This window comes from Phasianus colchicus, chromosome 5 (genome assembly GCF_987193195.1).
Source record: "Phasianus colchicus chromosome 5, bPhaCol1.hap1.1, whole genome shotgun sequence".
Classification (NCBI taxonomy): domain Eukaryota; kingdom Metazoa; phylum Chordata; class Aves; order Galliformes; family Phasianidae; genus Phasianus; species Phasianus colchicus.
Genome location: NC_143440.1, coordinates 45,746,685 through 46,032,334, shown reverse-complemented (window position 1 = coordinate 46,032,334; position 285,650 = coordinate 45,746,685). Strand labels below are relative to the sequence as shown.

The 285,650-nt window shown below is 39.2% G+C and overlaps 7 protein-coding genes across 23 annotated transcripts; 3 read left to right on the top strand and 4 right to left on the bottom strand.

Moving 5' to 3' along the window:
- Positions 1 to 451: 451 nt before the first annotated feature.
- On the bottom strand, positions 452 to 56,266 carry RIN3 (Ras and Rab interactor 3). Of its 3 annotated transcripts, none has more exons than XM_031593071.2 (10): positions 56,002 to 56,266; positions 40,753 to 40,939; positions 37,454 to 37,568; positions 22,870 to 22,942; positions 20,508 to 20,599; positions 15,519 to 16,982; positions 13,175 to 13,483; positions 5,186 to 5,317; positions 2,822 to 2,985; positions 452 to 1,634 (listed from the first exon to the last, which is right to left on the bottom strand). In XM_031593071.2, exons 1-10 carry the CDS (start codon positions 56,046 to 56,048, stop codon positions 1,326 to 1,328), a joined length of 2,892 nt encoding a protein of 963 aa, XP_031448931.1. In that variant the 5' UTR covers positions 56,049 to 56,266; the 3' UTR covers positions 452 to 1,325. The 3 variants fall into 3 exon arrangements, with proteins under 3 accessions (XP_031448931.1, XP_089997637.1, XP_089997638.1); XM_090141511.1 differs by lacking the exon at positions 56,002 to 56,266 and adding an exon at positions 45,798 to 47,325; XM_090141512.1 differs by lacking the exons at positions 20,508 to 20,599; positions 22,870 to 22,942; positions 37,454 to 37,568; positions 40,753 to 40,939; positions 56,002 to 56,266 and adding an exon at positions 18,696 to 19,739.
- Positions 56,267 to 59,991: 3,725 nt separating this feature from the next.
- On the bottom strand, positions 59,992 to 182,613 carry SLC24A4 (solute carrier family 24 member 4). 8 transcript variants are annotated; one of them, XM_090141517.1, is made up of 17 exons: positions 182,399 to 182,613; positions 142,817 to 142,927; positions 99,521 to 99,597; positions 98,363 to 98,437; positions 96,456 to 96,540; positions 94,324 to 94,427; positions 93,508 to 93,582; positions 91,528 to 91,553; positions 90,915 to 90,968; positions 90,266 to 90,408; positions 84,291 to 84,460; positions 82,497 to 82,641; positions 72,892 to 73,058; positions 70,592 to 70,706; positions 68,751 to 68,863; positions 68,014 to 68,079; positions 59,992 to 66,304 (listed from the first exon to the last, which is right to left on the bottom strand). In XM_090141517.1, exons 2-17 carry the CDS (start codon positions 142,863 to 142,865, stop codon positions 66,152 to 66,154), a joined length of 1,617 nt encoding a protein of 538 aa, XP_089997643.1. In that variant the 5' UTR covers positions 142,866 to 142,927; positions 182,399 to 182,613; the 3' UTR covers positions 59,992 to 66,151. The 8 variants fall into 8 exon arrangements, with proteins under 8 accessions (XP_089997643.1, XP_031448936.2, XP_031448937.2 ...); XM_031593076.2 differs by lacking the exon at positions 182,399 to 182,613 and adding an exon at positions 144,951 to 145,247; XM_031593077.2 differs by lacking the exon at positions 182,399 to 182,613 and adding an exon at positions 144,951 to 145,247 and having other exon boundaries at positions 90,323 to 90,408.
- A 1,352-nt stretch (positions 182,614 to 183,965) lies between these two features.
- Positions 183,966 to 204,197, bottom strand: LOC149917900 (uncharacterized). The gene is made up of 5 exons (XM_090141525.1): positions 200,086 to 204,197; positions 197,990 to 198,589; positions 189,387 to 189,546; positions 189,182 to 189,279; positions 183,966 to 186,904 (listed from the first exon to the last, which is right to left on the bottom strand). Exons 2-5 carry the CDS (start codon positions 198,041 to 198,043, stop codon positions 186,872 to 186,874), a joined length of 345 nt encoding a protein of 114 aa, XP_089997651.1. The 5' UTR covers positions 198,044 to 198,589; positions 200,086 to 204,197; the 3' UTR covers positions 183,966 to 186,871.
- A 1,889-nt stretch (positions 204,198 to 206,086) lies between these two features.
- On the bottom strand, positions 206,087 to 220,106 carry CPSF2 (cleavage and polyadenylation specific factor 2). Of its 3 annotated transcripts, none has more exons than XM_031593079.2 (15): positions 219,632 to 220,106; positions 219,284 to 219,469; positions 217,122 to 217,281; positions 216,924 to 217,029; positions 216,404 to 216,533; positions 214,989 to 215,104; positions 214,399 to 214,586; positions 213,687 to 213,977; positions 212,475 to 212,575; positions 211,943 to 212,143; positions 211,072 to 211,224; positions 210,289 to 210,514; positions 208,453 to 208,752; positions 207,509 to 207,643; positions 206,087 to 207,409 (listed from the first exon to the last, which is right to left on the bottom strand). In XM_031593079.2, exons 2-15 carry the CDS (start codon positions 219,430 to 219,432, stop codon positions 207,317 to 207,319), a joined length of 2,349 nt encoding a protein of 782 aa, XP_031448939.1. In that variant the 5' UTR covers positions 219,433 to 219,469; positions 219,632 to 220,106; the 3' UTR covers positions 206,087 to 207,316. The 3 variants fall into 3 exon arrangements, with proteins under 3 accessions (XP_031448939.1, XP_031448940.1, XP_031448938.1); XM_031593080.2 differs by having other exon boundaries at positions 219,967 to 220,106; XM_031593078.2 differs by having other exon boundaries at positions 219,971 to 220,106.
- Positions 220,102 to 222,743, top strand: NDUFB1 (NADH:ubiquinone oxidoreductase subunit B1). 4 transcript variants are annotated; one of them, XM_031593084.2, is made up of 3 exons: positions 220,102 to 220,229; positions 221,076 to 221,220; positions 222,412 to 222,743. In XM_031593084.2, the coding sequence occupies exons 2-3, from the start codon at positions 221,081 to 221,083 to the stop codon at positions 222,446 to 222,448; spliced, it is 177 nt and encodes a 58-aa protein (XP_031448944.1). In that variant the 5' UTR covers positions 220,102 to 220,229; positions 221,076 to 221,080; the 3' UTR covers positions 222,449 to 222,743. The 4 variants fall into 4 exon arrangements, with proteins under 4 accessions (XP_031448944.1, XP_031448945.1, XP_031448943.1 ...); XM_031593085.2 differs by having other exon boundaries at positions 220,108 to 220,229; positions 221,079 to 221,220; XM_031593083.2 differs by having other exon boundaries at positions 220,108 to 220,286.
- A 127-nt stretch (positions 222,744 to 222,870) lies between these two features.
- On the top strand, positions 222,871 to 238,567 carry ATXN3 (ataxin 3). 3 transcript variants are annotated; one of them, XM_031593081.2, is made up of 11 exons: positions 222,871 to 223,558; positions 225,465 to 225,629; positions 226,154 to 226,198; positions 227,724 to 227,809; positions 228,251 to 228,317; positions 230,539 to 230,626; positions 230,877 to 231,009; positions 231,965 to 232,140; positions 232,565 to 232,688; positions 233,436 to 233,521; positions 233,930 to 238,565. In XM_031593081.2, exons 1-11 carry the CDS (start codon positions 223,433 to 223,435, stop codon positions 234,022 to 234,024), a joined length of 1,191 nt encoding a protein of 396 aa, XP_031448941.1. In that variant the 5' UTR covers positions 222,871 to 223,432; the 3' UTR covers positions 234,025 to 238,565. The 3 variants fall into 3 exon arrangements, with proteins under 3 accessions (XP_031448941.1, XP_031448942.1, XP_089997650.1); XM_031593082.2 differs by having other exon boundaries at positions 222,871 to 223,053; positions 233,930 to 238,561; XM_090141524.1 differs by lacking the exons at positions 222,871 to 223,558; positions 225,465 to 225,629; positions 226,154 to 226,198; positions 228,251 to 228,317 and having other exon boundaries at positions 233,930 to 238,567.
- Positions 238,568 to 239,753: 1,186 nt separating this feature from the next.
- Positions 239,754 to 271,494, top strand: TRIP11 (thyroid hormone receptor interactor 11). Its single transcript, XM_031593087.2, has 21 exons — positions 239,754 to 240,192; positions 242,320 to 242,396; positions 243,637 to 243,747; positions 244,867 to 245,142; positions 245,805 to 245,873; positions 246,543 to 246,708; positions 248,269 to 248,628; positions 249,512 to 249,552; positions 249,855 to 249,950; positions 250,670 to 250,876; positions 251,835 to 254,864; positions 255,686 to 255,826; positions 256,032 to 256,225; positions 257,435 to 257,598; positions 257,902 to 258,005; positions 258,747 to 258,846; positions 263,277 to 263,358; positions 264,091 to 264,205; positions 264,749 to 264,871; positions 265,937 to 266,084; positions 266,774 to 271,494. Exons 1-21 carry the CDS (start codon positions 240,054 to 240,056, stop codon positions 266,980 to 266,982), a joined length of 5,952 nt encoding a protein of 1,983 aa, XP_031448947.1. The 5' UTR covers positions 239,754 to 240,053; the 3' UTR covers positions 266,983 to 271,494.
- Positions 271,495 to 285,650: the final 14,156 nt, after the last annotated feature.

Below are 285,650 nucleotides of genomic sequence, written 5' to 3'. Positions count from 1 at the left end.
CCAGTTCTGTTTCTGAATGTTAATGAGAGGAAACAACAGCAGCTTTGAGCAAAACCCACAGTAAAACATGACCACTTTTCTATTCTAGAGTCTAGTCTAGAGCTTTGCTAGGCCTGATCCCATGTTTGTGTCTGCAGTGGAGGCTACATTGGCAGTGGAATCTTGCCTGAAGGAAGGCACCCAGAAGACAAAGATCCATTTTGCAATTAAGGCTCTGCTGTCATTATCCAGTACTGAAAAGTTGCTTGCTAATTTCACAGAACGTGTTTTTTCCAATGTTTTAGTTTATTGTGTAGAAATTCAGGTTGCAGGGAAATTTAAATTTGCAGTGACTGAATGACTGAAAGTAGAGGTAGAGAGAGAGGAGAATTAGCAAATTCTGTCTCAAATGCCTGAACTGCTTGAAGTAACAATCTGGTGGGACATGCAGATATGAAAACACTAGAGAAAATCACAGCTCGGTATTTTATTCTTGCTCTTTGACTTCAAATTTTAATCTACTTTGCTACATTGGGAAAATTATTAAGTTCTTTACAAATTCTTATTTTAAAACAATTGCACCATATCACACATAGAAATAAATATACAATTAAACAGACACTATCATACAACTAATGTCATTTAAACAGCTGTACATTGATGGTGAACACTTCCAATCTTTAAGAAAAATACATTGATGAAAATGCCTATGTCACCTGACTTTAGTGACAAATAAATGGCAGAAAATATTTTCTTTGTCAATGTATGGAATCTTCTTGCATGGTTGGTGAATATTTGGATTTCAAAGGCAATTTTGTGTTGTAGACAGCAAGACAGAGATGGAGTTCTGCTATAGGTGGTAATCCTGTGCCACTGTATACATCAGCCAATACTCTTTTTAATCAAACGTTGACAGATGTTAGGTGGAAATGTAGTCTTACCTCCTAACAGCACTGAGGTGTGTGCAGACCCTTCAGAGGCCCTGTGCACTGAGGTGATCTGCACCGGCCATCATTTATGATGGAGTAAATGTCCGCTTTTCCACAAGATCTCTGAGATCATTCTCCTCTGTCCATTTACATTCTGCAATGTTGGCATTGCCAGCGGGAGGTTCTGTGGTTTGATACTTCAAGTTTTCCAAAGGATATTGTTCTCCTGAATGCTCATTTTTGAACTTCTCTGAGAAATGCCCTATATTCAGACAGCATCTACAATTAGCACACCTGCCCTGTGGTGAAGGCCAAGCTCCAGTGACCTAAGATCTGCAGCTGCCAGAGGATCTCACAAAATAAGCTATCCAGCCCTTTCAGGATGACAGCAAACTCAACAGAAGAGTAGCATGACCTTTAGGAAAAGTCAGTCTCTCTGACAATTGGAACTGGTGGATTTTCATACTCTATTGGTTTATAAATAAAATGGAAATCTTTTTTGTTTTCACTCTTCAGCAGTGAAGCTTTGATACGGTGAGGGAGGGCCTCTTTGTCCAGCTGCAGCCACTGGCCATCGACATAAACAAAGAGTCTATAGATCTTGGGATGGGAGACTTCAAACTTTTCGGCACACTGCTGGCACAGCTGCTCAGTCGTGGTATCATTTCGTGAGGCAAGTGTCCTTGACTGAGCACCAATCTCCAGGAAGGAAATGGAGATGAAGTCCTGAAGAGAAACATGAGGATAGATCTTGCAGCTAGCACAGTGACTTGAGGACCAAAAGAGGAAAAATCAAGCCCCAAATCTCAAGCTAAACACAACTCCTAAGCACTCCCAAATATCCAACCATTCTTCAATGCTCATATTTGAGAGTGTCCTCCAAACTTCCTTTCATCAGGAAGGAAACAGCAGATGTGCTGAGGAGGCTTATTTGCTTGTACGCTGTTTCAGGGATTGAGAACTATTGGGATGACTTTCCTCTTGCTGAACATTTGAGGAACAGAATCTAGAAAGCATTTAGCCAGGGAGGGCTGTATCTGTGAAGTTCAAAAAATTCCAAGCAATTTCTATCTGAATATACTCAGGTTTCCCGGAAAAAGTGAGAAAGCTGCAGACTGTTAGACTGTTTAAATCCTACATATTTGCCAAATATGTGGACTCCAGGCTGCTTTTAAAGAGTATATCTGCAGATCAGTGAGGCAGCCAGTAGGGGGTGCAGGGCACACGGCCAAGAAGTTAGTTACCTCCACCAGAATGAACTTGCATATTTTCCATCATTCAGAGGGATGGAAAGCAACACTTTTATTGCTGGAAGCTGTGGGAATCTAAATTTGCTTGCTGAGCTATTGTGCTAAGTAGTTGCTATGGCAGTCTACTGCTAGAGAAGCACTCAGAGATGGATGACTGATGGATGGGACACATCAAATATCCATGTAATTCTGAGAACATTAGGGACAGTTTTGACTGCAATATGTAAAGGTTAACAAACATCATGCTTCTATGTGGCTATTTGGACCATGTCTCCCACTCAGAAGTTTTTCCCCTGGTTTTCACCTCAGTGCTCACAATGTTGAGCTTTGCACTGTAAAGTCTCTGAGGTGGCCTTTGCTGCCTCTCTGTGGGTACAGATTTGATCGCAGGCCATGGGGCTGAGACGGCACTGTGGTCCTGTCTCCTGTCTCACCACTGTTGGAGGATCGTAGCACCCAACCACCAGTGCATGGGGATACCTTCACAGACCCACACACAGTGAGCACCTCACAGCTAACAAGCCTGCATATTATGCACTCTCTTTTTTAATAGTAATTTGAGTTGGTTTTGTCTTAAAATAATTATCATATTTAAAACAAGTAAGTATGGACAGAGCCCATCCATCTGCCAGCTGTTTCCCTCCCAGTAACACAAGGCGGTACCTGCACCGATGAGCGAGAAGCCCGGGCCTTGTTCAGCGTCCTCCGCCGCTCCCAGCGGTGAATGGAGTCCTGCACCTCCACGCTCAGCTGCCGTGTGACAGTGATTTTGTCGTAGTTCTTGATGTGCTCCAGGGCCCCGTAAGTGGTGGTTAAATAATAGGAGCCTGCAAAAAGAAAAGCTCTTGCATGAACATCACGCTGCAGGGCCGTTCAATTCCATTTCCATCCTACCTGTGCCTATGCAGAGGCAACTGTCCAACACTTGCACCGCCCATGCCTCACCTCATGGAGTGCAGGGCTTCTGGTGTTAGTGCAAGAGAAAGGAAACCTAATGACCACCATGTTTTCCACCCTGTTCTGCTTCACAGACATGTCAGCTGTCCAGGCTGATGAGGTGGTAGATGCGTTCTCCATAACACAAGGAAGTAGTGACAATCCCACTGTGTTCTGTAGAAAAAATACAAGCTTACATTTCCACCCTGACTTCAGCTACCCTGCAGAAATGTTTAAAGCCAGGTCCTCTGTGGGATCAGTGATGTTAAAAGAGGTCTTGGACCTACAAGGACAAGTCACCCTGTGCACAAATCCAGACGTCTGGATAAGACAAATGCCTGGATTCTTCAAAGTTAAGTGGGATAAATCTTAGTAAACCAAAGAGGGGATGAAGCAGTAAAAGCCTGAAGTCTGGCTCAAAAGGAAGAGGCCTCAGGGAGCCGCTGGTGCTCGTGTCACCTGTTGGCCCCATGTTGGACCAGGCCCACCACCTCTGCCTCTCTGCAGCCTCCTGCTGCTTCTCCCCTCACCCCAGCTGTAGGAGAGCTGAACAAAGTATTTAATAAGCTGGGTGGCAGTTATTAATGTTTTGTAATAATTGCAGCTGCCTCTGGATGGCGCCAGCACACCGCCCAAACAGTACTCACTGCTCTTAGTAAAATACATTCAAAAGTAATTTTTTAATGTGGAAGCCAGACTGAAGTGATTTTATATATTAGTCTGACAGTTTTCTGCCTTCTGCTTTTCTTTTATTTAGTTTCATTTCTGTGCCCAAATCACTTGTTATCATTTAACATTGAAAGGCACATACTGAATTCAAGCATTTTAGCACTGTGCTTCACGATCTCTGAACTTTCTTCACAGAGCTATTCTTTATTTTTCCATCTCTTGTATCTGCATTTACCCTCAGTCTCCTTTCTGAAGTGATTACTCAGCCAGTGTGATCTGAAACTTCCCTACCAATTTTTCCCTTCGACTGCAGTATACATTTCATATAGGCTTTGCATCTTTGACTTGAAAGAACTTCCAGCAAGCTCTGCCTTTGATTTCCTGAGCTCCTCAATCCTGCTGACTTCAGTAACCAGCTTGGTAGCATGCCCTTTGGAAATGAAGAACCTGTGGGCAGTGCAGTTACCAAAAACATCTCATTATGTCAGCTAAGTGCTATGCTTATGCCAACATTTTTTCTGCTAACAATTTTTTTTTTTTTTTCCAGCAGGAACATCAGTCTGTGCAGAAATCCTTCACTAATGCAATTGTATTGCTACTGCTCCTTCTCTTTGCTCCCCTCTGCACCATGCTGGGTACGTGTTCTTTAGCTACAGATTTAAGTTCCATTTAATATAAATCAAATTAGTCTGCCCTTGTTTGTCCAGGACTCCTTTCTACTATTCAGTACTTACCAAAACAAATTCTAAAACAAAACTCTTTTTATTGATTTAGTGACTACTTAGTGAAAAATTATCTCTAATTCTAATTAAGAGTGCATAATCCTGTCTGTAGTAACATTTGCTTCCCAGGCTGTACTTGAGAAGCAAAAGGCCCACAGATATTTACCCCTTTAATAACAGAGCTCTTTATCCACAACCAAAACTGATACTTCTCTCTGAACTTACTTTCCTTTCTCTGCCTCACTGTGGTACTCAGCCAGAGAACACAGTCAAACAAGCCACTCTACTCACATACAAGGTCTGAGAATCAAGTATAGCCCAAGGCATACAGCGCAGTGTAAGAACTATTCATTTTTCTCATTGGAATAAATAAAAGTAAAAGAATGCATTGCAGAAGTTTAGTTTTAGGCAAAGACCCTTTGACTTTCCAGCCTTACAGCCACAGAACACTAGATGTCCCTGTTTAGGTTACTAATCCATCAGAACTCATTTGTACTGGGCTCTTGCTTTTTTAGCTGCTGTCAAAGGTCACTGCACTGAAGTGTTTAACACTCATTTTAAAGCTTCAGATTTGGAAGGCTTGGCCAAAGCTCATCCACAAAATCTAGCCAGAGCCTTGCTGCCCTGTCTTCAAAACATTAAAGTGGGGTAAATAGTGATTTACAAAGAGAATATCCAAGGAGCAAATACGGTACTCTACCTTCACCTAGCTGCAGAGCAGGGTCCATGAGCTCCATCATATACTCTACATTCAGAAGGACTTCAGTCAGGTTGCTGCGGGCCAATACATACATGAGCACAGGGAGGAAGTCATCTGCACCATAAGGCTTACCTGAGCAAAGAGAAACACAGAACGGTCCCCATAAACTCACCAAAAAGGCACATCTCAACACAACAGCTTATCAGGCAGCATGTCTTTGACTTTCACTTAAGTTATCTCAAGAGTTAAAGTTCAAAAGCAGAAGCAAAGAAAAAATGATAAAAAAGTAAGTTATAAAAAACATTGAGTCAGATTCCCCCTTTTTTCTTTTTTTAACTCTTCAGTCCAACATGTAGAGCAAGCCTAAAAGAATATATACTCCTAACACACATATTCAAATTTTTCACAAGGCAAATCATTGCACTATGTGTTCTTAACTAAAAGTCTCCAAGTTAGAAACTAAAAGAAAGCTTCTTTCCAGCCACAGTGTCTAGCTGGGAAAAAAAAATCCCTTCCACAAAGACTAGAGTAGTCTTGGTGCTCAACAAGTGCTACAGAAACAGATCCTCATGGGCTCAAGATTCCCTGTGCTTGAAACAATAAAGTCAAGAAAGTGACCTTACAAGTAATCAGTAAAAGCTCTGAGGACAAAAAAGCACACATATTAATCATTATAATTATAAACATTTACTACTTAAATTAGAACCCAAACAGAAGATTTACTATATAAACTGCAAAGAGCACGATGACAAATTTCCTTATTTAAAAGATACTTTCATGCAAAGATGATGACGACGCTTTCATTTCCTACCAACATGTCACAAATTTATCATGGGCAACATGTAGTACCAAGTTTCTTAACAAGCCTGTCTTCCCAGCAGTCAGGGTTGATGATTCTTCTTAACCTTAACCATACTTTCATTCTGAATGTTTTCCCTCAGACTGTGGGCAGTTTTCCTCATCTGAAGTGCTGGTTTCATCAATTTGGAACTCACTAGGTGCGTCACATTTGAGAACTGCTTGCCTTATTTCAAAAAATAAGAACTGTCGTTGGTGTAGCTGCAGTGAAGTTATGCTCTGGCCATTTTTGGCCCCTAGTCCACATGCCCTTCCATGCTGGGGAATGAATTCCCGTTTCTCAAATGTTCCCACTGACTTATTTCAAATCTTTGCCATGAGTCAGCTTTCCTTTTTTGTCATTCATAGCTGATACAGATTCTCTATTGGCAAAGAAAGATATTCTTTTGAAGCCTCAAATAAACATGAGCTTAACCTCTGATTTAAAAAAAAAAAATAGCATGGCTTTGAAATAAACACAGTAATATATGTAGAGAACAGAAAGTTGATCCAGTTAAAAGAAAGTGTTAGGAGGATGAGAGATTCTCAGATCTGTCATTCAATCTGTATCTAACAGGGACTGCACACGCCACAGCACAATTTATTTAATGAAAGCTGGATTAACTCTTTCAGTTCTGTTTGTTCTATTATGGCTATCTTCAGTTAAACAACATGGCCCCAAGTCTTCATCTTAGCTATAAAAGATCCCTATTATTTCATTAACATCTAGAGGGACATTTTATTTCTCTGCTGTTGTTTCAGCTTGTATATCTGAAAGCCTCAGCTCTGTGAAGGCTCCAATTCGCTACTGACACATACTGACACAATAGAAGCAGCTTAGTATTACAGCTATTTAGTGTTGTGTAGCAAAACACTCAACTGGGACATGAAAGCATACTGCAAAACTGCACTGAGAAAAGCCCTATTTTCCTTTTGAGCTCAGTAAATCAAATGCCAACAGATAATTCTGTATAGACATAGTGTAAAGAAAGATGAAATACCACAGAACATGCATGGCTCTTTTTCTTTAAAGTTATTGATGAGTGGTGTGATCCTGTACTCCTGATTTCCTGAAAGCCAGGAGAGGATTTCAGTGCAGTTCCCACAGCAGAATTTTATCTTCCCTAGCATTTCATCTCCATGACCAACCCATGTTGTGCCTACTACATCCAAAGAAGTTGCCAGTTCACAACATGAACTCCTATCTATTAGGAAAAACAAACAAAAAAACTGCTACCTTGTTGTTTTTGTTAGTTTGATTGTTTTTAAAATCAGTGAAAGAGATCAACAAACATCCAACGGACTGCTTGTCCGTCGCTGAGCAGAAACAGCAATTTGGAATCTACCAACTTGGCATCCCCAACCAAGTTGGTTTTACTGTCAGCAGAAATGAAAGTTAGAGAACACTTTTCAAGAATGTCTGCAGAATCTCTCTATTTCTCTTTTGTTGGCTGAGAAAGGGTTTTATTTACAAGCAGGCACCAAGTCCATTATTTTCCACTGCCTTCTCACTTAAGGGTGTCTAATGCAGTAATAGAAAGAATACTGTTTCTTCGTATGTTGTCTGCTCATAAACTGCATAAAGACATTGTTTTAATCGACTTCTGTTTGTATGAAGCCTGATTCTTAAATATATTTGTCTGTAGCTAAAGTTAACATCAGCAGAAGCAAAGTAGCAGAGCTGCCATCCAGGATCTAATTCTGAATCCATGTGTTGCTACAAACTTCTGCTGTTTCCATGGGCACAGGCTGTAGCTTGAACATGCTCAGCAGGCAGACTCAGGACAGCCTGGAGATGCCCTGAATCTCAGCCCCTTCGTGGGGGTACAGGTTCTGTCAGCAGCTCAAATATAACCAAAAGCAGGAGGCACAAAGATACATGAAACAACCCTCATGAACCAAGACACCAAAGCAGTGGTTGCTGTTCAGCGTCCTGCAGCCCAACTGTCCCCAGCACCAGAACAGCACTGTGATGGCACTGCTGGCCCTAACCACTGCTCACCCTGCAGCTGCAGCAGGGCTGCTCTCTGCAGGCTCCACTTCCAGTCTGACTCAGAGTCAAGCCTGCAGTTTTGCATGCCCAGCTCAGTCTGTGGTCTCACAGAGCAGTAAGTTTGCAGGTGACAGAGTTAAAACTAGCTCTGACCCTGCCACTGGTCTCAGCAGCATTGGGACTGAGCTTGTTTGTTCAAGGTGGTGTTGTCCTACTCCAGATAGGACTTGCTTGGGTTTTTTTCCCATCTTTCCTGCAGGATCAGGGAACATTTATTTCATTAATATCTATAAGAAGCTTAAAATAAGCCTTCTCCTCTGCCACAAGCCCATCCTATTATGTTTATATCAAAGCAAATACCACTTCAGCTCCTGGCTGCGATGCAGTGTTTGAATGGAATGGATATTAATTAAATACTCAATTTAAAGCAACTGGAATTTTGCCCAAGCCTCCATAAAGAAATTGCAGCCTCTTCTAGCACATTCATGTATTTCTTCTCCCTCTGTGGTTATTCTGACAACCAGCACACAGCGATGATGCTCCTCATCTTGTTCTAGTAGTTTACAACCACTGGAATGATGTCTAGCAGCAGCTGTTCAAGAAATATGAATTTTAGTCTCCATTTATAGCTGAGAAACCTGAGGCACAGAAATGTCAACTGGGATTTCTTCAATATCATAAAAGAAAGTAACCATCCTTCTACTCACTAGCATTTTGATGTCTCTTATCCATCATATACTACTTCAGCAAGGTTTGATTTACAGTCCAGTTAATTAAGAGAGTTAATACATATGGACTGCATGAATCCATTTCAAAAACATGTTTTACAGATCAAATAAATTCATTTTCCTCAAAAAACTCGAATGTACTCTTTAATTCAAATGCAGGAATTGCACTAGCCAGAAGAAAGAAATAATCTTTAGTCTACTAGCCTTCATTAATAGTAAATTAAATAGAAGTATCCTCTTTCTAAAAATAACAAAGTGATACCTTTATGTATAACTTTATATTACTTTTGAGAAGTGAGATCTGATAACGAAGAGTGGGATTGCTCGGATGCAGTTTTAACAGCTTCTAGCATTGGTGCAACACTGACTGAGGCCAGTTTAGCTATCCTACTGAAGACACACTGCTGTCCATGCCTTTGTCAGCTTTGTCAACATATGGGAGCACATTGGGACAACCAATATCCAGCTGCTCAGTTCTGCAGAGGGTGGTAAATTTCATCCCAAAATCTAGGGAACAGCAAGATTTCAGTGGAATATATATTTATCCTATCTATTCTTCCAAAAGAAGCATATCTATTAACCATTCAAAACCATGCAAATAGAAATTACTAAATCAGATGTTTTGGGGCCAGTCACCTTGCCGACACCATTCATAGTATGGAACAGTTTTAGAACCATATAGGCCCACTCTGTGCAATTCAAAGATACTCTACCAATGAAACTTCATAATCTGAAGTAGTCCATATTTTTTTAAAATGCTGCAGAAAGAAAATTGTTCCTCTGCTCATTCTCCTTGAATCTCTTCATAAAGTAGCCTCCCCACTTTTCAAGCTTCCGACTCATGTTTAGAGCATTCCCGTGTTTGGTTTTCTCTGCTCACACACTGACCAAACTTGGATTGTTTCTCTCACCTAGTATTTCTTCATAAACTCATGCCTTGTCTGTTTTTGTTTTTCCATCAATTCTCTTCTGCAGAGCGGCAGCTCCCAGGTAGCACAGGGCGAGGAGCTCCAGTTACACTGCTGCCAGTACCCACTGCATATATTGCAAATTTGCATCTCGTTATGACTCCACAAGTGTCACTTGTGTGTTTGATACAGCAAAAAATAGAGATTTCTACCATACAAAACACCTTTGACATTTTGCCTGAGGAATGTTATTTCTGGAAGATAAACAAGAAGCAGCTCTTTCTGCAACTGATTATAGTATTTCTATATAAATGACATATGCACCCAGCTCTACCTGTGGTTACTAGACTATGCCTTTGAGATGTTGGAGCAGTCAGACTGTCGGAAGCTTACAGCACCCTCTGAGTCCCACCTCTTAATTCTTCTAGCAGCAAGAAATGCTAGTCAATCTGCAAAGGGATTCCAAACCCTCTTTCTGTTATTTTAAAGTATGTCATTCTACCTAATTACTTCTAGTAATTTTAGCAGGAAGGTTACATGTCTTTAAGTTGTAGGTTGCATTTTGAAAACATATGCTGCTATTATTTAAATTTTTCCAGAACTTGGAAGAGCTGTGTGAGACACTGCAGTACTATCATAATTGTCCCTTCTGGGAGGATTCATTAATAACACCACAGCCTACACTATACACATGAACACCTGAAAACTATCCCTAAACTCCTTTTATAGCCAGTGATAAACTAATCAATATCATCAGAGAAGCTGTGAATCATCTCACTCTAAAACAGACTCCTACCTCTCACCAGATGAATCAACTGAACTCCACCTCCTAAGTCTCTGTGGTTTATAACGAGAAGCTGTATGTGATACCCATCTGTGCCACCTACAGCTAGATATAACTGGAGATGAGTCCTGCTCCAACATACATCTAAATCTTGTGGTTGTACTCAGAGGTCTTAGAAGAGTCTTAGAAGAAAGGTGTACTGACAATAACCGTGAACCTGCCTTCTCGATTCCTGGTGATGAATCAGATCCACAAGTAGATTGCTTTCAACTTGAAGGAGAAATGCTGCATTGTGCCAGTTGAGAATTTGACCCATTCAGCTCATAGTCTATGTATCTAACATAAATGATCACAGCCACTTTATCAGACATATTTTGTCATATGATCTAAATTGCATTCTTCTATTATAATTCTGACAACCAAGCCAGCAAATTCCTCTTTTCTCAAAACAGTGGGATCACCATGGAGCCAATCAAGGCTGACTTCAAAGTTTCACAACTCTTGCAATAGTACAAAGGTGGGCACTGCCATAGGTACACATAGTTCTGACTATCCTCAGTTTTAAAGAAAACTTGGTACCAATTGAATACCCCTGAACCTCAACTAATGTACACGGATTCCAATATGTTAAAAATCTTGTGTCTGAAAAAAAAAAGTGTTTGATTAGATTGTATTTGTGCTTTTTTTTTTTGAGATATGAAGCCATATTTTCAGGTCAGCTTGTTCTGCAGTCAGCCTAAAGTGGACAAAGACCTGTCCTGAACTTTCCAGTTGCAAATTAAACAAGACAACATATGTACTTACAGTGTTATTGAACAGATAATTTTTCTGACAGAGATTCTGTAGCAGAGGGAAAGATTGGTTTTGTGTTCTGCATGCGCTGACCTTGGAAGAGGAGAGACTTCACCAATTCAGCAGTGAGTAAAAGGAGCTAAAAGAAGAACAGGCAATTGCACAGGAAACAGAGTGTGGCCTCTACTCTTCCGGTGCAAAGAGCAATACACTGTCCTGGGGCTGCTGAAAGCAAAAGGTGCCCTGTGTTGCTGCTTCTGAAGCAGTCAGAGGAAGGAACTACATGCTGAAATCTTGCCTGAGCAGCCCGCAGCACACTTCTGCACAGCAACGACTGGGAATCTTTCATCAGAAAAAATATTTCAGTTTACTAAGTATTTGTCTTTGCCAGGTGGAAAACTGAAGTAATGCGTGTGATCTAGGGTGTTTCATGCGTTTTACTTCTAACTGTGCCTACAGGATGTCTCACTGTATTTGTCTCTGAGTGTTGTGGCCGCTATGTCTTAGACCATAGCATTCCTCCTCTTCTGGATGCTAAATTCACAGGAGTACATATCCCCAGTGCTAGGCCAGTTTCCTTCTGACTGCATGCTGATGTGCAATAATGGTCATATATGCTGGGTAGGGAACTGGCTGCAAAGGGGAGAATTTGGCTTCTGAACTGCATCCTACTCACAGCAGTATTTGACATAAGAAAACAGCTGAGATGGCCAAAATGAAATGCTTTGGGGAAAACAGCAAATCACAATGAAATAACCTGATTTCTTGAATGCCAAACATTTTGAACTTTTAGGGTTTTTAATGAGTTCACTGGCCCATAATTTCTTCTGCATAAGGTGACACAATAGTATTTCCTGCAACAGGGAAATTTCAACTCTGAGCTAGCTGAGGTGTGACAAAATATACCACCAGCATCAGAAGGACGCCATTAACCCACTGGGTGGGTTTTAATGTGGTATTTGAACCTTAGAACTCCATCTGATATTCTTTCAAACTTAAAGTAACACAGCTGTTTTAATAGAGTTACTGCAAATTCCCCTATGGGTGTCCAAATCTTCTCATAGGATGGGAAGGCAGTCAGAGATCCTGTCCACTCTGCAGCATAGGCTCAGCCCTGCTGTGGCTTCCTGCTCTGCTGTTCACATGTCTAGATGGGTTGTTGAATTCTGCTGCATTCTGTCCAAGTGAGAACACCGAGATGAGGCTCAAAAGAGACACTGCTCCTGTGTGAATGCCTCATGGCTGTTGGCAGTGGGAAATAAAGCAGAGCAGCTACAAACATCTTTGGAGACTCTGAACTTCTTGAACAACTGCAGGTCATTGCAAATGAGCACAGGGCTAGTCTCCAAATGTGTGCACGGCTTGTAATCCACTCCCCAGTATATAAAGAAAGTTCCTAAATTGACAAGGCAAGCTCCTAGAGGATGGGGTTTACTGGTCTATCTGCAAAAATGCATCCTGTCTGCAGGATAAGGGCTTACCATGTGCATTTAGTGGTTGGCCTCAAGTCTAAGTACAGGCTTCCTCACACCAGAGAAACTTAGCAGTGGCTCTTGAAATTTACTGGAGCATCACGAATTCGTAACATACAGCACCACTATTCTGCTTCTCCTCCTCAATTTAGGCAAAACTTTGTCAGAGCCAAATCAAGAGACATTTCTCAAAGACCCATTCCTAGAGTTTGCCATTAAACTGCTACAAGCTGAGACTTTGGAGTTACGGAGCTTGAACTAGAAAACATATTGTACCTGTTATTAGTGCTGAAAATTTCACAGAACCTAGTCAATCCAATCTGAACACAGCCAATGGAGAGCTGTTAGCAAACACACTGACCATTACAGCTACCTCCACACTGGATATTACTGCACTAACTGTAACATAAACCCTGCTCCTGTGATACCTGGGGAAGGACCAGTGAGGAGTGTCATCATAGTAGGAGTGCTGTACCTGGGTTTCCCTGAGACATGGAGTCATAGATGAGTTTGCAGGACTTCAGCAAGATGCCAATCTTCTTTTCTGGGGAATAGGCCTTGTGCATAGTTGTGAACTTGTGAAGGATCTTGTCCAGCACAACAGTTTCAGGCACACTGGTCGTGACACCTAGGTCAGTGGTAGTTGTGTTTTGTATCACAAGCTGGTTCTCTTTTAGCTGCTGTAAAGATCCATCTTTGTTGTGGATTTCTTTTAAGTAAGAATTGATGGCTTCTTTTAAAGGCTTCAGGACACATTTGTACAACGCTGACTCAGCAATCATGTCTGCATGGAGAAGGGAGAATGCAAAAATCCATTGTAAATAATCAACACTGGAGTAGAGGTGCCAGTAAAATTCCTAAAAAAAATGTGGTTATTCATGCACTGTTGTATAGCTTTAAGCAGGAAACAGAACTTACATTTCAGAAAGTAAACATTTTGTTACTAATACTCACCAGAAGTCCTGGAAAGGCTCAAAGTGAAAGACAGCAACATTTGGTCAGAGGTCTCACCCTTCCTGCTCAAGTGACTCTAATTTACTGATATTTAAGTCAACTCTTATGCCACCTGTAGAAGAGGAAGTTGTGTGGGCTGAACCTTTGCTTAATATTCAGCAGGAGAGAAAAGGAAGCAGGAGAGACTGTGAGAAAGTGCCTTTCATCTGTTGTCCAGACCCTAGAAACCAGTGGTGGGGCCAGCAGGAGTGCAAGGATCATGTGTCACCCCTGCACTGTGGCAAACAGGTCACTGCCAAAAAAATCCATCTGCTCAGCCAGAGAGGAATGAAGCAAAAGGCATACAAAGAGTAACTATTTTAAGGATTTCAGTAAATCAGCTTGAGGCAGGAGGGATTTGAATGGTAAGTCTCGTGTGGTGGAGATCCCTGTCCTCTGCAGGAGCAGACAGACACTTCCTAGGCTGGCAGAGCTGCACTGTCCTGCTAAGGAACTGCAGATGAGCAGTGCAGGATCTAATGAAGCATGTCTGTGTGAAGGTGGGCTAATCCTTGCACTCACACAGCTCTGCCAAGCAGAAAAAGGACACTTGTTTCTGATTCCTTTCCACCTTCCCTAAACAAGGTTAATGACAGACTTCCCTGTGCTGAAAATCCCTCTGTTTCCAAGAAAGGGGTTACTAGGGTAAATATTGTAGGTCTTCCATGAGGTGCGTGAGAAGTGAAACAGTAGCTCCTCTCTCTGAGATATGTCAGAGGCTGGCACAGGTTCACTCTTCCAGGGAGGCTGCAGAGCCACCTGAAGCCTTTGCTGGGTGAGAAGGAAGCCAGCAGGGTTTGCTGAGACCAGGAGCTGATCACCTCTGGGTCCCAAAATGTAATGGAGCGACAGGTATCTTGGGCACCTTGGTCCACGAGACCAGGTGGTTGGCCATGTTCTGAGCTGGGGGCCTTCCAGCTCCCAGTTTGCTCTGGGCCAGCTTAGGAAGCTCTTAAGTAGCTCAGCATTGGTTCTCAGGTCCTCAGTAAACAGTTTTAAGTCAAAAGAGTGTGAGAGTACGTGCATGAATGCTTTTTCTGGCTGTACTGGAGGATCGAGATCCTGCAGCCCTTTGTATGTTCCCACATGGACGTATGTTAAAGTTAGGCCAGTCCATACTTTTAAGCAAGGAGGGAATTGGCATATTATTCCTCACAGCACATTGAAGAAACACCTTCAAATGGCTGAAAGGGTTATTTTTTCCTCCCCAAAGGCATTATTTAATGTATTTAGCATAGAGACATGAATGCTGCATTTTTGGGGCCAGCAGAGGTCTTGGAACAGGCAGCTCTTCCCTGCCTCGAGGCTGAGTAGTGCAGTCCTGGATCAAATGATTCCTCTAGTCTGCCACTCCAAATGGTTGCAGTCTGTCCCTCCTTGTGGGATAGCAACTGGTCCTCCGTACACCATGAGCAAGGAGCTCCCCATCCTCATCAGAGAGCCTGGGGAAGGGGGCCAGGGGAATGGGCCTGTGCAAGGGCTTGTCTTGCAGAGCACAGCTTTTGGTGCATGTGTCCATACCTATATATATGTATGCATATTTTTACGCATGTATATGCGTATCCACATACATATATATGTCTCACATACACAAACACACACCTCTTCTACTTAAACTCAATCTCTCAAAACATTCAGAATAGAATTTTCCCCCTCATTGGACTCCTGGTTTTTAGAGCTGCTTCTCCAAATGCTGGAACAGCAGAGCAGACTTCAATTCAACCCCCTCATAATTTCTGTAAAGCAGAACCTGTGTCCACATGATCTCATTTCCCTCCTTACCTTCCCAAATCCTGCCCAAGAACTAGTAAAGTACAAATGCATACCTAATTGCTCATCCGTGTAGGCAGCTGGATCTATCAGAGATTTCAGCTCGGTGCTCTGCACTAGGTAACTCTTCAGCTGTGTCATCATCATTCGGATTTCTTGTAACATCTCTGTGCTGGAGCTCTGCTTTGCCATCATCTCCAGACTATAGACTCTGTAGTCTTGCACCAGGTTGCCAAAGTATGAGTCCTTATCCTGTGCCAGCTCCACTATCTTTTTCTGCAGCTTTCTATCATTAGACAGAAAGACTGTGAAGACGTTGGACAGGCTGACAAAGGACAGCCTGTTCTTGGCCTTGCCCAAGATCATGGAGCGTGTCTTTTTAGTAGACGAAGTACCCAGCATCTCCAGGTCATCCTCGGTGCTGCTGGTGGAGTAGGAGTCTGGTTCGGATGCTGATGTCTGGGCTGCAGCACTGCCTCCCAGGCCTTCCAGGGACAAGTGCGAGCCCTTCAGTTCAGCTGAGTTCACAGACTTGCGGCCACATCCCTGTTCGGTCTCAGCGTTGGTGCCAGTGGCAGCGCCTGCTGCTGATGCTGAGCTGCCCGTGCCCTGAGCCTCAGCTGTGGCCGCAGGCTGCTGCACCGCTGTTCTGTGATTTGACTGGCAGGAGCTGGGGACCCGCGGTGCCTGGGAAAGCCTCTTCCTTCTGGGTGGTGGGATAGGAGGCAACTTTCCTTTCTCAGTGGCATCACTTTGTATCTCAGGCATGGACTCCTTCTCTGCAGGTTCGGGCTTTGCCTCTTGAAACTGCGACACAGCCTGCTCAGGAACCTCTCCAGGCATTTCTGCAGCCTTCCTGCACAACAGTCTTTTACCTTTGCTCTGTGTATCCAGCTCTTGTTTTTCTTCAGCCTGTTCCCCTTTTGGTGTTTCGCAACTTGCAGGCTTACCCGTGCAGCTCTCCTCTGCGGCCCTCTCAGATGGCCGCCTCCGCGGGGGCACAGCAGGCTGGGGGCCCTTCTTGAGGCTGCCAGCTGAAGGTTCCTTGTCAGAGCAGCTTTGCTTCCCTTCCTCACCGTCACCGCCCACGGTTTTCATTTCCTTGATGCTCTTGCCCAGTGGCTGAAGAAGCTGTGTTTCTTCACAGGCCGTCATGGGTTCCCGTGGGAGCTTCAGGGAAGACTTCTTCTGCCCGTGAGAGTGCGGAGGGGGTGGTGGGGGGCGGCGGGGTGATGTGGTGGTGGCAGGGGGCAGGCTGGAGCATACAGCATCGCCCTTGGGAGGAGGTGAGTCTGGAGGAAAAGGATTACTGCACTCTTCTATAAAAATAGGATTCACGAACCACAGCCTGTCATTTCCTATTGACAGCTCAATTTCACATGAGCAGTGGTTTGTGCTGCTTGCAACACACTGGGTAGATCTCAAACCGTCTGCCTGGGCTGTGCTGAGGACTGAGTCTGTTGCAGGGTGGGATAACGCCTCTGTGCTCATTCTGTGGTTTAAGGAGGAATCCCAAAAGTCTGCCAAAAATCAAAAAAAGAGAGAGAAGAAAAAGAAGAATGAAAAAAACTCCGGTAGAAAATTTTAACTGCTAAAACTGTAGGTGGAAGTCCTACATTTGTTAAAAGAAATAGTACACTTCTTTCACACCTCTGCACAAAACAGTGTGAAAAAAGGGTTGATGCTTTGTGCTTGTGAGATACATCAAACCAGGGGATGATATCAGAAGGGTCACTACAGGAATTATTCTTGGCAATTTTTGGACACTCTTCTAGTGAGAGCTATTCACGCTGAGGTGAGCAGAAAGGTACGGCAGTAAATATGCCTATTTGAGCAAAAGAGTCTATGGTTTGCTTAGTGATCACTGCCCAAATTGCAGAGACAGGTGGGTGGGTGAAGGCTGCAGGCAGGTGCAGTCTCCCTCTTGCAGGCTCAGGAAGCTGTGGGGCTGGGACCTGCAGCCTGAATCTAACATCTGCCGGAAGCACCAGGAGCATCAGGTGAAGTTCCACAGTACACTCATGTAGCAGATCCTGGTCTGCATAGAGCTCTGATCCCACTTTACACTACAGCTAGACCAGAAATATATGACTTTGCTATATCATTTAATATTACTTTGACTGATAACATTTATTTTGAACTTCTACAACTCAGATAATCATTGTCCACAGCCGTGCCCAGTCCGTGTTTTGCACCTTGCCTCAAGACTGCCCACCTGCATGTATAAGAGAGGAAAGATGGTGCAAAAGACTGCATATGCAAGAGGGCTTTATACTGAAGGACTACAGAATAGTATGTTGGTACCATCAGCTGTGACTGGAAAGGGAAGATGATTCAGAGGCCAGATGTCATTTCCATACATTACAAACCTCTTATTAGAATTTGTTTTTCAATAAATTGTTTTAAAACATTTTGAAGTGTTTTTATGTCTTCTGAACAGTTTCAGTACATATTTAAGCTTTTTCCCTTCCTCCAGAGGTGTGTTTTCAAGCCTTACTGGCCTGATTGCATTTAATCATTCCTTGAGCTGCTAATTCAGGATCTTTTCCTGGAAGCATCTGGAAACAGAGGATCCTGCAAACTGTGTTTTCTGACCAATTAAAAGGGTAAACTTCTAAGGGTATTCCCTGGATGAGAACATGGGGAAAATGTGAAATCCTGGAAACACAGAGACGCAGATAACTAAAGTACTCCGGCATGCCTGGTGTCAAGTCTGCGGCTTTGTAAAAGTTAGATACCAGCTCTTCCCTTCCATTTTTATCCAGCCGAGATTGTTGAGTTATCCCTTCTTAGCCTAGGCTGGTATCCATGGTTAATTCAAATTTAAGAACACTTCACCATTTTTTCTCTGGGAGGCTGAGCTTTTCATTTCCTACCATGAGAGGGAGGAGAAAAAAGAAACTTCAAATGAAATGTTACCAGGAACAGCAGCCCTTGGGAACAGACATACAGATGCAACACCAGCATGCTGCCAAGCCCCTCACATCTGAGACTGTCTGGATCACAATTTCCTTTAAATGCCCTAAATCCTCTATGTATCAGCAAATATCAGGCAGTGGAAGTCAGTATATAATGCTGCAGAATCTCCTGTGCTGAGGAAATGGTGAGTAAGCCAATCCACAAAAGGGAAGTTGGTTATTTTTCTCAGTAGAGGCCAAGGATAAAATGCTGTGAAGCAAATGTAATGCTCCACTCAGCCCGAGAAGGTCCAAATGAGGGTGTGGTGGTCTTACCAAGGACTATACAGCTGCTTCACAGAGGTGCTCCCTAGCCAGGCCACGCTGTGGGCAGTCTGATACTTCTGTTGCTGTCTTGGTTCTTCCCTTAGCTTACACTCAGGAGGGCCGATTAAGAAGTTATTTGAAGACTTTGAAGACTTTGGCACTTCTATGAAGATACATGTACTCTGTGCACTGCAATCATGCTAATTCTCCTGGTAAAACATTTTCTGTACCAGAGAAGTCAAGGCTGGAGGTCCTGCAATATATCCTCTTTGACAATAAATGTTGCAACCAGATCCTTTGAGGAACAATCCAGCTTGCAGGTAAACATCTTATTTTCACTTCTTAATCTCCCACTGTCCCCCCATCAATTTGAAATAAATAAAAATCACCATATTAGAATTTCAAGCAATGCTGAGTTCCCTTTGGAAGAGTCACACTGGGAAGCATGCACTGTTTCATTGTATGAAATTTTGTTCCTTTATTCCATCCTCTGGCCTCACTGAGGTAGCATGACATCCCAAAAAACTACCATCATTTCCTAGGAAATCTCTACATAACATTTTTTCTCACTTGTCAGAAACTTCTCTGGCATGCACTGCCCTATGGCCAACAAACCTGCAGCCATCGCCACTTTTATGACCACCAGTGTACAGGAGAGAAGAGGACTACAACCAACACTGCTTCAGTGCTTGTGCTTCAGTTAATCTTTCCTTTCAGAAGCTGCTGGAGATTGTTGCCAGAAACACGACCTTCTCTGTTGGCTCAGATTACAGAGAAGGTTGGAGAATCATGATGTGCTTTGTGTTTTAATCCAAAAGTTTACATTTGCTATAACCATAAAATCAGTAATAAGTTTGCAGCTTGTTATTTCAAATTGCTGGTTGAACACCCATATTTAAGAATTGGAACATACTCAAAATAGAGGATGCTGAGGGTGTTAGAGGCAAATCTGCTTGGCCAAATTCAACGAAGCTGGCTGAACTGAAACCAGAGGGATTTGCCCATCCATTCTGGGAGGTCTAATGCAGAAGATTCTAAAATAGATCCCGAAAGTCCCAAAGTGTTCTTTTGAGTATCTCTGAGTGAGCTAACTCTTCTGCTTCCAGCATTGCTTCATTGTTCTCAACAGCTGAGTGAAAACTGAAAAGCAAAGGAACATAAGAGACACCTTTTGACTGTAACAGCCATCTCAACTGGAGTGCAGTTAATGGGAAGAAATAGGAAGGAGAGCTTTTAGTTAACAGAACTGCATTTCCCAATTCCATTGCTGCACACTTCTGATTGAAAATTGGTTCATTTGGTGCTGTCTCTGAAAATAATATTCTATATCTTATTAACGTGAGGCAGGAGAACATGCTGGGATGCTACACACTTCTCTACCAGCTAGAAAATCAGTGATAGGAAGTAGAAATACCAAGATACAAAAATACTGCATTTCCATCAGCACTGTCTGCATGTATCCAAAGGGGAAATTGCAAAGGTGTTTTCCTCTTTGTGTATACCACTGATGTCAACTACTTCAAGTGTGTGTAAGCTAACCTAAGAGGCTGTGCCACCTGTTCCAGCTGCTGAAATTCATGCCCTAACTTATGCAATGGGAGTGTCAGTCTCACACCCTGCATAGAAGTCCAAGTGTGGTGATGTGGCCTTTTTTTCTCAGTGTGCTTCCATAAAGAAAACAAATATCTTGCCACTCATATTCAGGCTTCCTCATCTGTTCTGAAGACAACAGCTTATCTATTCACCTTTGCATTGTGTCTGTGGGAGGCATTGTAGTTGTCACGAGCCTCAGGGAAACCCAGGCAGCTTTGAGGGACTTACCTATCCCCAGACTAGAGATAATTTCAAGATCTTGAAAGCTACGGGCTTCTAATATTGCTTGTGGTAGCTTCAGGGTGAAGGGTAGCAAATCCCTGTAAAAAAAGAAACACAGCAAAAAACTAGTGGAAGAATAAATCCCTCAATTGCTAGAAACTCCGGGTTTCACCATTGCTTTAATGTTAGAATTGGCTCACGATTTCAGTCCCATTCTGAAAGGTACTGAATGTTGCCAGAGCCCAGCAAGGAATCGTGTGCACTGTGCCAACCCAGGCTGCTGTGAGTGCAGAAGCAATCACCAGCTCCTGCACTGATGCTATGTGCCCCACCATTGGGGCTTCCTCCTCTGAAAATAGCAGTAGTGTCATGTCAGGGGACACCACAGGGTTAATGATAACTTTCCATACAAATAGATGCAGTTTCTCAGAGGATGGTAACTGGCTTTCATTAAAACACACCTTGGGTCTGAGACAATTTAGTGGAGCTTTCAGGCTGGCAGCGAACTGCTTAGATTTGCCCCTTGCCCAGTGACAATTTGCTAAACCTCTTCCTACCTCAATTAAAAAAAAAAAAAAAAGATGGTAATAATAGTCCCCACAATGTATCAAAAGAACAGGGATATTTGACATAAACAGATTTTAACCCTTTTTTTTTTTTTTTTTATGACAAATATTGACAGATACCAACAGATATCAGGTTTAAAAGAGGAAGAGGATTCCCACAGACCTTCTCCTTTCTTTGTTATTGTTGTATGCTTGAGTCATTTGTGGGTGTTTTTTTTTGTTTTGTTTTGTTTTGTTTTGTTTTGTTTTTTGGAAAACCACATCTAAAATCAGGAAACATGAAGACATTAAGCTAATAGGAAAAAAAATGTGATTTTATATACAGGGCAGGCAGCTTCCAAACAAGCCTGTTGCCTACAGGTGTAATTTTTGTGATGTAAGGTAATTTAGTCATCACGGCAGAACAAGCCAAACATTCCTCTGGAAGGAGCCTGAGAAGCCTGATAATCTGTTTCCAGCTATTTGTAGCTGAGTGTTTACTACAGCCTTGAGAGCAGCCTCTCCACTCATTATTATGGAGAGCTTCTACAAGCTGCCAGGGAAGAGCAGGGCAGAGCCAAAGCAGTGTTTTTATTCCCTGTTTCTGTCAGGAAATGACTCCCCACTCGTCTTTCAAAAGCATGCTAAGAAATAACTTGAACTGTCAAAATACGTATTTGGCATTCAGAAGTGACAGGAACTGATATAAAAGCTTTTCTGGTTTTCTTGGATTCGTTCTCAATCCACGATCCTCTCTGCAGGAAAGCAGAGGTGAACAGATTCTTCCCTCCCACAAGCCCTTTGAATGGAAATGCTCCATTCCTGTATGCTCCTTTGCTAAGACAAAAATCATTTGTGTGGGGCTCAGAACACTTTCTGCCTATTCTGTAGGGTTTACATCGATCTAGATATCTAAATGACTTATCATTGACTAGGGTGATATGGAGCTCCATGGGTGCAGCAGGAGTGTTGCTCCAGCAGTAGAACACAGCTGGCTGCAGAGGCAGCCCCCAAAATAGTGCAAGTCTCTGGCTCAGCATGCTGCATCATCATAGATAGCTGCTATTGTGTAAGCTGAACAAGACTCTCACACAAATGCCCTGTAAGCATATCCTGAGTCTACTCTCCTCTCTTACACTGAAACAACTGTTTTAAAAATTATCTAAGTCTATTTAAGGAAGACCAAAGGATTATGTCCAGCTCAAAACCAGGCCTGCTAAAGCAGGGACAGACCACGCAGGGTGTGTAGGTACTGCTGTAATGTGCTTGGCACAGACACACAGATGAGATGAGACTGCAGATGCTCAGTTTTAATTACACAGAGGGACTCATCAGCTGGTGATCAAACCTTACTCTAATAAGGATGTCTGCAAAGGTCTTTCTCATCTCTGTACCCACTACACTTGGTATTGTTGCACTGAGTGAGCATGCAAGGTCTGCTCTATATCACTTTACATTTTTGGGTTAAAGAACTGGATTTTGTTTAAAAGAACTCTCCTTGGGAGTACCAGAAGAGGTGACTAAGTGCTTTGAGTCTCCTGTGGGCAACAATCCCAGGCAGTCTATTTAGCAGGTTGGAACTCCGTGATCTGTAGAGTCACTTCCAGCCTAAGTCACTGCCAGGTGTGTGTGGATGTTCCTGGCTTACCCAGGAACCTTCTGCCAGCCTGTTCTGTGCCCAGCTCCTTTATAGATGCAGCTCCATTGCCTTCCCTCAGACAAAGCTTCCAGTAAACTCATGGACAGAGGTGGTTGTGCTGTGGGAAACACATGTGGGCAAAGGCAGTCCAGAGGGGTGAATAGAAGCAGTGAATCCAACTCACCTACTGACACAGTAGAAGGCAACCAGCTTGAAGACATCCTCGAATACAAGGACAGATCCTTCCAGATACAGGACTGATGAAAAACAAAAAAGATAGTCAGCAACTGTATTCTTTAAGCTGAAGGGTAAAGAAAGTTGGGTGGGTTTAGTTCACACATCTTACACTCTGTGATTGCCCAGCCTTTGCATGGAATAATAAGAAGCATAAGGAACTGGCTTCAGACAGCCAAGCACAATGATGTTCTTCAGGGAAACACAGCCTGGTTCCCTGAATGGTTGCCTCAAGATGTCGGAACATTCTGACAGTAATAGGAACAGTGGGGAGAAACAACAGGTCACAGCCTAGTGGTTAATTACAAGTCCATTTATATCCAACGAACTGCAGATCTGCTATATATGTATATGCTTGCAGGTCTCTATGCTGCAATCTGTTTTGGTCTGAACAGACAAAAATGCGCTGAAGTTATCTCCCCTGTCTTCTCCCTCCTTTGTGTTACATAGCAACAGCACTTTCCTCCATGCGGCAAAACACAACCCACAGCATGCTGCAGAGCTCCCTGAGATGACCTTCCTTGTAAAAGCATGCTATGGACTTGTGCAGGCCAAACTTCACATTGTTACAGAGATTTGGGCTGCTAAACTAGAAAAAAAGTTCTCTGAACAGTGGAGAAAAGTTCACACTGACAGATAACCCAAGGCAGGGAGAAAATGATGGATCTGCAGGATCCATCTGCAGTGCCCATCTTTGTACCTGCATCCTGCACTGCAGCTGCCTTGCACTGCCCTTGGCTCTGCCTTCTGGGCTGCAGCTCAGCTGTGGGCACCACCTCAGCTGTGGTGAGTCAGCTTCTTCAGCGTCCATGAGTCACTGCCCTGGGAAGACTCTCCTGCTCGTTGCCCTGCATGGTTACCAGTTCCTCTACAAAGTGAGATGCCTTCAGCATCTGTGGAAGGGGAGGCATTCATCTGTCTCCACTCCACTTGTGGGTGGGCAGAGGGACACCGGCTCTACTTGTCTCATGAGCAGAGATTTCCATCGGGAGGAAATGCTCAAGCCTTGTCCCTTTTGTTCAGCCTCGCAGCTCATTCCCCAAACAAGGCATTTCCTTCTTTTACTTCTCCCTTTGTCCTAACCCGGGCCCTGTAGGTTCCCATTTTGTGCTGACTATAACAATACAGGCATTTTTTGTAAGGCACAGTTCTCAGAAGTTGTTCCTAACACCAGTGTGTACTGGATCAGCATGAAGGGATCAGCCTTGATGTGAGTGCTCAGACCATACAGCAGTGTGGGTTTTCAAACATACTTTGGGAAAAACAATCCCTTTCCCTTACATTTCTCTCACAACTGGGAAAAAAATGTCTGGCAAGTTTTTTTTTCTTTTTGGTTTGGGAAGAGACACGTTGCAGTCAGGGATTTTCATTAAACATCTACAAAGAACAATTTCAATCATTTGAAATACATCTGCTTTGCAGCTCTAACACAGGAAACTAAAATAAAGACAAAAAACTCAGTGCTGTTCCAGAGAATTAACCAAAACCCAAGAGTCTCCGAACTCACTCGAACTTCCAGCAATTAAAAGAAAGAACTTCCAGCAAATTAAAAAAAGCCCTTTGTGCAGACACTGGTTCTAAGGACTTTGTTCTGTGAAGAACCACATGTTCACTTTGGCATCCCAAGTTGCAGGTGGATGTAAGCTGCACCTGTTTGTGTTTACAAACATGAGCAGATTGTTCAGATTTGGACCAATGGTTGTTTCTGTGCCAGAAAACTGCCATTTAGGAGCCTGAATTTTAAACAAAGATTAGATCAAGCCCCTCATTGAGAGAGGAGCATCCAGATAAAAATGCCTTGTCACTGTACTGTTACAACTCCTCCCATATTTAGTTAAACAGCACTAAGCACCACAAATCACCAGGCACTATACAGCCAAAGCAGCCTAATGATAAAAGAATTCATGGTATAGAGACCCAAAGGGCTCTGCTGACTGCTGGGCACAGCCTCAGGGCTCCCTGTGGAGAAGACAGGCAGGGAGGTGTTGGTGCTTTTCACTGGCTGAGGACACACTGTGAGGAGCTGGGAATGCTCCTCTGACATGAGCACTGCTGCTCAGGGAGGAATCATGGCACTATCACGTAAAGGAACTTATGACTTCTGCCAAAGCTACAAGCAGGCACTTTTTTGCCAGCCTGGTGTAATCCTGCTGAAAGCTGCAGGCACAAAATTCATCCTTCTTGGGCTCACAAAATACACCCAGGGCACACAAAGAACAAAAAAAACCTCTACCACCTCACCAAAATAGTGGCAAGATGACAAGAACATGATGAAAGCAACAGCAAACATAGGGTTGGTTCAGTGAGCCAGATGTTCATAATCTTAGAATGGCTTAGGTTGGAAGGGATCTTAATAATAATTGAGTTCCCACTTCCTGCCGTGGGCTGGCTGTCCCCCCACCAGCTCAGGCTGCCCAGGGCCCCATCCAACCTGGCCTTGAACACCTTCACAGATTGGGCATCCACAGCTAACCTGGGCAGCCTGTGCAGCTGCCTCATCACTCTCTGAGTGAAGAGTTTCTTCCTAACATCTAACCCACATCTCCTCTCTTGTAGTTTCAAGTCATTCTCCCTTGTCTTGTCACTGTTTGATTATGTAAAGAATTGCTCACCTTTCTGCTTATAAGCTCTCATCAAGTACTGGAAGGTCTCAATGAGGTCTCCCCAAAGTCTTTTCTTTTTCAAGCGAAACAAGCTCAGCTCCCTTAATCTTTCTTCAGAGGAGAGATGCTCCAGCCCTTGTCAAGGGATTTTAAATTCTACCTACTTAGAAGCCCACTGAAAGAGGTCACCTCCAGGAAACCAAAGATGAAACATGGAGATCAGTGTTCAGTTTTGAGTAGCCCAAAACAAAGTTATGATAATGGTACATCTTGGGGGTGATAGAAGCATTAATAGCACACATTAATGGTTCTCTGTTGACTGTGCTCTGTTTTCTGCCCTTTGCTTACTCAGTAAGTAAGCAGGACAAGGCCAGGTTATGAACTGCTATGAATAGTTGTGACTGATTCATCTTTCCTTTCACTTCACCAGCGTACTCTTCAGAATATCACCTTTTGGCACTGGCTAGAATTTGTCCACAAGTTTCTTTTTCTTGTTAGCTCCCCATCATTTCTCTGTCGAGATGATGATGTTTTTGAGTCATACTGTCCCTGGGCATTCTGCCTTCCTCTTCCCTTTGATTTTTCCCAGCAGATCTGCATTTGCAAGTCCGTTGTTCTGGTCATATGGACAATTTCCTCTCTTCTTACTGCTTATGCAGGCTCATGGGACCCAATTACCTCAGCTTCTTCTCTAATGGAGCTCTTAGTCCCATTCACTGCTTTTGATTTCTGTGTAATCCTTCAGAGGCATCTGAATTCAAAGGTTTGAGTTCCATATTTAACAGCAGTTGTGTTGACATGTGCTGACATGGGACTGCTGAGAACACAACCATCTCTAAAGTCTTGCCTCTATGTGTTTGAGATCTATCTCTTATTTTTCCAGATTCTGGAAACTATGAGATTTGCTATCATGGGAGTGATTCCATTTTTTAATCACTCTTCTAAAATTTAAGAGGATAACTTCACAGTCTTTTAACCACACCTCTCACTGGTGTTCCCTTTGATGTCCCTTGCTTGATGCCCTTGTTGCCATGACATGCCTTGCACTGACTTGGCATGGCTTTTCTGGCTGGCTTTTCTGCTTGTCCTGCTGCCTTCAACCCTTCTCCTCTTACTGGGAACACAGGATCACTCCAAGGCAGAGGGTACCAACCATCTTTCCAAACTCTGATGTTCCTGTGCCTCCAGGGTAAGTCATAAACATGGCTGGTGGCAGGAGCAGATGCACAGGCCTTGCTTGCAGATCTGTTTTGCTTTACTGAAATAAAGCATGACATAACACCTTCACATAATTTCTCTGGCTCCCTGAGCCTTTCTGTCTCTTATTCATGCACTACGTGGTGGTGGTATTAAGCGAAAGAGTTTTAGCTAGAGGGAGGAACATTTAGATTACATTGGTAGAAGTTGTTACGGTGTTTATGATGTCTTTCTGCAACAGCTCTGTCTGCAAGTTCCTTTTTGTGTCCCTGACACTACTTCTTGTTCTACTTTTTGAAGACTTTCTCATAGGTACCATGTGATCTGTTTTCTTGAAGGCACAGTCAATATTTGTCTGTTTCAAGACCTTTTCATCTTCACTGCTTCTTCCATCTTTTCCATGTCTTAGATGCATTCTTTTCTCTGTTACACAGTTCTAGAGTGTCTTGTGCAACCCAGACCTATTTTGTCTTTCTTGTCTTTCCTAGTGACTCCTTCATGAAGCTGTTGGCTGTTTTTGCTGTCTTGCTGTGTTTTCTTTTCTTTTCTTTTTTTTTTTTTCCTCAACAGGAAAGAGCAGAAACTTCACTGTTTTGGACTTCTTCCAGAGTCTTCTGTTGTGCATCCAACTGATGCTTTCTCATAGGATTACAACTTTATGGTTTCCTACTATAGTTTAATCTATTTTGGCCATGATGAAAAAAATCACTGCTGGTGGCAGTTCCTGTGAAATTGAAACTAATGAATTATGAAAATGATAAAGTGTTAATGAGCTTGGGTCTAGAGTCTAAGAACAATCTGCCTTTCAACTTTGTTCTTCACAAGATATAACTATGAGGCAGAACGAAATTTTGAATATGCATTGCAAAAAAAGAAGGTGTGAAATGCAGGCCTCCACAGTTTTCTCACACCAAAGCTGAATGGAGTGAAGCTTTGCAAAGTGCACAGTTCCCCTGCATACCATGTGCTAAGAAAATGGACTGTCCTCACATTCACAGCCAGGGGGGTCTTGGCTGCATTGTGCTTTGGCTCATCCATATTCCCCCAAGCATAGGGGCAGTACCTCGGTGCACACCTGGATTTTATGCCTTCAGTTCAGCATAAACTGCTGCTGCTGTCTAGACTTATTGTCTCTGGTTGCAGGATCTTTGAGCAGAAATGTGCTATGACCATTTCGCTGTTTCCTCCTTATTGTGAAATGTATTTCAGCAGGAGCTGAGAGCATACTTCAGGCTCTCAAGGGCACTACAAGAATAGCTAGCTTTGCTAGAAGAATAGTGCCACAGCTCATCAGTTCTTTGCTTACAAGCACTCATGGTGAACAGGGCCAGAGCACTGCCCGTCCTGTCAGGAATTAAGAGCACAGTGCAATCTATCTGGTGAACAGCTATCAAGATTCAAAGCACTTGCCTTTCTTCTCACGTCTTCACTTCGTGTTTCTTTTGTAGTGCTCAAATCAGCTTCTTGAAGATGGTAGAAATCTCATTCCCGGTTTGCAGTGTTCCTTCAGCCAGAGACTGGGAAGATCCAGGACTGCTTTCCATGACTAGATGGCAGCATGAGGTTACCCAGAGTTGTAGATGTAGCCTTGCAGAGTCCTTGAAGGACACTATTGTCTGAAGTTCTGGGGCTTTTGTTCTCTGTAATAAGGCTGTGTAGATAATCTTGACAAAAGCACATGTTACGATATGTATGCATTTTATCGAGCACCATTTTTTTCCCACTTACCTTGATAAAAAGTTTATTTCTCTGGCTCTGAGATATGTCATGGTGAAGTACTTTAAAGCTGAGGTTAATCATATAGAAAAAGGAAGTTTTCTAAACATTTTAAAGGAAGTCATCTGAACCAGAACCACATTCTGCATGAGAGACTTCCAGGAAGAGGGGGTGAAAGACTGCACTTCCCAAGGGTTTGGAGTGAAGAAAGGGGCTGTGAAATGGACGACATCAGATGGACAGGCAATAGAAGGAAAGGTGATATCTCTGTTTCCAAGGGCAGCAATGCTGTCTAATTGCCAGTCTGGTTGAAGATGATCTTCAGATTAAAGTATTCAGTGAGGTAGACTGTATTCTTACTGACTCTGAGGGTCCTTGCTGCCCTCAAATTACTGTAAGCACCTCTTATTTACATCATTTGCAAGCCTAAATACTTGTTTATTAAGTTTTTTAACATCTTCATATGGCAGACCCTGTACACTAGTATTATGGGTACAGATTTAGAGCTGCTCTTTTAAAACAAGCAAGCTTTTTGAGCTATGTTGTAGGTACCAAGCAGAGGAGGGTAAGACCTTGTCTTAGAACAGCATGCATAATCTCTAGCTCTGATTACATGTACATTATTTATTCTTCATCTTAGGAGTGAAAAATAAGGAGAAAAAACCCAAAGTGAGGATTAACAAAGCTAACAAGATCCAGACAGATTATTTCCAACAGGGTTCCCCTGCAGTCCCGTTGTTTTAAAGGCTGAAAATGAAAACGTTTGCAAGGAGAACAGGAAGGTAACTCTTCAGGATGCTAAACAGAAAGCTTTTTTAAAAATAACCACTATAACCTAGCAGAATATTTCCAAAACAACTTATAAACCACACAGAAAGCTGCCAGTATAACATCTTGAAAAAAAAAAACAGCTGCACAAATCTTTTATGTTTAAAATAAGCAGTGTGTAAAAGAGACACAGAACTCATTTCAAACATCTGAGATTTGGTGAGACTTTCTGCTTTCCTTGTGCATGCTTGCTATTGGAAGAGAAATGATGAACTTGCACAACAGGTTATAAAATGTGTCCTCATACCATGTTTTACAATATCCCCTAAGCCTTTGGTCACTATTCTTGCCAAACTAAGGCTCTGGTCTCACACTTCAGAGTGGTCTCCGGAGTGGGAACTACTTGAAATCAAATCAATTTTCGGGGTTCATAATGACAGGATTAACAGTGACGGTCACGGACAGGCTGAATAACCTGAGGAAGATTTCCAGGTTAAATATACTTAGAGACTAGAAAATGTTCAGTTCCTCTTTGCAGTCAAATCATGGATGGTGGGCCTGAAAATGACAATGTCCCTGTGTCCTTGGAGGAGCCTGGGTAGAGGTGGCTTTGACCTCTGTGCCAGTGGAGATAGATGAGATCTGGCAGAAAGCAGCAGCAGAACCACACACCCCAAGCTGGAGGCAAGGACCAGGGCCAAGCTGCCCAGTTATGCTATGCCATGGGGCAGACTCGCTCCACATTTGGCTTTTCATCTGATGAAACTGTGTAGGTGATGGTAAGCTTTTCTTAAAACATGCAAAACAGGGGAAATTAGCTCATGCTGAACCCTGGGATTGTTATCTGTGTTTGGGCAATGCCAAACTAAAGATAGCTAGGGTAGCTCTAGCTCTTCAGAGCTGGAGTGCAGACAAACCATCAGCAGCAACAGGAACCACCTGAAAAGAAAATGCTCAACAGTCTGCCCTCCTTACTGGCAAGGTGCCCATCCCACTGAACAGCAAAAATTTACTACAGGGAACGTGGGATACCAGTCTGTATCCCGTAAGGTCTCCTTATATGCAATTAAACCGCTTAAAATCTGAAGCATAAGGTTAACTATGTCTTCAGCCTTTCCAGCTTCCACTACTAAAAATACACTTTTATTATTCATTGGATAGCTAATCCTGGGAAAAAAAATGTAGTCTTGGACAAGTTCTGCTGCTGAGATGTATGATTTGCTTAATTGAGATGGAATTAGGGAAATCAGCACATTTTGGTAAGAAAAGGGCTGAAGAAGCTTTTCTCCCAAGGGCTTTGATAAATCTATTATTAATTTTTTTCAGCACATTTCAGCTGTTTTTTCAGGTGAGTCAGATCCAGAGCTGACAATATTTTCACACTTTGCCTCAATCATACAATCCATCATACAATAATAAGAAGATACATCCCCCTGAAGTAAATAGCGAATACTGGCTGCCCTCACAGTACAGCAGCAGAGTTTCCTGTCAGGGTATAAAGAAAGCATAGAAAAAATTCTGAGCAACAGAGCAGGTAGTGCTGCTTAGTGCTGAACAAGGCAGGGTTACGAAGCTGCTTGGCTTGCAAAGACTCCTCTGCAGCTTTGTATGTATAGAAGTGAGAGCATTTCTTGTGACAGCAGAGCTGGCACAGTTACAGGTGAACTTACATGAACACCTGGCTCCTGCCTCCTTTAGATTCAGTGCCCCTACACTCTTCCCTCTGCTTGTGGCATGAGACTGCAGCACGCTAACTACAAGTTACTGGGACTACTGATATGTTTGTTAGCTTTCCCTTTATATATATGCACACATTAAAATCACATTCTATAGTTGAAGATGCATGATGACCTTTCTAGACAGGTTGGTTCATGAGGTGGTTGCCACAACAGTCTCTTCTTTGTATGCTGTATCACTGAATAGCACCATGGGGAAAAAATATAAATAACTTTATCTTTCCACTCCATAATGTCATGTTTAGCCTCTGATCTATTTAGAGGAAATCAGAGATATAAATAGAACAACCGTAGTTTTCATGCCTTAGTTTACAGTATTAAGAATTATTCTTTCTAGTGCTGAAAGCTGCAGGGTTTTCATTGAAGGAGGCCAACCATTTTGGTTAAAGTGACCATCTGAAGAAGAACTAGTGGGAACAGAAGTAATGGAATACATTTTCTAATGGACCTTTCTGCCTGCTTTGTGATAAGCCAGAGGCTGTCTCCAGAGGCTCAGCTTGCAAAGGGGATAGGATGCACATTTACATCTTAGATTTGCATGCTCCAGCTGAAAAGTCCCTTCAGCATTTGCTCAAAAACAACACAGAAGCATTTCATGCTATTAACTCCACATGATGGAGTCTACCTCAGCCTGCTGGAAGCTCAGCTCTGCAATATGCCACAGGGCAATAAACTGCATTACTGGGCATTTTCAAGGAAATATCTAATTATTTTTTTTTTACACCATCCCCCCATAAATCTCAGCAATATTTCTCCAAGAACATGGGTCTTAGAGAGTAGGAACTGCTCTTGGTGCTCATCTGAGACATCCCCATTGAGAAATGCTATCTGCCCTGAGCTGACCTGAGGACTGACTCAGCCTCACTGGGCAGTCAGTTCCCTCTCATGGGACCTTGGGAGGTCTCTAGCCCAAGACCCGGCTCAAAGCTGAGATCAGACCAAGTTGCTCAAGGCTTCATGCAGCCATGTCTTGAAAACATACAGCTCTGCTTTCAGGGAAAACTTGCAAATGCTAACTTAGGTAAATGGCTTCATCTTAGAAGTCTTAGGGATGTGAAGTTTTAGGGACATGATTAGTGGGCATGGTGGTGGCGGGTCAGTGGTTGGACTAGATGATCTTAGTGGTCTTTTCCAACTGTAAAGACCAAATTCAGTGTCAGGAATACGAGCACATACTTCAGTTCATTCACTTTCGCTAAAAAGAGAATGCGTCAGTGTTTCTGACCCCACTCTGTACCACAGATTTGTGTCTTTCTGTTTTCAATCCACATCAGAAAGGATCAAAATTAAAATGAATGAAATTAAAATGAATTAAAATGAATGAAATTAAAATGAATTAAAATGAATTTTTAAAATGAGAGAATGCTTTCTTATAGTTTATTTTTCAATATATTCTGAGTCTACACAGAAATTTGAGCTTGCATCTTTTAGTTCTTCTTTGCAGCTGTGAGAGTTATAAGCTTTTTTTGCTACCTGAATAATAATAATAAAAAATATTCTGTATATCTCTACTCCACTTCCTGATTCCAGCAGGCAGAGTGTTAACAAAAATCTTGCAAAACTGACAAGGCTATTGCAAAAGCTGCCAACACTTCTACAGATATATTCATATTACAAACATGACATGCACAACATTCCTCTCATTAAATAAGCTAAATTTTGAGTAGGCTGCAGTGGCTGAGCCACCTTCCCTTTTCTTCTCATGATCTCATCTGAGCAGTACCTTAAAGGAGATCACATGGGAATATACTGCTGACCATGCTGTGCTGTATTAGCAATGAGGGCTTTGCTCTTGGAAGTTGTTCATCCAGCCTCAGTAGCATATATTAAAAAGAAATTTTGACAAAATAGAATAGGGAAGTCTGACATAGTGGATAATGTCTAGCCTGACTTAGTTTCCATGCTCTGCTTGGTGCTGCTCAGTGGGTGTCCTCACACCACTTGTACCTGCCAGCATGCAGAGACACAAGGAGTAAACTGCCACCCTCATGTCTAAGCACTGCTGCTGTGTGCTAGGCGTGCTCACAGCCCTCCCCTCAGGCTGTGCCACAAGACTAGGGCTTTCAGAAGCTTTGCTTGGAGCTAAGCCTGCAGAGATGTGCAAAGGCTATCCCCACATTACTCTAATGTCCCTCTGTAAACACACTGCTGCCTTGCTATTGCTTAATTACCATCTGTTACCTCTACTGGCCAGTCAGAACAACTGCACATGCTCTTTTTATGCTTTGATCTAATGTAAATGGCTTTGATCTAATTATCAAAAAGTTTCCCATCTGTGCTTGGCAAGGAGGAATGAGAGCGTAGAGGTGGCTGAAGTAACTTGGCCAATGATGGACAAAGCTGGTTGCTGAGATTAGGCAGGATTTCATGGTGTTAGAGACTGCATCTAATTGGCTCCATTGAGACAAGAAAGTAGGTTGTGAAAACTTAACCCTAAATTATCTCTTCCTTTTTCTGATTGATTTCACCCTTCATAAAATTCTGTGCATAGAACACCTTTGCTTGCCTGCATGGCTACCTTGGCTCCCCGACATGTCCTGCCATCCTGCTGCCCCTAGGTCTTCTTTGCTTCTGGATGAATGAGGCTCAGGGGAGTGAATTACAAAGCAGTCAGGTTCTTGTGAACTTTCACAACCAACAGGCTTCAAGAATGAAGAGAGACAGCAATTCCACAACAATTCAAATATAACTCGCAAGATTTCTCAGAAAAAAAAAAAAAGAAGCATTACATCAGTATATGGCCTTAAAGCATACTTCTATTGAAGGGCCTCTTTGGCACACACATTCATGACTCTGTGTGAAAGCAACATTATGGTCACTATCTGCACCAAGTGGTCTATCATACAAAGATACTTTCTTCAAGCTCTCAGTATATGTTACTCCAACATGTCAACAGCACCACTCACAGTTCCTTTAAAAGTCCAGTTCTTTTCTTTTGAATAGTCGTGCAGTGTCACTGGTATGATGCCAGTGGCACGATTTCTGACTGTACACACATAAAGGGGAAAGAGAATCAGGACCTGAGGTTATGATCTGCTAACTGAGAATTCGAATAATGGAAATTACAGCTGAGGGTAAGAATCAGCTAAGGAAATGGTGCTCAGATCTTGAGTTACGTGAGGCTAAGGCTCTGTTTAGGTATGAAGCAGAAGTAAGGAATGACTCTCAGAACTGAAAGCATCCAAAGTGGTTGAGATTTTAGCATAGTTTGAGAGGTAACTTTCAGAGTTCATCTTTAAATGGAAGAAATCTTGTGGAAGCTTCTTTCTGAAAGATTTCTACTATGCTATAACGTATCTGAGCAAGAAGTAAGGGAACCCTCCAGTCAAGAAATAAAACCAGGCATCCAAGACTTAGAACACTGATGGGTTTCTCAGTCTTCTGATTAACCACATATCATCTGCTGTTGACTCACTACAAGAAAAAAAAATTAAAAATAAGAAAGAAAGAAAGAAAAAACAAGGAGAGAAAGAAGGAAAGAAGGAAAGAAAGGGGAAAAAAAAGCTGAGACAAGACCTTTGCCTTTCTGTCTCTGAAGGAAGAACAGCCAAAGACAAAGAACCAAGCAGAAATTTTTAAAATCCAGTCTATTTGTTCTCCTATTTTATGATTTTGAGAGCTACTTCATGAAACAGGTGAAAAATCCCTATGAAAAAAAATGGAAAGACATTTCATTTTTTTGATCCTCCTGCCTAGAGGGTTCTCTGGGGATTTCCATTAAAATAAAAATAAAAATCACAATTAAACCCGTGCTTCCCCTCAAAAAATGAAACTTCCCTAAATATTCATGAAAATGTCAACAAGGCACATCTGATAAAGGGAAAGGGAAGAGCTAAACAATGGTGCTAGGACACACCCCTTGCATCGTCATTACAACACTGGGGAAAACCTCTTTGGATACAACTTGGAAAGTAAAATGGAACGAGTGGCTTTTTACATAAAGTTGAGGAGAATAAAAATTGCTGTTTGAAGGTGCATGTAGTAAAAATAAGGCATGGACATCACTGTAGAGATGGCACAGATCCATCTTGTCACTGAGGCTGATTCCTCCTTTTAGGAAGAGTGGAAGAACTGAAGACCCTTTAACTTTCTGAAACTAAAGATGGGATGCCTGGAAAAACCCTGCCAGTATGCAGAGAACTTCATGTCATACACCTGGCATATTTTACACACTCTCAGGAAATGTAATGCTGTTTTTGCAATAAATATGCGTCACAGACCAAGATAACATCTTTGGTCTGCAGTTAATCTCCACGTACACACGGACATCTCCTACCCTCACATTTGCAGCATACTATAAAAGAGTGAAGTGCAATTTATTAAACTAAGGCAATTCAAATGCATCAGGGTATTAGCAGGGAAGCTCAGGTGCTACTTTATATTATTTTAAAGCATTCTGAAAACATATAATTTTATTTTTTCAGCAAGTTAAAAAAAACTTGGATTTATGCAGAAATAATACATCAAAGCTAATATATTAGGTTACCCCAAGACAATGAAGGTTTATTATCTCTCCTTGCACCAAATATAGCCCTTTGGCTATACAAACAGGAATCTGTTCTGTTTCCTCTAAGCTCAAAAGCCAGGCTACTTACCTGAAATGAGAAAGGAAGCAAAAGCATGATTATTTGCTTGCCCAAAGTGCTCTTGTCAAAGTGGTACAGTATGGAGAACTGTAGGCTTTCTAAAGCTTGACACTAACAGAATTCAAGATAAAAAGAACATGAATGCACCAGCCTCATGGCTGCAGTGATTACTGCACATGTGATAGCAGTTATCCTGCTCTTAGGAGAGCTAATTTTTAATTTCCTTATTCCACTTGCTTTGCAACTTATATGAAAGAGGTGGAAACTTATTTTCATATTGTTTCTATCAAAAAGCTGTGTCTTTGAACACATGCTTTGTGTTAAGCTAGTGATAAATTATAAATAGCAAGCAAGTAAGTTTGAAAAACAGCACAGAAGTCCTTCTAGCAAGGCTTGCTCACAGTGAAATCCTTAAGCTATACTTCACTCAAAGAAATCAGCTATTATGGCACAAAACATAAGTCAAGCAGGAACATTTCTATATATGACATTTTTAGGATGGCAGGATTCAATTTTTCAACTTTTATCCCCAAAGGAAAAGCAATTCTCCACCATAAAAAAACCTAAGCCCTAGCTTCACTTCAAAATAAGGAAATAAAATGAAGTTTTCACATCCTGCAGCTAACTCTTGTCCCTGCTGGGCGCTGAAGTTGTGGCAAAAGATCTGAGGCTTTCAACCTCATTCAGAAGCATTGGACACGTGTGGCACCTCTGCAAGGGCATGCTCCAAGGTGAACACACATGAGAGAGAAAGCTCAGTAGGCAGCTGTGCTCTGTGCAGGAGCAATGATGTGGCAATCTGTGGCCTATCACAGAATCATAGGGTCATTGAGTTTGGAAAAGGTCACTAAGATCATCTAGTCCTACTATCAACCCATCATCCAACTAAATGATGTCTCTCAGCAGTGCATCTACCCTTTCAGTGAACACCTTCAGGGGTAGCAACTCCAACTCCAACACCTCCCTGGGCAGCCTATGCCAATACTCCACCAAATCAGAGTGGTTCCAGAGATACAGTTGTCCCTCTGGCTTCATCATCTCTTTATCATGCAGAGGTACATATAGAGAAATGTATGAGAAAGAAAAAGGTCACTTGAGCAAGTGGGAATGGGGAAGAAATAACCCAAAGCATTGTAGAACACATACCCCAGGGTGCCAGCTATGAACCCAGAACTCAGTGGCAGAGTATTTGAATGTTTTCATACAAATTAACAATGTAAGCCATTGTGATGAACTCCTCCAAAATAAAATTCTTGTGTTTACAAATACTTCTTGGAAAGTGGAAAACACGTGTTTGCACAGCCACTTCCACCAAGGGCTGCATCAGCTGTGCCTGCCTGTGACCTGGATTCATCCTTGCTTGCTCATGGCAAACGTGGCTGTCCCATTGGGAACAGCACTGCTACTTCCAGGTCCAAGACCCAAGACACATCCCAGAAAGAGTGAGTCATTGAGAACTGTTCAAGAGAAACAGTTTAAGAGCGGCCTACTGTTACAGAGAACTGTATGAGGTGTGTGAAAAGCGAAAGTAGCAAATGTTGGACAGCTGGCAGTCAATAATCGGGTGGCAGAAATAGAGATAGTGGCTGAGTTCACAGGGCTCGGTCTGTCAGAGCCTTACACTGTGCTCAGGAATTCCATCTGGTGAAAGGCAGCTCCTTGTTGGATCAAAGCACTGGCCTGCTCACCTGGGAGTGCTTTACTTTCCTGTCACATATCTGTAAATGATAACACAAGGTGCAGAACTGCAGGGGAGCTGAGGCAAAGCGACTCCAGGAAATAGTAAGCAAACTACTCTGTGGAATCAAGATCTGCTGCCTGTCACAGCAACAAGCTGAGCACTGCAAGTGAGACTACATAAATGCTGGTGTTCACAAGAGGATACTGTGTAATAACCAGAGAGAGAGAAAAGGCTGCAAAGAACTTACTTGACTTTTCTTCTTTAATGTTGTACTCCAGCACACCAGGAGCATCACTTTGAACAGGCACGCGGACCGCAAGGACCATGTTGTTTGCGTTACTGTCTTTCCTAACCAAGAACATCTGAAAAGGGGGAAAAGAAATCAAGCTTAGCTATATTAAATGTGCTTCTGAACATTATTTAAGGTCATTGACAAAGAAATTCTTTATCAGTTCAATCTGTTTTTGAATGGTCTTAGTTTTGTTCTTCTTGGTCAAGCTTTACATTACAAAAAATAACATCTAAAGGGACATTTAGAAGAAATTCAGAGCTGCCAAGGAACCAGCAAAATTTCTATGCATCACCAATGCCCTACTTAAGCCCAAAGCAAACTCTTTCACCAATGGAACAATATAAAGCTGCACTCCCAATTTGTCAAGTGATGCTCCTCATGTAAGTGCCCTAAACCACAAAGAATTCCTAGAATGTCCCGATTGATGTCCAAGCAAGGAAGTCAATTGTACATTGAGAGGGAAAGGATTTAATTGTGGAACCCAAGGCCAAAGGTTCTGGTAAGAACAGTGTCCCATAGCAGAGTTTTAGCACAGGTACAGAAGATCATCCCAGCTGGCATGGGCCCCAGGGGGGTTCTTGTCCAGTCCTCTGGGTGAAGCTATGAGGCCAAACCAAGCTGCTTAAGTTTTCCCAGGGCAGAATTTTGCACACTTGTCTTTATTGTATTTTGTAAATTTCCTGCCAGCTCCAGCCTCGCAGTTTGCCTGTGTACCTCTGGATGGTAGCACCACTATGGGACCAGTGAGATAATGCCAAAAAAAGAAAAAAAGGAAAAAAAAAAAAAAGGAAGAAAGAGAAACAAAGAAGAAAATAAAAAGCAGAAGAGAAGAAAAGAGAAGAAAGGATAAAATAAGAGAAAGAGAAAAGAAAGGGAAAAAAAAAGTAAAGGAAAACAGACAGGAACAAAGAAAAAAGAAATAAGAAAAAAAGAGGAAAAGAGAAAAGGGCAAAGGGAAAAAAGAGGGAAAGGGAAGAAGGGGGAAGGAAGGGGGAAATAAACATATCTTGTTCTTTGCATTGCATGAACTCCCAAACTGTGTTTCTAATTAGAGCTCATTGTCAAGGATATATTTAGCTTGTACCTTGAAACTGCAGATACAAAGTAATCTGTATCCTTATCTGTCTTATGATAGTAGCTTGCAGCAGAAAAGAGTCAAAGCATTTTCATTAAAATGGAATTAAAAATTGGGCTAATTCTAAAGTCTGCATATTAATATTAGAAATGAGTTTGAGTTGATAAAATGATTAATCAATTATAATGCATGGGAAATCTGCCAAGAATACACTAATTTCTTGAAAGAGGAATAAAAAAAAAAACTTGTCTTGAAGCTGAGTCCTTTCTCTGCATGTCTTCCAGTCGTAAGAGCATCTCACGTGTCTTTGAAACAACCATGCCAAACACACGGACTTGATGCAGCTTTGCAACTTCATACAGTGCTGTGGTCTTGGCCTCTGATATTCCAAAGAGTTTGAGTCTCAGGCTCAGGTCCACTGACAGAGCAGAGAAAATCCAAATAAATGCACAACAAATAGGTGCGTGACTGAGGCACAGCTATTTCTAATGCTGGGCAGCTCCTATCTTCTAAACGACAGAATTTCTGCAGTTAGGAGCCATAGAGGCTCTCCTTTCCCTGAATCTTACCATCTGTGTGGTAGAAAAGCCCCTCTAGCACACATCAAGAGACTACCATAGCTTTGGGTCTTAGCACGATCTCATGTCACTTTGGTCAAGCGTTTCATTTGAAATTAAAGGAGAGAAGTGAAACTTGGAAATGAATCACTTCTGTTTTCTGATCATTGAGCCTGGTTGCCATGGCTCCAAAGGCTAAAATTGGACCATGGATGCTAAGATGAGAGGAAGGTGGGCTTTGCTGAGCTGTACCTTACCCTGCTGCCCAGGTCAGGACTGGAACACCAATGAGCCTCTTCCATTTTCACTGGGAGAGGTATGGAGCTGGTTCAGCTTCAGGTGTGCTGCGGGGAGCAGGCAGGAGAGCCAAGACAGCACCAGCACATGCTGTCCAGTGCAGGTGGCAGCCTACTGCTGCTGTGGGGTGCTCTGACATGCCAGCTTGTCATCTGCCTGTGCAGAGTCATGTCCTAAATCATGTTGGAGGAAGGTGTGAGGAAGTGCAGCCAACCATACGCAGGGGTGCATTGGGCCCAGCACTGCCACCTGGGCAAGGACAGGGATTGTCCTGCTCTGCTCTGCTGTGGTGCAGCCTCACTTTGAGCACTGTGTGCATGTCTGTGCTGCAGTATAAGGACATAGAAGAATTAGAGGGTGTCCAAAGGCAGGCTAAGAAAATGGTAAAAGGTATGGAGAGCAAGATGTACGTGAAGAACACCTGAGTTCCCTTGGTTTGTTCAACCCAGAGAAGAGGAGAATGGCGGGCAGCCTACTCCTTGCAGGGAGCAGACTATTAGAGTAGTTTGTACCAAACCTTCCAACATGATTCCTCAGCCTGGTCTAACTGCTCATTTGCTGATACTCTCATCCACTACACCCCTTAAAGACCTCCTGCATTCCTGATGGCTTCACACACAAGCAAAGGCAGCTCTTCCTGTTCCTTTTCTCTCCTTCTCTGAGCCTGAGCTACAACTGAGCAGTCCTCCTGTACTCCTTCCACAGTTAATTCTAGTGGGATTAATTCTGGGGACAGAGATTAGTGAAGAGTGCTTCTTTCTACCCACTCTGTGCCAGACCAACACCCACTCCAAAAATCTCAAGATCTTGGAGATCTTTATGGCTTTCCTCAATCCTCATTCAGTCTTGACTGGGAAGCTTTCCCTCTTGCAAAGTAAGGCTCTTCCTTTTCTTTCTTTCTTTCTCTCTTTCTCTCTTCCTTCCTTCCTTTCTTTCTTTCTTAATGTAAACCATTTATTCTTAAAATTTCTATCTAGAAATAAAATGTAAGCAGAGCTGTGCGTTAAGGCCAGAGGAGAGGATGTCTGCAGAGAAGTGAATCTAGAAAAGCCAGGCATGGGTACTTAGTTTTATGGTGAACAGGATAGCATGTTGTTTCATGGAGATGCCAAGTAAATAAAAACAGGCATAATTTCTTGCTCTCTAAAGCCACTAAGTTTGTCTTATGACACTGTGAGCGGTTAAAGCATCAAAAGGTAGTGGAAACAGAGAATGTAAATTGCTAAATATTTCTGCTTCCACATGAAAAGGAGCACTGCTCCCCTAACCAGCTCCTCCAGGGGCAGGAAATGTGGTCATCTGAAATGAAACCGCTTTGGACTTACCCCTGCTGCTTCGTTGCCAAGAATCGCCGCAGCTCTTTCCTGGTTCATGTTCAGCTGAAGCCAGACAGGGCAGGTCTTGATAAGTTTATCAAGGATGCTGACTCCTGACAGCGAGAGGCAGTTTCGTAGGGAAGTGGCCTGACAGAGATGTGTCTCTTTCCCCTCTTCGCTGGTATCACTGCTGGGGCTGGAACAGAGAAAGGGAGACCCTCGTAAAAGAAGAGCTGCAGATGGGAAACTCTGGGGGAGAAAGGACTACACACATAAACACACAGATACTACACACCACACAAATACACACACACACAGGGCACTTAACAACCAGAGAGCTCCTTGAGGGGCATCAGACAAAAGATGTCTCGTTTTGATAGAGGCAGACTGGGCACAGGGCAGACAGCCCTGACAGACAGATGAGCCCCGTCTGAATGAATACAGCTTCAAGCTAGTGATGCACGCTGCCTTTCAGACCACAGGTTTGCAGAGTGCTTTCTGCTTCCATCTGTGGGTTTCAGCTCATCTGCATGCCTCATCTGAGCAAGGTACCAGCAGCTCTCACTTTCTGGCAGCCCTGCTTTGCTCACAGCCAGGCTGCCTTCAGGTAATCTGCAAAAAGGCAGACCAAGACATCTATCTCACTGTTTAAATCAGCAGCGAGCGCTCCCTGCTCACATTGCTGAGGCTGTGCTGGTCAGAACGGCTGGTGGCCACAGAGATGTGTGTGTCCCTGCCACTTATTCTCAACTATGTGTGAGACATAAGAATACTGAAATTTCACTGTTGAGAATACTAAAGATGTGGGATGTGCTGTCCTTTAGATTTCTGTTCTGAACAGAAAGACAGGGAATTAATTCAGTTTTCAGTCCCTATGGTTTAATGGCAAAATGACATAAAATGCTGATTTCCAACACAAAGTTCCACAAAGTATTTATACATGTGCTTAACACTGCAGGCAGGTCTGAGATTTCTGCTGGATGAAGCTATAGATTCATGCATATGGCTCATCATTTATGTAAGTAATTGATTGTGAAAGTAAAGAAAATGGAGAGAACATACACATAGTACCATGTTTTCTGCACCAGTTTTGCTGCTTATATGCAAGAGCTAGAAAGAGCAGGACTCTCACTTTTGATTTGCTGTTATTTCAAGACTTATTCATGTTCCTTTTTTTTTTTTTTTTTTTTAAGATACAGATCTTAAAGTAGTACATTTAAAGTGAGGTCAGACTTGATCTACTGAAAGAGTTCCTTCAAAGGCTCAATGTACCACAGCATGCTTGTCCCAAATTTTACCTTTTATAAAAATAGCCTTTCAAATCCCAAATCTTATTTTTAGTAGTTTTTTTCTTAGAAAATGTATGCTTCTCTTGCAATCCCAATTGCTGATTCAGGATATTAGTCCACCCTCTTGACTTTAATCAGTTCATTTTCAATGTCAAGGCAAAGACAATAATACAAATGAGAGAACTATCTCCCATTCTTTAAACATCAAGCACTTAAAAAAACACAAATAGAAATAAGTCAAATGCTTTCTTTTTGCTTGTGATAAAAGTCAAGTAGGTGAGGAAATTTCCTTTATATATGATAGAACATGATTTTAAACAGTATAATCTGAGCAAGCAGTAAAACAGTGGAGGAGAGCTTTCAGAAGGAAAGTTTTGCCTCTTGCTTTTCTTTTCTTATAGCACAAACTAAAGGAAACATCTAGTAACCATACAAAAGAAATGTGCTAGATGGCAACATTCATACTTGGTAATGGGTAAGAAGTAACAAGCTGAAGGAAAACAAAGGTGAGATATAGAGAAATGTGCCATAAGGTTGTTATACAAAACTGCTCCCTGTATTAGTCACCCAGTTGTGAATCTGATCTTGCCAATGATGTGTGAAACACAAGGCAGAAGGAAGCTGGTGCTGGTAATGCCCTGCTATGTCAGCAGGAGGTGACATGCATTGCACCAGCTCCAGTGATGCTGAACTTCATTACCCTTTGACCATGTAATGGGAAGAGGACCAGCAAAGCACCAATACTCAGGAATACCATCATCTGGTGGGAATCGAGGGTATCAGCAAAGGCTGTGAAATAACCCAGAGCAGCTCAGACTTGGAGATGAGCTCATGGCCTTCCCCGTGGGAAAACCCAGCCTTGATGTGGGCAGAGGAACCCACACCCCTGCCAAGTGCATGGACTGGTTGGGGTCCTGCTCACAGCACCAACGTGGTCTTGGCAGCCAGAACAACAGACCTGGGAGGAAAAATAACAGAGCTGAACTCACAAAGCATGAGGTTGCACATAGGGCTCATCATCTAAGCGTTAGAGAACAGATGAGAAATAGAAAAGCATTCTAAACTTGACATCTAGAAAGTTGAATGGTCAGAAAATATTTGTGTTAATACATTGCATGGTTTGAGTGTTGGGATTTTCAGTGCAGATAATTAAAGGTGGTGGATGAGGCTTTTTGGCAGAACAGGAACTCAGCCTTTTGGGGGCCCTCAGGGAGGAGAATCCTTTTAGGGGGGAATCTGGCCCTCGGAATCCAGCCCAGCAAAGAAGGAAGGATGCAGGCTGTGATACCTATGCAGGAACATCCCACCAAAATGGAGGCTGTAACAAAGGGAAAGTAAAAAGAGTAATTAATGGAGTCATATTAAAACAGAGAAACGTCGGGCTAGATGCTTCCTGACAGTGAGTTAAAACAGATGATGGATAAGTTCCCAAGAGAAGGAGGAGAGAAATGCATTGCCCAGGTCTCTTAAAACACCATGCTTAGAGCACTAGCAAACACTCTATTGAGCCAAATCCTGTGCTGGTTAAGAAATGGGAATGAGTGACTGAACAGACCTTTTTCAGCTGTAATGCCGTGACCCCTGACACACCAGTTGATGCAGTTACAGCACCAGACTTCTTTCCTGGGTACAGCTGTCACAAAGATCCAGATGCCAGGCTGTGGGAGTGCTTAATCCACCAATTTAATCTGGCTCTGTGGTAGCTCTGGTAGCTGCAGAGAGAAGAGGGAACATGGGCAGCTCCCAGGTTCTTGCTGTGCTGCCAGTTGAAGGGATTTGTGGGGCTGTTGCAGTGAGCAGCCAGCTTTTGCTTATTTCTCTCAGATTTCACTCGTTGGATGATTTCTAGGCTCACAGTTTCAAGAAATAACACAGTGTGTGTTAACTCCCTCCTTCTTCTCCTACCTTCCCAGTAAACCCTTTAACTGATACAGGTGCTGGCTTCTGTTACACGATGTGAAGCTGACCCTAGAGCTGCTGGCTTTTCATTCCTTTTTTGAGTTCTTACTGCAAAGTACTTTGAAATCTTGTAGCCACTCTGCAAAATGAACTCAGCTGGGACACAGGAAACTGCGTGTTGCATACTGATTGGCAACACAGATTAATTAATTGCACAGTGATTATATTCACACACCTGCCCAAGTTTGGCAGAAGGAATCAGGTTGCTAGGTTCTAAGTAATCATAATGACAATGGTGATTTGAATTACTGCACAGTGACTGTGCACTGAAATGGCTATTGTTTTAGAAACGAAGAGCCACACTTGCCAGCTGAATAATCCTAGAAATCATTAGAATTGCAAGGGGATACATTTCACCAAATTTCATGCAGATCTGGGCATGCCTTTGCAAGGGACTTCAGAGAAAGCTGCTGATGCTTTTGGCACCATTGTCTTCCTGGCTGCACTGTGTAGGCCTGGTCACTCTGCACTGCCCAGGGGCAGCTGCAATGCACAGAAGCTGTGTGCAATAGCAGTGGGAGCTGTCAGATGAGCTAGATCACAGTTTCCATCCATGTGGATGTATGGAACACGTTCACTTTTGTGAAAACTGCAAGTGGAGCAACACTCTTTGCAAGGAACACAGGAGCTGAAGGAGGAAAAGCTAGAATTTCCTGAAGCAGACACACCAGGCATGGTGGAAGCAGACAGACAGCACTGGTAATTCCTTTGGCTGAAAGAGAGAGCTGGGAGCAAGAAGCTTCATGGAAAGTATCATGATGGTGCTGAGATTACACGACTAAAAATACTGAGAGAAAACTCACAGCTCCATTTTATGCCATGTTCATAGCCAACCCAGCTGGACTCAGTTACAGAGCTCTGCACCACTGGTGATAGAAACAGATTATTGTATTCCTTTATTTCATAGTCTCCTTCATGCTGAAAAGGGTATGAAGTTCTGAACCTAGCCCATCAGAGAAGGAATAGTCAGTTATAAGAGAAGCAGCAAGAAAGTGCACTAAGGTTTCCTCACCAGAGCCATGCTACATACGTAGCTACCCATTCTTGGCTTAATATTACTTCTGGTTAAATAGAATCATTAATATTCTTTATTCTGACAACTGTGAATTCATGTGCTGCTACTTTCAGTTTACTGAGGAGGGAGGAAAATTATGCAGTGCTCAAGCTAACAGACATAAATCTTTATTTTACTTCTATCTTAGATGTAGTCATTTATCAGTGCCTTCCCTTCATTCTCATAAGGCAGCCAATCTTTGCTTCTGTGATCAGTTTAGATCAAAGTAACCCAAAATGGAAGAGAGAGATTCATTTAATTTATTTAATTTATGGGCCTTGCTTAATGTTTTACCTACTTCCCAAAAGCTGATAGGATGGAGGTCAGGATCCAATGTAGAACTTCTTGAGATATTTTGTCACAAAACAGAGTACTAAGAAAATAAGCGGGCCAAAAAGTGATCCATGGAAAGTCCCACAGCACAATAACTAACCTTATCCACTAAATGCAGACATTCAGACTTCACTAACACTTCTTTCATAAAAGAACCAAAATACCAGACACGTATTAAAAAAAATCCACAACACAAATGAAACAGCCAAAAAGCAGTGAGAGAGGAAAGTTCCTGAGCTGACTGCCACTCTTCAGTTAAAAATAAAAAATCATTTCCTCTTAGGTTTGCAATAGATGAAGAAAAGATGTAGGCAGGTAAGCAAATTACAGGAGGTTCCTGCATTGCATAGTTCTAAGAATTGGATAATGGAAGTGACGAGATGCTCAGTGTGTCCTGTGAAGCAGGCTTTGCTCCATACCTTGCAGAGCACTGTGTTACCAGTCCACCTTGGTATTGCCTGCGTAGCTCAGGAAGCAGTGCTTCTCAAACTGTGGTCTGCGGACAGCCTGTGGTTGGCAGAGCACTTCCTCTTCTCACTGCTCTCCTTGTTTCCACTCCAGCTTTTATGTCCACTCTTCATTTGTCTCTGACCCAAAGTTGATGCCCCACATGTCCCAACCTCTCCACTCAGCCCACAAACCCCCTGCTCAATAGCCACAGCAGCAGCTATTCCGGCTGCCAAAAGGTGAAAGGTATGGTAAATCCCCTCATAGTTCAGCAATCATCTCTGTTCCCCACTTACTTCATTTTCTGACACTAACACCCTCAAGTTCAGCAGTGAAGGTTTGCACCTTGCAATTGAAGACTCACTTATATAAAGTCTTCATTACTCACCAGGGATTTCCCAGCTGCTCACCCCTGTGAACACCAGCACACACAGACTGCAGGCATCCCCCACCCTCCAGCTGGATCCCACCTGGACTCAAGTGGAGCAAGTCCTAGCCTGTCTGAGAGCTCTGCTGGTGGGCACAGAGGGATCAGGTGTGGAAGAGCTCACTTGATGCTAAGCCACTGGGCACAGAAATCAACAGAAGTGATCACAAAAACGAGGAAGTACTACTGCACATCATGGGTGAGCAGTGTAACCACTGATGTACAGGTGGAAGTAATGGATGTATCAAACTATCAGGTACATGCAGCCACAACAAAGCAGTGGCAATATCCCTGTCAGGGCCTCTGGTTTGGCCCTATCAACAGCCTTCCTTTGCTGGAGCCTTATAAGGAGGAGGGAGGTGTGTATATTAGAAGGAACTGCATGTTCACAAGAAAGCCAAACAAAAGGTGAATGAGCTCACATAACCACCAGTACCCAGCCTAGCTCTACTAGCAAACCAGCAGTCCCTCACTGACAGCCATGACGTGGGCAGGAACAAGATAAATACAAGCATAAAAATTCCCTAAAGGAAGAGGCCTTTCAAAACCCTTCTTTTCCGCAGCCCAGCTGTTTCCTGCATTCAAGAATGTAGAAATGAACACAGCTGGCATATGGTGCATGTGAGCATCACAGGGAGCTGGGGCAGACATATTCTACTGGTGTAACATGCCTTGTACTTCACTCGCTAATTTTACTGTTTTCTTTGTCTAACCTTGCACACACAAACTTCTGCATTCAACAATTTGTCTCAAAATATCTTATCAACTGTCTTTCTCTTCAGTAAAAACACATTCCAGTCTTAGCAAATTACCCCTGTACAAGGTTTTCTGTCCTTCTCCTTAATAACAGCAGACAGTGGCTGTCTTAAAGATAAATTCTTCTCCCCTGTATTTGTAATCAGAGCTCTTGGGCTATTTGTCTTTTGCCTGTTTCAAACCCAAATAATTCTCTTAGGAATTTCCTCATATCAGCAAACCTGAAGAATGAAGGATAATTTGTGGTTCTGCAAGGCACTTTTGCTGCAAAGAAGAGAACTTCTGAAATGCAAGCCTAGCCAGAAGACATTTCTGCCAAGGCCAAAGAAGCCAAAGAAAGCAAGTTTTCCTTAAGAAAAGTAGTTGCTTTAACTTCCCTGGAAAGATTTGAGAGGTGCAGGAACTAGAAATAAATGTTTGGAAGAAAAGAAATGATTCCCTGAGGTGTAAGAATAAAATAAAATCAGCAACCTTTTGGTGGTGTCAGAAGGGCCCAGCTAAGACACCACCTGGGCAGATTAATTTTTTCCATGCCTTTCAGATATAAGCAATGTGCTGGAAGCTCGAAGCACCCCCTCTTTGGCTGCAGGGCCTTGGCTATTGATGGAGGTTTCACCTTGCTCTTTTCCAGCTCATCAAGCATGAAAGGAAAAGGGGAACGAAAACCCTGGGAACGTTTTTTTCTGTATTGCATTCAAAGAGGGGAAAGGGAAATGGAAAACAAAGGAGACTTCATGAAGAATATACTGTAACATGGCTTACATAAAACCATTCTGTTTCAAACGCTACATATAAAAAAAGTTGCATGACTGGTCTGAGAGAAAATTAAAAATCTAGCCAAAATATTAAAAGTTACACAATATTATAAAAGTCGTAAGATAATTATAAAAGCAGTGGCTTTCCTCATCTTGTGAGTGGATTTAGTGTAGACATATGAGACACTTGAGCAGTTTTCCCCTCCTCCTAGGAAAGACCCACAAATGTTTATCTCAGTGATGATTTGCAACTAGAAATGGCCATTTCATTGAAGGAAATAAATCCACTGAACTTTCATCATGCAGCATTTCAAGGAGCAGAGCAAAGGCCTTCAGAGGTGTGAGGCTGGTGCTCTTCTTATTGAGTTAAAGGGCCTCAAACCAGTCAATCAGTCACTTAAACACAGATATTCATATTTTGGGTAAGATTTTCTTCCAGCATCAGTGTGAATGCATTTAAACACCTGGTGCTGTTTGTAAAACAAAAATCTAAATCTATGGACATACTCTTTATCATCGCTTATCCTTACTCCAGCACTTTCTTATTCCACATGTATAATTTTGATTAGGCACTGGAAAAAATGTTTATTTCTTGCTTTGTGATCTGACAGGATCTCTGCCTGCATTCACACTGAGGTGAAGTTAGAGATTGGTTTTCCTAAGGGAAGAAGACAAAGAAGAAAACAGCTTGTTGGGATATTTCAACAGTGTGGAAAGTTGGTGAGAGGTGCTGGTGTCCCTGTGCAAAGATGGGAGTTCTGGTTTGCTGGGCTAAGCTGAGTGATGTGCCTGCAGATGGGCATGGCCCTCATTATCATGTGCTGATGGGCAGCCTGGGACTATTAGGACTTGCTGGAGCAGGTGTCAGACACTGCCAGCTGTCTCTGAGGCAGCTTGGAGCTCAGCATGTGAGCACATGCTGTAAGGCAGTAAGGAAGTCTGTCAGCTCCCACAGCCCCAGCTAAGTCATTGACTGGACCTCAAACTTGTTTTAACAGCGTTTATAGTCACTTGACCATCAGGGCTGAGACATAAATAGACCATGACCCAAGACATGCCTTCACAGCAGTTAGACTGTTGCCATAATTATGTCCTCCTCAAAACATCCTGCTGTGGCTGCTCTCCCCTCCCAGCTGCCATTCGTGTCTGACATGGGGGGTGTGGGTCCTTGTGCCAGGCACAGCTCCCTGACCAGCTCCCTGCTTTTTGTCTGGAAAGGTTAGCAACAAGATCCGGTCAAAAAGTATCCTGTCAGAGGAAGTATTAGGATGGGAGTTCAGTACAGAATGCCCTATGTTATATGTTTGTCCTCTGGACAGGAAGGAAAGGAACCCAAAGCCAACCTCTTTCTTGTCTGCTGATTCAGCAGGAGAAGCTCTGAGCTTTGCAAGGTGTCTGTTATTTTGCGTGGAGCATTGTGAGTGACAGATTCCTTGGAGAGAACTCAAGGGAAAACAAAGGAAAGAGAGAAGAGAGAAAAGAATTCTTGGCAAGCAAGATGAAAGGTTGGGCCAAGTCCCAGGCTGTCATTTAGCCAAATATGTGGGACAACCTTCTTTTGCCTACAAGTCTGATAGCAATTTGCAGATCAGTGTTGCAGGTAGCCAGCAGAGCTGTCAGTCTCCAGACACTGCTATTTTTTGGTCTCCGTTTCCTTGGTGAAGTTTCCCAAGCAGCACTCAACTTAACCCAGCTCACAAGGGGCAGTGACTGCTTCTTGTTCTGCCAAAAGTTGCCTTGCAGATCCCCTACATTTGGCAAGGTTTCCCCAGCATCCAAAAAGCTGTATTTAGTTGTTTTTAACAAAACACTTGAAATTCCCCAGTAATTCCTTATTCTTGCAAAAGCAAGTAGAAAGTACCAATTAACGTGGTCAGGGGATTATTTCAAGTAGCAATACAGGTCTTTCAACCCCACCAGAAGTAACATTGCCCCACAGACCCTGAGGAATTAGAGAGCAAATACCAGCAGCCCGAACCCTTGCAGGACCAGATCTGAGCAGAATTGCAGTCCTGCCTCAGAGAACAACTCTCAGGGCATGGTTTCATGTTCCTGCAAATTCAGGGTAATGGCAGGACATTGCTGAAGGTGCAGTCCCCTGACCCCACTTGGACATATTCCCATCACTTCACTTTTGTTGCTCCACTTGCCTCAGATTGAGAGGCAAGGACATTGGTTCAGCATCCTAATCCAGCAGAAAACTCACCCACCAAAAAGAAAAGGCTTTCTGAGAATTGGATTCTGTTTCTGGCCTTACCCCAAAACTTAAAGGATGGTCTGGGGAAAGGCCAGGGGTTAAATGCTTAACAACAATCCAGGGAACTGGGCTACAGAGTGACTATAACCAAATCAGCTCATGCCTCAGTTTCCCTTCCTTCAGTAGCTGTAGTGAATATCTATCTTTGAATGGTTGCTCTGAGAGGATTAACATTTAGGAAACACCCAGTTTGTACAGCATAAACTCTCTTTGTACATACAAGTGCTTTATGTTAATCTTACAATGTTAGTGAAAACATCTTGCCCATTTTAAAGCTATCAGTAATGCAGAAAGCAGAAATCCTTTACTCAGACATAAATACACTCCCTGTTCAGCTGAACGGTGATGGAAAGTTTGGGAAAAGCACACTGCAGTGTGTATGCATACATTCATCTGTTTGAGAAGAGCTACATTCTTTAGCATTCCCTGGCTCGCGTACATCTAATAGAATATTTAGGAAAATGTGACTAACATAACCAGCTATGCAGTGTTCACATCTGCTAATCCTTTGCTGCTCAAGTAATCATCTTCCCTTGCAAAAAAGATTTATACTATTTTGGGTGCAGGCAAAGAGGAGCTAAGCACTCCAAACTTCTTGCAGCTGAAACCCCAAGGGAGGTATTACCTTAGCATCCCCACTCTGGCAAGATATTCTGACTGAGGGATCCCATTTGTGGAAGTGGGTAGAATTACCTTGGGTAGCTCAGAGAGATACAAACACAGAGGAAAGGCTTGTAGCTGCAGTATTTACCATATTGGGCGATGCCTGTTGCTCTATTATACTTGCACAGCTTAAATAACGCTGCTTACTTGACCACAGCTGCTTTGCAGTGTTATTTATCCTGAACTCATACACACATACGCGCACACAAACTTCACAGTCAAAAACACCAGCTGAAAGCTTGCTTTGTCCCTCTGAAAAGTAAGTACCCAGCAGCCTGAGATGGATTTCTGTCTCAGCTCCTCTCTGCTGGAGTTGCTCTGGACTGACACCAGCACACAGCTCAAATATAGCCACATGCATGCTTGTGCTGTATGGATTGCCAACAACAGGGAGAAGGTGATGGGACAACTGTGGTAAAGAGAGGTAAAATCAGGAAGTCTTGAATTGTTGGATGATTATTGAAAAATAAGCACCAAATGCTCAGCAGTCTACTTATCTGCACTGCAGTAGCATCCCTAACCCTCTGTAAGAATAAGGACATGCTCACTGCTGATTACAGCCCTTACCCCAAACTGTTTCAGTGCTGCAAAACACACTGTGGCAAACAGATGTGGCTGCATTGCCCTTGAGGAGAAATCCATCCATAATCCCACCTCCTCAGGGGTCAGCTCCAGTGTGAAGGCCCAGCCAGCTGGAATCCCATGGGTGGAGAAGCTGAAGGAGGAGGCAGGTGGATTTTGTGTTTGGTTACAGAAAAGTGACTCTGTAGGGACCACAGCCAGCTGTGAGAGGTCATGGGAGCTCCTTTGAACCCTACAAAGCATGTGTGTGTGCACTGGGTGGGGTGGACAGAAGTTGAACTAAAGACAAATGAGTGATCTAAAGCCCTGAGATGTCCCTCCAGAGATACAAGAATTGCCATTGAATTGCCTTTTAAGCATGACTTTGCATTAACTGCTTCCACTGGTTCTTGATAGTCTTCTTAAAGCTACTCTTCCACAGTAAAACAGTCTTCATCCGTTCTTCTCAGTTTTAATCTGTAGTTATTCTCTGAAGGTAAATCTAAAGTCTTTGCAGCATGAATGCTTCAAACATATAGTTAGGAAAGTCTGATGAGCCTTCAGGGACACTGCACAGCTTTTAGTCACCTTTGATGACAATACCTACCCTCTTCTCACCGATCCATCTGCAGATTCTGTCACAGTTCCTGTGGTCAGTTATTCTGAACAGCTGCTTTTTCTTTCTAGTTACCCCTCCAGAGAAACTTTTCTTTCTATTCCCAAATGAAAAAACCCTTCTCTCTTCCAAAATGGCTAAACCTTTGTGACGGGCAGTATGTTGGCCTAGTTTCACTAACTCACTTAAGTTTCTGTGCTCTGTAGCAGTCTAAGCAGGAAAGCACTTAAAGCTCTGGGAAGTGAATCTTGATGCAGCTTCTTTTTCTAATAGATTCATTTTAATTATTTGCTTTTCATGTCTTTTCTTTTAGTTCATGTTTAGTTCCTTCTGAGTCTCACAAGCCTATATTGTTGACCTCATAAGAGGCATCTATATTCATGGATGAATACACAGGCAAAATAAATCCTCTTTTAGATATGTGAGCTATATACATATGGTGTGGTAAAGGTTGAAGTGAACCCAAATTTGTGCCAAGCAGAAATTTGTGCCTCAGAGCTACTCTCTGGGACACACTGATCAAAGTGAATATCAGTACATACAGAGAGAGACAGGTGCATGCACTCATGTGCATTTTACAGTCCACACTGCCTCTAGGTTGGAAAGCCAGCAATACAAAACTGTGTGTACCCACTTGGGACAGGAAGTGAGAAACTATCTTTAGCTGAAATTGTAGTGGAAAGGAAGGCTGTTTATGTTCATGTCTGCATTTCTATGAACACTGATATGGGACTGTCTGCAGTGATGAGGAATTCCCCACGCAAGGTCAGTATTTCTAGCATGGTCTGTGTCCTAGAAAGAGAAAGGACAGTTGTTTTTTGCTCTAGCACACTGTTGCACAAAGTGCTCAAAGCAGTTGCTAAGGTTGGTGGTGATCACGAGACGAGTGAGCAAACATACTTTTCTGTTGAATAAATTCCAGGGGATTTCAAATCCATTCTCTGAAGGCATCAAACTCACGTGTCTTTACGGAGCACCTCTTTCTTTGTGTGTTTACAGTAATTTGCTGATCCTGGTGCAACACATAGCCATTTCCTTCCTGAGTAGCATCATCCTCTGGGAATGGAAAATTTCCTCCTTTATCAGAGCTTGACAGACAGCAGAGTGATTTGATAATACTGATTTGTTTCCAGCTGCCAACCCCATCTAAACACTGCATCTCACACATTCCAGGTTGATGTTTTCTTTGAGCAGCACTTTGCATTGTCCCCCAGACGTCCTAGGGCCAACAGAACTTGTCCACTAATTCAAATCAGGTTAGTTTATAGTTCTTCTCATAGGACAGTTCTAGAGAAAACTTAGGGGTTTTTTGTTTGTTTTTTAACTGTTTTATCTGTAAGTGTTGGCATTAGATTTATTTACATCACTACAGAGCGAGGTGCATGATCTTGCAGGAGAGATACTTGTTAGGCGACATTTTTTGGCTGGCAAGTTATCTACAAGATCCCATTCCAGCATAAATGATGAGTTTGACAGAGTGCTTACCAGAACTGTTCTCTGGTTTCCTCTGCACAGGAGATCAGATTAGATAATCAAAATAGTCCTCTTTGAAGCTAAAATCTGTGAACCAATATGAGAGGTTCAATTCTCAGACTCCTCCAGTTCTTCATTTCTTTGTTCTACATAAATTGCATGAAATCACTGTTAATTATGATGGTAGACATGTTGCAGAAGAGATGTACAATCATCGCTTCATTAGCTAGCCTGGTCACCCAGAAAGTGAGAACCACTGTAACTCATCCCAATAGCCTTAACCAGCCACTATCCTGAAAGACTATTTATATTTGCACACTGCAGGTGACATCTGCCTCAGCTCCTGTCTGCTCTTCTCATCATCTCCTCCATGCATTTACCAGATGTTGGAATGGAAGCATATACCTTTTCATGAAACCATAGTCACCAGGCTCAATCAGCTCACATTTCTCCAGATGTTTTGTGATCTCATCACTTATTAATGTTCCTAGCTAAGTTAGCTCGACTCTAGGTCAGGATCAGTGGTTATAACCTCACCAACCCGTTTTAGAAGAATTCACTAAGATTGATTTCTGTTAGTTACCCTTAGTTATCCTCCTCCCCACAGCCATCTCTGTGGAGCTTTTAGTTTTGGACATAGATTTCTCCCCAGTCTTACGGCCATTTCAGAGGTGTAAGTCAGCAAAACTTCCCTATTAATTTGCTACGAGCAACATAAACTCCTTCAATCATTACTAGGAATAGACACATGGATACCTTCCAAATTGCCAAGATACTTCTGTAACGATTTGCACTATCATAGTTCTGTGCACGTAAGAAAGCTTTCATGTTTAATTAATACCCTGAAGACCCGGGTGGATAAAAGCACAATCTCAGCAATTGCTCGTGCAGTTTTTCTGCTCAGAATTTTAAAATTGGGCCCAAACTCTCCATCAGCACCTTACCTCTACTACCATTTCTTTTCAAAGTTATCGGTTTTGTCTACAAATACTTCAAATTAACAGAAAATTAGTCAGGATTAATTCTGTAATGTGCTGGAGGCTACAAAGTATGCGAGCTGAAGTGTAATTTTGAGGATCGTCAGGAATATTGTGGCACGTAAATGGAGCTGAAACAGAATTTTTAAATACATAAATTCTTATTTAAGAGTGGGAGATAATATGGTGGATAAAAAAAGACAATCAGTTGCTGAAATAAGGGAATGTTGTTAAATTGTTCAAATTATCACTTATTTATGAACCACATGTGCCATGCCCATTCATACTTCAACATTCCTGGAATCACTTGTTTACTGCCCACGTCCAGGGCTTATGTCTTATTTGCTCCTGCAGCTCTAAACTGAAGGCAAATCTTTGCAAGCATGTGGCTCCAACCAAGCTGAGAAAGAGATAAACAGTATAAATCTTCCACTTTCTCAGTCTGTGGCATCTTAGCTATCACAAATGCAGGGAATATCTGCAAAGTGCAAATTCTTTGGATTATTGAATTCCTCCTGTCGCTCTACTGTGATTGGCTTCTTTTATTTTTCTCCTTAAGGCTGTGTGCGTGATCTTTATCCTTTAGTGTTTGACAATAACTCGAACTGAATAATTGTACCTTTGAACAGGAATGACATTGTTCCTGGCAACTTGGTAAAAAAAGTGAAGTCAAAAGTAATGAAAGCAGGGTTTTCCTCCTGTCCCCTTCACTCCACGTGCTGGAGAGCAGTGGGAACAGTGCTATGGTGGAGCTATAGCTGCCTGCCAGCACCATTTTTACCCCCTTTTTGAGTTTGACTTGCAGCATACTCAGTGACTGAAAATGCAAGCATAACACATCCCTCAACCTATACAGCTTCTTCTACTGCACCCATCATAGACACATCTGGGAGCTCTTACTCATGGGAAAGAGGCTAAGTGTATCAGACAGATAAAAACCACTCTTATTATCTGGTATTACATGTTTTTCCAAGGAAGGTGATGGAAGTTTTCAGCAGCTATGTCATTTTCCCCCGATTGTTTTCAACAGGAAACAGAAATGCTCAGCTTCAGGAATCAGCTTTAAGATATAACTGAGCCTTGGTCAGATTCCAGCCTGATCCTGGAGTCCCAGCAGCTGACTGTCCTCCAAATCAAAACCATTCTCTCCCCCAGTGTTTTCTCAGAGCGTGAACCTGCAAGGTGCAACGCCTGTCCACCAGGAGCAAGGAAAGCCTGGAATCTTTTCCTAACCAAAAGTACACCTGAAGTCTCCTGGGAGGCTGCGGACACGGTTTGTGCATACCTTCATTACGCAGAGCTGGAATGACTGCCAGCTCGCATGGATGCCCTTGCCCAATACTCAGCATTTCAGCAGAAATAAAGCAACCTCCCAGGAAAGATTCATAGCATTTCCAAAAGCACAGATCTCTCTTCTGTCCTTTGCCCTAAATTGCAGCTCAATTTGTGCTTATTCTCCCCTAAATAGCTGAGATTCAAGCTAAATAAAGGTAGCGCTGTTTGTTTTCAGCTTGAACACGTTAGCTAAAGGAAATACTGTAAATTACAGCATGAACATGCCACACCAGTGCGAATGTGCAGCTGAGAGCTCCCCAGCCAGCTTGCAAATGCAGCTGAGAGCTTTGTTAAGTGGGAAAAGCAAAGCAACGTAGTTATTAGACACAAACAGTCATGTAAGTTTCAGGACTTACCCTGAGTCATCCCTGGCTCCCTCGTCTCCGGCTGATGTTTTCATCATTACAGCAAACTTTAAGACACTCTGTTTCACAGTGGCTTCAGAGTTCCTTGGTAAAGAAAGCAATTCCTTTCCATCGCTGAGCAGAACATCCACATCCTTTGGTTTTATATTGAAGATGATATTTCAAGGGGCAGCAGGGGGAGGATGTTTAAAACCAACTTCAGGCTCAGTAATATCGGAGGGCAGACGACTAAACAGGGACTGAAATGAAAGCAAACTACCAAGAAGGTCTGATTTTAGCCTCTCTTCTTTCTACTTCCTGTATTTATACGAACGGGGGATTTCAGGAAGAGGCAGTCTTTGGTGGTCAAGGGTGTGTGTGTGTGTGTGTGTGTGTATTAGAAAGCCATATTTAGTAGTGAAGGCAGGTTAACCTTATTAGAAAGAAGGGCCTGAAACTGTCAGCTTCTACTTTGTTTCTCTAACTTAAGTAAATACAGGGGAGTTTGTTTTACAGACTACAGGTATATCAGTAGGCAACAGAGCATGGTGAACTTTGTAAAGGATTTTATAAGGCAGCAAAGCATTAAGTCTCCGTCTGCAAATTCCTGAAGCATGTGTATTTCTATTGCTTGAATAACTGGAACCAGATGGAGCTTGGAAACCTTTATATTTACACAGGACCTGGGAAAATGAAATGTCTAACACAGGCAGAGGACATTTATGCAGAGAAGTTAATGCAGAAGGTAATGATAAGGCTGTAAGACTGCTAGTAAATGAACAGCTGTCTGTTTGACCTGGAGTTACTTAAGTGGTTGAGTAGTTTGCTGTACTGAAAACCCAACTGAACGCAGACCAGCCGTGGAGGCTGGGAGCTGACAGATGTGCTGTCAGACAGGGCTAGTGGCACTCCTGCTTGGCAGCTCTATTATTCAGGAAATATTTGATGTTGGAAGAATGCATAATGGAAAAAAGCAAAGTAAAAATATGAAGCAGAGGCAAAGAAAAGCAATTGCTTGGAACAGAGGAGATGACAGTAACTTGTTTCTCCTTTTATTTTTAGAAGAAATTTCTCAGCTTTCTATTGTTCCAGTAAGTACTTCGCCATGCAGCCCACCTTAGAAATGGAAATGTCAGGCAGCTCCCAGTGTATCCGCATGAGAGAAACTAGACTTGTGTAGAACACAGAACTTGTTCTGCTAGCCTGAGCTCAGAGGAACCAGGGAACCTTACTCTAATCCAGACCCACTTGTGTAACTCAAGATAGACTTTTCTCAAGGGTTTTTCAGTTAAATCTTGAACTTCTGTTGGCATTAGAAGCCTGTCTTCTAGCTTCTAGAAAGATTTCTCTTAGAAAATCAAACAGCTGATGCAAAGGCTGCACGATGGAAAATTCACAACCCTGCTACAGGTGTCGTACTGTTTAATTATCAGTATCATCTAGATTTCAGACTACACTTTTTGCCTTAACTAGTCTTAAGATTTCTGTTATTGTATCTCATTATATTATCTTCTACTAAACTAAGGACCACTTTGCTCCAACTCATGTTGTCAGTTTTACACAATTACGGACTCATTCAATGTTGCATTTAACTCTTAAACTGGTTGGCTGAGATTCACTCATCCTTCTCTGCAGGCTTGTCGTATCTCATGGACCTTTCTGGTAGCTGGAGTACTGTTGGTTCTGGGCACAGAGGTCCAAGAAGTACGCTCCAAGTTTGTTCTCCAGCTTGGCACTTTTGAAATACACCTTGGGTATTAGCATAAGAACAAGTTTCTAGATACATTCCACAAATTCAGCCCCATGCCAGCGTTTCATTTCCCTACATTGCAGCCCAGCTAGGACCAGGACACTGAGTTTACCTTTGCTTATCTGGGAAACAAAGGCAGAAAGCTTTAAAGCTGAGCTGTTCTGCGTGAACCTACTCAGATGGAGAAATCTGTGCTTAGACAAAGATGCAGTCATCCTAGGCAAAGAAATAAGACTCTGCAGATGCATAAGATCAGTTTTCAGCAAGTGAGAAGCATTTCAAAAAATGCTGTTAGGCAAGAAGTACTATTAAAAACACACGGGAAAAAAAAATGCAAAAATACAGAATACAAAATACAGTATTGTGGTGGTTTTTCAGTTTGACATTATTTGAGAAAAGCTCTTTTTTGGTTTCTTGTGAAAACTTTCACACAATTCATAATGTACAGGTTCAGAAATTTAAAGTTTTGAAAGTATTTCTGTTAAAGATAATGGACAAAAATACTGGAAAAAGACTCATTTTTTTTCTCCAAGTATTTTAGCATCTCTGCAATATTGTATAAGTATTTCTGTAAAATGCGTAAAATATGGAAATTAGGACAAACTTTAATATAAAATATTTTTTCAGAGCTTTTCTACGTGCTTTTTCTTAAGCCAGAGATCCAACAGGCTTGGAGTGAGACGCTGTGCTGTAGGATGAGGCTGTGGTACACAATTACACAAAAGCTACACGACAAAGACAAACACTGCAAAACACTTCTCTGAGATACATCCAAGCCAAACAGGTTTTAGAGAAAGAACTGAATATTTCAGTACTTGGAGAATTATTTAGATGTGACATATTCATGAAACTAATTTTTAGCCTGTAGATTGCTGCAGTATCAGTGTGAGCTAGAAGCTGCTGGGGGAATTCTTGTCTTTTTTTAGGGCTGATTCACCCCTTCCATCTTCCACACCATTTGGCCTAGTTGAGAAGGTTTAACAATGAGAGAAGCCCTTAAGTGCAGTTTGGTTTCACTGAAGTGCTTTCAGCATATGCACAGATTATGTGCGTATGTGACAGTTCTGCTTTTCATGCAGTAGGATGCAGTTGCATCATGGTATATTCCTGCAGGAACTGCTGTGCCTATTGTGTCACTAATCCATAGATTATGCGCCTTTTATAAAGCCTATTACATAACAGGTCATGATGGGTCATGAGGTCAAATGTACAGGGGATTAAAAGAATGGGTACTTTCTACAGCCAGATTCTGATTCTTGGAAGTTAATTCTGTAGGGAAGAGGGAGTCATTTCCTTAGAAACACCTAGCCTAGAATACACCAAAGAATGAACCCTCATGCAAAAGTCAAAGAAAGCAGGATATTGCTTTTCTCTACTTCACAAGGACTCTTCTGTAGATACACAAAAACACAGTGGCTAATTACAGGTTTTATACAGTAACAGGGATTCAAAAGCATGCAGTGTGGCTATGGAAAATAAGGTCAAACTTTATCTCTATCACCTGGAGTAAACTGACAGAGTATTAATGGGAAGACTCTTGCCTAATGAATCGTTAAAAAATACAGTATATGAGAGTAAGGTTCCTTCTTCAAAGAACTGAATTTAGAAACTTTCCTTCAGCCCAGAAGATACAGCATCAGAGACTGTGCATCTACCCTAGAAGTCATATGAAACCCTGAGACAACTGTATGTCTGCCTTTTGGAACAGGCAATCAAGAGGAAGTGGGACTATTTTTTTTTCTCTGCTATCTCCAGAGCCTAAGTATCTGGGAAGGTGAAATAGCACGACGGGGCTTTTAGATCATGCTTCCATTCCTTTTTGTCAGCATTCAGTACCCAATGGGAACCTGATGGATTCCACTGTACCATGGGGCCAAAACACTGTGATAAGGATGATTCTGAGACTTCCACATTTTTCTGGATTGGTGCCTCAGTAGAGCAGACTATATTCTCAGCAGTTCAAACATTTCTAGTCCCAAAAGGGCAAATCTTGCATTTTGAAATTGCTGCAGGTCAAACTGATACACTTGACTCACCCCAAAATATTGGCTTGATCCAAGCGATACTCCCTTGAACAGACGAGAACGTGGACCTTCTGTCTTTCAGTTCAGCAGAGTCCAGGTTTCAGCAAGAAAGTGCAGGCATGTATCCTAGCTGGGTCCTGAAATTTTAGATTTTCAACAATAAATAAGAGAACGCTTCACACGTTCTCATCACCTGAGAAAAATACAGCAAACAATCCAGTAGTTCTTGTATAATTTATTGATAGTGTACATGTGTTAATAACATAGTGCATTACCATACTGACTGCTAGATTCTTTTATAAATGCCTATTTGACTATTTATTTTTAATTTTCCACAACAAAAATAATCAAATATCATGCCAACATTTTGTAACAAATTATCACATTAAATCCATATGGATTTCATGACATATTTATCTGTACAAAGGACCCCATATACACAGAGCATTCACAGTGCATAAGGTCACGGTCATTGAAAAAATAAATAACATGATAAATAGAATTTTGTTATTTACAGTTTACAAACTCATCCCTTTCAGTTTTCAAAGTAAGCAGTTCTAGAAAGTTTTAATAAAATTTAAAGAGGTACTGCACCACCTAAGGGTGCACTGCAAATGGCTGTAAGTACGAAGCACAGGGAATTTTAAAAGGTTCAGAATTTATTTTAGCAATCGTAAATGATTTCAAATACCTGCTTGCAATGGAGGAGATGGCAGGTGCCAAATTCTGCTCATAGTTCCACTGCTGAAAATTTGTGTCAACTACCAGGACTATAATGAGAGCTGGCATCACTCCCAAGAACGTGAAGGCAAGAATTTGGTCATTAACTTCACTGCAGAGTTTCAGCCATTTGGAACATTGATGCTGCTGGGGAAGCAGACTTGAGTGTTCTTTGTGTATCCAACCGGTATATATGAATGAAGGCAATCATCTTTTCTGCAAAATCCTCTGAAAAGAAGCATCACAATCTTTCCAGATACTTTATCTGTCTGGTTTTGATATATTCTGATGACCTTTAGATTTTGTCACAATTCCCTATTGCTATAAATCAACCTTTATATTTGTTTTTCAAGTTTACCAAGATCATCTCAATGATAAGACAGCAACAATCACATACATTCTTTGTGCAATTAAAAAAAAAAAGAAAAAAAGAATTAAATTCAAACTGGTAACTCTTTTAGGAAAATATCCAAGTGACCTTAATTTCCTATACTCTTTCATTTATTTCAGAGGTTTATTGTATGTCAGAAGTATGGTAGGAAGCAGAACATGTGATGTGATGTGATGTTCACAATCATTATACATCTCAGCCTGTGGAGAAGGAGCTACACGTATTTCAAATTTCAGGATAGGGATGAAGGATCTCACAGCTTTCTCTGGGGAGAAAACAGGAGGACGTCACACATGGGGAAAGAAAATGCATGCTCAATTTATTCACATTGAGATTTTTAAATCTGTGCATACTGGGTCAGGAATTGGAAAGCACTTATCAGTTGAACAACATTCTTCTCTTCGTTAGAACACTTGCATACAGAATTTTCAAAATAGTTTAAGGAAGTAATAAGAGGTAATGGGGGGCTTGGTACAGAATTGGTATAACTGAATGCTGTCATTTACCTGTGTAACCGTCATATAAATCTCATCACTCAACAGAATGGAAAATCTAGACTTCAAAGAAATATAAAGGAAAATACGTAGCAAATGTCTGAGCTGCAAAGCTTTTCTTATGAGTGCTTAAACACAAATAAGTGAAGGATCTGAGCCTTGCAGTGATAAATTATTATGTCCAAAGGTGATGCATTTCAATACTTGAAAAAAAGATTCTTTGGTTTCACCTGGCTATCAGTGTTACTTTAGTGTCTGCTTCATATTACATCAGGTCTGCTCTTTCCTTGGCATGGATAATCAGGCAGTATTTATACAACTTAAAGCACTCTACAAAAAGAAAAAAAAAAAATCTAACAGTGGTACACAAATAAATAACATTACGATTGCAAGAAACCCAAAAACGGAAGACACCCCGACATGTGGGATTTGTGCAACTAGAGCAAACACAGTAAAATCAAGTGTGTACAATTAAAGCACAGTCACAAAGGAAATCAAACAATAGTCTTCCCTGTAATTGCTGTATAAATATTAGACTTGGAAAGACGTTTTCCATTTGCTTACACATTAAAGGAATGTTTACTAATATAATCTAAAACCAGAAACTAATTATATGTTAGTCACAGCTGCAGCAAGCATACCATAAAACAGAATTGGCACGCCAATGACTGAGCCAGGAGAAAGATGGTTGACTGCCATACGTGTTGGGAAGACTTAAGGTATTCAGCTAGGCTGGACTTCAGCCTAGAGCAGATCAGCAAACAGTCATTTTAAGATAACCATAACTGTAGCTTTTTAGATTTAGACAAATAGATCCCTAGCCTGAAATATTTATTTGGGGAATATTTTCCATGAATCAGCGTGACTCAGAGTACCAAATCTGAACTTTTATGACATAACCTTATAATGCAGTACAAGACTTACAGTCTAAGGAATCAGACAATTCAATGGCAACACTCCCATGTAGTCACTATAGATAGGTCTGCACTCTGGAATCTATGTGGGGCTGTACTACTCCTGTGGAACTGTAGCACAGAAGAGCTGCTAGAAGCTCTGCTTGGCCAGCAGTAATTCCGCTTTGATGCTACTGTATACCAGGAAAGATACACTGTTTTGAAATCCATGGGACAGGGAACCAGTTCTCCTCTTATTCACAAGTGGAAATCCAAAGTGGTGTCAGCAGAGCGGAAGTCCATAGATTCGGTCCAAACCTTTCAACTTGAGTGAGAAATAAAAACTGTAGTCTACAAAACAAACATGAGTGTGACAGAAAGCCCAAAAGTCATGCTCAGCTGTCATCAATCCAGCAAGGCACTTAAATATATGTTTAGTTTTAAGCATGGAATCAATCCTAATGAAGTTAAGCTTTGCTGGATAAGAGCTGTTTCTTTCTGCATTGTATTACTCTTCAGTATTAGTAGGCTGGCAATTTTCAAATCACATCCACATGCTTTCTTTTCACTCTTGAACTGAATGTTAGCTTAGACAACATTGTGACATACATTCCAAACTCAGGCAGCTAACTGTTAGTATGGTTAGTAAAACAAAACGGCTACAAAATTTTCCAAACCCAATCTGAACAGATGCAATATAGAATTGTAGAAACTTCAGAGAGCCAAGTGCAAATTGTTCCTTTCCATCATTGGAAAATGGCAAAATTTGAAGTAGTTTCCTGACGCAAGCAAATTATTTTCTGCATACATGAAAGGCACTATTCCACTAGTATTCAGCAATATTCTCCTGAATTACTGACACATTCTTAAGTGGGTATCTGACAGACAGCAATTTGTCAGTTAGATCTTTCTCAGTCCATTCAATTTATCTGCATGGCTTGCCTATAATTATCATCTTCATTTATTTTAGCATATTAGTAATGACTATATGGGGACTCAAACTACTTCGTATGATCATGTGTCATCAAGGCCCTGATACAGCATCTAATAATTCTTTGGCAAACAATATATCCCTGGTCACATGGTTGTGTCAGAGGAGAATCCTACTAAAGTTATTTATAATGATAAGCATGGCACGATACCTGTCTTGTAAAAGAAGATGTATATGAGACTGCCTCGGAAAATGCAGCATCACAATTCAATATAAATCGTCCTGAAGTTGGTCTACATTTTAGGGAGGCCTATACAATGACAGGACCTGCTATGCAATTTAAGGTCAGCATTATTTTCCAAGACTGCCTCTTCCTACAGCAGAACACTGTTTTTTGGAGCAGATGATATTCAATTTAGGAAAAATAATTTTTAAAAATGTCTCAAGGAGTCATGGCATTAGCAAACACAATTTATGCATTTTTGAGCTGGGGATCAGCTGCAATGGAAGAAATTGGTGCCCCTAGTCTTTTAAAGCTACCTGGCTCAGAAATATGAAGATACAGTACAATCCGCTACGTCTGGCACTGTAAACATCGATGCCCTCATCAATGTCAACTCAGCTGATCACTAGGCAGGCATTCAAAACTAGATTTTGGAACTACTATTAAATAGTGTAAGTACATCCGAGTTGCCCAAACTGTGCACAGAAGAGCAAATGTTTGCTTGTAGGCAACTAGTTCTCTAAGTCCAGCCTCTATCTCTGCTCCTTTCAGGTTCAAATCTAAGCCATCATGAGACTATCAGCAGCATACTCTCATTCTGAAAAATAGCAGAGAAGACAGTAAGAATAGAGAAGGATGCTCCTACAGCAGTGCACTTTCACAACTTTTCTGCAATAGAAGACTCAAGGATGAAAATGAATCTCTTCAGCTTTGCTGCTACACTACAGCAGAATTGTCTTGAATGCCAGGAAATAAGGTCATCTACATACTTGAGGACAAATACGTTTACTGTCATGCTTGGCTATTCAATAAAGCATTTTAATAATGCTGTACTTATTTCCACCCTAAGATTTGTGTAGTTTAACTACACAACTACCTAATTAAGGTGAAAAACCCTAACTGGGTACTAATACTGACATTTATTACGAAGTGTAAAGCAAATAACAAATATATAGCTCCTTTTCCTGTAGGATTTCATTAGAAGGAACCAATTCCTAAAAAAGCTCAACAGCAGAATTCACTCTTTAATTTGCATCAAAATAAATCTTAAATAGCCTTAATTGTAAACACATTGCCTGGTGTAAACAGTGTCCTACATGTGAGCTGGTTGAACTCAATTATTCAATCAGGTACGCTGAGAGAAGGAATTTTTTAATTTAGTTCTTATTCACTAACGTTCTTTAGTATGTTCTCAGTGACACAGTAATGGGAAGTGTTATATATAGTCTTAAGTGCAAAATATTAATATATATTTAAAAATGTATCAACTTTTAGTTGATAGATTTGTTTTGGTTTATAAACATTAAAAAATTAAAAAAATCTATGTATAAAGTTAACTGTGCTTCTTTAGAAGATCTTTCACTCATATACAGCTTTAAAGTTTAGTAGCAATGCAAAATATGCACACTGTCTTGGTGATTTGCAGTCTTATGACTACTAAAACGTGGAATGTTACCCATTGTTTTTAATAGTCTGGGCCAGATCCCGCTGTCATTTACCTTAGTTATTCCTTATATCAGGTTTATGCTGGTGGACAGGATACCAAAATCTGGCTTCTACCGGGGCTTGAAAAGAAGTACACTGTATTTCAAATTTGTATACGATCAAATCAAGGACCATGGTCTCCTGATAGACTCTTTTATCTATCTATATCTTCTCTGCACTACTGAGTGTCAGACACCCATCTTTATTAAGCTTCTAGAAATATATAAAGAATGGAGAATATATCAGCTTCTTGACTGATGAAGTAAGCTTACTTCCCTCAATAATCAAATTAAATTAAATCACAGCCAAGGTGGGCTTTGTTGTCAGACAATCTGGGTTATGTCTGGATTCTATTCTCAACTGACAGCAATAATTGATAGTTACTCAGCACCCAGTTGATTTTATTTGCTTAGTTTCTTCTAAACTTACAAATGAGCTTACAAGGGCCAATGCAAAATATTTATCATGGTGTAATATTCCACCAATTTTTGTTTATATTTACACATACAGCATTACTCATTAATGATAAAACAGATTTTTCAAGTATGAAGTTCTGCATGTAATTCTCTTCTTCACTATGCAGATAGTCAAACTTATAGTGTGCATCATCAGAAGTGATACAACATACAACCATTTCCTCTTCTTTCTCTGCCACACTGTTCATCTTCTTTGAAAAGAATGATAAATATTCAACACTGCCATCAAAAACTGTCGTTGCAGTTTCTCTATAAGCAGAGCACTTGAAGGGGGAAATGATGTCCTCAACAGTGCATGCCTCATATGTACTTGGACTTTCTGGTCCCGTAGTTGAGATCATTTGACAAAGCCGAGAAAAGTTCTAAGCTCACCTCCTTTCCTTCCATGGAAAGTAAGTGTCAAAAGCAAAAGAACTATAAAGATTTTTCTCCAGTCTTCTTGTTAACCTTGTTGGTAGTGTTTGATTGTCTGCAAAAGGAGAATGAAAACAACAGAAAGTCCCATAAATGGGGACGTTTGAGAGTACTGCGTAAGGTCCACACAGCTTCATGACTGAGCAGCAAAATCCAAAGAGGAGTTAAATGCTTTGGTTGCCTTGAGCTAGCATGTCACAAGAAAGGTATGCTTTCCTTCCACACAGGTAAAAGTGCTTGGTAGCTCATGAAGTAGGAATGACACTCAAATTACTGATGGAAGGAAGGTAGAAATGTGAAATGTCTCCTGTCACTCATAGCACAGGTAATCAGAGGAAGCGCAGTCTCTCTCCTTAACAGTTTAAAGTCCTTCTCGGCACATAGGGAGGTTGACAAAGGTGAAGACATTAAACTCTATCAATATAGAGAAACACAGGAAAACAGCATAAAGAAACAACACGTAGATGCCTAATTTCTTGTCAAGTTTCCATTTATTTACATGGATCCCAAACACCTGCAAGCAAACAAAGAGTTAATTAAGCCTCAAAGGAGACTTCTGGAAACAACTGTAAGCTAAAAATGACAATGATCTCCTGAAGTAGAGATCCTGGACCAAGATAAAATTATACTCTTGGCATTTTACAGAAAATAAATCAAAATACTTCTTTTTTTAAATAAGTATGTAGGAACCCAATCCAATAACTCAAACTCTGGCCTTACTCTCACTTGTCGGAAGAACCCTTTACAGAACATTAAATGAACCCACTTTAAAGCCACTTGAGAAGTTCTTCATGTAGCAGAGAAGTTCTTCACGGGTGCTCTGTTTCAGAGTATAGTGCATTTTCAGTACATCAGGTATATTCTAGTCAGGCAGCATTCATTCTCTGCTTCATTATGAACTAAGGGAATACACTGAATATGCCTCTCCCTCCATCACTCCCTTATACACCCTTTACAGTTGAACACAAGCATCTAATGTTCATTCTTTCAACAGCTTTGGAAGTTTCTTTCTTTGACATTTTACTCAGCTCTCAAACTAGGGGGAATTACAAGCTACAAGCAGTAAAGCAATTAAATCCACATGAAGGCTCCCCTATTTTCAGTGGTGCTATGAGTCTCTGCACTGATTTTTGCTATGGGAAGATCTGGGGGAATTAGGGTATTCAATAGAACAAATCAGACAGTAGATGACTTGAACTCAAATGATATGGCTGCAAAGATTTTTTTCAGAAATCCCTGAGTTACTAGCATAGTAACATCTGCATAACCCTCCCATGTATTTGAAAGTGCTGGTTACCAATACACATGCAGCCATATCAGATACAAACGTCTAAAGAATGTTGTTGCTCCACAGGCACCGTGCAGTATGGCACAACTACAGATAGGAAAAGTAAAGAACAGGCTCCCACAGCTTGTATTAGCAGATGCACTAGGAAGTTAGTGGCAAAGTGAACAGACCCGGACATTCTATCATTTAAGACATGCACAGGTGATGTGAAGTTTGCTAAAACCTATCCATGCAACAGTGTAGCATCTCCAGTGATGATCCCCTCCTTTACAAGGGTCTCCACAGGCAGTGAAAGATATAAGTGGGTATTTTTATACCTTTGGGATTTGATTCTTTCCACAGATGGCTCTCTGGAAGTCAGCAAGATCACAGTACCCTAAGTACCAGCAAAACTGACTTTTGAAGCAGAACTACTGTTTCACCTTAACAAGTCAGTATTATAAGGGTGAGTGGTACTTAACATGCATATTCAACGTCCTGAGGTTCACAGCCCTCACAGACTAGTCTTCATTAAGGGTTCTGTCTACAGAGCATTGTTAGTCTAGGCTGGTTTAGAGATGGGAGGATGAAAAAAAGGGAGGAAGCATACCTGGGTCTTTCCCAGCACAGAGTACAGACAGACCTAGGGTATGCAGCTGGACACAGGACCAAAGGAACATTACTGGATCACATAATGTCAATACTGACATGAAATCAAAGGGATCTACACACTTCTAGCAACTCTTTTGCACCAAACATCAGATTTCAGTCCTGCCACTGGAAGACAATTCTACTCACGGCATTATTTTAAGAATAGTACTTTAAAAGAATCAATACTTTAGGGATGATGAGTACTTCCAGTTTTTCCTTGTAGAATACTGGAAGTAAATATCTGATAATTATTTTGCAATCAGAATAGTCTGAAGAGTCACATTCAGAAACACGCTAATACTTACAGTCAGTGCCACTGATCCTAGTAAAAGTGCAACTGAATAGACCAGTCCTTTACTGTTTATCTTAACCTGTGTGAATTAAACAGAGAAGAGACCTTTAAATTACCCAGAATAGGAAAACCTTTTTTTACAGATCAGAAATAAATGTACTGATTTATAGTAATCCACCTTCTGCCTTGAACTGTGACTGACTTAAACTATGGAAATCCACAACAGATTTATAATGGAGAATGGGAAGGTTAAGGATTTAAAGCAAATGTGTAAGGAATCCCAATTCTAAAAAGAAAGAAAATAGCATGTATAATGGATTTCAAGTTAAAAGATCCTCATGAGAGAAAGAGGTGTTATTTTCTAGTAGTTTCTAGATGTTGTTATTGTTATTTTATCTTACAAAAATACTAAAGTACAGGGAGACAGATATGCTTGAAGTTGTGCAGTGAGAAAATGACAGTGCCATGAAAGATATATATGGCCCTATTTTCTGGTACAGAATGCAATGTACTCCGTTTGACAAACTGGGAATTAATTGCAACTTGTGGAAGGATCATTGCTCGTGTAACTCCTGGCAAAAAAAACCCAACACAACACCTTATTTAGTAACCAATAAAATGCTAGCACTTGCTTTGTTAGATCAGCTTTTATTTGCATGCTTTCTTTTTAGGATATGATGGTGGTTTTTTTGTTTGTTTTGTTTTAAATAGAGAAAAGGAAAACACTAGAAATATGCTCAGTATACATACAGTTGATCCATAATCAATTGCCATGGTCTGCAAACCCCACGGAACACCAAGGCCCACCAGAATGTCAAACACATTACTTCCTATTGTGTTGGATACTGCCATGTCACCAAGGCCTGCAAAGGAAAAGCAAATTTCAGGTGAAAAAAGGAATAGAATCAATACTCTGTATCCAGAGGAAATTAAAGAGGACTGATTGGCACTGATCCAAGCCCTCTTGGACTGGCTAGAGTATCTGAGGTAAGGAGACAATTTTCGTAATTGGAAATTATATTTAACGTTGGCTGACATCCCTTTCTGCACCAGTAGTTCTACGGAAGGCAGAATCCTCTTCCTCTGCTACTTCTCCTTAAGGACCAGCCTTACTACTGAGTCACTTCTACAGAATGCATACCAAGAAGAAAGAGGAACTCTGATGTATGGGACAAATCCTGCAAATAGTCAGAGCACACAGAGTAGAGACAGACACTGCTGGATCACAAATACAGTCTCTATTTAAAGGAAGAAGGAAATATTATGCTTTCAATCTATTTTTTATGGCAGTACCCCTCTCTAGTCTTTAGATATTTGTCTGCAATCCGCCTTGTAACCATTTTTCTTGATTCCAAGTACTGCAAAAATGCTGTCCTTCAATGAGAAAGGATGCTTGTCCACAAGCTACCACTTAGCTTCACTTTCAGAGGAAACAATCCTTAGACTAGTTTTGCCTAATATTAAGGAAGAATTAATCTAAAGCAGTTCATTTAAAAACATGTTTTTCTTCTGTTCCTTCAACAATCTGTTTGCTTAGTACTACATACGGAAAGCTAATCTAGTCAGAAGGCAGTTCCATAAAAATCTTGAATACTTCTGTGAGACTCAATGCTTTTATGAGATTTTTCCTGCACACAAAAGATAATATAAGCTGCAGAATGAAGTATCTTAATTCTTAATTTTAGTAAAGCAACATTTAAGAGTACCACTTCTATCTCAAAGGTGGTACATTTGGGTGCTTAACTTATCACTTCAGAACCCTTGCTGTTTGCCCAATTATGTGTTCTGGAGATCTCATTATCTGGAGAAAAAAAAAGAAAACAACAAAACACTGCAGGGATCGGAGTAGTGAAAAAGAATAAAATCAGGACAGGTTCTTATTCCACTGCAGTAGAGGAGATCGTACTTTCAGGTTTAATGTTTTTCAACAACAGGAAGGCATGTGGCTACAGACATTTCTCAAAAAAGGAAATGTAAAAAAACCTTCACAGAATGTTAAAGATACATGAAAAAAGAATTTAAAATTTCAATTGAAAACTCGATGATGACATAACTAACGTTTATCTAAATCTCTTCCAGTGCTACTTTTCATACATTCCAAAGGGAAAGAGATTTGCCTTTTGATGAGAAGTATGCTTGGAGCAACACCGTTATACTAGATCATCTTAGACTACTTCACTTCCCTGGGTTCAATAAATCTTCTAGAAATCAATACAAGTTTTATATGGAACAGTGCTGATTAGCATAGATTTCTCAACACAATGTTTTAATAGCTGATATTTCAGTTTTGTCTACTACTTCTATCTTTTTATTCAGACTGACACATACCATGCATGAGATAGCTAACTGTCAAATGGCCATCTGGAATGCTAGGCTGTGCCCAGTTCCAGTGAGTAAAAGGTAACAGGATAGGGAAGATTTTTTGGCACACAGTACTTAGCAAAGTGTTCTGTTTTTCATCTAGGCTCTGAAACAGTACAAATAAAAATAATTAAAAATAATAAAATTGCACTGAAGGTTTGTGTGCACTGAAGAAGCAAATCATAGAGCATGTATGTAGGACTGCAGGTATCCTTCTGCAGATACAGTACCTTGTCTCGCAACTATTAAGCTGGCCATGCAGTCTGGGACGCTTGTTCCTGCAGCTAGGAAAGTAATGCCCATGATCACATCTGGTATCCCAAGGGTATATCCAATCACAGTCACCTGAATGGTAAGGAAAGGAGATAAACCTATCAGATTTCAAAAGTCTCCTCAATCCAATACTACTGTAGCATAATTTGATCTCTGGTGTAGATCCTCGAAGAATTAGACTCAAGATCCGTGTCTGCAAATGAAGTAAGTGTGGAATAACTAGCCTAAAATCAACCTTGTGAAAAAGAAAAGGACCTTGGATATAGTCTTCAACATTTTTGAGCAAACAGTAAGCTCCACTTTTTGTACTTCTAAGAGGATGTACTGATCTTTTAAAGAGGAGCACAGACATGGAGTCAATCTGTGGTTTTGCTTTTATTTTATACCCAATAATAGCAAGATTGTTATTGCTTCTTTTCGAAAAAGGATTGGAATCAGTTTATAATGCGATACAGTGTCAGAGACGTAAAGAAATTATTATATTCCAGCACGTGAAGAAAGAAACAGTTTTTCAAATAACTCCTGATATAATCCCAAAGTGAGCAGCTCTGGTAATATTTTCCCCTGAGAGTCCAGATGCAGCTTTTCAACTATTAAGGGAAGAGCGGAAGCTTGTCGCAGAACTCTTGGAAAGGACAGGGAACATTATTTAACTGGAACATCCAAGGAAGACTGAAAAAAAGTGAAGAGAAAAAAAAACACCAACAGTCAACTGAGCATGCAAAAGAAACAGCCCTCTCACAGTGAGAGTGAGAAGACCAAAGCAGGAAGAGACAGCTCCTTCCTTGCAGAGAATACCAAGGGTGAGAGTCTTCAAGTCTCTGTGTTGTTTTCTTGAAATAGCTTGTCAGCCTCATGCATGAGGAAGATTGGACCCTTTGCCAAGAAAAAGGTGTACTTTAGAAACCCACTCACAAACTTTTGTATTCTCGTAGCTCAGAAATAGAAGGAGGCATGATTCTCCTGTTGTAAATGGTAATATTATAAGGTCTGGCGGCATCTTGAAGTAAGACGTGTTGCAGCTTTGGCGAGCATGTCTTGTCTGTGAAGGGGACATCTACAAATGGAACCAAGGTGCAGAGCATGGTCTGACAAAGGACATATGGTATGAAATGAATGTGTGGTTTTGGCACTATTATACCAGCAGAATGAGTGGCTGGCATATGGATCTCTCAACCTTCAGAGAGAGGGGGATTACTTTATAGTGCAAAACATTATGTATCAAGTGTGTATTAAAAACAGAAGGAAGCATAAATATAAAGCAGTCTGCAAATGTCTGACACATTTGGAGAAGGTATGAATGTTTTCCACCCAAAAACTATTTTGCAAATAAGTTCAGTAACAAAAAGTCTTCCATATATACAACTATAAGAGTATACATGTGGCTATGAATGCATATGCTTATACAGTTGTATATTCTTCAGCACAAAACGTCTACTTCTTCACTTTATTTTCCTTTAAAAAGAAAAATGACCACAGAATTCTTCGGCAATACATCTACCTATCTCTAGCTACGGGAATATACAGCTGTGTGGGTTTGCATTTTTAGTGCAGAAAAAGGTAACTTTCTATATTTCAAAAATATAGTTCCCACCACAGAAACTAGATGAGGAGCTTTTCTATTCATTTAATTTCACTTCACTTTAAAGTCACTTAACTCTGACTGAAAATGTGAATTTGATAACCTGAAGGAGGGTAAAAAGAAAAAAACATAAACCTATTTAATACTTCCAGTAAATGATCACAATTCACAGATCTACACCTGATATACTGCTTCTCAAAAAAAGGGTAAATGGAAACATATAAGAAAGTATGATATGAAGTATGACAGTCTTTCTCAAAGAAAGACTTTCTTGAATTATTCCACTCTACTTGAGGAGGTTTATAGCACTTCAAATTTTGCCATCCATCTGCCTCTTATACATGTTTGTTTCAGTATCAGACCATACCACTCAATTTCTAAAGGTGTCTAAGAATAGCTGTCAAGAGCTGAATACTTTCATTTAAATTCCCTTTCTTCAGTAGCATGTGAAGGACAACATCATTTGAAAATCAAGTTGTATTGGGCACTATACAGTAAAGGACCAATAATTTGTGCAGAAAAGAGTAGTAGAAAGATATAATTTTAATAATTAAGAGTATAAACTGAAAAGACCACACTATGATTACATGTCTTTAACAAATACACAAAAGATCTACGATCTATTTTGAAATTCAAATTTTACTCTCTATGGCAGGTTTTGCTACATGGACTTACCATCCACACCATAAAGTAGGAGAACAAGGCAATCCAGAGAGTGGATAAGATGAATGTGAACATAAACCACCTCTCCCAGCGGGGTTTGCTGCAGTTTGGAATGGTGCAAAAGAGCACGAATATCAATGGCCATGTCAAGATCCATTTAATTTTATTCATTTTTCCTTCTGCAGGACAAAAACAAAGGAAAAAACTAGTTTAATTTTTTCATTAGTATCACAGGCCCAGACCCCTCTGAACACAGCAGATGACAAGATCTCAGAAGGCTGGCTACAACTGTGCATGTCAGCTCATTTTCCAGCATACCTTTTATCTACGCTTGCTCTCTGTTTGCACTCTCGAGCAAATTCTGCCCTTGCATGCACATCCAGAATCTTAATGCTAAGCCTGCCAAAGTGTACGTAAATCCAAGTAGGATTTACAAGGATTTAAAAGCATGGCTGCTTTTATAACCAAAATGAATGTTCTGATCTACTGCACTTTCAAATACCTGCATTACTATTAACCCAGAAGCAAAATTAAACAAACAAACAAACAAACAACAAAACAGTATTTTAAAAAGAAGATGAAAAACCTTATAATTCAAATAACCTGCGGCTTACGTGCAGCACCAGAAAATACGTGCAGACCCAACCTGTAAACATGAAAAACTGCTTTCACGTATCCAAATGTGGACACTTGGGCAGAACTTCAATCTAGGCCTTACGAGATGCAGATTTGTTAACTCTCCAGTTGCACACAGTTCCACCCTGGGTTAGTCTCCTTATCCTCTATAAAGCAATGACTTGTACAGCTCACTGAAATTAACAAGTGAGCAATACCAGACCACTGTCACTACTAATGAAGGCAAGAAGAGATTTTCCAATTTTTCAACAGAAGTGAAGTTGTTTAAGTAAAATCCTGAAGGGAAGGTAATAATCAGGGAAAATCCCCATCAGTTTTACCAGAAATTTTCTTTCTAAAACAACGCTGTAAGTTAGGACTTGTTCAGTGCAAGTTTTTTGTCAATGAATTCAACTGAATCATATCTGTCCTCTACCAACGTGTACCAGACACAAAGATATCAAACATTAAACCTTTGAAAATTAATAACACTTTTCCAATTTATGAGATTTCTTAATAGTTGTCCAAACGCAAGTCCTCATTCATTTACCAAGATGCATATCCTAGTGCTGAGTTAGAGATCAGCTCCTTAAGATTTCCTTGTGGATTCTAAGATGCCATTAACCACTGACTGTTTGGCTATTTATTCCCTTTTAGCCTGTGGCCATGGAACTTCTAATGCAAAAAAGGTACTAAAGTCTCTTCATCCAACCCTACTTCTACATTTTTACCATGACTCTGTGAATGTAACACAGATTTTACAGGTAAGACTTACACCCTAGTTACATGTACCTTTACACAAGTTTTAACAACACTAATTTTTCTGTTCTGTCCAGAAAAAGAAATGACACTTTTTAGATCATGACTCACTAACTTTATTAAAGAGGCTGTAAATATCCTATGGCATTTTATACCTCCTCCTGTTCAATTTGTTTTGGTTTGGATCATTAAAAGACTCCTGCTGGTTAATTTGTGCTCTGTGTACCCATGCTGCTAAGCCTGGGTCATAATCAAACAAGTCAGTATGGCCCATGCGGATAATTTCCTCAGTAATAAATTCCAAATGCAGGGTGAGTGGGCGACTGTTTGACAGCAAAAAATTACAGATCTGATTCTGATCTGATGTTGGCTAAATCTGAGCGACTTCACTGGTGCTACACGCAGGGGATTCAGGCTCATTTATCTTTCGGATAACATGAAAAAAGAAATAAAATTGCCTGTGGAACAAACAGGGAATAAAGAGATGCTCTCAGCCTCTGTTGGAGAATATGTATCTTGTCACAGATCCCACCTAGTGTACTGAATTACTTAAACAAACGCTTAACTGTGAGAACTGCAGGCCTTATTGCTGGCATTGCTGTGCTTGCTCAGGTCCAGGAAAACAGAAACGTTGGTGGAGAACTACATGCCTTCCTTGTATTTTACTAGCGATGCTCTATCCACAAAAAACCTGAGATAAAACTGCATTGTAGAGCCACACAGTTCATAGAGGTGATGTTTGTATTCATCACATATCAAGCAGGTTTGAGATTTTCGGGACCAGAAACAGCAATTTTGGGTTTTGCTGGGTTTTGTTGGCCATCTGCAGTTAGGAATAGTTCTGAGCTTTTATACTGGCTTTTATACTGGCTGTTCTTTTATAAACTTTTATATAAAGCCTTAAATGTATCTAGCCTTAGTTCTCCAGCTCTTACTACATTGGGACTAGTGTGGCACTCAGTGCTGAAGAAGTTGTATGCTCTTAAGCTATAACTTGATGGTTTAGTAAGAATGTAGTACATTTAGCTGCAATTTCAGTAAAGTGCAACCTCTTTTCCTTCGGATCCTGATGCTTTCATTCACATCACCTGGCTAAACTGAATACACAAACAACATCCAGGTTGAAAAGTTCTTTTAAAACTACTTATTGTGCTGCTCTGTCACTGTTTGCTTGGTTTTCTTTCTTTTTTTTTTTTTTTTTTGACTGCTCACTCTAGAATAGCTAAACATGTCAAATTGTTTAATGATTATTTAGCTTCCTAGTATATCTGCAAGGAAGAAAAATTTTCATCCTCATTAAGCCTATTATTTAATTCATAGCTGTTCTATAAAAGTACACCAACAACCCTATCACAGGATGTTAGCTCAGTTGTTTTACAAGCAGTACCAGCTACTCCTATGAGCCCACGGTCTGAAGGCTGCTGGAGTGACTCACAGCTGAGGAAAGGTGCATTTTGCTGCACTTTCTTATGAAAATAATGAGAGAATACTGCTTTATTATAGAAGACAACACCATTATAGAAGAGCCTATTTACAATGTTTCTAAAAATGCAAAGAGAGCCCTACAGCAAAGAGTCCTTCATTAAATCTCAGCACATTTCTGGGCTTGTCATCTTTCCAGATGTTCTCAGCATTGATCACAAGAACTATTTTCACATACATATAGGGTACTGTTAAAAGAAGTCAAAAACACACCTCGCAGCACTAATAAGAAAGGATTATTTTCCTTAAGGCACGATGGAAAGTGACTTTGTATAGGAAAAACACTATCCTATTTAGAACATTCACATAGAGTAGAGAAGCTTCCAATTTACTGCTTTTGGTTTGCAAGGCAGGGCAGCCCTGGATCACACCAATGAAATTCCACTGACATATAATTAGAGGCACACACCTAATGTGCTCTAAATAATAATGAGCAATTTAGTCCATGGGATCATGCTGGAGCTAGCCCCAAAGATAACTTCCAAATGCTTATAGTGTAGATAACCTCAGTCAATAAGCTGCATGGAAAACACTCTGAATTTAGACAGACTCCACTTGGTCTTCCCTTTAAAAGAACAGCAATCTAGCACAGACCACAGCTTCACACATTGACTACCTCAGAACACGTCTTTAGAACACTGGAATGTCTACAACTTTCAAAGGGAAAAAGGCATCTTCTAAGGCAATTTAGTAGTTGTATGATCTAAAGCAAAAGCTACTACATCCCTGAAAAACATCAATCTAATTGGCACACAGAAATTTCATAACTATAATGTTATGAATCCCTTCACATTTGTAACTTAAGGTAACTTGAAAGATAGGAAAGGTTTTCTCTAAGTTTGCCTGTAAAACAAGGAATGTTTTCTGAAGTTTACTTCTAATTTCTATTTTTCTGTTTTTTTGTTTTTTTGAATTATTTTGACACCAGTAAATTTACAATAAAAATTAAGGCATTTCATAGCCAGCCTAGGACATTCATGCTGTACTTTGTAATCTTTGTAATTTTTTAATTACTTTTTTTTTTTTTTTTAATCTTTGTACATCTCTCTACCATTTATCATTAGTAAAAAATGAACAAACATGTTTTTCCCCCGCTGAAAAGTGATTTTCAAATCACCTGTCTGCTGGGTCCTAATTAGGCTTTTTACTAGAGATTATATTTATACTCACATATCATTAGCAACATTAATTCAAATCTTGACCTGAAAATGTATTATGAGCAGCACACACACCTCCACATGGGAACTTCACAAAAATTCAGACAGTGAGTATATTACTGCTAGAAAGTTCTGCGATTTATTAGAGTTTAGAGTGACTGGAAAATTTTAATATATGTAAATTAGCCAATCTGAGAGCTTAATTAATTCCAGAGCATTTCCAAAACACATCAGAGGAACATCAATTTCTGTCCAAGTATGGAACTAGCACTGACGCAACGAGAAGAGATGCAACAAACATTGTGAATTTTCCATCAGAATTATTTTCCACTGAAAAATGCCTCTGCTGTGAAATTAAAAATCCTAAGTAAATCTAAGTAAATGCTTCTAAATTTGCTGTTAGGAAAATTAACACAGAAACCGCCCCTCAGGCCTCTTGGAAACTTGCAGCTGATTTCAATTCTCCACGTTTCTCTAGGAACTGTGGAATCAAGAGACTCTGCATTAATGCACTACTGCCAGCCTATGCAGCAGATAGAAAGGGATCCAAGAAGGCCTTGCCTTTGTCAGTCTTCCAACTGGGCAGCTGATATGTTAAAACACTGCTATTTCAATCCTTCTGCAACTTTGAGCTTTGGAAACAATTTTTTTTTCCTCTGAAAAATACTGAGGTTTTACTTCTCACCCTCATTCAAAACAGACTGTTTTCCAAAATATTAAGACTTCTCTCAGAAGTTTCATTTTCCAGAATGCAAGTTCCAAATTCCAGACAATGAGATCTGTCCCAAACAACCCATGCTTCTATTCTGAGTCTGTACCTTTGCCACTCCTTGCATGTTCAGATTTATACCAATAATTTTACACATCTTTGGTGTACTGGGAACTGGTACACCTGAAAAAAAGACTTTGCACCATTTGCAGAAACAAGCTTTACTCTCAGAGTTACCTTAGGTTTACACAGGACAATATTCAACAAAAATTAAAAGTAACTGAGCAGGGTGCTCACTATATCTTTTTGTCTTGGTTGGATTTTGGCATAATTTAGTTTTATGTTTTTACTGTGCCATCTACTTTATCAATTTTTTTAAAGCGAGAAGTGGGATTCATTGAATTTTTCAAGTTCTTCTTTTCCCTTTCAAAATGATGAGCAAACATAATAGAGTTACTAAATTAAACTTCACCTATTTTTCTGCTGATTTCTCCTGTATTTCTTCCTACATAGAACACATTAGCTGCTTTCCTGGAACACTTTTTCCAGTTTAGTTTTCTACAAAAGGAGTCTGCTTCATGAGATCCAAGAATACAGTTCAAATCAAAAGGCAGTATATATGAAAACCAGCAAGATCTGCCTCAAAAGAACTCGTGAAATAAAATTCTGTTGTAGATGTGCTATTACACAGGCATTAGGTAAGAGGAAGCTCTCCCAAAAATGCATTTTAGAATACAGCAGTTAAGTCCTGGTCTGAAATATCTTCTTGGAAGAACTTCTCTCATTCCTTAAGTTGAAAACAGCAAAAGACCATCAGGGTAGTAGGACCTGAATTTGTCTCATTCTTCTCCAGCTTTCTTCATACAGTCATGGTTGGATTTAGAATATTGGGCTAGGTGAAGATTTATTTTGACTCAGTACAAATACTTTCTACAATTTTAGTAGATACAGTTAATTCCTTTCTGATTTTGTTCTATATGTTGTCTTCATACTTTGGATCCATACAAAAATGAGCAGGATTGGTAATCTCCTTTATTGCTATCTTATTTTAGCTTCAGGAATTAATACTCCTGTTTTAGCTAACACCATAATGACTTATGTAAAGCATCATTGGTCCAATCCTATAAGAGATGGAATTCTTCATTTCTGTGAAACCAGTAAGAGCTGAGAACACTTTGTGTTTTAAAGGATCTTGAACATGTGACAATGAATGAGATTTAAGCATCCATTAAGTGCTGCACAGAAGTGCTTTTCTGAGTCTGGGCTCTAAAACATTACTGAGCTATTCACAGGCTTTTACACATCATTTTGTTGTTAACATATGCCTGCTCAATTTCATCCTGCTTTATTCTAATCCTTTTTTACCCCCCTAAAGTCTAAGACCTGTTTCCAAACAAATGTACAGTAACAGAACAGTAAAGCATCAAATCATCCTTTGTCTCAGAAGATAATTACTTATGCCTTACTGGTTAGGTCTATAAGTGAATTCCTCTTCCAAAGAGAACATTTCTACCCACAGAGAAACAAGAGAAAAAGGCTGTTTTGCATGATGACATGTACTTTCCATAAAAACTACATACTGTATCCTGTTCCTAAAAACTACATACTGTATCCTGTTCCAAGACAGGCCTGAACCACACCCTGAGGCTGAATATCTTGGAATGTCTGACATATGGAATCTAAGCTAGAGATGAGTTACAACTATTTTCATGTGAAAATGTTTTCCTCTATTTCTGTGTGCTAAAGTCCTCCTTTTATTACTAAGCATCACCATGTAAATCTTACAGATGGCAAATAATACCTGGGCATTAGTTAAAGATGATGCATTAAAAACCTTTATTTATTTATTTTTTTAACTTCAGAAAAAAATTGTTCTTGCAAAAGGATGTAGAACATACAATTTGAGGGAGGGAAGCCAAACTCCAAAATAGGCTAAAATAGATGACTAAAGAAAACAGAAGATAAAGGGTTGGGACACTTTATAGCCACTTTGCAGTTGCAATTCTTTAAAAAATTGGAGTGAATTTTCTACTTATTACAGTGCAAGCAGTTGACTTGGGAAGTCCATTCAGTGCTTATTCTTCATAGAGCTCTTTATGGTACTGAAAGAATAGCTTGAAAATACATCAAAAGAAAAATAGAGGGGATTTTGGGAAATTGTCTGCAAAACTACCTTTTCCCTAAAGCCAATTTCAAACGACAGGATTTTTTTTAGGCTACTGATTGTGTCACAGCACTTAAACAACGAAGAATGATACTGTTTATGTTTTCCCCAAAGTTATTTGAAATGTACTTCTGAAAGCAAAAATACAAGAATTTTCCCTCAGAATATAATCACAGAATCATAGAATATCCCTTGTGGGAAGTGAACCACGAGAATCACTGAGTCCAACCGCTGGCTCCACACACTATCACTCAAAACCCAAACAATATTTCTGAGACTGTTGTCCAAATACTTCTTGAACTCTGGCAGCTCGGGGCTGTGCCCACTGCCCTGAATAACCTGTTCCATGCCCACCACTCTGTGATGCAGGACCTTTTCCTATCACCCAACCTGGCCCTCCCCTGATACAGCTCCATGCCATTCCCCCAGGTCCTGTCACTGTCATCAGAGAGCAGAGCTCTCAATTGTTCCCCAGTAGGAGCACGGCACTGCTGCTAGCTTCAAACTAGCCCTAAAAAGAGCTTTTTGGCTTTCGTTAAACTTCAAGTGATTTGTGATTGCCCAGCCCTTTAATTAGACACTGTCTTTCAGCAAGGCCTCCCTACCTTCTAGAGAGTCAACAGCACCTCCTAATTCAGTATCATCTGCAAACATCCTGAATATGTCCTCATGACTATTGTGTTCCCTGAAGAGAGTGGGCACTAAAATGCAGTCCTGGAGATCCCCATTAGTGACTGGTCGCCAGTCTCACATAACCCTATTTTACTATAACCCTCTAGTCAATTGTTTCCATTAGTCAACTGTTCATCCATCATGCTATGAACTTGGTTGGCTATATGCTGAACATTTTGATAATGAGAGACAGTATCAAAGACTTCGCTAAAAAGATCACATTTACTAGTTTCCCTCAATCAACCAGAAAGATGACTTTGTCACTAAAGAAAGCAAGTTAGTTATGCAGGACTTTTCTGTCATAAACCCACGTGGGCCATGACCAATGACTGCACTGTCTTTCAAGTGTTTTCCAACAACTCCAAGAATGATCTTCTCCATAATTTTAACAGGCACTGAAGTGAACAGTTAAGTTGTGATGACTATAGGTTATCATCTTCAGACAGTAGAGGAATAACAATATCTGAAAACAATGATAAGGATTCAAGTGATGTTAATGCCATTAACATTTTTACGCAAACTCTGAATTCACAATGAACCTTTGCTCCATTCCAGTAAAACTGAATCATCATTGTTTCCACTGTGGCTTGTTACACTTAATTTTCTTGAGGACTTTCTCAAAAATGCAGAAAAACTGCATTAAGAGAAGATCAATGACATAAGTCTCAACACTCTTCTTGTTCCAAACATTTAGTCTATTGTGCATGTCACACACTTAGGAAACTCCATTCCGAAGTGTGTTTTTTATTCAAAGAGAAGTTGTCTGAATCTTGAATAAATCAAAACATGGCAATTTGATCCCCAGGTAATGTTTGCCAAATGTCAAGAATTCTGCATTGTCTTGAAATGTAAAAATAAATGCACAATTGTGCAGTCCAATTAAAACTTGATGAAAAACACCTCTGTTAAAAAATCTTCTTTGCCAACACGTGCATTCAAACCTGCATATTTAAAATGCTTTGGTTTTGTTTTTTTTTGCAAAAGTGTATTGCTAACTTGGATCCACTTATTTTACCATGCAATAAAAAGGTTTTTTTATGCTCTCATTCATTATCAGGAGCACAGCTAATGAGCCCATCAGTAGTGAATGAGTTTGATTCCTGCCCTTTAACCTCAATAAAAGCTTGTAACTGCTGAATGCAAGAAGATCCTCTAAGAGAACCCAGCACAGTAACACATCAAAACACAGTTTTATCCAGTCTTCACATAGCTTGCTTCACTATTTGCTCAGTCACAAATCTCTCTTTCAAACTGATGGCAAGTGAAGCAATGGAACCCTAAAGAAATCAGAACTGTCATAAATGGAAAATTCTTCCTTCTCTGTTTCTATGTGATATTCATCTATACTGCGAAATCTTGGGGTTAAACAGTAAGTGTGTGAGAGATTACCAGTGACTACATATTTGTGATAGCTGATCTAATCTCTGCTGTCTAATCTCCAAAACATATGAGGAGGACTCAACCTGTAATGCTATGCTATGGGCATCAGCATTGTGAGGTTGTTTATATATAGCCCTTCACACCAGTTTCTAAAAAATTTCAAAAGCTTTTTCAAAAGTTATTAGATACTGCCATTTTAAGAATTTTAAACATCTTCAAAAGCATTAAAGATTACTTATCCTTCTAAACCCTCCTTACTCTTTGTTTAAGACTCCCCTGTAGTCACTATATCAAGTTATAACACATTTATATACCTAGCTGCCTCTGTCCTTGTAATTTCCAGCAGAGCAGTATTAACAGTTCACTTCAGAATTGCAATGCAGTCTTTGCCAGCTTGTTGTGTCAAATTTTTGAACATAAACCTACCTTACTTGCTTTCTCTTCACTTCTGGCAAATCAGGATTTCAATGGTGCATGATGGTTGGAAAACACATCCCTAAGATCTGCTTTTGGTCATTTAGCCTCCATATTTTACTGTCATGAAATCCAACCTCTAGACAGTCAAATCTTATCCTTTCCTCCTCTTATTCCCACATATATTGTCTATTCCAACAACCCACTACTTGGCATTTTAATTCTCTTGTTTCCTTGCCGTAAGCGTCTGGAAAATAAAGTTTACCTGGCAATGAAAACGGAGACAGATTATCCTGTTCATTTTCCTCCTCTTGGTTCACCACAGGAATGTTCCCATTTTCAATATTCTGATGTCTCCCATTCTGAAGTGGTTTGCTTGAGCCATTTGCAGATTGGATTAATCGCTGGCGCTGCACAGTATTGAAGACAAAACTGCCGTAAGTTTCATTCTTGACTTTTTTACACCTTGGTTTTGCTACCTGTCCAGCTCAAGTCACATGAGCCGTGATGTTTCTCCACAAAGCCTTTCTTTGCCAGCAACAAGTAAATCTGTCTGAGGTCTACCTGTTTGCATGAGATCAGTGTTGACACACACCCCAAAATTAGTGCCATGTGTACTGCAAGCCACGATCGACAAAGTTGTATCTTTTCTTACACATCACATTTTAATTAGATTGGCTATTCTGAAGCACTTCTCACCCAGCAGTTCCCACTCAAACCAGAGACAGCATCATAACATAGTGGTAACAACCAAAATGTTTCTACCCTATTAAAGATGGCTTACTAATTGTCTGAGATCTCTCCTACAGAGGTCCAACTCTTCTGCCTCCTTCTTATCCCCATTCCTTCTGCTAAATGTAGGTACTACAGTACTATTTCAAAAGCAAGATTAACTTGCATTGTCCTTGTTCAAGCACATAAACTCACACAAAGCTCATATGTTGCCCCTCCAGACTGTTACATTCAAAATACATAGTACAATTACAGTGAGAGTATATATCAGTATATATACTACTTACTATGCTGGAGAATGTGAAATGTAACAATAATTTCCTACTCTGGTATTAAAAAAAAATAATTCACTTTGTTAGGTGAGATAACAGAGTTGATAAATGCCATCTTTTTAATGGCAAACTATCGCACCTTCATATAAACTTCTCTGATTTGTCTGGAAAAATAAAATAACTGAATGACATGCAAAAGAAATCTAGTATTAAAACACAGTAATTAAAATAGAGAAAACTCTGCAAAGCTTTGGCAGTGAGAATACATAACAATACAGATTCAAAATGCCCTGATGTAGAGAATGTTTTCTGCAGATATTGAGCAGTTAGCAAGCATCAGCTCCCTGGGCACATATACATTAAGAAATATTCATTTCTGATAAATGAATTGCTCTGAAGAAACACTTTTACAGAGACAGCTGCTATTTTGTGTCCTATCTGATCTTTCCCCTTTTAACTGTACATCATGCAAGGTCAGAACAGTGTCATTTGGCCAGTCCTGTCACTCCAGCTGCAGGGTATGAAACAAGCAATATACAGTGGTGACAAGGCTTTAATTAAGAGCTAACCAAAACTGTTCAGAGAAAATCCTCTCATGAAAGGATTTTAGTGCATTTTCATTTTGAGTCAATGACTACAGTGAAGATTACAAAGGCAAGCAAACATCTGTTGTGTTCCTGATGCACTGCTCATAAAAGAGAAGTTCTTACAGACTTCTGATTGGCCTGCCCGCTGTTCTTTCTTATCTTGATCACTTCTGTAATGGTCAAAAACAATTCTTCTGCAGATAAAATCCAAATGGTGCATACACACACACACACACTGAACAAACATCTGGCAGGAAGAGAAGGGAATCTCTCCCTGGTGACTGCCCTTCTACTAAGACAGACAGCATAACCAACTGGGAACTCACCTTCAGTTCTGCTGTGACATAGGTAATTGCAGAAAATTCTAGCCCATACCCAGAAATATGGTAGAAGCTCAATTCCACAATCACTATGACTCTTGGGCAACCACTCTGCATCAGATACTTATTGTTTTCGTAACAAACCTACCTCATTAATTATAATCCGGCTTGCCATCCGCATTCTGGTGCGTGGTCCAAACTTATTTGTGATCATAATCCGTAACCCAGCTTCAGGGAACCGGTATTTGGGGGGACTGGAGCAGATGATCTCATCCACCATCACAACACTGTTTTTGCCATACTGCTGCACACCCTTCACTAATGACCACAAATGGACAGAGTTAGTTGTCAGATCCACTCTTCCCATTCCCAAATTTGTTCTCTTTAGGCACAGATTAACACTAAAAGTGAATATGTGAATTTACCAGTGATTTTCCTGCAATATTTCTGCAGCCTGGTGAACTCGTTCATCACGAGTGGTGCATCTCATTTAGACCACATGTTGAAAAGTGATTTCACTCCAGTAAAGCAGCCACCAACATGCTCTTAGATGCCCACTTCTGATGTAGCACCATTTTATTTTAGTTTTCTATGGCTTTGTAAGCCTTCTCCAAAAGCACGTACGTTGTGAAAGCACAGATAGCACTCCCAAAACCTATAAAGCTATCCTACTTGAGTAGGGTGCTTAATAGATACTAATGCACAACCAGTAGTCCTCAATGTTTTGTTTGCTTATCTTGGAAAAGAATGCACAGAATATTATCATATGTTAAACATAAGATTTTAAATTATGAAAAACAGCAGTTGTCCAGAAAAAAAAAAGTATATTTTGAATAAGCCTTTGTTAATATAAAGGAACTTGTAACAAGGTGAAGAATTTTATTCTATGATGTGAAAACACAGAGAAACAAAATTATATCCAATCAACACAAGTAAAGGCAAGGACTTTTAAAGCTTAACAACAAATCAATATTCTCACAAATGCTACAGACTACATATAGCACATAAAGCAAGGCTCAGCAGACAGGAGACATACCCATATGGTGTTAGAAAGCAGGGCAGAAGATATGCATGACTGCAATAATTATTACACGTAATATTACATTAGGAAAAAAAACATTATTTGCTGCTTGTTTTACTGCTTTGCTTAGCTTAGCTTTGCCTTCCCACTCCCCTTTTACATTGTTACTTACATTAAGAAGAGGAAGAGAATGTAGGAGGTAGAAGTGAAAGATAAATATTAGTGCATGGTTCCAGCCAGGAAGCAAAGAAATCTAAGGAAACATTCAACTCAAGCAAAGGAATTATAATGGACCTGTTCTAAACACACAGAAATCTACATAGTTTTGGTTTCCATTGTTACAGTGATGAAATATTTTTGTTTTTCAGGAATAAGTTTTTCTGGATCCATACAGACAAAGAAAACACATCGTGCAATAAAGGTTGTACTGTCTCAAAGCACCTTCTAACAAATTTATAGAGTAACCTTCTATTTTGTTAAACACAAAAAACCAGCAAGCCTCTAAATCATCAGTAAATGGCTACATCTTTTAGCCTCCTGCATTTCAGTGTGTTGCTTTGTTTCACTACAAGGAGTTAAGGAGATAATGGACTACAAGGAATTATCTGTGAGTAGATTGGAGTGACCTGAGAAGTTAAACAGAGATCTTTGGTTTCACAAGGAAATATGTTCTTCCCCAAGAATACACTCTGTAGTCCTGCCTTGCAGTTAAATCTCTAAAGGTGAAGAGAACTAGAAGCGTGTTGCATTTGGCAAACATAAAGGAGCAATTAACTTTTCCCTTCTGACATTTAAAACAAATTCACTTTGCCGAGCATTTCAACTGATGATACAAACGAGGAGCCCAGCCATTCCTGACTCTTATAGTTAGTATGTAGTAGCTTTTCCTGTGAAAGAATATACAAACAAACTAGGAAGAAATCAGGCCTTGCAGAATACTGCCCAATCGCATTAGCTTAACATTTGCCATAGTTAGAAAATGAAAAAAAATCTTTTACATCAACCCTGGAAAAACGGCCAGATGTCTTTTTAAGTCTCATCAGATTAATTGCTCTCAAGTGAATTTTTGGTTAAGTTTCCACAGTGCTTCTTTATCTTAAAGTATCACGAAAATAACATGAAAGCATTGCAGTTGCTTTAGAACTGCCTCTTAAAACAATAAGGGAACAGTGACAAAATGTACTCATCCTTGATAAAAACTGAGTAAAGATGTAAAATAAATCTCTGTATGTATATGGATAACTGCAGCTGTTCTGACTTACTGCAGCAAATCATTCACGGGTTTTAATAACAGCTCTATAGTCTCACTCTATATGCCTATAAATATAGACATGTTGGCCCCATACAGAACAAATAAGCTCCATCTAAAAACTTCAAAAATCCCACATCTTCACAATCATGCAACAGTTAAATTTTTTTTTCAATTCTCCTTTGTGATATTCCTCAGACAAATATCCTCTGAGAAGAGCTTTTTCTTTTGACAAACTTCCCATACTTCCTGCTCACCATGAGGGACATCACCTACAGCCCTGCCAACAGAAAGCTTCTTGCTGACTTCAATTCACCTCTAATCAGGCTCTTAAGGTATCACTCCAAAAATCCCCACTTTTATCAAGAGCTTCTGTTTTTAGGCAGGCATCAAATCATGCCACCTGGTGGAAATTTAAAAGAAAAGTCATGTTTGTGCTTTAAAATAGGAGCATTATTTTAAAAGTACTAATACTTCACCTTCACCTGTATGTGTAGGATTTGCCCTCAAAAGTGACTTTATTTTAAAGTGAAAAGCTCTCCTTTTTCTCTGTGCAACTCCACTAATGGAAGCTTTTATACTGTAGCAGTGGAAGGTCTAAGAAAAAAATTTTTAAAAAGGAGCTGCATATTACATATATACTGTGAATTAGCAGTGCTGCTGTTTCAGAAAGCCACTAGTGAAGGAGGTGCAGCTCAGCTTAGGAAGCCAGTCAAGTGCCAACTAACAGCAGGCCACCGATATGGCACATGGCATGTGTCCTATTTCAATTTGAGAGAAACAGAACAGGGATCTATGTGATGGTTTTCCAGGACAGTCTCTTGGCACATAGGATATCCATCAATGGAGCAACTAGGCTGGCACCACCATCTTCCACTACCCAATCCAAACTCCATTATCTCCTTAACTTCTTCTTTATCTCCTCTGCCCTTTACCTGTGATAATGCCTACACTCTCACACTTTTCTCACAATGGTCCCCCTAATGTGGCATGTATTTTTTGCAATGAATGCTGGAGAAGGCAAAGGGAATCTCACTGAAATTGTAGACTCAGTGCTTTTTTTTTTTTAAGAAAATTAAAGAAGACATTTGCTGTGGACAACAGCTAGTGGAAAAACCATTCTTACATGTCTGAGTTTTCTACATGTTCTTTACAAGCATCATTAAATAATCTTCACATTTCCTGAAAAGAAAGTACGAGGACAGGCAAGCAATCTGTGTTCTATCCCTCTATTACAGAGTGGCCATAGAGATGAATCTTAGAAGTATATAAGAGAATCAGGGAATCCTAGGAATTGGAAGGGACATTTAAAGGTCATTTAGTCCAACTCTCCTGCAATGAACAGGAACGTCCACAGCTAGATCAGGTTGCTCAGAGCCTGATCCGACCTGGCCTTGAACATCTCCAGGGATGGGGCTTCCACCATCTCTCTGGTCAACTTGTTCCAGTGCCTCATCATCCTCACTGTAGAAGACTTTTTCCTTATATCCAACCTAAATCTACTCTTTTTAAGTTTGAAGCCATTTCCTCTTGTTGTATCACCACAGACCCCGCTAAAGAGTCTGTCCCCTTCTTTCTTGTAGCTCCCCTTCAGAAAGGCTGCTATCAGGTCACCTCACAGCCTTCTCTTTCCCAGGCTCAACAGCCTCAGCTCTTTCATCCTGTCCTCATAGGAGAGGTGTTCCATCCTTTGGATCATTTTGGTGGCCCTTCTCTGGATGCACTCCAGCAGGTCTATTTCTCTCCTCTGCTGAGGACACCACAGCTGGGTGTAGGACTCCAGGTGAGGCTTCACCAGCAGAGTAGAGGGGCAGGATCACCTCCCTCGACCTGCTGTCCATGCTTCTTTTGATGCAGCCCAGAATACGGTTGGTTTTCTGTTGGCCTTGAACCCTTCAGGGATGGGGCATTCAAACCTTCTCCAGGCAACATGTTTCAGTGCATCACCACTCTCAAAGTAAACAGTATTTTCCTAACAACTAACCTAAATTTCCCCTTTTAGTTTAAAGCCATTCCCCCTTGTCATAACAAGTCAGTCTCCCTCCAGCTTATAAGCTCACTTCAAGTACTATAAGGCCACAATGAGATCTCTCTGGAGCCTCCTCTTCTCCAAGCTAAACAAGCCATCTCTCTCAGCCTTTCTTCATAGGAGAGGTGTTCCAGCCTGCCAATCATCTTCATGGCCCTGTTCTGCATTTACCCCAACATGTCTGCATCATTTTTCTGTTAGGGGCCCTAGGCCTGGATGCAGTACTCCAGATGGTGTTTTACAAAGGCAGACTAGAGGAGGACAATCACCTCATTCATGCTACTGGCCATCCCTCTTTTGATGCAACCCAAGATATGGATGTCCTCTCAGACTGCAAGCATGTCAGCAGCTGCTGGCTCATGTCCCCAGGTCCTTCTCGGCAGGCCTGCTCTCAAGGAGTTCTCCCAGGCTGTACAAATATCTGGGATTGTTCCAGCCCAAATGCAACACCTTGCACTTGGCCTTGTTGGTTGGCCTCATTAGGTTCTTGTGAGCCCACTTTTCACGCCTATCCAGGTATCACTTCTTCCTATTTAACTGCACCCCTAAGTTTATTGTCATGCATGCAGATGACATCAGAAACCAAAAAACACCTCAAAAATAAAAACCTTTAACATTCTAATACTGAATCACCTTTTTCCTATGTCCCCACTGGAATACATCAATTCCCTAATAGGTATCATCTAAAACTTGATATGACTGTACCTCCATGTAAAAGTGATAGACTTCACTATATCATAGTCAACGTTCACAAAAAAAATCATTGCAAATGAGACCAAAATATTTCAAAGACATCTTCACTTAATTATGCTACCTTTAGGTTACTTTAAATTCAATATTAAATGGCTGTCTAAACAACATAAATGAGTATGTGTGCTATGATTGTATAAGTGCAAGTGATGCTACCTACTTTGAAGAGATCCTGATATAAGAGCAAAAGCAGAAAAGAGCAGGATTATCTGTATCTGCTGTAAGTTCCTGTTTGTCATTATTTTTTACTACATGGGGACCTTTCCAAATTTTTCTTCATTGTTGCTGAGCTCATCTTCTAGAATGTGAGATGTTTGCTAAGAACACAGCAAGGAGACCTCACTCATAAAGAGTTGCTCAAGCTCACTGAACTAAATAACTGGAGCTCTAACAGAACAATGATTTTTCTCTATAGAAAAAAAAAAAGGGAATAGTAGAAAGAAAGACAAACAAACTTAGAGGAAAAAAAAACCCAAAAAAAGCAAAAAAACAACAACCTGGGCATGTTTTTTTACCTCCTGTACCTGATGTTGAGTGTCATCTTCTTACCCTTAATGACAACGAAACAAACAGCAAAGAATCTGCATTTCTCACTTTTGCATATGTGCTTGGCAATGTATGCAGAGCTATATAGGCATGTGAAAATCAGTCTTCTGAAGATCTTCTGAACTCAACATGTAATCTCTTTTGCCCACTGATCTGTGCCTTTCTCTCCATCTACACTCAACCCTCAGCTTTTTGTTCGAAACTAGTCTTTTTTTTTTTTTTTTTAAGTGAAAACAACATTCTTCCTGGCAAAAAAAAATATATATTTCTTTGACAGCTCACCACTGAACAGAAGAGAAAAAGAAGCAAAACTGCCCATGTGCAAAGCAGCTTATTTTCAGAATCTCTACAAAATATAATTTTGATTTTTTTTCTCAACTGGTGGCCTGACTGCTGAATTTTCAAGTCAATCCAATAAAATATCCTACTTAAGACTGAATTATAACAGTGTTTTAATCATCATTAAAGAGAAAAAGGTATATCTCCTGTGAACTATTATTTTTCCAAGTCCTGTCTGCTCAGCCTTACCTTTCCACAGTAATGGAATGGATGGATCATCACAACTAGAGGCATAACATTTATTACCATCTTCCATCTCATTGTCGACTGTATCACCGTTTCCAACATTCTTGCTTTTGAGAGTGAAGAAATTTTGCATCCTCACATTGTACCTGAATGTGCAGAAAAGGTCTGTTACATTTCTTCACCAAACTTTTAAACATCTGAGAAAAATTTCTGCAAGCAAACAGTAAAGCATAGATGCACATCCTCTGACAACTAATAGGAAGTTAAGAGAAAGACTACTCAAGTCAGTGGCAGTGTAATAACATAGCAAGGGCTGTACTTCTCTCATAAGATATAGCAGAATGCAAAAAAAGACCAGATCAGATTTAGGGAAGACAGAACACTGGAGTTATACATTTTGGAATCAGGACATTCACTATGCTATGGCTTCTTTCCTTTTGCACCAGCTGTCAATTTATCTCACTGCTTCTCTGAACATGGTGTTCCACACTGCAGGCACATACTGGAACAAAAGTGATTAAGCACGAAAATGCAAGGGACCATACATAGAAAAATGGCTGGCTGCATTGTTCTCAGGAGGAGAGCCAAGGACAAAACCACACCAAATGGTCTATTAACATTTGAAGAGAAGAAATACAGAAGAAGCACTTACTTCATGATAAGTATGTAGAATGAATACATAATAATGAGTATAAGGCTTTCCCACCTCAGAGAGACAAAAAAAAAAAAGTTAAAAGACCACTCAAACAGCTGTATCCTTCACAAGTTTTATATAGGAATGTTCATTAAACATCTAGTGCAAGTCACATTTGCGCACACAGCATTCACGTCTTCTAGATTTGATGGTGTCTGAGGAGAATGGGGGAAGCAAAGCCTATCAAGTTCTGATAAACATGCAAATAAAATGTAATCCATGTATTCCAAAAACATATTACATAGACTGAAACCAGAGCTGCCCTCTGAGGATCACAATGCCAAGGCATTCTGTTGCATCTGTGCTGAAGCATAGGTAGGCACTTTTTAGAGGACTCTTTCAGAAGATGCCTATGATCTTCCACTGGAATCCCACCTTTTCCTATTCTCTGGGACACCTAGTACAATCGTAAATGTTAACAACTAGAATAAGAGCAAAAAAACTTTCTTAGGTGTCAAATCCAGCTCTTGCTTACAGGTTGCATGAATGAAATCTAGATATGATGCAACACCATTAACTGATCAGTCTCATGGCAAATACAGTATGTTAAGGAATAGTATAGGCAACTTACCATTCTATTTTCTCATCATATATGAACTAGAAAGAAAAATAAAAGGAAACATAAGTTTACATTTCTCTCATCTGTCTTGAAAACATTCAAATTTATTTAATAAGTATCAGTCATATCTAGCCAGAAGCTACTGGAGATTTCCCCTTTTGACCCTTTCTAACCAGAACTTTCACCATATGGATTATGCCCCTCATAGCTCTAAAGCACAAGATTTTTGCATAAGGCTTGGATCCCTGTTAATGGCTGTTATAAATATTTAGTAGAACAGTGCGAGCATGTGAGAGACATTTCACTTCTAGTCTTAGAAGTAAAAACACATTTTATTCTGCTCTGTATACTCTTTATGTCTAAACTGGAGAGAGATGGATTTGAAGGACGGACTATTTGACTGATGAGGAATTGTTTGGATAACCACATCCAGAGAGCTGCAGTCAATGGCTCTGTGTCCAGGTGGAAATCAGCGATAAGAGGAGTCCCTACAGGTTCCATACTGGATTCACTAGTATATATTATCTTTATTAATGATGTAGACAGTGGAAGACAGTAGAATCAAGTGCTCTCTCAGCAACTCTGCAGCTGACACCAAGCTGGGTGGTGCAGCTGACACAACAGAAGGAAGGGATGCCATCCAAAGGGACCCGGACAGGCTTGAGAAGTGGGCCCATAAGAACATCATGAAATTCAACAAGGTCAAGTGAAAGGTGCTGCACGTGAGTTAGGGGAATCCCAAACATCAGTACAGACTAGGAGATGAAAGGATTGAGAGCAGCCCGGCAGAAAAGGACTTGGGGGTACTGATGGATGAAAAACTGGGCATGAGCTGGTAGTGTGTTTGTAGCCCAAAAAGCCAATTGTATCCTGGGCTGCATAAAAAGAAGCATGGCCAGCAGAGCAAGGGAGGTGATTCTTCAACTCTACGTCATCCCTTTGAGACCCCAGCAGGACTACTGTGTTCAGTTCTGGAGCAACATAAAAGATTTGGAACTGCTAGTGTGGATACAAGTGAGGGACATAAAAATCACAGGGATACATCATCTCTCCTACAAAGAAAGATAGAGAGCTGGATTTGCTTAGTCTGGAGAAGGCTCTCAGAAGACCTAATTGGAACCTTTTAAGACTTAAAGGAAACTTGTAAGAAAGATGGAGAAAGTCTTTTTACAAAGGCATGCAGTAACTGGACAAACAGTAATGTTTTCAACTGAAAGAGTGTAGACATAGATTAGATATAAGAAATAAATTATTCACTATGAGTGTGGTTAGGAACAGAGAAGCTGTGCGTGCCCCCAGCCAGGAAGTGTTCAGTGGTGCGTTGGATTGGGCTTTGAGTTACCTGGTCTACTGAGATGTGCCTATCCATGGCAGGGTGGTTGGAACCAGGTGAGTTTTCATTCCCTACCAATCCAAGCCATCTTATGATTATACGATGCCTTTTAACTTCAGCATCTGATCAGGCAACTAGTGATCTGTACTTCTAGAAATTGAACTAAGTGGCTTCTTCCCTTCCCTGCCACTATAAAAGTGCATGTTCAGATCTACTTCACTGTTCTAAACAAAGTGGTATCTCACTGGTGCTCTATTTAGAAAAATTTACCCAGGATCTGTGAAATAAAATTACTGTGAAGAAGCAAGACACAGCCACTTTCTCTATTTAAAATAGAGGTGCAAGGTAGAGCTCAAAAATTCTCAGCAGTCCTCTGAGTCAGAAGAGAGTGCTAACTGCATCATGTACTGCTGGTCTCCAGAACTTTACATATCATAGGTATAAAATGAACGGATATGGATTGACATGATGGACACATATTCTGTGAGACTGTACAAAGTTTTTGTATTTGGCAGATATAGTGGTGCTGATTTTACACTTTGGGATGTCACCAGAACTAGTTAGGAAAATAATAGTTAATCAGCACATACCAATGCTTAGCAAATAGTTTCTCCAAAATCAAGCAATAAAACACTTTAATTGATAAGAGAGCTACTTACAACAATAAGTATGACAACAGATAAGGTGTAGTACACAGAGTCTCGGAACACAGCCCACTGGGTAAGACAAACCACCTGAAAAATATCACAGCTTTAGACAACAAAAGTAAGCAACTCTAAAGACAGAACAATGGCTTCCATCTTGCAGTCATTTGGTTACGTGAGCAGAATTATGCTTAATCATTCTGGAACAAATAGTTTTATGCTAACAGGATCTCAACAGCCTGTTAAACAATAACCAGTGTTGATAAAAATCATCTAGAAACTTCCATTTATGAAATAGATTTCTAACTAATAATATTTTAGTTTACCATAATTTCAACTGTAAAGTACAACTCATAGTGCAACAAAGCAATGGCTCCCATATCATTCTCATTGTGGATGACTAGCAGACTAAATACAGAAAACTATAAGATACACAGTCTAACCACTCACTGAATAGATACAAGAAATCTCATGACTTTGTCCTAATTTTTTTTTTTTTAATCAGAATCAGAACCAGGAAAGATTAACAGAGGCCACTGATCATCTGACTGTGGACACAGTATTGTATGAAGAGGAATGAGGTTCCTCTGTATGCTGCATGTTCAGAGTGCTGAAACTGCAGATGAACTTTTTGGAAACGTTTGCTATTTGCAAAGCATTCCATAATTTTTTTCCCAAACTGATAGTTCTTTAGCTGCCAGCTCATTTTTTGTTGGCTTTGTTGTGTTTTTATTAATGGTTCTTCCTTATTTTTTTTTCCTCAAATACCTATTCATGCAAACCAATCAAATATAAGCAATTGAACTCCACAAAGAGAAGCATCTTACTAACCTGTCCTGCAAATAATCCACATACACCGACAATGCAGAGGATGTTGAAAACTGCTGAACCGACAATGGTCCCTACTCCAACATCTCCATGAGTGATAAATACACCTGCAGAGGAAAACATGTTATTACCTCCACCATTTCATTTTAGGCCACAGATAGCTAATCAAAGCATGTACTACTCAAGAATAACAAATCATTTGAGAGTTTTACTGAAATATATTTCATAATAAATGCTCATTTCTCTGTGGAATATTTTGTGCTTTTTGTCTAGCTAGCAGCTTCACATTTTTGGATGAACACGTCTGTATATACATATTGTATATGTATATGTATTTTTATTAAAATTAAATAATTGTCTTACCTAGTTAGTTCTATGCTAAGTCCTGTATTTCACACTTCAGATGTTACTGCTGCAGTAATCCATTCAAATGAGTGAAAAATATCTCCACTCACATCAGAAGCATGAAATTCCTTTCACACAGTATAATAAAGCACAGAAACCTCTCTCTTGGGCATTCGATATTTAGCAGCTTTTTGGAATGTCTCATAGTAGTAAGAGATTCTTACCTCAAAAAACTGCGAGTGTTCTTGGGTGCAGTAATGTGTGTCTTCTAACTCCAACAGGCAAACAAGATTCAAACTTAACTTGTTCTAGTACCAAATTTCACATTTCCTTTAGTTCTAAACCCACATATGCCTCAAAAACCCATCTGTAACAAAGTTCTATCAGAACACCAAAAATTTAAGGGCTGGAAAAGATCTCTATGTATTATCCAGTGTAATCTTCAACACTGAGACAGGACCAAAGATAAATTCTTACTTCCTGAATGCACTACAGAGCTGTGGCTTGTACTTCAAATCTTTCCCTAAAGGGAGCCTTAAAGACTCACTTCTTTTTTTTTTTTTTGAGATTACCTTCAAGATAATAATTTCTGAACGTGTGTGTGTGTGTGTGTGTGTGTGTGTGTGTGTGTGTGTGTGAATGCATCTGTTCTATTTTGTCTGCTACTCCTTTGAAACTCAAAATCATTGGATATAATACTCCAAATGCTGTCTAGTGGAATTGAGCAACGCAGGATACTTTATAAAGCTGGTGCTTTATAAATGGGTCTAATATACAATCACCTGTTATTTGCAGTACCCTATCATCAACTATTATTTGACTCCTGCTGCTGTTGCAATACATCAATGCCCTTTCAGATCTACAGCCCTCCGAGCAGTTATTATACCCATTGGGTATATATTCACTTCATTATTTTTATGTTTCTCATTTCTGACATTAAATTTCATCCTGATGATTTCAAATTGGTTAAGATTCTTCTTTATCTTCAGCCTTCCATCTAGTGTCCATTTTTTCACTCAAGTTATATATAAAAATAAGACTGAAATTTGTAGGATGTCTTCAGGTGCATCTCCAGCTTTAAACCTAGCTTTTAGTTAATTCATATTTGAAATCTGCTTTCTAATAATTTGGGCATGGTTTTATAGTACATTCCTTTAGACTGCATTTCCCTAAAGTTTGTATGACTGTCAGTCATGATAGTAGTAGAAGGTATATTAAAGCTTTACTAAAAACACATGAATCACATTTGCTACATTCTCCCTTCCTACTAACATAATCCTGTCTTAAATGGTTCTACTTTTGCCGCTGAGACCTTCTTTCTAACAAATAATCCCTAATAGCATAGAGATTACTTGAAAAAATTCAGTAAGTAATGTACACAGAACATTATGTCTTTCTGACTTTAGCAGATCTATATTAATTAATTAATTGCTCTTCTTCCTTTTTTCTAGTTCTCCTACTTCCTTGCTAAAATTAATTTCCTTAATTTATGACAAAAGAAGCAAAAGACACATCAAATACCTCTAATTCTTTCTCAAGGGACAGCAACACAACTCTTCTTTTACTTTCAGTATTCAGAATCAGCCATTCCTCTCTGTGTTTTGAGAGGAGATTCACAGTTTCATGAGATATTTTGAGTAGTTAATTATACCATGAACCCCAGATTAGCTGACAGTTGCAATTGCTGACTGTAGTTTGACAGAAGAATAGTAGCATTTCTGGATGTCTCTGCTTGACCTGCTGCTGATTTTTTAAGAGCTCTCATGAAAGCCAGTGTGTGGGTTCCATACCTATAACAGATGCAAACAGCTCTGGCGTGGAGCTCCCTGCAGCCATGAATGTGGCTCCAGCAACATCTTCACTCAAATGTAGTCTCTGGAAGAAAAGTATTGGATATGTCAGCACTGCTCCTCAGTTCACACTGTGCAGTTATACAGCTGTAACAATAGAAGTCCTACATCTTTTGGCCACCAAGCTATTAAAGAATGAACAGCCTCTGTGATACAGAAACATACATTGCCTCTTGGCAAATATATTTTGGGCAAATAAAATGCTTTTAAATGCTAAGTCAGTGGTCACATAATACTACCTACTTCTAAATAACTGATCAGATAATTGTGGCTTTGATGTTAGAGAGAAGCATCTCTTGCATACTCAAAAAGGTTGTAATCTCCAGTGGCTTTCAAGTATTCACTTTTGGAATTCTAAATACAACCATGTAAGAATTAAGGCCAATTCTTGGAGTCTCTAAAATTTTAAAACTGGTAACTGAAAAATATAACCTCTGTGAATGAAACTTACTAACAACAGGCCTATTTCTATCTTCAATTACAATAAAGCTAGTCCAATTAGATGCAGACAGGCCTGTGCATGGCAGTTAGATCTATTTTTATGACAGTGTCTCTTAAGCTCTAATAGGATATAGGTGCCTTAGGTGCCTTAGACTTCTAAGACCAGTAGAGATGTTTAGCTTCAAAAGTGGGCTGGGTCAGTTTAATACTGTCTGAGGATGTTTTTCTTGAACTATAAAGACAGCTTTTTTGAGATCACCTAGACTAATTGTTAGCACCTCATTTCTCTTCAAAGGATAGAAAAGTGATTGACAAAAAGGACCAGTACAGAAATAATGTGTTTCTCAGGCAGCATGCAATATTTTAAGCTGATAAAAATGGCATGCTACAGAAACACATTTTCTTATTCTATCATGTGATCTATCACCAGTCATACTGCTGAAGGAGCTCAAATATAAGTGAGCTTTGAATTCTTCTTAGTTGTCTCAATATTCAGAAGAACATGAGACAAAAGACAAAGATTTTAAGAAAGAACAACGAATTAATTGGTACAACCCAACTGGTACAATTTAAAGAAGGTGTGTATGAAGCATGCTGAAGATAGAAGATCTGAAAAAGGAAAGAATAGATTCCTATTTAATACTTTGATCATCTTGGTTGCCTCCCTTATTCTTCCACTTGTCCCTCTACTGAGCTCTACATAACATTAATATGTAGATCTGTCTACATATCCATAGGAAAATTGACATGTTTTTATATTAATTACGTGCATTTTTCAGAAAATGGTCACTTCTGTTAAAAAACTGAATTCTAACCCCTCCTGATTATCACCCTTAATTAGAATTCTACATGTAATTTTTCAACATCTTCACAGCAATTATGTAAAGGAATTTGCTATTTTTAAAAAATATAAAATACATATTCTTATTCCACATCAAATCACAATAGTTACTTTTCATATACATTCTCCCCTTTCTCCACTTGATCCTACGCACCTGCTCCACGTTGATACAGTGGTGGATGCAGATTACAAAAATCATAAGCCAACACATTAATTTGTAAATGCATGATTTCTTTTTTTTTCACAAATGAATCTTAAAACTAGAGTACAGTAACAAACTCAAAGCATCCATATTTCACATCCATCCTACCTACATGCTTCACATACTCAAGAGTGCATTTTGCCAACTGACCTCCTGAAATTTTTCATTTTTGCTCCTTGAATGCGCCCATGGGGACCAATGGGCTAAGATTACAGCTCAGATTTTTCATGGAATGCCTTAATACTCTGAAAAGGACCGCAGCCAAAAAATTAACAGGAAGGAACTCCAAACAATGAGGGCACAAAATGTTCACTGCAGTGTGTAAATACATTTTCAAAAGGGGAATAAAGTTCTTTAACATACCTCACAAATTTTCTCTAAGGATGGAACAAAGAAGTCATCACATACTATAGCCAAAGCATAGAACATATACAGAGCCTGTAAGAAAGTAAATTCAAGAAATACTTCAGATGTTTCCTCTGTATAAAAAGAGGAAAAAGGCAATGCAACTAATTTAGACAGATAAGAATACATAGCTTCATTTTCTACCCCATTTTAAACAAAAACACCTCTGCTGATCAATGCATGGCATAAAAGTAGATTCTTATACCTAGGGTTAGGACAGTAATGGTTGTCAAACCCTAGAATATGAAAAGTATGACAGTCTGAATGCAAAGGGTGTAAAAAAAATTTCATAGACAGGAAAGTAACAGGCAGGACTTTACCAAGTTATATGGTCCTCATTTATTATTTTCAATTGATAACTGGATCAAGTAATTGAAAAGATAGCAACACCATGCAGATTAGCAACATAAAATAATCATACCTAGAAATAAGTGGACCCTGACCATGGCTCATTGCAACACACCTCTCAGTAATGATTCTGATTTCATGCACACTTACAATGCTCCCACTATATTATGTGACCTTATGTTTCCTGACAGTAAACCTAATCCTGCTGTTCTCCATCAAAAACGTCTCCTTTGTTACATTATTTTTCCTGAGCTGAGAATGGAAAACTGGAGCCTGTAGGTCTTATTTGTTTTGCTTTTTCTACAATAAAATATAAATCTTAATGTGTTTATATATATATATATATATATTTCATCAGGTTTTTTTTTTTTTTTTTTTTTTTTTAATTACTATTGCATCTTTTGTATAGAGGCACAATAGAAAAGAAAGAGATTCAAGAATGTTCTACATCACAGATTATGTCATCACCAAAGGAACCCCAAACCCTGTTTACAGTCCCTCTATGCTTCATGGAGTCAGGATTTTATCTGCAAGAGGATGAATATACAGGCACTGTAAATTCAGACCTGTATAATATTCTTAAATAAATACTACTTTTTGAGCATTTGTACCCACACAGGGATATCTAAAATACAAAATCAAAGTACTAGAAATATGTTGATAAATACAGAGACCTGTTTGTTAAGGGTTAATGATCAATAACTAACATGATCAATATCTTACAAAAGAAATAAAAGAAAAAATTAAGCACAGTAGAGGAAAACTCACAGCAATGATGTGAAGAAGAACCCCTCCTTGCTGCCGTTCTTTATTTGTGAATATATCCTCAGGAAATTCATGAATGGCTGAAACAGAAGTATACATGCTTTATGTATTTTACAAACATAATAGTGAAGAATAAGGATATACCTGTAGAAAAATATGACCAAACATGAATGTATCTTCCCACTTAGTACATTACAACCTGCCAAATCAGAATCTCTTTTCTGCTCTGTAGAAAAAACAGAGGACTGAAACTATTATAGGTGTCACTATTTACCATCATGCTAGTCACTTAAACCAACCTCCAGTGTACCAAACATGACATATTATTAATGCCTTATTTTCAGAATTAACTCTCCTGAATGCTAAGTGTACTTCCAAAGTGGTCAGCACAGGCACTAAAAACGCCATTCTGAAATAACAATCTTTAAGCGTGGCTTGCTCCGAAATATTATGCAATGACTGTAACAATCCATCAAGTTCTTAACTACAAATGTTTATACAACTCTGCAAATCAAACAAGTTGCTCACAAAGAATAAAGCAATTCCAAGAATTTTCCCATGAAGACTACTATCAATATCTAGCAAAGGAAGAGATGAAACAGAAACAATAGGTGGTCCATAGGAATGTTTGAGGTCATGAGTTTTGGGATTAATTCTGTGTGGCACTGAGGTTGTGTATAGTTCAACTGAAGAATTTAGGTTAAACAAAGAGGCAAGAGGGTGAAAAATGGACTGAGTTACCTGCAATCACCAAACACACTTGAAATTCTTAGCTGTAGTGAGAGGAAATTCTAGTTTCAGACTAGAATTACTTTTCAATTCTGAAGTGTTTGAGTTTTTTATAAATACAAAAACACCCCATTTGTAGTACATATATTCACATGCTTCATGTGTTTAGCTTCATAAAGACCGGAACCCTGTTTTTATGCAAAGGTTGAGATTTCACAGCTTGTTTTTTCACTTGGTGTCCACTACAACAAACACATTAACTTGGAATGAATATTTTGGCAATAGGTTGTTTTTAAAACCTTATATACATAAATCTTACCTTCCTTACAAAAGTCCAATTTACCATTTTGTGAAATCTCTCTAAATTCTTCAACCTTCTATTTGAAAATCACTACAGTTTGCTTAACAGTAACTAACAATCTGTAAAAGACTTAAAAGTTCAACAGCGATGACTTACTGCAATTCCTTTACTGATTTCAGTAGGCCTTTCATTTAGACCTGCTCTCACTAAGACCTGTTGTATTCCGACAGGAACCAGAATTAGCACTTCATATGTTGAACTGAGCTTTTCCAAGATAAAGATATTTCTTTTCTTTTAAGTCTTAGAAAACAAAAATCGTTAAAATTTATTGTAAATTTTCTTTAGATACTTTTGATACTCCTAATTGTAGGTAAATGTTATATTTCTGGTCCTCCTTCAGTAATCACAAGGAAAAATGAAAGTAACATGGATATAAAATAGTTCATCAGTACAATTGCACAATAATAATCAACCATTGAATAAGCAGAATGCCATTCAAGAATATGCAGAATACTTCTGCACTTAAAGATCATCAGCACACCAGCATTTTTCAGGATTTGTTTCAAGACAGTGGGCCCAGGTTGCTCCATAACTCCACATCACAGCCTGTGAGCTGCACCGCAAGGAGATCGGTGGCCTTAGAAAACAGAATTGCTGTATAAATGCAAGTCATACCACAAGTAAAAGATATTTGCTTATCAATCCAAACAAGCTCAAGTACTTGTAAAATAAAAAAAAGTGTCACTTTCCTTTCTATAATATATATATATTCTATATAATGAATATATATATATATATATATATTCTATATATATTCTATATAAGTTTTTCATTGCTTACCTGCAAACAAGGAAAATGACAGCAGAAATATAACATTAAGTGGGAGAAAACCGGTTGCATTGTAGTCTTGAGATATTGTATTTACAGTGAACATCAGAAAAACCCACAAGCTGCTGGTCAAGATGCAGCAATCTGCAGTGACTCTATCTACAGATGAGTATTTTAAGATATTGGAAGAACCTTATATAAATTTAACAGTCAAGCAGGCTTCCTGTAGTAATGTATTACTATTGTATATCATATACTACTATATATATATATGTATATGCTACTCTAAGTATATACTGTACTGTTATTAGTTTATATGCAATTTAGTAAAATTCAGTAATATCATTCCCTCCATATGGCAATTATGGAGGAATATCCTTTTGAAGCAATATTGGAAAGTCAAAAATATAAGAACTTGTCAGCCTCACTTGCTGCCAAAAGCAAAATTTCTCAGAGGAGTTATTTGCTACCATATGAAATACAGAATAGGAAAAATTAATCAGCACCCAAAGCATATGGTTTTAAATAAAACTCCAGCTATTAAAAATTAATTAAAATTATTAATAACTAAAAAAGCATTAAGGAGCCCTCTTCTCTAGGAGAAAAGAGTGCTACAGCTTCTGACATGCTCCTATACAATGTGGTCCTTTTACTACTTTTCTGAAAGAGTGGTGGGCTGCTCAGGGAGGTGGTGGAGTCACTGACCCTGGAGGTGTTCAAGGAACGTTTGGATTTTGTGTTGAGGGACATGATTTAGTTAGTACTATTGGTGATAGGTGGATGGTTGGACTGGATGATCTTGTAGGTCTTTTCCAACCTTGGTGATTCTGTATTTATGTCCTTCCTGCAATATTGGCTAAAATACCATGACCAACTTGGGAGCATACAAACCATGTATTTGAACAACTACATTCTTTATTACACTCTCCATTTGTTCTTCATCTCCTCCATTCAAAACAGGGCTGCAGGAGTACAAGTATTCCAGCAGTGGCCCAGAACTGCAAAGATAAGAGCCCTGGTCTGAGTCTCCAGGAATGCTGAAGTAGAACTATAGCAAGGGGTGCATCCTTCCATAAAATGGGAATGTTTGTAAAGGTTTGTACTCACCATGACAAGTAGCTGTGAAAGAAACACCATTTCCCCTACTGCCACGCAGATAGAATATTCCCTGTTGCATGACTTGGCAAAACTAGTGTGTCATCAGGGGAGCTATTACCCAGCCGGCAATTTCTTTCCCTTGGCTGTAGAATATTTCACAGTATAACACTAACAGTGGTTGAATGAATATAAACCAAAATCTCAAGAAACATTAATAAAAAACAGTAATAGTATCTTTCTAATGCAACTTCACTTATGCAAAGTTGATACTAAATAGGAAATCAGAAGACCAGAGGATGTCAAAGAAAAGAAGAGGGAAATGAGCCAAGGCTTCCAATGCCAAGGAAAAGCAAACCAGCTTCATTGCAAACCAACATGGTACATACGTACAGTAAGATGATGTTGTATCTCTAATAAATAACTACTTGAACTAAACACCTCCTCACGTCAGAGAAGTACTTTCATATGAATAAGCACAAAGGCAGCTTCTCTCTAATGTAATACTTCTCTCTAAACAAAACTCATATGATGAAATTCTTCTAATACATAGATACTACAAAATCTTTAGTAGACAAGGAAATTAAACACGTTTCTGAACTCTGCTAAATAAGATTTTGTCCTCAATGAAATGGCTATCTGCCAGTGATATCCAAGGTAAAGTCTGCAGCTTTTTAGTGTATTTGCTTTTTTCATGGTTTTACTATCCAGATAACCGTAAATTTTGAATAATCATCATCTATAAAGTCTGCATTTTTCCTTATTTACTCACTGTATTGTGTTTTCAAGATTTTAAACATAGATCTGTTTTTCTTATCCACTGTTCTGGTAAGCCGGTTGATCATGAAAAGACTGTCTGGACTCAGATTCCTCAGGCCTGGGAATCTTCATCACCTAAGCAAAGGGCAGTGGTATTCTCTCATTTGTACAAGCTAACAAAGGGGATATGTCATTACTGTGTTTCTGCTCTGCCCACACTCTACAGTATGGTGGGTACAGGCAGGAGAGCACCGCTCTACCTCAGCAGAGATGCTTTCTCATGTATGGGAGACGTGGTGATCTGGCAGCCTGAGTGGGAGCTACAGCTCCTCAGTTTTCACTGAAAAGAGACAGAACAGATGGGAAGAGGATCTGAAATGAAGAGCAGTACATCTAACAGGGCTAACCTTTGCCAAAAAAGGAGAAGAACACACACCAATCATCTTTAAATCAACTAGAAATACAGAAATATTTATCCTGCTGGTACTGTTGCAAACCCATGACTCCCGCAGCTCAACTTATCAAGCACAGGGGGAAGGGAGGGCACAAGAAGGTCAAGTCTATACTGAAATTGTGATAGTTCTGCAGCTTGCTCCCTCCCTCCATAAATGACATGAGCAGGGACACAAGGAAAGCTTCTCTAACCACAAATTTGAGGTGGTGACACTGCCACCTTTTACTCCAAATTTTGAAAATATTAAAAACATCTTGATTATGATATGGCAGGAAGGATGATTCACCTTTGATAGAAAGCTCTGGCTGAGCTGCCTGTGGCTAAGGAGCTAACACAAGTATGCAAATAGCATGCCCCTGAACAGCACATCACAGAAGCTGCAGAGCTTAACGTGTCTGCATGGCTCTGGAACGAAGATCTGATCTGCAGCAGACAGGGGTAACCCAGGCATGCCAGTGACATTGGCTCGTGCTTAGGCTGTTACCAGATTACTTCTGGGTTCCAACAGAGCATTGTTCCCAAATGCCCTGTCCATACCGTGTGAGGCAGCCTGCCAATGAAGTTAAATTTCAAAATCTCCTAAGCCTGACAGAACATCTCAACGACCACGTGGATTTGTGGTTTTATAACCTGCCTCAACACGTGATGTCTTCACCTTATCAGCTCTTGATTTACTCACACAGGCAACAAACATGCTGACTCTCTTAATACCTGCTAAACGTTCAAGCATGTTACACCTCTTTAACTTCTCCTCATAGGAAAAAAGGAGCTGTAGCTGTTTGAAAATACACTATCAGCTGGCTCCCCTCTGCCTCTGCAGTGAAGGTGATCAGGCAAATAACACACAAATCTTTTCTTTGTGAAAGTTCTTGGGGAATATTTTCTGCTAATCTACACCCGTTCACATTGAATGGAATTTTGTGCAATACTGAGTTCAATAAATGTTTGGACAATGCTCTTAGAAACGTAATTTGGTTTTGGGTGGTCCCATGTGGAGTAGCTCTCAGTGATCCTCGTGCAGTTCCTCCAACTTGGGATTTGATTGTAATTCTGAAATGCCTGCATACTGCTCCTCCTCTGCCCTGGGTGCACATGTCAGGATACATTCCATATACAAGCGGTGATATCTCCTGGCTTTCAGTGGGTGCCACCATTGGACTCACCCAGGGCACATGTATAAGGAGAGTAAGGACAGGCAAAAGGCAGAATTAAATACTTCCACGTTATCTCCCTCCATAAGCATACTCATAAGCCAGATCAAATATTTCAATTTAGTGCCATTTGTTTAAGCACTGCAAGCAGCTTTAGTCAACTCTGCACTTAGTGTGTTTATATTTATGTGCAATTTCCTTTTTACATTGCAGAGCCTCATCTTCCTCAGGCTTGGTGTTACATTCAACTATGTGTATTTGTGCCTCAGTTATGGAACACCAACTTTCACTGTGTGCAGAAATGAGCTTCTTTGGATGCCTCTCATGAAAATGCATGCATCGTTACTAGGCGTCAGCAGTAAAATGTCAACAGTCTGTGCACCAAAAATTGAAAATTGCAAGTCTCCTTGGTACTGTAACTTGCACTAATTCATAATTCTGCACCAACATAATCCATTTGAAGATTTGAGTGAAAGCCAGGAAATCACCACTCCTACTATCCCTGCACAATGCAGAGCCCCCATGTCAGCTGAGTTGCTCTGAATTGGGTAAGTATGCCTTAGAATCACCCTTGCTTTCAAAACATTTGTGGTTTTAGCCCACACTGTTCTTCAAAATCAACACACTGGGACAATTTTTACTGAAAGCAGGTCATCATCCTGAATCAATGGAGGAACTCTTCCCATATTCTCTTTTCCACTGTCAAGATGTCAAGAGAGTCATAGTCATCCCCTTGTTCCATTTCACATATTAGCTCAGATGATAGAGCAGTCACAATCTCAGAAATGACTGTGGTGAGCTCACAATAGCCCAATAAGAATGTCATAATCCACTCATCTTATCTTTTTTTTTGTAACAACATACTTTCAGTTTTCTGACAGCAACTGTGCAATTTAGAAAGGAGCAGGGTCACTTTTGTTCATAGAAATGTACTGGCTTCTTTTATTTAAGCATTTCGTTGTTAACAGTTGAAACATGAAGATCATAATATCATGCTGAAATTAGTGCATGTATGTATAAAATATTGTACAAAAGTCTTCCTTTTTAACAAGGCACTTCCTTTTCCCAAACAAGGCACAGTAAATTTTAACAGTTATCAGGAAATCATGTGTGCCACAGCACACTAAAACCACATTTTTACAGAACTGCAGACAGTCTAAATTCATTAAAAATATCACACACAAATCAAACTTAAAAATAACCTTTTCCAATTGCACATGCTAACATGCTGTAAGCTCTGAAGTGTCAGTGGAGAAAAACAGCGCACTCAGCAAGTCCTTTCATAATGAAAACTGTTAAATTTAAAATCTTACAATGCCAAAAAAAAAAAAAGCAAACACACACATACATACAAAAAAGCATAAAAAACCAACAAAAAAACAACCCGCCACCACAATTCAGTGATAATCCTGGGTGCCATCCGGAAAAAATAAGACTTACTAAGCTTTAAGCTCCCATTCCTATTAGACAGCTGTTTCTAGTTCTCTGTAGCAGGATGGCATGTGGATTTTCCCTCAAATACTCAGCTCAGATTCTGTAGGATAATAATCTAGGCACCAGTATCAAAGCAAACCCAGAATAGACAATTCAAAGAAATGCACTTATGTGCTTGAAAAGTTCTGCAGGAAATTCCTTTAAAGATAACTCTTTAGTAAACTGTTTTCACAGGTTGTACTACCGCTGAGCAAAGTACAACAAAAGTACATGAAATACCACCCAACTTTTTTGAGAGCCACTTGTGCATAATCACTGTAATGCCGTGTGAAGCCGAAGATCAAACTTTCTATTTCCAGGCAAAGTACCATATGGCAGGAGGCACAATAAGAATCCTCCTCCATAGTCCTCACCTTACAAGCAGTAGAAATTATGAGCAAATTTTATCTCTGTGGTATAGTAATTCAATTTGCATTGCTCAACTAAAAGAAGGCTGCCAAATGCGATTATCTGTGTGATGATAAGTAGCAGCTCATGGAGCAAATAACTGACTCAACTCTAAACTATTAAATCCATTTAATATATGTATTGTAAGAGGATGGTGCATTGATGAAATATCCTTCAAAGCTCTCCCTCCATCAGCATGAAAACTATGAAAAATTTCTACACAGGATTGGATTAGCTACAATCAAAAGTATCATTAATACTTTATTAAACCCTGGACTTGTATTTAATTTATTTTCTCTTTTACTAAAAAAGTGAATCATTTGCATTCATTAAGGCAATGTCAAAGGATCAAACCAAAATACATTAACAATAATCTGCCAACAAAAAGAAAATCACAGAGGAGTCAGCGATGACACATGGGAGCAGGGATGACATGTGGATGCACAAGTACAGTAACATGGTGATGCATCAGCACATCAGAGTACAATACATGCATATTGGGCTTTGTGTTAATGCTTTTAATGTCCCCAAGCTTTGGTATCGTCTTCTTTTTTTTTCTCCTAGCTTCCAGCAATATGCTCTTTAGAAGATACTTTTAAAGAGTTAGAGAACATTTGCCTCATAATTAGTTTTCATTTCTTTCTGGGAACAGCTAGTTATCTCACATTATTTTCTCTTATGGGTAGCACTACCCTGTTGCCTTCAAGTAGCTGTATCTCATCCCTATTCCTGCAAAGAAACAGGTCCACAGGAGACAGCCAGAACATTCCTGAACACATCTGCTATGACCCATGATTTCAGCGCAGCTATCAAATTGTGATGTCCACTCAAATTAATTAATAATGAGGACAAGAATTTTCAAATCAGTTCTGACAAGAGGTGAAATTGCCTATACCCAGTTTTGGTGTATTCTCAAAACACCTTAGAATTGAGTTCTGTGTAGCGTAATGCTTAAACGTGACTCAATTCTACAGCTTAGTTGTGCTTATGTGAAATAAGCAGGTGGTCTTAGGAGCCAATCATAGAATTTCTCAAGTCAGTGAACGTCAACTGTGATTACAGTATTGGTTTTACAAAGCACACAAGTAGTCTTCAAATCGTCTCCCAAGGACACCAAACAGTTACCATTCACCTCTTTCCCATCCCTTTTATTGTAAAAACCAGGATACTAATGCCAATTTCAGCTTTTTTTCTCTTTTTTACTTACTGTCTCATGCTGCCTCAGCTATGTCAGCAGTACACTGTTGAGTCAAAGATGCCAATGCAGTTCAAACAGTAGCAGGGTCCAGCACTGGTGCTGTTTCATTGGCCATGTCAGTTTTCAGCTTGGGGGGAATAATTTGGTTAATCCTCCATTCAGGACTGAATAACCACTGTGGTATAATGTAGAAAGGTTTAAATGGTACTAATTAGTGTTTGTTCTGTTAATCAACTACAGATTTCTGCCACTATTAAAAGCTAATGTTTTCTACTCAATATTTTCCTCTGTTTTTTTTTTCATTGTGAGCATCATACATTCTAGCTCCCCACTCCCATGTACCTTTCCGCTCATTTCTTAAAAGTTGATGGTTTCTACGGCCAACAGATTCTCAGATTCTTTCTTCATCTGAGGTGAAAGCCATCTGCCTATGGAGGGTTTTGGACTCCACTTCCCTGCATCCTTTTAAAATCCAGATAAAAAGTGACTTTCCTAGCAGGATCATTGTCTTATTTAGGGTGGGGGGAAAAAAAAAGTTTTTGGAAAAGAGATAATGATTAAATTAACTGTCTATACCATGATTCACATATGAAAGGGTAGCTACAAAAGGTGTGGCAATGTTTTTTACAGAAAAACTTGCAGCTGGAAACAAGCAGGAGAATCAAACATCACTTGTGTTCTAGTGAAACCTAGTCTGCTCACCTCTGTGCAGTAGTCAGAAGTCTGCTCTCAAGGAGAGCCTGTGATGTCTGCAGTGTCAATGACATCTACAAGGGGACCTCAATAAAAATCTATCAGTAAGTTGAATAACCAAAGAAAATGATAGTCTGGCTTCAATACCAAATGGCTCTGAAAGTCAACCAGGCAAGCTATGGCACTTACCAAAAACGTTATCAAACAATTTAAAGACATATCAGCAACCCCAGTTGAAATAAAGCTACATTTGGCACAAAAGAATGACGGTTTTACAAACTATGCTTTAATAAGAAGTTTGGCAGCCAGAACAGACCACCAACTTCTGCCCTGTTCCCAAAACAACTCTTTCAGCAGGCGTGCAAGGAACAAGCAACAAAGAAATAGTCCTTGACAGATTTTTCTACATAGCAGAATTTCATAGCTGGAAGAATCTCATTTTTGTGCTGCTTTAACGTGCAAGTAAGAAAATCAGTTAAATGGATATGGAACGAAGTCTCCTTTCTCTTTTAACATCTGATGAGCTCCATTTGGATGTCATCCATTTTAACCTTAAGATGTGTTATTATTACATTGATGCCACATAACAATGGGGTGAAAACTGCCCTTCAAAGTTAAAAAGAAAAGCTTGCTAACAGTGATAGATTTCATATGAAGACGACTATATTTATGAATGTATACAGATGGAATACAAGGAAATAAGTTTTCCTTAAAAAATACCACTGATTCTGAACATTTCTGCTTGCAAATTCATTATAAAAGCATTTCTCTATCCAATCAAGTTCTGCTTTCTTGTCTTCTTCAGTGAATGAAATAATGTGCTGCTAGCTTCTTATACTTGCTGAAGAGAGACCTCAAATAACACTATATATTATGTTATACATCTATAACATGAGGAGAGTTCCTGTCTGGTATGCCAACAGAAGTGACAACCACACTGAATCTGCAAAATGACAGGCAAAATTCATCTTGGTCAAGGTCAGATCACAAATAAAATTTGACCTGCTGATAGCTAAAAAAGTTACAGGTTACTTGACAAGTGAACAGATTACATATAAAGAACACTGAAAAGGAAGAAATTAGCATCCTCAAGAAGTCTTTTGCCAGAGCTTCCTTTCAAAACAGAAGTGCACTTTAAATGAAACGGCACTTTTGTGCCTTCAGCACAGTTAATGAACAATAACAGGTTTTTGAATCCCCCCCTACTTCAGCAAAAGCTGCAGTATGGCTTATTTAAAAGTAGCTGTATTGGCACACAACATTCTTTCTCCCTAAGTGCACGGAAAAGGAAATCAAATGCAATATTTAATATATGAATGTTTTTACTCTTCTTCTGATACCCAATCCAACTAGGAATTTTAACCATCTGGGAAAACTGTGCTGCTCTCCAAGCCAAAATGGCACAAAAGCTATAGATGATGTCCTCTATCAAATGAAGATTGAGTTCAGTAAAATGTTTTTTTTCTAGAAAATATATATTTTTTTATTGATATGGAAGGAAAATGATAGAAGGCAGTGGTAAAAAGTACTGCTCAGACATTTAGTTTACCTTCTTGCAAATTCAGAATTGCTTCCAACCATGCATTTACATGTGCTTTCTCTCAATTCAGAAGGTACAAGCAAAATAAAAATACACAGTACTAAGTCAGAGAAAATCCCTGTGAGCTGATCTCTCTTCAGCCAGAATTCTCAAAAATGCACAGCAGCAGCAAGCCAAGATTTTCAAGCAGCTGTTGATGCCCCAAGCTGAGATTAGCTAATTAATTCTTTGAGTTTTGCTAAATTGTTTTTTAAAAATCGAAAATAGCCACAGTGTTAGAAAACTCAGGATTTATTGAGAAGTCAGATTTTGAAGTCAAGCATTTAGTATTTTTTTTCCCATGTATCTTCAATGCTTTTAAAATCTCATTTTCATATGAACAAATGGAAGCACAACAGTTTTCCCCTGTGAGCCATGCTTATGTGGTGTAGCCAATTCTCATTATTTTGTTGTAAACCATATGATATTTGCTTTTTTTTTTTTTTTTTAATTTTACTTTTCCTGAAGCCAGGCCCTGGAATTAGGCAGTTATGTAAGAATCTCAGCTTTCATTTAAAGCAAAAAATGTGCTTCTAGTCTTTTTGTTTGTGGAAAAAGGTTCAAATCCAAAAATGTGGGGAAAAAAAATTAAAAAAAATGCCACAAAGTTTCACCTTTAAGCAAACATCACAAATTTGCAGAGTTTGCACATAAAATGTACCTGACTTGCAAAACATTAAGAACTGGTATAATTTTCTTGCTTAATGATGGATTATGCCTTTTACAGTCCTTAACTTGAGCATGGTAGTGCTTTAATTCAAGCTGGCAACCTGTCAGGAAGCACTAGTTACAGCATACATTAGCACATCTCCTCAGCCACTAACACAATCACTCCATAGGCGTTCAATCATTGTGTGAAGCCCTTGAGATGTTTTCCAGAGCAGTTGCTTGCATCTGTGTTAACCTAACCTGAGGCACATTGTTCAAGTTAACTCTGTAGTAAAGACACAAGCTGAATGACTTTCCCAACTGTGTGATTTAGTTAATACCAAAGTTGGGAATGATACACACAAGATTGATTTTCAGCAGTTGTTTTACCCACTAGACAAACCTCTTCCTGTTCTTACTGTGAAAGCATACATTTTGGTTTAATACAAGAGTGGCAGATGACCAAGTAATAACTTGATTCCTTCAGTTAATTTTTTTTCCCCTAAGTTTTAACAGTTGGGAGATTTAAAAAATGTGTCTGCAGAATCAACAGCTTCAATAGTTGAGTGAACAAAATGATCATATGGATTTTTTGTTCTGTTAACATAGGGATTTTAACATATCTGAACTTGGCAGACATAACAAATTCCATTTAAACTCATTTCAGTTCAAACTCTTCTCTTTTGAATTCTCATTTCTTAACCACATTTTTGCTGAGGGGCTAATACTGAAAACAAGAAGTATTCCCCACAGAACCTAATGGAGCTTTACTGATTTATATCAATTCAAGATTCCAGTCCACAATTTTTTCCTTAATTAGAAAGGTTCAAAGGCATAAACAGTGCAAACACTCAAAATGCATAATACATTCTTAACTATGAGTTTAGAACTAGATAAAATAATCCTGAATTTAGAAAAAACATGGGGAAAGTACACTTCAGCAAAGACAGAAACAATTTTTTTATTGGGGGGAGGCATTTCTTAATAACTACAAGGCATAAATCAGCAACATGGATTCCATACAGGCCAGGATTTCCGTGACTCCGCAAATTCATCAGCCCAAACCCATATCATCAGTTATAGAACTTAGTGTATAATACCAGGCCCACTTCAAAGAGACTCTTGTATGTGGAATCAGGCACTGATTCACACACTCAGATGAAGCACACGTGATGATCTTATCTTAAAAAGGACCAAAAAAAATATTTTTGAAGATTATTTAACTTGAAGACAACTCAAGCTGTTACTAAACAGCAAAAAACCACTCTAGTAGTAAACTACAGAACTATTTTCACTGAAGAATCACAAAGAACTATCAGTGGGAGCCAAAATAAAACCATCCATCTTGGGTAATGTATGTTAACAGCAGAGCCACTGTATATGATGGATGGCACTGGTGACCTTCTCTAGTGGATTGACACAAGTAAGGTTAACAGAAGTCCAGTTCATGTGGCTATTATGAAAACAGCACAGACAAAATAAAGCAGAGATAAGCACACAGGCTCAGCTTAGTGCAAGTGCTATTGAGACACCTATGTCAGACTAGGTTCTTTATTCTGGTTTGTAATCTTGGCATTGTGGTCACTATGCTCCACATAGCTGTATGGTGAACTAGAAATAATTCCCCAGTAGACATACTTTGAATTACTTAGGTAGTCTCTTAAAATTTTATGCCAAGAGCAGGCACACATAGAATTCCTGTAGAAAGCAATCTGAATATAAATTCTTAAGGAATCAATGATAAGGTCCAAGTGCTAGAGAATTGCAGTCATATAGGGTATCACACACTGACAATATCCCAAGCGAAACCCTAGCTTCAGAAGAGGCAAATCACATTTTAAAATAGAGCTTGGAATGGCAAGGATAGATTCTGACACATACAGTAATGACTGTAGATCCTGATGGCTATCAGCAACTCCTAGTAATGACAAAGAGGGCTGCAGCCAAAGAATGATGAGCCCATCCACAGGGCTTCTCTGTCACTACATGAAGTGGGAGGAAATTTGTTTGAAAACCAAAGGCTGGAGCTGCTTCTGATGAAAGGATGGCACTGCTGTGCCAGCAGGCTGAGGAGGTGGTGGTGGCAGCTGGAAGAAGCTGGGGAGGGGATGGTAATTATCTACAATTAACATTTAAGGAAGGAACAGCGTATTCACGAATAACTGACACAATCACAAGATAAGCTGAATATTTTTCTGCCAATAACTGCAGTCACATAAAACATCAGAACATTCACCTCTATGAAAAAGCAGTATTAAAAGTTATCTAGATATGGGACATCTGTGAAAAAATATACACACGCACACACTTTTCAAAGTCACGCTTCCCTCTAAACAACTTTCCCAACAAGATCTAGGCAAACAAAAACTTAACGTTCTTTTAAATAAAAAATTCCACCCATCTTCCCAATAAATCGAATGAAGAACTGGAAATAGAACCACCTGGGAATACCTTGGTCAAGGAACAGATTACTACAGGAAGGAACTGTTTGGAGAAAATTTGACAAAGCCATTTTTTATGCATTTGGTTTAAACAACAGTTGCTCTTCTAGGAAGCCTTTAAGTGCTACCATGCTGACATCTCAGAGACATTAGGGTGAGATCACAGGCCTGTGTGTGTTAAAACTAATAGCCTAAATTTGCAAGCACTTACTTATAATTCAAATCAAATTAGGTACAGCTGTGAATCAGTGTACACAAAAGTCATCCCATCATTATGATAGGCCCTGCCAGGAGAAGCTGAACTAGAATGAAGGTTACCCCCACAGCATTCTTAAAATTAATTACTACATATATAGTGTTTGTATGCATATAATAATACAACTAAATATAAGAGCTGATGTTATAAAACAAAAAATCATTAATAGCACTACGTAAGGAAGAAGAAGGACCTATGGGAGTAATCAGTTTCAATGAAAATAGCACATAACAGGGAAGAAATCAGATTTTTTATGAAGGCAAAAAAAGCTAATGGAGGACTGAAATGAGTACAGAACATACAGAAAGAAGTACAGAAAATAAGGAGTGTGAAATTACAGAAAACATTCACAGCAGGGAATAACTACTAAGAGGCAAAATGATGCACTATTTTGACTAAACGTACAAGGATGTGATAACTAGGCATGAGCACATCCAGGAAGAAATGTCTGAAAGTTTAAGATCTGAGAAGGGAAAAATGTGTCAATAGCAGGCATGGATTTGGAAATTACCATCAGACAAGTTATGATTGAACCTATCAGAGCAGAGCTGAAGATGTTATAAAGAAGAGAAGGCAAGAGAAGGAAGACACATACATTACGCCAAAAGAAAAATAAAAAGGCAGCCTTGGACACAATATGAGCAAAGTGAAGGAAATCCCAATGGAGCCTAACACCAAGGAAGATGAGACCAGGGAAAAAATAGAGGTAGAGACTCCAGTATGAGAGGAAGTGTACAAACAGATCACAGATGGTCCCAGTGACCTGTCTAAAGAGTTAGACACGTAAATAAATGGCAGTTGGCTCACATAATTCATTAGGTGTGAGCCACAGATGTTCAGAATGTTTTAACCAAGATGGTCCAAATATAATTTCCATCAAAGAATCCACAAATATAAGCATCACATAAAGCACTTTCAGTCAAGAATAACTTACAGTTAAGGTGTAGTGCAGGTGATCTGCAAGACTTCAATAATTTGCAACACAGACTTCTGAAGGTCAGTAAAATAAACCCAGAGATATTTACTTAATCCCAATAATTTTCACAGTAGCTTTCCCCTTAAAAAAAAATAAATAAATAAAAATCACTGCACATTTTAGCCCAATTCAACATATTTTTTCTTTAGATTTAAGAATCTTTTCTCTGCCAAAATCTATCTTACTTTTTGGCTGACATTTTAATAGCATTAATTAATAAACTATAACGGTTCGACTACTATTCTATTTTCAACTCTGGCAATACTCTGATATGTAACCTTGAATAAACCACTTCAGATCATCTGCTTCCCCCCTCACTATTCTGTCTCTTCTGATGATTGGCTGACTGAGATACAAAGAAATTTTACAACTAAAGATTCATTAAATAATAGTATCTACATAAAGCAGCAAGCTTAACTTTTTTATTTATTTATGATGATGTAGTCAGAAAGAAAAAAAAAAAAAACTACTTTCCTTGTTACCAGACAAACACACCAGTAAGAATAAAGAATATAATTTCAAGACATCTGAGATGTAGGAGGTCTGAATCATTCAGATATTTGTTAGTTGCACTTGATATTACTTCAATCTGTAAAAGCTAAGCTAACAATATCAAACAGACATGAGTTAGCTGTGTTTTTCTCCTTCTGATATATGTGTCTATATATACACTAATGTGAGCATATTATATTTGTAATTCTGCTGGAAATGTTTCAGACTTCAGTGATAATAAACAAAATGGTTTCCAAATCTTGCCCATTTCTTCAGCAGAAATTCAACAATGAAATTAAATACACCACAGTGTGAATACATGCAAAATAGCCATTGTGCCCTTGGAGAAAATACTGGACAAGGCTTCATTTCATATTTTGAAGTGCTGAACTCCATAAACTCTGACACTGTATTTCCAGTTAGCACCTGCCTTTCCACTAGTGAAAAGAATGACTGAACTGCTGCAGTAAAAACAATACTGCTTTTTATGCAGGTGGAGTTGAAGCAAGCTCTGACTACACTGAATAATGGAGCTGAATGACTGGAAGTGTCCTCTTCGACTTCCCTGAATTGCGTACTCACAGGTAAGATATGTCAGGTCAGGTTACCATATACAAGTAACCCATGTTACTATATACAAGTAAACCCCTACTCACTCAATCCACTAATACATTTTCCTCCACCACTCAACCATATAAACTGTGCTTCTCTCCTGAAAAGGGGAAAATAGAAAAAGAAGAATTTGATCAACTGCGATCACATTGAATTCAATGTAAAACTGCATGCCTGCGTTAGCTTTTACTGCAAGCAATACACTGAGTTACTAAGACATCAGAAGACAGTGCTGCACTAAACAGCTATAGTTAAGAATAACTGTATCAAAATAAGAAAGGAGGAACTTCAACTAGTAATGTTAAACTTCTAACTATTAGAAATCTCGCAATTATGCTTACAAAAAAGCCCACAATCCAGCTATAATACTGCTTCAAATAAATGTTCATTAGGAGTGTGTGGCGAGTATTTAGATAGGGAGTTCTGACACGTGGTTCTGCTATATAAGCGTTTGTTCCAGCTCAGTCCCAGCAGAATAAATCCAAATAACCCCCCAGAATTTCTTCCAGCCCTATATTTTTCTGTCTGGAGATGTGGAAGTTCCATCTGGCAATTTAATCAAGCGTAGGTCCCCCAAACCAAGCCTGAGCTTACTTTCGAGTAATTAACCAACCTGATCATTCCCTGCCCCTTCTGCATCTCTCAGCTTCACATTTCATTCCTGCTAACCATGCTTATATCAGCATTCCACTTCTTGCACCAAACGTGCTCTTTTAAGTTCCCCTTTTACTCCACAGCCTTCCTGTCTCAGGTCTTGCACTACCTGCAGGACCTTCCTGAGTCTCAGTCATGTTGTTACATTTTATTTCCAGCCCTAATCTAGGGATGTACCTTAAAGCATGATTAAACATGCTCTCTCTAACAGGGATTAACATAAACACATACGATACTAAGGCAAGGTCTTGGGCAGTACTTTCCACAATAAATAAGTTTCTGGGTATCCCTTTTGTAATCTTAGAAACTTACAGATCCTCAGAGATAAGGAAAATAGAAAAGTGAACAATGTTCCAGGTTCCTTTCAATTATTGAACTAGAACAAATTTTAAATTGGTTAAAAAGCATAACTGGAACAAAAAAATAAAGACTTTGCTGGGTTTTGATTTGAGGGTTTTTGTTTTTAGGGACTTTTGGCCACAGCAAAGCCAAATAACATTTTTCTACATATTCTTCCCAGCCTTTTCAATATACAGTTCACCCCTGTATTACAATATAGCTCTAAATAATAAGTAATTCCTCCTCCTCTTTCTATTCACATCTTTTAAAAGGTCACAAAACCAGTTATTTTAAGGCAACTCTGGTTACAACAGGAACTGAGATGAACAGCTTCTCTGTACAATACAAGCAATTTAAAAAGCAATTTAAAAAGAAGCTAGAAGTATCGGTCTTGCTCTAACAAAAGGGCAGCACAAAAGAGAATACTTAGTAGTAAAAGAATGAAAATCCATCAAGACTCTACTTTGAATGTTTTCAAGCAAAATACCCAACTTAAACATTTCCAACATGCCAATTACCTTAGATTCCAACTGCAAATGTTATATAAAACAGAAGAATTGTCTCTAGCTGAAGAGCAGCCATATTGACAGCCTAAGAGACCAGCTTTTATCTCTATGTAAAAAATCAGAGACTTCAAAAATTTGGTTTGATCCACTTCTTACACACACACAAAATTGGAGAAAGGAAAAATGAAGAATACAAATGAGTAGAAAGTGATAAAGAATAGAGAAAAGACATAAAAATGAAGTAAACAGAGTCTTGAAAAACTTTGCTAGTCACAAAGGACGTGATTAATATTACTAGGCTGTATCTGATGCACTCTTTTCTAATATCTGTGTTTTCTGATACAAAGCCAAAGGTAGATCTGCTGGTACATTCTCTAACATTATCTCTAGAAGATGAGAATAACAGTAATAGAAATAATATCTATTAATTGCTAATAAATGTCAAATTTAAAACATGTATTCAAACCAAATATATTGTATGAAAAATGAGGTAGCCAAACTTCATGTTAACAAAGCTATTCTTTTACAAATCTAAGCTTAACTGTGCTCCAAGAATCATTTCTAATATATGACCTAGGCTCCAGATGAGTCCATTAATGCTTCCGCTATTTCCTCTTGAGAGAATCCTGAATAAAAAATGAAGCACTAATATGCTGTTTATCCTCCCAGGAAAGCAATAGCTCGCTAGGAATAAGAATTGCTTATGCGTAACAGCACCACCTGGTGTGGCTTGCCATTGATATAAGTTATAAATGGACAAAACCTACTAGCTCACCTAATTTACCTGTCAACCAGTGCAGAATTCATCACTACAACATACCTCCGGTGCTTTTCATTTTATAGTTGATTTAAAATTGTTTGAAGGCATAATTCATACCAATCAGATTTCTGAACAAGATTTGATGCAGAAGTGGCACATAAAATTTGAGTTATGAGACGGATACCCATGACTTCCTAGGACATGGTGACTATCAAGCAAATAAACACGCCGCTATCTTCCCAGACATTTAACTTTATTATATGAAGCAGAAAACTTGAAAATCTCCATGTGAAAACATAACGTGGACTAGCAAAGATCAAGATACAACACAGCATAACTCCTAAAATCCCATGCGAAGCCCTTATCAGTAGATGAAACAGATTCAGCTTAAATTATAGAGACCACACAACACATTTATTTTTTTTTTCCCCACCTAGCTGCTCCATGCTTAGCTGGTTGACAAAGTAGAAAAGAGAAATCAATTCATTTCATGATCTGTCAATCTATTCAGCCCCAGCAAAGTATGTCTGAAACACTGTAAAATGTCCATGTACCTGGTTCACAGGCATCCTACATATTGCTTTATTAAGTATTATATTTCCCTTTCACTTCCTTTCCTAAAGGAGAAAAGTTATCGTATGGCACATATAATCCAAGAAGCAGAAGGACATATTTACCTCTTGCCTTGTTATGAATGAAGAAGAGAATCATAGAGTCATATCCTGAGTTATAAGGGAACCACAAGGATCATTGCATCCAAGTCCTGACTCCCCGTAGGACTTTCCAAAAATCAAACTGCATTTCTGAGAACCCTGTCCAAACATTTCCCAAACTCAACAACTGCACAAAATCCAACAGAATGTGAAACTGCTGTAGATGAGCAGAAAATCTGCCCCAGAAGTTTTCACTCCATCAGGCTAGACCCTTGTCCTGACAGACAAACACAAAAAAACATTTCTTTTTAACACTGCTCAAGCTTATTTTTTGTCCCATGCTATTGGAAGGGAGTTTCATCTCTGGCTAGGTAAAGAACAAACTAGCATCTGTCTAGTCATAGAAAACTGCTGAAATTTAGAACACAGAATTTTTATTTAATCCTGCCAGATCCTGGCATCTATACATTCATTAAGACCATATCCATGGTAATCCTCTGTCCTCCATTCTACAAACAGAAGATCATTCTTGAAAACCAATCAAAGGACAACTTTCACGAAAAAGCTGGCACACCTCACCATACACTGATTTATTTCTACATGTGTGCAAAAAAAAAAAGGTGAAACCAATACTGAAGGATGGATGCAGTTCCTTTCCAAAACACTCAATAGTAATATTATTTGCATTCTTGCTAAGTCATTGTCACAAGCTCGGATAAAGGCCAAGCAACTTGCAGGTGGGCTTTTATTTACAATCACATCTTGCTAAGTTTCTAATTGCCACTAAAATTCTGCCAGACACTTTTGGCAATTTTAAATAAGCGTTGTGGGTTTTTTTTTGTTTTTTTTTGTTTTTAATTGCAATGCCATTACAAAAATAATCTATAAAGCCACATCATCTTCATAAGTCAGCATGCAAAATGCCTGCGCACACAAACCACCCCTTGTCCAGTAAGATAACTCCCTCAAAACAGACTATTAATGTTGTCATTCATGCTGAAACAGCCTAAAGGAAGCAGTAAATTTCCTTTCTTCTGAGTTTAATTTTGAAGAGCTATTAGCCAAAAGGCACCACCTGCCAGGTTCTTCTGAAATACAGAGAAGTATGTTTCAATGGAAAAAAAAGCATGACCATTAGTCACAAACATACACAATGCTCAACTAGTGACTGAAAATTCATTTTGCTGTTTCATTATCCCCTTCATTTTTCATTTTATGCATAGATACATTATTAGAGTTTCCCTTAGGACCAGTCTGTGCCTTTTTTTTTTTTTCTTCAAGGTTGAAAGTATGCACTACAAGAACATCATCAGCTACCTGCAATTAAGTTAAGTAAAAGAACATCAGACCATTTTGAAATGCTTTTCAAAGAAACAACTCTACCTGCAAAAAAATTAAGTGAGCAAAATGCCTGTAACCTCTTGTCAGTATCCCAAGAAACTAATTCGGTCTAAGCTTTTGATTAAGTAAGCTGACAAGCACCTTTCGCCTCTTCTGTAAGATACAATTTGCCTTGGAAATTTCTAATTTCTCTTTTGGTGTGTCACATGTGATTCATCCAAATACAAAGCAAAAAATAGAGAAAAAAATATCAGGTACTAATGAATAATGTATATTATTATTCCAGTCATATTATAAACTATCTAAATACCAGTTTATCAAACATACCTTCCAAGTTACCACAAAATAAAATCAAGGATGATGTCGTATAAAAAGCAGTACAAACTGACAGAGAAGTGGTCTAAATGATGATTCCCATTCTATTTAGTTATCATCTGAATCTAAATACATGCAAAAATGGATTTTGAAAACTGACTTTCCTTGGAAATGCTAAACATAAGAGTCTAGCTAGCTGCAGTGGAATGGTTTTCATGTAAGCCGGCCCATATGAAATACCCTGGTGACTCTTAGCATAAAAAGATCTTGGAAAAAATGCCTTGCACTTTATCCACTACTATTTTTGATGTTAGGAGAAAACTTAACTCATTATTAGAACCCCATTCTTCATTTGTGGGCAGATATTTTAGCTGCACTAGTTAGGTATCAGGAATGTAAAACAGTTTATACTGCTGTGAATCCATACTGTGAACAATAAAGAAAACAGCTGAACTGAAAGAGCTCCAATGTATACGCAGGTGCGTATCTCTGGCTGGTGCAATAACAGTACATACTAAAAGATCTTATTTTTAATAAAAGGTCAAATTTTGCCTTCAAACATACACATATGAATAACTTCAATAAGGAAAATAAAGCCAAAGGCTGTATTCTATATCGTAAGTACACTTGTCTATATGCAGAACATTTCAAAAATGAGAATTTCAGCATCAAGAAAGAAAAAAAAAACTGTATCTGAATTAGTATTTATTCACACTATTACTAACATACATACAAATAAAAAGGACACACATGCAACAGGTAACTGTTGTGTTTATAGATTTTAACTGTTTTCCATATCTGAAAATAGCAGTAATGAAGTTGCATGCATTAACAGTATCAGAGCCAGGAGTAGCACAGGAGAAATGCACAAAGGGAACGACAGAAAGAATAACATTTAAAGATAATGGGGAAATGGTTGTACTCAGCAACTCAAGATAGGTATTTATGCTAGGGATAAAAAGAAAGTGAAGAGAAGACTGAGGGAATGGAGAAAAAGAAGAACCACAGATGTGCAAAAGAATAGGCCTTTCCAAATAGACCTCTTCAAACACATCTGGTAGAATGTATACGCACATACACTCCTTACTGTTACCTAACAATAATGTTAAAAAAGAAAATGTGCTCGGCTTCAAATCACATGAGATGAAGGCTATGTCTGTCCGGAGATTCCACCAAAGCTGACAGTGTGACTTAACAAAAGTAACAAAAGTTTCCAATGTGTCTGAACAAGAAACAGCTCAGGAGACATTTTCCCTAGTCTTGCTATTGACATATTTAAAGATGCCTTTCTTATGGTCCTTGACCTCCCTCACTAGATTTAATTCCAAGTGGGCCTTAGCCTCCCGTGTCACATCCTTGCATGCCTTGACAATGTTCCTATATTATTCCCAAGTGGCCAGACCCTTTCATCACGTTCCATGAAGAACATTCATATTTGTTCTTCCATTTGAGTTTTTTCATGAGCTCTTTGCTCATCCATGCAGCTCTCCTGACACTTTGCTGGATTTCTCCAGAATGCACAAATCTTGAGCTTGGAAGTGGTGCTCGAATGTCAACCAATTCTCTTGGGCCCCCTTACCTTCCAATGCCATACCTACCCAATGGGATGCCTCCAAGTAGGTGCTCAAAGAAGTCAAAGCTGGCTCTCCTAAGTCCAGGGCTGCAATCCTTCTTATTGCCTTGTTTCTTGCATGTAAGGGCCTGAACTCTGCTATATTATGGTCACTGCATCCAAGGCTGCCCCCAACCTTCATATTCCCAATTAGTCCTTCCTTGCTCCTAAGAATAATGTCCAGAAACACATCTCTCCTCATTGGTTCCTCCAACAACGTACTTCTCAGTGACAAAAAAGTAGCTTAAATAATAACTAGACACTTTTTCGTATTATGCCCTAAGACAATCTTGTTGAGCAGAGAAGCCAATATCTAGAATCAAAAGACAATTTCATACTAGACTACTCTCAGAACAACATAATTTTAAGCTCATCTTCAAACTAGCAACAATGGACTCAAATCAATTGCACTCTTACCTGTTACTTCACCTAGAAACTTTTTGTTGCTTGGTATTCAGCGCTTCACCATGTCGTCATGGAGAATAATATTTTTCCTCGTGTTTTTTTTCCTTTCAGAATCAAAATACTCCCTTTATTCTGCACACAGCTGAATAATATTAAGTTGAGAACAAGTTTCAGCTAGATCCTTTAACACTGTAATAGAGCACATCTAGGAACCTGCAGTAGCAACAAACAGCAGGTATTATCTTGCCTAGTTCGCAACTAAGTACAGTAGATATGCTGTTTCAAGAGACATTTGGAAATAGGTGTGTTGGTTCACAATTACAATGCTTTTTACATCAAAATGTACTCTGCAATTTCTTCTCTTTTAGCAGACGACTCAGTCTTCCAACAAACAGTTATTTAATACTTTTGCTTAGTAGGAAAATTAATGAGAAAATACCAGTGGAAGTTCCACAACAAATGTAAGGCATGAACTCTTTCAATAGTTATATTTACTTTTTATTAGATCCAAATGTTTATTATCTGCTCATTTTGCATCACGTATGCTTTGGGTAGCTGTAATTCTTATTTATTTTTAATGCAGTAAGAATTTAAGAGATGTGTTAAAATGTTACACACTTACAAAAATATATTCTAGCAAAAAAAAATTGCTTCTGGTTTTGTTCAGAGGAAAGTTTTGAAGATACTTAAAAAAAAAAAAAAGTTGAGGGAAAAAGTAATTCCTCCTTCTGTATTCCAACCAGCCATGAAGCACAACAAACTTTTTTCTGAATTGCTTAAGATGCAGGAAACATAACAGGCAAGCTTTAAATTTGGGCAGAAAAACAGATCTAGTCTAAGAGCTTTTGAATTAGATGAAGATGACTCAGTTATTTAAACCCAAATCTGGGAACGCACTTAGGCTGTATGACACCAAACATCAGCATACCAACGTATTAAGTACCAGCCCAAGAAATTGGAACAAGTGATGTAATGGTATGCCTAAGGACACTAGTGAAATAACCACCCCTCTTCACTCTTCCTTGAGTTCTGTAGTCCATCTCTGTTCTAAATGTAGGTGTTGAGAAGTTGTTGACAGTGATAGCAACTGGGCTTTTTAGCTAACCCATCATAACTCGCTGGCTGAATCAAGAGTCTACAGAGCAAGGCAGCCCTCTTGCTTGCTATCTTTCTTTATCAAAGGTCTTTATTATTGGAAAGGTAAGAAGTGGTGAACTCTACACCGCACTAAGTAGAAATCAATAAACTCCATTTACTCACATCTCAAGCACTTATTCACATTTTCAAGCATACTAGTATTCTCTGGCTGCGCAGTCATCCAGAAAGGATGGACAGCCAGCTAGAAGGGCAGACCACAAACTGTTTTCCTATTTTGGGCTAAACTCAGTGGAATTATATGCTCTGAGCATGCCATTAAATTATTGCTGTAGGGAAACCTTAAGTTTGCAAATGGCACGAATACTGAACTGAACATAGGCAATACTCATTACTGGTAAATGCCAGAACCCTGATGTAAATTTTTACACTGCTCTATTTTATTGGGCTCTGTGGATCACAAGACTGTGGGAAAGTTCAGGCTGAAAGGACCTTTGGATGTCTTACGTCCAACCTCCTGCTTAAATCATGTTGAGCTGTGAAATAAGACCAGATGCTAAGTGCTTATGCAGCCACATCTCAAGAAATCTCAAGAATGGAAGCTGCACAACGTTCTGGGCAACCCAGGACAATGCTTGGCTCTTTTCATGGTGAAAATTCTTTGCATCACATTTCATTTGAACCTTTCTTGTTTCGACTTATGCATGAACTCAGTCCGTTATGTACTTAATTTTCCTGAGCTCTCTCCAGCATCTCGATCTACATGTCCAATAACAGTTCTCTGCCTCTGAGGAGAGAAGAGGTGTTGTAAGAACAAGTTACTTAACATTATTCATTTTATTAGATCTATTAAGTGAAGTGCTTATGCATGGAATGTTGCAGGCCATCTAAAAAGCAATGGTACTTTAATGTAATGTCTACTTTATTGAGCTTCCTCAATATCCTGGCCAGAAAAACATCTGCTGAGCAGTTCTGCAGACACTACCTGATTTGTGGAGTGACAAGGTGAGGAAAAAATAGTAGGATGAGATCAACAGTTCATGCAAGTAGAACCTATGGCTTAGGTTGTAAATTTAGAACAAAAGAAATGGTGTCATCCTGCTCGCTCTTAAGATTCAAAGCATTGCTCTATGTTAATGTTGAGCGCAGTCCAACATATGCATGGAAGAGGAGTAACTAAAAGTTAAAACTTGTTTCTGATCATAAAAGCAGTATTTCTTTTCAATAGTATTATTTTACACTTCTTGTAAGGCTATCCCTCCTCCACAATAACATCAGTTCAAAAGCAGAAGTTAATTTTTTTCTTTCAGTTGAAGAACATTCGAAGTTTCTGACTTCAGCACAGCTTATTAGCAATGCGATTAAATGCTCTTCTGAATTAGGACCATAATTTGATTATGTATTGCATGAGATCAAGCTGGCAATTAATTTTAAAATATTTCTTTAAAAGCATCCACAGATGTAGAATTACATAATTAAGCTATTTTAGATCATTTAATGAGGTTGCAAAAACCTACTAACAGTAATTTACCACTTGGAAGCTTGTACTGTTAGACCTGTGGTTACTAAAGCAGCCTGCCTTAGTAGAGCAGGTCAGGAAAAAAAACAAACGTCCTTGTAATAAAAATAGAACCTTCTAAGTATTTTATTTAACAGAAATTTTGCTCTAATATGTAAAGTAAACAAAAACACAGAAGCATACAGTATATTATATAGGCTTTGTTAGCATTCACTTGCGATGACTTCTATTGTTTCCCCATTCAAACACTGGAAACACTTAATGAAGTGTTCACGTTAAACAAAACACAACAGTGTATTCTGTTGCTGCTTCAGTCACTCACCATACATTTGTGCACCAATGACAACAGGCATACAACATGCACCAAAGATCTCTCAATAGGGTTTCCTAGCCCTCAGGGGCATGAGGAATATTTGTTTCTTTGTTTGATAATTATGCCACAGTAACATGACTAGCTCTTGTAGTCTTGTCTCTCAGCATTCAAAATTCACAGTTCTTTCCAGAAGAAATTTGTATTTAACCAGTGTTTCAGGGCATAAAGTTTACATACAACTGTCCTGAATTATAAAATAATGCTTACCTCTGAATGTCTGAAAAAAAAAAAACAAAAACAAACAACCAAAAACCAGGTTTGGCTCCTCCTCCAAAAGCAACAGGACATAATAAAAATGTTGTGCTTTAGCAGAGCACTGGTGCCTGCTAAAAAAACGCTGTTCTTGAGTGCCTCTACTCACATGTTGTATGCCTCCTTTATTTTTATGAGTTTGTATGGCTGTATATAAATTTCTGCTTCCTATGCTACACACTATCCATGTAATCAAGGTGAGGTGGCCTCGCTGCTTTTCACAGAGGAAAGAATGCAGAACACAGTGTAGAGAAGAAAAGGAACAAAATATTTCAGCTTTCATTTTTCATTAAATGTGCCTATTTGCTGGTAGAAACAATATAATATTTGATTTCTGGTCAACTACACTCAATCATAACATTAAAATTCAGTAACATTACTATATTACTGACCGAACAAAACCACATCAGTGTTCATCTATATGAGATTGGAAGGGTAAGGACACCACCCAAAAGAGGAATGAGAGGTAAATCAACACTAGGGGGAGCTGAAAGTGCAGAGGGAGGGACGCACAAACAGCATCACATCAACAAATTTAATACAAAATATCCTGAGTTGGAAAGGACCCACGAGGATCATCAAGTCCAACTCCTGGCCACACAGCACCACCCAAAATTCAAACCCTACATCTGGGAGCGCTGCCCAAATGCTTTGGAACTTAAAATGGAATGGAGATGGGAGCCTCCATGGAAATGTGCAAATAAGGAATCAGAGAGAGACATGTGAGATTAGTTGCTTTGAAAACTGGAGGGAGAGACGCATCCAGAAAGTGTGGTGTTTCCTCACTATTTCCATTAAAAATACCTGGTTCTACTGCTCTTACTAAAAAGAGACACAAGCTACAAAAAGAGCCTCGTGTTTATTACAGTTTATGTTCTCTGGATAGAAAAACCCATGAAATTATGAAATCTAAAAATGAAAAATTGTGAAATCTAATTGCAACCTCTGTTACTCAGCTGTAGCATACTGTAACTGAGAGCAAGAAGCAGTGATGCATGCAGAAACAAAATATACAATGCTGCTGCTGATAGATCTTCTGTGCATGAATGGTAGCTGAACTAGAAAATGAATTAAAAAGCATCCAAGAGGTGCAAGTAGAATCATAGAATGGTGCACATGATATAGTGTTTGAAGAATAATCTTGGATTCTTTAGATTCGGGTTTCTGAAGGACTGGTTCCTCCAGAGCAGGTTTCAGCCAAAAGCAAGGAACACAGCATTGCTGTCCAGGGCATTAAGTGATATGCAGCAACCTATATGACAGATTTGGCCATGACCAGCATTTGATAACAGAGTCAGTAGAATCTACTTGGTGCAAAAGGGAGATTTGAAACACTCTGTATTAACAGCAATTAGTGGGTAAGTTGCAATTCATGGAAGAGGAAGGAGAGGACAAGAATCCTAAAATACTCAGCATTCAGTATCAGAGCCAGTCCCCAGGAGAAAAAAATCAGCTGGCTTTTTGAAACCATGTTCTCCATATACAAACGATAGCAGTAAACTCAGCACTCTAATTTTTACTTTCTAAACTTTTTTCCTCTGCTATGTGTAATCACTAAGAAATGAATAGTGGGAAGTCCAGTTATACTATACATCCTGTTTTTGTACGATGAGACAGATTCAAGCCTGCAGAATTACAAATGAGACAAGTGAAATGTCCTACAAAGTCTTCCAATGCCATGTTTGCAGTAGAAAGGTGTTTCAATGAAAGCAATGTGCAAAAGCCTAAGGCAAAGAAAAATTAAACATCATAGGCAAAACATACAGAAAAACAATTAAGAAACAAGTTGGTCATGTTGCTACCATGTTAGCTGGGCCTTCACCAAAATGTATTTAGAACTGTCTTTTGGGACAAACTTTCAGATAGCACTGAATATGAAGGATGCTTGCTTTGGAACAGAAAAGTAAGATACACCTGAATTAATTCAATCTTCAGTACTCAAGGCATACAGAGTGCTGATCTCATCCAAGAATACACATAGTCTACATGGCAAAGTCTTAACTTTAAGTGGCTAATGTCACAGAGAAGTTGCTCACGTCATAAACAGCCAGCATGATATACATTACAGAGAACTAAACTTTTAATGGTGAATGCTCAGTGCTGTTCAAAACATGTATTTGACAACTGAAAAAAAGAATAAATCACGGATGTTCCCATTTTTGAAGGAGTCAATGTTATTTTAAACTTACAGACATAATAGCCATAGCATAAGATTTGGTATGTCATTTGAATGGTCTGTAATTTTATTATTAAATATTTTCAAGGAGTTATTTCAAATGAAGTGTTCAATCTAGTAAACAATTTAAAGAGTATCTTGGGTATATATCATTGCCTAGTGTTTAATATTCTGACATTTGCTTCCATTATTTCAGCATCACATTTCAGTCTAATGCATGCAATTTTATTATATTTTTGTAAGTATTTTTGGAGTATTTTTAATCAAACTCCATGAATAAGGCTTGAGACAGAAATAGATCAGAATCACCAAATTTGGGGCTAAAATAGGACTACTACATAACTTGATCAACTAAGCCTAAATAAATGATCCAGAAAGTCTTCACCAGTAGCTACCCATCCCTGGAGAAAAAGGAATTTCAGCACCTCCCCTGTTTCTCTTGCAGGTTCCCCAGGCAATTTCCCCTTCAGGAAAGAGGCAGCTAGCTTTCACCTGAGCTGCTCTCCAGTAACAAGGCAAAACAGTATTAAAATCTGCCACACGTCCCAGAGAGGCTGGATGCATCAGGCATGCTCAAAGTACTCCTCACACATCTCAGTGAGACTGTGTTCAGTACACACCACAGTTTGTAAATAAAAAAGCGAAATGTCTTAGTTTCAGCTGGAATGGATCCTTCAATTGCCAGACTAGAGCTCTCAAGTCACTGATCACTAGTTAAAAATAGCATCACCTCTCCCCAAAATAGGGGATACAGACAGTAACTACCCCAAAGACAAACCTAAAATTATTCATTGAATATAACAGTTCTGCACCTTCACACATTTACTAAGAAGTCAGTACAAAATGAGTGAAAAAGTGTTGCTAGCAGAACAAATAGCTCCACAGTTACCAACCTGCTCCACCACTTCTTTTCAACACGAGTTTTCTCACAGAGATGTTTGCTCTTCGCACCTTCTCCCTTGCCTCCTTCACTATCTCCTTATATTTAGTGAGAAACATTCTCAAGCGAGGGCAACTCATCTTTCGTACCTGAGGTACTTGTCAAAACAAACAAATACTTTGTGTTCAGAAACCCACACCAACTTCACTGGGAGTTCTGCAGGTATGATTTGATTTTAAAGACCTACAGCATTCCAGAGAGAAAACATGATAGTTTGAAAACAGAGCAATGTTTTCTAGCTTCTCTCCTACTCTTCAAGTGTCAAGGTGTCCAGGCACGTAAGGATGCACTTCGTGAGACCATTTAAGTAATCTAACTGTACCTGAGATCCCTCACTCCAAAGATTTCACTGACAATGTTTTACATTTAATATTTACATCTGTAAATATTTAAGTCTTTAAAATCCCTCTGACACATTTTCCCTCTTCTGTTCAAGGGAATTTTCCTTAACGATCTTAATGAGAACAGAATCAAGTTGCTTTTAATATCATATCTAGTTAATTTGCTGACAGAGAAACAATTTCTATGGACAAGGTTACAACCCACACTACAACACTGTTTTGCTTTATTAAGCTGCCAATGTCAGTTGTGTAGCTTTGAAAGCACAGAAATAAGTCAACAATTTAATTTGTGAGGGACACACAGTGCTTTTGGACCACACACAACACTTGTTACTGTTATCTGTCACTTCTCCCACAGGCCAAGGACAGCAAATAGCTTGAAACAGAGATTTACACTTTCTATTTTACCACCTGAAGCCATCTACCATGATTCAAAGTACTTCTATGCAAAAGGTACAAGAAGATTGCCTGGAAGTAATTCATTTTCATCATCTCCCTCTCTGAGAGGGAAACCTATCAAGTAATGGCTGCTTTGCTTTCCACCAGCCAACTTAGTTTCACCACGATTTTGCTAAGAAGTATAACCCATGAATTTTAAACTGGTTGTAAAAGCCCAAGGAAACCCAGTTTAGCATCTTATGTCCATACTGATTTAAACATTCTACTTGAACAGCAATAAAAGTAGTCCTGAAACATCCTTTATCTTTGCTCTCCTCCTTCCTCCTACTTATCTATAGCCTCTCTAAGCATTTTGATGACACAGGGATATTTCAGTATTTTAACTACAAAATTGAGCGTGTCAATGTTTTCATTATGTAATTAAGGAAATACACATACACCTGGCTGCAAAGTCTATTTTTTTAATGACTTCATATCAGAACAGAGATTCACTGTTTAAAATGATGAATAAGCTCTGGCAGACTACTATACAGCCCTGCTGTGAAAGAAAAATGGTTACACAACAAATTAGTCCAAAATTAAGAGGAAACAATTTTTTTCTCATTTATAAGATGCACTGATAACATAAATTAAGAATAATGTTTCTGAGAATGTCAAAATGAATTATATCTCTCAGCAAAATTAAGGTTTTAATGCTCTGTGTTTATTCTGAATTACACGGTATTCTTTAAATCCAAGACTTCCAGACTTCTGTAAATAACCTGGGGCTTGCTAGCACAAATCTGTCAACAAATCCCTCTTCATCTCTCCAAAGGCTGCATTTTTAAAGGTCATCAGATGGTCAGCTCAGACACTCAGAAGCTCACGCTCACAGAAAAACATAAAATCTCCATCCCATTTTAGGCAGCAGTTCTTAATAGCGCATCCTCTCTGAACTAAGGCAGAGAACCTTCAGGCAGGTTATATCTGTTGGGGATCTGATGGAATGTCAAGATGAAAAAAATGCAGCTGGGACAGCTAACATACACTACTGATGAAACAGCCATATAAGCAGTAAAAACAGTATTTTCCTAGATAATGAAACTAGAGTTTGCCATACCAGTTCTATGCCATCGGCAATCTACAGTCAGCACTTACTTTCATGAAGCGCTGTCTTTTGACCATTTATTCACAGCATCATAGGGAGGAGCTAGATATTGACTGCTCTTACTACATCAGGCCAAATCTTACTGATTTTACCACTCTCTTACTACCACTAAGCCTTTTATCTGTATAAAGTGACTCAAATTGCATCATGCTACCTCAGAAATGAGTAGACAAAGAAATAAATGAAAATCGCTAAAAATGCGTTCGAAGAACCTACATGTATTCTGAAGAACCTACATGTATTCTGAAGAACCTACATGTATTCTGAAGAACCTACATGTATTCTGAAGAACCTACATGTATTCTGAAGAACCTACATGTATTCTGAAGAATGCTTCTTTCATGATCTGTCATTAAACATCAGCAGAGAGATCCTTGGTCTCCTAGAGGAAGAAGTCCAATGATGTATTTCCTATGTATGGAGAAGTCCTACCAACATTAACATTGGCTTAGAAAGGTGCAATGGGGCTACACCACTAAGCTACCTTGAAACAGAAAAACAAACAAAAAATCCCCTCAAATCCCCTTGATTCACACATGGTACTTTGACTCCCTACTTTGCCTGAACAGAGGCTGAAATATGAATGATCTTTACTGACTGACACTTAAGGCAGTCAAAACGCCTCAGCCCAAGAAAAGATCAACCACTTTGACATAGTTAAAAATTAAACATGCAATGAAACTTGTGTATAAATGCTGTACTGAATGAGAATGTTTGCTCAAGTGAGCCATGTGACGTCAAGAATTCACCATGTGTACAGTTAAAAATCTGTCCCCCAAGCTACAGAGCAATCTTGGACATTGTAACAAACTACCAAGTTTTGACAATTCCATCCCAGAACAAAAACGAATCCCCACAGACTGCTGCTCAGCTCCATTTCTCAGTCTCAGTTTCCAAAATGGACAAGAGATGCCAATTGAATGAAAAATTAATCCAAACACCAGAATAAATAAACATCTCTAAATCCAAACATACATTTAGAAGATTAACTTTGAGAGATAGGACTATTTCTGTAATACTGAAGTGCAATCATGCTTGTATGGGTCATTTCCCTTTAGCAGCGATGTCACTCCAGCCTGTCCTCAACACTGTGTGGGAGGTTTACACTAATCAGCTTTTTGTGAAGTTTAAATTCTGGTGTCACACCAATAGCTGTTACACAATATCAAGAAATACTAGCTGGGCTGATTTACAAAAGCCAGGCTGGTCCTACTTTCAAGCATTAAAATCACAAACATTTTTCCCCACATACAATAAGTTTAATGTTTTAGAGAAGAAAAATAAATGCAATGATGGCACTATGATCTACAGAACTAGAGCTATTTTTCAGTTAACTTTTGGCAAGCTGGAAAAAAAGAAAGGGGGGAGGAAGATTTTGAACATTTTATCTTCACTAAATATTTCACAACTGTATGATTTTTTTCCCCTCACAATTTTACTTTTGTGTTCCACTTTCTGTGTCAGTGAATGAATTTGTTTTGTTTTGTTTTTTCCTCCCAGAGGGAAATTTCTTTCAAAGAAAATCGAATGATCTCTTCCCCCCTCCCCCCTCCAAATACAGACCATACAGTTCACCACCTACTAAAGCCAAATTTTTATCCTTGGTTTCTGTTACTTTGCAGTGGCAAAGCTGCCTGGCACTCATAACAGCGCCTGTAGGAATATCCATGGAATTTACGCCTTTTAAATTCTGAGTGTCTTTCAGTTATGAAAGTTTTCTAAAACAAACAGAAAAACAGGATGGAAGATGGAAGGGGAGAAGAAAGAGTCAAACTCGTGTCCAGTCAAAGCACACATCAGACTTCAGGGAGAATCAAAACATGGTGTAATTCTGGCTAATCTCATAATTGCAAGAGGCTTTTATCCACGGCTGTTAAATAATAAGATCTAAGTTGCCTCTCCAAGATTAAGTGTATAAAGTCATCACGCAGCTAAAATAACAAGTCAGTGAAAGGTTTGCAACACCACTTACATAAAGAACAGAAAGATAATTGTTTTGTCATTACCTTAATAAAAGGATTACTGTTGATTCTTTAACACACAAACATATTTACTAGCAGTTTGGTCAGGTCTGTAGGCCCTCCAGAATCATGGGATATCACACCCTACTACAATCTGAGCAAGGTGAGATGTCACAAGACTGAACACCTTCGTGCAAACAGGCACACAGCCAATGGCGTCAGTCAGCCTACAGTTTTGATACAGGAGAGTCTTTGTCTTTTCCACAAGATGTGCTCAGCTAGACTACATGGCTGCAAATCATTTTGAGGAGGATGGAATTCACCCACAGAACCCAGTTGGGACCCTGTCAAGAAATGTCTGGTAGATGTGCAATCTCTATTCCCCAGAGCTGCTCAGCTCTAATAGTCTGACTGGGGGTCAGCAATGTGATAAGAGCAGAATACTTTGCATCAGATATTGGACAGAAGAGATGGATTCTAGTTGTGAGTACGTTGGATTTTCTTGTGAAGCACATAATAATGCATCACAATTCCCATCCTATCTACAACTTCATTCCAAAAGACCAGGACCACTAACAACATTTGTACAGAATTCAACCCTGCAGAGGGAAGAATGGAGAAAAACATATCAAATGTTGAAAGTGCTCAACAAAACCAAAACATTCTGCAAATAATTTAATGCTGTCTACAGAAGCCAACCAATTTCAAAAGCCACTGAGCTTGTAGAAATACTTAAGATCCAGAAAAGCAACTGTCAATTTTTTTTTTTTTTTTTAATTTAATATCTCTGCTACATGTGCAAATGGGTCTTCTACATTCATCTATACGTGCCGACTGCTGAAGCAGCTTAGTAAGTAAAGAGAATTTCACAAGTATTTAGTAGAGACTTAATACTCTCAGGCCAGTCTGCAGTTTGCTTTAAAACAAAAAAAAAAACCACGAGCCAACTGAAGTCCAAAGTGCAAAAAGCATATCTCAATTGTGTCACAGTTATAAATACTCCTTTCAGCATCAACAATCTGCGCTAACTGTGCAAACTCCAAGACCACATGAAAAATAATGTTATTTCTAGCACATCAGAAACTCAAATTTTGACTTGGGTGGGAACCAACTGAGCCCTGTGCAGCAGGTAATATTCAATCAAGTTGACTAACTTGCCTTTACCAGTCTGTTGTCATGCAGAGAAAGCAACACAGCTCCAACCTTTAATTACCTAAGCAGTACTTAATAAACTTAGTTGCCCTGAATATCCACAGATTAAGGCAGTTCTGGAGATGATCCCAGATAGTCTTTCCAAGTAAGGGTTCTCCCATCAGGTGCTGTTACACTAATCAACCCTAGTCAACAGAGTAACTATAGTAAACATATAGAGATTAAAAAATATATATAATCAATTAACTTCAAATCTGAATCACTTCTTCAACACTCAAATGTCAGTTACAGCCAATACATAAACCCTCAAGACAAAATCCAAAGTGAAATATTAAAGAACCTCTGAGTGAGGCTATAGCACAGATTTGCTCACACACAAGAGAACTGTGCTGAACTCTTCCTTCCTTTCCTTCCTTTTTCTCCCTGTAAGCAACAGAGCTGTTCATTTCTAGCATGGCAAAGGTGCAGTCTCTTTCACACTGGGGTCTCAGCCTGTTTTCCTTTCACTTGACAATCTTTAAGTATCACCATCATTCAACACAGTGAAGCAGTTCTAGGCACATCATTGCTCTATTTATGCAGGTAATGAGTCTTGGTGCTCCATTTATTTAGACTTTGTAAAAACATCTCTGTTGTGAAAAATTATGTTTCTCATGAAAAGAAAAAAGAGCATAAAATAGAAGAGCCAAGTTACTACAAGCTGCTCAGGGAGGAAGGCAGAGAGATGACTATGGTAACAGCAAAAGTTCCTTGCTCAATGAACTTACTTATGTGACTACAATTTAAGGGAAAAAAACGCAGCTTAGTTACTGACCCTCTCTGCAGACTTTGGGCAACTCACATTGCCTTTTCCCCTTCTCTATTACCACTTCCACTGCACGCTCTTTGAGACTGCCACTGCATCTCTCAAAGACAGGCAACACTATAGTTTATAGGCACCCTTCCTGTTCTTCCTCCACCCTCCAGTAGTAAAGCCTCTGCATGTGAATAAAATAGATCTTATTAGTATCATAGCTCTGACTTGTTCCCAGTATAACCAATCCTGGCTGGCTGATCTCCAGAGAGCACCTTGATACTCATGGCTAATGAACAGAGAATCAAAAAAGGAAAGAACTATAATATTCCATATAATTTGTGAGGGACAGTATAAAAATAGAAAGAAAAGGCAAACGGACACTGGCAATTCATCTAAATGTTTCAATACAGGTAAAGGAAGAAGATAAAAGCTAGCAGGAACAGGAAAGAGGATGGCACGTAAAAAGCCAAAGAAGGTGAGAAAAAGACCTGTAACTTTAGGCAACATTAGCCAAAGATCCTGTAGAAGGCTTTAAAGAGGTGTGACATAACCAGGCAAAGAACACACCTCTTATGAAGGAGTGGAATCTGTTCAAATAGAGGAGATTCTCCCAAATAATTATTATGTTCAAAGAACTAAACTAGAAACAGTTTCACATGATTCAGCAAATAAACTGTCATGGCTGTAAGGATATAGTGGATTAAGACAGTGTACGTCATGCTCCCAGCTGCCTTGATGCACAAATGCCTCTCTTCACCAGTCTATGTTTTGGGCTAGAAAGTCAAAATTCAAAGCAAATGCTGATTCACAACAAATTTTTAAAAATATATCTATTTTTTCCCATTTCTGAGCTTCTAAACATACTTTCATCCATTTTAACTTCACTATTCCCAAAGTTGAGAAGTTTTCATACCTGTGAACCTTTAGATCTTACTATTCTAAAGATCCACTGACAGCACCCTCAAGTGACTAGAGATAACGTCACCAGCTTTCAGCAACCTTGATAATAGTCCAAAAAGCAATTATGAGAGCAAACTGAAAATGCAGACTAAAACATCTTGCATACTGGAAGGCTGTAGGCATATTGGCCACTGTCCCCTTCATGGGAGAATGTCACTCGCTTAAGACTGTTAATCTGGCACCTGCCATTACCTTAATGTTGTAAAAAAAAAAAAAGAAAGAAAGAAAGAAAGAAAAAAAGAAAGAAATGACTGAGCAAGCAGGTGGACACACAGCCTGCCTTCTACCTGAAGTGCCTGCTCTGCTGTACTTCAACTTATCAGCAGAGTCCCAGCAGGAATGAATTTGACTCACACTTTCTAAGACTAATACATTTTCTACTATAATGTCTTCAATGTCTGTCAACTTAAAAGAATAAAGGAAACCATCACTCTTTATTGCCTGAGGGTTTTGCCTTTCAGTAGAACAGGAGTGATGCCAGATTAATTGTCAGCGGGTTCCTGGAATATTTTCAGTCTGCTAAGGCGGATAACCACATCTATTAATGAATACAGTGACAGAAATGTACAAGAAAATTATGTAAGTTCTGAAAAAATAATTCAATTCTGAGAGTTCTTGTCAAAATAGAACAAAGCTTAAAATTAATTTACTGTAATGAAATTGCACATTGTGTCAAAGTATATTTTTACATCAGTAATTCTGACCCAACACTGAGGTCCAGAGACAGAGTTGAGGCTCAAGCATGCCTGGTTTTGGTGAAGCTTTCTACATCACTTTATATCTAGATAGTCTCCTTAATACAGGCTAGAAGATGCTCTTCCTTGATACCCAACCAATGCAAAAAATCAGAAAGAGGATATAAACTGTGAATGTTTCTAGCTTTATGGGCCGAACACAAGGCATAACTGCAAATCAAGCTCTTTAGAGTCTCCCATTGCTTTTCTTTTTGGACTCCTTCCCCAACCAAAACCAAACTTCACAGTGCGCTTTCATTTCTCTTACTCCTTTCACCACTTCCTCTACTTATCAGTTCCCAAAGCCAGACTCTCTGCCCTGTTATTACCGGGATGCTCATGGCTCACTATCCAAAAAATTCAGTATCTCCAATTCTTGTTTTTCATCCTTTCACCCATCCTCCAACTTCAGTCTCCTTGGAATAATCTTAGTCATCCTACCACCCAACTCTAAATCTCAAGCTTCTCTATACCTCTTTTCAGCTTCTGGTGACTATTTGTTACCTCCAGCTGCTTTTTCACAACCTAATTCCCTGCACTTCTGTGCTTGCCCAGTTTCACACGAATCCTCCACACAGTGTGGTCCAAACTACAGATGGATGAGACACTGAGAAAACAGAGAGCAGAGATGCTATAGCCCACTGGAGAAAATATAGATATTATAGGCAGTCTCAAAATTGTATCAGAAGAATTTCAAGCTGATGTTTTTGACAGCTTTTGTCCAAAATTATGTCTGCATCACTGACATAACAATTGGCTCTCTCCTACTACATTTCTAAAATGCATAAGGATTTTTAGGGGGGGAAGAATGGGAGCTGTTGGTTTGTTCTTATACAAAAAAATAGCATTTTCTTCAGCTGCATTATTTAATATATTGAATTATCCTAGTCCTTATAAACAGGCTGTAGAAAATTTTATCAAAACAGACAGACTTCTCTTAAATTTTCTATTAAACTACTATCTGAAGCACTCACCCTACTGGCTTTAAATATTTTAAGTTTGTCAAAATTGCAAACAACTTATGCAAGCAATTGCAATGGGACACGTCAAGCAGCCTGAAATCAGCTACAATCACAGCCAACAACGCATTGTTAGTGCCCACTTACAATTTTCAATGAAAAAATGCTGCCTTCTTTCTCTTCAGTCACTTTTAAAAATTATGCTGTATTTTAACGTTTATCAAACAATCCAGATCCTCATAAAGGCTCTGTCCTAGGTCAATCCCAAGAGTAGGGATTAATGCTCACAAAGGCTGATTTACAATGCCTTTTCAACCTGCTTCATCCAACACTAGAATGAGGTATGGTAATAATTATGCATGACAAAAAGTAAGATAGCAGCTTTTTCTTTTTCAGCTGCAGACATCATGGACAATAAAGTGAAAAGGAAAGAGTGAAAATGAAAATGTCAGTTGATGTTGAGCTTACCAATTTAGACTGTTCATGAAACAAAGGGGTACAATGAAAGCATTACTACCACCACCTTAGAAATGGCGTTCTAAGGCACTGCCCCATTACAAAATTTAACAAAATTTGATCTAGGGAAGATCAGGAGCACATTATTTAAATGTAATATTTATTAGCATAGTGTTTAAAAAAAAACCACAAAACATAGCACAAAATGAGACATTCCATCAGCAACCATAGTACATTTAGATTAGAACTTAATATCCAATGTTTATTATTATACATTAAGGCGCCTGTTAGAATTAAAAAATACATTATATAGATAGATAGATCCTGTGTATGATGCACTTAACTAAGCACTCCATTTTTACAATAAAGTGGATAGAAAACAAGGCTTCCTATAGCATCTTGATTATGAATGTACAAAAAATAGCTTTTTCTATCATTTTGGAAAACTACTTGGAGTCAGTCCTTTCTCCCCTAGTCAGTGAGAGCACTATTCATGGATTTTTTTAGAAAAAGTAACAGGCTCTTGTATTCTCCATGGTATCTTAGCAAAAATGCCAAAGACATCTAGAATTTCTCTACAATGCATCATATTCTACAGGAGTCCCCGAGGTCTGAATAACTAGCAGTGTGAAATATACACAGACTTAATGAATTTGGATCCTGACTCTGAACTCAAGTTACACACAGGCTGCTGGAAAACACACTTAATTTCACCATAGATGACCGGTTCTTTTTCTCTTGCATCAAGGACATAAAGGCTCGCTACAACGCGCCTTTTAATTCTGAAGTAAAAAAGGCAGCCTGACTCCGAAATGCTAACCTCTCTGTCTTCCTCCCAGCCCACAGTTCATCCTTTCCCACTGGTAACAATGGGAAGAGCAGGCTGGAACCAAATCCCCAGCCACTAAAAATCAATGTAGCTCATGAACTGCCTATGGCTGACAGACCTCTGGATAGGAAAGCCTGCAGATGCTGCCAATTTCAAGACAATTTCACTGACCAGCGACAGAAGACTGTAATAGAAATATATTTTGATACATTTCTAATTCATAACAAGTCGTTAATCTCTGTAACGTATATAAAGACAGAGATTACTTGAAAGCATTCACAATGGAAAGCAGTCGAGATGAATTACTTTAATAGCCTAACATCATCCAGTGGAGTCACATGGTTAGAAACACCAGAACACCAAATCACCCCTATTTGTAACCAATCAAAACGTTAGTCAGAGTTCTGGAAGATAAGGAGATTGTGGGAACATTCTGAAACAAGAGGTGAGCCACAGTAGCAGATAAGCTATATAAATCATACTTGCTGGGCAGATGGCACTGCAAGCTAGTGAGCTGATGGCAGATGGAACTGAGAGTTTGGATACAGCAAAAAAAAACTGGTTGAAAACTAATGAGCTCTGTTAAGATGCTAAAGACAACAACTCTCCCTTTCTGTTGACCTGTCTTTAAGCCAGGATTAGATGAGCCCCTCCTTCAGCACAAATTTACTCAGCAAAAGTTTTCAAAGCCATAAAGAAAAGCCTCCCCCAATGAAAGAGATCCACAACAGTCACTCAAAGTTACTCAACACAAAATAAGCAGAAGATGCATAATTCAAAAATCATAGAATCTCATGAAATTTTGGAGGCCCAGAGCATTCTACATCCTATCCATAAGCCTCTAGCCTGGCTCCAGGATAATATTAAGACCTGTATCGAAGAATCACAGGGGTTAGAAGGGACCTCTGGAGATCACCTAGTACAACCTCCCTGCTAAAGCAGGCTCCCTACAGTAGGTTGCACAGGAAAACATCCAGATGGATCTTGAATATCTCCGACAAAGAGACTCCACAATCTCCCTGAACAGCTGGATCCAGTGAAAAAAGTTTTTTCTCATGTTCATATGGAGCTTCCTGTGCTCCTGTCTGTGCCTGCTGCCCCTTGTCCTGTCATTGGGCACCACTGAGTGTATTTTTTCACAGCAGAGGAGCTTCCAGGAAATGAAATTTCAAGACAGGATCTTTAATGGAAGACAGCTACATGGCACACTAACTTCGGTCTTAGTTCAGACTAAACCGTGGTTGGCCAGGTGCTCACAAATGCTCTGTCTCCTTCCTGCAAGTTGCCTATAGTTCCTTTGCTGCTGCTATGGGATCTATAATTCCTTATGACAGCAGAATATCTACCCTCAGTAAAACTGTTTAGCACTCTTTAAGATATCCATCAGTATCAGTCACTCTAACCTCCAAATGTCAGAAAAACCCTTCTCCCCCAGTTCTGCTTTATTAACAAATAAATTGCTCCCTTCTCTCCATCCACTTTCTTTCTTGACACAGACACACACACACACACACCCTCATCTATGTATTTTCTTTTCCTTTGTTAGAGCCTCAGGATTCATACTTAGAGAAACATTGCCAAGACTTCAAAGGTTTTTTTTTTATTCTGATACAATGATCCCAGAAGCATTAATAATGTTTTCAGAAGAGCACAATACAAAATGATCTACTCCTGTAAATGAGAATCTCATACAACGTATGCTATCTGAGCTTCTAGCAGATAGCAGCTTCCAAAGACTTCTAACTGCAAGAAGCTTACAGAGTTTTTCTCCCAAGACATATTCAACTAAGGATAAGTGCCCTGTCATGAACTGAAAGGCTTTCATGGTCTTACAAACTTCTATAGCTGCAACTTCTGACAACTGGGGATTTTTTTTATTTGCACGTAAGCAAGAGAAGAGGATGAAGTGGTAAATAAATTAACTTTGTTGAAAGCCTTTATGAAAAGAGAAGTAAAGCTGCAGACTTGCGTGGGAAGCTAATAAAAAGGGAGCAGAGTAACTGCAGTGCAATGACACAAAAGATTAACAGGCTCTCAAGCAAGGACTTGCATTCCTCGAGGTATGAAGTCCTTATATCCTAAACACACAGAGAAATATTCACATAAGGAAATTGCTGCATACCATATACACAACCATGCATCTGTTGGGCCCCTAAAGCTTAAAGGAAATACAGAGCTGACATAGATAAGAATAAGCACTTCCCATAATAGAGCCTATACAGAGCACTATATCCATACAACATAAATGTTTATTAACTATCCGTTCTTAAGAATAAAGAAAAAAACAAACAAAGTTCAGACAGTCAGAAACTTTGACAACCCATTCCTGAGAGCTTCATTAAATTGAGAAGGGCAGTTTTCTGGATAAGTGCATGAAACACTGCAGCTGAAAACCCACATTTTCTCACCAATTTTCTATGTGATCTTGACTGAGTTTCTTAGCCTTTCCCGTGACTGCTTTTCCCACTTGTAGTCACAGGGTTACACAAGCTACATCCTAAAGAAAACGAGCTTGCTGCTTCCTCCTTTTTGACAGGTTTGCCTTCTTCTCATTACAGCAGAAATCCCAATCTCTGGCTACCATATAGGAAGAACAACAAGAAAAAATCCACAAAAGTTACTACTACAAACATGGGTCCTTACAAAATCATCCTTGTCCAACAAAAATCAGTTTCAAATATTTTCAGATGTTTACATCTTTCTCTTAGCAACTCTTGAAGCATCCAGATCCCACACCAGTGGAGGAAGATACAGACAGATAAGATTTACATTGCTGCAGAATAACAGGAAGTGACTAAAAATGCCACAATTTCAGTTCTGTGACATGCTTGATCTGTAAATCTGTGTTCTAACTGAAGAAACACTTATTAAAAAGAAAGATTAACTCCAATGCTGTGCCAAAAATCACAAGTTTAACACAAAGTTTTCTTAAAACTTCAGCGCTCTAGGGCACATTTAGGTCTCCCAGATTCCATCCACCCACCTCTTGTGGTTAAAGAAAAAAGTGCACCTCAACAACCTGAATTTCATAAAGCAAATGAAAATATTCCAGCTGTACTTATTTAATCCAATCATTCTTAAACTATTTTTACAGTTTTAGAGCAATGGAGGAAGCTGAATCACTGGACAGGGCTTTGGGCAACTTGATCTAGCAGAAGCTGGCTCATGGTAGGTAGGTTGGAACTAGATGATCTTTAAGGTCCCTTCAACCCAATGCATTCTATGACTCCATGTTTTCTTCTAAGCATCTGGAGAAGTCAGCATTGCTAACAATATTTCAATATATGTATGTAAGCGTATGTTTTCCATTAGCAGTTTTACTGTATCACTGTAAAGTTATCCTTTACTGTAAGTAGAAATTCCCACCAAAAAAGTTGAGAGGTGTCTCACTGATCCAACTTTGACAATTTTGTGATCTTTGCTGGCTTGCCTTTGAATGAGCAGCCATGCATGTGTTCACACATGATCACACTGATACATATGCAGAAGAAAACTAAAGAGTAAAGAACTGTATTATTGATAACCAGTCAGAAAATAATTACATTTTCCCAGAAGGTTATTTGTTTTTTCTTTCTCACCTGTGAACAACTTTTAAAGATAATTCAAAAGTATCATAAAGTTACAGGTACAAACAGCAGCAAACTAAGGTCTTAACAGAGAAGCTTGTGGACATCAAGAAGATACAGTGAAAGCTTTTGGATCCACATACTTTGAGCAACGTTCCCCCACTCCTCTCATAATGCATAAGCACAGTAGCAATCCTTTATCCATACAGTAGAAGCCCCAGTATTATAACAAGCATGTAAATGAAAGGGGGAAATGCTGCTCCAAACTCCTCAGTGCCAGAGGTTCACAGTATCCCTGAACTCATGCTATCAACTCTTTGCAAGAAAGTACAGTCTCTGCTGTCACTCCCTACTTGATCAAAGAATCATATTGCAATAAATAAATAATCTGAACTTTAAATTAATTTGGCTAGTGCCATTGGCAAAATGTCTCGTCTCCCACTCACCATAAACCACAGAAAAGCAAGGAGAGAGAGAAAGGAAATACACACTGGAAAGACAGATGGGAAGATGAAAGTGTTGTGGGCTAACACAGATACTAAAATGTGTCATCTATCCCTGCTCTCCATCAATTATCCTCCGGCCAGAACAGATATCTTGAAGTAAAAGGAGTTCCAGGGTTTCCATATTACTTACCTCATCGCATCCCTCAATAAAGTGTGAATTTCCACTCCAAATACACAGTTTATCACTAAATCAGCAAAACACGATTCAATTTATAATGGCAACAAGTCCAAAAATTACTGTGCTCAGAGGATATCTCAAACAGTGCACATTTAACCCAGTTTCAAGAAGAACGCACCTCTCATTACCACTGTAATATGCACAGCTCAGTTAGGCAGGAAAAATGAAGAAAGAAAAATTGAGGAACTGTCAACACAAGTCTCATAATGACCCTGAACGTACTTACATCTGAATAGTAATTTTGCACAGTACAACTTACATCACAAAGTTTCCTTTTCTTACCTGGCTCTGTACAGTTCTTTCCTTCCTGTGTCCCATTAGGTAATGCCATCAATATTCTATTCCTCCACGCCCCTGGTGAAACACGTGTGTCTGCAATACTTGATTCTTGGCCTATATGAAATAGAAAGAGGTTATATCCACTGTCACTGAGTTTTTCCTCTATCATCTTAACATGCTCCCCACTAGCCAGGATCACAGGCAGATCATCAATATGAGTAAGTGAACACAGCAAAATGAAGGTGTACCTCTGGCACGTGTCAATGCAAGGATGCCTGGTGCTCCCTGCTACAAAGGGTAAAGTAGCTATGAAGGTGGAGTTCCTGAGCTGTCAGCATGTTCTGGCTACCGGCCCCTTAACAGCAAAATAATTCTGCAGCAAGCAAAAGTTGAAACCTGTACCTGTGAAACTCAACACTTCCATATCCTATATGTGAAACCAGCCCAGCTATGCTGACATGAATAATGATCACATTTTCATTTAGTCAGCTGCATTTGCAGATGCCACATCACTGATTTATCAAAAATATAAACGCTTATTTCCAAGTTCCAGATATATTTCTGCTTAATCCAAACCAAGGGGCTGGTCTTTTTAGCATAGGGTGTACTTGGTTGAGGAAAATGAAAAACAGCATTGTAAAACCCCACAAGACTTAAGAAAAACAAAACTTCTTTAGAAATCAGAAGAGATTTAGTCTGAACTCATATTCCAGAAACAGTCTCCTACTGAACTTACCGAATACAGTATGTAAGGTGCACTTGTGGTGCACACGATCGTAATAACCAAAGGAAGAAGAGATTCTCTTAAGTAAATTGCTTCCATTTCAACCATATCTATTTCAAATAATATAATAACAAAAATCTCCCATGCTTGATCTTAAAATTTATACTCAGAATGCTCATGGTTTGCTACAGTAACTCTTGCTAGAAAAGCTTTCTAGCTTGGTACATTAGTTTAGGTAAAATATTTGCTAAAACAGTCTGGTGACACAACTATAAGAAATTCAGAGAACAGATGGTCAGTGTTTATGGATATAATATACTGTAAATTAGGGGGCTGAAAAAAACTCTACCTGATGGAGCATACCAACAAAAATCAGGTTATCGGGGATTTAGCTGATAACCAAGGAGATTAAAAACTTTCATTAGTCATGGCATTTTTCACGCAAGACCAAAAAACATCTGGAAACCCTTTATCTGCAACAAAAACCTCAACCCACGTAAAGACAAGTATACCCTAACCAAGCTGCCTTCATAAACCAGTCCATTTATGAAAAAGCCTAGCTACTGCAAGAAAAAAAGAAGTCACAGGCATGACAGATAAACAGCTCTCAATAAGGCAGAGCTATACTGTGAAACCACGATTTTAAAAAACACTGGAAGTTTTAAGACAAGCTATGTGCTAATACAGCTGTTGTATCTAGGATGGCAACAAGCCACCCACATACCTCAGACATCACAGGTAACAATGTGAGCACAAGGGCCTCAGAAAGCATGAAAAGTTCCATAGGATTTTTTTCTTCCTAAAGCACGCATTTCAACTTTAAGCGGGTGACCTATTCTAATTACAGCAGAGATAGGATCTGGGCTTCGTTTGATTTTGTTCTTAAATCCTCAGGAAACGTTGGCAGTCCTACCTAGGAGCCTGTATGCAGTACTCAGTAGCCTTCGGTTTCCTATCTGGGGGGACGCGAGGCAGAGTGGAAGAAGACTGCCTCCAGTTGTACACTCACAGCCCCAAACGTGCCAGCAGGCAGAAAAACAAACAAACAAGACGGCGACAAAAGAAACAAACAAACAGAAAAACACCGGGAACAACGCAATCGATTATCAGTTTACCAACACGTCAATCGCATAAAGGATGCAACGCACTCCCTAAAACACGAGGCCGGCACCGTTCCTTGCCTATCATACAGAACGTGCTCTCAATCCCAGACCGTCACTTAGGGGAGAAGATGGAGAGAAGCGGCTGTCTCAGCCGATGGATGGAGGCGTACAGCCACAGGTTACCAACGAGAGGCGGCCCGGCGCTGCCCGGGGACCAGAGGCGGCCGGCGCGGCGGGCAGGGGGCGGTCCCCGCTCGGTGCCGACCCGAAGCCCCGCGCCCCGCCGAGCCGGCAGCGCTCCAGCACTCACCCCGCCTGGAGAGCAGGCTGGACATGCACCAGACGAAGAAGAGGATGGCGCAGATGAAGCCCAGCTGCTGCAGCAGCATCTCCCGCCGCTTGCGAACTTTCCTCAGCAGCGGCAGCATGGTCTTCGGGCGGGCGAGCGGCGCTCCGTCCAGCTCCATGGGCGGCGCGGGGCCGGCCGGCGGCTCGCTGCGTGCGGGGCTCAGTCCCGCCGCCTCCCCGCGGACGGCTCCATGGCGGGCGGGCGGCAGCGCGGGGCGAAGCCGGTGCCCGAAGAAGCAGGGCGGCAGGTGGAGGCGGGCGGGAAGGCGGCCCGGCGCGGGGGGGCGGGAGGGGGGGGCGAGGCGGCGCTCTCAGGGGCCGGGCTGAGCCCCGCTGCCCGCGCGCACCATGGCCGGCGGCGGAGGAAGCGGGGCGGCGGAGGAAGCGGACCGGCGGTCGGCCCGCAGCCGGCTGCGAGTCAGCGCCCAGCGACGGCGGCAGCGCTCGTGCCCGCCCGGCCAAGTTTCAAGTGGAGTCCCGTCCTCGCTCCGTCCCTCCCTCCTTCCACCCCTCGGCACCGACGGGACGCGGCAACCGCCGCCTCGGGTCTAGCCGCCCCCCGGGCTCTCGCAGCGGCGTCGAACGGACGCTCAACCGCAGCAGACTACCGCTCCCTCGTGCGCCCGGCCCTGCAACTTTCCGGGCGCTCCGTGGACGCCCATGGCAACGCGCAACAGCGCCCGGCTTCCCCAGGGAGGGGCGGGGCATCGGCTGGCCAAATTAATCCTTTCCCCCTCGCGGGGCGGGGAGCGGCTGCTGTGAGTGGCGCGCGAGCGGCGTGCGCGGGGCGCGGGGCGGGGACGGGGTCGCGCCGTCTGACTGCGGCCGTTGGAGCTGAGGGGGCAGCGGCACGCGTGTCCTCCAGGATCTGTGGCCTCGTAGTTCGCAACATGGAATGCCTCGTGTCTGCCGTTATTTCTATTGGTGTCACAACTGAAATACTAATAAAAATACCCCGCCAAAACGAATCTTCACGTATAGAATATCGTACACCCTCTGCGTTTCCCCTTCCTCCTGCAAGTGCGTGTGGTGGCCTTTCGTTTTTGCTTACAAAGTGAGAAGCAAGGTCGGGACTCGGGGCGCTGCACCACAGACCGGCTGTGTGCTAACTGCGGGCTCCTGCCCACGTGCCTCGGTGCAAAAGGGCTGCTCAGGCCGGACAGTCAGAGAAGCGGCTGTTTGAGCCTCGTTACTCGCTTGCATGCAGAACTGTTCAAGCTGAGAGGCTCTCGTGGGCCTAGGACTTTCTGATTTAGCCTGAAGCGTGTTAGAAGAGCAGCACTGAGACACACGGTGGTCTTTCATTCCCTTGAACGCTGCTGAGGGAGCAGAAGTAACAGCGGACTGTCATGAGGAAGGTGGAAGACTTGTAATATATTGCAAGTCAGCTCGTGTCTGTTATTTTTCTCCATGGCCATGCAGGACATCTCCCAGTTGAACCCAGAATAAGGAAATCCACTCCTGACCAGCATAACGTACAGTCTAATTAGGCAGCAGAGCCACAGGAATCTGAATAAAGGCCCTTCTAACACCTCATTCTGTAACAGCTATTCTCACTGAGGTATCCTTGTCTCATAACGTAACTCAACTGAAGCCTTTTAGTTCAGGACAATTATAGCATGCATTTGTTCATCACAGACCTTTATGCTCCACTCTTAGTGTTTAGTTGGCATCCCAGCAAAGATAACACTGCATGGTTAGATGCCACCGCAGCCCCTAACAGCTATCATAATGCCTGAGCACTAATTCTCCATGTGGCTTTTTATCATGTCTTTACACAAGCCTCCCCTTCTGCTTGAAATGGCAGCGTGGACACCAATCTGCCTTCCACTTACTCGGTGGTTAATAAGAGCTGAAGTGCTGACATGAGTGTAGTCTTCTGCATAAAGATTATATCCAGCAATAGCACGGTTGTGACAACTGGAAGGCACTGCAGAGATTCAATGTTTTCTCAGTAGCCACTTGTCATAAGCTCATTATCTGCTTCACTGATAAGGCGGAGCGGAGCTGTGGGCTTTGGAGAGGCTGTTCTGGTAGTTACGTCTGACTGAGGTTGCCTGTGACTTTTGTATTTACCAGGTTTATTCTTTTGCTCTTTATACTGAGGATATTTTGAGCTGTATCAAAGTCATGGCACTCCTGATATGAAGAATTGCTAACGTTAAGGCATGAAATGATTAGTTTGTCTGGAATTGAGGTAAATTTGGGTCAGGAGGTAATACCTTGACTTCCAGATATTTTGTATTTGTGTCTATGGGTTTCACACAAGGAGCATGGAACTGAAGTACTGTTAGAAGTCCTGAGTTTCATATGTGAGGGATTTTCATTAAATCTGTCAGGTCCTATGAAAATCACATGGATGAAATCAAAGCACATGGTCAGTTACAGGAATGCAAGGGCAATATTGCCTTTTTGGATGAGGGTTGTTTTTTCTGGCTGCTAAAAAGGGTCTGTTTTATAGGTAATGATTACAGAAATTCTGGGGCCATCCCTTGAGGAACCGAAAGCAAGAAACAGAAAGAAGAAAAAAAAGAGAGAGAGAGATCTTTTGTGAATGTTTTACACAAAAGAAAACTGCTACCTATGAAAGCAGTTCTCAGAGTGATTGTGTGTGTCTCTTCTCTCTCTGAGTACACAAATGAGGCAGATCAAAGTTCAGACTGTACTAATCTCCTAATCATACAGGCTCCTGATTAGCATTTTTAATCAGTCTGGTGATCACTAGGCAGCCTCAAAATTGCTCTTGAATGCTAAACTTCAAGAACAGAATTTCCAAATTATTTTTACTTTGGTGCTTCCTACAAAAAGTATTGGATTCTCAATGTGCTACAGAATTGAGGCTCGGTTACCTCTCCTCCAACAACTGGCAGCATCCACACTTCGCTGGGCTGCTAGAGCACATTCAGGACATTCAGATGGAGGTAATTACTGGAATGTTGTCACAACATTTTCTTCTGATTTGAAACATTCATACTATGTGTGAGAGAACGGTGATAATGTCAGGGCAAAAAAGGAAATTATGGATAAAATGATATTATATTCATTTACATTCAGTTTTTAAATCTTAAAATAGTCTTATCTCTTAGTGCAACAAGAAAAACTGTGAATTCAGTGAGGTCTTTTCATTAGCAATTTGAAAGGAGATTTGGAAATCTTGAGTAAGACACCCCCCATAGTTTTCTGAGTGATGCTTTACTGAGAGTGGTGATATTCCAGATGTTCACTGTCTTCATTATAATTGGAACAAAATATTTTCCATATTAGATCTAGGAATATTCCTGAAAAAATTATGTGTTGGAAATTAGAGGTATTTGGGAAGTACCAAAACAAAATTTAGAGGAGGAAAATATTAAAATATTAAATTGCACTTAGCAGCTTATACTAAGTCAGACACAAAAACTGTCTTTATCATTGTGCTTACCATTGCTATAATTTAACTTTCACATATGTCTCATGATAAAACATCTCACCGAAAGCACAGACTAATGCTAGCTGTAGCTATCTGCCAAGTTTGCTTATTTTTCATCTCAAGCACAATTAGTATCTTGAACTGAGTAACAGCCAAAAGGCTTTGAATTAGGAAAGAGTCTCACAGGAGATTCATGAAATCAGCTCATCTAAGGAGAAAATATTGATGCTGCTGAGAGTCAAAGGAGAAGCGTAACGCTTGGACGCATTCTCTATGGCATCCCCTAAAAGGAGTAGCGAAAGCAGCAGCAGGACAGCAGCACAGCAGGGTAGCTGGAAACAGAGATGCTATTAGTTGGCCACGAAGATTGTCACACAGAAGAGCTGGGACTGCATCAGCTGAGAAGCCCTGAGGTTTAGCAAGTGATCATTTGTGATCAGCCCAGCCCTAGGAGCCCAAGCAAGGCCAGCTTTTCCAGATGATAAAACCAAGATCCCTATATCATTCCAGTATCCCCAAGATCAAGAGATAGTATCATAGAAAAGCTAACAGTGTTCCCACAAAAAAAATACTAGAAATTCTCCCTTAAGCCTTAAAAACTAAGATGAGAGGAAAAGGAGTTGGTGAGTGAGACAACTGTTACCGCTGTTTGGCCAGAGTGTTTCATAGAAGGGACACAGTGAGGGAAACTTAGTTTGATGCTGTCTGTAACCAGTCTCCTGTCAAGAAGAGTACACTCCTGTGTTTGTTTAGGACCTGGTCTCCAGGAAAGAACTTGATAAATAAGTTTGCAGAAAGCAAACATTAGTGTATCAATATTTTAATGTTGAACTTTAACTCAGGCCACCATACATTAAGCAGGTATACTTGGATGCTTCTTTAAGATCTAGTGAAAGGTGCTTTGCTAAACCATAGTTGAAGTTTACAAAGCAGATCTCACGCTGGGATCAGCACTGAAGGTTCTTCCAGAGTCACTGCAATGAATGTACCCTACATTGGAATTATTTGTGGATTAAGAGAGAAACTCCAGCTGTACTACCCATCAGAGAACTCATGTATGTACTGATGTCCTCAACATTTCTCTACTCGTTCTCATATTTTTATGTCCCATCCATTTTCCAGTTCTACTGTGCAGTTGTCATGCTTCAGAGACAGAAGTTTTTTTCTAATTCTGAGTTATTTCTGTAGTTTTACTCAGACCTTTTTTTTGCTTCCAAGGCTATAAATAACTTAACCTTGAATCGGAATTTAAATGCCATAAAGAAGATGTCAATCTTGCACTATAATGCTTTAACTTACCCAAATTCTGCCTTGTGCTTTTATATCTTGCAGTTTCCTACTGCTGATTTTTTTTTAATAACCTGAAGTAACCTACTTTCTCTTTCAGGTGAGCACCAGTGGTAAAGCCTCACAGCGAACACTTAGCTAGCAACCACACATTTACCCAGACCTTACTTGAGAGTTTCATTTATCAATAATGGGATTCTCCTGCAACATGCTGGGAAGCTACAAGCAAGAGTTTCTTGAACACTTCCTGCCATAGGCAACCTCACATAAGCCCGGGAAGTGCTGCTACTTATAATCTTGCTAATCAAGAAGAATAAAATATAGCAACCAGATCTACACTCTTATATGATTTATTTCAAGCTACAACAAAATAAAATCACTTGACTACTGATGTCCCACATATGTTGTTAACACATTGTAATTTATGTGCTTTGGCTCTATTCATACCTCAGAAAAGATGTCTCACAAGTAGAAAAGATTTTGTTTCTCTACCTGCCACCTCAGATCCAGCATTATGCTTCTCAGGGGGCAAAGACTGAAAGAAACATGTGCTGGGCTGCTGGGCTGCACATGAGCAGGATGAGGATGTCAGCTGCCAGTCACACCATGCCTCAAATGAATGCAGAACATACCGTCTTCTGGTAAGAGGGAGAGATACATTATGCATATCAGTAGGAGTCAATCTGTTGTTCTTCTGCCTATAAGGTTTTGATCAACATCTAGCTTTAAAACAGTTTCTTTGAAAAATATCAGTGTTCGTCTCCTTAAATCTGCATCATCCAAGTCCTCCAAATTAATCACAGCATCTACATTTAACACCCACTAGATTTCTCAGGGATATAAGACATTTGCTTAACTGCTTGCCAAATGTGAAGAACTCTGGCACATGCATAAAGCCATATCAAACTGCAGCTTAAATTACAGGGACTCTGTTACACAGCATATCCTTCTTTACACACATACCATTTCTGTCTTTCTCAGTTTCTTAGGCTTGCTACCTCCACTGAATCTGAGTCTCAATTGATTTTGCTGGTTTTATATCTTGAGGGTGAATTTCCATTCCTCTCTGCTCTCATGCTTACTTTCTCTTATTTCTATTTCTAAGCCTATTTCTGCTTCCCCTATTTTCTCTTCTGCTCCATGTGACTGACTCCATCTCCTGATCTTCTAGGTGCAGTATAAATTTTTTTAAACTTCCACTTTCTGTAAACAGCACTTCTTCCTCTTCAAGTCTCCCCTTAGGCTTTCTGGGTTTGAGCCTATTATTGATTCTAAAGACTATTCTCAGAGGCATGAAGAAATTTGACTGTGCTTAACCATAACTGAGGAATCTAGTTAGGTGGCATCATGCTGAACATGAGTGATTCTAACTGGTTAAAGCTCTGCAGGTAGGCTGCAGCACTCTCTTCCATCACTACAGAACACGTTTCATTTGCTCTCCATAATCGTGTTCCTCTCCCATATAAAGAAACTAAATTCAGTTCTGTAAAATGTTCTCCGTTTCTTTCTTTCTGGAAAATTTTAATATGTCTGTGAAGTACAGTGAAATTCAAATCAACTACTGAAGAGACACCTTCCCTCAGCACAACTCTACACTTTTCTGCAGCTTTCATACCCAGTGGGATCTGTTTCCAAACCCCTTGGCTAGTCTCTCTAACTGGGAAGAATCATTAACTAAGCAAAAATTGATTCACTGCAGAGAGAAAAAATGTCCGTGGCTATGTGTTTTTAGCCCAAACTACAGACTGCTCTGATCTTATGAATACACAGGAGAAAGCTGTGGAGAGTTCTCACACACAAAAAACCTCAAATGATGTAAATGTTTGAAAGACTAGAGGCTGATGAGGTTCAGTGCAAGTCCTGTTGGGGTAGCTGAGAAAGATTCAACAGGACAGCTCCCTTTCCTCATTAGATTTGTATATCAAAATCATTAAGGAAAGAAATACAAGCATTCATCCCCTGTGACGACATCCACCTGTGGTGACTGTGGAGAAAAACAGCTGCAGACTCCTAACTGTACAAGTAAGAGCAGGAACGCGTGCCCTGGCAACTGATGTCCTTGAAACTACAATACTGAAAAGGTGAGAACCATCTTTATTCTGAGACTGGTGGAACATAAGTTTGAAGGAACTCTCAGAGGTTGTCCTGTTCATTCTCTTTTGCTAAGGCAGTATTCAGCTCTCCCTAATGTTGAGTGGGCTTGCTCTGAAACTTTATATCCATCTTGATACTGAAATTGCTGTTTGACTGCCTATCAAAGCTTTTAAAATAAAATGATGGTGAATAACATTAAGAAAATTTACACCTCCTACTTTGGCTGACATCTTTTTTTAACACTGTGACTGAGCAAAGCTTGGAGAGTTCTGGGAATTTTTCCCCTCATCTGATTGCAGATTTTTCAGGAAAATTTGTTCTATTGAAAACCCATTATATTAAACCTAAGAGAAATTGTAGCTGTCAATCAGAGAAGGGGACAATATTCTTACTGTTTATTTCTGTAAAGCTAGTAGAAATCATAGACAAATAGGAAGAAAACAACCTTGCCCTGGGAAGATAAATTCAGCATATAAAATCATACAAAATGATAGTCTGGAGGGAATGGCAATCAGAAAAATCGAGTGAGCAGGAACGGTGCTCAGTGGAGTGTTTTGTATGAAGAATTCAGGTCATTTATTTCATTGCTCTCTCATGTGTCTTCTGTGAAAAGGATAAGAAAGGAGGATTAATTTGCCCCCATTATGATCAGACGAAAGAGGGGAGAACAGATAAGGCTGGTTCTGAGTCCAAGTTCAGAAGAGTAAAGTAAAAGGTGTTTGTCTAACGGGGCATTTCAGGGAAGGAAGGGAGAGGAGAGCTTCGGTACAGTAAGAATGACGAGAAACTTCTGAGCAAATGGGTTAGGCACAGTGCTCCCTGACAGCAGACAAAAGGATCATTAATCAAAGGGCAAGTGAAAAGAGCTGAAACAGGGACATGAGCAACACTATCTCCACTTCTGAAGAGCAGTTCTTGTAGTGTGAATTTGAAAAGGGTTGGTGTAGCAGATGAGAGAGACAGCTGTAGCTGCTGTACTTTAAGAAGAATGTTCTCCATAAGAGCATCATTTGAGTTTACAAAAACTGAAATATACGTCACATTTTCCTCCAAACCCAGATAACTAACATTTGTTACAGCTAATGAAAAGTCACAGTCAAGGCAAACTTCAAGCATTGGCATTAATTCTTTTTACAATACTTCCATATTAGCTTCCTAACAAACATCACTGGAAAATACCAAGACAATTAGTAATTTTAAATATTTTTCACCAGCAAATAAGTGCAGAACTCCTACAAATTAAGTTCTTTGTTGACTCCTTGCAAAAGGTTGGCAGCAGACTCTCTGAGTTGGCCTTGGTCATAAGCGTGCTCAGCTGCCTCCCAGCACCTGGGCAGCCCAGGTTCAGCACTGCTCTGAGCTGGCTGCTCTTTTTGGCTAGCAGTGGGAGTACAGCAAGGAGAGCACTACACCATAGCCCAATTTAATAAAAGCTATTGTGGGTGTCACTTACCTGTCACGTCTGACTCACTCCACCATCTTTTTGTTGTTTTCATTTATATATTTAAACACTCAAATATTCCAGCCACTTTACATTTCACCTCCTCAGAAAGGAGCAATGTTTCAGAGGTGTTACCATGGAAACGATAGAGCGAGGAGATAGGTAAACATGAAAGAAAGTCATCCAACATTCAATCTAGAGACATGCTTTGGGGGATCTTGAAATTAAAAAAGATACAATTAATTGTGCTGCTGCTGAGCATGTGTTATTACTTACGGTTTTCTTACAAGCAACAAGAGGCCCAGGCCACCTTTTTCCCTCTGACAAGAAAACATTTTCCCTGTATGGAATTTTTGGTCTATAAAGTCCTTTTTGACAGAAGAGATAATGCCACACATTGGAGATGACCACCAGAGTTAGTCCAGTTATCAGGAAGGTCAAACAACTGAAATGGTATTGTTAAGGGTCAGTAACATTGGATTCCTCACACACATTAATATCTACTGATAGCAGCGGGCTGCAACCAGTGCAGAACTGTGATCCAAGATGCTTGAAAAGTTTAATCAGACTATGGGAAAAAGAAGATTAGCATTAGTAGAAGTAAAAACTCAGCTAGATATGGCATGCTCCTTCCAATTATACAAATGAATACACAGAGCCATTCTGCTCTGAAGTGGGTATTAAATTATCCCCGTGGATAAATATGAAAGCATAACTTTGTCAATCTGTCACTATATCCTGAAATACCATAATCACCTCTCTGAATCATGTGAAAGAATAACTCCTGACTATTTCCTGTGCTCACATCATTAAACGATTTCTGCTATATCTAGTGATTTTACAGAGCCTTACCAAACTGTGTTTTCTGTACTGAAGGTAACAACAGAAAATCCAATGTTTCAATTATGTGTTAAGCAAGAAAAGTTAAAAAAAAAAACAAACACCAGTAATGATGACTGTATTCACTTCACACACTGGCAAACTGACCACAGAAACAACGTGTCTAAATACCGCACGCAAAATGTTCTGTTCAAAATTAGAGACTTGAACTTTAGTTGTTCTCCATGCCCCTTTAGATCATGTTCAAAAATACTTTTACTTGTGGGCAAAGGAGAGATCCCAGGAGATGTCTAAAACTCTTTTGAGGGCTAGAAATTGTTTTGCTGATTAAAAGAAGAATTTTTCTAACTGGCAATGAGATACAACTCTAGCAAACCAAAAACTCTGCTTTGCATTGTGTGATGAGCACAATAGGCTGTGGGTGCCCAGTGTAGCTAGCCTACAGGATCCAGTGCATAGTCGCTCTCCTCACAAAGGTTGTTCAGGCACCTGCACAGATGAACCCTTTTGCCACTGACTTTTTTTAGTTTCTCAAGAGTTCTTTTCCTTGTAACAGTGTGGTTTTGTTTGTTTGATGTTTTCTTTCTGCAGATGAAGCACAAGGAGATGGAAGCATTACGTGTGGATCTTCCTCAAGGCCTACCAGACTGCTTTGTGCAGGTGAAAAAAAAAAAGCTACGCTTTAGGAGGACTTGTGGGAAAATGGCAAGCCAGGTCCTGCTTCTAGCTTGAAACACTGATTTAACTGCACGTTGTAGAGCGTGCTGTCCTCCTGGGGGGGAGGGTCCAACGTTGTGTGAGATGTCCATGTAGTCCACAACATAAGTAAATTATGAGGGAACTAGTCTGCTGAGGTATTCTGGTGGGGCTTCATTGCCAGTGTATCAAATCCCGAGCAGCAGATCCTACCCATACCCAGCCGTCTTGGAAACATGAGGAGGCCAACAATTGGGACCAATTCACTACAGGCTGCAGAGCATCAGAGTGTCAGGCAATCTGTAGTGGTCATCACAAAATATATTCACTCCACAGCTTTTGATAAAAGATTATTTATACAGTTCTATACACAGAGGATATCAACAAGGATAACAGTACAGCTAAATAAATGTTTATCTGGACAAAACTGATCTGCAGTCCATTTCACAATCATTTAAAAAAAACCATTGAGCTGCATTTAGACTTGTGACTGATGAAGGAATCTCAAAAAATTAGTTATGCTGTTGGCATTGATGATGCAAAGGAAGAGAAGATATGGCTTGTGTTTTTTGTAGTGTTTTTTTCATTGTTGGAAACCTACCATACTACTCCTGCCCAAATAATGAAGATAGTTGATAAGCTGGAAATAGATCAGAACATTGAGGTGAACATTACATGGCAAGCTATTGTGTAACTGAACTGAATTTCCTATCTTAGCTTTCCAAATGCTAACAAATTATTTAAAAAAGAAAAAAAAAAAACACCCAAGAAGAAGAAAAAGAAAGAAAAAACAAAAAAAAAGAAAAAAATAGGAAAAGAAAAGCAAGTATTCTGGAATATGTAACTAGCCTTAAAATTTGATTTTCAGCTTTTAAAATTAATTCTAATTAATAAATCTTTAAATGTGTGCAAAGCAAGACCACCAAATCCGCAGAGGCTCAGTTGTGACATTGCCGTAAAAACTAAGCTAAAGGACACAGCTTTGTTTTTGCTGATTCTGTCCCCCCAGAACAGATCAGAAGCATCCAGGGAGAGGCTGCCTCCTGCTTTCCTTCTGTTCCATGCCTAGCACAGTCTGTCCCCGCCATGTGCTGCGGCTGTGTTTGCTGCCATGGCAGACATCCCATCGTGCCCACTTGCTTGAGGTGGGAATGCAGCAATCTCCAGCCTTAGGCTTTGCACTACTGTACTGCTTGTGGCAAACAAAAAATTAATAAGCACATATACTGCTACTCTTTCATGAATATTTACATCAGCTATCACTCACAAATGAATATCCTTTTCATCTCTAGTCTGAAAAAATCTCTTTTTAGTTCTGTTTCTGAGTTGCTTCTCACTGACTCCAACTGACCCTGGACCAAGTACTAAGAGAAGAGAGATCTTTCATCGTCAAGTATCTGAGTGAGCTGGTCATCCAGAAGAAAAAAAAAATTGCTTAAAGTCACTCACAGAATAATAATCATGCACAGCGCCTGATCCTTTTTTCCGTTTCAACTGGTATTTGAACTAACAAATATGAGCACAGTTACATCTAATTCAGGCTTAGTTTTCTGGTCATTGACCCCACGCCCCTGAATTATAGAATGGCTTGGGTTGGAAGGGATCTCAAGGATTGTCAAGTACAACCCCCCTGCCACAGGCAGGGCTGCCAACCTCCATATCTATTACTAGATCCAGCTGCCCAGGGCTCCATCCAACCTGGCCTTGATCATCTCCAGGGACGGGGCATCCACAACTTCTCTGGGCAGCCTATTCCAGCACCTTACCACTCTCTTGGTAAAGAACTTCCCCCTGATGTACAATCTAAATCTTCCCTCCTTCAACTTAAAACCATTTCCCCTTGTCCTGCTATTATCTGCCCTTTCAAAGAGTTGGCTCCTCTCCTGTTTATAGGCTCCCCTTTGGTATTGGAAGGCTGCAATGAGCTCACTCTGCAGCCTTCTCCAGCCTGAACAAGCCCTGCTCCCTCAGCCTGTCTTTGTAGGGGTGGTACTTCAGTCCTCTGGTTACAGAATCACAGAATTGCAGGGGTTGGGAGGGACGTCAAGAGTCCAACCTCCCTGCCAAAACAGGTATCCTACAATAGGTCACACAGGTTACCTCCCTGCACTCTAGGAACTGATGATATATTACTCCTACCTTGTTTCTGCCTTCCAACCACGTTATCAACATTTATTTTGAAGCCTTCTAGTAACCTTCACCACCTGTATCAGCCTGACCACCCTCAGCTACCCACTTGCAGATCTCCCTTGGAGAATCTCACAAAGTTTGTAAGCAGGATGCCAGTTCATGAAAGTCCTGTTACTGCATCAACTCTGTATATAGGCGTCCACTGATCCTAGTCGTCTTATGCTTTCTACCCACTTAGTACAGGCTTCATATTTATAAGCCAAATTCAGCAGATCAGCATGAGAACCTATTTTTAAAAGACATCATGACATCTGCCACATCTCATATTTCATACAGCACTCCAGCTCAAGAGTGAGGCTCTATATTGCCATCAATGACCCAGCATATTCATCCTGCAATCTTTGTGGCTCTCCTCTGGATCCTCTTCCACAGCTCCCAAACAGCTCCCCTGGCTCCAAGCTTAGTGGAAGGGATTGCACCAACTATTGGTGCACTGACCAGTGATTTCTAAATGCTAGCTTAAAGCAGGTAAGTGTCCTAGATGCTATTTTTCTTACTTACAAACTGTTTAAAAAGAGCTACACAGAGACCAAGCACCTGGAACTGCTATCACAGCAGCATTCATATTGCATCTGAATTTGCACACAGCTTAGAGTGTAACCTTCTATGCATGCGATGAGGCAGAATACAAGACAATCCAAATGCAAGGTGAAGAAGATGGAAAGGCAGAGAGAAACAAAAGAGATCAGAGCAAACAGCAGACTTCAGAGAATGTAGGCTCTGAAGGTTGCAGACATAACTAATACTTCTTTCGAGGAAGCTTCTATCATCTGCTTCAGGATGGCATCTTCCTGCAGAAATCTGTCAAGGTCATCTGTTTTCCTGAATGATTTATAACCTGCCTATATAGTTGGAACCCCCTGTAATCTTAAGAGTCTCTTCCAATCCAAACCATTTTATGATTCTATGATCTTCTGGTCATCTTCCAATCTATTATGTGTCTTCTCAAAAGGAAGCTGAAGCCTTAGTTTAACAGACTGCCAAAGATGGCAGAATATTCATTCTGCTGAGCATGTCAGCCAGAAGCCTCATGTAGTTGCAAGGATTGTGGTATCAGAGACTGGGTCAGTATTTCTCATTCTGTGGGTGGTGAAATTTGTTTTTCACTAGAGCACTGATAATAGAAACTGAATAAAACTGAATAATTCTTGTATTTTGCTTTATCATAATTAGTCATGCCATAACTGAAAAAGAGAAATATGCACGGGGAAATTATCACTGAGCATTTGTGTTTTGGAGAGGCTGGTGGGGGTTAGAATGCAGAGGTCTGTGTTCTGGGTCTTTGTGACTTTGCCCTCTGAACAAGAGTCAAAAACATGAGTTGTTCATGGATGTTATTCATTGCCAGTTGGAGAAAGTTGGAAAATATGAGCGCTGCTCTAAAAGTGATGCCTCCTATTTTGTCATGATGGCAACAACGTCTGAGGTGGATGTTGTGGTATGGCAGTAGAAGTTTATGCCAACATTCTGTTTTATTGCTGTATGACAGACAGCAGCAGAGGAGCAGTCTGACAAAAGCATCTAACATGGAAGCAAATATGAAGAAAGGTGGAATTGAATTGCTCCATGCAGAAAAAATGGCACCCATTGACATCCACTGATGCTTGCTGAATGTTGGTGGGGACCAAACAGTGGATGTGAGCACAGTGAGACATTGGGTGGTGTGTTTCTGCAGTGGTGACAGCAACAGTGGGTCACCTCCACTGGTACAGATTGTTATGAACACAGCATGGCTCTTTTTCATCACTGGTGAAAATGCATGGCTCATGCTGTTGATCATATTGAAAAATAGTGCTCTGTGGCTGAGAATTTGCTTGACCAAATAGCATTCTTGTGCTCTTTGCATCTGTTGTAGTTTACATGGAAATAAATAGGAGACATTGCTTGCAGAGTGAACTACGTGTGTATATGTATGCATCTTACTATTTCTGGAAGCTGCCTTTCTCATCTTATTACCCATGCAATTATACATTTTAATCCTGTTACTTTCTGTTTCAGTACACAAACTACATTCAGATGCATTTGTCTCTGGAATACTGATCTTACCAAACCTTGCTGCTGTCTCCTCTGCTGATGTCATTTCAACTTGGAGCATTTCGCCTAATACGTTTCGTGAAAATGTGCAAAATCCACAAACGATTTAAAAGTTAATTCTGGACCCAAAGCTAAGTGCTACTGCTAACTTCAGATTTATCAAACACTACAGCTTACTGACATACTGGAAAATCAACTTCTTTTCCAATCTGATATGATTTTATCATTTTCTTTGTTAAAATCTCTACAAAGAGTACGTGCTCCTATTGCACATGGTGTTTTTTCCTACCACACACTTTTTGCAGCTGTCAATTTGCATTTGATGTTTTCTAGATTTACCTACAAAGTCATGTGAAATTCTGTCCCGCTTATCACATAAGAACCCCAAGATACAGCCAGTCAATTCCTTACACAACTGAAACTTGCCTTTCTGCCTGGCCTTCTACCTCCAAAGTCTTTCACTGTGCCACTCTTCATGCCCTCTGGCAAATTGTTTCTTCGTTTTTTCATCCGCTACACATGATTATACTTTCCTGCTGCTCACACAGAGAGCATCTATATTCACAGTTAGTCCCCAGGCAAACATTCATTTTTGACCAGTCATGCACATCTGTGTTCATGCAATGTCTCCCGTAGTTCCTACTGTAGTGTTGTGCTAAGAAACTTAATTGCTTCCTGTATAACTCCCAAATGCCCTTTATCATAACAATAATGTGTGTGATTTTAACCTCACACTCATATTAATGAGGTTTAATTATATAGAAGCTGATGGAAGCAACCCAAATGAACCCAGTGATTGCCCTTCAGTTTTAAGAAGCATCATGTGAATCTCTCTCTTTCACTCTTTCCCCTCAGCCCACCTGTCAGAGAATAGAAATATTAGCAGGTATTTTCAAACAAGTCACAGGTGAAGGTGTTATTCAGTAACATTAATAAGAGGCAGACATTTATGAAAGCAAAGATATAAAGAAACCATTTACCTTTTCAAACCTCTTACTTGCCTTTGCTGGGCTAGACCTGCTGTGGGGAAAAAAAAAAAAAAAAAGCCTCAAGGCAGATGCATTGGTCTCTGCATTTGTATCAGTTGCTCTGCTTTTTTAGAAAAAAAAATAAGAATTAAAACTTTCCAAAAAGACATAGAGACAAGAACTGTCTGCTGCAGAATACAGGTGGGACAAAGAATCAAGAACAAGCCTGATATTTTTCATTGGTCCATGTAATCACATACACATATGAAATCTTACACAAACACATAGCCACAAAAATCTCTCAGTATAGTATAGCCAGCAGTACACTAAAGTTTGAGAGGAACTCAGCCTGTATTGTAAAATTTATGAAGAATATAAAACTAAGTTTTCATTTGTCAGTTCAACAGCATTTCCAACTCAAAGCATTTGAGCACTATTTTTATTGCTCAGGGTATCAGTTATGTTATGATCAGGACCCTGATGAGGCCATGATTAAGATGGGGCTGAACCAACTCCAGGAGAAATCAATGGGATTCTTTTTTTTCCCAACTTAATAAGAATCAAATCTTTTCTTTAAAAGACAGCAATTCCTAGAAAAAGAGAATGCAGAAGAACAAGTGTAACAAATGAACTCTGCCCAAGCATCATTATCTACTATTACTTACAGTCATCCCAGGAAGATTTGGTGCTTTACATCAATTTGAAAATTACTCTCTGCAGACAAGCTGAGGAAGAGGAAAGCAAATCACCTGCAGACCTCAGGTGATGATAACACTTGAACCAGGTGTTCTGAAATCGCCATCTGATTAGATAAGCATCTACACAGGGCAACATACAAAATAAAATATGATGTGCCACAAGGTCTTCTCAGTGCTTTAAGCATTTTTGAGGCTTATATAAAAGCACATTCAGAGAAGTGGGAGTTAAGATGACCTTTTCTATGGAGACCTAGAATTTTTTTTTTTTTTTTTGAAAAAACCTATTAAATCCAGTAGAATGCACCTGGAGAGAAGCTGAACAGTTTCATTCCTTTTGTATGTCTTATGAATTTCTTGAAAAAGACTTTTTCCATAACTGCAAAAAAAGATACTGCTTGTTTATACAGTAATTTCCCTATGCATTTCTTGTTTCATGTTTTATCTAAAAAAGCAAAAGTTTAATGAAAGAAATATTTGAGAAATAAATTTAAAAAATCACACTGAGACAAGAGCAGCTACAAATAAAGGGAACAAAACAACTACTACAGACAGAGCTTACACAGTTGGGAAAGAGAGTTGTTTTAGCCTGATAAAGTTAAATGAAAAAAGACACTTAAACCGAAGAGTTATCACTTCAGCCAACAGTGAGAATGGCTTAGAATGGCTGGATATTTAATAATATTTTAGAAAAAAAAAAGAGTAACAAAGTACAAAGTAGGACACTTATGACATGCTATCTAGCAGAAACCTCAAAAGAAATGTAACTATTCCCCTGAAAACTGGATCTCATTTATAGACTACGGAGCTAATTAATGCAGCAACTACAGTGCATGAGAGGAACAAGACTTTCCAGTTGCATGTGCAAACAGAAAAGGAGAAGAAATTTTCTTGAATATGCATCACCACTTTCTGTTATATTTTTCAGTTCTAGCAAGAATTATTAAAAGGAATATGGTAAATTTCCCATCCCTGGAAACAATTAAGATCAGGCTGGATGGGGCTCTGAGCAACCTGATCTTACTGTAGGTGCCTCTGTGCATTGCAGAGGAGTTGGTCTAGATGACCTTTAAAGGTCCCTTCCAACTAACATGATTCTATATAATAAATGAGTAGATATAAAAAAACCTAGGAAATCAACAGCAAGCACGAATGTGTTCAGCACTGCAGAAAACACTTAACGATTCTCTGGTTACCAGGACACACATTGCAAGTAACCTTTTGTGTTCTCGTGCTGACTACCAGGCAGTCAGTGATATGTGCTTATCTACGTAAGTCCATGGAAGTATGGGTTGGATGATTACGAAGTGAGAACAGCATACCATCTGTCTATCTAATACTACCCAAACTGCAAGCATGTCACTATTTTAAGTTTCAAACTCCTCAGTACCAAGGAGGTAGAAGGCAAGCGTTGCCATTACATTGTAGTTATATTTATGATGCGTGTACAATTTGCCCCAAAGTGAAAATCCAAGAACAGTAGCCAGAAATATTTGAAGACTTATCACAATAGCAGCACTTCAGGTTTTTCACTACTCTGATAGTTCATTATCCCAGAAAGACCTAAACTGTTACTTAAAAGTGGTATACTTGCAAAATGCAAAAGATCAATTTTTGTCTGTATCTATGAAGAATAAGCTAAAGAAGGAGCTTCAGAGGGAAGGGCAGCCCAGTGTAACAGACTCAAGAGGCCAGCTAAAACCCAACTCAGTTGGTGCCAAATTGTGTACCATGTTGCTACCACCAATTTTTGTCCAGAGCTCAGGAAGGAACACATCCACCCACTGTGGTCAAGAATAGCGGTTATTAGAAGGGAAATAGCAAAACTAAGATTGTATCTATGAAAGAGGTTGTACATGAAAGAAATTAATGAATTCTTAGCTATCATTCCTGGAATATATGAGGCATATTCTATATTCCCATATATGTATGTGTCAGCTGAGAACAAAATAACAGAATTAACTAAGCCCTTACTTCCCTTAGCAACAGAGAGTGTTTTCCTCTCAGTTTAGAATAATGGTTCTTTCATGCTTCACTACCATACAGTTTCCAAAGAAACTACTTGGAGTGAGAGTGCATGTCTCCTGGACATGAAGGAAATCCTCAGCACTTATCCTGCCTCAGCATTGCTGAATGCTCCCTCCAACAGCTGTTGTTTGGCCTGTGCCTTAGAGCTGCTGTTTAAATCTCAAGAGAACAAACATTTCTGCATCTTCCAGCTACCTTGTTTTGCCTTTTTTTCTGTAATGACTATACATATTCTTTGAAAGAATGATCTATGTGTGGAGTCAGTTGGACTTGTACAGGTACTGTGTTCGTCTCGCTGGTTCTGAAAAACCTTAGAAGAAAGTGATATCTGTATTGTTTTCACAATTTAACTTCAGCTGCTGTGATTTCATGCTAAAAAGGCTGCTTCAAATAAGACAACAGTTGACTGTCTCACCCCCTTAATTATAAGAACCAAGTTGCAGTTCCAGTATATTCACAAAAACATGTTGGGATCCTAGTGGCAATGCTGAAGTGCTCTGAATCACTCCCTGTCTTTAGAAGTGTAAATCTAGCACTGAAATGTACCACTGCAGGATACCTCCATCATGTCAAGGGGAATTTTATGCTATTGGCAATAGAGTACCTGATGTCTGCGTATCTGTGTTCAGTCCACAAAGATTTCTGAGCATTCCCAATAGACAGGTTTTATGTGATTGATAAAAATCTACCCATCCTCTCCGTGTTTCAAAATCTTTCTCACTGTTTTTCTCTCTGTTACATGACTCATTTTGGCTGGGTGAAAATTCCAGTTTCTTCTCTTGATCCTGAAGAAGCTCTCTGTTAACTCTCTTTTGATATTTTGCTGCTTTTGCTTTGTGTATTTGCATTTAAGGCCAGTCAGAAGTTTGAAAATTATTAACCTTTCATCATATCATATCGTATATCGTATCTTATTGTAGTGATTTGCAAGTTAATAATGTGTAGGTTAAAAATATATGTATATATATCAAATCTCATCTTTGAAAGTAGTGCTTTTTTAGTCTCAGTATGGTACTTTGTTTTTCATTTTACTAATTTGTCAGCTCCACAACAATTATTGCATATGGCCCAATATGCAGGACATTTTCCACTAGCATTTTCCACTCTCATATCTTCATGTTTGCTTTCATATTGTTTGTTTTCTCTGCTTCTTGCATTTGCACAATTATTAGTTTATTCCTTGTTTTCCATGGGAAAACTAATTACCACAATCTCTCCACCCCATATGTTCTACATTTGCAGATGAATGTGTTCAAATGTGTATGTCTATGGCTCTTAGTAAACTTAATGTGAGCTACATGAGGAATTTTAGTCAAGCACATTTAACATTTCTGATACATTCACCTTTTTAGAAGTGACAGTCCAGGGGGATGTGATGTGTTGGTCTGTTGTTTCTCCAGATCTTTTATCACAAAGGAACCTTCTATTTATAATGGTTTTTTATAAGATAAAACAGTTTTAAAGCAACACTAGAATTTTATGCAGTTTGTCTTGATTTGATGCTCCTATTAAAGGATGTAGCAGTTTCTAACAAATGCAGCTTATGATATGGCTGACCTTACTCTGATTTGTATTTTATCTACACAGCAGAGTTGCTAAATTGATCCTCCCATAAATCCAGCCCTGCTGGAGTAGAAAATCTATGGTGTTGTTATAATTAGATCTCTTTGATTTATTTATTTATTTATTTTTTTCTTCTCTTATTCTGTGCTGTTCAATATTTAGAAAGACGTCCCAGGCCGTGCAGGAGGCTAGCTAGTCCTTTCTTCAATTACTATGTCCATTCAACTTGTACTGCCTGAAAGTGTCTTTTGGTGGCATCTGGCATCTAGCTTCTTCATCACATTTCCACAGTAGCAAATATAATCCCATCTGAAGGTGATGTTAACAGTGCTAACCAGACCTACCTTACCCTATGCTGTTACTCTTTGTTTGCCTGAATTCAAGCAGCATTTGTGCTCTGTTGCACACCCATCCAGCCTGGTATACCAGATGGGAATTAAAATTTCTCCAATCCCACGTCTGGATCTGCTCACCTTTATCCATCAGAGGGATGAAGCTACCACTCAAATGAAAGCTCAAGTCAGCAACATTGTACAGAAGTACCTTGCTGAGGTAGAGGCTGTGTGACTGTTGAGGCTTCCCATGATTACGGCTGACACTCTGTGGAGCAAAGAGAGGATATCTCTTTCAGTCACCAAGACAGCCCACAAGCAGTTATATGAGAGAACAACTTACTGAAATTAAAATACAATAAATCAAATCCTCTGGGACAGCTGAAGGGCTCACGGCGCAGCTAGACAGCAGAATGTGAAAATGTCTTCAAGTTCCCTTCGCTAAGTCAGAATCCTACATCTCTCAAACCGATATTCAAGGCCCCAGACCCCAGTGAAACCTTCATAAAGGACTTATTTGTGCTAATGGCTGTTGGTCAGTTTTTTTCAGTTAGATTGATTCAGAGTTAGTTACTCTCCCTGTTGTGACTTTCCTTTTTGCCTTTGAAAAATAAATAGTTTGTGTCTGGGGTACACAGCAACTCTGCTACTTCAGAGATGAGTGCAGCACAAATCCTTTCAGGAGGCAGTGACTGTACTGAGAACACGCAATGACATTAATGCTGCTTAAAATGCTGGCATTATATGCTGGCATTATATCTGGCTCAGAGGTAATATGAGTCATGACAGGAAAATCAGACTGAGGAAAGATAAGGAGTTTTTAGGGAGAGAAAGCTGTCTCAGATGGTAAACATGCAGGACACACAAGTCTTTCCCAGCACTGCAGAACCATATGGGGTCCCACCAAGAAGCCAAAGGGGTGAATCAGGGAGATGCTGCACATGGACCAAAGAGCGACTGTTAAAATAGAAACCACAAAATAAAGAGCGTGCTACTTGTTCTGTGAGGTTTATATTCATGTAGTTCTCAGTGATGGTAATTTGTTACTGGCAATAGCTTTTAATGTGTTCTGGACAGTTGTTTCACAGAGACCTTCAGCAGTAAAGAACATTTGTCCATCTGTCCATACACGAATTCTAGTATTAGTAGACTTAGGTAACTGATGTTTAAATGTACCAATAACCTCTTCAGTGAGCGCTGCCATCCATCTGCAAAGTCAGAAAAATAACTGGGGAAAGAATCTACTCTGCTTTCCGTCAAAATCCCCTTTCTTCCTCTTGCAACTGGAAAATGGGTTGAGAAAGCCTGTTTTCATTTTCCAGGATCATCTTTTTGTTTTTGAAGTCAGACTCAGGCTACCTAGTCTATACTTGCTAAACAAAAAATATGCACTATTTCCTCCTGCCTGTGTGCTTTCTTATTGTTTCTCTGCAGTTATTCTGTGCTGTGATCCAGGAGTGCTTGCTGGCAGCCAGTTGCCACAGTGTTGGGCACTATTAAACAGTGACCATCAAATTTGAATACACAAAGAGATCGAGAAAAACAAGACAGCTGGTGAGATACTTCCAGGGAGGACAGTACAAGGACATGGGAAGCAGCACTAGACAGTACGACAAGCACTGATTTCAGCAGATGAATGGCCACCTAGACTGATTATTAGTGAGCCTGGTCCTTGGAGGATGTTCTGTGTGCCAGAATCCCTGTATCTAAAAGGTCACTTAGACTGCTGGAGCCAGGTGCAGGTTCTGTAGTCTTTGCTCCAGAATCAACTTTCAGGATTTGGTCCTCAAAATGCACAAGAATATAGAAAATCTCCTCATTCTCTTTGTGACCTTTAATTAGCATGTTAAGTTCGCTGTGTAGCTGAATGAGATATTTTCTTGGGGTGAGGTGGGGATGCTAAAGGCACTCATTTTTTGTCACTGTCCTTTTCTAGATGTCTTAGTCCACAGTGCCAGTTTTTCAGCAGTCCCTAAGGCCTCAAGCCGTCCCTCCTGCAGTCAGAAAACTTAACAGTGTGGAGATTCTAGAAGGAGGAACTCGCAGAGTGTTGAGCAAGTGAATCCTCCCCACCTGTGGGTATCATACATATTACAGTGGCTGATAGATGCCATCAGCTTGGAAGAACACCACCTCATGCTCTGAGTTGTGGAATTATGTCTGATCCTTTATATCAGCTCTCCTATTTCTAAAAGTTAAAAATACTTGAAGTACCATGGTCTAACTGTCTACACAAGAAGCAAGTTCTCTGTTAGCACCAAGCAACAATGAAATCTGCAGTGTCCTTATTTTAGTATGTTTCCTGGTTCTCTGTGATACAGACACTAATGAACTGTAACCTGGGAAACCACTGAAAGTCTGTTGGCTTAATGTATGTGAGAAGTTTTTCTAGATTCAGATGCCTTTCAGAAAACTGAAGAGACCGTCAGCCTCCCACAGCTTCATGGTCTTCAGATTGTTCCCTTAGACTAGCAAAGTTTCTTGAACTTTGTTTTATCTTTTTTACCTGTAATGAAACAACATCAGGAATCAGGAAATGGAAAAATCTCTAGTTAGCAAAATAGCTCATGAAAAGCGGGAAGCATATTTTGCACTTTAAGAACTGGATCATGCAGATCATGCAGAAGTTTCTAAATGCTGTACATGCTTCTGTTAAAACTCATACTAATCAATTAATGCTAACTTTACCTTAACAGACAGCTGAACAGCAGGGAGAGAGAGGATTCACAGGATTCACTCAAAACTATACTATGAAATGGACTTGGACTAAAACTGAAGGTTCCAAACCTATCTTTCTGGCCTTTGGCCATAGACATGCTGTCCTCCTTCCCTGACATTTCAGGAGCATTTCTCCATTAACAGTTCTGCCCAGTCATCCTTCTCCTTGGTCCTAGTCTGTACAGCTACTTTCTGTGGACAAATTAGGAAGCATCTGTCTGGGGCAAAATCTGTCTTTGATTCTGCTCTTCTTCCACCAGCTCCTTCCAAACGACAGCTGGAGAAGAGAGGGAAGGAATGGGCAAGTGCTACGGAAAGTGCAGTAAAGTGTAAGGCCTTTGTTGTCATCACTCCCACAAAACATCTGCTGCCTGCTGTGGCTGGCCAAGTCCTGGCCTTTAGGACAGCCTCCTCTCTGCATACAAAAGGCCTCACAAGATGTCTGCTCCTGCTAAAACATACTCAGTAGAGGCAGGGCAGAAAAGAGAGAACATCTGAGGAAAAAAATACTGTACCCACTAGGATGTCTAACAACCTGGTTCAAAGCACAGCTCAGGACTACTGAGCCGGCATCCTCCATCGCAACCTCCCAGCTCTGCAGCAGCAGACAGCTGAGCCCACTTCCCAGAGCTTCATTCTTCCTGGTCCACTCTCCCCATATTCTTTTTCCCAGGTAATCTCCACAGTTACTAGCCAACACAGTCATTTGCTGTTTTTGTGTAAAGATTTGTCAGATCTATTACTCCCACCTGGCTCCCACCTGGGTCTATCTGAGTGCAAATCCATCTCTCTCAGTGGTACCTACTTAAATATCTGTGATTACTAACCGAAAGTCAACAGGGCTGCAGTCTTTCTCACCTTATCTTTTTCCTCTTCTTTAGTTTAGTTGGGATAAACTTACATTACCCTGCCACTCTCTGACTCTCACTTTTGTCTTCGTGCCCAGGTTACATCTTAGCCTGACAGGTTGTTTTTACTAGTCTCACTGCTAGCTACTTGTCTAATTTAATATCCTTCTTAAAAACCATTTTCCTTCTCTGCTGCCTAGGTACTTCATTTTCTCTTCCTCTTGCATTGCATGAATGTCTTCTCTTTCTCATTTTTTAACTCTCAGCTCTTCAGCCTTACATCTCATCCTAGCTCTTCCATTCATTCTCAGAGGGCTCAACACATGCTTTTGATCAGATTGCATGTCAGGATCCACTTACTTGAAGCCCTAATACTCATTGTATCTCTGTATCTTATCCCTCACACAAGACAGCAGCTCCATGAAGTTCCACAGACATATTTAAAATCCCGTTTGTCACAGTGTCACCAAAATGCTACCAGCTAGCTAGGCTGCTGGTAGCCAGAGCCTCGTGCTTCTTATAGTATGCAGAATGTTTCCACTGGATCCCTTGTACTCCTATTTAGATGTCTGCATACTTTTGGATCTTATTTTACTATTTGATGTCAAGCTTGAGGTTGGGTTCAAAAATTGCCTTTTGATCTGTGCTTGCAGAGTACCCATTGCACTGAGAACCTAGCCTATCACTTTTGGGCCTTTGGCATCAGGGTCATAAACAAGAATGGAAATTACAGTAAAAAAATGTTGCATGGGGAGCCAGTGGCAGCACTGACAACCGAGCGGAGGCATGCTGCCTTCTCTTCTTGCTGCTCATGTCTCACTATTTATTGCAGTACCTCTGTGATTCTGCACATGCACACATGCAGCCAGTAGAATAGTAAGAATTGCCAGCATCTAGAGTTCCCCTTCTAATTATAAGAATAAGATCATATGGCTTTCTGCCAGCCAAATAGTTGTAAGCTCTTCATATACAAGAAGCTTTCACTTGAACTTAACAGCCACAATCCAATTTGCTCAATTGCATTGTTCTTCCCATTCTTTTCACATCAGCAATCATGGAATGTTTAGAAGACATAGATACCCTGTATGAGAGAGACTTTCAATGGGATATGGTAAGATTTTAATTTTTCCCCTTTAAAATGTCCTGGCAAGAGAAAATTACAAGGAGTTTTAGACACGTTTATCACATATCTCTCTGCAACCTAACTAAGCTGATTTGTAGCCTTGGACACTAACCATCACTCTACTTCCAGGTTGCTGAGGACTGGATGCCAAAAGCTAGGTTGTTCCCAAAATAGAATATGCTTCAGGATTTCACACAGTTAAAGCAGAACAAGGTGAAAATTCATGACTGGTCATATTTACAGTGGAATGCAACAACACACGAGAAAGAAAGGAAGGGGGGAAAGTCAAAGTTTAATGTTGTATAAGAAAAGATATCTTGTTTGTATTGAAGAGAAGGCAGAGACAGAACTAAGATATAAGAGGTTGTGTAGAAGAAAGAAAAAAGAAGTGCATTTCCCCAGCTTGAAAGCTGTGCTGTAGGCATTAAGAAGCCTCCACACTTTATGTGTAATGAATATTTTTCTTTGACGTTTCTTCAGAATACCTACTCCAGGGTGCTGACCACTGAAATAAACCTCTTACATTGGGAGGGCTATTTTTACGATCTCTTTATGTATGGAGTAACCTCACTTAAAGGATTACAGGGGTTACTTCATGTCTTTGTAACCAAATGCATTCTGGCAAAGGTCAGAATGATCCAAAGTCAACTGTCATCTTTAGCTTTCATTGTTAATCATTCCCCAAACCTTTGTTCCTTAATTGTCGCTAGGGAATCTTATATGCAGGGTTCCTTTTTTAGTGCCTAACTTACCAACAAGATGTGCATTATCAAATACAGATAATATTGCTAAGAACCTAAAAGTAAATTTTAAATAGCATTCACTTATTTCTACAATGTTATGCTTATTTGCTTACTGTTTGTAAGTACTGTTTGTACTCTATTTTAAAAAGGATGGATGCTCCATAAGTGAAAGAATTCACAGCCTACATTGAAGCATTTAGATAAGCTAAAGACAAATGAGCAATGTAAAATATTTTTCTGATTTGGTCCAATCCAATGTAGAAACGATGCAGACATTTGCAGGTTTTATATTAAATACAGGTCTCAGCTAATTACTAGCAAACATCAGAAAATTCAGTAGTGATTGATTACAATCCTATACCAAAGCTCTATACTGCTTTGCATGAAAAGTGTAATTGTGGAAAGTGTTCTTTGTAAAAGACAGTCTAAGTGCCATAGCATGAATTGCTGTAATGTTGTACAGGACTACTTAGTGTCTGTGCACAGCTCTTGCCTTCTGTAAGACTGTCTCACAGTACCTTTCTGCACCTTGCATCATAGCACCTCTCCAAGTGTCAGCTGAGGTTCACCTTTTGCTGGGTTGCTTTAAACATTTTCTGTTGGAAAAAAAAGAGGATGCAAGATCCCCCGTGCTGTTCTCATATTGCCCAAGCTAAGGTATGCTTCCAGGGGAAGTCGTGGGTGGCAAAGGATGAGCATGATTGCATAACATGTAATCTGGCACCCAGATATGCTTATGTTCATCTGCCACATCTAATTATAGGCATTCTTCTTCCTGCAGGTGGCTTCTTCACTCCCAAAGGTCTCAGGTAAGTGTTTCCTCTAACACACTCCAGTTCAAACTACTTGATCTGGGAGAAAAAATTGCACCAAGAAATTGTTCTCCTACACTGAATTATCTGCAGCAAAGAGGTTCAGTTTTAAGTTCGATTCAAGTTATAAGCTCATCCTCTGCCTTCACAGTCACTTTACAGGAAATGCTCACAGAATTCAGAATGATTGGGGTGGAAGTGTTCTCTAGAGGTCCTCTTGTCCAAATCCTATGCTCAAGCAGGATCATCATGTCCAGGACTGTGTCCGGTCAGCTTTTGGATATCTCCAGACATCTCTGTGGAGAATCCACAACCTTTTATGGGCAACCTGTTCTACTGTTTCACTATCCTCACAGCACAAAAGTCATTCCTGATGTTCAGACATCTTACTGTGTTTCAGTGTGCGGCCATTGCTTCTTGTCCTGTCACTGGGCACCACTGAAAAGAGTCTGTCTCTGTTCTATTTGCAACCTCATTCAGGTCTTTATAGACACTGGTAAGATGTCTTTATAGACACTGGTAAGATTTCTCCTGAACCTTCTCTTCTCCAGGCTGAACAGTCCCAGCTCTCTCAGCCCTTCCTAATAAGAGAGGTGCTCCAGCCCTTCACATGCCTAAGTGATCCTTTGTGGACGTTTTCATGTATGTGATTTGTACTAGGGAGAACTGGACACAGTACTGCAGGTGTGGCCTCACCAGGGCTGAGTAGAAGGGCCTCACCAGTGCTGAGTAGATCTGCTGGCAACACTCCTGTTAATGCAGCCTAGGATACCATTAGCTGTCTTGCTGGTAACTGTACATTGCAGGCTCCTGTTCAAAACAGTGTCCAGGAGAACATCTGGGTCTTTCTTTGAAAAACTGTACTGGTGCCAGGGGTTGTTCCTCCCCAGATGCAGGACTCTGCACTTCCTCTGACTGAACTTTATGAGGTTCCTGTAAGCTCATTTCTCCTTCCTTGAGGTCCCTCTGGATGCAGCACAACCCCCTAGTTTATCAGCCACTCCTTCCAGTTTTTTGTCATCCACAGTTTTTGGAGGGTAAACTCTGCCCCATCATCAAGATCGTTAATGAAGGTGTTGAATAGGATTAGACCCACTACTGATCTACATCTCTAGTTACTGGCATTCAACTAGCTTTCTTTGGACCTGGCTATTCAGTCAGCTTTTAATTCACTGCACCATCTATTCATCCATCCCATCATCACCATCTCCATAAGGATCTTTAGGGAGACTGTGCCAAAAGCTTTAATGAAATCGAGGTGAACAACATTCATTGCTCTCAAGTCTCATGTACCAAGACTGTCATTTCATCATAGAAGGCTATCAGATTGCTAAAGCATGACTTCCCCGTGGAAATCTTCTCCAAGGTCAATTCATTTGTCTTTCAAAAGCATCAGTAATGCACTTTCCTTCATTAAGCACTACTGGATCAGACTCTTTAATAAAGACCATTCTATTTCCTGAATTAATTTCTCCTTTTGTCAAATTTTCCATGTTATTTCTATGTTCTCAATGATACCCCTGTGAGATATTCTGGTCTCAATGGCAAATATCCAATGAGGAAACTTCTAAGCTGTCTTTTATTTACTTAAGAGACTATCTTCTGTCAATATGTACTTTAGGCAGGTTTATCATCCAAGAGACGGAAAGGTTCCAGCCTCATAGTTAAATATGTAATTAAGAAGCTTTTAAAGGATGGCTGGTCTCAGTTCACCTTGGGGGTAACAGATACTTTTTAAGTAAGAAGACCAAGAGCTAGGAATTAGGACCATTACAACCTATCCCTTCAATATATTGCTGGTCATTTATATACTTTTTTGAAAGTATTGATTTTTTGAAAGTACTTGATTTCTAAGTACTGAACAAAAATCTTTTGCAAGCCACTTGCCTCTTGTGAGGGTCTGCTTGTGCAATGGAAATATATATAGATCACTGTAAGCTTTTCTAAAGTCCCTCCTTGCAACTGGAAGATGACCTCACTGACAAAGCAACCCACAGACTCTGCATTAACATTTTCTGAGAGCTAACCTTACTGGCAGCACACTGCAGAAGTCTGTTAGATCAAATAAGTCCAAGTGAGGGTAAACTGTCACTAATTTATCTCTAACAAATGGACTTAGTCAGTCCTTGACCCAAATACAGCTATTTCAGCAATAGCTATTACTACTTTATTTAAAGTGTTTTTATCTTGCTGCTCATCACCGTAGTATTTAAATCTTACAAAATATGCAAGCACTAACGAAGTCCTGAGGGAATTTAAAACTCCTGTTGACAGCATTTAAACAATTCTGTGGCCTCCTTTGAGGATGCAATGCTGTCTGCTAACTGCTCAAGAACCAAAATCATTTATTGCCTATAAGGTTTTAGTACAAGCTCCATAGATCATTATAATTATTCCCAAGTGAGCTCATGAGACTGCAGGAGAATATACAATAAGGACATTTCCTACCATGTATTTGTCATGGTTTATCATCATAAAACTGTTAAGATAGTGCTTATGTACAAAAGATACCTAAGGACTGATAAATGCTGTTCTAATTTAAAAGAATCCAAACTGTTTTTTTAATTTTTGTTTTTGTTTTTTGGTAGTTTTTGTTTGTTTGTTTGTTTTATTTTTGCTTTTTTTCACTCACTGCTGACATCTGTCAGATTGGAGACCTGAAAGAGTTTTGAGAGCAGTCTTCTATCAGGGATTCTGAGGCTGTGGAATAAAAATGATCATAATTTTCAAATATATTTCTACCTATGTAAGCAGGATACATGCACTGGTGCACAATTTGCATCGGCTATTGCAAAGAATGCATCGGCCTGTGCCTCTTATTCACTGAGTCCTCTCTCATGCAGCAGCTCTCTGCTGCAGCCTTCCCATCTGTACTTTAAAAGCATTTCCTTGTTTGGTGATAATTATATCACTGACACCCAGAAGTAGCATTTAAGAACTAATTCTTAAATCAAAACAAGATCTAATACAAATTATCTTTTAAATATCCAAATAAAATTAGGGAGAAGTTTACATATACATGTGCAATTATAACATGGGACAGCATTTCCACAGGCTTTATATTTTAGAGGAAATTCCAGTCTCCAGAGGGTTCACTCTGCCATTTGATGCATAATTACTGTTACAGCCTGAGGAGCAGTAAACATACTCCACACACTTGGATGTGCCAAATTTTTTTTTTTTTATCATCTGACACTTTCAGGGCAATAACAGAAGTTCTCAACCAACCAGCCAAGCAAGATGGAGAAGATGGAAGAGAAATATTACTAGCATTTCCATAGCATTGGCTGTAACTGTCTGAGTATCAACTAAAGAGGCAGTGGGTTTAAGTTACCCTCAAAGCATAGCACAGAAATACAGACACAATCCAAGCATTTCAGCTGTGAGGCTTCAGCTCCAGCCTACTCCTGCCTTTCAAGGTAACTCAACTTTAACAAAAGTACTCACCAAGTTAATGTTGCAGAGGTTCTGTTTTTCTCCCAAATACTGAAATTAAAGAGAACAAAACACAGGTTTGGACCTTTGGTCCAGAAGAAGTGCATTTGTTGATCATTATGGAACAGCACATGAGCCTGATCAGAGTCAAGCAAAAGGGTATAGTGACCACAGAACAGATACATGTAACATCAGGACAGCTTTTGTTTTTCAGTACATGGAAATCAGTTGCATGTTCAGCACTGCACCTTCCCAGACAGTCTCAAGACATAACTTGAGAGCAAAGGTTTTAGTCAGATTTATTATTGAGAAAGATTGACAGGATGATTGATAGATGGATCATCTGTTTGTGCTCTTTGGTCACCAAAAAGTAGCTTTCTTGTTTGCACTGGTTTTTACCCAGTCTGTCTGGGTTTTTATGTACAGAAAGAGCCACGACTGCAGAAAGAACGGAAAACCCAATAATTTAAAATACACGTTATAGACTTTGCTACTATCTGAATAATAGACAGCAGCTAAAAAGACAACCACAAAAAATAATCTAACAAGGCTGGAACTCTTGTTATTTCTTCTAGTACTGGCTGCCTTACTGTCCAACTCCTTGTGACTCAGAGGAAACACAAAGAAAACAGACCCTTAATACTTCAAGAGTCTACAGTAAAAATTTTACTTAGGAACTGGGAAGTAAGAGACAAGAAGTCAAAAAATTAGCCAAAAAACTCAAACTCATGGGTAGCACAAGATCGTATCCTCACTAGACTTGTCTTCACAGATGATTAAAGAGATATGAAACTGAGGCCATATCAACCAACACTGGTGAGTTTCCTGGAGAGTCTTCACAGTGATTTATACCCTCATAATGTTACAGATAGATTGGTTTGCCTGAAGAGGAAAACAATCACATCTGTTTACTCCGCAGAACTGATTCAGTTTAAACTGTCCGCAAACACAGAGGCTTTTCTTGAGCCCAAATGCATCTCTGTGGGTGATTTTAAGTAAATTTTACAGTCTATTGAGCGAATTAAATGAAGATATTTCCTTCTATAGCAAAACTAGTTTATTACTGGAACTTATGTGCTTTATTTTTCAGGACTGCTGATCAAAGAAGAGAAACTTGTCTTTTCTCCACAAGGAGACATGCAGCATGGTTAGTAGCGTCTTGCTGGAATTAAGAGAAAAATAAGGCTCCCAACATTTGTAAAAGAATTGTACTGGGATTAGCACAGAAAGAGAGTTCTGGAGAGAACTTTGAGGATGCTCTTATGTCTCTGCAAAAGTTTTTATCGAGTTTGTTAACTCAGAAGTGTCAGTATCCAAGCTGTCCCAGTGTAAAGAAAGTGCAAAGAAAGTTGAACAGTACAACTTATTAATCTTTCTAGAGTCCTATTTTTAAGCCTAAGTTAAATCACAAGGAAGATGAATTGGATACTTTAACCTAAGGACTAAATTCAAAGAGGAACTGATTAGTCAATTAGTCAGCAGCAGACAGAACTCACAGTCCTGGGGAGCATGCTGGGGAGTCCTCACATAATGCCGTAGAGCTGTAGAAAGTAGAACTGGGTTCATAGGAAATGGGGAAACCAAGCAAAGGTCTGTCTGAGCACAGTCAACAGGGAAGGAGAACAAGAACACGTAGTTGTATCTGGTGAGAAAACTCAGCTGGGACCTCAGTTTTGAGACTGGCTATTTAAAGCTAGAAAGAAACAATTATCTGACTAGTTAAATAATTTCAAGCAACCATTTTTGGCTGATTTGGAATGAGAACTTGAACTCCTTGATGCAAGACTTCTTCAAGGCCTGCAACCTTTCTACATATCAAAGACAGTGTAGGAGAAAATCTAGTCCCTAAAAGACAATCCTCTATCACCAAATACTTTCCCTCCCTTATGAACCCTCAATCCAAAGTTTGTTATATACCCCACAAGAGAAAATGGGAGTGCAACTCTGTGGCTTGCTGAGGAGATCCATTGCACAGATAGATCAGGAAATCCCCCAAAATTCTCATCCTTGCTCCAAAGCAAGGCAGAAAGTCAAACTAATGCATTGTCGACAGAGTAGAAAAGTAAGAATTTGAGTCCTTTTAGGCAGGGGAAGAAACCGAATTTATGCTACAGGCAAACACTCCAGCCACAAATGGAGAAATTCTGGCAGAAACCTGTTCTATAGGTTCTCCAAGCATGCTGCCTATGCTGGGTTAGCAGTGTCCAACAGTTGAACTCCCACCATCTGCTTCCTTATTCTCTTCTTTCACTCATCATGAGAAGACGGAGAAAATTGGAAAAAAACACACATAAAAACTTAAAGAAAATAAAGCTTGTGGAGTGAAATAAATACAGGGAGATCACTTACCACAATGGGAAAAATATACCTGACATGGGAGAAAATTACTTAATATGTTAGCAATTATAATAGATGTTTGTTTACTAATTCAGGTAGTGAGAAAGACGACAGATACTAAACCTACATCTTTTCTTTCTCCTTTCCCAGGCTCAGATTCACCATTTCACTCCAGACTCCTGCCCTGCAGCGCTGGGGAGTTTCTCTGCTGCTCTTTCCTTCTCACACTTCTCCTCTACTCTGGTGTGCATTTTCCATTAGCAGCAATGAGATCCGCTCCAGTGCTTGGAGAACTTCTCTTGACCTTGGTGTTCCCTCTTCCTCTCTGTGGGACTTTCTTTCCTTTCTTAAATGTGTTTTCAGAGAGATGTGACCAGCTTGGCTGATGGGCTCACCTGTGCCACGCAGTGAATCCATCAAAGAGCAGCTGCAACAGCTTATGTTCAGCACAGGGGAAACTCCAAACTCTGCTCACAGAGGCCACCTCTGCAGACTCCCTAGTACAGAACTCTTGCCACCTACACCCAATACACCACTAGAGCAAGCCTCTGAGCAATCTGGTTTTCATAGCAGCACCATATGGGCTGCCATGGAGAAAATTAATTCCATCCCAGTACAGCCTGTCACATAAACACAGCAGTTTTCCGGTTTAGCCCTAGCAAAAATATTTTTTGAAGGCTTGTGTAGAACATCTTAGTAATAGATGCAGTACCTGTGGAGGTTAGAAACCTCCAAGGGTAAGAAAGAACTTAGCAGGAAGAGAAAAAAGAGATGCACCCCATTCCTGCAGTTTGGAAACAGGGCAACAAAATCCTGCCTTGCTTTTCTCTGAGTCTTGACCCTACATCACTCTTCTGATGCAGTGCTTACTTGTTAGAGGATGCTTGCATAAGTGCATTAAAACATCAGACCCCGGCATTTGCTAGCCCAGCAGGGCAGAGATTCTAGCAAGCAAAGCTCAGAAATGGTGCCAAAACGAAGTGGAGAAGTAGATGAGTTTTGCTCAGCCTCATTTGCTGTGCACTGCACCAGTGGGAGGGAAGGAGATCCAGCTCAGTCCAGGGCCTCTGCACTGGCAGGCAGCACTGCTGGCCATGAGGTTTGGCATAGAGTATGAGCTACAGCTGGGCAGTGTCTGTTTTATATAGATAACCTGATGTGGAAACCTCTGCTTGTTATATTCTTTTCTGCCTTCTTTCTGCGTGTTTGAAAAGCTTTGTAGTGATTAGGAAATCAAGTTCCCTTGAGAGGAAGATGTGAATGTGCAAATGTCTAACTAAAAATGAAATTTAATTCCTCTTTGCGGGTGAGATGGAAAGCTATTACTTTCTGTGCTCCTGAAGGATGCATCTCATTTATGCATTGCTCAATTTCAGGTTTCATTACAGTCTTGAGGTTCAGTGGGAAGCTGCTAAAATTGAGCAATGCCAATGGCACATCTGAGTGAACCTAATAGAATTCAGATTATGAACGAAAGTCACAAATATTATTCTCATTCAACTTTCATGAAACAAATACAATAATGCCAATGGCTTTTCCTTTACCACTATGGACTATATCCCGAAGGACTGCTGTATCGTACAATACAAATTGCTGTATCTAGACAATGTAGAGAGCAAGGCATATCCAAACAGGGATCTGTTGAGCCTACCACTGGACTAAGTGGAAACCCACTTACAGCATCTGAGATGCTGCTCAGTACAGGAATACAGATGTGATCAAGGTTGTCTCTTATGGCCTTCCCACTTAGTTTCCTCTAGATGAATCCCACATGCAATGTGAAGGAAAGGACAAGCAAGCTATTACAAAATAAGAACATGGAAAGGCTTGTTTAGCACGTGAGCAAACACCTCTTCCCCCAAGTCGTAATCTGGTTCTTTCCATCAGTTAATCTCTTCTGCAAACACTATCACCCACCGTCTCATTTTGGAGACAAGGAAATGGAGTCACAAAAGGTAAATCAGATACGGAAGGACATTCACTGCTACCCAGCACTGCAGTGGTAGAGCCAGAAACAAAGGATTAGCATTCAGGATCTGCTGCTGGCACAACATTGCATTCATTGATACAAGTCTCCATTATTTCCAGCTATTAGAGCCTAAGGCAAAGGGCTTACTACTGATAATATCAGATGTGCCTCCTGGTGAGCCATGTGATATGAATCCATTGGGTTTTGGTACTGTTGTGTTTTACAGATGTCACGTCTGGTTCACTTGCAAGAGCTGTCAGCTGAGAGCCACTGCTGGCTCCCCACAAAGCATGCAAAGCTCAAGCACCCACTTCCTGCAGGTACTGCCAGAGCCTAGTGCATGAGCCTCAGAAGCTGATCTCTCAACACTGAAGGGCTGAAGCTCTAAGGTTGTTTTTCCCTCCTCTACATTTATTGCACCATTTATATTTAGGCTCTAAAAATAACAACAGAAAGCAGTAACGATTTGTTGCATGTGAATAACTGTGGTTATAAGAAGCACAAACAACTGATTTTACAGAGGATGTCTGAGCAATAAGTACTTCCCATTTTCTGTTTCTGTGGGGAAGAAGCCTTGCAGACTTCCATAAAGGAAAATAATCAGAAATAATTAACAGAAATAACTTACGCTGCATTTCATTTTGGTACCAAATAGCACTGAAATAAGGCTCAGGCTGTCAACGTTTCCCAGAAGCCTTAGCACAAAGGGGAGAGCCATTCATTCAGGTGTAGTTGTCTACCTGCTTTCAGGGTGTTCTTTGCTTCACTGAGATTTGAAGACCTTTTGGACATCTAAAACAAGGCATATGATTCATGCAGCCCTTTCACAAGTCAGCAGGCCAAGTCTGTGTAACACTTCGTAGTCTTAAGAGAATGTTAGGACAGGGAGTTGTGTTTAATTCAAAATATTTTAAATCATGGGACTTATGTTATTTTAGCAGTGATAACTTTAGAGCAAAGGCATATGTCATCCAGCATGGTGTGAGGGCATGCAGGAATGTTTGAGGAAGCAGGGCTTGCTGGAGCAGGTCAGAGGACTGAGGACGTGAGGCAGATGCAGTGCAGCATCTTCCATCCTTTCTGCTATGGATAGTACCTGGAGCATCATCCCTTAGCCACATGGACTGCCAATCAGTGTAGCCCAGCCATAGCTGGAAGGAAGCTGCCAATTAAGTGATAAAGATAATTACTATCCAGTGCTTAAGCCCACTAATGGATGCTGTTTTATTTGGCTGTATGGACAGAGAGCCTCATATCCAAATACTTCTGCTAAATGCAGCTATATCTCAGCAAAAGATGGAATAGCCCTAGAAGTGCAGATAACCCTATTTCCTGAAGATCCCAAAGCTCATGGATATTTTTAACTTTACTTTCTCCCTTCCTCAATTTCTTATCAGCAAAAACAGGATTTTAGGAACCTCTCATTGCTTAGGGACAGGGCAATCAGTTCACTGCAGTCCACAGAGCATGCAGAGGACAATAAGAACCATGAGAAAGCCTACCCAGAAGACACTACTTCTGCTTTCAGGGGGAACTTGAAGAGTGAACAGGAAATAAAGCTGCAAACTCTACTGTGAATAACAAGAGCAAACTTCAAATTATGAACTGGGTCCTGTGCAGTGTGATGCTGTTTTTAACTCTAGTACAGATACCCAAACAGCATGAAGCAGTAACCTGGATTCACTCCACCACACTTCAGCCATGTGACTGAGTCAAATAAGGTAGGAGTGCAATCAGACCTGGCTTCTGCTGCTAATGAAGGGAATGCAGCACACGTTTGTAAGATCCACCTAAAACCTCCATTAGGTTAGATGGCAAAAGATTTATACAGAACTGAAGGGTGGCTGATTTTTGCATCTGAAATGATCTTTTCAGGTTGTTTTTCTGAGAAAGGTCATAGCTGAATGATAGCAGAACCAGCAGCATGCCAGACACAAATGTGCTGCTGCGTGTAGCCCAACAAAAGAAACACATTTTTTTTCCAGGCAAAATGTGAAAGGCAATCAGAGAACAGAAAATGACTTTCTCACACAATTCCACTTTTCATAATCTGAAAAACTATTAGCAATTGCAGGCCCTTACAAAACCCAATGCTTTCTCTGTGATATATATAAAAATATATATAAAGAAGTTGCTGAATAGAGTTTGCAAAAAGTTTTGAGCACTCTTTGCTTGAGAACATGCCCACCTCAAAGCAGAGCTAAGTAGGTTGCTCTGTTGCAGGTTGTCACAGATTTCTTCACCTGATGTTGCCTTTAAAAAGGCCAAAAGAGGGTATTGCTATTAACAGCAAATAATACATGTGGATGTTCCCTGCCATCTTTTTGATGTTGTTCTTACAGAATGATTTCTAGAAAAAAAAAAAAAAACACCAGAAATCTTTTCAGAGGCCGTCTCTGCAGAACTGGGACACTGTGCAGCTGATGGCTGAGAGCAGCCAGCAAGGCAGAGCAGAGTTTTGGGTGCGATGGACTTTTAGATTTTCACCTAATGCCTTCAATAGATTTGTGATGGATTAATGATTTTTTTTTTTTTTTTTTACAGCAAGATGTTGGGGAAAAAGGAGAAAAACAATTGCTTTAATTGTCACAATTCTTCATTTTCTAGGAAAAATATCAAGCTACTTATTTTGTTTCTGAACATTCAGAAATGTGTTTTCTGTGTGTGTATTACAGGATCTGCTCAGCTCATCTATTCAAAGATTAACTGCAGAAAATGTCCTTGTTTAAGATCAGCACTGCAAGACCTTCATCACCACTGACCTTCCAACTCAACAAAGACTGGATTGTTTTTCACCAAGAGCCGAAGGCATCCTTTCACTCTAAGACACATATTGGATGAAAATACAAGCATTAATATAAATGCCTCACTAGAGAGAGAAGCTGACCTCATGACTCTCTCACTGGGTCCTCTGAACTGAATTCTGAATGCCAAAGCAGTACCTGTGCACATCTCCACCAACACGAAGAAACCATAAGCCTCTGCCCAGAAACAGTACACAGTGTCTGTGCATGGGAAAATCTCCAGGTAGTGTTGAGAAGTGAGATGAACTCTTAGAGCTGTTAATGCCCAAGGTACAATCCCCACAGGGAGAACATGCTTGCAAAAGAGCCTCTGTAGAGATCTAAACAGCGTAAGCATGCTGCTGGGAGACATCATGAGCTGGGTCAAGACAGAGCAGCACCACAGCTGCTTTATGCTCACCAAGAGAACTTGCAGCACTTCAGGAGTCACAAGAGCTGTGCTGGGCCTCCCCCATGCGTGGTCAACTCCTCCAACAAGTACAACTCAGCCTGAGCTGACGTCTGGGCCATACGTTTTCATCACCTAGGCAGATAGCTTCCACAGCTTTAGAGATACAGCACTCAGGCACAGGAGGTATGCAGTACAGGAGAGATGCTTCAATAACACAGTTATTGAATACATAACAGTGTATATAATAATAACAGTGAAGCTGCCACAAGGAAAAAATGTTGTGTGAAAAACCAGCAGCCATCAGAAATGCTGGAAGAAGGTTGCTTGCTGCAGTTTACATTCAGCCCAATAGTAGAGGTCAGGACAGCAACAGTGTTGAGTATAAAGGCTGAGGCTGACCTTTCTAAACTTTATTTCAACAGTATATTTCAGCTAAATACTTTTCTGGATAAATCTCTGCTCATTTAGGAAAAAAAAAAAAAGATTCCTTGGAAATTCAAGATCTAGATAAATTTGGATAAAGTAAATAACTTTACAGTTTCCAGAAATTCAGTTGCTGAGACTGAAAAAACAACAAAGTGATTTTTATGAATTTTATTTATAATTAGAATTAAAAAGAGATTCTCATTGTGCCTAAGCCAGCATTCACTTACCCAGCAGCCTTCTGGTTCTGTTCTCCCCACTATAGCCCCTCTTCTCCTTCCACAACCAGGACTGCCATACAAACTTGTGGAAAGTAGATGCCAGTGAGACTAAGTAGGGGTTTTCTTCTGAAAAGCAGTATGTGACAAAAAGTAATACTGAAAAAAAAGCAATAAAAATGAGAAAAGAAGGAAAAACACTTGCTATGGCCCAGATTTCCTACGTGCCTTTGCATCTATTTAGAGATTGAAGTACTGCAGCTCCCAAGATTCCTAGTGCATGCATGCAACTTCCATTTCTGTAATTACCATTCTGAGGATCTGTGAAGGCATACTGGCACAGCTTCATCTCTAAAAAGTGTGAGTACAAGAATATTCTATTTTTTTTCCCAAGGATTCAAACAGTGAAGCCTACATGAAAGAAAAAAGATTTCAAAATTTGCAGCAGTTTAAAATGTTATGAAAGTTTAAATGTGCCAGTGGTGCTAAATACTGTTCAGGTGACAAAACATAAGCAGAGCAACATATATGATTTAGAAAACTATACTGTGAGTTTGGGAGAGCGATACAATCAAATGCATTATGACCTTTTTACCTACGTTTCATGTGGATGAATGAGCAGATAGCTTATAAAAGATCACACGATCTTTTATCTCATGATCTCTCAAGTGGTCAGGCTCTCTTTCAGCATAATCTACAGCACCACATCCTGAGTGAGGTGAGGTCTATAGGGCCATGCCCTTCCTTGTTCTTTCTTCTGTAAAGCATCTTCCATCTGATACCAAACTGTGAGAGGAAAAAGTGATTGCTTTCTCAGTGGCAAACAGTCTGTTCCTGTTGCAAGCAGTACGAGTTAGATCCGTGATATCAGAGAGTCCACCCCTGGACAAAGATATTGAGGGATAAAGCTCTAAAACAGCATCAGAGCAGTAACATTTGGGGTTACCTTCCCTACAGAGCTCATGGCACAAAGTACAAGATTAAAGTATAGACCAGAACATACCAATGACAGTTTTTCCACAAGATTTATCACTCTCATTTTCCAAATGCTGCATTTTTTTCTGCTGTGGCTTTCTCTATCAAAGAGTAGAACAAAAACAACACCATCCTCTTCCGCTGCTTAGAACATAACTTTAAGCATGCTTTCATTTAATTCTTACACACAGCACTTCACAAAGTATTAGCTAGCTTAGCATTGAGAAGGTGCCATATCAAAGTTGCAAAGCACTTCCACATGTAGTCAACAGCGACAGTGGGACGAAACTCAGCAGCTCCCCACTCACAGCAGCCCCACATCAAATGGAAATAACCAGCAAAGATGAAGAAGTAGTTAGGAACTCGAGGTTCCATTTAAAGGATGTGGAAGAACAGCCGTAACATAGCCTACAAAGCTTCATACAGGCACTCAGACCATAACTGAAAAATGTAAATGACAAGCAGAGACTTACATGGTCTTTGGGGCACTAAACTCAATTCCCTTTACTTTATCATGTGAGAATCAAGAGGCCATCCTGTGACTTAGGAGCCGTGACACACCAGCCATCACTACAAAGCAAAAAGAAAAAAAAAAAATCACAGCAACAAAAAAACCTGATTGGATGTATGTGTTTCAAAGTAATTGCTCACATGTTAGAGGGGACACATGCTCAGGACAGATTTAGAATGTGGAATAGCAGAATATTGCAAATTGCTGATATAATACCAAGACTACACTTCTTAGTTCTGTTATTGCTGATATATATTTTGACATCTCTTAAGTATGAAAAATTTCAAAGGGGAGACAGCAAGTCCCTGTTATAAATGTCAGATCACTCAGAGATCACAGACCAGGATGCAGAGTCAGTGAGTAATAACTACAGGAAGTTTGTGGACCAACTTTTGCACCTGGTGACAGTGATGTTAAAGCAACTGATTCTAGCACTGATTTCAACAAGCATGAGGGGAGAAGTCTCCTTGGAGAACTATATTGCAAACTCTGCTCTTGCACCTCTCTCCCTTCTCTTGTGGAGGGAAACAAGTGGAAAAATTAAAAAAAAAAAATTAAAAAAATAGGCAGATAAAACTGGATCCAGAGTGGAGGCTGATGATGAGAAACTGCCAACAGCGAAGAGTTTGAATGCATTTATTAAAAAGGAGAGAAGGAGGCTAACACAGAAAAGTAAAATAAAGTTTGAGGTGTGAAAATTTGCATGTCTGTACATTTATATAGATGATATGAGCAGGATCTAAAAGGTGGTCGAAGCTGAAAATTACTGCACACATTTTAAAGGATCACACATTCCCAAACTCTATAGCGTACAAGAGGTGTTGACACTTTTAGCATCTCCAGCAGCAAAGAAGTTTGCTGTAAGTATTGCAAACTGCGGAAGACCCAGTCAGACAAATGAGCAAATGACAGCTGGCTTTCTTATTAAACATTATGTAAAACTTTAACACATAGGCCTGCCATATTAAATCCTCCTTCAGGGTGCGTGGTTGTGTGTGTAAGCCTAAAGCAGCTTTTGCTGGAAGTAAATGAAGCTAGCAAATCTATCCCGCAACCACATCAGAAAGCTAAAATACTAACGAGGCCCTAGCAGATGCTGCAATCAGCGACAGCAATCATCAGACTGCTTGGCCTCTCTTCCACTCCGGATGGCTTTTGGACATTACAAGTTCGGAAAAAAGGTGTAAGGAAAATCTCAAGGGACTCGTCTGCAGCAGTATAAGTTTTCAAAGAAAGGGTCCTGGTCTATTGGCAATACAGTGAGAGGACTGTTCTTTGGATGGTTCCCATCACTCAGGTTTAGAGCAGACAGAAAGGGAAGAGGGAAAGCAATAGCAATGTCAGTCACGCAGGAGGTGAACACAGTACTGGGAAACTCCATCACTGGAAGAAAAGAAAGCAGGAGGAATATCCCAGCCCCTCCTTCAGAATTATAGGGAAATATGGAGTGATCAAAGCTAGGCAAAAAAGGAGGTGAAAGCATCAAAGCAAAAAGAAAAAAAATAAATAATCAGAGCAGATATGATGTTCCTCCATATTCATAAGCAAAGTAGAGAGGGCACAGATCCCTCCTGGGGAACAGCCATGAAGGATCAGGCCAACCTCACCCAGACAATCTACCAGAACCCTGCATAGCCTCTGGTTGTTCCTTCAAGTAGCAGGAAGGTCATACATCTCCTCCTCCTTTTGTTACAGTAATGTTTATCTGAGCTCATGAACACAGGTGGCTGAGAAAGAACAGAGCCTTACTCTCCTCATTTGAAATTGCTAACTAAAAGCCATAACAGTATAAATATCAACTTGTGTTTTTCTTCTCCAAATCACAAAACGTTTTATGGAAGGAAGGTAGTCATCTATTCCCAGCTTATGTGTACAGGCACAAATTAGTAACTTGCTTTTCTAAAGGTCAAGAAAGCAGGTAAGGAGACAAGAAGAGAGCCTGGCTTCAGGACCACCTTCCAGCTCAGCCAGGGGGGAGCTGAGAACTAAGAACAGACACACACACACCCCTGCTACTTCCACAGCAGTTTTTCATGCCCTTCTGCATCAGATGTGGCAACAGCAGAGCCAAATTAAACATAAATTAAGTTTTGATATCAAGGATACACCTTTTGCAGAGAATTCATATTACCATTTAGCTGAGCAAATATTTGAATGGAGTGAAATCAATTGGCAATCGTCATGTGTTATTTGCAAGTGAACACACCAGATCTTTCTCTACACTGAGAAAACAAATAATCAGACCCCCAAATTCATGCACTTTCCCTTTAGAAAGAGCCACATTGTGTTGTTACATCAGCAATTGAAATATGACAGGGTGCCTGTGTTTATACTCAGAGAAATCATGTACAGATTCCATCTGTTCAACATTTGGAGCAAATTTGCAGTGATTACTCAACTCAGGCTGAAAATTGCTTTGGAGTTTTGTCTGCTGTTACTTTATTTGAAATAAATCATTGATGTGGTATCTCACTTCTGAGCATACTGACGTGCACATCAAAGTGAGAAGACAGCAGCAGAACTTTGGCTGTTCTGATTTTCAAGACAGTCAGGTGTTGACACTCACAGGGTGTGTTTCTCATAGGCTGTGAAGAAACCTAAGAGATGAAGCTGTTGCTGAGGTGAGGAATTAATTTCTTGAAGTTTCGTGTCTTCCAAAGATTCATTTCACGTTGGACAAGTCCTTCCCATGCCGTGGGCTCTAGGCCAGAGCTGCCAATTGTGAACGTCACTTAGCATCACAGAGTTATAGCTGCACTGCCAAAGTGGTTGCCCAGTTGTCTGACAGAAGTCTCATTTAAATCAAGGTGCAGATGATTCCCAGCCATTTGGGCTGATCAGGTACAGGCTTACATCCAAGCTTTGAATCAGCAATCTCTCTCTGAACCTGGTATAGCCAAGACTGAATTTCAACAATCTCAAGGAGAATTAACAAACACTGGAGCTTGCTCCAGTATTGCTGATTGGGCTCTAAAGCACAGTGATAGAGAGACTGAATTTCAGTTCCTGTCCTGATACAGCCAAAGTGGAAACTGCAAAGGAGACAAATGAAATTCAGTCATTCAAAATGCAGTTGAATATACTCAGCTGCAACTTCAGAGAAAAGTCAGAAAGGAAGAATTTAGCTGATTGGATTTTTGAGCCAGAAACAACTCCTATTAAAATGCCAGATGTTCAACAGTAGTCACAAATAATAAGGGTTAAGCTCTCTATCACCATTATCCAATCCTTCAAAATCCTTGACCAACGGGAGGCTTTATATGTGAAGGTAGTCCATTCTTCCACTGCCCTGCCTAACCCGTGAGATCAAGTGGAGTAAAGCAAGATGACTAGCTACCCGAGCTAACAGATTAGTCGGATGAGAGAACGAAGGTATGTATTGCTGAGAGCCGAGACAACTCTGGGGGCGGCAAGGGATGGGAAATGAGTTGGAGGGAGTTGGTATGCATTACCAACCCCTGATCCTCTGCAAAACTTGTTGACAATGCTAGTGCAGCCAGGCAGCTTTGGAAGATGAACAGCTTGGCTTGTACAAAAACCTGTTCTCTGGGCACCCACGCCATGGAAACCAGCAAGCATTTGGCTTCAGATGGATAAAAGGTTATTTCTACGGATGAAACACTCTCAACAAATAAGGGTAAAGTGGCAAAGTTAGGCATCAGCTGAGCCCTAGCTGACACCCAATGACTGCAGCATGACTTGTGAGACACTAACAGCATGACACCATCTGCTTATGATTTATGCTGAACACACTACATATAGAAACAGATGGGAGGTGTCAGATTTGATAAGAATTGTTATGCTGGTGATTCCGTAGCATGTTATATAGCCCAGAGCCTTACTTTTCCACACAGTTCTATAAAGTGGAGGGGATTTCATAGGAGCTCCATGTTACTCAGGGAATCATTCTTGCTATATTTGTATAGGACTAAGTTCTATAGTACTGCAGCTGTGTTGGATCCCTGTTATCCCCTGTGCCTGATATGTTCAAGAAAGTCAGTCATGTTTTAAGTCCAGTGTTCCTAAAATACAAATCCAAAGTGTCATTTACTGGGCTAGCTCTCAAGGTCAAACTGTAAACTTACTGAGATTGCATTCAAATTTGCTTTGAAGTGAATCTCAGACACCATTGCTCTCTAACACTCCCATGCTTGCTGTTTCAAGTCTCAGCATTAGTGTTTTCCTTTATCCTTTCATGACTTCATGTAAAAGTTTAAGTTTTCATAACTGTGGAAAAAGTTAAGGAATGCAAGTCAGATTGAAAAGAATAGAAATATCAGAAAGGACCTCTGGATATCTCTGACCTAATCTCCTACTCGAGGGAGGACCACATCTAACACTGGCACAGGTCAGCCGCCGCTTTGCCTAGCGGAGTCTTGAAAACTTCCAGATCCAGAGACCACAGAGACTCCCTGGGCAGTATATTCAGAAACTGAAAAAAGCTAAAAGAACACAAGCTGTGTACTGGCAAGCCTGGTTTATGATATTTGACACTAACACCTAATACAGATATGTTCAAGAAGTCTTCTAGTATAGATAAGAAACTACAAGACCAATTACCAATGGACTTGTAATGGGAATAATACAATGGGAATCAGACCTCTGCCACGCAAATGAAAGCACACACAATCCTACTTTAGATAGCATCATTCAGACAGATCCTGGCCTGTCCAGTACATTTCCTTAGGGCACACATTTGTTAGAAGACACAGGCCAATAAACATTAGAACAAAATAGCCAGAAAGGTTGCTACACAGGAAAACAACTTAAAATCTATGCTAAAGTTGAACTTGAATATTATTTTGATTAGAGCACAGGTACAAAACTAAAAGCCTTAGAAAACCACTGTTAGGAGAAACTTTCAGTCAACTCTCAGAAGCCTGACAGTTTTTTTTATCTGATTATCCAGAGACATTCCACAAGCAGCAGTGTGTTCAAAGCTAACTGATAGTAGTGATCTAGATCCTGCAATGGATGGTCACAACGCTGCTGTGAGAAACCACAGCAGCAGGTGGTACCACGTGATGGTCTGTCACTGCTCTGCAAGCATCTGATCAGGATTTAAATGGATAAAACTAAGTTACCAGTCTTGCTGAAAGACTGAATGGAACTCAAGTCCTGGTGTTCACTCATACATTTACAAACTTGGGTTAGCTCTACCACAAACAGTGCCAATGAAAACAGGTAAAGTGAGTGCTGCTCATGGCACACAGTAATAACCTTGCAGACAAAGTGTAACCACTCAGACCCCAGTTTCTAAATCTGTGAGAAATAAAACCCCTGTGCATGACATCTGAAACACTACATACTTCTGTGCCGATTGGTGAAAACCAGCCTTCCGCAGTGCCAAAGCACACGTGGCCACATAGCTCGGGCATTAAGGCCTGCGTCATCATACATGCAGACCCTAGAAGGACAGGTAAGAGAAGAGACATCGGTATGGACCATGCTGTGGGGAAAATTCTCACCACCGTGGAGCAGAAAAAACAGAAAGGATTCTGAAAAGTTACCTACCAGTTTGATTGCATTGACCTGCTGGTAGAGACTGCACAGTAGAGACTGAGAACTCTGGCTGGACTCCACGCAGACACAGCAGGAGCCTGGCAGGCAGGACACTTGATAGTGCTGACTGGCAGTTGCTGTCCCAGCAGTCTCCACAGGAACTGGTTTCCAGCTGGAGACAGAGACATGGGAAGCAGACACTGGCAAGGAGAATTTCCCGTGTGTTTAGATAGAGAGAAGTTGCGACCTCAGGACAGATGCCTCCGTTTCTGTTGCTTCTGTGCATAGTGTTGGTTTGCTTCTCCCTTTGCAAGGGTTGTGCTGACAGGCATGGAAAAGATGCACTGTACAGTGCTCTTGCATACACTCTCAGCACTCTGAACAATACTCTGAAGCACCCTCCCATTCCTTCAGCACCATCTACTTCCCTCAGTTCAGCTATACCAGGCCTGTAAACCAGCAAATAGAAGTGGCACAGTCCCTGGACACCCACACAGGGACAGCCAGCATTAGATGGTAGAAGCTTTTTCTAGCCTTCTCTACACTTGTCGGGCATCTTATCATCAGGTCAGTGGAGCAGAAACTTGATAAGAAACAGTTTCACACTTGGCCAAGTGTTGGAGTGGAGAGGAAACGCTTTCATTTCTTAATTTTCCCTTAAAATAATGTGTACGATCTGTTCCAGGAACACCCACCCAGTGAAAATCCCTCCAGAGGCCGCCTGCCAAAGCCTGTGAAAATCCCTTGTCCGCTATTTCAGACACAGCCTGTTCATGGGAACATAAATCTGCTGTCCTCACTGAAGAAGATTATTCAAGCTGGATTTAACGTGCCCAGGCACATCTTTCTTAACTTGGCTAAGACAACCACCTGCTCCTTCACGTGCATTCATTGCTCAGTACAGATCTCCAAATAGCATCATGCATCCCACTGACAGCAGCTGCAGGGCTGCCCCATTGCTGCCTCTTCCCCCTGCCCAGCACAGCCTGTGCCCATCACTGGTGCAGAGAAAGCAGCCATTTCTCCCCACTCCCTCTGAGTATTTTACCTTGGGATGCTGTCAAGCTAGAGCACTATCTCAGCTTATCAAATGTGACTCAGAGAATGCTTAATGTTTAGGAAAGTAAAAAACAGCACGGCACAACTCCCAGAAAACATAACAGAGACGACACCTATTGAAATCACACCTGTAGAAAGTTGTGAGCATACAAGACAATGGGTTTTGTTTGCTGAACTTCTGTCTGGACGACCATACTAAGGGCAAAATATACTAGGAAGAGAATTCTGAATTTTATAGGACGATTTTCTCCAATATTGCAATTCATACAGCATCAGGGGAGGGGAAAGCAGCAGGAATAAAAGCCATATTTTAGCACTTTTTCTGCTGACAGTGAAGTGTTTTAAATGAAATAAATCCCCACATTCTTGGGGATGCCAGAACATTGGCATGCAGAGTCTTGGCATGAGACGATACTCTTTTTGCCCATATGCATGTAAGAGTGCTGCTCACTGCAGCACCTCAAAGCTCACTGCCACTTCAACATGCTGCTGGCACCAACTCCACCTGCTGGAAACAACCTAGCACCCAAAGTGATTTCAAGTTTACTGACAGCAGTTCTTTATTGGAGAACTTAACTCTACTAATATCCTCAGCGGACTATTTCTCACTTTTGCTCCAGAGTCAGCCATTTCTTGGTGCTTTAATATCTTAAATCTTTCTGAATTATCTGATCAGAAGTCAGCCACTGCTCTGATGCAAAGATTTAACTGTTAATGCTCTGTATACGTCATAGTTCTTCCCTTTAACCATGTACATCAGAAAAGAAGAGCAGCAAAAATAGAAAGTTTTTTATCCCATGTTCTTCAGTTTTTATATAGATTCATTCAAACTGATCTAGTTATCTAGTTTGATATAAAGAAGATTAAATAATTACAAATAATCTTTTTTTCTTTACATTTCACTATAAGCATTAAACCTCTATTCATCTTTTTCCTTACTAAAGGCTGACCAGATACCCACATTACCACTGTCTTACAGCAAGTACTTGGAGAATTTCATGTGGTTTTTCAAATTTTAAATCCACTACTTAGAAGACTCAGGAGTTTGAGGCGCAATCTTTTGCAAGATCTTCAGCTTCAATTTAAACTTCAATCCAGTGGGAAAACTACCCTGTCAACTGCTATTGCACTCAATTGTTAATTACCTTCACTGTTAACGTTTTGCATCTTACCTCGAGTGTAATTTCATTTCCAAGAGATGATGGGCTATTATCATCCCTTCAGCTGCCAAGCCAAGCACACTTTATTAGAAGTGTCATGATGTGGATGTTTATTAGCTGAATAAATTATCACTTAACCTTTCCTTGAAGCTAGCCATATATATATATATATATATATATATATATATATATATTATTTTTTTAATCACTCTTGCTTTCCTGGTTCTCAACAGATAAAGAGGAAAAAGGGATATGGCTGAAATCTAAACAAGTCAATAGCAGAGTCAAGCAAGCCCTGAAGGGCTATTGATACTCCAACCTCTGTCACTGACACTACTTTCTCCTGAGCATACACCAACATTTCTGCTTTTCCCTCAGTGCTATTTAACAACAGCACAACAAGATGGTGTGTATCTGAAAACCCAAATGCACTGGGGGCCAGAACAGGGAAGGATACATGCATGAGAAAAACAGTATTTAAATAGCTAGGAAATTGCTCAGAGGAACTAATAAGGTATCCTGATGTGTTTCAAAGTATAAGAAATGATCATTATAATTTTCCCAGCATATTTTTAGTCAAATCAGAATTAATTACTTGCAGAAACAATTACTTGATTCACTAATCTGAGGATCAGATGTAACACTGGGGGGGGGATAAGTTATTCTCTCTGCTGAATGCTCTATTTTCTAAGTCTCCTTTAATGTATCTTCCCTAACCAAAAGCATTCAACCACTGGAAATATTGGAAATATTCAGCCTGCTGGGACATTTCCCATCTCCCAGGTTTTATCAATATTGAGCAAATATTGACAAGTTGCAAGGATTTGTTATTGTTTGGGAAAAGGGAGCAATAGATAGAAAGTAAATATCTAGCAAATGGAACATAATACGCTCTTGTCATGTATAGCATGTGTTAAAATCACCCAGAGGATCTACAGCAGGTTTGTCAGTCAGCATATATGTTTCCATCATGGGTTACAAAACAGTCAGTGTTTATCCTGATGCAACTCAGATAACAGCTCTGAAACTAATTGCTCACCAGTCACTGAAATGTTGCACCTCCACACGTCAAAATCCTAACATCCTCTGCCACTGGGCATTTTATATATTTAACTTCAAAGCCCTTTCCTCTCTGCAGCAGCAATTTCCTCTCACAACTGCAGCAGCTACTCCTCCCCTCCAGAACAGAGCACCACCTCAAGCACGAGGCACACTGCGTGTCAGCATCTTTTCCTGTTCACCCGATACTCACTACATCACTCTGCAACAACATATGAGGGCACACAAACAGCAGTTCATCACAAAGATGTTGAAGTGTGTACTTTTGCACCTGAATACCAGACCAGCCTCTTCCTTAACAAAGAAAAGGTTTTGTGGTCCTTTTCTAACTAATGTCTATTAACATTATTACAAAAAGGGTCTATGTAATATTGCAAACAGCTGCTTTCTGCCAGGCAATTGCTCAGCGAGTTTGAAGTTTATTTATGGAACGATTAAGAAGTATCCACTAACTTCTTCATGAAGTCCTTAGAAATTCCTCAAACAAAGCCAGAGAACAGAAAGCACCAGATGTGCACTTTTACACTCCCATTTTCTGAAGTAACCTACCTGATAACGAGCTTCCATTACATGTTAATAAAGCACAGGTTACATAATTCACGATCCAGCACAGACTTAGCGGGATAAAACCAGATACTAATGATGGTTTGTTTGGGATTAATGGTAAGCGTTGGATTAGTCGAGGGCTTCCTGCTATCTGCATTTCCTATCAGTCAACAAAACTCCAACTGCAACAAGCTACTGCCACCTTTAGATGAACATTAGCACGCGATCTCTTAACAAGCCCTAAAAACAAAAGGGAGCAGAAGATGTTTTATCACACTTCCAGAATGTTGAGGAAGACTGAATCAGCAGAGCTTTCCTCTCCTCTCTCTCACCTTGCCCTCTTTTCTTCTTATTCAACTTGAATTTTTAAATAGAGTTGTTCTCTCAGTGCCCACACGTTCCCTCATCTCTTTGAAGTTAATCTTCAGAAATTTATCAGAAAATCTCTTATTAATCATCATGATATTTCATTAAGGCTCCTTTGCAAGTCATTTTCACAAAGCTGTTAAAAAACATCCAAGGAAAAAAAACAACAACAACAAAATAAACAAGCATCAAAAAGCAGTGAAAATATTTACCTAAGTTTAGGTTAAGGTCCACCTAACTTCCAACTCTGTTACCTGTTTCCAGTCTAGCCTTATTTTACTTCGCTGCTTATTGCCAGAAATGTTAATATCCTCATCAGTCATCAGACTTGTTGCACCTAATTCCTCTCACATGAAAGGATGTCTTCAGTTTGAAAGATGGTATCCATAAGTGATGTGCTGGGTCCGGCTGGAATGGAGCCAGCTTGCTTCAGAGCAGACCACAGGGTCTGTATTTAAGGTAAGCAACCAACCTGTGTGGGTGCTTTGCTATTGGGCAGGGTCAACCTACCACATGAAGATTTGGGAAACCTCTGTCCCCAAAATAGGCACATGGCACAATGCAGTGTTGTATTTCTTATGGCAAAACAGGACAGCGTTACTGACAATTAAATCTATATTTGTGTTTAGCCTTAACAAAGAGCAGAGACTGTAAGATGAATTCCCAGAGAGAGGGAATGATATTATTTGCTAATTGGATTTGGTTTTCCATCTATGTGTGGGTATTATAATTACATGTAAGCTTCATTTGATTTCAAGGGCTCTGCTTTTACACCTAACAGAAGCACTTTCCAGTTTTTATTGGAAGGTCCCTTGGAGACCTTGTGCTAGAAGAGAAATGCAATCAACCAAACCCTTCACTTGATATGCTCAGGCACACTTCTACAGCAAAATGGAACAGATGCCATTCACTCTACCACACATACCAGCAAGTGACAACTTGAGAAAGGCAGTCTGGAATGAGTCAAATCAGAGAAAGGGACTTTTCTGGATGATTTCCCAATGCAACCAATTAAGTCCACTCTCTACACACTGCGCAGACTTCTTTTTCAATTTTTTATGATTTCTTTTTTTCCTAACAATTTCCCTCGCTCCCCAAGGGGTGAACGGACAACTGTTTGCTTTCTGCTGAGGAAAAGCTCTGCTATCAGCGCTCACGTACGGTCCTAGTTTTAAAGCTTTTGAGTTCAGAGCTGAGGAAAGTTTGACTTTTCTGGTCACTGTTTCCCACCCGCAATCATTTCATAGAATTACAAAATCATAAAGGTTAGAAAAGACCTCTAAAATCTAGTCCAGCCATCCGCTTACCACCAATATTGTCCACCGAACCACATCCCTTAGTTCTCCATCTAGCCTTTCCTTAAACAGCTCCCTGAGCAGCCTGTATCAGCACCTGACCACTCTTTCAGTATTACTTCTTAATACGCAATGTGAACTTCTCCTGGTGCAACTCGAGGTCATTCCCTCTTGTCCTATTGCTAGTTATGTGGGAGAAGAGGCCAGCCCCCACCTTGCCACAACCTCCTTTCAGGGAGTTTTCCATTTCCTACCATTTGGGGAGAAAAAGGAGGCTCATTTGCAGAAAAAAATAACAAAAAACACCACAAACAACAACAACAAAAAAACCCCTATAAAAGTTTCACACACGTTAACACGTAATTAAGATGAAATTGCTAATGCTACATGAGCCATAAGATAACGACATATCAGGGAAAGGGCTCACACTCTCAGTCCTATTCCTGTTAGTATTTGTCATGTCTTCTGCATGTTTGGCTGTAGTCATGAGTTGCTATGAGACATCTTTGACAAAGGAGTTTACTCACCAAACCCGATCTTAATTCTCTGCTATGGCAGTAAGAATAAGGGACAATTTTTATGCTCAGACCTCACTGTAACTCATGCATGTTGGTCCTCACCAAATGATTTGCTACACAGTCACTGTAACAAGGTTTGCTCCATCAGAATAGATATCTGATTTGAAAGTCTTGTGGGGGAAAAAAGCAAGCAAATGAATTAAGAAATTAGAGTCCATTTAGACACTAAGCACAATACAGAATAAAAATACACTTGTATCCCATCACTATCATCACTTTGCTCAGGCTGATCTTTACAATCTTGTAATTTTTCTGTGATCATTATAAGCAGTTATGCTTATGTTGCACCATCAAATGGCTGATCTGTACGGGCATTTGCAGAGGCCTTGACTAGATGATTTAATAAACTCAAAAAAAATCCATATTTTCTCTCCTTATCCAAGTTATAGTCTTCCCTTCCTTCATGGAACCACCAGAAATGATGAGGATGCACTACCGTGAGAAAAGGTAAAGGAAGAAATCTGACCAGGCTGGAGGCAGGGACTCAGCATAGCCATTGCAGTCACACACTGCAGACTCTCCGTAGGATGAAACCTCTTCCAAACAAGTTCTGGCATTCTGGCAGCCAGATTAACCCTTCCCATCCCACTATCCAATCTTTCCTCTCCACAACCCCAAGAAACCACTGGATCTTTGACCAACAAGTTTAATAGCAGCTCAGCTGCCAACAGTACAATACCAAAGAGAATCATCAGTATCATGAAAGACACATGAGATGAACAGCTAACTGATGTTTAAGAGTACAGTAAGAAATGCAATTCAGAATAAGCAGTGACATACCATCATACAGTGACACACCATCATACAGAGAACTTGCACCAGACAAAGATTTTCTCACAGAGAAACGCAACCAAATCCTTAAACCTGGGACTAACCAGCTCTATCACGAACACTGGCCTACAGATCTTGGAGGATTTGCTCCCCAGTTCCATCTCTTTGCCCTTACTGCAGCCAGAATCTGTCTGTACACCTCCACCAGAGCGCACACTGCACTGCTCACTGCCATGCACAGCTCAGAAAGAGCAAATAGCAGTCACACCTGACACAGAATCTTAGAATGGTTTGGGTTGGAAGGGATCTCACAGGAAAGGTGCTTGTTCTGCATATGGTTGCAGCTCACATTTTTTGTTAGTGTCTGTTCTTAAATGACAAGTTACTGTTGATGCTAGCTGGCTCACGCGTGCCTAACCACAGCACAACATGACTAAATTAACAGCTGTTTGGTTCAAAAAAAATTCCATGTTCTTATTTCCTTCTCTGCAGAAAAAAAGAAAAAAAAAATCACACTCTTGCATATACTCTTGAAGGTTCCATAACAAATATGCTGTATGATGAAGGCTGTAATGTTACTAACCACAAACTGCAGACACTGACACAAGGCTACACTCTACCAAGTGGTCAGTAGGCCTGCAGGGCCATGTCCACCCAGAATTGAGGTGACACTGACCTGAAGAGGTTCTCTGATTTATTGCCAGTTAACTTCTGATGTGATTACTGAGAAAAATGAAAGAATTTCATGAAAGAACATGCACAAACAGCTGTTTTCCCCACTTCTAGTTTCCTACATCCACAGCTGGCAGTGGCCCAGCTCTCCTCATGAGGAGAAGGGTAGTGCAACTGGTCAGGATGTCATAATAATACCTTTACTCACTGCTTGTCCCTCACTACTGGTTTTCCATTGCCTCTCTGCATCTTTGAGTCCCCACTCCACTGGGGTGCCCACGGCCAGTTTCCCTCGGGATACCTCCTCTGGTATACAGTGGCTTCTTCTAATACTGTGTTTGCAGCACCTTACAGCTCCTATTCTTGCTCAAAGGCATCAGCCACTGATCTGCTTGCAATAATCAGTTGGCAGCAGCCCCCAGCATAGAGTCAGCCATGGCTGCCACCCACCACCACAGGCAGTCTGCTGCCCCTGCCCACACCCAATGCAGCACCCAACCTCTGCCAGAGCCCAGCTGCCATGAAACAGTATCTCACACAGCCTAGAACTGTTACACCTAAACTATTAAAATAAAGAGCAATCTTGGTCTACTCCTATTTTTATACCACTGGCTAAGTCAAAATATTGAAGTAATTTTGAAGCAGAGCAGTGCTTCAGCAGTCTGACTTGAAAGCGTGGAAAATCTTCTTGTATTTCTTCCAGATTTGTTTCCCTCTTCTAGATTTTCCCCTTACTTTCCCCTACAAACTTCCATTTGTTTTAGCATGCATACAAAGAATGGATGGCTGCTGCTATGCAAATTGCTTTATTCCAATTACTTTTATAGCTACTTTTGTTTCAAAGGTTACACAACTTGTTAAAGAATTCATGCTTTAAAATGCACATACTGAAAGTTGGTTAGCATTTTCAACAGAAAGTTCCAAGTATCTGTATGAAATTGAGTTAAAAAGGAGAAATAACGATTACCCTTTGAGTGAATTACCAGAAATGAAAGTTTAAGCTACTTGAAGATTGTGAGGACAGTTTATCCTAACACAAAAATACCATTGGTTCAAGTTATGAACTTCCTAGAAAAGAGACTTTATTCTGGTCAAAGAGACTCACATACATGTTGCTTTTCCAAAGCAGCTTCTTTATGACCATACTGAGATACATCACTCATGTTCCTGTGTGGCCTTCAAGCTCCAGCCTCTGGCACCCGAGCCTGACAGCAGAGGCTTTACACATAACAGCGCTGCATACCACAGTGCAGAGGCAGAAAAGAAGCCTGAACCTGGGCAGAAGGACACGACAGACAAGACATCACAACCAGACATGGCACAGAAAGAAGTGAGCTGCTGTCATATGACAGGTGTTCACTAACTTCAGCTGTATTAGCTTTTATTTCAAGCTGGATGTGGAGTGTGTATCAGAATTGTCCTTTCAAGAGGCAACTCACAGGACATATGATGTAGGGAAGGGGACAGCAGATAACCAGTTCTAAATTACCCAAAAAAGAGAGATGGTCACAATCCAGTTAAAGAAAGATTTGCTTACCTGCCCCAAGCATCAGAGCTCTCTGAGTGCTCCAAAAGGAAGGATCTCCAGGTAAGAGATCCCTGTAAAGGCAGACAGCCTTTTAAATGAGGGATGGAACTAGGCCCCACTCCTTCTGGTCACATAGATGCATTGCTTTCACATGTGCTCCCAGAGCTGACTGTTTGAGCACCTGGTGAAGGGAATCATTGGTTCAGGTCATGATTTAGCAATTCCCATACATACGGAAAGACATCAAAAGTTTTATTTTTCATGCTCTATGAAATCACAGCCTGAACAAAAAGTCAAAAGAAAACTTTGCATTATGGCATGGCAGTTTTAGCTGACGGATCCACATTAATTCCATGATAGGTTAACTAGTTCAAATGATTAGATCCTTACATCACTGTTACAACCACCAACTAACTATCTTGCATTAGTGTTTCACATATTTACTTAACCACCATTTTAGAAAACTGGTAAGTATTACAAAGCTTCGTGACAATGAAGCTTCAGGAATATTAAATCAACATGACTTGAAAGTTGGCCATCTAAAAATAACTTCACTGTACAAATCACTTGTCACCTTAAAGATGTTTAAGGCTCATTATGCTGACATGTGCATCTGCCTTCACTAAACTGAAATTAATACAGTTTTTCCTTATGCAGACAGAATTCTAAGAAAATGTTAACATAAAAGGTGTGCAAATAACTCCCTTCTCTCCAAGTACTAAAGCAGATCAAATAGAAAAGATGCAACACAGAAATGAAGAAAAGGCCCTGTGTTTGAGGAGACAGACTGAGTATTAAAAGCATAAATCACAAATAGTGTGAATTTGATGATCCAGGAAGTAATCCTTTGGAATACTCCACAGAAATATTAGACAATTAAATACGAATTTTCCCCTCTCCACCAGTTTCATCTTTTCCCCCATGTCTTCCCTGAAGCACGCCATTCTGTCAGCACAGACATGTCCTACCATACTAGATGTTAAAGGTGCCTTGCTGGATAATTCTCAGCCCTCCACACAGAGTCATAAGTTAGTTACCTGCTGCAGGGCTAGGAATTTACTAAACAATGACAAAAGATGTGGGAGTAAAAGCCGAGAAGTTGACTTGACATTTTTCCAAATGACATAACCAGTATTGTACTTCAGCATTTCTCGTAAGTCACACACAGGAAGTTGAAGCTCTATGCAGTAAGATATGGGCTGCAATGCTGATAGGAGTGAGATTTTATGTTAGTACAAAAAAAACCAAAGATTACAGCAGACTTTGTAAGTCTGTTCAGAGACTTGCATGTATCTGCCACTTCAGAGACACAGAAGGTAAAGCAGAATACTTGCAACAAAAAATCAAGGCTTAGAGAAGTATACATTAGTATTGTTGGAAACAAATTTAGTAAGCTCAAAGATTTTCAGGAAAGGTGAATCATCACGAGAAAAGTCACTTAATATAAGGAAGATTTTTCAAAATTTAGGAATTAAACTATTATGATTTCCCTTAATTTCAGATTTCATCTAATCACATTGCATATGACTGATCTAATGAATTGTTAAGTGACTGTATAATCAATGAAAATTATATAAAGGAATATTATATAATCAAATAACATTAAGATGTTATAATAATGAAATAAGCAAGAGAGTTAGGCACAGAGAGACAAAGAGAATAAATAGGATGCTTTACCCGTGTCGTGGGCTCGCTCAGGAAAGACCAGTGGAGTGGATCTTCCAAAAAGAGAGAGATCCTTCTCCACTGGTAGTCAGCTCTTAAATGGGTCTAGGAGAGGTGGAGCCAGGCTCCACCCCTTCCTGCAGCACAGGTGAATTGCCTTCACCTGTGCTCCCATGGCTGACTCATTGCTCTCCTCAGGTGATCAATCAGAGGTTCAGGCCGTGACTCAGCAGTTCCCATACAGTGACAAAATGTTATTAGCGAGAATTAATGAAAAAAGTATCTTTGCTTATTCAGAATTTTACAGACTATTGTTTGGACGAATGACCGTGAATGGAGTGCCACATGTATTAAAATTTTATGAACAGATGAGAAAATAGTGTCTTGTAACTTCTAGTTGTTAGTGTCAACTGAGCAATGCAGTTATTGGAAGCAGTAGTGCATAAGCTGCCAAGAACACCCACAATTTGCCTACAGCTTTCTAAGTATTCATCAGTAGCAGGCATCATTCTAGCTTCTCTGACCACAAAACTGAACAAAACACACCCGAAGACCTGCCAGCAAAACTGTCTAGGTTCCCCAATCAAATCTTAAGCCCAATTTTATCGGCAATAGTTGATAAGATATTCATAATCCTCTGAAGCAAAGCAAAATATCATCTCCTTGAGAAAGTCATTAGTTTTGGTCATTTCTCCTTAAATTCCACAGAATCTAGGACTCTTTCTTCACTCCATCCATACCTTATTTCCAAACCAAGAATACTCAGGCAGCTACCCCTCCCCATTCTCAAGAAGATAGTCTCTTCAGGCTGCTCAACTAGCTAGGAGAGTTATTTCAGAATGATTTCAAAATTGTTAAAGAACATGGTCAAACAACTAAAGGAAAATTCCATTCGCAGATCAAAGAAATAACTGTAATAATTAGAAAGTTATTCCTTTCCTACAAAACAATTGGCTGAATAGCCTTGCGAGTGCAGGACTAAGACTACCAGAAGTGCAAAGCACTCAAGCTCTGTACTCTTAGCTTTACAACTATTAACTCCAGTACATACAGCTCATAGTGTTATCTCTATCTTGCATACATGTATTATGCATACATATATGAAAAGCTTGAATTTTATGTTAAGGCAATCATGTAAATCATCGGTTTCTGTATATCAGCTTAAAGACATACATTTTTATTTATAATTAGCAGCAAAAGCACTAGTCAAGTTATTCCATGTTCCCAAAGGTTGCCTTGAACGCAAAGCCGATCATTTCCTTCACTACGTGTCCTAATACCTCAACTACCAAGGCACAGTTAGACTACCTTTTGTGAGCTGGCTTTCTATAGCACTCCATCATAGAAACAGAACTTGTGAAATTAATGAACAGGTGAAATTAATACTATGGATCTTGACTGACCAAAGGCGATGCACAATGCTGAAGGAAGCAATGTCATTAATATACAAATAGCATTTGGAAACAACCATATAGCAGCAATTAATATGTTAAAACAAGAACAGGCTACCCAGAATGAACCAACAGATGCATTTTTGCAGGATGAGACTGCTATTCTAGTATTTTACAGCTATTCAGTTTAGAAGGTATTGACTATATGTGATTTCTATTTGCTTCAGTTATTTCCTTTTACTTGCCCTACACAAGAATTTAAGACAAATGTCAACAGCACCCCTCCCCCCACACACACTTCTGGAAAAGAAATAAGAACTATGAGAAGTCATGAATTTCTGTGATAAACACAAAAGATTATCTATTCAAGTTATCAACTGACAAAAACACAAAAGCTCAGCTGAAAAACTGCTGCCACCAACTCCACAGGAAGCAGATTAGGATCCTGGTTTGCAATATTAGAGTGCTTTTTGACTGTAACAGAAACTAAATTTAGACCAGGTTACATAAAAAAATACTAATAGCCTTAACACTTTTAATCAGCATAAGAGGTTTAGAGATACACAAATGATTTAAAGTCTGTTGACTAGTTTTATTCTGCATTTGCAATATTGTGCATTAGTAAAATCAGGGAGATTATGAAAGAAATACTGGAGCATAATAAAATTACATAAAACATGAAAAGCTGTCTATATACAGCAACTCCAAACATTGATATTAGTAGAAATTGTACTGGAATACATCAAGAACAAAATTTCAGTATAGATTCCTGCAGCATTGAGGCTAATCTGGCTAACCTATGCCCTGGAGGCAACACAATGGAAATACCTAGTAGGTTCAAAACGCAGATTGGATTCTTAAATGCAACTTTAACTCTTGTGATCCTACATAGGGCAAAAAATAAAATGCTTCCTATCCTCATTCTGTCACATACTGCTGATCTATGGCTAGCGTAACAGCACAAAGCAATCTGGCAGACTTTCAAATGCCATGTCTGGCAAGGTGATGGGCAATATGCTCTGCCAGCTGTGCAGCTTCTTCAGGAGCAGCAACATGGCAAAAACTGAGTCCCTGATGATTTTTTATGAGACAGATCATAATTATGGCTTGCATAGCACCTGCCAATGATTTACAGAGTTTTGATCACATCATGCTCTGGGTTCACCCTCCCCTGGCAGCTAAACATGTTTCTTGAAAACAAGAGAAGACATAATTATTTGTATCAGGATTGATTTGGACAGCTAGAACTGTAAAACAGAGGGCAGTACTGTCTTATGTACTAACTCGCATCTTTTGAGAGAGACTCTCTTACGAAAACACTCTCAGGTTCACACCCTGAAGCAGTTGGTAACAGACCAGGTACAATTATTTTTTGTTATTATTTTAAATCTTAATAGCTCATATTATGTCATCAAAAAACATACCTTTAAAAGCCTGTTTCTACCACCATGTACTACTGACAGAAAAATGAAACAGGCGATATTTACTGAATTCCAATGATGTCTATCTGCATTCCATTTCTTTCAAAAAATCTTTCAAAATCCTTCATACAATTTTTCTGCACTATTTGAGTACTACTACTACTAACAAGAGATTACCTACCCTTCTTCATAATTATTTCTGAGAAACACCATGGGGTAAGTCACAGCTGAGACAAGAAGATTTTACAGCTTATCCAGATGGATTTAAAAGAAAAAAAAAGGTCAACTTGGAAGCAATGACTACAGTTATATTTTGAGGTTTTATCTCTGATTCTTGGCTAGGAACTTCTGAAGCCAATTGTTCTTTCTACTGAACTAGAAAGATCAGGAGAGGAAGCAGTAATTTCTCCAGATTAGATTAACTGAAATAGCATTATATAAAAGCACAATTTTAAACAAACTTTTATAAGAAATTGGCTTTCAACTTCTAAGCCATTAATCATTTTTTATTAGCAGGAACTCATTTTCCAGTGATTTAAGCTGGCTCATTCTAGGGCTCTTGTTCAGATTTATACAGCTGTAAAGCAGATAAGAAAACCACTGTCCTGTGTCACAATTTTATGGTTTAGAGCTAAACCAGGCTCCTTGCAGAAAGGGCAACCCAGTAACTCTAAGGAGGCACTGATGAAGCCACCAACTCAAGAAACTGATTGCTCCAAGTGCCATCACTTAATATCTGTGTTTTGAAGCTCAGTCTTTGTCAATTTCTAATTAACATACAAATGATTCCTGTACTTATTGGCCACAGAGGAAAAAAAAAAACCTTCAACTGTATTTTTAAAACGTTCTTTCTACATTGGACATGGAATGCAGTGTTATGATGGTATTATTTGACAAAAGTTTTACTATGTCTTCCATACCAGCAAGGGTACCACAGCCAGTACCAAATGATGAAAGCTTCCCTTGATCTCCAAAGCTAGTTTTAAGAAACTGGCATCAATCTCATGCAGGATTGGACAGAAAATGTTTGGCTGTTAGATTACCACCTTTCCAAATTTCTTCAGAACTGTTTGTCAGAAACACCTTTTAAAGAAGTTTGCAGCATTTCAGAAAACCTACACTGAAAATGAGCACCACATAAGAAAATTTTATAATACTGAAATCAATTATTTGCTCATTACTAAAATTTGTGAACACCAGATTGCAGTTAGAGACTATACCTTTTGGCAGATGCCTAGCTCACTATCATTCAGCTGCTGAACCACAGATCCTGCTTGCACCACCTAAGAGGATTATGCAACAACAGGCAGGTTATTACTGCTAAAGCTCATATGCCAAACTTGCTTCTTCATAATATTTTGAGCTTCTAGTGATCTTTCATTCAGAAAAAAAACTGATACATGGCTTATTGGAAGTTCCACTCAGAAACACTGTCATTTATTTTACTTTGTATCACAGCAGTAATTTTAGAACCTATCAAAGAGAATGTAATTTGCAGTGCACTGCATGAAACAATATAAGTTCTCCCATATCTTGATACTTCCCATATTTATCAAACTTTCACATTCTCACTACATGTAAGAAAACACACTCGTCAAGTCATTAATATTTAAATATTACTTTTATATTCCTTTTCCACAGTGAGCATTATAGAGCTGAAAATACTGATCAGTTTACCCACCACTGAAGTGCAACCACTCTTCAGCAGAATTTCTCTGCCAGAAACACATCCACACATCCTTTAGGACAAGGAATTAATTAAATCAGTAAAACATTTTCAGTAATTTAGATAGATCCAAAACAACACACTCTTTCATGCTTATGTTAATACTGCTAAAGCAGTGTGATGTACACCCAGATTTCACAACGTACACTCTTTAAAATGCAGGCATCTGATGAGAAATTTACCCTGCCAGCAAACTTCTTGAAAGATCATTTTCTAAGTAAACTTGTATTATAAAAGAAGAGATAATAAATGTATTCATTCATTAAGACTAATACGGCTCACATTGACATAACTAACTCTCCTGTTCTGTATTTACAGATAATGAGGCATACACAACAGTGAGTTTTATCTACAAAATGAATCCAACTTTAAAACTGTTCCTTATACAGTTTTTAGGTATCTAAGATTTAAAATTCTGTTCCCTGGATATCTTTATCTGATTTGACTGTGCACTCAGCTTCCAACCCAGTATCTCTTAAAAGGTGACTACTAGCTGGGTGGTCACACTCAGAGTTGTGGTCAACAGCTCAACGTGGTGTTCCCCAGGGACCAGTGCTTGGATCAGTGTTATTTAACATCTCAGTAGGTGACAACTTTGCAAATGACACCAAGCTGAGTGGTGCAAGTGACACACTAGAGGGAAGTGATGGTATCCAGAGGGACCTAGACAGGCTTGAGAGGTGGGCCCACGCCAGTCTTGCATCTGGGTTGGGGCAATGCCAAACACAAATACAGGCTAGGCTTGAGAGCAGCTCTGAGGAGAAGGATTTGGGTGTGTCAGTTGATGACAGACTCAACATAAGCTAGCAATGTGCACTTGCAGCCTAGAAGACCAACCTTATCCTGGGTTGCATCAAGGGAAGCATGACAGCAGGTCAAGGGAGGCGATTCTGCCCATCTGCTCTTGTGAGACCTCACCATCCAGTTCTGGGATAAAATTATTTATTATGGTATCCCTTTCAGTCTTAAGAGACCTCTGCCCACCCCAAGACCCCAGGTTAAAAGTTCTAAGGCCAAAATTATTATGTACAAAGTAATGCACTTTATAAAAGTTCATTAGTATCAACAATAGTAATACAATAGTATTAACCAGTAAGCATCCCAAATCATGTAGATTTACATAGCATTGCTACAAAACAGCTAAAAAAAAAAAGCATTTCTAAGAAGTTCTGACTGTCAATATAATTGAAAACATTTTTCAATACTGTTGCCAAAGAAGTGTTCAGCTTTTAGTCAATCCTAGACAGGAAGTTTTATGTAACAAAGTACATTCTCACTTAACATTTTCAAGAGTTTAACATTTTTAGTATCTAGTTCTAGCAGCTTGGGTATTTTGTAGTTTGCTTTTTCTCTTTTTGAAAGGGAGACTTTAATTTCAAGTTCCTCTTTTAAACAGAATAAATATTCTGTAGATCAGATAAGAAACTATTAGCCAAAGAACAAATTAGAAGGCAAATTATCTTTTCACTGATAGCCCACAGGGCTGCTTTTTTGCCACTTTGCCCAAATATTTTATTTAAACATTAGACAGAGAGCACATATTACATTGCTGTTGTATGTGAAAACAAGCAGGCAACCTTTCATTACCAAAACTGGTGGTGCATATGTGGATGGGGGGAAATGGGATTAAATAAACTCGCAAGAGGCTATTTGTATAAATTCATTTCTGAGAAACTGAATTAGAAGAACTGCTCATCTTCACCAAAAAAGTAAGCTCAATTTCTAGCATCATCTGCTAGAATAAATCCCACTGTCAAAACATGCAACTAGTATGAAACACGACACAAAAGCATTAGATTTAATCACATGAACTCAGCTTTCAAGATAAAGGATCCTGAACTTGATTCATGGCATTCTGAACAAACAGCACTGCGTACATAAAGGCTTTAGTTTTCCAACGTGTTAAAAATCAGAATTTAAATAGTTGGCACAATTCTGCAAAAGCTAGAAGGTACAAATTCAATAACTTTGTACGGAAGTTACCCTGAAGCACATAATTGCTAGATTTTAAGGTGCCCAAGTATCTTCACCAGTCTTCTTAACTTACCTTTTCAAAGTAGTTTTTTGATCCTGCAGATTAATACTTCATATAGAATAATGAAGTGCTGTACTGGAACAAGTCAGTAAGAAGAGACAAGCAACAACATTAAGATGCAGCCAGATTAGCACTGGGGGAACATACAGACAACTTTAAGTGGGCTGTTAAAAATATATTTTAACTAGACCCCATTTAAAAAGGGGAAAAAAAAGAAACAACAACAACTCAAGACTCTTCTATAAATCAAACTTGTTGAAATAACAAAAAAGCTAACAAAAAAAGAGAAAAAGAAACCACAACTCCCTATCTAATCTTATTTGAGAAGAGAAGAATGACTTTTATCTATTTTGTAGTCTTTGGCAGGAAATCTAACAAATCAAAACATGACCCATCAATACAAAGCCTTCCTGAGAAACAGTTCGTGGTCATAAACTCATTTGTGACGCATTATGTGGGAGATAAGTCATAATAGTTCGAAAGTCAAGAACATGGAACATACCAACAGATTTATGAAGAGCAACAACGGTACTTATTTACATGTTCAGGGTAATTAACTGTTCTTTATGAATTACTTTTCCCCTGTATAAATTAGAAAATTACAAAAAGTCCAGAGAGAAATCCTCTGCATATTCAGAAGTTCAAGCGAAAACACCTTTAAGTGCTTCCTTTAGACAATAGCATATTGCTTATATAGAAGTTCTCTTATCCTATAGAAGTCCTGACAGAGACAGCCTTCCAATCCAATGCGCCCCGTTTCAGTCTGAAACAAAAAGATATTTCAATTTAATATCTTTAAACTAACAAGAAGCTTAATTTTCATTTAGAATACTACTTAGCAAAGAGTTTTAAGATCACCTACCCTGCGAACAGCCACCATATTGTTGCACACAAGCACTCCTCCTACAAACTCAGCTTGAATTCCTTCTCGCAAGAGAACTTGCTTGAAGTCAGATAGTCTTGGCTCATTCATAAACACAGACTGATGTCCAGGAACCTTTAAGCAATGTACACAGTTTTAAAACTTCTGCTACTTACTGCCTTCCATTTTTCCAAAGATCTTCTCCTTACTGTGTTAGCAACAGCATGGCCTATGGATAAGCTACAGGACTACAAAGGAGAAAATTGGCAAGACAGTTCCAGGATGGCAAGCCTTAGAAGTCATCTGCCAAGCAAAAGACTTCTTTCCACGCTCACATATTGAAGACTCTTTTGAGCCAAGTTATGCCAGGGCCAGAGCTGCAGTAAGCTGCACTACTGATCAGTACATACTTCTGCGACTGCTGTCATGAATCTGAAGAGACTTTAGAGTTGTCTCATGTTTATCTAGCTCCTAGAACAGACTACGTTCAAGACTCTGCAATAGTATCTTAAGTAATTCTAGGATAAGGAAGTACTTCATTAACTGAACAAAATGAAATTATCTATTCACACATGCAAGTATTTTCATTTAAGAGAAATATCATTAAAAAATTAATGAGCTTTCAGATCACTCATAGGTAAAGATGTACAAATTTCAAAAACATATGTCTACTTAAGTACATAGTATATTTCCCATGGCATCAACAACACATAATGGAACCCAAGAAGGACTAAATATCAACTGATTTAAAAATCCATAGGTATTAATTACAAATATGGAACATTAAGAGCTAATATTCACAAATAGATGGTAACTGTATGCTAGGCACCATTATTGGATGCAATAGATAGTACTTGCTGAAAAGTTTAAAATCTGTAACAATAGCAACAGTATTAGAATACAGAACTCAAAAAAAGTAGTCTAATCCATGAAAGTTTCTGTACCTCATGAGGTGGCAGTGGTTCCAAAGTAGGGATGATTTCACTCTCCTCACACATCTCCTTATCATCGTCACCAAAGAGACTTTTCATGGCCTTTTGTTGTGCAATGACACTAGAGTCTGAAGAAGGCATATCCACTTGCATCTCTAACTCTTCATCTTCCCTCAGCTCTCCCTCTTCCAAAATAACTCCAGTATCCACTTTCGAGACCCTCATATCCAGGACACCATCTATCCAAGCCAACTCAGCATCTTTGGCTTTACAGAACTGAAGTGAGCTGACAAGAGAATCTTTTAACCTGACCTGGAGTGCACAAAAATAAAAGCATGGTTTGATAGAAAAAAAAAAAAAAAAACAGATTCTTATTTCATGCTTTTAAAGCAGTTTTTCTTCTATTCTCTCTCTGCATAGATTTAGTTCAGTCTTTTGGAGAAGGAAGACATCCTATAATACAAATTATATTTTGTAACTATCTTATTTCAGTAGTCAACTTAAACAGTAGAAGAGAGCTATATCTTTTTTAATCTTGATTGAAATAAGAACCAGTATGCCTGCAAAACAAGTCAGACTCACAGGTGTCTTTTAAAGCAACTTTTTTTTTTTTGTGGCCAAGGGGTTCTTCAGTTGGCTTTACCAAATTTAAGGAAAATGTCTAAAAATATATTCAGGTAACAAAACAGCTGCTCTAAATTTCAACCTTCTTAAAAATGTATTTTATAGAGAAAGGGGAAGTTGACAATATCAGACTTTAAGTCAAAATATTACTTTGATTCCTCTAGCACACTCCGAGAATGAACTAATTAAATAAGCCCTACCCTGAAAGACCGCTATCCACATGGAATGGTGCACTATCACAATAGAGGAATCAAGGCTGCAACTGTACAAATGAAATTGCAACTAATTATCTGCAGCACAATCCAACCAAAAGACATCAGGATTCTGATATCCAGCTCTCATCTATTATCTTCTAATTCAATGTCTCCAGAGTACTCCATCTGTTCAGTTGTTTCAACAAGAAAGAAAATATATATTTTAAGAATCCTGAATCTATGAAGATTGATTTCACCTTTATGAATAACAACAAAATTAAAATGAAATATAGAACTGTTATAGTTTTATTCAGATAAATACTTTGTGAAAAATCATAAATCTGTCATTTCTCACACCCTAGCAATACTAAAAAAAACCCACAAAACTCTGCTGTCTTAAGAATATCAGAACAAGATAATTTTAAATAACTGGAACCTTCTACTTCCAAGGCTAACAGATTTTTCTCTGGAAAAAAGCAAAAATACTTCTTTCAACAATTCTAATGATGCTTTTAGATTAATTTTAAAAGGATAAAAGGAATAAAGGACTGATGTCTAAACAGCATGCAAAATGCTTTCCTCTAAACTATTGGGTACAAAGAGTCCAATATATGATTTTTTTTTTTTTTCTTTGCTCTCTAAGGTTCTGCTTGACATTTCAAAAAGAATCTTGAATTTCAGGTCACATACGGTAGTAATTTAAATATAGACAGAATAAAGCTGTTACTTGAGTAAAACAAACTGATGTTTCCACAGACATAAACATGGCCTTCTGCACTACAGGTTAAAGAACACTGACCTCACATTCAAGTTTTGTTTTAAACGCTGCTTATGAGAAATACTCACTTGAGCATAGGAGAATGCTTACACATAAAAGAAGCTGTTAATGTCAAAGTCAAGTATGCAAAACATTTCATGTGTATCTCCTTTAACGAAGAACTGAGGGTTAAATAAGAAAGTCTGCCACTACAACTGCTCTACTACAGTTCTCAGTACTTGTACACACAAGTAACAAATTCCAGCACCTTACCTGGTAAATATGAGTTTCACTGGTCGCATCTACAGTTTCATGTAGTTTTGGCATATACACTTTAATATCTTTTCCACCAAAAGCTCTGCAACATTCAGCAAGGTCCTGGCTGGCTTCAGGTGGTCCGTGGACAATGATTAGTTGTCTTGGTTTCATTTGGTTAATGATTTTTTTAATTGAGTCCCCATCTGAGCGTCCTTCGTAGTCAATATATGTAACCCTGGCTCTAGTTTGAACAAACAACACAAAAGATGCAAATGAACAGAAACCATGTATCTTCAAGATAAAATATTTTGTGAGATTTAATTTAAAAATGGAAAACATTGCAAAAAAATTATTCTACATCAGAGTAAAATGTCAGCAAAAGGTACGTTACAGACCAGTAAAAGACAGATTTGTACAATATCAGCATGTACACACGTGTAGCTCCAAATAATCCTCTAAGTGCTGAGACTTTGGAGGAAGGATTCAGGAGATGCGCAGTACTGGAATTCACGCATTACCTCTTTTTTATCACACAGGTAACAAGCAGAACAAAACAGAATGTGAAATATGTGCATTATTAATAGCCCGATATTAGACTGGCATAGATTTCTTACTGATCCTTCTGCAAAAGACATTTGTGTAGGTGGGAAAAATACAGGGAGCCACTATCCAGTCTCACAATGTTAAAAATATATATACACACATATATATATATATATATATTTATAATAATATATATAATTATTCTTTTCTTCTCCTGGCTCTGAAATTATGGAAAACAAGAACAAAGCCACTCACTTAATTTCCATGGATTCTGTTGCTGAAATACATTTGGTAGGAACATCTGATAAATCCTGGTCCATTGGCTCCTCTCCATTTGTCAAACCAGATTCTAATTTGCTTTTTTCTTCTTCTGTTGCCTGAAGTTCTGGAACTAGAAAGTCTTCTGGTCTAAAGAAGGAAAGGCATCTTGCTTTTAATAGTCTTATGGCAAATCCAAAGCACTACATAATATAAAAACAAGCAGTGCTGACATAATTACTGAGTTATCTTAAAATTTTTAGTGTTAACAATTTAAATACGTTTTCCTTAAATAATTCTACATATGAAGAGAGCTCATTTGGAAAGTGTCACCTTCATACCTTAAAAAAAAAAAAAAAAAAAAAAAGAACTTTGATAACTTGCAGAATACTACTAATTTAAGGGTTTCTACCATGTATTCATCATAAAAATGGGACAAACATTGCCAGATTTTTCTAGGCTAAATGATGCTCCTTAATGAAGCTCCATAAGTTTTTCAAAATTATGTGGAATATAAAGCAGGAAAATGCCAAATTCAAAATAAGTTTTTAATCTTTTCTCCCATAAAAAGAAAAAATAAAGCAAACAACGACGACAACAACCAAAACAAAAACCTGGACTGGATTCGCTTTCTAACAAATGTGAATTCAGGTGAATAGTTGGCAGTTTCAATCCAATCAAAAGCTTCCTGTGAAACTTAACTGGAATCATGTTTCAGAAGCCATGTAAAACTTAATGTGTTTGGAAAAGCATTCAACAGCATAGCAAAAGAGAGACAAACCTGATTTTTACTTTTATTACTTCTATTATTGAACTATTTCATGGCTATTACACATTACTAAGCATTACCACTGTTCTCCCCACATACTTGATAATCTCGCCATATTCATCCCATTTAATTCTTTCTTCAGGGGCTGGGAACATTGGATAAGATTTCTTTGCCTGTTTGAAGAAACTTCCTTTCCGGCTACCTTCACCTTTCATCATCAAATCGTGTTTGGTCTTATGCACAGTTGGCTGATCAATATCTTCTTCCGCATCACTCTCATCACTGGAATCAATATCTGCCCTGAAATGATATTCCAGGAATAATAGGAATTCCAAAAATAATTTTCTTTTCTTTTTTCTTCAGGTTTGGTATTACAAAAACCACACTGACTGGACAGTAACAGTTAAGACTAAGGGCAAGGACAATTGATGTATCCAAGAAAACGTTCACAAAATTCAGATGAAACAGGTCTACAGTAACGGATTAAAGACAACCATTCTGACTCCTCGATGCACTCAGACAAACCTACCAAAACTGTTACTTTCACTTGTCCTTGTAAATGCCTGAAACATCAGGCTGAACATGCATCTCAACTCTGACAACAGCAGAACACAACAGCTAACATACTTACTCTTTAGACTGCTCTAGCTTCTTAGCTGCTTCTTTCTTTAGTTTCTCCTTTTCTAGGTATTCTTCAAGTTCTTTTCCTTCCAACTTGACACGTCTTCTCAACTTACAAATAAAGTAAAAATTAGACTTTCTATGAGTAGCTGACTTGCTTTTAATACTTCTCCTACACACTGCTGGTAAGATAATATTTAAGTACCAAGGACAAATACAATCTTGTTCTTTATGTAACAACTTACATAAGCACATGGCACCTTAGCATGCCAACATCATGACAATTAGTACAAACTACGTACTAAGAACATAAAATTAATTCTGAAGTATTAAAATCAATTCATTTTACAATAATTCCTTAAAATATCTTTAGGAAATACCTCCCTTCAATAACTAAACACAAATACTCTAAGGTGAGCAGCTATTTTTTGACCTTTGCATCACTAACGTGAACAGAAATACCTGGCAAAATTACATGTTAGCAGGCAAAACAACATCAAGCCTTGTTTCTTAGTTGTGGGGTTTTTTGTTTTTTTTTTGTTTGTTTGTTTTTTGCATAACTGATTAGACTACAGGTCACATCCGATAATGTTCAATTCTAGTAACGCTGAACCAATCCAGCCTAAAACTGAAAGCAAGTTGCATCATCAGGACTGAAATGATTACTGGGATCGCAAAGGACTCCCAGAAATTACCACTATTTACCAGAGTGAAGTAGGCACAGCTATACTATTTGAATATAATCAGGCAGCATAACTAACAAATAATTGTGTTCTTTTAGTTCATAAATTTCACTTATCTTACTCTGGTAGGATACACTGTACTCATTTGACTTGATTCTCCCCTAATCTAAAACCAAAGTAGTTTCCAGCAAGAACAATCCATCTATAGTTGGATCTGCACCTAAACTGCATAGATTTTTCTAACATGAGGACAAAAAAAAACCATTGTCTAAAGATAAATATTTAAAAGCAACTTCATGCTCACCTCATTAGATGCTAATTCAACTGCAGCAACAAAAAATATTTAGCACTTCCTACTAAGACCTGTTTTATACAAATTTATCCTTAACACTTTATATATGCAACATACTCATTTCAGATTTTCTTCTGCCACTAGAAGCATTTTCAGCAGGTAAAAAAAGAGAACTAAATTCAATTTTACTTATATTCCCCCCAATAGTCCACCACAGAAACATTTAAGATAAACAGACAATTTTTACCTCAATATCTATAACTTTTTCAGAAGGATTATCAATCAGGAATCGTGCTAATGTTCCAGGTGTGGTACGGTAAGTTAAAATTATAGAGTTCTTGGAATCCTGGCACCACTGAATGAAAAGATCTCTCGAAAACCCACATTCTAAATCAGGTTGGCTGGCAAGGACAACTTTTGGACTAGGCACTCGAGCCAAATCAGACAGACTATGACATAAGGAGAGATGGCGGAACTGGAAAGGATTGTTTCTCTTGTCTTCAAAGCACCTCATCAATTTATCACTCATCCATTCCACCTAAAACATAATATTTAGACAACATTATCTAGAGTAATACAAGCTATATAAAAATATATAACCTGACATGAAGAAGAGGAATGAAATACGCACAATTACAAAGTTTCTCAATATGTGTAGAAATAATGTAGGGTAAACAACACAAATAAGTAATTTAAAACCACCTTTTTAATAGCTATAAACTATTTTAACAAGTTTTGTGATAAAATGAATATCAGAAACTATGGCAGCAGCCATGACTGGACTTTGTGTAACTTGATCAAAAAGAAAAATATTTGCTTGAGGAAAACACCTACTCTAGAATAAGGAAAACACTCAGTTTTCAGTCATTTCTTACTGTTAAAGAAAAAAAAAAAAAAAGCTCTTGAATACATATCCTGTTACCCCCCCCTTACAACTGCATATCAAAATGAAAACAAACCTGTGATTTAGAGAACTCCACTACATTGTAGCTGACGTTATTCAAAAGTGCTAGAGAGTAAACTCCTAATCCTGCATCTTTCGTTCTCCAGATCTGATCAAGTAGTTGAGCAAGTTCCAGAACTCTTCCAGCTGTATCCACAGCTATCAACACATTTCCATCACCTCGTAATGTCTCCAAAACATTAGCTAAGAAGAGTTAAAACAGAAAGAATTACTTTGAACCACAACTAGAGCTTTGAAGATCTCACCACCTTGATTTGTAAAATAACTTTTTTTTAAACATCGGTAAAACGGAGATTTACAGCAGAATGTGCTAAGGAAGGTCATTTAAAAATCCCTTAAGTCAAACATCACTGGATAAAATACACCATTTTCACATACACTTTATATAGGGTGCAATTCATCGTTTTTATGAAAACATTTTCCCCCCCAGGATTAGTACCATCAGGAAAAAGCAATTCAAAATTTGTTAAATTTGAATACAGATCCTTAATTTAGATGTTAGTAAACTTCTTACACAAAAACAATTTACAGTGGCTAATAAGTCACACTTTTACTGCTATCTTGAGCCCCAAACAGAATACATACTTAGTAGCTGTTCGTCCCTTTGTTTCCTCCTGGGTTGTACATAAGTAGCATTAAACGAATCTGTAATAAGCAATGAAGGCCTGCTCAACATTTCCAATGAACATCCATTCAGATGGCTGTAAAAGAAAAGGCCAGAACTCACTGTCAGCATTTTTATTTTACAAGAAAAAAAATAAGACAGTGAACATAGTTTTGCATGTACATCTCAACAGTGGAAAAAACAGGGTATCACATACAAGCAAATCAAAGAACTGCTTAAAGAAAATACTTCAGACCAAGAATAAGATGTCCAAGAGTCAGTCTGATTAAATAAGTAATTCTGAGGAGGTTAATATAGTAAATATTTATTATCAATTGCATAAATATTTACAATTACTGGCAAAAAACAGTTTCAATTTAGTTCACTTTTCTTCCTGCCTCTTATTTCACCCCCTGAAAGTCCCTTTAGCGTAACTTCAATTAAGCCAGGAAATAGGCTCCCCAAGGCTGTGGTCACAGCACCAAGCCTGCCAGGGGTCAAGGAGCATTTGGACAAGCTCTCAGACACAGGGCTTGAAGCTGGGTGGTCCAGTATGGAGCCAACAATTGGATTCCATGATTCCTATGGGACCTTTTCCTTTCTGGATGTTCTACAATTCTGCTTTTATGCTTAAATTGGGTAAGATGCATATTAAAAACCATAGTAACAAACACTAATGAGTAAAACTTATTTCGATATTTATTTTCTTGCTTTTTTTCCTCTCCTAAACAAGCATTTTATGGGAGGAAGACAGGACATGAGAAATATCCTGTCAGTTTTCTAAGGTAGAAAAAACCACACACTTTTCTTTAAGATTTTCCAGGAATTTCAAAACCATAAACTTTCTTAAATCTTAACTATCCAGTAGCCATGCAGAAACTTTTAAGAGTCAACACTCATCTACTTGCTCTATAGCCTCTAGGATATTTTTCAGAAAGTAAACATTGTGTATCCCAAAAACATCCTAAAAACAACTATACTGTATGGTTATACTGCAAATTCCATCTTGATAAGTTGATTTGAGCACATTGTTTTAAGAGTTCCTGTTCCTTCTAAGTCAAGTAAGATTCTGAGAAACAGAAAACAGAGTTTGTAATAACTGTTTCCTACATGACAAAGAGAAGCTGTGCATTATTTCTCTTCTCAAAATAACAAAAAAAGCTTTTCAAAAGTCCATCATATTAATACTTTCTGAATGTTTCCTGCTTCAATCTAAAATAAATCTGACCAGAATGAAGAAACTCAGGGCTAAAGCTTGTTTCAAATTCACTGATATGAATGCAAGTAAAATTAGTGGTCGTCTTATATCTGGAAAGGCTACTTCCATACTTATTTATCACACAAATTACACACACTTAACACATCAGAGAAATATAGTTAGTTATATTGAACTTACATCTCCCTCTTGTGGTTGAAATCAACTGCATAAACAATTTCTTCCTCTCCATCTTTGACAATCTTCCAAATTGTGCCTCCTATCATGTGACCTGCAGGCAATGGTGTGATTGACAGACCGTGTCCTTTGCCTACAAAAAAGAATGGTCTCATAGATATCTCAATATTTTAGGTAGATGACAGGTATGAAAATCTATTACTCTAAATAATAGGTAAGTAAGTAGCTAAACTCCAAAGCTATCACTTGAAAAAAAGTCAAATGAGGTATGAAAATCAGTAACATCTCTCTCCTTCCTATCTAACCAGTAAAATCCATCAACCTTGGCATAACGTTCTCCTCTTCATTAAATGGAAATTCTACTGACTACCTCACTACTGAGGCAAACATTTGGTTGATGTAGACTGACACCTGTGAAAAGCACAACATTCCAATAATATACTCCTTTCAAAAAGTTACCTAACTGCCAATGAAAGGGAACAAAATCACTAATCTATCAAAACTTTTAGTGACAGAACTTTACCTTTCAAGTTGACAATCTGAGAAAACTTTAGCTGCTGTATCTTATCAAATGCTGCATCTACATCATCCAATGTAAAGAGTGTGAAATCTTCAGTATTATGGCGAGACTAAAACAAATAAGAAGCACAGAATGATCAAAAATTTGAGCCCTCTACCTTGTCAAAGATGTTGGGTATTATGGTGTGAATCTAAAAGATACCTGATAGAGATCATACATAAACATCTGTCCCATTTTATACACAGGAATAGTAGCATAAATGGCACAATTCAATCCCATTTTTCCAACTGCATATGGAAGAGCACCGAGGTGTAGAGGGTCAGGATGAGAAAGGAGAACAGCATCAACTTGGTGTACGTGTCTACAAAAGGACAGCAGAAGATGGTAAGGAGTTGTACATAGTATGACATAGGTCCTACCATGACTGTCTTGAGATCAACTGCACAGTACAAACACCAAACATGAGAACTCAAGTCCTTTCAGCTTAGAATGAAGTTTTAAAAACATAGTTAAAAGTTATGGGTTTTTTTTTTTTCAAACAATCTCTAGTAAAGTAAAAACTTAAATAACTGAGATCTGAAAACATAAGTTCAAGGACCAGGTGACATACGAACTTCCAAAAGTTCTGCACTATGTTCTTGATTAGAAAGACTTTAGCATATGTTTGGATACCATAAAGTTCATTAACTGAAGAACCAAAGGTATTTGTTTGCAGTGCAAACACGTTACTGCTTATGTATCTAAAAACCTAAAATACACCACAACTTTTCTTCAAATGAAAAAGTATAAATAACAGGATGCAAAGATCGATCAAAATACATTTGGGTTAAAAATAAGGGTGAATTTTAGCTTCATTTTAAAAATTAAGCTATATAAATAAAAACACAAGTTGCTTTTTCTTGAAAACTATGGTATAACTTAAAAACTCAGGCCAAAGACTAGCTATCATAAAAACATAAGGGCCCAAAACAAATGCAACAAGTGAAAACACAAATTGGGCAGAAGGACTCATTTTTTTGGTCCCTTACACAGTAACTGGAGCATGCACATTCTTCTTGACTGCTATTATTAAAACAGGGATTGTATTTAAATGCATCTCAGGTAAGACACCTGAAGCATTTTAGATGCTAGTACACAATAACCCTCAGTTAAACAACTTCAAATGTCGCAAGAGCATTAATGCTAGAAAAAGTGAAAATATAAAAACAGCATCACAAAGTTTAGCTTTTTTCCAGAACATTCATGTTTCAGTCATTTACTTGTAACAAACTGCTATGTCAGGGAAGCTCATAAATATAAACATGAAAAGCTAAGCACTACGTTCTTTATTTCTTGCAAGAGTTGGGATACTCTGCACAAGTTGGTTTTCAGATTGAGTCTACTGATTTTGAAGCACAAGGCAAGAGTTCAAACACTTTACTCTTGTTCAGTCCGTATTTAATAAGGCCTCCTTCATATAAAACTTGCTGGATTATTTTAGAGCCAAGGTTAGCCTCTCATATGCTGCTCTGTATCAAATTTATTTAAAAACAAGCAAACAAACCAACCAACACAAAACAACCAAAGCTCAGAAAAGTTTAAGAGCTAGTTGACAGATGAGACGCATTACGTTTAAAAATAACTGAATAAATAAACATAGAAAATATTTGAGCATTACCATCCCCTTCGCACAAAGCGTTCTTCAAACCAAGATCACAGAATCACAGAATGGCCAGTTAGAAGGGACCTCAAGGATCATGAATCTCCAACCCCCTGCCACACACAGGGCCACCAACCTCCTCATTTAATACTAGACCAGGCTGCTCAGGGCCCCATCCAGTCTGGCCTTGAACACTTCCAGGGACGGGGCATCCACAACCTCTCTGGGCAGCCTGTTCCAGCACCTCACCACTCTCTCTGTAAAGAACTTCCCCCTGACATCCAACCTAAATCTCCCTTCCCTCAACTTAAAACCATTTCCCCTTGTCCTGCTGTTATCTACCCTTTCAAAGAGTTGATTCCCCTGCCTTTTGTAGGCTCCCTTTAGGTACTGAAAGGCTGCAATGAGGTCACCCTGCAGCCTTCTTTTCTCCAGGCTGAACAAACCCAGCTCCCTCAGCCTGTAGGGGAGGTGCTCCAGTCCCCTGATCATCTTCATGGCCCTCCTCTGGGAGAGATCAACTTTGGGTGTGACATCAACATGTATGTACATAAATATGTGTATATATATATACACACACACATATGAACTCTTGCCTTGTGTTTCAAGATCAGCAGACTCGATCTGAAAACCAACTTCTACAGAGTATCCCAACTCTGTCAAGAAGTTATTTTGAGAGCTTTCAAAAAACACAAAGCACGTTTAAAGTGCATAAAGTACTTACTTCTTTAGGGAATCAATAATATCCATAGAAAAGTTCTCATCCCAGCCACAGTCCAACAGAAACCGAAACTCATCCACCTGCAGCAGGTAGCACAGGGCAGACTCCTCCTGCACTCCGGAGAGCGTGGTCAGCTTGATGATGGAAGTCATCCTGCTGTCCAAGTGCCTTATTTCCTAAAGAAGGGATCTGAGTAGGGGAAGACAACGTGTTACTGAGTAATCCAAAACAAAAGGCTACTTATTTAGGAAAAAAACACAAGAAGTTAAGAGGTAGAGCTATTTCTGCTAACGTTCCTGATAACACACACAACAACAGCGATGCGTGACGCTGAGCGCAGCAGCTGGATACCTGTCGATAAGTTTCAGATAGCAACACCTGATCCTTGGGGGCCTTTTGCGATTAGAGATTCGGAATTCAGTAGAATCAGACACGAACGTTAACGAACCACGGGAGGCGGTGCGGCACGCGCAGCTCCGCGCTGCGACAGCTGCGGCCCTCCAGACCCTGCGGCCGCCCGAGGGCAGCCCGGCCCCACAGAGCGGCTCCAGCGCCCGGCCAGGACCCGCCGCTCGGCCCCGGCCCGAGGGGAGGAAGAACGAGCGCGGCGAGCACCGCTCAGGCCCTTTACTGCTCGGCTCCCGCGGAGGGGCCGCTCCAAAGCGGCGCCCCCTCCCCGCCGCTACCTGCCTCGAGCTGCCCGTGCAGCCTCACGACGCGCGCCCACGGCCGCCCGCACCGGCGCCGCTCGCCGCCATCTTGCGCAGGGCGGGGAGAAGGAGGAGGAAGGGGAGAGGCGAACGGACGGCACCATTCCCGGGGCGGAGGGAAGGCGGCTCCCCTCGCTCCCCCGCGCTCGTGGGCTCTCCCGAGCTGCTCGCGCCGCCCGTTGCCCTTGGGGTGGCCGCTGAGCGGGGCCTGGTGCGGCGCGCGGTGTTTGTGAGTCCCGGTAGGTGCCGGGATAGCGTCTCGCGTGCGTGGCGCGCTGGCAGCCGCCTTCCCGAGGGTCGGTGCCGTGAGTGCAGGCACACGGGGCGCCCTGAGAGCTCGGCTCGGCTCGGCGGGCGGGGGGAGGGACGGGGAAGGGGAGAGGGAACGGAAAGGAACGCGGCTTGTGTCTACCTTCTGTTATCTGAGCTCGCATAAATTGCACCATTAATGCCTTAAGAGAGATGTTTCTCTCCCATTTTAGGATAAAATCCCATTTCTAAGACCCGAGCGTTGTTTAGGGCTGTTTCTAAGAAACTTGCATGCGCATTTGAGAGACCTGAGTCTGTTCATCCTGCGGAGAAGACTGAGAGGGGATCCTGTCAGTGTTTATAAATACCTGCAGTCTGGGAGTCAAATGGTTGGGACCAGGACTTCTCAGTGGTGCTCAGCGATAGGACAGAGGGCAGTGAGCACTAACTGGAACACGGGAAGATTCCTACAAATGTGCAGAAGGACTTTGTTGCTGTGAGGGTGACAAAGCACTGGAACAGCCTGCCCTGAGAGGTTGTGGAATCTCCTTCTCTGGAGATACTCACAACCCATCTGAAGACTTTCCTGAGCAACCCGCTGTAGGGAATCTTCTTTAGCGGGGGGGAAGGGGGGAGGTTGGAGTACATGATCTCCAGAGGTTCTTCCAACCTCTTTGATTCTATGAAATCTGTGTCTAGCTGGAAGTGTTTAATGCCTGTATATGTATGATCCCAGAGTAGGATTCTAGTAAGCGTGGTTAAATGTTCTAAAGCATGCACTGGCTTCCATGTACAGATTAATTACTAACTCTTATTGTTATACTTTTCTTTTCTAGCAGCCATGGTGAATTTTGCCCAAGCTGTGCGTGACCATTGGGTTCACATCCTTGTTCCCTTGGGATTTGTGGTTGGATGCTATCTGGACAGATGGAATGATGAGAGGCTGTCAGCCTTCCGAAACAAGAGCTTATTGTACAAGAGGTCTGCTTTGTCATGCCTTTTAAAAATATGTGTTCGGTTGTTTTCCCAAATAGACTTTAAAAAGCGCTTCTCTGTTTGTTGGTAAAATCATACATATGAAAAAGAATCCTATCAAAATATTAAAGGGAAAAATGACCAAAATTTCAGCAAGCGTTTGTGAAGGATTTAAGATCCCTAATGCCCTCTGAATATTTGGCTTTAAGACCCATCTTTGTGCTCTTAGCCATGAAAGAAAGTATGTGTAGTTCTCTGTTTGATCTTTTAGCCAAAAGAATTGGTTTAAAATGATTAATCGCAACAGTGAATCAGAAGTATTGATTTTAATTAATCTGTGAAAGCTGGATAAATGCAGACTACAGTAATGTGAAGTCTGATCTGTATCTAAAGAAATTGAATAGGAAGATGCTCTACCTGAGATAAAAATATAAAGTAAACACATTAATACGGAGGTGATAAGAAATCATTTTGCTAGGAGAAAGGTAAAAAAATAAAGCTTAACATTTTGCTGTCAAATTCTTAAGTCATGAAATGTGGAAACTGTAATTTTGTCTTTGAAACTTCAGTGAGAAACAGTCATTGAATTTTCATTTTTAGCTTTTCTATATAGTAATCTTCTTTAAAATTATCATAGCACTTAAGAATTGTATGAATTTGTCCTTAAAATTGTTCTACTTTTTAAAAATTAATGCAGCATCTTTAAGCATTTATGTTGGGAACTGCTGTCGCCTTGGTAAGAAAGTTAGCTTATGACAATATTCATGCAGCTGCTACACAAGCACTTTTCTTTCTGCAGTTGCTGGTGACTTCAGGCTATTTCAGCATCATAGCAAAAACCCTTTCCACTTTCACCTCTATTTGTCTTTCCACTAAAGCAATGGATTTTTGTATTGGAAGGAGTTAGATTTTTTTCCTTTAGAGTCCCATTATGTAAAAAAAAAAAACAACGATTTGTTAACTCACTAGAGGTCTATTTATAATAATGGTAGCCAAGGACTCAATCCTTTGAAGCTTTGGGTTGAAAAGAAAAATCTTACCAGTATAGGAAGGTTTAAAACTGACAACAGATGCAAAGAAAAAGTCAGGATAACTTTCCAAATCAAAGGATTCCAGAATTATTCTAAATGTGTGTTAATTATCCCACAACATTTATCCTAATTTTAGCCTCCACCTTTTTTTTTTCTTTCCACACAGGGAGCTGAGACCTGGCGAAGAAACGACATGGAAATAAAGGCTGTTGATGAATGGGGAAATATTTTTGCTCGGTTAATCACCTTATCTCATGCATTGAAATAATATGATTATGTTTTTATCTTGAGATCATACCAAGCTACAGAGAAGAACACCTACAATTTGTCACTGCTACTTTAATTTCCATTGTTGCTTTTTGGAAGGTGATTTAGTTACATAGCTAAGTTGTATCTGGGAAGCTCACAAACGTTGAGAAATGCCCGCCCCCAGAAGTACCATTCTGGAGTTGGGGGAGAAAAGACTTAATGTAATAAAGAAAAAACTATGCAAAAATATTTTCCTTTTTTATTAATCTGTATGGTGTGGAATTAATGCGTTTATAGCTAATTTATGAGCTAGCCTTCACGGAAGCACTTAACGCAGCACGCTTTCACTCAGCGTCGCGCGGACACGGGCGGGAATTTCCGGCTGCTCCACAACCGCGCGCAGGCGCGGGGTGTCGCCAAGATGGCGGGACCTCCTGGCCGCCAGGGGGCGCTGCGGCAGCTTGGTTCAGCGGGGCCGAGCTGAGATTGGCCGCGCGGGTCATGTGAGGCGGAGGCCGTGCCGTTGACAATAAACATGGAGTCGATATTCCACGAGCGGGTGAGTGAGCCGTCGCGGGGGAGGGGGTCCGGCGTTTCGGTGAGGCGTCCCGCAGGGGAGGGGGTCCGGCCTTCGGTCGTCTGGCGGGGTGGAAGCGGGGACGCGCTCCGCGGGGACTTCTCGCGTTGGGCACTCCGTAGCGGTTGTTGGGTGCGATCGGGTACGGCCTGAAGCCGCTGCTTCTCATCTGTGGCCGAGCACGGAGGCGAGCGGCGGTACGTGGGGCGGGTTCTGGGTTCTGTGCTCCGGGTTCCGTGCGCCCGGACGCTGCTCGCCGTCACCGGCGCTGCCCGCTGTGGGTGTGCCGCCCGGCGGGAACGGCGCTGCTGGGGACGGCCTGCGTCGCGTGCTGAGCGGCGCTTCCTGTTTTGGAGAAGAAATGCTTCTGGAAACTGCTGCGCTTTGCCAGGGCTCGCACGTACGGGCTGTGTGCGAGCTCCCTGCTGCTACAGTACAGCTCCGTTTTTCACCTGCTTCGCCGGTGACTCTGCATCTTTGTTGTGCTGTAGGTGATACCGATTTCTAGCCGTTGTTCTACTTACGCGTAGTAGTTGGTTTAGTTAGCAAATAAAGAGTTAGCTGTACACTTCTGTTGTTTTTGTTTGTTTGTTTGTTATAAATCATTATTTTTATACATCAGTAGTAGAACGTGGAGAGTGGGTAGCAAAACGTGGCAAGCATTGTGCCACGAAGCTGCTGTTCAGAAGGCTAGAGCTGGATTTCAGCCATTATAACACACCTTCCAACTGGGACTGGAAAATGAGCTTTAACCAAGAGTGCATACCTTCCTTTTGTGTAGCCTTTCATGTACCGACATGGCAACTGAAAGAAGGGTTTATCAGTAAATTGCTTTGTAGTTTTGAAACCGCTGAAACTGAAATAATCAAGCATGTACTACATTCAAGGAATTGGTATACCTTCAACTAAACAAAGACCCGCAACAGTTGTGTTTGTAACAGGAGGATGATGGTTGCAAAAAGTAGGACTGCTGCAGATTTGAGCCCCTATTATTAAAATATTGGCCTTTTCTCTTAAAGGATCTGAGTGTTTGAAACCACTGAAAGCAGGACAGCTGTTGATATCAGGATAGGTTTCAATAAGGAAATTTCAGACTATGGAAAAATACCATATTCTTTGCACAGAAATACTGCAGTTAACATTTATTACAAACTGTAAGATGTGTTTTATGCACTTACGGTATGTACAGATTGTTATTTTAGTTTTAAGATGAATTTTTTTCTGTACAAGTACAGAAAGGCCCTTTCGAAGAGTATCCTAGGGTTGATTTGTTCCTAATTATTTCACGTGCTTCTGGTGAAATCAATATGTGACCATAAGCAGGTTCCCCTGTTTTAGTTGCTGCTGGTCTCATCATACAGGAATGTGCTTCCAACAGGCCAGGAGTTGCTGTTTAGTCTGGAATATCTTGTTGTGGGATAATCATGAGCTGGAGGAGCTGTGAAAGATGAGGTTTCTGAATTCCATTGTACCTTGGCTGTACAGCTGGTTCAGCTTTAACTCAGTGTTCAGTTGAGTGGTGGTGCCCTCGGAAGGTATTGTAATCTGAAGTTTTAAGGCTCTTGCTGTAAGGGAGGCCACAGGAGATTTGTGCACCTGACTTGTATGGTGAAAGGGTGGATGTTTAAATAATATTCCTACAAGGCACACTCTTGGATTCTTACTTTCTGTGGGTTTTGGCAGAGGTAAGGGGCTGGTTTTGATTCTTTGAAGATTTTGTTTTGTTTCCAACAAATTTGTTCTAATGCATGTTGTTAACGTTAATATAAATGAGCATTGATACAAACAAAGAGGAAAGCTGCTTTTTGTAACTGATTTTAAACTCTCTTGTGCTTGTAGCTTTGTTATTTTTTAGAGAGAGATTGCTTTTCATGGGAAACTGTAATTTTTCTTCAGCCACATGTGGAAAGCAGATTTTTGATAGCCACGCCTGGCAGGGAACACAAGTTTAACAAATAACAAGAGCATCTCTTGTGGGGAGTGTTTAGAGATTAAAAAAAGAAAACGAGTTTCCTATTTCATATGGTGATGATTTGAAGGGAGCAGAATCCATTCTCCTGATGGTTGCAAAGTACTTGTGTGATTTGAACAAGCTGTAGGTGATTTTTACACTGTTTCCCAAAACATTTTCACTTAGAGTTTATTTTCTTCCAGGAAATGTAATGTTTGTTTTCTTTTTCATCATCAGATTTATGGAGCAGAGGAATGTATTCTACTGCTCACACTGTAATAAATCTAGAAAAAAATATGGTATTCTGGGAAGTGGGGGCTGGAGGAAAAGTTTACTGGAATAAAATCATTAAATGTTTTTGCAGAGCACATCATTAACATCTATTTGTTATTGCTTTTGACTTTTTTTTTTAATTTTTATTTTTCTCCTTTTCCAATATTAGCAAGAAGGCTCACTATGTGCTCAGCACTGTCTGAATAATTTGCTGCAAGGGGAGTACTTTAGTCCTGTTGAGTTATCCTCCATTGCACAGCAGTTGGATGAGGAAGAAAGAATGAGAATGGCAGAGGGAGGAGTGTCTAGCGAAGAATATAGAACATTTTTACAGGTAAAATCTTAACTTGACATTGCATGATGCTTGCATAAAATCTAGTATTGTGTAACAAAGGCCTGCTACACTTTCATAGTTACAGAAGGTTCATTTTCTAGTGCTGATATTTAGAAGTTTGCTGATATTTCCTTTCAACCATTTCAGGTTTGAGGTTTTTAAATGTTATTTCTACAACTTTATAGTGCTCCTACAGGAGGCTACATTATCCTCATCTTAAGGATAGGAAGGTCAGGCATGGCAAGAAGAGTAAGAGATCGACCATTTGTTTTAGTAAGCCAGGGGTAGAGATGGTAACAGAATTTCCTGTATCTGTCTGTCCTATAAGCAATAAGTATTTGCAATTTGAAGGTTTGAGTTATTAATGAAAATGGAGGTGTTGTAATCAGCATACAGAGTAGAATATATTTTGTTGTTGCTTTATTTATGTACAGTCATATTTATTTTTTTAAGTGAAATTCTTTTTGAACTTTTATGCTTACACGACTTTAACTTTTCTTTCCCCAACCTCATATGCTGAGCAGCAGCCTTCTGTAAACATGGATGACAGTGGATTCTTCTCCATTCAAGTAAGCAGTGCTCTACTCTGGCATATTTTTTTTCTTTATGGAATATATGTGCTGTCATATAATTTAAATGACATTGAACTATTATCTAGTTTCTATTTTATAGGCTTACTGGCTGGACTTGAATCTTGAATTACGTTAAGAGCAGTGGTGACTTGTGTTTGTTCTTTAGAGTAGTATGATTTGGTTGCAGTTGAACTCGATGATCTCAAAAGTCTTTTCCAACCTGAGCAATTCTGTGATTCAGTTTATGGGCCTTTAAATAAAGCGTCAAAGCATAGTCTCCCTCAGTTGTGATATCACACCTGCTTGCAATAAGCTTGCTTTCCAAATTGCTTTTTATGGGCTACAGGTGAAAAAAGAGACTTGAGATTGTCTTCTCAAATTATAGACTGTGAAGTCTTTGGCAGCGGTTACAGAATTATTGCCATGATTTACAGAATGAGAGAAGCTGCAGTATCTGCGTTCCAGTTTTTACAATTCTCTCAGTGCACTCTGAATTGTGGGTTTTTATTTGTTTGCTTTTTTATTTTACTTTTAAAGAAATGTAATGGGAAAATAATTAACAGGAAATATGTTAACCAAAACAAAAAGGTGGTATTAAACACCAAACTGGGTCTTGTGTCTAGACTGGAGCTGTTAACAAAGCTCTGTACCTTTGTCTGTCTCTGGTTTTCAGAGGTGCTTTTCAGTGCTGCAGAATGTAATGTTTCCTTATATTCTGTACCTTTTTGTCCTGTCATTGCTTCGCATGCTTGCTACATAGTTGGCTGCAGAAAGGAGGATGAATTGTTGATTTATAATTTTCTACAGCATTACTGCAAGTAGCTTTAAGAGTTATTGTAAAAGAATTTGGTAGTTACTTTTTATTTTCAGATTTGCTGATTATCTATCAAAGTCACTTTGAATATTCTAATAAGTTGAGAAAATTCTTATTTAGAAGCCCTAAGACACAGTGACTTCCAGGGATCTGTTATACTGCTATTTGCTTGCAGTACAGTGGAAACTGTGTCTTTAGATTGATCAGCAAGCCTTGATGGACAGAGACAGCTCTTTAAAATCAACTGGAGCTGTCAACCTAAAAATGCTATCACTAAACCAGAATGAATGATGTGGCATTCAAGTGGTGCAAATCCCAAATAGTTATTGTGGGGATAGATGACTTGTACTTAAAAGGAGAGGGCAGACAGAGCAGTACGTGGGGAACAGAGAGATGACAACATAGACAGTAGCTGTGGGAGGTGAAATTAAACTTATTGCTGCAGTCAAAGCTGTATTAACATGTCTTAGTTAAATCACAATTTTGATACTTCCTCTTAGATATGGTAGGCATGTTATATTTGGTGTAGATTGACGACGGTGGCATTTTGAATAATGTGATTCCTAATTTTCCCTGCAGGATTTTGAGATCAAAGCCTTATGAGGATAATATAAATGTTTGTAGTGGCTAAATCTGCTCAAGTTAGATCAGATAGGTTTGACTCATAAAAAGTGTTGTTGTTTTTTTTTTGTTTGTTTGTTTTGACAGGTTATAAGCAATGCTTTGAAAGTGTGGGGTTTAGAACTAATCCTCTTCAACAGCCCAGAGTATCAGAGGCTTGGGATCGACCCTATGTAAGACTTTTTGTTGTCATCATTTTTTAAGCACAATTTCCTTTAATTTTAGGAAAAATACTGAAAAACGGTTATTTATTTCTTTAAAATCAGTATTTAAGCTCTGTTGCATTCTCGTGTTTATTTTCTTACACCCTGATCCTTTGATATTTTTTCTTCTTTTGAGGGTGTATATGAGCACCTCTCCTCTGTGCCTTTGTGACATCTCAGTATCTGTGGCATCACAGGTATATGAGATTTCAGTAATGCTGATGCGATGAAAGAGACAATTTCATACATATTATAAGTTATAAAAGCAGTATGAGTACTCTGTAATCAACAGTTCTATTACTGAAAGTTTGTTTTGTAAGTTTAAATTAGTGGTGGCAAAGAACTTAAAATATTAATATGCACTCCAATATTATTTAATTTTATCTATACCTTTTGTTTTTCTTTTTACAGAAATGAAAAATCATTTATTTGTAATTATAAGGAACACTGGTTTACAGTTCGAAAGTTAGGAAAACAGGTGACACTGTCTTTTTTTATTTAAAAATTGACTTCAGAATGGGGGTGGAAGAAATGGTTTCAAGTAGACCACGTGTTGGCCTTTTGCAGGTTTTTTCTGCAATTTGATTTAATAGTAGGCATAAATAAATGAGTAAATGGTTGTTATATCAGAAATGCCACGCAGCTTCCCCTGAATTTTAGCTTGGGAAAACATCCTAGGATCATTTCCCTAGTGAACCTGTCCTATAAGAAACTGTAGCTGAGGCAATCCTTGTGACCTCTTAAGTTCTCTTGTTCTTTCTGTGTGTGAAACAACAGAAAAAAAATACAATTTCAAAGTTCCATTGTACTAATGAATATTAATAACTGCAGGTATTTAAGGGTATCCAAGGGATAAGGCTGGACAAGGTAGAATCAAAATTTCCACTATTGTAAAAATCAATCTGAAGCAGCTGTATTATAAGCAGAAAATAACTATTAAAGGTAAAGAATGGCCATACATATGCACAGTGCCTATATAATAATACAGATCACACGCGGATCTCCTGTAATGCCAGTGCAGTCTTTCTTTCAGTAGCCAATCATTGTTCTGGATCATGCTGCATAAACTCTTATACAACATAAATTAATTGGTTTGGTGTGGTGTTTTGGGGTTGGTTTTTTTTGTTTGTTTGTTTTGTTATTGCTGGGTTTTCTGTGTCATAGAAAGTGTCCCATAAAATAAGCATTCAAGTTCTAAAAGAGCAAGCAGAAGTCATCTTACCCATTTGATGTTCCAAGTAGTGACTACTTATGTTGGCATCCATTTTAAAAGAAATATAATTTTGCCTGTGAATAAGAAACTAAACTCCACAGTTCTGGTGCAGTTTGAGAGTTTGGCTTATTATTGTTTACAGGCATTTTTTTGGTGTACTTGAAATTGAAAAGGCTGAATGGCTTCTGAAGGGTTGGATAAGCTCCCTGGTAGAATTATAGCCATGTCAGCTGAAACTTGTTTCAGATACTGTTCTAGCCTACAACATGTTTAATTGGAGGGGGGATGCATTTTGTTTTCTTACATGGTTTGTAAACAAAGAAAACATAAGGTTGTGTTAACTAGAGAGGAATGAGAAGGGAGAGACAAAACAGATTTGACTTATTGCTTTCACCTGCTTCTTTTCTGTTACAGTTATAGCAGTTAGTTTTCCAAACTTTTGTCCTCCACACTTTTAATAGTTTATCAGTAATCTGTCTGTCACATACAGTTTACATAACCTTTTAATTCTTTCCCCATTCCTACACAGTTTGTTTTCTTTACCTTATCTTAGTGGAAGAGGGGCTTTTGACTGACAGTTTAAGAATGGTAGATAGTTGACTCTGAATTCACCAGGTGAATTACCTGGTTAGTTCGGTCCTGACTGCAAGTGTAGAATTGCATATTTGATAGTTTAGGCAGACAGATGCATTTTTGTGATAACAGAGATAGAATTCTGTCTGAAATGGTGCGTTCTCGTTCAAACTGGGTAATGTTGAATGAGTATGGAATATAAAAATACTCTTCAAATTGATTGCTATATAAATGGAATACACCAGGTAGACCATTTTGCCATACCTACTGAGTATATTTTCTCCCTAGTGGAAATACTATATATAATGATTCTGAAAATAATGTGACCTACATTGTAATGTATATATGTATAACTGGCATATTAAATTTTAAGTTCATTTTCCTAAATTTTGAAGTTTAACAGTTATCTCCCAGAGATGTAAACAATAGTTTGCCGTATTAGCATCTGTTAAAGGCAGCATGTTTAATTAACAGAATAGAGTGAATTCAATTTCTGTTTCCTGTAACTACAAATATATTAAGATACAGTGTTAACTTTTGAACAGCTTCTTTCTCATGCATTCCTGAACTGCTTAAAAAAAAAAAATAATCAAGGAGTATTTTAAAACTATGCCTGAAGTGATTATTCTCCATCTTTAGATTTGTGTTTTAGTCCGTTTGCCTTCTACCAGTAGTCAGAAAGGGGAGAGAGCATGCAGTCATTTACATGCCTCAGACCTCCTGTTAGCTGAAGAGATTTTGAAGGGAAACTTTGAGCAGTACAGTTATTGTGCTTCAGTAGACTTTTAACTTGATGATTTATTTTATTTGATAATTTGATTTTATTTTAGAAAATGACCACAATGTACAGAAATGGATTACTCAGTCATCTTTATGCTAATTTGTTCTCTCAAACTTTTTTTCTTAATTGCAGTGGTTTAACTTGAACTCTCTCTTGATGGGTCCAGAACTAATATCAGATACATATCTTGCACTTTTCTTGGCGCAATTACAACAGGAAGGTAATAGTAACTTGCAGATATTAAATCTCTTTAATTAAAAGCAGGTAATCATTATCTATTAGAACTTATGTATTCAGTTAACTAGCCTTAGTTTTGTTATTGAAATAGTGAAATAACCCACGTTCTTGTAATGAGAGTTTGAGACGTATATTTTAACAAACTGCAGACCGCTGTATTCCATATCAGTTTGCATTTCACATAACTTATGTGTGCAGCTTAATGCTGTAGACCCATGATTTCTATTTTTCAGGTTATTCCATATTTGTAGTAAAAGGTGACCTGCCAGACTGTGAGGCTGATCAGCTGTTGCAGATGATTCGAGTTCAGCAGGTACAGCGACCAAAACTAATTGGAGAAGAGACTACACAGTCAAGAGACCAGAGGTAAGGTAAACAGACTTCCTTTTAATAATGTTTAGTAAGATTTGTTTCCATGATTAATGCCTACATGGAAACAAACTCTTTAAGATGTAATTAGACGTACCTCAAGATCAGTGTATTCTATTGCACACTGTAAAGCCAAATTAGTAGATGACCTAGTTTCAACAGGGACAGAGTTGATTTTCTTCATAGTGTATGGTATGATGTTTTGGCTTTGGGAGTAGAACAGTGTTGATAATACGCTGATGTTTTAATTCTTGCTGTGCAGTGCTGCACAAAGCCAAGGACATTACAGCTTCTCATACTGTCCTGCCACTGAAGGGCTAGGGGAGAAGCACAAGCAGCTGGGAGGAGACAGAACCAGGTTAGCTGACCCAAACTGGCTGAAGGAATCTTTCATATCTTCTGACAGAAGAATTCAGAGGAATTAATTTAGAGGAATGAATTCATTATTTCTTCCACTTCATAAAGTAAACTATGGTGTTGTAAGCAGATACAATAAAAACAGTAAGCTACTTGGCACTGATGTGAAATTACATATAGTTTACAGAGGATCTTTTGCTGTAGTGTTATCAAAGGTTCCTGAGGAAGAGACCGTGTACACTTCTATCTGTGGGTTTGACCGTCTTACTTGAAATAGATTCAAATAAAATTAATATTTTTACATAGCACTTTTGCTTTTGAAGTTTCTCCTATAAAGAAGATTCTCATCAACATGTAAGCATATGTTCATGGTTTTGGTATTTTCATTTTTATAGCTGAAAACTATACTTGCAGTTTCTTCATGCTTTTTTTGTATAGAAATAAGAAAATATTTCTGATTATCGTAAGTCACTTTTTGTCAAAGTTAAAAAAAAAAAAAAAAAAAAGTAGTTAAATCAGCACAAACTACTTTAAATCTCTCCATAGAAGTAAGCACAATTGTGGTTTGAATGTTATAAATGTATTGACTTCACAGACTACCCAGAAGTGATGTGGACCAAGCGATAGAAGTTAGCCATCCTTTTGATGGGACAAGCATGTTAGATGAAGATGAGGAGAATTTTCAAAGAGCTCTGGCTCTAAGTAGGCAGGAAATCGATATGGAAGATGAAGAAGCTGATCTTCGTAGAGCCATTCAACTCAGCATGCAAGGTACAGTGCTTTTTTAAAATTTTACTTGCCATGTTCTTGTTGCTCATGCTTTAGCAGCTACTAAAACAGCTTCAGACAGCTGCTTTCAGCATGCTTCTAGCTCTGAAAAGACTGGCTTTGAGGCATAGTAGGATAATCCAGACTTTCTTGTATCTATCTCCTTCCTGCTGTTTGAAAAGTTAACTTCTACATTAACACTGATTTTTTAGGAGGCAAGAACAAGGAGGGAGGGAGGAAAAAAAGGAACCAGTTCTAGAGTGAGAAAGTGACAGTGAAGTTAGCCTAGGTGCTTATTTCACTAACAAGTCTGTTTTCATCAAGTTTGAAGAATGATGTGTTTTTTTTTATTTGTTTTTATATTAAGGAAAAAAAGTAAATTATAATTTTACTGTAATTAGTAGGATATGGCTTGTTCTGATTTTAGGTAGTCGTCAAAATGAGTTCTCAAACTCGTTACCACAGAATGCTTCTCAGCCACCACACACCAGCCAGACAGACTCTGTTTCTTCAGAAGATCTGCGCAGGAGAAGACAAGCATATTTTGAAAAGTAAAGTAGCCGATAGAAAACTAAATCTGCATTTGGAAGTAAATGTCTTATTGTTCAGTGCTTTTGGGCTGTGGGTGGATTTCTCTCAGAGATCCAGCTTGATTTAACCCTTACCCTGTTTTCATAGCAGTACTAGAATTTTGCTATTCCCATGCGTTCCTAAGAAATGAAGCCTGTAAATAAGAGGGGATCTGTTAGTAGTGTACCATCACTCTTATGAAGGAAAGCAAATAAATATTTTAGAGTATTTCTACTACTGTAAATAATTTCCGTAATTATTTTCCTGAAGAATACTCTTCCTCTAAGACTTCTGGAAATGATTTCTCTTGTGAACATCACACAAAGATTTTTTAGATGATGCTTCATTTTTCATTTCTGGAGCGCTGCCTTAATACATATTTGTGGTTTTATTGTAGTCTTTGCTTGTCTCTATTTCCCAGTGATGAAGGAAATTTAGATAAAGGAGAAATGCTGCAGAAAGGAGGTGACAGATATTGCGTGAGAGGATAGTAATGCAGAATGTCTGAATTCTGGGAAAACAGGCCTGTAATTTGGGATGTCAGATATCCCAACATGAAGCTTAGCAGAGGAAACAACTGAAGAGATTTGGGATGGTGTGGGTGGGTTAATATTTCAAATGGCAGCTTATACATCTAACTCTTGGCCTTCCTTAACGATGAAATAGTTTTGATATAGGAGTCATACTGATCTTAATTCTACTTTTCTTTAAATTTATAATTATTTCAGGCAGCAACAGATAGAGCAGCAGGATCTGACACTGAACCTACATGACAAACCAACTATAAACTCAAGCACTCTAGAAGCTGATCCAGGTACTGTTTTTTAAACTTATTTCCAACATAGAAATATATTTTATTTACCTTTGTAAATAAATATACCTCAGTATATTTTATTTACCTTTGTATTGTGCTCTGCTTCCTCACTTTCCTTCCCTGCCTTATTTCTCACCCCAGCAGCAGTTCAGACTGTGCATCACAGCCATTACTCCTTTTGGCAGAAGGAAAGGATCACTTTCTTGAAAAGTCTGTTTTGTTGTGAATGTCAGTACCCTGTTCTGACATTAGGGTGAACTATTAGACTGAGCTCTGGCTTTGCTTTTTGTTGTTTAGTTTGTCTGGGACAGAGTAGGTATGGACAAAAGGAGCAAAGAAAGCATTTAATTATAGTTGAGAACTGAATCTCTGCTTTTATTACAATTTGTATACATCTGTTTTCTTTAGGAGGTGATATGAGTGAGGAGGACATGCTTCAAGCAGCTATGAATATGTCCCTGGAATCTGCTAGAAATCACTTGAGTACAGAAGAGAAGAAATGACATCATAATTTTTTCCCCTCTATTGTCAAAACACTACATCTCCGTTACAATTTTACTGTGTGGATGTTGCACAAGCTGGGTTCATTTCAGAGTTTTGGAAGCAGGAATGAAGGGTTGGCTGGAGCTCAGAGTTTAGAGGGAATCTGCAAATATGAAAAGTTCGCACTAATTTAGAATAGCATAGCACTCCTACTACAAGAGTAACAGTGTTGAAGTTGCTTAAGTTACTCTTGATCAAACAAACACATGTAGCAGCTGTAACTTGCATTAAAAAAGAAAAATTGTTTTGAAAAAATCTGTAGAGAACACAAAAGGTGCCAAAAACTGGTATCAACCAGTTTTTTTCCATACTAGTACAAAAATAGATAGAAGTTGTATTCATAAGTTGCTAGATATGAGAAAACACTTCAGATGGAGGAAAAAAAACCCTAAATTCTGTTTATCTTAGGTAACTTGTTTTGTGATTCATTCTTCAAATGACTTGATGCCAACTTTTTGATCCTGCTGTCCGCTTTTGAAATGACCCACCCTGCAGGAGAAACCTAAATCTGTAAATGTATTGCTTGGCAATTAAACAAAATCTCCAGTGTACTGTAGATCATGACATTCACTGAAAGATTCCAGAGTGCTTCTGATATTCTAACACTTCCTGGTTTTACTTTTAGTTTTATTTCTAGTTTCCAAGTTCGTGCTTGAGGTAGGATTTTTGCTTTGTCATTTTGTCTTTTTGTAAATAACTTTTTTTTAATGTTAGTTTTTTTATAATCTTTCTGGTTATACCACTGTTTTTATCATAGAAGTATCACAATGGGTTAAACAGGTTTTCTTTTATATTTCTACTGCATTATCTTTTCCTCTTCACCCTTAATTCTGGCCTTTCAGTATCATAGAGCTGTAACTGAGTCTAGGAGAAAGGAAAGTGGGGAAGATCTGGGTGCCATAAAATCAGTGCCACATATATAAGTCGCATTCCTGCAGTCTGCAATGACCTCTGTGCAAGTATCTCTTCTAAGAATGAATATTTATGTCCATGTGGGTGCTCTTTCTGAAATGCTTTTTGACTGTCTGTCAGAATGTTGTAGCTTTTTCAGGAATGGCCTTTACTCATGCACCTTAAAATTTTTTATCATGTTGTTTTCTGATGCTGAGAAAGAAAACACAAAACAGGGAGCAAAGGATGGGAGATAGCTTATTCTATTTGTTGTAGCACATTTGTTTTGATACCCAGGATGAATGTGTGATAGGGTGAACGAACTTGACTTCCAACTTAGTGCAAAAATTGATGTTTCATTTTACTAAATGGTGCTTGAAATACAAATTCTGTTTACATATAAATTATATGGAAATATGTTATAGATACAGTATGTAAGCTGTATTCAATGCATTAACAGTTAGCACAGGCATTCTAAGAATATCTTTTGAAAATAAACCCAAATTTCTTTATCAAAATATTCTAATGTAGTATCATTGCACAATAGTGACATATAAAAGCAGTATGACCTTAATGGTAGTTAAATGGAAGTATACATTCAGCATCGAGTAGTACCTACTTGAAAGGGCTCTTACCTCTCAGTAAATATTTGTTTACAGCAATGGTTTCTTGATAGGTTAGAGTATTATATTATACATATAGAGTGAATTCTGTTTTCCTGGATTTCCACTGCTGGGATATGTAGTATGATGTGAATTTTGACATGACAGCACTACTTTTTAAAAATTAAGATTTTGTTATGTATATAATCCTGTTGTGCACATGTAATCTCTATAATGTGCTGAAGTACAGCCAAGTAATGGCATTGAGAAGACACGTGTGCAAATGCCATTTTGAAATGCTATATTTTTCAGGAGGTAGATTTGATTGAAATTTATATGAAACTGAAAACAGAAGAGGAGTATGTAAAGCAGTAAGTTATCTCTGTGCTTGTTTGCAAATTATCCACATTAACTTCCCTTCCTTTGTTGTGCCGTAAACTGACCCTGAAATCTCTCTTTTAATAAATAGGTGTAAGCTGGCAGAGCTTGTTAATACTTACTTGATACTAGTACTTGAACTTGGACCTTTTATCTTCTGTTACAAGAATATCATAAAAATATCATTTCTGTAGCTACATAGTATAGTGGTCCTATATTTAAAAATTAAAAAAAAAATCCCTTGAATTGCATTAACTAACCTGTGACAACAACATCATAGAATCATAAAGCTTGTAAAGGACTTCTAAGAACATCTAGTTCATCCACCTATGACCAATATTGCCCGCTAAACCATGTCCCTCAGTACTACATCTACCCTTTCTCTTAACACCTTCAGGGACAGTGACTCCACCGCTTCCCTGAGTAACCTGTTTGAATGTCTCACCTCTCTTTCTGAGAATAAATTGTCTGCTATCTAATCTGACCCTCCCTTGGCACAGCTTGAGGCCTTTCCTCTCACCCTGTCCCTGTTACCTGGGAGAAGAGGCTGACCCACAACTTCCTTTCAGGCAGTTGCAGAAAGCTATAAGGTGTCCCCTGAGCCTCCTCCAGGCTAAACAATCCCACTTCCCTCAGCTGTTTCATAAGACTTGTGTTCCAGACTCCTCACCTGCTTCCCTGGGCATAGTTTAGGGCTTCAATGTCTGTCTTGTAGTGAGCGGCCCAAAACTGAACACAGTACTTGAGATGCAGCCTTACTGGAGTTGAATACAGAGGAAGGATCACCTCCCTGCTTCTCCTGGCTATATTGTTTCTCATGCAAGCTGGGATGCCCTTGGCTTTCTTGGCTACCTGAGCACACTGCTGGCTTATGCTCAGCTGAGCATCAACCAACACCTCCAGATCCTTTTCTTCTGTGAGGCTTTCTAGCCTATAGTGTTGCATGGGGTTGTTGTGACAGGAGTGCAGGACACAGCACTTAGGCTTGTTGAACATCATCCCATTGGTCTCAGCCCAGCTATCCAGCCTGTCCAGGTCCCTCTGTAGGGCCTTCCTACTCTCAAGTAGTTCAGTTCTTACCCCTAATTTGGTGTCGTGTACAAACGTACTAATGGTGCACTCAGTTCCCTCACCCAAATTATGAGTAAAGATATTAAATAGGATGGGCCCCAGTACTGACTTCTGGTACATGTCTTTTATAATCACTGAAGTGTGGAGGTTTGCATTTGAACTTTCATGTTGTTTTTTAAGTTACTCTACCCAAGTGTTTTAACCTGTGATGCTTATAAAGTAACAGTGCCTGAAAAGCACAAATATGTGAGTCAGATTACAGGGCTAACCATATTTCTTTCTGTGTTGAAACAGCATCACTCTACAAATATCAGTTTGGCATTCAGAGGAATGTCAAGTTTGGTGAAGTATACTTAACTGCCAACTCAAGCAATTCGGAGGTAACAGTTAAAACTAAGTGTGCTAATTGCACCAACACAAAAGACTAATTCTTGACAGAACATATTTTTTGACCCAGTTCTAAAGTTCAAAATATGTGGACCTGCCAAATTGTCAATAAAAAGCTGATCTTGTTTTTTTCTGTGTGCATTCCTTTAATGATAAACACTTCTCATTGTGGTTGAACTGTGCTGATAAGTGTGGCATTTACTAATTCAGAACCTATTGCTAGTGAAACTGAATGGGTTTTTTTGTTTGGTTTTTTTTTTCCCACATAGCTATAGGCCAAAGTCTGTTGTTAAAGAGCATACATTTATTTATTTTAATTACAGTAAGATACTTAAGGGGAATTCAGACTTCATTCATGTGACAGATGTTTACTATTTTTCTCACAATCCATCTGACACAATTTGTGTTCTGCTTATAGAATCAAAGTGGTAGGGGAATGAGCGATACTTCTGTTAGTTGACTTCCAAAATAAGTATGTATAATTCTGTAAACTGTTCTCATGGTTTTGTAATGAGGGCAGGATGAAGAAGTAATACCATCGTGCTTGAATGCAGTTCTTGTTGGTATGGTATTATGATATGAATTTATATTTTCAAAATTTTCTGGCCTTGGAGCTAATCTGATATAATACTGGCTTATTCCTCCTACCTTTGGGATCTTTGCACTGTTCAAATTTCAAAAAAACATGAGCAGTGGGTTTAAATGTAATTTTCAGCTAGTGTTTGTGTTTATTGTTTTTCGTATGTGATTACTTTGCAGAATTTACACTATAAGGTGCCTATAAATTTCTCACCTGGAGTACTAAACACCATTACAATGTTAAATCTCCAGTGGGTTCTAATATTGGACTATTGCAGCTACTAGGAATCTATAAAAGGTTGGGCAGTAGAGATAAGAACTGTGCTTAAAATAGCATCCACACAAGTAAGCGGTTCTGTTTCCCTGTCCTGGACAAATGCTGTTGTCTGCAAGCTGCTTTGTTTTATGATAAAACTGACAATTCAGCTTTTAAAAAATGAATAACAAAGTGTTGAGGTTATTCCAGGCAGAATTAGAATTTTTCTAGAACTTAGTAACTTTCAAACATAGAGATAAAAGTGAACAAACGGGGTTTTTCACTGATGAATGTTATGGAGAATTAGGTTTGGGGCCACCAGAACTCATACATACACCAGAAGTATAGCTGTACAATTCTTATTACCAACTTTAAAAGTAGGCTTTAAAGAAATAAAACATTTTTAAAAATCCGAGAAAAGAAAAAATATAACTGGAAATATTATTAATTGCATAGATAGAAAATGAACAAATTAATTTTATAAGCTGCTTCTTAAGCCAAACTCTTGAGAAATCTTCAGGTACTCAGAAATCATTTAAAAAAGAAAGGTCTAACAGACTTATGCATGCACCTACATCATCAGAAGTTCAAGTTAAGACCAATATTTGTAAGTGGTCCAAATATTTATAATTTACAATGCAGGAATGAATAACATTCTCGTATTGTATCCAGGCTGTCATGGAAGCATAAGCTATTTTACAATCATTTTTTTTTTAACCTGCATGCATACTTTGTGCCTCGCCTGCATTAATGGCATTAAAGAAATCTTTTGGTATTCAACCTGTGCTCCTCCTTCCTTCGTTCTTGTTCTTCAGAAAACGTTTAAATGCGTGCATCTTTGCACCTACTTTCACAAAACCGAAGTGCTTTTACATTTTTACTTCAAGAGAAATATGTAATTGTCACTGCATTTACGGTTTGTTTTTCACCTAGTACTGACACTGTAAATTCAGGGGGAAACTAAAAGGGCTTGAATGGAAAGGGTTGTAATGCTGAGACAGCACTGTGCAAGGAGAGCTTGGTTGTCTTTAAAATATACAAGCTTGGATAAAATGTTATCTTACTGTGCGAAACCTCACGTGTACAGCTTCCTGCGGGCATATTTTCTTTCCTTTTGTCTAATAGTTGCATATTTTAAAAATCATTTTCAGTAATAGGTTTTCATCTCTACTTTCACTATGAGATCTTTGGCATTCGATTCCTCCAGGAATCGTTTTTGTGTATATGAAGTATATAATGCTGAAAAGGTTTTTTTTTTTTTAAAAAAAAAAAAAAAACACAAAAAAACCAACACCTTTGTCATTGTTTTGAATGGAAAATGGCAGCAGCGCTGTTTGATATTTTCACAATGGTGTCTAAATAGGCGCAAACAGATACAGCTGTAAAAGATTCTTCTCAGGAGGAGCAGCGGAGACCTGGGCACGCGCTGTCAGAGGCGGCCCTGTGGCGGCAAGGGGCGCCGCCGCTCGCGCCTCCGCCGGCCCGCCCCCCGCGGCTCCGCCGCGATCCCGGCATCCTCCGCTGCCCGCCGGCCGCCGCGGGGCGCTCTAGCCGTCCGCGGCCGCTGTCGATGGTGCGCCGGCAGGCGGTGTCATGGCGGCCGTCGAGGTGGCAGCGGCCGGCGCTGCCGGGCGGAGTCGCTGAGCCGGGGGATGCGCACGGAGCCGGCGGAGGGCTCGCCGGGAGCGCTCTGTTGAGCCCGCGTAAGAGCTTCGATCTCCCCGGCGAGGAGAAGAGAGGAGGCGGCCACCCCCTTCGCCGAGCCGGTGCCGCACGGCGCGGAGCCGGGAGCTGCTGAGCGCGGAGGCCCGCGGCCGGCCGAGCCATGGCGTCGTGGCTGGGCGGGCTGGGCTCGGGGCTCGGCCAGTCCCTGGGGCAGGTGGGGGGCAGCCTGTCCTCGCTCACCGGGCAGATCTCCAGCTTCACCAAGGACATCCTGTTGGAGGGCGCGGAGGAAGTGGGCGGTAAGAGGGGCTGCGGCGCGGGCCTGTCCGGCTGCCGGGGGAGGGAGATCGGTGCCGGGCTATCTCCGCAAATACCGCCCTTGTCCGCTTTGGTCTGCGTGTTGTGCTGGCCTCGGAATCGGGGGAATAAACAAACGCGTTCCCAGGCGGCTGTAGGAGAGGCCAGCCAGCGCTCTGTTGGTTACTCTAGTTTCTGAATTGAGTGAAGTGTTGGCTTGTCCGTCGTGGAAGTTCGCGACGTTCTTCTTTCTTTGCGTGGGCCTCGTTTGTGTCAGACCCGGTTTGATGAGCTGCTTTTGCAGTGACCTCATACGGCTGCAGTGCAGCGGTGCTATAGGTCTGACGTGTCGCTCAGACCGAGGTCCCCTCTTTTGGTTTTGTTGTGGATCTTCCGGCAGGGCTGAGGGTATTCTGTAATGAGCATAAAGAATAGCAACCACAAGCTGTTCGTGCTTCTCTCTATAGAGTGTGGATTTCAACTACCATGGCTTGTTCGCAGCTGTGAAGCACTGCAAATGCATTGCATAAATTGTGTTAGCAAGCTCACGCTGGAGCTGTGATGCAGATGGGGCTTTTGGTGTGTGGGTAAAATGCTCGCAAGAGAGATCTTTATTCCGAGAAGGAATCTTTTCCTCACTTTTCTGAAGCATATGCTCTGAATTATTTTATATCTGAAGTTCTGTATTGGCTTCATTTGGAAACTTACCTTGTGCTGCCAAGCTGTGCAATCTTCTGCTGGATTTGTTGGCTAGTGGAGTATAAATAGTGATTCTGCTTCACAGGTTTGTGCTTTGGTTTGTGCGAGAGTGAGCTGATGATCAGCAGTTGCTTCCAGTTGTACCTGAGTAGTGCTAGCACTGCTGGGAACAGCTTTCAATTCCTACCAGTTTTGGAGCAGTGCATTTGTATGGGATCTTAGGCTGACTGACCTGGGGTGTAAAAATCCAAAATCACCTAAATGCTTTGATCCCTAAAGGCCTGCATGTATCATGTGGCCTTAAGAACGCTTTTAGGGCAGTTCCTTTCCTTCCAGTGAGGCACTGGCACAGGCTGCCCCAGGAGGTGGAGGTGTGACCATCCCTGGAGGTGTTCAAGAAAAGTGCAGGATATCACACTGAGTGATGGGGTCTAGAGCAGTCTCAGGTATGGGCTGGTGGTTGGACTAGATGATCTTAGTGGTCTTTCCAATCTTAATGATTCTATGGTTTTCTTACCCTGACTTTTAATGTTATTCACTGTTTTGACTGCTGGCCTAACTCGTGATGCTGTTGGTGGATTACAGATGCTAAAATCTTCAGTTGCAGCCCCTGCAGCACTTGAGCAACATTGGTTTTAGTCAGTGTATAGGAAACTATAAAATACAGCATTTAGGTGCACGCTTGTGTTTATTTCAAGTTTTGAAAAAATATGGAGGTTGCATTCTAGCCCATTAATTGTGATTCCTCGTTAATAAAAGGAAGTGTTCTATTTATACCCACTAAATCTGGGAGAAGGGAGAAGTAAGCATAGATTATTATTAATTAAAATCGATCTTTAAAGAAAGAAGATCCAAGGGGAGAAAAATGCACTTTTTTGTGTGGTCAAACTGCATTGCCTTTGTAAATGTTTTAAAGGGTTTGTGTCCCCTCACATAAGGGACAGGATTGGTGTTCTGTTGTGTGGGGTTTTTTTAGCTGTTGGTTTTTGTTTGTTTTCCTGACTAAATTTAGTCACCACCATGTATTTTAGGGAATTAATCCTTGTTCTGAACCTTCACATGAAATTGAGAAATAATCACATGCAACAGTTATGTCAGGAACAAAGTCCTAAATGAAAAACTGACTCAGTGACACGTAGCCCAGTGAAAACTGTTGTTACACTTATTTTAAAGCTTGATTTCATGCTTTTCCATTAGCTTTGTGATTTGACTTAAAGACTCAATATGAGAGAACTAGATTAAGTCCACAAGGATTCTGGCTTGAAAAATAATTACAACAGTGTTCTGATAATGGCAACTTCTCATATTTAGTGCAAACAAATATTAAAGCAGTATAAAGAAAAGATACTTAGTAATAACTGTGGTTTTAAGTAATGTCTGCTCAGCATTTTAAAAGTTAATAAAACTGAACATTCTCAACTTTCTTTCAGATGCAGCAACAGAGCTACATGTGTCCAATTCCAGACTCAGAGAAATAGAAAGTATTAATGCAGCACAGAAGTCTGAAGTAAGAAATTTCAGAACATTACTGTAATTAAAAATATAAATAAAAATTGTTTCTGGTAAAGATGACATTTTGCATCAGAGTTGTTCAGCTTTGTGAAAATCTAGAAACAAGAGTAACAGTAGTATTAGATTGTGCCTCTTTCCTTTGGTGACTAGCTGCCATCATGGTTAGGGGGCAGATTTATTTATCGGGGTATGTATGTGGTGCATGTTTTCATCTTGTGCTAACTAGTGCTTCATGCAACTGTTCCTATTGATTTGGGGACTTGCACTGCGACAGTAGACTGGTTGTAAAGAGCTTACAAATGCAAAGTCCTTGTTAAATTTTGTGAAATTTTGGCTGGCAAAGACTTAATTGTTTTATAGCGTTTTGTATATGTGACTCTAAATGTGCATTGCCCAGCCACGCGTGACAGCATGTCTTTTGCTACAGGCATTGAAGTTGGGTGGGTGTCTGGCTGAACTGATGCAGTTCTCCTTCCATCACCCCACTTCATGGTCTTTTTGACATAGCTACAGATGCTTTTGCTCTTCTGGTGTTTCTTACAATCCCGCATGTCCTTGCAGAAAGTGACCTCGTATTTTTGCAAAGGACTTGTTGGTCTTGTGACTTTATGTCTGTAAACCAACCATCTTCATGTATGTCATGTCATCTGCTTTCAAGAGCACTGAACAATTAGATAGTGTTTTGGAGAGATGACAGTTCCTGCTTCTTTTTCGTGATGGTTGGTGACAGGGTGTTGACCAATGTTGAAATACTGGGCTGTTAGGGATATTGGCCCCAGTTTATGCTGTGTGGCTATTTTTAAGTTCCACATATAACTCAGCTTTGAATTTTTCTTCTTGGCCTTTACCTCTGGTCGCCACAAACTACCATACTATATAAAACTGGAAAGATTGGGTGTGATCTTGAGTTTGGGGCCACACTTGGAAATCATAGTTACTGTGTTTTTGGAGTGAAATAATGCAAGAAACCTGTTCTGTTTAGGTGATTGTCGTTTGGTGTTTTTTTTTTTTTTTTTTTTTTTTTTTAAGTCTTCATCAAACTTACATTTTTCTAGTTCCATAAGAAGTGTTTGGATGTCGTACTCAGGGACATGATTTAGCAGAGGACTGTTAGAATTAGGGTAGTATGTTTAGGTAATGGTTGGACTCGATGATCTTTAAGGTCTTTTCCAACCTGAGTAATTCTATGATTCTGTGTTCAGAATTTGCTGATACCCGTGTCTCATTTTTCCTAGAACGAGAGACTGAAAAAAGTTTGTAGTGACTTAGAAGAAAAGCATGAAGCAGCAGAGCTTCAAATAAAACAGTTATCTGTGGAGTACCGAAATCAGCTGCAACAGAAAGAGGTATGATAGAGAATAAATGATGTAATGTATTGCTTTCCTTGTTTAGTTACAGTATCTGTGCCCTTTCAGGTGAACTATTAGTCACAGTTCTGAATTAGTGTTATGGTTTGGTTGTTCATGAATATAGAAACTGACTAAAACATGAATTTAATTGAGTCGCATAATATAAACAGAGCTGCCAGCAGCTGAGAGAGAAAAGAGCAAGTTCTCTGGGAACGTCATTTGTGTCTCAGAATTTCTGTGATCACTGAGAAATGATACACTAACTGCTCTGTATTTCTAGTTCAGTTATCTTCTGAAGGTGCAATGGCAACAAACTCTCAGATAAATAGTCTGTGAATATTGCAGTTGTTTATCTTAAAGTGTAAAATTAAAGGAAACAGAGCTACCTTTCATAATTTGAGAAAGTGTCCCTTTGATATAAACATTCCAGTTTTATCACCCACTGTGTAACATGGACTTTCACAGCCATGTAAATGAAGAAGGGTGCAAGTATGTGCCTAGAATATTATACAAAATGAATTTTATTTCAGCTTTATTTGTAAATGCATGGGGGAACAAGATGAAACAGAATTTTGAGATATATAATATTCTGCTCTTTAACTATAATAATAGAATTCTTATGTAAATATAGCAGGGAGTTAATTTTAGTTTGTTGTAAGTAAGCACATTTGCAATACACTGAAATGTTCAGCATAAAATAAATGTTACCACATTATCTTGAATCAGTAACTTAATGATACATTGTTTAATTTTCATATCTGAATTAACTCTTGAAATAATCTTTTTTTGGTGCAGCCTATTAGTCTGAATACAGTGAAAGTATACAGGTATCTCAGTACTGAAAAGTCAGCAGAAACTTCCACTGGAGTATATATAGAAATACTTAACCAGAAGAGTATTAACACTTTTAGTATGAGTCTTGTGTGAGATACTTCGTAACTATGACTGCTTTTCTCATTCAGAAGTGTTTAAAATTTTTATCCTTTACTTTCTAGTGGAAACGACCACTATTTTATGCTGGGAGGGAGTTGTATTTCATTGTTCTTTTGTAAAAGTACAAATAGAGCATATTTTGATATTCTTACTGAAACAGTGCCTTATATTCTGTATGTTCAGGTGGAAATCAGCCATCTAAAAGCTCGGCAGAATGCATTACAGGAGCAGTTGCAGAAACTTCAGACCGCTGCTCAGTCAGCACAGTTAGGAGGTGGTGTTTCACAACCAGCCACTACATCAGCCTCCTTTGTTCCTGTGGTTAGACATTCCTCAGGTTTTGAAGGCGATGACATGGATTTTGGGGATATAATCTGGTCTCAACAAGAAATAAACAGATTGTCCAATGAAGTTTCTAGACTTGAGTCTGAGGTTGACCACTGGAAGCAGATTGCACAGGTGAGTGATTTCTCTTCTGTCTCCCCTCCAAAATACTGTTTGCGTCATATTGGCTATTTTTGGAATGGATCTTTAATGCTCATGTTGTAAAATTCATAACATGATGTGATGGGAGGTGTAGCTTAATGATGTTCTAGTCTACACTGCTTTCTGACAACAAAATACTATCAAAAGTGATAATGTGATATTGCGTTCTGTTTTCACCTACTTTTCTGCCAGTACTTGATATGTCAGTTGTAATTTATGATTGCTGAGACAAGAAAGAATATAGCCTTTCAGGCTGTTGTTGACATGAGTTGTCATTCCTCAAGCTGTAGCCCAATTTCAGAGATACTTCTTTCTTTATATGGAAATACTGAAGTAAAATTAGGCAACCCTGTTACTTTACAAGTGCAATAATGTCCCCCCCCTCCCAACTGTTACACACTTGCATGTAAAAAAAAAACAAACAAAAAACTCAATGGAGAATTGAAGGTTTTTGGTTTTTTTTTAAATTAAAATACCCTTCTTCCAAGGGAAATGACTCTAAATTTGAAGATTAGAAGCTTCGTGTTACCTTTGTTGTTTTCTATCTTTGATTGCCAAAAAAAGGAAGCAATTATTTGAAAAATATATGTATTTATCACAATTTCCACTTGGAGGTGTGATATTTCTTTTCTCAGTCTTCCAAAGTGCAAGGAGCAAATGATGCTGAACAAAGTGAAATATGCAAACTGCAAAATATCATTAAGGTAAGATGACAACTTTGACAAACTTGTCCTAGCTTATACTTTATTCTTCATGGTTTTGTATATTGTCACATGATATGAATAAAGTTAAATGTACCTGGATATGTAATGTAATTGTATGTGCTATTGAATGAAATGTTGTGCTAGATTTCAAAACAGCCTAGCATTCTGAGAAAGTGGGGGTGTTTCTGTAATTTGATAAACTTAGCACCTAAGCTTAAAAGAATGCCATCAGCATTTATGAGGGCAAATCACCTTCAAAGCTGTTGTAGACTTAAGAATTAATTTAGATCTGCAGAGTAAGGTTTTTTTTCTCCCTTCTCATCTTGCCCTTTTTTTCATTGAAGGTGCATGATACAAATCCAGATGAATTCCTGAAAGTTATTAGAAATATATAACCACTTCGTTTGGAAACAGTTGTAATCTTTATTCATTCTAATATTAAATATAAATATTTTATATATTTTTAATTTGTATAGCATACTGTCTGTGTAAATATATATATTCAAAGTAATGTCTTTTTAAATGTTAACAAAAAAACTTGACCTTTTATATGAGAAATCCTTTAATAAATCCTTTGATTTTATGAAGGAAAAACTTTGTTTCTTTTATGTTCTTTCTTAAGTCTCTGTGCTGTATTTTACCATTCTGTTTGTCTAACAATGTTTTTAGGAGCTCAAACAGAACTTAAGTCGAGAAATAGATGAACATCAACATGAACTTTCGGTGTTGCAAGATGCACACAGACAAAAGTTAGTAGAGATAAGTCGTCGACATCGAGAAGAACTGAGTGAATATGAAGAGCGAATTGAAGAACTTGAGAATCAGTTACAGCAAGGTCTTTACTGCATACTTATTGTTGAGATTCCTTTCTGATTTAATATGTAGTGAATTGTGGTTAAAGCGTGTTACGTTATTCACAGTGTAATAAATAGGAGTAGATCACATTTAGGAATTTGAATTTCAACTTTAATTCAGTTTCACGTTTAAGGCAGGCACATGTCCTCTTTTATGCACTGTGTTGGGTTGAACATCTGAATTATAGCAAGGTTAGAAAATCTCAGCATAAAAATAGTGAGAAGTACTATGTACTGTTTGGGTTTCTAAGTTGAAACTTTGAGGTTGCCGTAAGAACCACGTGTGTGTCTGTGGCATGAATAGGTTGTAGAAGAAGCTCAATAGTTATCAGAAGGAGCCTTCATTGTATCTTTAAGGTACTTCATATTCCATAAGAAGTTGTGTCAGTGGGAATGTCCTCTAGGAGCAACTTTGCATAAGTATCTAAGATCTGCTTCTAAGCCTTTGTTTAACTTGTTAAAACTCTGGCTTCTGAAGATTGTAAGTTCTGCTTTTGGTAAGAAATATCAATAAAGAGAGAAAATATTTTTGCAGGCTCATAACTTTTAAGGCAGCACAGTAATCTGTTTCTCAAAATCAGATGCCTCTTAGAATGTTATGTCTTTTATGTGCACTGCACTTACACATTCCAATAGGGCACATTTATTAAAGTTAACAGCAGGAATCACATCTTTTCTTTACAAGTTGTCTGTAAAACAAATGCTGATCTCAGCTTTCAAATAACTTTAGAGTGTATCTGATATTTGGTTGGTTCTGTTTGAGAATGTAATATGGACTGGGGAGAGAGGAAAGCTGAGCTTACACTTGAGTTGTTAGTCAGTATGTTTTCATTTTTCTTCTGTGCATTTTTTTATTCTGCTTTTTTATACTCTATAACTTATGTGGAAATGGCTTTATTAGGATTGTGCAGAACTATGTAATACTAATATGGTGGGTCTGTAAAAACATTTCTGCAAAAATGAAGTCTTTAGGTGAAAAACTTGGCACACTGTTTGGCAACTGAGGTTATCAAGTAATTTATACTTTCTGCAGCCACTTATAAACTGACAAAATCTAATTCTGTCATTAAGATTTATTAGCAAAAATATGTTGCATATACGAAGTATTGTACTCTGTGACAGCCATTCAGCAACTCTTCAACATTAAATTATAAACAGTTTTTTTGCATCAGACTGAATTGGATGGGTTTTGATAAATTAATCTTAGAAAACAGACAAATTGTGTCCTGATAAATTGGCTTCTTTAATCTTTCCTACTCCTCCTGGTCAAGGATGTGTTAATGAAATCTTCAACAATGTGTGTCTTGCAACAGTTTTTAAAACTTAGAGCCAAGGAGATCCAAGTATTTGAAAAACTGTTTATCAAATCAGTCATATGCATGATGGTGCTTCAAACATTAATTCTGTTTACTTTAATTTTCTGTTGATTGTCATGTTTTTGTTTTAGATTATCCCTCTGTCAGGAGAAGGGATGAAAGAGACTTTTAAACAAAAGATCTACCATGGCTTTGGTTGCAAACTCGGTCTGTTTTGCTTTTTAGATGGTGTAAGCACTGATGCCATGGTTGATTCTAAAATTAGTGAACAGGAAAAGATGGCTCAGAATCTAGAAGGAAGGAAAGCAGAAGACTTGCAAATTATAAAGGACCTAGAGGATGAAATAAGAAAATTAAATCAGAAGTTATCTTCTACCAAAGAAGAAAACAAAATTCTTCTGAAAGAGCAAGAACTGCTAAAGGTAGAAAAAATCCAACTAACCCAGGAACTTGAAAGTCTAAAATCTGACTTCAGTATGCTTCAAAGTTCTGTTGCAGAGCAGGATGCTCTTCTGAAAGAACAGAAGTCTCAATCCAAGACACCACTACCAGAAGATGTTGTCAGTCTGCAACAAGCACTGTTAGGTACAAAGATGATGTGGGTTTATTTTACTGTTTTTGATTTTTAATAATATGTTGTCACATATTTTCAATTTTAATGCTTAGAATTTACTCTTATAGAATGATAGAGTGGTTTAAGAGCGGTTTATGTTGGAAGGGATGTTAAAAGGTCATTTAGTTCCAACCTCTTGCCCTGAGCATGGACACCTCCTACCAGACCAGGCTGCCCAGGGCCCCATCTAACCGGGGATGGGGCACCCACTGCTTCTCTGAGCAGTCTGTTCTTCTGCCTCACCACTGTCATATTAAAAAATTCTCTTGTAACATCTGATCTAAATCTCCCCTCTTTTAGTTTAAAATGATTCCCCCGCTTTCTATTGCTACTCTCTCTGATGAGTCTCTCTCCAGCTTTCAATTAGGCCTCCTTTAGGCACTGGGAGGCCACTATATTTTAAGAATTTGAAACTGAATGTTCAGCTGTGTACCTTTAAAAGCTGCTGCTTTAAATAAGGGTTGTTCACTGAGATTAGAGCAGAGAATGTAGTTAGGCCTGGAATAATAAATGTAGAGGTTTCTGATACCAGTAGTTATCATGTGTGTCAACTGTTCAATAGTTTTTTTTCTTTTGAAATAAGCCTGGATACAAGTTTTATTGTAAAAGTACGCTTTTTCTGTGATACAATGTGGTATCAAATTTGGCCTGTTGTGGATTCAGTTGTAAAAGAGTACTTTTACTTTCTAATGTGTGCATTTGATTCCTTAAAAAAAAAAAAAAGTATTTCATTACGATGCTATGAAACTATTTTCTTCTGAGCAGTAGAGTTCTGCTGGGCAAGGTAGGAGGATGATTTGGATTGGTTTTTGTTTTTTTGAAAGTAGTAAAACTATGTTTTGTTTTCCATTATAGAAGCAGAAAGAGAAATAGCAAGGCTCTCAAGTTTAAATCAGGTAAGGCAATTTCTGAATTAAGCTAACAAAAAGCAGCAACAACAGTAACTTGTGGAAAATACATGTTCTTAGTAGTATATATTTTTGCAGCATTCACACTTTGCATAAATAACCTTGTAGTCAAGGAAGTAGTTCTAAATTGTTTTTATTTCCATGTTCCATTGTTTATATTTCCATAAATTGTTTTTGTTTCCATGTTCCTCCACTGATATTTATTGGTAAAGAGTTAATACAGGTGATGCTTTTTAAATGCTCTGGATTCTTACCTTAAGTATTTCACTATTTAAATACTGTTTTTGTAGGCTGACAGTCCTGTTCATATGGCAAAAGATGTTCAGGCATTTACACTAGATCTCCAAGTTCTTAAAGAAGAAAATCTTAAACTTAGGAATGAGAAGGTATGTATGTTAGATTTCTGATCTGTGTTGTTTACATATTTTTTTTCTACACAGCAGTAAGTATTGGTATATTAAGTATAGTTTTGACAATGCTGTTCTAAAATAGCTTTTTCTTCCCTGTAGTGCTCTAATATTACATTTTATCTTACTGATGAAGTTAATGTATCTTTTTAATTTTTTTTTGCAACATTCCAGCAAGTCCTTTATAAATTCAGACTTGAGAGATATGACTTAGTTTATTTTGTATCCAGCAGTTTTTTCAAGTAGGATATTTTGCATATTGCATCAATTAAAGACTTCCCATAGCAGTTTTTGTAAGGATGTTTTCATTGCCCTTGACTCCTTTCTTGTTGTGTGTTCTATATGTTTAAAATGTCTCTGAAAGATGTATAGTTTATCCCAGCTGTGGATCCATACCTCAGTGGTGGATATAACTGTGATTGTCAGGCCATGACTTTTAATGAAGAAGTTTGTAAAGTACACTAACGAGCATTGTGAAAGAAGTAATCATGAAAAAAAATGTGTATATATGAATGTTAAAGATGAATACTTCATAATAAAGAATTTCTAATTCGGATAATGTTCATATAGACTCTGAGATGTTAACATAAAAATGCATGCTCTGCTTTTATTTTTGAGTAAAAGAAGGCATTTCATGGTGGGACAGTACAAATTTTGTCAAGAAAGTCTAATATGTAGATTTGTTTGTTTGAGTTAAGGAGGAACTTGAGAAGGAACTGTTAAATGCACAATGTAAAGATGAGAATATTACTTCTGCATATACTGAGGATCAGAATTCAGAATTAAGACAGTTAAAGCAGGATTTGGAAAGGAAAGAACATGAATTAAATGAAAGTATTGCTGAAAGAGAAACATTAATAGCAGAATTGGAAGAACTAGACAAGCAGAATCAAGAAGCTACTCAGGTAACAAACATTCGAATTACTTGTTGAATTTCAAAAATGTATGTTTATATTTGTGTGTGTTTATCTTTTAAGATGATCTTTGCACGTAGATAAGTTATCCCTGGGGCAAATAAACAAATGGTGATATTGGGGCCAGTGTTTCACCGTCTTGATGTGAAATCCTAAAGTGTAAGAAACTTGCTTGTTGCAGACAAAGAAATATGACACGTCTTCTGCCCACAATGCATATTACTTTCTAAAGTCCAGATAAATACATAATTTTTCGTTATATGTAGTTCAGAGGTTTTTATCCTATTAATACTTTAATTCTTTCTTATGATAGTTTAATTAAGATGAATGATTTTTAAAAACTTTTTGTCTTCCTTTCATTGTTTTTAATTTTGCTGAACAGTTAATCTACTGTATCACAACTTCTTCATAATATGGATGTTTGTGGAGCAAAGAAAGTCATGTTATATATAATGAAATTAAAATTATACTTTTATGTCACTGTCTTGTTGTATTGACCATTAAGGCCAGTCATCGTTTGAGGGGCTGCATCTTCAGAACTGTGTTCAATTTTAGGCCTCTCTGTACAAGAAACACATCAAGGCCTTGGCACGTGTCCAGGGAAGGGCAGTGAAGCTGCAAAGGGGCCTGGAGCCCAAGTCTTATGAGGAGCAGCTGAGGGAACAGAGATTGGATAGTCTGAGGTAGAGGAGGCTCAGGGGAGACCTTACTGTTCTCTACAACTGCCTGAAAGGTGGTTGTAGTGAGGGGACAGTCAGCCTCTTCTCCTGTGTAAATAACAATTAGTCATTTAGCACTGATTACTTGATACTAGTTGTCAACTCGATTTTTTAAAGTAGAAAGTATTTTTGTTTCCAGGCAAATTTTTAACTGTTCAGAGGATGAAAATCAAATACATAGGTCTACTGATTCTCCTTTTCTGACAAATTCTTGTTTGTCTTCATTTCAGCATATGATTACGCTGAAAGAGAAGCTGTCAAGACAACACATAGAAACTGATAGCATCACCAAACAGCTGAAAATTGACATAGATGTTGAAAGAAAGAAAGTAGCAAAATTAGAAATGGAGAAGATGGAAACTATTAAGGAGTTAGATACTCAGAAAGAAAAACTAAGTCAATGTTCATATGCACTTAATGATTTGCATATAAGTAAGCAACAGCTTCAAGATAATGTTAGAAACCTTCAGGAACAGTTGAAGAAGGCCCAGGACTGTAACTTGCATAATAAAAAAGAAATTAAAGAATTGCAACAAAGACTGAAGGAAAGAGAAGAGGAACTTTCTCTATCCTTGAGCAAGTTAACAGAAAATATTAATCAGGCATCTAGCCTCAGTAGTCAAGATCTGATTCTGAAAGAAAGAGAAGTAGAAATTGTAAAACTACAGAATAAACAACTGGAAAATAAGCAACTAAATGAAGACTTAGAGAAATCTCTTTCTGATCTCAAAACAGAAAATGGAAAGCTAATAGCAGCCTTTGAAGAACTAAAACAGGAGTTAAATGATACAATTTCTGAGAAGAATAAAGTTTGCTTAGAGAAAGACACAGTTGTGGAAGCTTTGAAATTGGAAAAAAGGCATTTAGAATCAGAATTAAGTCAGGCTGAAAAACAACTTTTTGAACAAGCACACAAGTATGAGCAAACTATTGAGGAACTATCAAATGCACGTAGTATGGATACCACTGCATTGCAGCTTGAACATGAGCGCCTAGTTAAACTCAATCAGGAGAAAGATTTTAAGATTGCAGAACTCAAAAGGAGCATGGAGCAGATGGAAGCTGACCATCAAGAAACAAAAGAGATGTTGACTACTAGCTTAGGGGGACAAAAGCAGTTGACAGAACTCATAAAAGAAAAGGAGGAATTTATTGAAAGACTTAAAAATCAAGCCTCGCAGGTGAAGGAGGAACTCGAGGAATATAGGGAAGTTTCAAGAAAGCAGGATGTCTTAAAACAGAATTTGGAGGAGAAAGACAAAAGTCTCGCTATCATGAAGGAAGAAAACAATCATTTGAAAGAAGAAATTGAACGTCTTAAGGATCAGCAAAGTCGAGCTACACCTGTGGTTGAGCCTAAAACTCTAGATATTATTATTGAACTTGAAAGTGAAGTGACACAATTAAAAGTGATAAAGAATAATCTTGAAGAAGAAATAGAAGTTCACAAAAAAACAATAGAAGATCAGAATCAAAAAACAGTGCAACTTCAGCAGTCCTTGCAGGAGCAAAGAAAGGAAATAGATGAGTCTAAATTTCAGTGTGAACAAATGAATGTCACACATGAAAGACTCTCTTTAGAGAAAGATGAGGAAATTAAAAATTTGCAGAAAACAATTGAGCAAATTAAAACTCAGTTGCACAAAGAGAGACAGGTTATTCAGACTGATTCCACTGATCTTTTTCAGGAAACAAAAGTTCAGACACTTAATGGAGAAAATGGAAATGAAAAACATGACTTATCTAAAGCTGAAATTGAAAGACTAGTAAAAGGTATCAAGGAAAGGGAGATGGAGATTAAGCTTCTAAATGAAAAGAATGTTTCTCTAAGTCAACAAATTGATCAGTTGTCTAAAGATGAAGTTGGCAAACTTACTCGAATCATTCAAGAGAAAGACTTAGAAATACAAGCTCTCAGTGCTAGAGTTTCCTCAGCTTCCTATCGGCAGGATGTCCTTGGTCTTCAGCAGCAGCTACAAGCTTATGTCATGGAAAGAGAACAAGTACTAGCAGTTCTAAGTGAAAAGACGAGAGAGAACAGTCAGTTAAAAACAGAGTATCATAAGATCATGGATATGGTGGCCGCTAAAGAAGCAGCTTTGGTAAGGTTGCAAGAAGAGAATCAAAAATTATCGAATAGATTTGAAAATAGCAGTCAAGATATGTTTAGAGAAACTATTCAAAATTTATCCCGTATCATTCGAGAAAAAGATATTGAAATAGATGCTCTAAGTCAGAAATGCCAAACCTTATTGACTGTCTTGCAGACATCCAGTACGGATACTGATAATGGCTCAGGTGGTGTTAACAGTAACCAGTTTGAGGAACTTTTACAAGAACGTGATAAATTAAAACAGCAAGTAAAGAAGATGGAAGAGTGGAAGCAGCAGGTAATAACCACAGTTCAGAACATGCAGCATGAGTCAGCTCATCTCCAAGAAGAGCTACAAAAGCTTCAAGCACAGATTTTAGTTGAAAGTGATAGTAATTCAAAATTGCAGGTAGATTATAATGGCTTAATTCAGAGTTATGAACAAAATGAGAAAAAACTAAGAAGTTTTAGTCAAGAATTAGCACAAGTTCAGCACACCATAGGACAGCTTCATAACACCAAAGATCTTCTCCTGGGTAAACTTGATTTGGTAACACCGTCTGTGACAATGGCTTCCATCATTTCACAGCCTTCAGTCATGCAAAGCAGTGTTCCTGAAGTACTCAGTGATGAATCTAAACTCCTTCAGAAGGAATTGGAACAACTGAAAAAAAAGCTGCAAGAAAAAGATTCAACTATTAGGACTCTTCAGGAGAACAATCAACGATTATCCGATTCTGTGGCTACAGCGTCAGAGTTTGAAAGAAGGAGTCAAGAAGAGACTGATTCAGAGATGAGGCAGATCAGAGAAAAACATGATGTCTTACAGAAATCTCTTAGAGAAAAAGATATACTGATTAAATCAAAAAGTGATCAGTTACTTTCTGTGAGTGAAAATCTTAGTAACAAAGTAAATGAAAATGAGCTTTTAAAACAAGCTGTGACTAATCTCAAAGAAAGGAATTTAATATTAGAAATGGACATTCGAAAACTGAAAGAAGAAAATGAAAAAATAGTTGTAAGATGTAGAGAAAAAGAAACAGAATTCCGAGCACTTCAGGAAACTAATATGCAATTTTCCATGATGCTGAAAGAGAAAGAGTTTGAGTCCCACTCAATGAAGGAAAAAGCTCTCGCTTTTGAGAAGCTATTGAAAGAGAAAGAACAGGTATGTATGTTCATGTTTATTATCTTTTGAAATAAGTCTCATGGTAATGTATTTTCATGTATATATCATGTGTTTGCCTGAAATTGGTGACTCCTTACCACATCGCATTACAGAGTAAAAAATAAAAAATCAATGGATGAGTGGCTTACAATTTTATCTGTTAATTTTATATCCGTAAACCACATTTTTCATTCATTTGGAAAATACTTAATGAAGAGCTGCTCAGTATTTTGGTTTTGCCTATTCTGCATTTACTACCCTATGTTGTTTTTGTTTTATAAAATTTGCAGAGGTGGCAAGGAGGACTAATTTCTCAATGTTCTTTCCTCAAGTATCAGTCACTCCAGTGCGGTTGCTTCACAGCATCTCTAGGAGATATATGAGTTTACACATCTTTTTATAGCTGGAGAAGCTTCACTGAAAAAAAAGAAAGAAATGGTTTCTCCTCCCAATTTGACATATGGCTTTTCTCTCGGTGTATTTTCAGAGAAAGGTTGCAGTAGCTTATTAATTACTGTGGAAGTAATTTGAGTGAGAATCTTTTTTAAAGAAACAAAGTTTCTTTAAAGGAGAATGTACTCACAGCAGTTAATTAAAACAGTGACTGTGTAGTGTCCTTTAAGAATAACTTGTATTTCATCTTTTAGTGATGAGTGGAAAAACTTCAGAATAATGTTTTCCCTGAATGTGTTCCTGTGCTGAAGGGCCACGTGTGTCTTGCCCATTTTCTTGTTATGTTAGTACTGTCTTTACATTTACCAAGGCTACGTTTCCTTTAGTATAACTGCTGTGTTTGAAATGCTTTTTTATGACTTCCACAGGGCAAAACAGGGGAATTGAATCAACTGCTAAATGAGGTTAAATCAATGCAGGAAAAGGCTGCTACTTTTCAGCAAGAGAGAGACCAAGTTATGGTAGCGCTCAAACAGAAGCAAATGGAGAGCAGTGCCCTACAGAGTGAGGTATGCCACCACATAACTTACAGTTGCAAGAAATAAAGAATAAGAAATTGCATCTATAATATTTTCTGCATAATTTTTGTTGGTAATAACTTGTAAAAGCACTCAAAATCATTACACAAGCAATATGCTTCAAAGTACATTTTCTTTGCTTACTTTCCTCTATGAAAGCTGATAATACAAGCAACTTAAGGTGTGTTCTACACAGATACAGCATTTGCATGAGAAAGAGCAGCGTCTAAATCAGGAACTGGAGAGGCTGCGTAACCACCTTATAGAAATGGAGGACTCCTATACACGAGAAGCCTTAGCTGCAGAAGACAGAGAGACCAAACTAAGAAAAAAAGTTTCAATTTTGGAAGAAAAACTTGTGTCTTCATCTACTGCAGTGGAGAATGCCAGGTAATCTTGTCATTTTTCCAGCAATGCCATTGTCTGTGAATATTACACTTAGCTGGAGGATACTGATGACTTCATTTTATTGAATTACCATTCTAAAGTGTGCTAGATGCTCAAGAAAACAAAAAAACCATATGAATGGTTTTTAGTGTTATCCTGAATCAGAGAGGCAATATGAAATAACCTTGACAACTGTAATGAACTAAATTTTGTCCTTTTTGTAGCAGCTATAAATATCTCAGATCTTTGACTGATTAGAACTGGAAACAAAGACAATTCCTCAACCCATCAATTTAATTGCATGTGGAAGGATGAAAGATTCTTAATTGCCTTTAAAATCAAGGTTTCATTCACTTGGAAAGAATACAGTTCAAAACAGGTGTGCTTGTGATACTGTCATTATTTTCAAGATGAGTGCACATCTTCATACGTTAGCATAGAAGGGTGTACTGTGCTGTAAGCATTTATATATTTTTTAAATATTATTATTTATTAATAGTATTAAAATTACTCAAGGCTTGTCTTTAATATAGGCATGTTTGTTACTTCAAGCAAAAGATTTCATTTCACTGCTGCCCAGAAGAACAAGTATATTAATCAAAAAATATATATGTAGCTGCAGTCTTTTCTACTTCCTTAAGTGCCAAAGATGAAGTTTGCTCATAAAGTTCTAGCAAGGAGATTTCTGAGTTGAGCAAAATTTGTTGTGGAAACCAGTGCAGAAATTTGAAGAGTTGAGAGAAGGCTATGTAAAAACTGGTAGAATATTTTTTTAATTCATTGCAGGAACATGTCAAATGTATTTCAAGAAATGCAGCCTATTTTTGTACCTGATATGAACCTATGTTAGTAGGTGCCTGTGTTATCAGGTTCGTAATATTTCTGTATAATGGGAAATTAAATGGATACTCAGTGGTCAGTATGGAGCTGGCTATACCAAGTTATTGGTGATTGCCTTTAATAGTAAAAGTTGGTAGAAAGACTTGTTGATTCATTTAGTAATTGAAGCAGGGCACTTCAAACAAAAGTTCTTGGATTGCAAAAATGTTATTAGCAGACTTATTTAAAATGTGTTGTTAGGAGATTTTTTTTGTTGGTTTTTAAGAGGAACTCAGAGGATGTGGAGAGAATGTCTTCATTTTGTTGTAGTTTAATTTTCTCTGTGATGATTTTTTTCATTGTCTTAAATAATTTATTTCATGCTCATTTAAGTCATCAGGCTAATCTGCAGGTTGAATCCTTGCAAGAGCAATTAAACCTGATTTCCAAGCAGAGAGATGAAGCAGTGCTACAGCTTGCCATCTCACAGGACCAAGTGAAACAGTATGCATTGTCACTGACCAACCTGCAGATGGTACTAGAGCAATTCCAACAGGGTGAGTTTTGTCGAGAAATATCAGTCACAACAGGCATTCTTACCATATTTTGATACTTACCATATTTTGGTGCTTTTGAAATACATAGTTACTTGATTTTCATTTTGATAGCTTGAATTTTAAAATCTTTCATCTTGTAAGAGATGTGGAAACTGGTGGCCATTATATTACTTAGGAAATTAGAATTCTACCTCACGAATGCCAGATGTGATAATGCTGAGATTTTGCAATTGTGTATCTCAAAAAAGAGAATTATGTATCTGAATAGAGAATTTTTTTCTTTTTGTATTTTTAACTCATTAGAAGAAAAAGCCATGTATTCAGCGGAGCTGGAAAAACACCAAAAAGAGACTGCAGAATGGAAAAAAAAAGCCCAAAACTTAGAAGAAAAAGTTGCATCACTACAGGTAGACTGAATAATGAAGTTGAATCCAATGAAGTTCCGTGCTAATTACTGATAGATTTTTTTTTTTTCTTTAACTGCTGTGTAAAATGTTAATTGTCTGTTACTGTATAGGAGCAGCCTGTATAAGTACAGATTGAGAGAGCTGCGACTCTTCAGTCTGGAGAAGAGAAGGCTGCAAGGTGACCTGATAGCAGCCTTTCAGTATCTAAAGGGGAGCTACAGGAAAGAAGGGGGCAGACTCTTTAGCAGGGTCAGTGGTGATAGAACAAGGGGAAATGGTTTCAATCTCAAAGAGAGTAGATTTAGGTTAGATATAAGGAAAAACATTTTTACATTAAGGGTGGTGAAGCACTGGAATGGATTGCCCAGTGGTGTGGTTGATGCATCATCCCTGGAAACTTTCTAGGTGAGGCTGGAGGCTGGATTGGGCTCTGAGCAACCTGATCTAGCTATTGTGTTCCTGTTCATTGCGGGGGACTTGGACTAGATGGCCTTCAGAGGTCCCTTCCAACTCTAAGGATTCTATGATTCTAGATCAAGTTAGATAATTCTACTACAAATCAGGGATGGGGCCAGGCTGGGACCGAAAGGCCAGCAAGATAGCATGCATTCTTCTGGGAATGTTTCCAACCAAGTTATTATAAAGTACAAATGTTTGCTATGTTTGATCTGTGTTGCATTAGCATAATTGTAAGTGAACTCCTGCGCTTCCCTTTTTGTCCTTTTCCTGCTCTCTCTTTAGGAAAATTTAGAAGAGGCGAATGCTGCGCTGGATGCAGCGTCAAGGCTTACTGAGCAACTTGATGTTAAAGAGGAGCAGATTGAAGAGCTTAGAAGAGAAGGTAACATATTTTTCACCAATTAAACATTTCTAAAGTACGTGTACCTTCTGATAGGTGTCTTTCTCTAAGAAATGCCTTCAAGTTATTCTTTTTTTTTCTTCTTTAGATACCAATGCCCTTGAATCAGCTTTAGTTCTGTATCTCTTAAAAAGTTTGTGAAATATCAGATGCTGTCACATTTTTTTCAAATTAACTACCATATTTCACATAGACAAAGTTACTGTGAGGTAAAGGATATGCTACTGGTAAGAGACGTAGAGGGAACAGCTCTTGCACAAGTATAAGATGAGTGATTATGTGGAAGGCCTTATGTACATCTTTAGCTTAATTTTTTTTTTTTTTTTTTTTTTTTAATTTTTCCAGATGAGCTTCTGGATTGCTCATGTTTAGAAAGATGCTTTTCATTTACTGTTCTCTGATTAAATACTTTGACATTTTACAAACTTTGTTAATTTGGATTTGAAGACAAAAATTGGCTAAATGGTAAAAAGAGTTTGCCTGGAGAGGAAGAGTATTTACGCTGAGGGTGGTCAAAAGAATAGTTTGCTCAGAGAGGTGCCTCCATCCATGGATGTGCTCAAAACCCATTTGCACGCAGTTCAGGACAGCCTGCTCTAGCTGAGCCTTCTTGAACTAGGGGGGGGTTGGACTGGGTAACCTGAGCAAGTCCCTTCCAACGTAAATGATTCTGTGTCTGTGAATGGCTTGGAGATGGGTATTTTCCTCTCAGTGACATCACTGGAATGTAAAAGCTGTGATGGGTACATAGCTGTCTCTTTGTAAGCACTTTTAGCATTAAAGCTGTATAGGAAAGCCTATAACAGGCAGAATACCTTGTGGGAAAAACTAGTACCATTTTAATGAATTTCTGCTTTGTGGTCTCAAACTTTAATCAAATAGAAAAAACTAAGTGATTTCTGTATAATGTATTTGAATGCAAGACATCAGTAAGATTTTACAAGCTCAGGCTCGATGAGAGATGATGCAATAGCTATATGAATAACATAAGATCACTGTGGTGTTTTTTCTTCATTAATATCAGCTTTCATGAGAAAGGAGTTGTATCATTAGGTAAAGCAGAACTTAGAACTAATAGTAATTTTGTTGGATTTCTGTCCTTCAATCTCAGCCCTTGCATGTAATTTTTTCTTCAGTGTTTCCTTGAGCCACAAGGGAAAGTGGTCTGCCTAGCTCTGTGAAAGTTCTCCCATGAGTGTTTAACAGTACCAACTATTGAGGGAGTATTAACATCTTTTTCTTCAATCACTCTTATTTGTGTTATTTGTCTTTTCCTCTTCAGTTTTCCACCTGAGTTCTGCTTTTTCTTTCCTTCTTTTACTGTGGGTTACCATATTTTGCTGTTGCCGCAGCATCCTTTGTTACAGTCTGACTTTCAGGTGTATACGTGGGATAAATATGCAGCAAGAGGAGAATTTCTGATTGCTCCACAAAGGAGGCTCTCAAAGGAGAGTTTGAAGGCCAGAGACTTGCTCACATTCTGCAGTCTCTTACTTTTTGTTTTTTTTTTTCCCCTTCAATATCTGTGGGAAATCTGGGGTGAAGACTTTTAGTTAAGGCTTGCTATACGAAGGTGCTTGCAGAATCATCTCTGCTGGATGCAGTGGTAACTCTTATAGCTCTGTCCATATTGAACTAATTTTTGCTATTCATTCTTAAACTGTGATTTGTTTTCCTCTTGGAATATATAATATTTTCTTAAAGTAGACTTGCTTGTGATCTTACAATTGGTGTGAATAGTACTTTTAAAGCCCTTGCAATTTCAGAAGGAACTCAAAAAAGCTGCAACTTTTTCATAACTATGCATTATTGCATTATGCAGTTTGTCATCCCAGTGGGCACCATAGCGTTGTTTTGAGTTCACAGATGAACTTTACAAACTGAATGAAGTTTCACTCTGCATCAATCTACTACTAATTCAGTAGATTTTTTTTTAATTGGCTGTTCTTTATTCTCTCTCTTTTACAAGAGACATCACAGGGGAAATGTTCAAAGACCCTGGATTGAAAATAACTTTGACATAGGCAAATTTGGCACTATTATTTGGAGAGCTCTCATGCTACTGGTTAATTTTGATAGCTAAGCTTCCTGAAAGCAGAAGGGCTAATGTGTTAATGGATTTGAACTGTGAGAGAAAACTGGGTCTCAGTGTTTTATCAAGCTGTGTTGTAGTGGCAAGCAATTTACTTGTTAAAAATTGAAAAGAAATTGTTTTATAAAGGAAGAAGCACTTCAATGTTGTTATAGAATAAATCATAATTTTTATTGAAAAGGAGACCATTCCATTTTTTCTGTTTATACAAGAAAACATATAATGTCTTATTGAAAACTAGCCAAATACATTCCCAGACATGGTTTTGTTAGCCAAATCCTTTGACAGATTTCTTTATGGATTTTTTTTGGCAGGAGAAGTGATTTTAATGGAAAAGTATAAGATGTACCAGATGCAGTTTTTGGGATTGCCATAAATGGTTAACAAATTATTAGAGACTGCTGTAAATGTCTGGTTTACAGCAGTCCGTGCTAAATTTTGGCTCAGGTCTTTTTTGTTATTCAGTCTTTTCGTACACACAGAGTACACACTTAAGTCCTTTTCAACTGTAAGGTTCCATTTTAGAAGGAAATATTCCATTTAAAAACATGTCCAAGGGTAGAGCTGTAATCACTGTGAATGAATGTAGCCATGTAGCTGTTCTTAAAAGTTGATCCTCTGATATAAAAATTTTCTCAGGAAAAAATAGAAAACAGAAGTAGCATTTCACTTCAAAAACTATTAATTGGTTTGTTTTAAAAAAAATAAAAAGGAAGCTTGCTGTTATCTTACCATGTAGAGCAAAAGCAACATCTTGAAACGTACTTAAACCTTATTTTCAGATGTCATTTCTCTTTTTTTAATCAAAATTAGTAATTTAACATTTTTAAATTCTCTTTTATTCTGTGGAGACCTAAATAACCACTCAGCTTCCATGACGCACCTGCAGTTTCATTCAAATTTGGGGGTCCTGTTTAACCACACTTGCAAAGAAGCATTATTTTAACTAATTAACATGATGTTAATTAGTTTGTTCTACTCTTACCTTCCAAAATTCATATTTGTGAAGTGTTTATGAAAAGTTGTGGAGTATTTGAACAGGACACATTTCACAGCCTAGCTCTCTGTGTAGATGCACCGAAACTCACACAGGTTCTCAGGGAGATACTGCTGTTAACTAGAGAACCATGGAGTGACACGCATTTACTAAAGACTGGAAGTCACATGAAAACCAGAATGGAGAATTTTCATGCATCTCAAATGATTTGGAAATTATAAAACTTCCTACAAGTCACTTTTTCTTCTTCCCTCATTTTTATCTTCTCTCAAGAAAAATGTGATTATTTCAAATAATTTCAAGATATCCAGTCATTCCTACAAATATTTACGATATATATATATATATATATATTAATCAACATGAGCTCAAGAAATATTAAAATAAGAGGAAGTTTATGTTAGTTGGGAGTTTTTCCATAGAGTTTGAAAACATCTGAAGAATTCAGCCTTACAGAGAGAGGGGAGAAAAAACTCATCTCTTCTGTAACTTGAGAGTAGCAATTGTCTTTATGTTGAGGATCTATATTATGTTGTTTGGCTTGCGTGTGCTGTTAAGACTTGTGTTTTTATTAGGAAAAAAGTAAACTTACAGATAGCATCTCACAGAACCAGAGTTTGGTGACAGATTCTTTTTTTGCTGTTCTTAAACTTACCTTCAGTGAATTTTTTGTATCTTGCAGCTGTTTGTTTTCTTCTCAGAAAACACTTTGTTAGTGTTGGTAAGACATGTGTTTGGGGATGTGAGTTTTTTTGTCACGGTATCCTTGTATCCTTAGTCAGGATGCTGTAAAATATTTTAGCTGGTAAAACCTTCTGGAAATTCTTTTTCTTTATGGCGGTGAGCTTTACTTTGTGAGAGGTCAGAGTAAGCCAGAGTTCCTGGCACAGGAGGGGGGTAATCAGGTATATTCTAAATTTAAATTAACAAATAATTTGCGTTTCTGAAATTTTAGAATTGTAGCAAAATCCATGCTATGTAATTATTGGATGAGAGTGAATATATTTAAATATTGAGATCCAAAGACGTGATGACAACATGATAAAGAACTTCTTTCCAGTTCTGTACAATCCAGATGGAACTGAGCAGTTCATCAGATCTTCAGCAATTGATTGACATCCTGTGTTTCTGTACTTTAAGTATTGTTCTGAAAATTCTAGCTTATGAATTCAAGTAATAATCACTAAGTTGACACTTTTTATAAGAAATTGTTCTAAATAAATATGTATATTAGCTTGTCTTTATTTTAAAAGGCATGTATTATTAATAACACATTGAAACAAAGTCTGGGATTTTTATTTGCTTCGACATAACGTTTTATAGGTGAGATCAGAAGAGAAATGTTAGAAGATGTACAAAATAAACTGATGAATCTCATCAACAGCACAGAAGGAAAAGTGGACAAGTAAGTAATTATATTGGTGTACGTTTTTGTTCTTTATTCTTCTTTCCAGTGAACAGATGTGATACTAATAGTTGACAGAGTAGTGCAGAACTGAGCTTCTCTATGTAATCTTGAAATTATACTTTGATTATTTTGACATTTCTCAATTGGTGATTGTAAATGTTAGAATTGATTAAAACCAATGTGTATCAAAATTTGGATTATATTTTTAAGTAATATTACACTTCATGAGCGTGAGTTATGAAAATGGGGAGAAAAGTTCTTACTGATCATTTTTTCTAATGCATCTAAGGTTTGAATGGCATCACCTGGCTGCTGTTCGGGTTTGATCTCTTCCTTAGTCGTCATCATCTTCTCTCTCTCTGTGTTAGAACTGAAACCAGGATAGGCAAATGGGTTCCTCTGCTCATTTCTTTAAAGCTTCTCTTGAGTCAAGATCTGGGAATAATATTTTCCTGCACTGTGTCACTTGCGTCAAAAGTTGGTAACATACAATTCAGTTTCATGTTACTGCATACAATACTTACAGTACTGTCCAAATCACAGCTCATTGTTTAAGAAATGTTTTAACTTAGAGGGGAAGGAAATTCATTACATTCCCTTTTAGTTCCTTTACTGGATTGTTTATTTGGGTTATTGTCAATTAGGCAAAAGTATAAGGAATAAATGCATTAGAATTTCCCTGTCACCTGTTATCTAGGAGCAGACAGTATAACAGCCTTTGTTCTGCAGGCTCCTGATGAGGAATCTCTTCATTGGACATTTTCATACTCCAAAAAATAAACGTAACGAAGTGTTAAGGTTAATGGGAAGTATCTTGGGTATGAAAAAAGAGGAACTTGATCAGGTAATTCTGATTCTAATTCATTTGCAGTATCATTACCTGAAAATAGAATGACTTGATGCTAAACTAAATGTGATTGTCCTGGCACTTCTAGTTGGGGGATGGAATGTTTGCTTTTTGTTCTTACCTGAATTAATTTTTTATGTGGAACATGCTAATCTTAATGAAATCTTATGATAACTTTAGTTGGTACACTAGATTTGATCTTCCTGAGGAGTGCAAATGCAGAAAAGAAAGGATTTAACTTTCTATTGTTTGTACTGCTGTATATAGTAGCTCTAATATGTCAGTGAAAGAAAAATCATCTAACTTTATAGGTACCACTAGGTAATGGAAGAATGTGCCTTTTATATTTTTAAGCAAAGAGGTAGGATTTTAGACTGCCAGTTTTCAGGAGGGGAAGAATAAGGTTTTTGTAGCAATTAAGGTTACCTGTAGGATTCCATGGAATTCCCACGTGATTTATTGTGATACAGTGAGCACAGTGGTGCAGGTTTTTCATCTGCTGCTTTATTTTGCTTCCTAACTTTTTTTTAAACCTTCTAGTTACTCTCTGAAGACCAGAGAGGAGTTACAAGATGGGTGACGGGCTGGCTTGGTGGAGGAACAGGATCAAAGAGTGTCCCGAGCACACCTTTACGACCAACTCATCAGACTGGTTTTAATAGTGTAAGAATCATGTATTTTGAATGGAAGAACTGGAGCAGTTGCATATTAGTGTTTATGTTTGATTCATAAGTATATTGAGCTCAATTTTTCGATTCTAATTTATCTTACATTATTTATATGTTCTGTGCAGCTGCTCTGGCGTATTTTGTTTTTGGGACGTGTTGTTCCCTTCTAACTAGATAGATGTATAGGTATTGAAAAGACAATTGCATAATTGTAAGTGTTGGGCTAATACAAAACTACTTACTGTTCCACGGCTCCTGGGACCGCTGACTTATTTCAGTATGGACTTGATACTGCAAACTGACAGTGTCAGAGGTTAAATACATGTGGGAGTCTGAAAGTCTGCAATACAAAAAAAAGGCCATAATACCATATTTTCATGACAGTGTTTCCCATTTGTCCTTTAAATTTTACTTGTAAATCTTTCTCAGCTGCTGCAGTTAGTGTCTCTTATGTACAGCATATAAAGTTGATAGTTTAAGCTTCCAAATACTGTGAAGCAAGAGTTTTCATGATGTGGTCCATGGGAGCAGTTAATCTGTGGAACTTTCCATTTTGCAGACCACTAAATAATGGACTCAAGATTAAGCATTGAGAGATTGAGCAGATTGGATTAACTTCTTTTTTTGTTGTTGTTCATTGAGTTTGACAGTTTTGTTGAGAAATAACTCCTTTATATTATCTTGAAGCTTAGGGATTTTTATTTACTTATTTATTTATTTTGCCCACTGAAATAATGCAGGCAGCAAGTACTTGTGATGTCAGTAGCAGCATAGGCTTCTTGAAACTATTTGCTAGAATTAATAATGGAACCATGGTGAAAGTGTATGTGTTATCTTTAAAGTTCATCAGTTTTACATAAATGTTGCTCACTGAGCCAAAAATTTTGTTTTGAAAATAAATTACATTGTTACTCATTAAGTAGAACATTTAAGTACCAGTACAGAGTTCTTCAGAGCTTGCTGACAGCTGCATTTTAAAAAAAAAAAAGGTATTTATTTTTAACTTATTGATGCTCCTTTGAAAAGCATATAAAATTTAATAACTAGTAGTTTTTTGTAGTCTTTTTCAGAACTGTTTGTGAAATTCCTTGAAACAGAGTCTTGCCCAAGCCTTCCTCCACCCAAGCTTTCTGTTCATGATATGAAACCTTTAGGAGCAGCAGGAACTGGTAAAACTAGCAGTACTCCAAGCAGCAGTCAAATACCAGGTAACAATTAAAGAAAATTTGAAATTATGCTGAGAACAAATTTATTCACTACAAATACTTTTTTTTTTAAATAATTTGACCAGTGTGCTAACATTGAGGACTCAAGAATCAGTTGTGACTCACTGTCCACGATCTTTATTTACATGAGTTTTCGTGAAACTGACCTTGGGGCAGCTGCCCCAATACAGCATAGGGTAGGAAGCCTTACCTGAGTGCTGTGTGATAGTGCATATGTATGGACCCTTATGTCTTGGCATAGTGCTGGAGTCAGTGTGACAGATACTTTGTGTTTGATTGCATGGGTGAAGTGAAACTTTGCATAGGATGTTTGTGTTCTTTGTCATAAAAATGTGTAGATTTTATTGCATATCATGAGTTTCTACTCATGCCAACAAGCACAGTATGGTTGGGCATGTTCTGGAAGTGCTGTGATTTTTAACTGGTGGCTTTTAGTGTAGACACAGCAATTGTTGAACAAAAGAAGCAATGGGGCAGGTAACATCCAAGATGAGAGAAGATAGAAATAAGCCTATGAGAGTACCTGTAGTCCATGGCAAGCAGATGGAATTTTCATATTGCAAAAGTAATACGTAGTTGTAAAATTTGTTTTAGGGCAAATGCTCAAAAATTGGATAGGCTTATCAAAACTTTCCAACAAAGTGGAGCTTTTTGTTTGTTTTATCTTTCAGATTCTGGAGTCTCAGGAAGCAGCAGAAGACCAGATACAAATCCATTTCTAGCACCTCGATCTGCAGCAGTGCCTCTCATAACACCTGCTTCTACTTCTGGGCATCTACTTATGAAACCTATTTCAGATGCTTTGCCTACTTTTACACCACTGCCAGTGTCCCCTGATGCCAGTGCTGGTGCTGTACTAAAAGACCTCCTAAAACAATAGATGACCTGAAACCAATATGATGTTGATAGCACTTTAAGGAAAATGAGAACACTATGCTATATATAATTTACCACAGTGAGGCCTTCTGTATAAAGTTGTATACTTGTTTGCAATTGTATCTTGTTTTTCTTTTAATTACAAACTAATGTAAATTTGAATGGTTGCATGCAGAGTTGCCTTCTTTGTAGCAAGTATTCATTTGGGACATAGGTTAGATTTTGTTGCTAGATTGTCACAGGACAGTTGGAAGAACTTCTAAACACTAGTTTTACTCTTGAGTCCTTTCAGTTATGCATATACAGCATTAATTCTTTGGTGTTGAGGTCCTTTTTTCCATGAAAATGACCTGCCGTTGGCAGCAGAACTTCAAGAACCAAAATTTAAAAATAAATTAGTAGAAACACTTAGCCAAAATTGAACTTACTTGAGGTGTTGAATTAATGATATAAACTCTGAAGAGTAAAAAATTGAGTAAATAGGAGTGTGATTATTGAGCAGCTGTACTTTTCCCAAAGGGAATTCATTATGCTTAGTTGTATTAAGACATGTATCTCTTTATTTACAGGATTATTCATTTTGGGGGGCAATTTGGGGCATATCAATCTTTTGCACATGGATTTGATTCTTTTTCCCCAATTGCTTTCAGCAGTCAAACCCATCAGCACCAAGGAGTTAACTGTGGGAGTGCTCCATTTTTTAGAGGTGCACATGTGATGAAGAGTGGATAACTGAGCAAAAGATAAGTTCGTGTATGTAAAGATGCTATATTGTACTGGTCTAAGATGTATATTTGACAAACTTTTTATCTTGCTGTATTTTGTAGATTCAAATATAGGCTTAAAGCTTTAATATATGTACAGAATTTAAAGGGAAGAACATGCTTACTTATCCCAAATATGTAAATAGGTCTTTGTAAGACCGAGACCAAAGTCAATTTTTCTGTAAATTTTGCTGCGATAATTTGTACACATTGTTGGCAAGTAAGGAATGATGTTGCATACTAAAGGGAAAAATTCATCTTGTAACAACAGTTAATCAAGATAAAACATCTTCATTTTAAAGTGTGTAATTTCTAAACCTTTTTCTATATGCCATTGTTTAGTCAGTGTTGAAAGATAACTGTTGTGCAGGTTCTATATTAGAACTGTCAACCTTTGCTTCTCATTTTCATTAAGATCCTGGATTAAATTGTAAGAGTTATATTTAAATAAAATTAATCAAAGAAACTTGTACAGAATCAACCAAAATAATGCAAGAAATCTTTGCATTTATTTATGTAGAGGTCAAGCAGTGAATGTCTTTTGTTGCCTTGAAATCTAGCAAAGTTTATTTTAATTACTGTACTTACCTTGAGAACTTGAGTCCCTTATCTCCAGTGACCATATTGGATTTTTATTTTACATTTTTTACTCCTTTAATAGACAGGGTCTATTGGCAGTCTGACTTCTGACAGAATGGCATCCACAGATAGTGTACCAAAGTAAGTTCTGCATTATGTAATAAGTGAAATGAGAATTTAAAATTACCTCTTCTGGAAACATTTCAGTTTGGTACCTCAGATGTACATCTTTATTTAAACTACTGGACTGGAATAGGTAATATTTTTTCTATAGCAAATATAAAGAAAACTGATATTGGATGTCTTCTATGCAGTCTTCCTTGTTCTTGTAGTAATATTTATTTAAGATGCTCAATTGCTTCAGAATAAAATTGCCTTTGGGTGAGTCAAAGCACAAATAAATGCTTTAAAAAATCATGTATGTTACATATTACAAATGGAATACACTAACTAAGCAGATCTTAACTTCGGTGTAATTTTTTTTCTTCAGTGATAGAGAACTTAATATGCATGTGTTTCTCTTCCAGGAGGCTTTATAAATGCCAATAAATAAAGCATGGTGAGACCATTTTTTTCAGGATGCTGTAAATCAGCTTCATTTATACAGTAAAATAAAAGAGTTTGAGGAGGGAAATATAAAACCAAGCAAAAGTATTGAAGAACTTCAGGTCCTTTGGAGAGGAGGAGAAAACCTCTAGAGGAGGGATATTAGAGACTTTGGTTCTTAAATACTAGGAGGTCTGTTGAACTGTAGTGAAAATCTTCTGTGTCTTAGAGGTTTCTGTTCTAGAGCTCGTTCTTGGGTTTTGTTCTTTATTGGAGATACTGTGTTCTGTGTTCCAGCCAGTGCTTTCCCACTGAAAAGTGTAGAACAAATACATTGCCTTAATTTTATTTCTTAAACGGTCTCACCCACAGCTGTAAGTAACTTTCAGTATTTGTTTTTATTGAAAGATTTATGAAAATATTTTTTTTCCTCTGATTTTTTTTCTTCTGAGTTTGCTTTGTGCTTGACAACTGTTTTGTATATATTCATTTTACCAGTTTCCTGCATTTAAGTATGTGACTCATGTAGTCTATCCTGTTAATTGTGTGGGTCTTTCACACAACAGAGGGGTGGGGAAGTCTCTTTAGTTGCAGTTGCAGTAGTTGAAAATTTTCCTTAACTCAATTGCTTTCATCTCTTTTTTGCAGTGAGGAAGGAGAGTTGTCCTTCTATATTTGGTCTAACAGGCTGTTGCTAATCTTCAGTGGTAAAGAAGTAGAACTGTAGTAGGGAATGGATACACCAGACTTGGTGTAAGGAAAAAAATAAGGGTTCTTCTCTAGTTTCTTTATCATGAATGCAGGTCATCCTGTGTCATGCATTCCATGCAAAGAAAAGGATCTAGCTGGCTGGTCTTGGTAATTATTACTATAGAATAATGCATTTTGTTTGTTTTAAGTTAAACTTTCTTGCATTAAACCAGTTAGTTACAGTCATACGACACACAGTTTTTGACATTATGTGATAAATATAGAAAGAATATATTTTGCTTTTTATCAAGCATGAGTTCCCAGCCTGTGTTTTCTTATTCCTTCTTATTCATATTCTTGACACGCTTTGCGTTAATAGTTACTTATAAGGCAGGCTAACTGGAAAATATGGATATGGCTGAGTGACAAAGTGAAGAGACTGAACAGAAGGTACTTGTCTTGTAAGTATTTCACTTATCACATACCCCATGAAAGCTTCATAACGTTAAGCTTTGATGTCCTGTTACTGAGAGTTTTGATGACTTGATAGTAAAAGCTCAAGAATAATTTTTCAATTAGCTTCATCTGGCATAATTGTAAATTGAATTATAATCAGGGAGCAGTTGTAACTGGAATAAAATTAAATTCTTAATTTGCCATCTACTTGAAAAAACAACCATTAGCTTAAAGTGGAGAAACATTAGTGGTATACTGCAGAAGTAACAAGGATAACAGCTTCATGCATTCTTTCAGAGATCTTTGAGATAGCTATACATTAAAACTGAAGTGGCCATTGTGTCAGTGTATCTGCATCAGTGTTTAAAAAGATTAAATATATGTGCCATACATACGGCAGTGCTAGCAGTAAAGCTTAAGGAATTAAAAATATTGTTCGTGTTTGTTTTACTTCTGCTCTGTTTTCCCTTTCCAGTAAAATTTATAGATTGTTTCCTTATGTGCATTTGACTTTCAGGTGGAAAGCTTCTGTTAAGCATTCTTAGAAATGACATACAAGGATTAGCAGCCTATTTTTATTATTTTGGTTTGTGCCATTTATCCTACTGAATTCATTTGCAGCCCCACAGAGCTTAAATATGAAAGCCAATCCACAATAAAAATAAAGGAACAGACAACTGCTGGCTTCTTATTTAAGTAGGAACAAATAATTTGTGTAGGGCATGTCATTTACAGCAGTAGCAATATTGAGTCTTGAGCTGTTACATTTGCCCACGCTTGTAGAGCAGTATGGTGTTCTAAAATTCAGTGTCTGAAAGCATCACATATCTAACTCTTGAAATACGTTTTATAGCAAGTAATAATTGGAGGACATTATCAGTATTAAGTGTGCAAGAAATGTCTCTTGTTTGCTGATCGTATTAGATCTGTTGCAGCGCTAATTTAGATTAATTTGTTCCACATCCTGTGTTCAGCCATGCTGCGAAAAGTCTCAGACATCTTGCCAAGAAGAAGAAAATTGAATCATGTAATTAAAGGCTTATTTTTCGTGTCGGAAGTAGTAATGAGAAGATAACTGTTAATTGTTTCTCACTTTTAAAAGGGCATTTATCATTTGCTAAGAGCACATACTAAGTAATCTGGGCGTCACTCTGTCCCTTCTTACTGAGTTTGCATTATTGCTGATTAAATCTGATTTCTGTTAAGTGTTTACAGATGTTGTACATCATCCTCGATCTCTGACAGTAGATTAATCTTTTTTCCACCCTTGTGTTAAGATTCCCATTAGACATCTCACAGATTTTAAAATTGATATCATTTGCACTCAAGGTTCTGGCACCCTGCTCCAAACTGCCTTTGGAAAGGGTCTGTGATGGTCAGCTAATAACTATTAGTATGAATGTTCACACTAGCACAAAAAAAATAAACCACTTCCCAGGCCTCTTAATCAAGGAAGCTGAGAGCAAATTTCTTTTCTGTTTGTAGCCATTTTGATTTGAGATCTTCTACACTGTTGTTTGTTTATTTTTTTCTTCTTCTTCTCATTGGGAACCATACACAAATGTTTAATCCTCTGAGGAAACGTGATGTAGTTACCTTGCTGCTGATAGCACCCAGGTATATGTAATATTACACTTGAAAATGCCTCTTCTGAAATCCCATTTCTGCCAGTTCTGTTTCATTCCTATTCCTATCAATGAGAATTTACACTATTTATAGCTGTAAATTCTTAGAAATATTCCAATACTACAGTTGATGTGACTCTTGTGGTTCCAGAAACCGAGTGTGAATGCTTCCATATCAGCTAATTGTCTCTCAGATGCGTGCATGTAGATGTGCAGTTTGGGGCTGAAGATGGAGTGACACCTGAAATAGCCAGAAGCTACAGAGAGGCAGGTTCACACCAAGTCAAGAGTTCAAGGGGAAAAAAGGAGAAAAATGAGTCATTACAGATTGCTCTTTTTTTGCTGCATTTCTGTTGTCAATTATTAGTTGGACTATAAAATTGTGGCAGTCAAGAAGAACACAATGAAGGTAATAATATAGTCCCAGGAGGCTTGTTTGTGATAAAGTAAATTAATTTGATAAGTGTAATGAGCTTGCATGTTAAACAAATTTCACATTAGTTACGTTGGCAATTTCAAAACCATTCATTATGCTCATAATAAGATCCAAGAATAGTTCCTATTTTAAAGATTTTAAAGATAACAGTATCTGTTACTAGGGATCAAAGCCTTTCAACATTTAAAAAAAAAAAAAAAAAGTGAAAGTTGGCATCTGGAGCCTGAAGGAATTTGGCTGAATACACAAATGAGGGAGCTTCATAGCTAACATTATGCTTTCTAAACATGGCTTCTGATCACAGGTGGCAAGAGCTGCACAAAGTTCTGTAGTGGTGTTCTGGTTTGCTTTGGGAGGGGGGATTTTGCTCTAAATTGACACAGAAATGAGGAGATGGTTGTGGTTTCTTAGTCAATAGTATGGCCTGAGCTTTGTTTCTTGATCTGTGATCATAAAGGAGGAGTCTCTTGGATCTTTGTGATTTGATTTACATTAGAAAAGGCAACTTGCCATTTTCTTAAGTGACAAGCAAGCTTTGGATCGTGTCACACACAGCTTGTGGTGCACGTAGGAGTCTTCAATCATCTATTTCAAGTGTAGCGTATTTTATTAAAGTCCAATTCTGCTTTGGCCAGACTCACCTGTGTCAGGACTTCAGCCTCCTGCTCTGTAGGAACATAAGAGGAGTATTCTCTTAAATATTTTTATGGTACTTGGCAGGTACACTCAAGTCGCTGATGAGGAGTTAACGTATTTCACAAAGGTGTGAAAGCAAGTTAAACTGACAAGTGAGCAGGACAACAGATTGCCTGATTGAAGATGCTATTAATGTGCAGTAGTGAAATGCAGCTGCACCGGTTGTGTGGGGCTCCTTTATTGAAGTTTAGCTAATATGTGTCTCTTGCCACAGAAAATTAAGAGGTGAATTTTTTCCTAAGAAAAGTGTTTTGTTCACCACCAAAAATAGAAAATGTCTTTCTGGGTTTACTTCACAATCCTCACAAAACCAAAAATTACTAATATCATCCAGTGTCCCTTATGTGCAGTGTGAATTTTGTTTTCTTAGTAAGAAAAATGGATATCCAAAATCAGGATTTCTTGTGCATGTATTTTGCATCAAAACCTCAGCTTTTACTTGCTTTTTAGCTGTCTGACAACATTTCTCAGGCTCTGAGAAGACCATTTTTTTGTACCAAGAAAGCAGTGTTCAGTTCAGTCTTGGTGCTTCGTGTGTCTGCAGTCTGCAGAACCTGGCAGCAGCAGGGATGATTGCATGTATATCAGGTGGGGACTGCAGTGAAAGAAGTTGTATGCATTTCTATACCTGCAGAAGTGTTTGAAAGAGAATAGAGCAGAAGTTAAATTTTCCCATGGCTCAGCCTGGTTTTAATGCTTGCAGTTAACCATTTATATTAATGAGAGAACGACTGAAAAAGTGTTAGTCTGATTAATGTAAAACATTACAATATTTGGGTTAACTATCATTAGTGGTTTTTGTCAACAGTTGACAGAACAGAAATTAAAAGCCATGTTGCTTGTGGCAGTTCAACAAGCACTGACACACAACAGATTGCTGAGCTAATCAATTGTACATAGATCGCTCTGGAAGCAATGTCCATGGAAATTACTACAGATAAAAGAGCACAAAAGCACTAGTTGATGGAGCAAATTCTCCACTACAAAGCACTAGTTTTCAGCGTGGTCACCACCATGAGCTATGTATGTACCAGCAATGAACGAGAGCCTGCATGCTGTGCTCATAATCATCTGCACCAGTGGAGGTGGCCCACTGTCACCGTTGCTGAAATGTACCACCCGCAGCCTCACTGTGCTCACATACTGTTTGTTCTCCAGAAATGTTCAGGAAGCATCAATGGATGTCAGTGGGTGCCATTTTTTTCCACATGGAGGGTGCATACAAGCTCTGGAAACAAGGGCATGTCACCTAGGAAGAATACAAGGATGCCGTCTGGACTTGCAGATGTGGGATCAAGAAAGCCAAGGCGCAGGCGGAACTGAACTTGGTGAGGGACATGAAAAACAATAGTAAGACTTTCTACAGGTACACTGCCCAGAGGAGACAGGCCAAAGCGAGTGTACCTCCTTTGGTAAATGTAAAAGGAGAACTGGCTTCAACGGATGGAGAGAAGGCTGAGGTACTGAATGAGTTCTTTGCCTCGGTCTTCATTGGTGGCCAGGACTCCAGTACTTCTCAAGTCCCTGAGCCCTGCATCTCTACACCTCTGGGTGGGGACCGAGGTGGTAAATCCCCCCCTGCTGTGAGGACAGAGCAGGTCCAAGACTGCCTCATGAGACTGAACGCGTACAAGTCTAAGGGGCCGGATGGCGTGCATCCCAGGGTCCTGAAGGAGCTGGCTGAGGTGGTTGCCAAGCCACTCTCCATCATATTTGAAAAGTCGTGGCTGTCAGGTGAGGTCCTGGATGACTGGAGGAAGGGTCACGTCACTCCCATTTACAAGAAAGGGAGCAAGGAAAACCCCGGGAACTACAGGCTGGTGAGTCTCACCTCTGTGCCTGGGAAGATCATGGAACAGATCATCGTGGATGACATGCTTGATCACATGAGGAAAGGGCGTGTGATCCGTGACAGCCAGAACGGCTTCACCAGAGGAAGGTCATGCTTGACCAGTCTGGTGGCCTTTTATGATGGAGTGATGGCATTGGTGGACAAGGGAAAGGCGACCAAGGTCATTTACCTGGACTTGAGCAAGGCCTTTGACATGGTCCCCCACCACATCCTTATCTCCAAATTGAAGGGACATGGATTTGATGGGTGGACCACTCGATGGGTAAGAAACTGGTTGAAAGGCCGCAGACAGAGGGTGGTCATCAATGGCTCCGTGTCCAGGTGGAGGCTGGTAACGAGCGGCGTCCCCCAGGGGTCTGTCTTGGGGCCGTGCTCTGTAACATCTTTATCAATGACATCAATGATGGAATCGAGTGCACCCTCAGCAAGTTTGCTGACGACACCAAGCTGAGTGGTGCGATTGACACGGTTGAAGGGAGGGATGCCATTCAGAGGGACCTCGAGAGGCTAGAAAGGTGGGCCTGGGTGAACCTGATGAGGTTCAACATGGCAAAGTGCAGAGTTTTGCACTTGGGCCAGAGGAATCCCAGGCATCCATTCAGACTGGAAGGAGCGGTCCTTGAGAGCAGCCCTGTGGAAAAGGACCTGGGGGTCTTGACAGATGAAAAACTTAACATGAGCCAGCAGTGTGCCCTTGTGGCTTGGAAGGTAAATGGTATTCTGAGCTCCATCAGAAGAGAGGTGGCCAGCAGGGTCAGGGAGGTGATTATTCCCCTCTACTCTGCTCTTGTGAGGCCCCATCTGGAATACTGCGTTCAAGTGTGGAGTCCCCAGTACAAAAAAGACAGGGAGCTGTTGGAGAGGGTCCAGAGGAGGGCCACGAAGGTGATCAGGGGACTGGAGCACCTCCCTTATGAGGACAGGCTGAGGGAGCTGGGCTTGTTCAGCCTGGAGAAAAGAAGGCTATGGGGTGACCTACTTGCAGCCTTTCAATACCTTAAGGCAGCCTATAAACAGGAGGGGAATCAACTCTTTGAAAGGGTAGATAACAGCAGGATGAGGGGAAATGGTTTTAAGTTGAGAGAAGGGAGATTTAGGTTGGACATCAGGAGGAAATTCTTTACAGGGAAAGTGGTGAGGTACTGGAACAGGCTGCCCAGGTTGTGGATGCCCCGTCCCTGGAAGTGTTCAAGGCCAGATTGGATGGGGCCCTGGGCAGCCTGGTCTAGCATTAAATGGGGAGGTTGGTGGCCCTGCATGTGGCAGGGGGGTTGGAGATTCATGATCCTTGAGGTCCCTTCCAATCCTGGCCATTCTGTGATTCTGTGATTTCTGCTTCATTTGCACTTCTGTGTCAGACCACATTTTGTTTGACTGCCCCTCTGCTGCCATCTGCCACATGGCCACAAAATGGAACAGGATATTGGCAGGAAGGTTCAACCTCTACTGCCGTACCACCAACATCCACATCTGACGTTGCAGGCCAACATAATAAAATAGAAGGCATTACTTTTGGAGCAGCCCTTGTACCTGGGAAACAAACAGCTTAGGCAAATTGTTGCACTTGTCAATGAAGTAAATCTGAAATGCATTGTTCCAACAACCAAGAATGTTATTCTGTCTCCCTTAGTGCAAAGGAAACCTAAATCTTCTGAGAGCTGTCTGGATACACTTCAAAAATCAACCCATATCGTCAAGGTAGGGGAAATTCTTGCGGTACTTCAGTGTGGTTAACTCTAAGTTTTCCATTTGTATTATCGATACTGTATTTCACTCCATGGTATTTCATGAAGGAGACATAAGATAGATTGAATTGCAACATAGCCTGGTTTGGTGCATAAACTGAAGAGGTTTTACAGATCTGAGGCAGATAGATAGCGTTTCTTTAATGTCGTTATCCATCACTCCTGAACAGCACTTCATATCTAATGTTTCTCGATGGAATATTTAGTAGTCCAAGGAGTCAGGGAAAAGCAGCATATAAATGGTGTGCATTTTGTTGTTCAGCTGCTTCTTGAGGAGGCTGTTCTATCAAGTGAGCAAAGTCAGGTGGTTGACCCTGACCTAATAAAAGCAGACCAGTGTTCGCTCCTGACTCCTAGAATGGGAAACACTATTAAATATAATCCTCTGAGAACAGGAAGCTGAGAGTAATAATGCTTCAAATCTAAGGTTTTTTAAATTAGCATGCACTTAGCTTCATGCTCCCTAAGGTTTTGAGAACTTGACCTTTGTATGTTGCCTAGAGAGTCAGTTCAGGGAGCAATGCTTCAGAATCCAATGTTAAGCTTGCCAGATGCAACTGGATTAATACAACTAAATAAATGTAACTTGACTTTTACAGCTTAGGTACCCTGAATCCACATGGCTCCTGAACAGTATTACCAATGAAATTACTTTTAGCTTGAGCAACAAAATGGCAACTGCGTATAACCAGTATGACAGCAAGAGAAAATAGAAGTTTTGATGAATCCGGTTGGATAAGAATGTTGGTTCTTAAATGGAAATATCTAGAAAAGATTACATTTGTAGACATTATTTCTCAAGAGTAATGGAGTGATCCTGAACGTTTTCTGTTGCTCATAGGAAGGGGAATGAAGGATTCAGCCTTCACTTAATCGTGAGAGGAGTGAACCATGTGAAATATTGTTTGTAAAACTGACTTTTATTAGAAATATTCGACTGTCTCTGATAGCAGTTTTCTTTAATTTTATAAGATATGAAAGTGCTGTATCTTGAGTCAGTCTTCAGTTTTGCAATGAGAGTGTTCCCAGAATCACAAGCAAATCAATGAGTTATTTCTGATTCATCCGTATGTTTAGGTTTACATGCCATACCACAGAACTAACGCTAAAGTGCACCAGAAGTAAACATATAGTAAAGAAAGTGGCTTGAGTGGTAGATTACAGCACTGAAAAATATCAAAACTGAAGATTTTTCTGGAAATACAATTGGAAAATATTTAGACTGTGCTTCACTCTGTATGCTGAAGTAATATGTGCCAACAAAAATGTAGGCAAAGAGAGGATTGCCTTATTTTTGACAACAGGAGCAGGAATAGATGTGTTTAGCAGTTTTCAGTTAACTTAGGGGAGGCTTATTATGAAACTAAAAAAAATTTGAGCACAGGATTCTAAATAAAATGAATGAGTCATTTTAGCTGGCTTGCCAGATCTGCCTGGACCCAAACCTAGACTCTGAATAGTACACTGTCTGCACAGTACTCAAGACCAAGGACCTACAGAGTGCCACTTGCAAAGACCTTGTAGGTGGTACCTCTGTCTTCAGTGGGTTGTGACAGAGCAGTGATTATGGTGTGCTGCCTCAGATCTGCTCCCTGAACTGGGGAATCAAGACACTCTGGCTGTGATGTTTCTCTGAACTCAGTCAGTGGCCCCAGTCAGATGCTTAGCAGCATCCTGATGCCTGCATTGCCCTGGCCAAACTGACTGAATTGAGCCTGTAGCTCCTAAGAAGAGGCTTACTTATACTCTGTTGTAGTGATGTCGTCTTTGTGCTTGGCCCACACTGATACATTTGACTACTGCTAAAAGAAGAGTGCCAAAGAGAAAATGGATTTTGTGCTGAGAAGTTCCACTTCTGAGATAATTTTTAGAGACCACAGAGTTTGAATTTTGAGTGGTCTTGTGTGGAGGCGGAATTGGGCTTGATGATCCTCGTGAGTTCCTTTCAACTCGTATTCTATAATTCCAGCTGTAAGGGATAATCTCCAGGCATAGCCATCTCACCAGAAACTATGGGTGGGCTATCCAGGACCAAGTATATAGCTCTGGTGAGGAGTTTCATTGGCACAGACTTGTTAATGAGCAGCAGATTAGAGATCAGGCCTACTTTACTGAAATCTTTTTGTTCTAATGGAATCAGAAGCACTAACAGTTTCAAGGTTGTTATTGTAGACAGCGTGTGTTTATGTGATACCTTCTAATTAACTGTAGTGTGGTTTCTTTAGCATCATCTGACAAGGAATTTTGGAATGTCCTTTGGAAATCTCAGTAAATTATATTGGCTCAATCTCTCACCTGTTTACTCATCAACTGTTTCAGAAAGGTCCAAGGGATTTGTGAAATGTGGCTTCCTACTACAATTGTCACAATGTCACTTTTCCTCAGCTTACATAGGCTTGTGTTCAATACTTCACTTTTAAATTATAATTTAGTACCAGTATGCCTGATGGATGCTGGTGGATTTACCATTCTGTATTTTATTAAGCACTTAATGGAAGTCTGTTAAATACAGTAATTTACTTGGTATCTTTTGTTCTTGTAGGATAGAGGAGCTTTTATGAGTGTTTCACTTATGGCAGGCAATTCACCGATTACGTACATACAGATCTGTTACAGCACTTAATTTCTAATGTCAAGTGAGATCTGATGAATTGTTAGTCTTCGTTTTGTTGATTTGTTCTACAGTCTCTTCTACTGGCACTTCAATTTATGTAAGTTCTCCAAAATATCATCTCTTTTTCTTTCTCTCTCTCTTTTTTTTTCATTTCACAATGGAAACCTCCTGAGATTTCTCTAACAAACACAGATGAAGAAAAATTATTTAATTTTCTTCCGTGATTTTATCTTTCCTGAGTGCTATTTTTATACCTTGTTCATCTGATTGCTTTGCAAACTCTTTGGCAGTTTTCCTGCTCTTTGTGTGTCTGAAAAATAATTTATTATTAGCTTTTATGTCTCTTACAATTTGTTTCTCAAACTTTATTAGCCTGCTTTTCCATGCTTTTTACATTCTACCTGTCAGTGTTTTTGTTCCTTTCTATTTTCATGCGGCACAAATCCAGCTTCTTGATTTTTGCCCTGAAACAGTGAACAAAATGGGACTGATTGCTTTATCAGGATCCAGCAGTGGGGTCTGTTAGCCATGCAAGCACCTCAGTAAAGAGAATAGTCCAGCTCCACCAGTTTTCTGCATGGCTACTTAAGGTTTTTAGGCTCAGCCACACCAGGATGGAGTGGAACTACTCAAAAAAAGCTACATTGCTTCTGCAGGGAGAAATGCCAGTCCTGCTGAGTAAATTGTGCTGTGATAACCAGCACAAGTCAAAGCGAAAGACAATGGCAAAAGAAACAATCTGTGCAGGAAACCGCATCCTTTTGCAAGATTTAGTGAGTGTTGCAGCACATGCACAGCAGAGCTAGCAAAGAGTAGGAGCATCCCCTGCTCAGTGGGATTCCTTGCAGAAATGGCACCCACAGAACTCTGCATTTCTTCAGTTTTGGAGTCCTCATTGCTGCATGTCAAATGAGTTTGAAAACAATTAGGTGTTACCCAGTTTCATAGCCAATCTGTTTCCAAATGCTCTACTTAATTAATGAAACCCCAAACTAGAAGGTAAGTTATGTAATCCCTGCTTTGTGAATAAGTAAATTTAAAGAAAAAAAGATACAATTTGTAATAATGGAGTAGAAAATCACTTTAAAAACAAACAAATAAATAAAAACCCTCTTTTATTATACATCTCACCTACTTACTACAAAACAATATCCAAAATGACTGAAGGAAGTTTTAAAATGTCTTCTTAAATGGTTGGGAAAGCAATTAAGTAAGTACAAAAGTAAGTCAAAACTAGCCCTTTCCTCATACAGAAATGTTCTGCCAGTTCTGTGTTTATCTAAAACAGTGATAGATAGTTATCTAACACATAAAACCATTGAATAAGGAAAATATGCAAAAAGTGTAGGCACTCTTGTTGATCGTTTTACTGGAATTATTAAACAGAAGTCTTTGCTTACAGGTACATCTATAGGCATGAAATGTGTTTAAAAGGGGAATGTTTTCCACTACCTGGAAAGAGACAAGCTCTGGAAGAGAGGTATGATGTCAAATATTTTTCTGCTCTGGGTTCATCAGCAGGGTTCTGGCAGGTACCTTTACCAAAATAGTGCACTTGAGAACACTCAAACACCACTCAAACACCACCTCTGGGAGATGGCATTTCCACAGACTTGTTTGGGTTTGCTCTCAACCTGAAATGTTTTAATGGAAAATGCAGTAAGTGCTTATTGCCATAGAGGATAATATCTTGCTGTGGATTAAAATGAATTACTAAGGAAACTAAAAGAAATATCAAAGAAAAAGGAGAAAGGATGTTCAGCTAAATCTGGGGGAAAAAATACCAAAAATGTTAATTTCATGTGATGGAAATAATGTAGCTGGGAGAGGAGAGAGCACAGGTGAAGCTGATGCTTTACCAGCATGCATGTCCCGGCAGGCAGGGAATGCTTCCAGGATTGTGCAATGGTGAGCAACTGTCACAAGTTGGCTGTTCTGATGCGAAGCCTGATGCTGTTGGGAACAGATGTGCACTACAGCAAATATACTGGGCATAAGTTAGTAAAGAACTTGAGAAACTGCAAAAAACAGTGCAGTCTTAAGGCATTTAAACATAAAACAAGTAGGTCCTGAATATTTCTAAGGAAGACATAGCTCATATTTCTAACTGTCTGATCATAATTGGAGATTAATGGCCAATGTATCACAGGCACTTGCAAAGATTGGAAGTTGGCTCGTTCATATTGCAAAACAGACTTTAGTCCCGATTCAGAGGTATTAGCAGTTTCATGTTTTTATTTATTGGAGGTCACTGTCAGCCAAAATTGGTCATAAAGAATTCATGCTTGCTTCTAAAGGGGGCTGGTAAACATCACAAGATTAAAGAGCACTGTTTTCAGCCACACTGTCCAGAGCATTTGACAGAAATGCAGTGAAGATTACAGCCTAGATAATCTACATGCCAATCTTATAAAATAAATAACAAACTGGAATGTCTGTCTAGTTTCAGGTAAATGTGAACTGCAGTTTCTAGAGCTATACTCAAATATGAGATTCTAAAGAAAAATAGTGGGCGTATCTCAATGGCAAAACATAGGCCTGAGCGTTGTAACCTCAGATGCCAACATCTTATGGTGAAGCTGTCAGTTCTGAAGGAGATATTCTGTCCTTGTGTACAAGATGATGCTCTATGTGCTTTTAACAGTAATATAGTTTTAAAGGCATAAATGTTGGTCATATAAAGATCAAAAGATGAAGAATAAAAGAATGAATGTTGTAAGCTGATAGAAATTAACAGTAACTCTGAGGAACCTGCTGGGGGTTGTCACATGCACCAAAATTGCTGTGAAAGAGCCTGTATTTTTCCTGGAGAAGTTATCAAAAGCTTTTTGTTTGCTTGTTTGCTTTACTTTTAGCTGGGGAAAAAAAAAGAAACAAAAGGTAAGCATTCTTCCAAGGAGAAAGAAAAGATAAAGCTAAGCAAGTGAACATCTAACTTGGTCTCGCTAAAGGTAATATACCTGAGGTAGTTTTGTCTTACGGCTGATGTAGTTATTAAGCTGTTTGAAGCTGTTTGGGTTTTGTTACATACCTGCTAAGTCCTACTATTCCTTATTTCATGGAATGATTAATATGTTTACAAAGTAATTCAGTCAGAGCCCACATTTTGTGTTGCTACACTGCAGAACGGAGCCAGTGGTGCCTGAGTTTTCCATTGACTGCTTTTTTATTTAAAGTAAATGTGCTGTTAGAAACAAGCATCAGAGCAACCAAAGATCAGCAGATACACAAGAAGTTAGATGAGGCAAAACAGAAACTTTAGATTATGAGGTCTGATGGAGTTCTCAGAGAATATTTGCAGCAAATATTAAAATGGCATCACACTTTATGTTTCTGGGGAGCAGTGATAGCAGCAGCAGTACTGCATCGTACAGTGCTGTCAGCCCCAGAGAATGCCTGCTTCAGACAAATGATGTCCCCACAGAGGAGGGAAGGAAGGGATGCTGCACTGGCTCTTTTTTCTATGGGTATCTGACATAGGTGGTAACTTCACTGTATAGAGACAACTGTACCCACAGAGATGGGAGTGCATCAGGAGCTGTTACGTCATCTCCTTCCTAATGACAGCAGTGTAACCTGCAGATCAGTACAACATGATGGGACATCTCAGAGACTCTATATGTTCTAGTTAGCACCAGTCATGTTTTTAAAGTTACGTATTAAGTTAATTTTCACTGTTAATTATAGCTTGTGTTGTATTTGGCTAGGGAAGGAAAATATGCAGGGAAATATGTTTCTGAGCTTTTAGTCTGAGCCATCTGGAACAGGTTATTATGTTATTCGTGCTATGAGACAGCATTTATTTCAGACACTGGGTGAAGCTGACCTCAGCAGATAGCATGACATAATCCATCTTTGAAAAGGAGAGGGAAGATTCCCCAAACACCAAGAGTGTTCAATTGGAATTCTGTACCGAGAGGTGGGAGAAACAAGCCTGATACATTTCATGCAGAATTAGGGCTTGAGACCAAATTTCCCACGTGCTCAGTAATATTCAGGTGGCATTAGGGGGAGATGCGTGTATTTCAGATTGCTGCCTGTCACGTGTTATATCGATACGTGACAATATCAGAAACTTTCTTATTTAGCTATCTCTGGGAATGCTTTAATCAACCTCCACAGTCAGACGGATCCCAGTCTGTGAATCTCATTGATGCTTGATGTCTAAATGCAATTGTTTCTGCAAATGCCCAGCAGTCATGCTTTAAGTGTTTTACCAGTTCTTCTGGTAGGAAATTTGGTCCCAGAAGATTTTGTAAAGAAACAAATGAATGTTCTAACCATCTAACGTTTGGACATAGGCCCTTAAAGTGTCAGTTATTGGCAAAGTCCTGAATTCAGGTTTGCAGGACGGTAAAAGATGTCTATGACTTGTTATTTTCAGTATGTTTGGGCTTGCACACCTATCACCACACATATCTGTATAATTTGACTGCTCTCACAGTTTGACAGTGTCCTTGGGAATGTTCAGAGAGGGTGAACTTTAAAAAAATTTACAAGAGCTAAGAAACATTTTTGGCTGATACAGTTCTAGAGAAGTAAATGTAATAGCAGAACTTGAAAAGGAGATGAAATGTAGTAAAGGTAGAATATGACCTGTATTTGTGAAGCAGATTTCTTTGTTCAGGAATGCTGAGCGTAATTAACTCTCGCTGGGTACTGTGACCTAAATACAGCTTTTGTCTTTGCATTCAGAAGTTGTTTTGTCACCGTTCTCTGGTGTTGAGGATCACTGTTACTGCAGTGTTCTGCATTACCTACAAGAGCATGGCACAATTCATACATTTTACTTTCTCATCAAAGGAGGGTAGAGTTAAGGGAATACCACATAACTTACATGCCCTTTATGTTCATATATTACACAATTTTCAAAATGTATGTCTTAAACATAATTAGAGCTATGATTTCAACTCTAGCTATGTGCAAAGCAAGTTTTCAAGACCATATTCAGTTACTTAACAGAACTCCATTCTGTACTGTGAACTGTTTTACACCTCCTTGAGAAGACAGTCGTCTTTTTTTTTTTAGATTACCTAATCTAAACTAGTGGATTTTAGAACATGAGGAAACAGTTGACCGTTGAAGCAAGTGAGCTGCTCCACCTGAAGTCTCACCACCTCATCCTGCACATAAATGGTGAGGATGTCAGTAGGTGGTGTTGAAAGATACATTGAATAGTACATGCTTTTACAGGGTGCACAAAAGACTTTTTGTGTACCAAAAATGCTTTTCTTTATGCAATTCTTCTTATCAAAGAAAGATGTGAGTCTGGTGTGGCTACAACTCATTATTTTGTGGCAGGTAGCAGTTACCAAAAGGTACTGCAAAAAATTCACTTAGCCATAACAAATCCTTTTATTTAGGAAAAAAAAATCACCACGTTATGAACTAACCCAAGATGTGGTTTGGTACTCTTTTTAGACTCTGGATTTTATCCACTCCAGCTGCCTGGTGGAGACAAGAAAAATCAAAACATTTGTACCGTATCCCTTCTTAAGGGAGCTGCTTAGCTGATTGAGTCTGGATTCACCTCCTGTTTCCAGTGCTGGAGCACCTCTTCCAGATGGCTGATGAATCAGAGCTCTTCAGTCTGAGCCAGGAACAGACTTGTGCTGCACCCATGCCGAGATTCTGGCGTGCATTAATGATTTTGCCATGGAAAGCGAGAAAACTTCCTGGATCAACAAATGAAGTATTAAAAAGTATATGAAACAAGTCCATCCACAAGTATGGATCATCAGAGCATCTGCTTTGCTGCAGAGATGTTTCTAATAGCTTCAGTGGATCTTCATGCACTTAGAATACAACAAGCATGGTGACTTGTAGGCTTGCTAGCTCTCCAGATCGTTGAGCAACTCTGGTCTACGATGGAATGACGACACTTCTGGTCGTTAACTTTTGCCTAAATGAAAACTCACCCAGTTTTTGCTGGTTTTCTGATCCACGAAAAAACATGACCAGCTTTGCCAGAATTCTTGTATGTGTTTTTCTTAGGCCCTGGAGAAATTTATTTAAAATAAATTAATTGGTTCTTTTTGGTCTGCAAATACATTGACACCCTCAGGGAGAGTTTACCTTCCCATGCAATGCGAGTGATGTAAGCAAGTCACTGAGAGGCAAGCTGTCAAAAGCAGCACTGTGAGCTTCTGGTGCTGTAATTTATTTATTTATTTGTTTTTTTGTTAATCATTTGGACAATCACAACCAGCTGGTGAGCTCTTGTCCCATTAGCACCAATGTGACTTCTGAGTGCTCAGCAGCCTTGAAGCAGCTTAATCTTTGTTTCTTAAGCTGTGTATCCACACTTTGAGGCCAGTTTTAAAAAAAATCTGTTCTAACTGTTTCTCCATAATAATGGAGAGATGTGACAGAGATTTGATCTTGTCAGACTTTTTAGTTCCTTGGGAATGAAAGGTTTTCCCAGATGGAAGCTCTACAGAAGTTCAAAGTATTCATTTTATGTTTATGTCTGCATTTAATTTCTGTGTTTGTCTTCAGGTCTAGGATAATCTTTGCAGCATCTGCTTGCTTACCTCTCACATCTCATAAGTGTTCTGCTTGACCTACCGAAGTTGTGCCTGGGGCACAGTTGCAAAACACCTGAAAAGGGACTGTATTTCCTTCCTCTTCAGTCATAACTAAAGATCTGCAAGATATGTCTTTCCTGAG

What these genes read in the sequence shown, in the direction of transcription:
- LOC149917900 (XM_090141525.1), bottom strand. Translation starts at nt 198,043, where the DNA reads ATGAGTGATGTATCTCAGTATGGTCATAAAGAAGCTGCTTTGGAAAAG. An exon ending in CTGCTTTGGAAAAGCAACAT is followed by an intron (nt 189,547 to 197,989) that starts GTATGTGAGTCT and finishes CTCTGTCTCCAG; the next exon opens with CTGGAAACCAGTTCCTGTGG. An exon ending in TTTCACCAATCGGCACAGAA is followed by an intron (nt 186,905 to 189,181) that starts GTATGTAGTGTT and finishes TCTCCTTTGCAG; the next exon opens with TTTCCACTTTGGCTGTATCA.
- NDUFB1 (XM_031593084.2), top strand. Translation starts at nt 221,081, where the DNA reads ATGGTGAATTTTGCCCAAGCTGTGCGTGACCATTGGGTTCACATCCTT. An exon ending in AAGAGCTTATTGTACAAGAG is followed by an intron (nt 221,221 to 222,411) that starts GTCTGCTTTGTC and finishes CTTTCCACACAG; the next exon opens with GGAGCTGAGACCTGGCGAAG.
- RIN3 (XM_031593071.2), bottom strand. Translation starts at nt 56,048, where the DNA reads ATGATGAAAACATCAGCCGGAGACGAGGGAGCCAGGGATGACTCAGG. An exon ending in CTACACGGATGAGCAATTAG is followed by an intron (nt 13,484 to 15,518) that starts GTATGCATTTGT and finishes TTCTCCATGCAG; the next exon opens with ACATGATTGCTGAGTCAGCG. An exon ending in CATGTCTCAGGGAAACCCAG is followed by an intron (nt 5,318 to 13,174) that starts GTACAGCACTCC and finishes CTCTTTGCTCAG; the next exon opens with GTAAGCCTTATGGTGCAGAT.
- CPSF2 (XM_031593079.2), bottom strand. Translation starts at nt 219,432, where the DNA reads ATGACTTCCATCATCAAGCTGACCACGCTCTCCGGAGTGCAGGAGGAG. An exon ending in AAAAAGTTATAGATATTGAG is followed by an intron (nt 212,576 to 213,686) that starts GTAAAAATTGTC and finishes TTTATTTGTAAG; the next exon opens with TTGAGAAGACGTGTCAAGTT. An exon ending in GTGAAACTCATATTTACCAG is followed by an intron (nt 208,753 to 210,288) that starts GTAAGGTGCTGG and finishes TGTGCACTCCAG; the next exon opens with GTCAGGTTAAAAGATTCTCT.
- SLC24A4 (XM_090141513.1), bottom strand. Translation starts at nt 145,107, where the DNA reads ATGGAGCTGGACGGAGCGCCGCTCGCCCGCCCGAAGACCATGCTGCCG. An exon ending in TTCTTCTTCACATCATTGCT is followed by an intron (nt 98,438 to 99,520) that starts GTGAGTTTTCCT and finishes ACTTTCTTACAG; the next exon opens with GCTCTGTATATGTTCTATGC. An exon ending in CAATTGATTATGGATCAACT is followed by an intron (nt 68,080 to 68,750) that starts GTATGTATACTG and finishes TAATTCACACAG; the next exon opens with GTTAAGATAAACAGTAAAGG.
- TRIP11 (XM_031593087.2), top strand. Translation starts at nt 240,054, where the DNA reads ATGGCGTCGTGGCTGGGCGGGCTGGGCTCGGGGCTCGGCCAGTCCCTG. An exon ending in ATGCAGCACAGAAGTCTGAA is followed by an intron (nt 242,397 to 243,636) that starts GTAAGAAATTTC and finishes CATTTTTCCTAG; the next exon opens with AACGAGAGACTGAAAAAAGT. An exon ending in TGAAGAGCTTAGAAGAGAAG is followed by an intron (nt 258,847 to 263,276) that starts GTAACATATTTT and finishes AACGTTTTATAG; the next exon opens with GTGAGATCAGAAGAGAAATG.
- ATXN3 (XM_031593081.2), top strand. Translation starts at nt 223,433, where the DNA reads ATGCTTCTGGAAACTGCTGCGCTTTGCCAGGGCTCGCACGTACGGGCT. An exon ending in AATATAGAACATTTTTACAG is followed by an intron (nt 225,630 to 226,153) that starts GTAAAATCTTAA and finishes TATGCTGAGCAG; the next exon opens with CAGCCTTCTGTAAACATGGA. An exon ending in GTGGATTCTTCTCCATTCAA is followed by an intron (nt 226,199 to 227,723) that starts GTAAGCAGTGCT and finishes TTGTTTTGACAG; the next exon opens with GTTATAAGCAATGCTTTGAA.